A 287531-nucleotide genomic window follows, 5' to 3' on the forward strand; every position below is an offset into this window, starting at 1 on the left:
GGGAAAGGCAGATCGTGTCTCCAGTGAATGATGTCTGTGTTGCAAGTAGGAAGAGTAAAATGACTCATGTCTACAAGATATTATGTCTTTTGTGATGGTCAGTGTGTCAGATGAGACATTACAGATTCAGATTCTGACTTACAGATTTCATGCTAGAGCCTGTTATTTCAGACAACGATGAGAGAACCCACAACCTTTACATCGTCTCCATATTTACACGTGTGAAGTCACTTGTCCTTTGTGATCTTAAGGGCCAACGTCACAGAACACATTATAGATATATAGTTATTAAACTAGGCAAGAGTTGGTTGTGATCCACTACAATACACTACACATGATAAAACAAAAAATGTTTCCAGTCGACCCGACACTTGCAAAAACTGTAAGGAAATAGTTGAAGTTCTGCAGGTTTGACGGTTTCTAAACCCACCCCCCAAAGCTGGTGGCTAAGTGCCTTGCTCAACAGCTTCTTGGTTGTTGAAAGACCAGTTGAATTAGATAATCAACTTTTTGAAATATTCCTATATTTTACAACAATCTTTTTTATTGTGCATCCAACCATTCAACCATTATCAATCACCACTTATACTGTTCAGGGGGCGATGGCAGGGTTCACCCTGGACAGGTCGCCAGACTCAGGGGTGCAGATCCAATGTCAGGATGGGGGGGGGGGGGGACACAAAAGTCACAACTTCGTAGAGGCTCGCCACAGCATTCAAAAAGTATTGCACAGGGAATCATTTATTGTGCTTACCTTTCTGGTTTATTTGTCCTAAACAGCCAATAGTGAAAAAAAACTGAGGCTGGTAGCTGTGCACAGTGGCAGACTGAATTGCAATTAATTAATACTGTATGGTTTCACAAATAACAGAAACATTTATATTTGATTCATCAACAGGTTATAGGCAACCATCTCTTATTACACACAAAGAATCCAATGGCTCCGTTACCAATAACCTTTATAAACATCCTTGAGCAAAAAGTTAATGTACCCTAAGTAATAATCATAAGTCTGGTATGAAAGTGAAACCTTAATACAAACTCAAATTACATGAACAGTTTTAAAATGAAACGTTATTTATTGGCATAGCACCTTTCCAATTCTAATACAAGGTGCTTATAGGACAGGTGAGGCATGCTGCTGCATTCTGTACCATCTGTAGCTTTTTTTACAGCATTCTTATGTAGATCAGAAAGTCCAGCATTGCAACTGAGCCTGTGTCTCGACACGCCGATGTAGTAGAATCAGTTCTTAGGTTTTATTAAACAAACTATAAATGAAAGGCCCAAGGCTCAGAGAACACACAGGAGAAACATTAAGCCAGGACAAGAGCAAAAAAAAGCACACAAGTCCAATGTTGAGATAAGGTGAGGTAGTCAAAAAACGTCTTAACTGAGGAGTCCTTAGAACATTTGCTGATGAATGACAGCTGATTGACGTGCGTCTGCGCTGGAGAAACTACAATAATGGACTACAAAAAGCGCATCGTCCACTTCTCCACATGTTGGTTTTATAAACAGCTGGTTCACTGACCGGCTTCAGGTCCAGCAGCTCCTCCTTCCTGTTTGACCGTTGTTTTATTTACTTTTCATTTGTGGTTTTAGTTTCGTTTTTGTCAAGTTTGTAACATGATTGAAATAAATAAAAATATCATTAAATTATTATCACTGTCCACACACATTTATCATCACTATTCCAATTACTATATGTCTGCATGAAAGTAACTGTTAAATATGTAAAGGCACATATCGTTTGTTTTCATGAACGGCCGAGGTGTGCAGCACTTTAAATGTTGCTCTCGCAAAGAATTGTGGGTCGGCGTAATCTCCTTTCCTTTCGCATAGGAAGGTCCGTTGCATCCTATGCTAAAGGAGCTCTGAAAGGAAGCATTGGAGCTCCTTTCCTTTGCATTTAGAGAATTCAAACAGCTCTTATCATGGCGGCCACTTGTTTACTTCCGGGTCACTTCTTCAGTTAGGAACCTTCCTAAGAGAAATAACTATTCAACCGCAGCCAAGGTAGTAAAAGGCAGTTTTAGTGAGATTGATTTTTGATCATTATTATTATTAAAATGTATTGTCCCCTAGCAGCAATAGGGTCTAGAGGAAGGCCAATACCTCTTACTAGGGAACTGGCAATTATAACAATTTGTTTCCCTGGAAATGTAGCTGAGAGTGCAGTTTAGTTGTATGGGAACATATTGTTGCACACATTTGTGTATCATCCTTACAGCTATGGAAATGAATCCTGTGTTCTTTGATGATATTTCCCAGTGGTAGCATAGAGACTGAACAACACAGGTGCCAGTATGGAACCTTGTGGGACCCCATATTGTGCTGGCATTAGCTGAGGAGAGATCATGCTTGTAGCATGTCAGTGGCAGAGTAGCCACCACCACCATGACCAAAAGCTGAAGCTAGAAGTGCCTTAAGATGAGCCACTAAACCGGCTTCAAAGATCTTCCTCAGTACAAATTCCTCTTCACATGATTCTTTAAATAAAAGTCAGTATATTTCTTTCCGTTATATATTGTTCTCTCAATCAGGGCTACAGCTATCATTGAGGTCACGTCCTCAACATTTGGGTTATCACCTGTTAACACTTAAACATGGTGGGAATGAGAATCATATTATTTGGTTTTGTTTTTGGGTTTTATATACTATAAAAGGAAAAATAGAGACGCAAGTATGAAAGGTTTTTTTCTTTTTATTCAAATGGCTTCCTTGATAGATATTTGATAAACGTGCTCAAACAAAGGCTTGAGGGCATCATCAGCAATATGGGTTGATATCACACAGACACCACTCCCATATTTTCCCCACAATATATTTTTATGGTGTCATTCAGCTCATTTATCTACCTTAAGAGTATACGGACATATCTAGATGGATGTTGTCTTCATTAATCTGACCACTTGGAACATCATAGTCTTATCTTTTGTTTGTCTTGTCTATCAGCAGTTGCCCACTTTTCCCCTCAGAATATGTATCATTGTCATGTGTTTGATGAAGACATTACATGAGCCTGTTGACATACTCAGATGAAGAATGGCCCTTCTCACCTATAAGGTATTCTTTGCTAACTGTAGGGATATGAGAACATGAACCTCATCAACAGAGCAATGATTAAAGACTTGATTCTCTTCTAGGGTTATGAACGGTGGACATATGGAGGCTCTGTCAGCCTGTAAAGACTGTCACACTCCCAGTCTGAGTCAGCACTTCCTTGGGTGTCAACTAGATTTGTAATCTCCAAGTTGAAAGGGCTTTATGTGTTATGATTACCGAGGATGGAGGAGGATTATGAGGACATTTCCGTGTGTGAAATAAAAAGTGTGATAACTGAAAAGATATAATAAAGGCATTTTGCTTTGAAATGTGGATGTTGTCAGTCCATGCTAACTCTAAGTACACACACACACACACACGCACACACACACACACACACACACACACACACACACACACACACACAAATACACGGATACTTTCTCACTTATATTTTGCCATATCTTAGAGATGAGTGGAATGATTAAAAGAACAGCCCTCAACAAGAACAACTCAATCTCCTTCATTCATAACAAATACTTTATATGTGGTATCAATTCAATCCAATGCTAATCCTCTGTCGAAAACTGATCTGTAATCATTGAAAGGATTAATTATGCAACTTTTTGAGCAAGATTCTTTCTTCATGTGCATCCTTGGAACCGCACGTGTGTGTGACCACATAGCAGTGCCATGTGTGCTGCGGCGCCGCTGGAAATAGTGCCCAAACAGAGATAATGGTAAAACTAGAGCGCCATGTCAGACTGAGGAGCACGCTCCAGTGCACAGCGCAGGAGGATACAGCGGGAGCAGAGCGGAGATGAAGCATTTGTATCCTCAGTCACAGTCCTATGCCCAGCTGGAAGGATGGAGTGATGACGGGAGGAGGAGAACATGGGCAGAGATTTAGGATGTACCTCCATTAACTCCTATTGTCACCATTGTTACATGGCTAAGTATCAAGTGTGGATCTCATGGAGAAATGACATTCTCCTCGTTCACTCATTCACTTCTCCCTCAGACACTCAATAAGCAGTAAATGGATATTTTGGTTTAATCGCTTTGCGTCATCAGCGACAGCTGTAGAGTTTGGCAGCAGGGATCGTTTTCTTTAAGTTCTTTTTTGGGCTGTTTTTGCCTTTTTATTGAGAGAGAGTGAAACGGGAGAGAGAGATGGGGACGACAACGGCCTCCGGTCAGATTCCAACCGAAGGCCACTGCGGTGAGGACTTCGGCCTCGGTACGTGAGGCGCCAACTCTACCACTGAGCCATCCTGGCACCCCACAGCAGGGATGTTAATGGTTGTACATGTCACAGTCAGGCTGTGTCTGAACTCACTCCCGACTGTACTCTACTTGTAGTGCACTGCTTCACAAAGGGTTTACGTTGCTTTTGGGGCTGCTAAACCTGCACAAAATATTTTAAAGACATTCTCAAAGCACCCTCAAAGGATGCTACTGATGCAATTATTTCACTTTAGCTAACGGCTCAAGATTGGCCCTTTTAAAGTCAAATGTGCCTCATCGGAACAAAAAAGTCCCCCTCCTGTTGTTTTTAAATGTGCTATATAAATAAAGTTTAAATTCATTTGACCATGCATTCAAATGTCATATGCACCACTCACATTAACAAAATACACTGTGCACTAAAACCTGGATTAAAAGTGGCAACTCATCTCCTCCGCCCAGCAACAGTCCGGTTCTTACCTTCATAGCAGCAGAGAGCATCAGTCTGCATCCAGCAGGAGCCTTGACCTACTTACCGCCTCTCTTTCTCTCAGCTGAGACTGAAACCACGACATGTAGTGAGCCAACCTGCCTGGAAGGCGTGGAGTCAAGTGGCACAGAGTGAGGTTTTTAACCACATCGTTATACCAGATCACAGGTTTCAGATTAGTAATTGACTTTATTTTCCAGAAGAGTCTGATTTTTCTTTTGTTCCTTTCCCATCACCCCTTATTAATAAGATTTGCCATGGATCACCACGGCTCACTTCCACAAGACAACAGTCCACTAACTGCATCAGGGATACGTAGGAATAAATATTTCAATTCAGTTTCTTTTTATAGATACGTTTATTGATTTCAGCATTTTCAAGGGCAAAAATACAAGACACAAACCCTTGATTATTGATTATTCAATCATATCCAATCGAATGGCATCGTATTAAATGGTAAACAATCTAACGAAACCGTATGCCACTGTGTTGTAGTTAGACTTTGTCTGTTGCACAGAATACTAGCATTTTATGGGTTGTGTTTCATAGTCATCAGTAATAAAACCATTTGGTATCCAGAGTAGCATACAAATTGCATCCCGTTCTCTATTTGATTCATTCCCTGCCCTATAATGTGCTGAAACCTCTGTATTGTCCAGCAGCACCACGGGCCGTGTCTGAGACGACTGCTCTGTTTTTGGGACTTGAGAGGTAGAGAGGAGCAGCTGTGATCTTCAGTTGAATACCAACCACCCACCGACGTCAAGGCACAAATGTAATTATTGGTGATTAGTGGGATGGAACACCCTCGACATGCTGGTCACATATCCTCCCCAGAATCTACTGACGGGTGCACATAGCCACACAGCCTCCCTGTAATCTCCTGTTGTGTCAAATGTCTGAGTCAGTTAGTCCCATTCTGAACATCCCTTGTCCTGTGTTGTGTGTTCTATGGAGAGTTGTAAATTGGGATGAGTCATTCTAAAGGGAAGATTAGCATCCAGAAGATGATGCAATCGTTTTTTTAGCAAGTAATTTACAAGCATTTAGTTTAGATAAGCCATTTGGGGGCTGAACTTTTTAGAAATGTGTTTATAACGCCGTGAAATTTTTACTCAAATTGATTAAATCTCGCCCCTATGATATTCAAGGAATGTGTTCCATATTGGGTTATCAGATCCTCACATGGGGTGAAATGATTGCCGTTGAGGATACGCTCAAAGCATCTTACTCCCTTACTTATAGCATGTAGAAAAATCCCAAACTATTTATCAAGCAGGATGTCAGTAATGTTCTGGAGGGTGAGTCTGGGACAGGTGAAGTGCTTATTGCTAGACAATCAACCAGGCTGCCAGCGAGGAGCTTACTGTATAATCCTGCTTTCAAAGCAGTTGTGTTTCTTTACTGAACGCTTGAAAGCAACGTCTATCCATGCGTGATCTAGTAGTGGACTGGGATTGATCCACTTTAAAATATACTGCAGTCTTTTGCAAGGAAATAATGGTCGAAGTAGAAGGAGCTCATTAGCATCAGACAGTGCAACAACAAGACCCATCACTTAAAACTTAAAGTCCCAGTCGGCAACATTTGTTTGATCATATTCACTGAAGCCGACACTACGCTCTGATAGAACAACATAAATCATCTGGTTTTAGAATAAAAAAACGCGCCTCTACGTGCACGTAGAGCCTGTTGTTTGTTTTGCAAAGATCCGACAGTCCGGATCATCCTGTCCAACCAGCATGCAGGGCTGTGTTCGTGCACACACAGAGCCCCTCCCCCCTCGGGTCGTACCACTATAACAGGGGGGAGGCGGAGGGAAGTAGCAACAAGCTTCCAATTCCTCGGTTAAAAACCAAAACGAGGAGGTCCAAAACAACCAAGGAAAAGAAAACACCGGTGGAAAAGAAGGAAAAAGAAAGATGGCGACGGTGCCCGTGATAAAACCAGAGTCAACATCGGACCCGCGTTTCAAAGGGGCCATGATCTAATGGATTTCAAAGGGCAGGAAGTCGAGGGGAAGGAGCTCGGTGGTCGTGGGGGAGGAGCCTGAGAGTTGTAAACATTCAACATCTGACAGTGTGCCCTCGATCCGCCGGACTTAGTTAGTCAATAAACTGCAGACAGAATAAAAAAGTTAAAGGTAAAACACAAAAATTAAACATAAAATATAAACGTAGACAGCTATGGTGAAAGGGGAAAACGTGAGCAGGAGCTGCTATAATAAACGGACGCCATTTAGAAACCTTTGAAATCACCATTGAGATCAAAATCATGATTACTGTGAATGCTGATTCAAAAGCTCCTGCTAGTACAACATTCTCCTATTCTTCTATTCTTGGTGGTGCACCACTGTCCCACTGGAACCCCCCCCCCCCCCCCCCTCCTTTCAAAGACCTTTCCGCCAATATTCAAGGAACCCAGGATATCAAGAAATAATTGCATTTTAAAAACATTACACAAGAAAGTATTCAATTATCAATATATTGTAATTTCATGATGTTGTTGTACTTGAGCTTTGTGGTTTTTTCCCCATAAACACCGCCCTAAACCCTGGTCCAGTGACACTCTACAAGTTGCCATCTGATATTAATAATATATTTATAGATTTATTTGGAGAGAAAAAACCTGCAGCACATGCAGAGCTGCTGCTTTTGCCCTCTGGGCTCATTCAGTGAGACTAGTAGCCTAAAGACTTTGCATTTAAAGGCTCTTGGTCTAAAAATAGAAAGTGGCTTGAATGAACAGGTGCACAATTTTCTTATGCAAATGTCCTCTTCAGATGTATGAGTGTGTTTATTGTGGAAATGTTAAAAAGCAATTAGATCAGATTTTGTTTTTCACATTCTCCAACCTGATATTTTATATTCAGTCTTCACTCAACAAGCCAACTGGGATGACAGCCTCATCTTTTTCCTTTTGGTGTTTTTATCCTTTTCAAATCCCATGTGACGATGCATTGCTAGTCTGTATCTCTATGTTTATGAAATCTTAGAACATTAGAGGTTGTGACACTCGTGGCAGCATTTTGTATGTAATAGAGGTTAAGTCCCACCCCTTCCTGTGTCCTTATTTTGGGAAAAACATTTACAGCAGTCAGCAAAGAGAGGCAAATATTTTTCAAACAGGATCAAACATTATTAGGATCTTGCAGATATGTTTCCCAAAATAAGGTCCCATTGTGGTCAACCAGAAGAGGCGGGGCTTAGCTTCTCTATTACAACTCATTAACGACTGACTGATATTTCCCCTTCACCCAGAGCCGTTTCGTGTCATAAGAGGACTATGCAGGTGCATTCTTTTTTTTTTTTTTACATGCATCTGTTGCATTTATTGACACAAAGGTGCCTCATTGTTTCTACCTTTTATGATTAAATTCTGTAGGTTTAACTTGCTTTGGTCAACTTGAGATGTTTAATTTGAATTTGAGAGAGTTTTTCACCAATATAGGCTGTTTTCCTCTTAAAGCAGGTGTGTCAAACTGATCCAGTAAAGGGCCGCTGTGGCTGCAGGTTTTCATTCCAACCAAGCAAGAACACACCTGATCCAACCAATCAAGGTGTGAAGGCCAATCAGGTAGGTGAATAAGTCGAGTCAGGTATGTTCTTGCTTGGTTGGAATGAAAACCTGCAGCCACAGCGGCCCTTTACTGGATCAGTTTGACACACCTGTCTTAAAGCTATGGGCCACGATTTGGAATTTTAAAAATCCATTCAGTCTATCAGCCATAGGCCTGCACAGAAATTGCTCCGGAAGGCTCCCATTTGCTTGTACCCTCCATCCAATATATGGGTATATATTTGGGTATAAGGATAGCAGATAGCAACATTCTGATGGTGATGTTACTGATAACATTGGACGATATTTCAATTGTAGTAATAATGGACGCCAATTTCAGGTAAAGGCAAAATGTTAAATATTATTATGAATATAAACGATAAAAATTACTTGTTACATCAAAGAACTTGTTGAAGACAATAAGAATGATATTAAAAAAGCATATTCATTTTGTGTCATTTAATTACTAACCGCAGTCATTGAAGTTAGCAGAGCAGCATGTGGGACACACAATCACATACACCAAACAAAAAAAGTGGTTAAAAATGAGGGAAACACATTTAAATTCAGTTTAATTGATATTTGTGATAATGTTCTATAAGTTATAATACCACCTTAAATGTCATTATTTTGCTATATGTTCATGATGACTAAGTCAATCTGACGAAAGGCACTTTGCAGTGATAGGTGCTGCCAGTGTGTCGGTTGGAGGATGTGAAGGCTCGTGTCTGGTAGTGGATCTGTGAGCTGGAACAGATGGCCCGGTTCCACTGTGGGCCTGCCCCGGATTATGTGGGGAGGTGACATAAGAGAGGGGGGTATTTGTGCCAGTGGTAGTGTAGTGAAGGATTCACAGCTGCCAGGATGGGTGTGTGTGTGTGTGTGTGTGTGTGTGCAACATGTAGTGGCAAAGGGCCTCTGAACAGCATAACGGATAATATTAAAGGGAGGATATTCAATTTAAAGACAAGATAACAAAGGTGCGTTTGACGAAGTCTGTTTAAAGTTGACAGTTTAGCAGTGAAAGATGCTTGATCCATCGGTCACACAGTATGTAACGTATTATGTTACCTTCAAGTACCATGCACAAAACCTGCAAAGCATTCCTTCCTCTTTTCCACTTTGCTTCACACTGGATGGTTTATACCGTCTTTTTTTTTTATACCGTCCGATAGATGGTGGTTGTTGTCTCTGTTGTTCTATATTTAAATTGTGGCTATGTTTATTGTTTACTATATTGCCCCTTGACAGCAACATATTGATGGATGAGGTGGTGGGTTTTGCCTCTTAAAGCACACCGTAGGGTAATTGCTCGTTTTCATAAGGGCTAAATAAATAACCTCTAACAGCTCACGGACACGCGGTTGAATACGGAACCAAACGTGCGTCGGAGTCCTGGGGTGCAGTCGACTAGTGAAAAAATAAGGTCCTAACTCCTATTCCTAACTCCTATTCCTTGACCTCCGGGGAAAACGTCACAGGGTTAAGGAAAGGCGATAGGAGAACTCAAAAGGACTTAGGAAAAGTCTACCACGGTGCTCAGAGAATCCAACAGGACTTTCACTAAGCTACGTCACTATAACGCTGCTGATGATTGACAGCTGATGATCGGCACCGGCGATTGACGTGCGTCTGCGCTGGAGAAACTACAATAATGGACTACAAAAAGCGCGTCGTCCACTTCTCCGCATGTTGGTTTTATCAACAGCTGGTTCACTGACCAGCTTCAGGTCCAGCAGCTCCTCCTTCCTATTTGACCGCTGTATTTACATTTCATTTGTGGAAAATTGTGGTTTTTGTCAAACATTTGTAACATGATTGAAATAAATAAAAATATCATTAAATTATCATCACTGTCCACACATTTATCAACACAATTCCAATTACTATATGTCTGCATGAAAGTTAATGTTAAATATGCAAATACACATATCGTTTGTTTTCATGAACGGCCGAGGTGTGCGGCACTTTAAATGTTGCTCTCGCAAAGAATTGTGGGTCGGCGTAATCTCCTTTCCTTTGGTATAGGAAGGTCTGTTGCTTCCTATGCTAAAGGAGCTCTGAAAGGAAGCATTCGAGCTCCTTTCCTTTGCATTTAGAGAATCCGAACGGCTCTTATCATGGCGGCCACTTGTTTACTTCCGGGTCACTTCTTCAGTTAGGAACCTTCCTAAGCAAAAAAGACTATTCGACTGCACCCCTGAGCTATCGAGGCTAACGCAAACCGGAAATGACGTGTACAGGCTGTACAGTACAGCCTCCTCTTCTTCTGTCAGGGTCTGACAGCAGCACTACTGCCCCCCTGGAGATACTCAGTCCTGCAGCCTGTGCTGTGTCCGCGGCCAGAATTATTCCTCCAAAAGTGCTTAAAACCTTAAAATAAATCACGTGACCTCACATTTACGACGATCTCAGACAGGAAGCATCCTTTTAGGGAACACCTTTGTACCCTTGTACTCTCCTCAGGCCATTTGTGTCTATTTGTTTCGATCATTTGGGCTGTGATTATGCTTTAAAGCTATGGCCACGATTTGAAAGATTTGTCAATTGAGCCAAAATGTATCCAATAAGAGCCATCCGGTCCGCATGGCTCCTATTGGATCAATCTTCCGATCCAATCCTCGCTCACTCTCCTGCTCCTGCTCACGTCTCATCCCGACTCACTTCCGCATTTGAAACTACGAGCGGACAAGACGCTTGTTGCCCTGAGCAGTTCAGATATGGAGGGATAGCAGAGAGGCAGTAAGCGGCCACGAGACCTGAAAGGCTCCACAGAGCACAGTTAGCTAACTACGTTGTTGTTGTTTACCTTTTCGGCACATCGGGCAGCATCGTCCTTTCATCGTTGTATATTCCCTGGAAAGACAGCAGCAAGGCAAGGCAGCAATCCAACCTTTTAAAGAAACAGTAACATTAGTATGAGTGTTTACGCTAGCAAACTGATATCTTCACTTTAAATATATGGCTAAGCTAAGGTTAGCTTAATAGGCAGTATCGCTAGTATCAGTGTTTACGGAATCGGGTGTTGGCAGCAAACGAGTTGGTTCTTTGTCAAATGAAGTTTTCAGGAAGCTCGTCTTGTTCTATGGTGCCTTCTGGGAGGATTTACAGGCCGTCACCTAAAATCCAACCACTTCCTCTCACAAGACAACATGCTTTGATTGATTTTGAAAAATCTGATACTTTTGGCCAAATTCTTAATCCAAACTTCCAAAAGGAGGAAAACAAATCCTTTTCTGTTTTTCTTTCGCCTGGAAAGTAGATGAGAGCAGGCAGCAGCAGTAGGAGGCGGAGCCTGAAAGCTGGACAGTTTCCATCAGCCTTCGAATTAGGGCTGCAGCTATCGAATCTTTCTGTTTTGGTTAGGTTAACTCTCTTTCTGGAATGGAAAACTCAGACTATTCCTCTTCTCAGGGTTAAAAAACTCAGTTTAGCAAAACCTGCTTTCCTTCAGGAGTGGGTAGGGACAAAAAACAGCAAATAGAGAGTGAATGTTGGACTTATATTTGCCCGGTGAGCAGAAAAATGACTCCTAATGAATGCTACTGCTGCTCTGTAACGACTTGATGTACGTTTGCTAACAGATTCACCAAATCTACTTATAAGCCAATGAAATGTCTATCTTTTTCACAACTGGTCTCTGCTGCCCTCAGCTGGCCAAAAATCAGTTTGCAGGCTTAACTCAGTGCAGCAACTTTTAATGAAGATGTAATAATATCAGTCAGTGTACATTTTTAATCCTGTCAAGTCAACGTGAATTATGTCTTATCTGCTGTCTCTGGTTTCTTTCCTTACAGGCAAGGTGAAGACATGGTGATGAACGAGCGTGTGGCTCATCTGCTGAGGACCAAGAACTCAGACTTCTGTGATAAAAAGATACATTTAACATAATAACATGTTCATTGTATAGAATACAATAAATACTGCAGCCTTCATTTAACTCGAATGAAGGAGGACCAGTTTAGATCCTAATCTATAATTTGTCAATAATAGTATATCTTTTAAATATTCAGATTTTTAAAAAGCTTTGCTGTCACTCATTTAGGGAAACATCACTTTTCTTTACTTTGGATGTACCGTACTAAACATTTGAATTTGTGTTTTGATTTTGCACAAAAACCCTAAACCCAAACCGGTTTGGGGCTGACCACCACGTCGTTTTCAATATGACTACAACAAGCGTCCCTTGGATGCATTGAGAGGGTCTGAGTTGCTAACGTTTGGGGAGCAGATTGCCCTGTATTTATAGATGCACATCTCTTAATAAAACTTTCAAAATAAATAATGAAAATAAATAGAAATGTTCTTCGACAGCAGTTGTTTGTATTTGTATCATTATATCAGTAGAACTATGCTGAGTGCTGCAGGTTTTTATGATTGAGACAAGCAGCTAATAATAAAAACATGCATACAGATGTTTTTGTGCCATTTTGCTGTGATTTCTTGAGTCCACAGTCTTTCAACTAAAACATTGGCTAAAATGAAACCAATCCTTGTTTAGTAACGTTTGCAGCAGTTCCCTCTTCACATTTAAGAATGCTGTAGACCAAACATTAATGCTCCAACTGTGACGACAAATCATTCCAATAATACTAATACAAATGTAATTGATTATAATTATTTTAAAGCACTTTTAGTACAAGTATGTCAAGAGCTTTAAGGGGAAATACCTAAACAGCCAATTGCAATTCTACAGTTGTGATGTTCTGTGTGATGGCCATTTTAAGATTTTGTTTTCATTTCTTCCACTGGATTTAAAGGGTATGTCACGTTAGCCTACTAGCTAACGCAGTTTCTATCCGCTCAGAGATACACAACACCAGACTGAAATGAGTTTACACATTTTATTGGAAGGGCCCACACACACACACACACACATACACACATACACACACACAGGCTAACGCCCACCCACATATACCCACCCAGGGTTACTTAAAGGTGCAAGGGCTAGTTGGTAGTTATTAGCATTTAGGGACAAGCCACAAGTCAGGCAAAGCATTCAGCATAAATAAAAACAAAAGAAAACACACCAATTAGGCTACAAAATAAAATGTAACACTCGGGAAGCTATACAGATGAAGTTGCTTCATATACGAGTCAGGAAAGAAAGAGTCAAATAAGTATACAAATATAAAGTAGAGACTCATATTCCACCATCTAGCATTTTATACAATCACACAGGACATTTTCTACTAAGCATGTGGGGTTTGTTGTTAAAACTAAGGGCCAATCAGCTCTTAGATGAGGCAGGAGCCAGGCGTTTCCCATCATGCCCCGGTCTTGCTGTGGTTAAGAGCAACTGTGACGCCTGGCTCCAAAACCTGTGGCCGCCTTGATCTCGTGAGACATTGTTCATGAAGGGAATTACGTCAGGATCACGTTGGACACAAAACTAACTGGCCTTATTCCATATAATAATAATATAGAGAATGTGCCTTGGAAGAAAGTTTGGCCTTTCAAATATGTGCTTACTAATAAAGTGAGAGAAGTAACATTTAAATTACTTAACAGATTCTACCCAGCAAAATGTGTACTTCAGAGGTATACACTGGATATTGAATCTGAATGCTTTCTGTAAAAGCTCAGATGAAAATATTTCCCATGTATTTTGGAAATGCTCCTATACAGAGAAGTCCGCTGTCTTTGACTTCATCTAAACTCATCTGATTTCAGATTTCTGTTTTTGTTTTAAGGATGTTTTCGTTGGTGTATTGGAGTCAAGAACTGAATGTAATTAATTTTGTCTGTGTATTGATTAGCCTAAACGATCTCTGTCGATTCCCTGGGTTATGAATTGTTTGTTATTTATGTTTTTATGTTGTTGCTGTGGTCTGTGTGTGTGTCTGTGTTGTATGTGTATGTATTTGTCAGAAAAATGACAAATGTCTTCAATAAAGTTATTACAAGTTATAACAAAAACACTAAACTAACCAGCATGCATTGTGCGGCGATCACCGACGATCGATTCTGCGCAGGCCTGGCTCATCTCGAACGAGCCTATTATTTGTATTTGTGGCGATCACGTGGTCAGGTCAGAGGAAGTGGACTTGTATGAGCCAATAAGCGTGCGAGCTGATGATCAGGGTGTTAACCATTGGCTAGTTTAAATGGGAAACGTTTTCCGCGCTACAGGCTCGTTGCAGTTACTTTGCGTCTCCCAAAACACACGGACGCTATCGGTAAGCTTTTCCACAAATTCTTCTCACTGTTTTTCTTTTACTAACGACACATTTGCTGTTGTCTTAAAACGTTCCCATGTCTCGCATGTACGTGATATGTGTTTGTATGTTTTACAATGAGTTTAGTTTGATACGCCTTTGAAGGCAAGTTGAACGCTAGCTCGCCAGTTTTCGTCGACATTACAGCTCTTATGATGAAAGTACGTTTGCTTGCAACATTGCCGATAAAAACATGTAAATTGCCGTGGCAAAGTCGAGCGTTTTTATTTTCCGGTCTGTTCTTAACTACAACCTTTTTATGTTACTGTCGTTTTTCCATTTTAAGTGACTTGAATATGGCCGATCGTTACGAGTTTGACGCCCCGTCCCATGTCGTCGATTTGGCAGAAATGCAAAATGCCCTCAGTGAAGATGAGTGGTTTGGTAAGTCTTTAAGACTTTTAAAAAGTCTTTTTTGATTTACACATTTAAAACGACTGCTGTTAAGTTAATGTTGAGCTGTTGAAACGGTAGTAACATTTGCTTATTCTTTGTTTCGCCCGCCTCTACCATTTCTCCATCCTCTGCAATTGAACACCACATTGTTTGGTACAATGTGTGCTTAGTCCTGTTAATTCGGCCCCGTGCAGTTGTAAGAAAATAAAAAAACAAATGTACATTTGTGACATTATGTGCATATTGTAGGATGTGTATGTTGGATCCAGAAGGGCAGACTACACCTTGCATGTCATCTACCATCAGTGTGTACAAATGGTTGAATGTTACATGTAGTGTAAAGTGATTTTTGAGATCGTGGAATAGTAGAAATTGACTTAGTAAACGCAGGTCCATTTACACAATCGTCTTCGATTATCTCAATGTACAGAAAAACAGACCGCTGAAGCTGATGGTCATCTTAAAACACCTTTGAGGCCTGAACAGGCATTGAAGGGAAGGCAAAAGCTTGACCTGCCGAGAGCAATCGTAATCCCTCTCATCAAGAGTGATGAGCACTCCGGTTAGTATTCATCTGTCTCTCTCTGCATTCTTAACCCTCCTGTTACCCTCACATTTTCTAACATCTGTTATCCTTGGGGTCCATTTGACCACAGCAATTTAAACCATCAGAAATGATAATCAAATTGTAACCAAGGTTTATGCTTCTGGTACTCTAACATTAGCAGCACTAAGTCTAACTGGTCGTTGGGAGGGTTAAAATTATTAAACTGGTTGGATTCTTGTGATGTATAAAACATATGGGAAGTTATTATTTTTTTTTTTTTAATAAACCCTTCAAACATGTAAATGAGACACTTTCAGACGTACTGATGTGTAGTTTCCTGCATGCCGGTGATCTTTTGTTGTGTTGTACGCAGTAAGAAGGTTGAATCGGGTCCTTTTTGTGTGTGTTAATCTGTTGTCTTGTCACTCTTTGATTAATCCTCACGATGCTGACTCAATATATTACAGCTCCTGGCCCATCAACCTCTCCACCCCCAAATGTGGTCACATCATGGGGAGCTGGATCTCCCGCTCGTACTGGGGCACGACCAAAGAGGAGCGTTGGTAATGTTCAACCCCCTGCCCAACCACGCAGGTAAATACCTTGTTATGGCTACAGAGTGTACTACTACTTGTACTACAATGTGTAGCTAAAACAAGTGGGAGACGTGTGTTACACTATCTCAAATGTATCTGCTAAACATTTCTAGTTGACAAGGTTTTTTTTGTTTATTATTATTTAAGAGAATCTAGGGTTGTCAAAAATGAATACTTTGATACAAAACTGAGTATTGGATTAAATCCTGATTTGCAAAGATATCGATGCCAAGTGCTGTTTTCCCCTCCTCCTGTTGACATGCAACTCGGCTAGCAGCTATGGCCAATAATTCAACAACGTTAGTGGCAGAGCTAGGCAGCAAACCTTATCCGCCCGTCTAACGACTGCATTCATCTAACAGGTTAACACTTATGTGTCTGAAAAGTGTCCTAGATTGATTTTGTGTGTTTCTATAATTTAATACGTTTTAGGGTTTCAAAACGTAAAGAGATGACCAGTGCTCCAGCTCCACCATCAAAGAAACACAAGAAGTAGGTGTCGTAACTTGACTGGTTTCTTTGACCCTGTCAGTCAACATTGTGGACTTGAAGTTTTCAACTGTAGTTGTCTGTTCTAGGACGCCTCCTGTTGTCCGAAAATCCACAAGGGTCCTCCGCAACACGGAGCAGCGGAATACCAGGACTGTGCCCAAGACCCAGCCAGCAGCATCCACTTCTGCAAACACAGAGTAAGTCATTACCTACCCGTCTTTCCAGCTTCCTCCTGGAGTCTTTGTTCTGTGAATATACAATGGGAACCCCTTGAAGGGACTGAGGTCTGCTCTGGGCTGCAGGCACCTCAAGTCTGCCAGATGTGGGTCAGGGGATGCTAGAAAAGAACATTCATTCAACTTGTGATCCAGCCACATCAAAGTGTTTTTTGAAATTATTTTAATGGGTTATTTCCACATGATTTGTCCAAACAGGCCAAATAGCTCTGAAGAGCAGGAGCTGGAGCGTATCAGGACCCTCCAGAAGGAAGTGGCTTTACACCGCAAGCAGAACGAGGCCAGTTACAAAGCTGCTCTGGCTGGCAGTGAGTACATATTACTGACTTTGTGCATCTTCAACTAGGGCTGCTGGATTAATCAAATTTTAATCTGAATTGTGATTTTTGCACATTATGCTCCACACATAAACAGACCAGCTGAATGGAGCACCGGTGCGACCACCGGAAGGAGCCAGGCTATTTTTTTCTGCATGGTGTGCTCAAGGAATAGGCTGGGTGAACCCTGCCTGAACTTCCGGGAAATTTGGATTTCGCTCGGCAGTTTAGGCTGGCTGGACACCCTCAGGCTTACTTTCGCTGTTACATTGCCAGAATCTTTGGCTCCAATCAGAAACGGCCATTCTCTCCTGGCACGCTATTGGCCGGTGACGTGACGATGACGAAACACAATGGGCATCGTTCATTTGAACGATGCCCATTGATCCCGCCTCTTGAGCAGTAGAAACAAAGCGCAGCTTCCCCAGACTAATGTTCAATCTTAAAAGATTGACCTTAGTATGGTGAAAACCAGACTACTCAAGGAAGCTACTTTAAACCCCCAGAAGTAAGGAAGTGCTCTCGTCATGAATCGGACCCCAGTCACAAAGCTGCCGTCGGCGCCCTGCCCTCCAACATCCCGTTGCATTACCAGGAGCCATGGTTACGGCTGCAAATGTCTTGGATCACATGCAGGACTTTGTTTACAACCCAAAAATGAAGAAATAACAGTGGCTTTATTGACTATTTTACCAGTTTTTTAAGCATTTCAATGTTTGTTTGTTTTAGATGTATTTTCATTTTTTTTAATCTTCAATATTAACTTATGGTTATACTTATTGTTTTAATTGTGGTTTAGAGAAGGAAACGGATGTGATGCGTTCATGGTATTTTCGGTTCATTGCACAGACTTTAAACCTTCTTCACAGTCTGGGTCCCTTGTTTCAGATCCCCCACCAAAGAAGATGGTCCTGTCAGCGACTGTGCCCCAAGAGTTCCACTTCAACACAACCACCCGCGCTAAGGCGACCACTTCATCCAACTCTGCCCACAAGGAAGTGGACTTTATCAGTCAGCTTCGCAAACCTGCCTCCCCAGTAAGTCCTTCAGATATGCTGCCGACACTTTAAAACTTAAAACTTATTTTTTTTAAATGTAGTGCCATCTGGGGGGGCCGAACTGTCAAAGTCAGACCACTAATGAGCCACTTAAAGTCCAGGGGGAAACAAAAATGCCCTTTTTGAATTAAATAGGTGAACAATATGACTGTGATCAACAAGTGATTTATTACATTACAACAATGGATGCTTATTTTAATATAAAATCTTATCTCCCTGTAAAACAAAATGGTTTATGCTCATGTAAGCTATTACCAAGCAATGACATGACAACATTCATTCTAAAACAAGAGCTACAAGCCTCTGTAGCTCCGTATCCCACGGGGTGATTTGAAGTGAGTAACTCGATGCAAAAACACATTTATGTCGTTTTGCAACACTATTTGAGCTAAACGAGCGCTGTCGTGTCTCGTACGGACCCAACCTGTGCTGCATTGGTCTCGGAATTGTTTTCTGAGGCCCAGGAAAGCAGATAAAACTTGCCCCAATGGGTTAGCATTGGAGCGAGTCTGGAAGGCTGCCAGGCAGGTACAGATCTCGGGCTAGGCAACGTCAATTTGTCGTTTGTTGTTTCTGAAAAGTCGGGATGACCCTGGGGACGGCAATGGGGTCAAAAATGACCGGATTTCTCTTTTAAATGTCAGTGGCTCCTCTGTTCACACAACAGGTGGTTGGAGTTACGCAGCCTCACCTCAAACTTCTTCAGCCAAATACAATTGAGTGCATCTCGAGATGCAAATGTATAAAAACCTTGGCTTCAAAACGTTAAATACTATATATAATACTACTATAAAAATAAATGTACCTCTTTTTGTTGTTGCATGGTAAACTTTAATCTTCAGTTTAACTACCAACAGCAAGCTGTGCAGAAAATAATTCAAGACATCCAAATGTGTGTGTGTGTGTATATATGGACAACCTGAGGCACATCAGAATCACAAAGGAGTTTATTGCCAAGTACGTTTTCACATACAATGAATTTGCGTTATTGTTCAGTACGCACAATAATTACAAAGCAGAGTAGCAAAGTACTGCAGTCAAGAACAAAGTTTTACCATGAATGAAAAAAGACGGATGCAGCCATATATACACATACAATTTAACAGTAGTGCAAGATTGTTGGGCAAAAATGTGAACACACATGAAACATAGACCCAGTTTTTACAGCTGCATTCACCTTTGTTTGGTGTATTTTATTTATTTTTTAAGGCAAAGGCAATGAAAGGAGCCACAGTTCCCAAACCGTTCAACCTGTCAAAAGGCAAAAAGAGAGATGCGGAGGGGCCAGCTGCCTACATGCCCATGGCTCAGCAGATAGTGCAGTTCTACAAACGAACCCCTGACCGCTACCATCTACCAAGTCGCAAGAGTCAAGAGAGAGGTATGCAGGGCGTTCACGCCCACATTTGTTTGGACTAATGGACTAACTTTTTTTTCTGGGTAGCTTTGGTTGAAATGTATCGTGAATCACATGGTTAAATAACTCCTTTTTCTCCTTCTCGTTTTTTAGGGCCGACGGCAGTGAAGGGTCGTAAACTGAAGGTGACCCAGCCTCACACCCCACACCTGATGACCCGCCAGAGGAGCCGGCCAACCACTCTCAAGAGCAGTGCTGAGCTGGAGGCTGAAGAGGTGGAAGAACTTCACAAGTAAGACCTTTTACTTGCCCCTTCCTCATCTATCACCAGCACCTTCCATTTAATAATAATGTAAATATATACATATATTGAATATCCAGGGACCATTATTTTTAACACAGGTTTAAGTTCCATGCCTTGGAGCTGAACAGAAACATTTTGGAGAGCGCAGAGTGCCTAAAGAGGCCGGCAGTGAAGGAACCTACTGTGCCTGAAGGCTTCGAGCTGCAGATTGAAAAAAGGCTTCATGAGAGACAGTCCAAGAAGCCTCAGGATGACGACGACAAGCCACCAACCTTTAAAGCCCAGCCTCTGCCCACGAAGATCCTGGACGGAGTAGTGGTGAGTTTGAAATCAAGGATGATCTATTGTCATTGTGAATTAAGACAAAAATATAGGGACATTCATGGGAGCTAGCGGCCGCAGCAGATGCATACACCACCTTTGCTGTAGCTGTGGAGATTTTATGGTTATTTTCATATTGTGAACGCTGCAGTAAAAGGATTTCCTCCCGTCGACAGGGATTGCCAGAAAAGAGAGTTCCTCTTCCGACTGTGCCAGAGTCTCCAGCCTTTGCCCTGAAGGATAGACTTCGTATCGAGAAGGTTGAGGAAGTAAGAGCACATCTTGTTTGCTTTAATTCTTCACAGATATTGCCTTTCTTTCAACATAAGTTAACCCAACCCCTCTTGTTTTTGGTCAGGTCAAACAGCCCGCACCAGTCAAGGCCCCACCAGTGCCTCATTTTGGCCTCCCCTTCCAGCCCCAGCTACAGGAGAACCACCATGTGGAGGTGTGTCCTTTCTCCTTTGAGGAGCGGGATCGAGAGAGGAGGGCGCTGAAGGAGAAGAGGCTGGAAGACATGCGAAATGGAGAGGTGGAGTTTCACCAACAGAACCTGTGTCCATGGACCTCCAAGATAAAGTCAACATTAAATCACATTCCGGGTTTGCTTTTGAACTTTTCCAGGTATCGCAGTTCAAGGCCCAGCCACTGCCAGACTTTGATGCTGTGGTCCTCCCAGAAAAGAAGAAGCTGGAGCCCACAAAGCCTGAACCCTTCAGACTGCTGCTGGATGAACGGGGAAATGTGAGGAGCAGTCGCTGGGATCAGATGGTACGACACAATCTGCCATTGACGGTGTTTGTTCTCAACAAAAACAACCCTACCTTGACTCTCAAAGGTGACCCCTGTGTCTTGTAGGTGAAAGAAGAACAGAAACGAGAGGAAGCTTTGGTATTCAAAGCCAGGCCCAACAAAGTCACTCACAAGGAGCCCTTCCAGCCCAAGAAGCAGGTCCGGCCTGATGTGGGTAAGTCTATCAACATGCAGAGCTGCACCATCAGTCACTGACTCTAAACTGCGGCATTCGTTACTCGGGATGCAGTGATACCAGTATCTGATGGGTAATGTACTCCTACTCCAATACCACGAAGTCGATGTGATATTATCTCATCAGTAGAGCCTAAGTAGCTGCCCAGCTGCAACAATAACCTGATGCACAAACTTTAAATGCAACATTTACTAGACGCGAGCAAAGGTCCTTGTCTTGTCAGCCAGCTTATTAAAATGAAGGGGGTTAGCCCCAAAATAGGGATGTATGGAAAATACATGTTTTTTCCAAAGATATTGTTAGAACTCTACTTGGTCTGAAAAAGTGTTATCAGTGCATCCGCATCTGTTACTTTATATACTGATATTTTGAACATAGACGCTCAGAAATGTGCATTTTCAATGGCGGGTACATCAAACATGGAGCAGCACTGAAGAGTGTTTGAGCTTTCTGCTCAACTCTCCACGTTTCGGTTGCCTTCACTACCTCCTGTGCTCACTATGGAATTAATTCCTCCACAGTTGTGGAGGCCTTCGCGCTGTCCACAGAGCGACGGGCCCTGGAGCGGCAGGAACACGAGCGGCATGCCAGTGAGAAGGAGGCGCTCAGGAAACTCATGGAGGAGCAGCAGAGACAAGAGCAGGAGCAGAAGGAGAAGGAGGAGATCGCCAGACTGCGGCAAGAACAGGTACCTGCAAACCAGTTAACTTGGAAGATTGATGACATGATTTCTCCTGGTTTGGAATACTCTCGTTGATGTGGTGGCAGATGGACTGTAATGTTAACGAGCTGCTTCCTCGTCACCAATGTGACACTACTGTATAAAGAGGAGGGACCATTATAGGTTACTGTGTAATATGTGGAGCTGTCTGACTGGTTTCCTTAATCTCTGCAGGTTCACGCTGCGCAGCCCGTCAGACACTATAAACAAGTCGCCGTGAAGAAGAGTGAAGTTCCCCTCACGGTCCCTCAGTCGCCCAACTTCTCCGACCGCTTCCGTTTGTGATTCGCCCGCCTCACTCCACGCTATAAATCTAAATTTTACTACTTAAAATGTTTTGTTTTTAATCTATATTAAATGCTTTTTGTTAATATTTTGGCTTGTAACCAAGTGCTGTTTATTTTTTACACGCATTTCTATCTTAACCTTTTATCTTAAATCTCTCAACAGTTGTCTCATTTTTGCTGTCTTGCATCTTTCAAATAAAATGATTTAACGTTACAATTATGACCATTATTTACGAAATGAACATCATTCTGTATTGAAGCCTGGAAACTAGTGATTGAGACCATAAACTGAGATAATGAATCAAGTGAGAAGTAGGTTAATTTCTCATTTACTTTAATGCAATGACTTCTTTTTGCAACCAGATGAGTCGCCCCCGGTGGCCAGCAGAGAGACTGTACGTTTACACTTTTCAGAACAGGTTACTGACTGATGGCTATGTGATCATTTCTGTTTTATTGTCCATGATTTGTTTATCAGTTATCGATTAAGCAGTCAAGTTAACAGGAAATGAAGGCTTGGGGTCAACACCCGAAGGGAGGAAGTCAGACTTTACTCCTACTTCCGCTTTCTGTGTCCGTTCTCAACTGACACGCCCCCAGCGTTTGAGAGAAGACATAAGTGCTTGTTTTTCATGAATTTGAGACCTAATTTGGCGATTTTTTAAAACTCAAAGTTGGCAGGGTGAATAACAACACACTGTTCTGTGGCATGCCAAACTCGGAACACATTTATTCTTACTTTACCCGGTATTTAACTCTGGCAGCGACATGCGTCGGTGACGGCTACGTCACACGAGCTTCACGCCTATTGGTCGAGTCATTTTTGTAAGCCCTACAAACTCGCGGGTGTTTTGAAAGAGTCCAGTGAGCTCCTCCAGAGCTAAAGTACGGGCTTCACCGCTGCGTCACCGACCATCTAACGATTCTTTTCTTTTGTTTAATAAACGTCTCGTCCCACAGACCACATACATTGTTTTAAGGTTTAATGCAGTTTTCTTTTGCGGGGAATCAGCCATGTGAATGACGGGGCTCAACGGTCCATCGAAACGAGTTTCATCCCGACGCTATTTTGATGCCGCACCACAGCGGCGCATTGTGATTGGTTGAAATAAATCCAAACGAGTCGGAGCGTTTTTCCCTCCGATCCCAGATATGCGATGTACTGTAGCCAGACCCTGTAATGTCAGGACACTGTATACACCATACACATTGTTCACGCTATCAAACTGCAACTTATTTTAACCACAAAGTAACGTTTCACCACAGTTCACACTCTTCAGTTAACTGTTTTATTCAAGTTGTGTTCAAAGCACGGCGATGGCTTGTAGCAGGAAATGACAACTGAGAGTATGGTACACTTTTACTAACTCGGCTGGCAAACATGAAACAATGAGCTTTGCAAATGCAAACACAAATAAAATGGGGAGTGACTTTTCAAATAAAATACATACAAAATGAAGGCTTTGGAGCGTCTCAGTTCAAGAAAGAATTGCTTTGGATACAAAAAAAGGCACAGTTAGTGTAACTTACTGAAGTAAAACTCGTCACAATAAAGAAATCTAAAGTGGAATCCTGGTGATTTCCTGAGATGTCCGGTTCAAGGCCCAAAACTGGATTTCTGATCCAGTCCAGACCACACAGGGGCCCTCAGACTGACCCAACAGCTGCACCATAGTGGCTCCATGTAATGATGATGACGAGCGGGTGTTTCTGACTGGAAAGAATCCTTTAACGGTGCACATTCTTAAATATTTCTTAATTAAAGAAAAATGACCCAATTGACAGTCAGTCAGACCGAAGCTTTCTGAGGGTCATGCACTTCCCACAATGCAATTGCTGGTGTACATGCTCCCAGTTTGTAACAAAGGCATGAGGTGATTGATATAAGCTTGTTTTGGAAGTGTCGTTCACCTCCGTGTTTTCTGAAAGGATGCCTGAAGTCATGTTTGTAAATGTCCTTAACACGGTTACATTGAGGACACAGAGGATCTAAGTGAACGACTTGTGTTGCAATGTGTGGACGACGGTTATGAAGCCTCGAGTTCGGCATTTTGGCTGTCGCCATCTTGGACTTTTGCAATTAGTGAACAAAAGTGACCATATTTGGACTGTGCCTCCACATGGCTTCTGGTTTGAAGTTGTTGACAAATTTGGCTTCATAATTCAAGTTAGCCTTTGCACCTAAATAGCATATTGTGTTGATAGTGTGGTAGTGACAGTAGCAACGCTATGTAAGTAGCCATGTCAGTCAGCAGGTAGCCCCGCCCCCTAAAGCATACCCTGCTTTATGGTCTGTTTGACTCTAATTGGACATCATGTTGGATTGAAGACTTGAATCTAATGATTGAGACCATAAACTCATGTTTACAGAGATAATGAACTTCTATACAACCCCCTGTGTTGAGTGTGTCTAATTTGAAAACACAGTTGGTCTACTAATTAGGCTAGGAGGTTTCAATTCCCACAAAGGTTTGGCCCCAAATTCAACGTAGGGGTACCGAACATTTTCAAACGATACTCAGTGCTAGTTATTATAGGTTGTACCATTATGCATCCGTTCTTTTACGTTTCATCATAGAGCACATGTATTGTACTGCTACTGGGTTGATCAAAGTCATATCATTGTATAAAATTCTTAAAGTGAGACATAAACAAGCAAATGAAGTCCAAATAGGAAAGTAAAGAGCATCAGTGATACTGAAGTCAGTGTGTGCCCTAATTGGTGTGGACACGTTTGTAGATCACGGATCCACAAAGGAAACTGCGATGTAGCGGACGCCGGCGGTGGTCGGCAGGCCTTCGTGGTAGTGGGTGAGGCGGCCGGGGTGCAAGAGGGTCCAGCCTTTACGAGGAGCCTGAATGGAGCAGTCATAGCGGAGGAACCTGCATCCACCGCCCTGCAGTCACAACAACACAGGTTACCATCGGACTAAACACTCAAATCTGTAACCACCACTACAATTCTTAAAATCTCAATAATCCATCCAAAACCTGAAAATCCATGGATCTGTAACTTTAAGAAAGGTGACACTAATCAGGTCACAAAATATACATTCTAATGAATATGAAAATGTATTAGTTAAAGGTGGAGTAGGTGATTCTATTCTATTTTATTGTGGACAAACCTGCAGGGAGTGTTGACTTTAATCAAGTGTAGCTTAACAGAGAAAAAGACGGAAAGTGGAAAGAACCACAAATAATTGTTTCAGTATAAAAAATGGTATTGCATAATTTGTATTTGACAAAATTGTTACTGGATTGAAAGTACTAATATCACACCATAAATGATCTGTTACTATGTAATTTTATCAAAAATATTTGAAAAATGAAATAAAATTAAATGTCAGCAGAGTATTACATGATGTTATTCGGATACAACCAGGGAATTCATGTATATCATTTTTTAAATTAATGCCTGACATAATAGTAATATCAGTTTTTATTTGACAATGTATGACAAGCAAAACCAATGGTGTTGAATAATTATCCATGATCGATTATTATGTATCAAATATATATTACAATGTATATATTCCAAAATGTTAGGTTCATACATCAAAAGGTGTTGTAGGACGTTATGCACACTAAATCCTATATCATCACACATCAATGACAGAGAGTGTGTTGAACAGTAGTTTCTTCTCAGATGAGTTAATCTAGTCCACAGTATTGTTGCTTTTTGTACATACGTGTACAGAAGGCAACAATCCTGTGGACTAGAGGCTCACTCATTGTTTAGTCCAGCATATTGACGATGTAGGGAGACAAGATGGATGCAACAATAACAACAAGGCTTCGAGCGTCAGCTTCATGCAAAGACAAGCTCACAAACATAGAGATGACACAAATGGAAAGTTTGAAACATCAGGCATGTAGATGTACATGCCAGCAATATTATGGCCTTCCATTTCCAATGATCTGTTAGTGACTTCGGCTCCATGCTCCTACACTGCTCCACTGTGCTGCTTCACCTTCAGCCTTGAAAAAGTCAACCATGATCATTGGGACTATATTTACCTCCCGGTCCTCCCATCTATTACTTTTACTAATTACTGCCTGGTTTGGAGTGGTACCCTAATCAGGGCCGGCCCAAGCCTTTTGGGGGCCCTATGCAGAATTTGATTTGGGGCCCCCCTTCCACCACCGTGGAGTCACCTGTGCTCGACGATTATCGACACAAATGTTACACTATAATGTTACATTAGAAAATGTATTAATTGCACCGCTTGGTGCTTGCTAACTCAATTGTAACCTCGTTCCACCTGTTGGAAATGTCACATTTCGACCGACCTCTAAACACACTCACCTGGTAATCAAGGCCCACTTGATTGAGTGCAATGTTTATAGTGAATGTGGAGGCGTCATGGTGTGGTCTCAAAGATGGCTGCTCGTCTGGCTTATATCTAACTACAAAGGCCAAGTCAAACTGAGCCTGCAAACACAGAGACAGAAAGGAGTCATGCATGCATTTGCATAGAAACTGACACATGTCGGCCCCTCGCAGCCCCTGCTCAACATAAAAGCTTGTTTCCCGGTCCAGCATTCATTTCCAGAGACGGAGCAGAGAAGCAGAGTGAGAAATGGAGGTCCCCTGCATCATCATTTCCGGTAGCTCCTTTTACCTGCCGGCTCCAGCACATTTACCTGGTAGTCCACGTCTTTGCTGTTGAGAGCTATGTTAATAGTGAATGTGGAGGCGTCGTGATGAGGAACAAGCAGGGGTTGCTCATCAGGTTTGTATCTCACCACAAAGTTGAGGGGAGTGGCACACTGATGAGAGAAGACTGATGTTAGGAAGCAGTAGAGGAGCCAATGGGAGAGCTCCTACTGGGGCGTAGCGCTACACCGATATGATATACACCGATATGTGAAAAACTGCTGATTTGTGATACAAAGAGTGAATCAATTCATGTTTTCATGTAAATAACCATGTTTGGCTTCACTCTATTAAAAGTAATATACTAATTCATAAAAGCTGGTAGCTTTTCTATTGTTAAAGTCTGATGATATTCGGTATTTTTCTTATTGATGACAAATCCCATGTTCAGACAAGTATTGTTATTTCTTTGTGTATGCCATAGGGCTCCACTGTTGTCCACAAACTATTAAAACGAAAAAAGATCATGTCATGTCTATCCTGGCCAAAACAACTGTGATTCAATATTATCCTTGTCAATCATCAAAACATGCTTAAATGTTAAAATGGTACCAAAACATACAAAATCACTTACATTTTGATAAGAAATAAATAGTTTGATTGTATCACACCATCTTCTTTAGTGAAAAACAACAGAAACCATCTTAAATAAGGTCATTTTAAACCATAAGGTCACAAATAAAGGATACATTCATGTTATAAAATAGCAACCTTGTTTGAGTCTGTCCTTTGCTACGAGAAAGGAGCGAGGGACAAAGTTAGCTTCATAATACAAAGTCAACTTTACAGCCTAGTGTTATAGTCATCTTAGTAGCTCGATGCGATAGCGACCTGTGAATCATGGTAGCCATGCCTTAAAGCATACGCTGCTTTATGTTCTGTTTGACTCTCAATGATGAATGACACCCTGAGTGTCAATGACAATACCTGTATGAATAAAGGTTAAATCAAATGGGACCATAATTGAATAAATGAACATCACGCTGAATTGAATAAGACTTGAATGAGAGCATAAACTCATGTGTACAATGTTAACTGAGATAAGTGAGAAGTAGGGCCATTTTCGAATAGACTGATACAATTATATACTGTAGATAGATACAATTAGTTATTTTTCCAACCAGAGGAGTCGCCCCCTGATGGTCTGCAGAGATAATGCAATTTTGATTTAATTTTAAGAACCAGAGGTTTCCACCTGGGGAGAACGCTGCAGACGGCAGCCGTTAGAGGGCTTTAATGTATTTGATCTTCTCAATGTCCTCTAAAGGTTCTTGTTGTTGCCACTGAAAGGATCAGAAAAATTTCAACGTCACCCGACAGAGAAATAAAACCCTTTTCCTTACCTTTCACTGGATCCAGTGATCCAGATCTGGGCGAAACCAACCAATGCTACAGCAACAACCACTGGCATACTGAGGAAATGTTCCGGGTAAAACTTCAGAATTTCTAGCCAGAAACAGCTTTTTGCATCCGAACTGAATGGTTCAGTATGAATACAGGTAATGTTACACCCTCAGTCGTAATGTAAGAGAGAAGGACAAAAAACACAGTCCTTGACATGTGCAAAATATATATTATCTTATATACGTGATGCTCATTCAAGTCTACAGCAACCTTAGTTAAGTATGAGTCATCAAAGTCACTGGTTGTGTCCGAAATCAATCACTCAGTCACTTCTCCATACTCACTATCCAGGGAGTTCTATGTAGACCATGATATAGAAGGCTATATAGAGGACTATATAGAGGACTATGTAGAGGGCTATGTAGAGGACTATATAGAGGGCTATGTAGAGGGCTATGTAGAGGGCTATGTAGAGGACTATGTAGAGGGCTATGTAGAGGACTATATAGAGGGCTATGTAGAGGACTATGTAGAGGACTATATAGAGGGCTATGTAGAGGGCTATGTAGAGGACTATATAGAGGGCTATGTAGAGGGCTATGTAGAGGGCTATGTAGAGGACTACGTAGAGGACTATGTAGAGGGCTATGTAGAGGACTACGTGGAGGACTATGTATAGGGCTATGTAGAGGGCTATGTAGAGGACTACATAGAGGACTACGTAGAGGACTATGTAGAGGGCTATGTAGAGGACTACGTAGAGGACTATGTAGAGGGCTAAGTAGAGGACTACGTAGAGGACTATGTAGAGGGCTATGTAGAGGACTATGTAGATGACTTTGTAGAGGACTATGTAGAGGGCTATGTAGAGGGCTATGTAGAGGGCTACGTAGAGGGCTATGTAGAGGACTACATAGAGGACTACGTAGAGGACTATGTAGAGGGCTATGTAGAGGACTACGTAGAGGACTATGTAGAGGGCTAAGTAGAGGACTACGTAGAGGACTATGTAGAGGGCTATGTAGAGGACTATGTAGAGGACTATGTAGAGGACTTTGTAGAGGACTATGTAGAGGGCTATGTAGAGGACTATATAGAGGGTTATGTTGAGGACTATGTAGAGGGCTAAGTAGAGGACTACGTAGAGGACTATGTAGAGGGCTATATAGAGGGCTATGTAGAGGACTATGTAGAGGACTATGTGGAGGACTATGTAGAGGGCTATGTAGAGGACTATGTAGAGGGCTATGTAGGACTATGTAGAGGACTATGTAGAGGGCTATGTAGAGGACTATATAAAGGACTTTATAGAGGACTATATATATAAAGGACTTTATAGAGGACTATATATAGATGACAAGGTAGAGGACTATATAAAGAACTAATAAAATCTATGAATTACTATGGAGACTATTACTTCCTGTCGACTTGCGGACATGGCGCAGGCAAAGAAAGAGAGGGAGAGAAAGAAAAAGTTTTCCCACGCTGACATTGAAGTTATTCTTGTAAAGTACTGTGGCTTAATGAACCAGACGATGTTATCTTGTTACTGTAATCTCACGCTCAAATACGACTCGAAACATTGACAGGTACGGTGGCTGAGGAGGAACAGACAAGGCGAACTTGCACTTTACATGTTGACAAAGAGCTGTGACACTGTATATGTAAATATACATATACATATATATATATCATTTCATATTTTCATGATTTTATCTCAATCACTCTGCTCTCTCTAATCTCATCCATCTGTCATTTTTCAACCAGCACAATGCATGATGGTATATAATGTTAATTTAGTGACCATCGGTTGTACACTACATCAACAACATGAAGAACTCACTATTTAGTGAGTAGTGAGTGATTTCGGACACGTCTTTTGAATATTCTCTCAAAAATTGTCGGAAGCAAGTTTCCTTGGTCATCCATCATCTACCACATATCCTGTATTCAGGGTCTGGGGGGGCTGGAGTCGATACCAGCTGTCATTGGGTGAAGGCAGGGTCTATCACAGGGCTGACATGTAGAGACAGACAGGTCTCCGTCCTGCATGTCTTTGGACTGTGGGAGGAAGCCAGAGAACCCGGAGAGAACCCATGCTAACATGCAAACTCCACCCAGAAGGACCCCGACCCGGGAATCGAACCCGGGACCCTCTCGCTGTGAGCACAGTGCGACCACCGTGCAGCCCTGGAGGGATGCCAGTGCTCTTTATTACACATGGTTGAGTTACATGATGACCTGCCATATAATAAACAGGGCTTTTGTTTCTGAAACCTTGGATGCCCAAAACACCAACCAATTTGCTCTCACTCTATTGGACTCACAGGTGCACTCTGGGAAATGCGGTACAAGCACTTCTGCAACAAGGCTGCAGACAAAGTAGGATAAATGACAGTTAATAACCAAAAACATAATTTCAGGAAGTCTTCTTAATGTTCCATGTAAGATGGTGTGATGTTAAATTGAGACACATTTCCGCAAAGTTCCTCAAAACAGACTCAGTGCCGACCCGTGTTCTGAATCTTACCTTGGTGTAGTAACCAGGATACATTTTCTCCGTTATCGGTGCAATATATTCCAGTAAGAATTTGTGCCATTCCCTTTCAAAGTTGATTTGATTCAAATGGATGTCGATTGTTGGGACATTCTCATAGCCACCTTGGATTCTATTGTCCTGACAAACCAAAAAATGAATCAGTTTAGAAAATAACTCAACATCACAACAACAATTAAAACAGTATGGCATTGAAATCAGGGCTGCTGTAGATAATGCAGCCCAAATATACAAAGACAACACATTACACAAACAGAGACCAATACTGACAAAGAAACAATGGGCCTCATTCACCAACCGTTCTTCAAAAGCATTTTATTAAACCCTAGTTACGCAGTTCTAATTAAGATTCTGGCATTCACCAATGTTTTCTTATTTGGGATTTGTTCTGAGCTAAGAACAAATTCTTTTTTTTTTAAAGATTTTTTTGAGGCATTTATTAGCAGTGGATAGATCGGAAACATGAGGAGAGAGAGAGGGGATGTGACATGCAGCAAAGGACCTCCGGCCGGGATTCGAACCGGGGTCGGCTGCGTATGTACGTTCGTACATGGCATGTTCTCTAACCACTCCGCCAACTGCGCGCCCTAAGAACAAATTCTACGCACAATCGAAAGCACACTTACCCACATCTAAGTGTTGACATGTTTGCACTAAATAATGGGCTATTGCGTTTTTCTTCTTTTTATTATTGCAGAATAGTGTAGAATTTAAATGACAATAATATTTATATAATTTATGCTGCACGGTGGGGTAGTGGGTAGCACTGTCGCCTCACAGCAAGAGGGTCCCAGGTTCGATTCCCGGTTCCTTCTGTGTGGAGTTTGCATGTTCTCCCCATGTGAGCGTGGGTTCTCTCCGGGTTCTCCGGCTTCCTCACACAGTCCGAAGACATGCAGGGTGGGGATAAACGACCAATGAGTTGCTTGCAGAGTTCGAGAGCAAGTCTGTTGTCTGGTCCCAGCAGTAGACCAATTAATTGATGACTCTAATTTGGCTGGGACCGGACAACAATCCTGATCCACTCCTGCGACCAGACTCTGCAGGCATCTAATTGGTCGTTTGTTAATAAAGGCTTGACTTTTACAGTGTTTTTATTTATAGCTTACAATTTATCTCAAAAAAGAAACGCATCACTTCAAAAACAGGTTTCAGTGCATCTTTATTTTTCAAGATTTGTATTTATTATTTAAGTGTCTCAGAGTTTTAAACCAATAACTCTGAGCAGCCTTTCCAACTCAGTGGTCAGCATCTCTCTGTGTTTAATTTTAGATTTGACGTCAAACCATTTTTAATTTTATTTCATCGGTTGTGCGGCTGTCTCCGAGTACAGCATTCACTGAACGAGTAATAGCATCCCATGCATCTAGTTTCAGTCTTATTTTGGATCCACTACTGACGCTACTGAATATGACAGCTTGTTTGTTGTTCACTTGCAGCAACAAAGAGTAGTGCAGCAGTCACTTCCTCCACTTGAGAACTACTACTACTACTACTACTACTACTACTACTGCTGACGTTTTCTTACGTTTGCAGTCTAGTTGTCCACGGTCTTTAGATTTCTGTAACGGTATTCTTTATAAGTACTGTGTGTGATTTCTGTGTGTGCACACGGCCCTGCAGTCTCATGCCCTTTATGGGTATTGGCTGGGGGGTGACATTTGCTAATTAGGAATAACTGGTGCGAACATTTCTGCGATTTAAGAAAACGTTATGAATCCGACCTGGAATTTTTTTAGGAATATTTTTAGGAACACATTTGGGAAAAAGATATTGGTGAATGAGGCCCAATGATGAGATGTGATTGGAGATGAAGACATTTGTCACAGTATTTCTGCAATCTACAGGGGACTCAACAGAGGTATTGATGGATAGATGGCTGGATGGATAGATACAGTATACAATATACAGTAAATCTACATATCTACACTAAATATATAGCGATCAATACACAATATAAATAATATGTTAGAATGCACTATAAATATACCTAACTACAACAACTATTGCATAAAATATACATGGAATTACAAACTACAACAAACAAATGTAAATGCAAGTAATGTGTGCCATATGCATTTTTCTTTCTCTATTACTAGCGCTGAGAAATAAAGATCCAGAATCTTTAAGAGAAGCTACACCCATATAAAAACATACCGTACTGCCTCCTCCTGACCACTTCCCAAAATGTTCCATTTCTTCAACAATGTGGTCACAAGCAACATCAGAGAATATTGGAAACCAGTACACATCAGGACAAGGCTGTGGGACAGGGGACAGGGTGGAGAGACATTACATATTCAATTCATTACAACATTTTTATACAGGGCTTTACAATCTTTACAACATCTGTCTCAGGACCCTCCATCAGGAGGAAAACATACCTAAAAACCCTTTTAACAGGGAAAAAAAGGAAGAGACCTCAGGGAGATACTGAGGCGGATCCCTTTACCAGGATTGACAGAAGTACAATAGATCAGTAGTAACAGCAGAAATAGTTGTAGAAAAATATTACTACTAATGATGACAGCAGCAGAGGATACTTTAGAATGATAATAATAGAAACAATATACTGAAGCACATTTGTGCCCTGTGGCTATATGAATAAAATCTCATCTCATCGTCAACCGCTTAATCCGGGGTCGGGTAGTGGGGGCAACAGCTTCAGCAGGGGACCCTGAACTTCCAAAAAACTCTGATTGGGGGATCCTGAGGCGTTCCCAGGCCAGTGTGGATATATAATCTCTCCACTTAGTCCTGGGTCTTCCCAGTGGCCTCTTCCCAGCTGGCCGTGCCTGCATCCTTACCAGATGCCTGAACCACCTCAGCTGTCTCCATTCGATGCAAAGGATCAGCGGCTCTACTCCGAGTCCCTCACGGATGACTGGGCTTCTCACCCTATCTCTAAGGGAGAAACCAGCCACCCTCCTGAGGAAACTCATTTCGGCCGCTTGTACTCGCGATCTAGTTCTTTCGGTCATGACTTGTCCCTCATGACCATAGGTGAGGGTAGGAACGAAGATTGACCGGTAGATCGAGAGCTTTGCCTTCCGGCTCAGCTCTATTTTCATCACAACGGAGCACTCCAGCGAATGCAATACCGTCCCCGCTGCTCTGATTCTCCGGCCTATCTCACGTTCCATTGTCCTCTCACTTGCAAACAAGATTCCTTCACTTGGGGTAAGGACTCATTCCCTACCCAGAGCAGGCAGTCCATCGGTTTCCTGCTGAGAACCATGGCCTCAGATTTAGAGGTGCTGATCCTCATCCCAACCGCTTCATCGATCCAGTGAGTGCTGGAGGTCACAGACCGATGATGCCAGAAGGACCACATCATCTGCAAAAAGCAGCGATGAGATCCACAGCACACCGAACTGCAAACCCTCCTCCCCCCGCCTCTGGTTGAACCTCTTCAATCAGAGGACTATCGGCCGAACCCTCCTTTCCAGCACCTTGGAGTAGACTTTACCAGGGAGGCTGAGTAGTGTGATACCCCTGTAGTTGGTACACACTCTCTGGTCCCCCTTTTTGAACAGGGGGACCACCACCCCGGTCTGCCACTCCTTAGGCACTGTCCCTGACTTCCAAGTCGCAATGTTGAAGAGACGTGTCATCCAAGACAGCCCCTCCACCACCAAAGCCTTCAGCATTTCTGGACGGATCTCATCAATCCCCGGGGCTTTGCCACTGAGGAGTTGTTTGACTACTTCAGTGACTTCCACCAGGGAAATTGACGATGATCCTCCATCAGTTTCCAACTTATATCAGTATCAGTCGGATTCAGTTCCTCAAAGTGCTCCTTCCACTGCCCGAATTCCTCCTCCGTTGAGGTCAACAGTGTCCCATCCTTACTGTATACAGCTTGGATGGTTCCCGTTGCTCTCGTCTGAAGTGCCGGACGGCTTTCCAGAAGGTCCTTGGTGCCGATCGAAAGTTCTTCTCCATGGCTACTCCTAACTCCTCCCACACCCGCTGCTTTTCCTCCCTCGGTCAGTCGGACAGTCCATCACTAGCACAGAAATCCAGTAACAAACGGCTGCTCAGGTTTAGATCAGGGAGGCTGTTCCTCCCAATCACGCTGCTCCAGGTATCTCTATTGTTACCCATGGGCGCGTTGATGTCTCCCAGAAGAACTATGGAGTCCCCTACTGGAGCCCATTCAGGGTCTCCAAGAAGGCGGAATACTACGAGCTGCTGCTCGGTGTATTTGCACAAACAACAGTCAGAGTGCTCACATACTCACAGTTTCAATCAGCTTGTCTTTCATGATGTGAGTGTAGTTCTCATGAATGTAGCGATCTTGCCAGTCCTAAAAGAAACACACACCACACAGACAGTTAGACAGTGCTGCTACTCTACTACTTATGCAAGCAGTACTACCACTTTTACTTTGAAAGTGGAGCTGAGTCTATCTTCTGTATGGTGATGTAATCCTAGTGAAACAAGATAGGAGGCGGGACATAGGGAGGAATTAGCTAGCTCTGATCGGTTCATAGATGGATGTCATGATGTTATTAGTTGAAATTGGTTGGTATAAGCTGATGTGTCATATTTCATTTTCCAGGAAGAATATATATATATATATATATATATATATATATATGTGTGTGTGTGTATGCCACTTGTAGATTGTAGATGAAACTGGGGGGACTGATGATGTCGAGCTAGACTTGGATCAAAGTTTTGTCTTGCTTCTTTATACAAAGCTTTTCATTTGTACTATAATAAAGTTTAATACAAACCACTAGGGCTGCACGATATATCATTTCAACGTTTCAAACTCTCACGGTTCTCATCTTCCATGATCAGTGTTTTCCATGATTTACCTATAGTCTAGGTAGACCTGCCACTGTATCATAATGAACTGAATATATTTTTACACTTCCAACGGGTGGAGTCGGCATCTTCGCGGGTCGTGATTGTCCTCGGTGTGAGGTCTGCGGCGACGTCGGTAACCCACCAACCCGTCTTGAAACACGGAGCTCGTCTCATTAACCATATTTTGTGGGTGTGACTTTTTTGCCCTTTCATCACCATTAATATTCATACAACCAATGTGTTTATGATGAAATTGTTTACTCAAACACAAAATTGTTTACCTAGCCTCATAATTGTTCTCAAAGTGCACCAGACTGATGCATTTCTTCTGCAGCCCTGTAAAGCACCACAGCACATTTGCTGCCATTGCAATAACTAACAACTAACACAAGTGGAGCCCCTCCTGCGTCACATAAATACCCTGTTACCCCTACAACACCAGCTAGAAATATTAACAAGTGTTAGTTTCAGTCTCACCAGTGGGTTTTCAAAGATCTGCCACAGATCATTATGAAGATGGCTCGTCTGATAGTTCTCTGTTGACAGGATGCGACCGAAAGTGTGCATGTTGGTTGCATACATGAAGATTCCCTGAAAGAAAGATTGACAAAAGGTCAAATATTTAATGAAACATTTTACATTTTTGTATTAGATCTAAAAAAAAAACCCGAAAAGCAGCAGAAGGATCAAAAGAAGCAGTCGACACTTAGTGAAACCTTGTTATTACGTTCCTTGTTTATGTCAAGTACATGCATGTATTGATACTAATGATGAATGATAAAGTGAACGTGGGTTGCCAGTTCACTTTTTCTTTTACTGACCTTGCTGCGGCTGTTGTGGCAGAAAGCCATGTCGGGGTCTAAAATGTTTGAGTTAAACAGCTGGTAGTCAGTGAGCTGTGATCGCAGGAGGCTGGCCTTCACCAGGTACACACTGGACACATACGGGACGTTCCACACACCGCTGAAAGACAAGAGAGCCTCAGACACGTCACACACAAACAACAGGATGTCAACTCTCAACTGGTGGAAGAGAATAAGCCATAATTATTATGAGTTCATTCATCTTTCACTAATGCCCAGTGAAAAGATGTAATAGGACAACAAATGATTTAAACGTTGGTTCTAATAATAGCCCCGGCCTCCATTAGAGATCAGCCTTTATTTACCTCCCCCGACAGCAAGACCGGCCAATGTTAGAGACCTGGCTGCTAATGGAATACAGGCCAATATTAGAGGATTTACGGTAGTCCCCATTGGTTTTGTGCACCGTGGCTTTGAAGCCTCAAATTTGCCATTTTGGAATTTTTGCAACCAGTGAACAGAAGTGACGACTGGAATGTTGTCAATCACAAGATAGCCATGCCCTAAAGCAGAGATCTTCAACAGGGGGTCTGGGACCCCTAGGGGGTGCGCAGAGTTACTACAAGGTGTCCCCAAAACAATTTGATCCCAAACTTTTCTTCCAAAAATGTTTATACATACAAAAATACACATTAACATGAATACAGCCTATAACAAGGAAATATAAATAGTTGTTGAATGAAATTGTGACGTAGAAATGCCAATATAGAATTGAAATATGTTCTATAAATATACTAATCTGTTAACAGTTATTATTTAAATGGCTTAGCATTGTATACATACTAGTGGTGGGCAATATGGCCCTAAAAGAATATCACTATTTTTCAGGGTATTTAGGCGATAACGATTTATTTTATATTTATTTTATTTTTATTTGATCATTTCAAGAACATACAATTGCAGCAAAATAAGTGTTATTCTTTCATTTGTCAGGGTAAACGTAACAGTTTGCCTTTAAATATTCAGTAAAAACTAAAACAAATATGTATTGCTCAGTAAAGTTTCAGTTTAGTCAGTAGTCACTTTAGTTTGTAAGCAGCATTAACTCCCTTTTTTGGGAATTGCTTCTTCTGCAGTATTGCTTTCAATCACGTTTGCTTTCACTTCTGCTTGTTGAATGTTGTTGAGCTGCGTGATGCATGTGAACCAATCAGAATATCACGATATGATTTTTTTTATCATGTAAAAAAATATACTGGTATTATCGTGAACGATAGAATATCGTTCCCACCCCTAAAACATACATCATTACAGTACCTTTATACTTTGCACTATAGGCTGCACTACACTTCATTATTGGCCCGGTTTAATAAGCAACACAATTATACTATGTAATGGGGGTCCCTCCACAGTGTCACCATCAGCCAAGGGGTCCTTGGCCTGAAAAACGTTGAAGACCTTGCTCCTCAAGCATACAGTGCTTTATGGTCTATTTTACTCTAAATGGACCATCATTTAGTAAATGGAGTTGTTGAACCCTAGGCCAGAGGTCTTCAACATTTGTCAGGTCAAGGACCCCTTGGCTGATTGTGACACGGTGGAGGGACCCCTATTACCCTAGGCCACATGCTGAGAACAACAGAGAGGCCTATATGGAAAAGAAAAGCCTGAACTAGTTATATGACCATGATAATATGATCTCGACCCCCCAAAAGTACACATAGTGCAACCAGACACTCAAGCTTTTAATTGGATGGAACGTGCAGCGTGTAAATTTGCGTGGGCTGCTACAGTATGCCAGTGGCTCTTCGGTCTAGCCTGTGAATAAATCTCAAGTCTGTCACCAAACGCCTCTCTGAAGTCTTCAAACCCTTAAGCAACTTACACTCTGCGTCCTTGTACGATGTCCACGTAATCCTCAGACCTGGCATAGTAGCCATCTGCACTGAGGGCTCCCCAGAAGTTGCTCCACAGTCGACCAGCACGAGTTATCATCGGTGCCACGATAGGACTAACGAACAAGGAAATGATTACTAGATTTGTTGCTGTTGTCCAATTACAGTGAGTGAACAATTAACTACAATAGAAACAAAGAGGTTTAATATGTGTGGTTGTTCCCTCAGCCGTCCCAAGATACCAGCTCGCACACAGATTATTCTTAAAAATGTAACATGGATGAATATACTTGCAGGTTTTGTTCAATAAGAATTTTAAGGATGTTGTCATTCTTTAAGACCACATCAATGTCCAGGATGAAGAGATAGTCACAGTCCTTGTCCTTCCGGCACACGTCACTGAAAGGAAGCAAAGACACATATGTAGAGTGACATTAGAGAGCAATGCAATAAGACTTTTTTGACTTGGTCTGAAGTTTTAGTGTCATTGAGTCAAGTGAAGAGTCAGAAGGTGGCTGACTGGGATGCGGGGGAAAGGGTGGAGAAAGAAATTTGAGTAGTGCGGCGGGGGTGGGGTGGGGGGTGGGGGAGTAAGTTGAGTCCCAGCAGTGACCAGCTTGTTCATCTGATCAGTGATCTCTAAGAGGGGGGAGGAGTGGGTCAGAGATCCTAGGGAGGATGGCTGAGTTGGCTCTTCTTCTGTTGTGTTATGTCTCCTTTTGGTTTTAATTCCTCTTTCCCATGTCCTTGGTAGAGGGAACAGATGGGTGACACAGGGAGAAAGATAGGGTGGAGGTCAACAGTTTGACACCTGACTTATTAAGGCAAAGTCCATCTCTCTTAAAGAGATTTCTTTGGTCCCAGAAAAAAAAAAAAAGCCAATAAAGTGCACTGGAAACATGCAGCAGAGAGCCATGTCAGTTCAGTGCCAGCAACCTGCCAACTTTCTGAACTCTTCTGACTGGCGGTAGAGGTCCACTGATAAAAACCTCAGCCTCCAGAGAGCCAACTTTGTTCAACAGATAAGCAAAGTCTCATTTGAGCATTTCTTGTATGCAATATTATCTCAGACAGATGTGCTGCCACAATGTCAAGCTAAAATATGCAAATGCAAGGTCTGTTTGGGAAATGTGTTGTTTGCCCTTCCTTGCCGGTTCCTGCAGCTGCCTTGGGTTTCTCTATGTGGCCTCTTCACCAGAGTTTCTCAGCTACCACCCTTCATGGTGGTCTGCACTGCCTCAGAGACTTTTGATGTGCTGATGCCTCAGTCACTGTGACACCTCCAGTTTCCTCGTTCCCCAACGGGGCTCCTGTACTGTTTGCATTCCACCTGTTTTCCTGTGTACTCCCCTTGATGGCTGTCGCCATCTTTCCCTGTGGAGCCTTGCCGTACTGCGATTGTCGGAAGAAAGTGCAACAGTATATCGCTATCAGTGATAACTTGTTTTAGTCATATGACCAACACTGTGTTAAAGGAGCCTGATTTTGAACTTTACCAGTCTGTCACTTGACCTGAGGTTAAGACGTTAAATATTATGAAGGAGATTTTGTGCTCAGATCTCACTGGTTACATGAAACTCACAAGCCCAGGTTGCGGGAAGCAGCTTCGTCCATCTCCTCTTCAGGCCCGACTGACTTGACATCCTGATAAAGGCTTCCATGATCCTGCAGGAAAGAGCTGATCTGACGCTCATGATGAGCTTCCTGGAGGGAGGAGAGATCAATAGACAGGAAAGGAGGCAGAAGTCTGAGTTACTACAGACATTGAAAGCAGCACTAAATAAGCAGAAATGATAGTTAGCAAAAGAAAATGCCTTGTTATATGTTACATATTTGTACTTTTGCTTTGATCCCTTTTTTATCTATTTGATCACATAGATCTTCACTATTGATTTTGCATTTACTCATTACGACATCGGTGTCCCTATTTCCTCGTCACTACGTCACTGAGTGTCTCATTAAATGTTTTTATGCAGGCTGGGTTTCTGATGAATCCTGCTACAATAGTTCCAAGAAAAGCTCTTGTCTCTGATTGTTCAGGTGAAGTTGATTCATTAAATGTTCTTGTGTTACCTGGTTGTAGATGAAGAGTTTGAGTCTGTTCTTGGGATACTGGAGCTTCAGTAGGCGTTCAAAGAACACTGAAACAAAAGGGGTGGGCTGCTGAATGAAGATGCCAATGACCACCAGTGGGTATTCACTCTCCTGTTGGGAAAAGAGGTCCGGGACAAAGAGCTTATTACTACTATTTGGCACCAAACACCAGTTCTCATTGTTGATTAACAGTATCTGTTGGACATCTTGCACAATGTGTCCATGTGATCAACAAAAATCAACTGACCTGAAGAGCTGTGAGTGGGTTGAGATCCTCGTGACACACTGTGCATCCTTTCTCAAACGTCCATGCGTTGGGGATGTAGTTACCCAGGTAGTTGATCTGGAGCTGGAAAACAAATTATTGCAGACTTTCACATCTCACATCTGATAATCTTGTATATATCTTAATAATATATGTGACACAATAAAAATATTTCTTTCTCAAAAAAATGTAAAGTAATTCCCATATGTATTGTATAAGTGCAATTTTAAGAATTTTAGGCAACTATTTTGGCCAGGATAATCGTGATGTGTTGAATTTTGATTGTCCCATGCCTAGACTGAATAGACTTGCTGACTGAAGACTTTCTTATAAACACACCTACTCCACTCAAGAGTGTAACAGCGGAGCCCCCCAGGGCTGTGTGCTCAGCCCCCTCCTGTTCATGCTGAGCACCCACGACTGCTACCATCAACATGAAGTTGCTCCGCTCACTGTCATGTGTCGTATTACGACGAGATGACAAATGTACAAGAGGCCATTGTGCTTCAGTGTGGTACGGATCAACTCGCCCTAGAGTGGTCTGTTAACCGTGTTACCATCAGCTGAGAGACTCTTAAATTCTTCCTCCACCCTTATTGCTATAATAGTTTTGTTTATTTGTATTTTTCTTATGTTGCAAAACGAGACAACAAACACAATTTCATTGTAAAATTGTACAATGACAATAAATTGAGCCTTGAAACCTGAACCAACTGCTGATTTTTCCCGCAGTAACTGTAATGGTTAGGTTTTTGGACTGCTGTGTTTAGAATGTGAATGTTCAGAGTGGTTTGATAGGTCAATACTTTGGTTGGCCCGTTCCCGTGGACGATGACAGGCAGGGTATCATACAGCACATTTCTGGCTCGTACACGTCCATCCTCGAACTTCAGCACCACCTCGTCTGGAAACACATGCAGACATTAATTCAGGCTTCATTGGGGAGTCATGGGTCTCATACTGTTTGGGGGACAATGAGTCTGCATTCACTGTGATTTTAATACAATATCAATTCAGGTGGGTCCTCCTGACTACTAGCTGTGGCTCAGAGGTAGAACGAGTCAAGTCACCCTCTAATCAGACGATCTGCGGTTCTGCAAGTGTCTTGAGACTAGATACTGAAGTCAGCAGTAACGTTACAGTGCGAATGTTGCAGTTTAGTCTGTGTTCTGATTATTTGTCCGTGAATAAAAGCTACAACTAGACACAAGCGAAGCTCCCGTTGTTGTCAGACAGCTGAAAAGGAAACTCAAACGGGGGTGGATGAACAGAAGTCACCATATTTGGACTGTCAAGGAGCGACAGGTGGATCGGACAAACGCAAGCGGCAGAGTGGTACCCCGAGAACTCCATCCTGCTCCTGGTGTGACGCTGCTAACAAAGTCATCTTCAGGCACAGAACTTTGTCGAGAAGGACAGTTGAAGAAGTCTTTGAAAGTCCGTTGTGACGCATTCAGTCTTCAAATGCATCCTCTTAAGGATGGACGTTGAATTAGGACACAGCTGCTGTATCACACCTTTCTACTAGTGGCCAGTGATAAATACTACAACACATTCTCTTTTATGAAGTGAAAATATATTACACTTTATCAGTTATTACACAATAGGGTGTTCTTACATAGTGTAGTGTCATTTTTTTCCAACATCCCTCAATCAATATTTAACACACTTTTCACGGTCTTCATTTTGAATTCTAGTTCTTTCTGTATGTGTTAAATATATGGCTACAATGTCTTCTTTTTGGAAAAGAGACAAGAGGCAAGCAGCAGTTAATAGAAGAACTTTGACAGGAAAGATTTATGGAAGCAGACGTCCTCAAGGTGTCCATTCATGCCTCTCTAGACTATTGATGTTGTCACATCCTTCTCTCAGTGAACACACAAATTCCTTTCTTGACCTCAAAAAATGAGTTCAGCTCATGTCTAAACGTGCAGCTCTGTTGAATATAGTGCAACAGCTCAGAGGGCGGAACCGGAGTATAAAGAAGGTCCACGATTGGCTGAAATTTAGACCTCGGGTTTGTGTGAATTTGAGGCTCGTACTGATACCATCGAGCGGTATCTCATACAAGCTTGCTTCCTGGCTACAATGTCCAATCAGAGCCAGACAGAGAACTTTTAGGCAAATGGGATGCAGCCTTAACTGTAAACACTAAAAGAGAGAAAGCCTAAATTCAATGCTTTGAAGAGAAACAACACTTGTTGCATGCTCCTAGTAAACAAATGAATCAACAACATATTAAAACAGTAGATTTCATTTTGAAGTTGGTCCAAAAATCTGTAGCGTACTTTAAGAAATGCTCATTGTCTGATACAGAGTGCATTACCAGAGATCATGAGCAGGATGCTGGTAAGTGTTAGTTTGGTACCTGACATGAACACACTCAGAAAAAGTTGCTTCTGGATGATAGGAAACATACAATTTCTTACAGTCGTTATTGGAAGGGTGCACTTAACATTGCTAGCATAGCAGCAGAGTGGAAATAGGCACTGTGTGTCGCAAAGTCTTTGCTTCATAAACTTGACTGGCTAGACTAGAAAGAAAATGCAAGGCACTCACCAAGGGCTCCATGAAGGTTCTGGAACAATCTGCATTTGCTGTCCAGTGTGATATTTGTGGATTTCTGTAACATGGGAACACATTGTTATCACATCAAATATAATCGCATACATTCTGGAATTGAAGCCAGTATTGAAATAGTGAGTCTCAAATAATAGTTTGGCAAGTGAAAACATATAATAAAGGCTGGATGAAACGACTTGCATTGGCTGGAGGTACATTCCATACAAGCATTATGAATCAGTAGTACAACAGTCATGTCATACTCTTTTGATACTTCTACCACGCTGTTCTCTTGTTTGCTGTCAGACCACATTAATCCCTTAACACTTCCTGCAGGTGTTTCAAATTAAAAGCCTGGCGGGAACAGGAGTTAAAATGCCTGCTGAGCTACTGGAAGGCACAAAGTGCTGAGTCTTGTGAACGCAATCAAAAAACTGAAAAGTGGAATGATCAGGAAACAGTGTTTCTGTCAGGATTATTGCTTTGGGAATGTATTATATTATATTAAATTCACCAAAACTAATAAAGAGGAAGTGAGAACATGAGCAGATCAGAAAACAGGGAGGTGTCTTACTAAAATATGATGAAATCTACTTGGAAACAGGGGTGAAATAGAAATAAATGCCTGTCTGTGTCAAATAATAGTCTGGTTCTCTGTGAAATTAAGGCCACTGTTTGAGAATTTTATGCTACATAATGAAATCATACAGAGGAATAATATAATAATGGTATAAGTAATTGCTATTATTCCTATTAGTTGAACTATTTCTAGTACTCAATGTTTGGCATGGAATAAATAAAAATATGGATCCAGAAAGTACACACTGATGTGTAACAAATCTTACTCTTTTAACTGAATCGATGTACATCTTGGTGAAGAACAACTGGTCGCTGTCACTGTCTTCTCCTGTCCAGTCAGCAACCATTTCTCTGATGTTGGGAAGGTAGCCAATGAAACCTGATGATAGAATCAAACATATATTTCCATATTTATGTACATAAACTCTGTCATGTTGTGCCTACATTCAGAGACATGAAGGAAATGTGAAGTCAGCTATTTCTAATTGGTATTACTAACGACTGCCAGGTTCAGTGTTTTATGGGCTCAGCCCACCGCTGACTTCTGACTGCAGACATGCTGTTTTTTTCTGCTGGCCAGACTACTTCCTAGACAAACAGTGCACAGTCACACCAGCAGCTGGTGAACATTAAAGTGTTTAGAGATGAGCTTCTTGTAATTGTGTGAAGATGGTGTCAGCCGGGTTTACACTATGTGTACTTTGCAGCGGTGGCTGTGTGCACCATTGTCTCAGTTCAAAACTCATACATGTAAAAATTTAGAAGTAAGAATTTCCACAATCCACAACATATTTTAATGTAATGTAATATCCTGCAGTGTAGTGGGTAGCACTCTCGCCTCACAGCAAGAGGGTCCCAGGTTCGATTCCCGGGTCAGCCCGTGTTCCTTCTGTGTGGAGTTTGCATGTTCTCCCCATGTTAGCGTGGGTTCTCTCTGGGTTCTCTGGCTTCCTCCCACAGTCCAAAGACATGCAGGATGGGGATAGGTTCATTGATGACTCTAAATTGCCCGTAGGTGTGAATGTGAGAGTGAATGGTTGTTTGTCTCTACATGTCGGCCCTGTGATAGACTGGCAAAAAGCTGACAATGAATACATCATCACAATGTCGGAGCCATGTGGCCTGGCCCCCCTTGTGTCTCTTGACAGGGCTGGTGGACGTACCTCCTGAACCCAGGAACCTGTTGCCCTCGACGACGTGGGGGTGTTTGTCCTCCAGGTGTCTGTCGGGCCAGATCAGGCTCTCAGAGGAGAACACCACCTTGTGTCTGGCCTGCTGGAACTTCTTGAGCAGCTCTTTGGGACCCGAGGCGAAAACCACATCGTAGCTGTGTTGAAATGGGGAGTGAAAATACAAATGTTTACTGTGTGGCTCGTCAGTGTGTGAAGCCAGTGACATAGTTAAAATAAATGCTATAAATTGCTTTTATAAGATGCCAGCATTCTACATTTAGAGAGTTAAGCTGTCAGTGGTTGTGTTTACAGATGCTCGGGTGAAAATAAATCTCACACTTCCTCTTCATTTCAGTTTGTGTGCATTTTTGTGTTTACTGCAACTACCATATACTATTATTAAAGATATAGTTTGGGAAATACATTTATTTGTTTTCTATCCAGTAGTGAGCTGAAAGGTAGAGCAGTTCCATCCATGTGCCAGTTAACCGTTAGCACACAACCTTCAGAATGTACTGAATCATTAGCTTTTAGTAGTAGAGTCCTCATCGGTGACTGAGAGCATAGTAACACAGTACTGTACATCGTGTAATGGTTATAAGTTTATTAAAAGACAAAGCAGCCATCATCAAGTGATAGGTGGCTGTTAAGCTGTTCAATTCATGTACAAACCATAGACTCTATATAACACTGTGGACGTAGTCAGTGTGACGTCATCCATTGGTTTGTGGACTACGGTTTTGAAGCCTCAAGCTCACCATCTTGGATATTTGGCAACCAGTGAGCAGCAGTGACCATATTTGGACTGTGGAGGAGTGACAGGTGGATCTGACAAACACAAGCGGCAGAGCGGCACCCCAAGAAGCAACCTTACTGGATCTGGATCCATCTGGATTCTGGTGTGAAGCTGCTAACAAAGTCAGCTTCCGTAAGTCAAGGTCAACTTTACAGCTAAGTGTTAAAGTCAAAGGGGGGGCATTAGCTCAGGAGGTAGAGCGGGTTGGCTGGCAACCGCAAGATTGCTGGTTCGAAACCCCGGCTCCTCCTAGCTGAGTGCCTGGTGTCCCTGAGCAAGACGCCTCACCCTAATTGCTCCAGACGAGCTGGCTGTCGCCCTGCGTGGTTGACTCCGCCGTCGGTGTGTGAATGTGTGTATAAATGGGTGAATGTCATTCCTGTAAAGCGCTTTGGATAAAAGCGCTATATAAATGAGGACCATTTACCATCTTAGTAGCTAACTGCATTGGTAGCGTGGTAGCGACGGTAGCAAGGCTTTGGTAGTGACAACGTGGTAGCGACACCATGGTAGCAACCTGTCAATTACAATTAACCAAACGCTGATTAAGACATATTTAGGATAAAAAGTTTCAATCAAGTGAAAATATTGTTCAATGGTTCAAGCTGTGAGACGAAAGGGACAACTCCCAGGTTGAGCAACACTGTGATAGTGACACTGGCCTGTCAATCATAAAGTAACCACACCTTAAAGCATACACTGAATTATGGTCTATTTGACTCTAAATTAGACCACAATTTACGAAATGAACATCATGCTGTATTGAAGAAGATTTGACACTAGATATTGAGACCATCAATTCACGTTTACAATGTTTACTGAGATATCTTTTACATAAGAAACAAAGCTAGTATAGAACTTAGTTTGCACTGACCTAACAGTTTGACAGAAGCAGCTCTAAACGTCATGACATTATGGTCTGTGGAAAGATTGCGTACTAATGTACTCGGGTGCATTTTAAGGAAATGCAATTGTTTATCACATCAAGTTACTCAGGTAAAGGGAGGACAACGAGCACGACCAACAAAGACGATATCGACCTTCTTTATTAACATTTTGGTGCTCAGTGCCAAGTTGGTGCAGCCTTACTGATTTTAAATTCAAGATGAAATCATGGCTAAAATCAACCCATTTACGTACCCATCATGCATGAATGCAAACATGTTTTGTTATTTGTGATTTTGTACTCGAGGTTTTATTTAATAAACAGAGATGTTACTCTTGGTTCACATTGTACATTCATATTTCTACCTTGGCTCTGTCAAGTTAATTCTCTCTACTGACCATCGGGGGCGACATCTCTGGTTGACCCTACTTCTCATTTGTTGTATTATATCAGTACAGTATATTAGTTTATGGTCTCAATCTCTAGTTTCAAGTCTTCTTCAATACAACATGGTGTTCATTTAGTAAATGATGGTCCATTTAGAGTCAAATAGACCAGAAAGCAGGTTATGTTTAAGGGCAAGGGTGTCCAACCTTATCCAAGAAGGGCGGGTCCAGGTTTTTGTTTTAGCCCAGCATTACCTCACCTGATCCAACTCCTCAAGGTCTTGATTGTATACCATAGTTAGTTAATTAGTTGAATCACGTGTCTGAGTGCTGGGCTAAACCAAAAACCTGGACCCACACCCGCCCTTCTTTGATAAGATTGGACATCCCTGCTTTAGGTCGTGGCCTCCATGGCCTTGCGAGGGTTTAACACTTAGCTGTAAAGTTTACTTTGAATTATAAAGCTAACTTTGTTAGCGGCTTCACACCAGAATGCAGACGGAGCCAGATGCAGTAAGGTTGCTCCTTAGGGTGCCGCTCTGCTGCTTGTGTTCATCAGATCCACCCACCACTCCTATGCAGTCCAAATATGGTCACTTCCTTCACTGGTGGAAAGAATTCCAAGATGGCGACACTGCTTTCCTACCATTGTAAAATCTGTTGGGAGGTATCTTTTGTTTGTTTGTTTGTTTTTTACTTTGGACAGAGCCAGCTAGCTGTTTCCCCAACTCCAAGTATTTATGCTAAGCTAGGCTAACCACGTCCTGACTCACACTCTGTTCTTAACACAGTGACATAACACTGATATCCATCTGGACATCACACTGTCAGCAGAAAGAAAGAATAATATATTTCCCAAAATACTGAACTACTGGAGAGATGGTTGCCTACTTTGGGACAGAAAGATGCAATGGACTACATTTAGGATGAGATACTTTATATTCAGTCACTAAATATTTTTTGTAAGTATTCTTCCCTACACTTAATACAAATATGTATTGTACTGTTGTGTGTAATGCAGCAAAGACTTGTTGTGTGAATGATTGCACAACACTAACCCTGACAACAAAACCACACTGTAAAATCTGGAATTATTTGGAAAGTGTTCAGCAAAACTCCTTTAAGCATTAGGGTGTTACTCCGTCCATCACTTGCAATCAAATCTGAAGCGCTGCTTGTGGTGAAGACAACTCTACCTGTCAATAAAAAGGATGATTTTGTCCTCATTCTTCATCTCCTCCAGAGCTTCTTTAAGGAGTCGTACTTTCTGGCCTCCTCCTGGAGCTGACATGTAATCGCCTGACCTCCATTTCTGACCCCGACCGAGAACCTTAAAACATACATACGTTTATTACATGTCCAAGAAACACATTTAAAGATATTCATCCTCAAATAATCTTCTTTTCTGCCACTAAAATATGAATACCTTACCTGTCAGGTTTCACTTTATTTTTGACAAAAACAGTGGCTTATTTCTGTGACTCAAATGCATTGAAACCGTCTCAATATAAAAACAATGGTAGCATTTAAGGGGAAACTTTGATCAGCAAAACAAGGGAAGGGTATTCCTGTTAATATCACAGTAGGACAGCAGGAATGAAACATTGATGTTGCCGCAGGGTGTCCTACCTTGACAGTGTAGTTAAAATGTTTAGCCGACAATAAGAAACGCTTGAAGCCATCCGTCTCTTCGGTTGCAACTGTAACAACGAGCAGTTTCTCTGGAAGACACCACATTACAGAGGCACTCAGAAAGATAACACCCAGGCTCTTTTTTTCTTTTGCAACCCAGTGGTACTGCCATAACTGAAATCAACACAGGCGAGCACTAAAATACATATATAAAATTAAATAATAATGCACCTTTGATGATATTGTGCTGGACAATACAGGTGCAAATTCACCAAGAAATGTGTAATTAAACCTAATCAGATTACCAAAAGCAAAGAGAGAAGCTGTGGATGGTTATGTAGCCTTGACAATAACAGATGCATTAAAATTATGTGTTGTATCTGTTTCTTGTTCCCTGTCATCATCTTTCCACTTTTCCTATCTAACAAAGTATCTAATGAAATCTTTAAACGTGCCATTGTTACCATGGGACCCCATTGATTAGGCCCGAATTAGCCTATACACATCATATGTTCTCTGTTGAGATGTGTTCTTCATTTAAGTACAGTAGTTATTATATTCATTTTGTTGTCATATTTGTACTTACACATGGATATTTGTTTAGAGCCCCCAAAACTGCTACACCTAGTAATAACTGACAGCCTTTAGTTATCTTTGTAATGTGCTCTAATACTGCAGACAAACTATATTACACAACATTTTTTTGGTCAATATCATAAGCACATGTCACCAAATATCATCTTAGAGGAAACAATGATGAGTTAATATGTTTTTCCCTTATTTTTTCCAATCCATGATAGGAAAGTGTGTGTGTGTGTGTGTGTGTGTGTGTGTGTGTGTGTGTGTGTGTGTGTGTGTGTGTGTGTGTGTGTGTTGTTTGTGATGATGATCGGTAATATCATGAATCACACTTATTTTGGCCAGGATAATCTTGACGTCACATTTCATATGGTCCCATGCCTACCCATAACGTACACATGCTACCGCCGCTACGTGAACGTTAACGTGAGCGTAGCCGGAGCTCGCAGCGCTGACAGCCGCAGCTCGCCTCGCAGCCCCGTCCACGTCAGCGGCACAGCGGTCCTCCTCAGCAGCCTCACCGCGTTAAAGAGTGGCCATACTGTTAACCTCCATGTTTAACTAATGCATTCTTATTAATCGGAAAAACAAAAGACACGTTAAACATAACTTAGTTCGTGTCTTTTGCGAAGTTTAAATGATTACTCGTCATGCAGCAAGCGGCTCTAGCAGCATGCATCAACAGTTAAATTAAATCTCAGTTTATCCAACTGGCTAGCCTGTTTATTGTAGCTTAAATACACAGTGTGAGTGTAGACTTTTATCTGAAATAGCTGATATGGCTGCTTGAATGTTGTAACGTCAATGTTACCAGCCATGCCTGTCGTTCAACTCGGCCGTATACGATATGTAACGTCGAGGGTTTCCTTCAACCGGAGACTCTCCCTCGGTCCACGCCGGGCTTCAGCGCCCTCACCGTTACAGACAACGGAGATACGGTGACTTTGGGAATAGCTAAGTTTTATGATACAGTTGTAGATAACACGGTGTATAGATGGTTAGCATTCAGACTCACCTTCGGGGATTCGCTGCTCGGCACAGTTTGTCAGAAAGAAAAGTGCACACACAAAAATACCTGAAAACAACAGCAAGTGCGAAAGTCTCATTTTTGCTAAAAGTAAATTTAAACTACTTCACGAGTCCCGCTGTAAACTGAACTTTATACTTGTCCAGACGAGAAAGCGAATATGTGGACTGTGAATATGTGGACTGTGTTAACTCCTCCACTGCTGCCCCCCTCTCTCTCTCTCTCTCTCCCCCACTGTCTGTGCCCCCTCCCCCCTCCTCCCCCCCAGGTCTCCCTCTTTTCCTACGTTACAGTAGTCTCATGTGTTTGTATCCGTCCGCAACGCCCCCTTCCGAAAATGGGACGAGAAAAGCTGTTTCAAAACGATGAGCCAGCTGTCCTGGAGACATGAGCACTTGCACGTAGCCTGTATTCCACCCAGTGTGTTTGTTTTCATTAAGTCATTGTGAAATGTAAATGTGTGTCATATAAATGAGGTAGTAGTTTAACCTATGTGTGCATAATAAACCGGCAGGCAGCTGAGTATATCAGGATATCCTGGTGTCCAGATTATACATTAAACGAACAAAGTTTAATCAATCTGAAAAAACTTTTGTGCGGCTATGAAATGTTAACAAAAAGCAAATACATTGTGTTACTTGGCTGAACTAAAGACGTAGTATGTAATTGTATTAGGGTTATATATAACGTGTCTATTTCTTTGGATATATTGGAATGGCTAGTCTCCAAAAATGGAACAAAAGTGTTATTATTATTATTATAGACAGTGCTAAACAATGTATTTGAATACACATTTAAACTACATTGTTTTAAACATTCTCCGTTTCCTGCCAAATATATTTAAATACATACATACATACAAACATACATACATACATACATACATACATACATACATACATACATACATACATACATACATACATACGAGTCACTGATTTTTGCGACATTTCCGGTCGCTGCCGTGTCGCTCTGCTTTACGGCAGTTGTGACAAACCAGAAGTCTCCCTGTTGGCTGCAGAGTTATTTGTTAAGTCAGGTGATGTTTTTAACCCTGAAGACAAACAACAAAAACCCGAAATGACCAGAGATTCGACACTTTGATGATTGTCACACACCACCAGCTGAAGGATATGACTACAACCACGATGCCAGAGACAATATCACATTTCCAATAGTTTTCGTTCTTAGCGCTAGCTGCCTAGCTAGGCTAACGTAGCAAGACGATAGAGAGACCAGTTTGTCAGCATTCACCCTGGGAAGCAACTTGTTTTGACTGCGAAACAAATTAGATGTGACATATTAGAATTCTTCAGTCCTAGCACCCTGGGTGCCGTTTTTCGACGCTGACTCGTAGCTGGGCTTCCATCATTTAACACAATGTGGCTGCAGCAGAGACTAAAGGGGCTGCCCGGCTTGTTGTCAAGCAGCTGGGCGAGGAGACTGCTTATAGGACTGCTGCTCTTCATCATCTTCTACTGGTACCTGGGAGCAGAGCGCAGGTGGAGGTTCTTCAGCGGCTCGGTCATGCCCGGCGGGGCGGCGGGACAGTGTCTACTGGCTGAAATCCACAGGTGGAAGTCTCTCGTAGACCGAGGAGAGGGGATATACAGCACACCTCAGGAACAGCTAGACACACCTTTTGTATCAGGTAACGGCCATATTCTTATTGACATTGACTCCAACAAGCTGTGGGTAGCGTCGTCTTCGCTGCCCGGCTCGGCTCCGGTCCACCAGACTGAATACTCGCCGAGAGTCGGTGTCCATCTCGAGGGGAAACGCGCAGAGGCTCAGGCTAGCATGCTGTGGTTCCGGAAAGGAGCCGTGCTGTCGGTCCGCTGCGCTTCACCAGCCGCTCTGCAGTCAGCCCGGGACTGCGTCACCATCAGAGAGGAGTTTATCGCGCACAGAAGCAGACCTAACATCTATCTCCAGCGAATCCACATCAACAACCCGTCTGACAAGGCTGTCTCCTTGGACGTTTCCTATGACAACCCCTCATTTGGTAGTAAGTTCTCCACCAGTGTGGAAAAACTAGAGGACAGAGAGATAGTTCTCTCCTCCGGCAGAGTGCCCGTGGAGAATAACCGGATGGTGCTGGTGGTGGTGGTCACCAAGAAGCTGAACAGCAGGTTACAGGTCCCTGCTAAACTAGAGTACATAGACAACATCCTGTCAGTGGTGTGGACCTCAGAGCCCATCGAGCCCTCCAAGCTGGAGGAGACCTTCAGCACCCTCAGAGAGGGAGCCAAAAAGGAGCTGGGGGAGCTGCTGAGGGCCAATGTGGACGAACTGGTTGTAGATCACCAGCAGGCCTGGATGGACCTCTTCATTTCAGGTGGGTGGTGACAACTGGCTCTGCGTTTTATAGGAGCAAACTGGGCTTTAAGAGGCATTTTACTACAAATCACATACATGTAATCAAAATATAAATCCTTAAATCTAAGGAGGTGCATACAACAATGTGAAATAGTCCACAATGCCATCGAAAGACAGAAGGCATTGAATTGGCTCGGCCATACCAATGTACCGAGGTGTGCTTTTAGGGGTCAAACGCTATGCTGAAAACATTTAAACCGGCTAAATTCAAATACTTACTGAAAAGTAATACTGATATTGAAGGCAGTGATATAACTTAAACCAATGCACATATTGCGAAATGCTGTTGTAGATCTACAATCTGAAGGGATTTTTATGGCAGATGATGCTTGCTCATGTGTTGTGTCAGGACGTAGGTTGGTTGTAATCATTGCACAGTTTAGTAAAGATGTAGGTTTTTGGTCGAGTTCTTGGACTAGTTTGTGTGCCCTGGAAATCTTCTGCCATGAGCTAATTAGGACAAAACCAGACATGTGTGTACTCCGATAACGTGTTCATCACCTTAGTTTTCTGCTTTTCCACAGAGTGACTAAATCAGTGACAATCGTTGCTCATATTTTCTAAAAAAAAAAAAAAAGAGAGAGAGAGAAAGAAAGAAGAAGTCAAATGTTACATGGCCCTCACTTAAAAATGTATTAAAAGTGGCTCAATTCTAACACTGAGAGGCCATCAAAAATGAAGTGGTTGTTAGTTGCTGTATTGTGGTGAAGATATCAGTCATTTTATAGCAGGTTCACTCTTGTGCTTTGAATCTTGTCATTTTGGCTTCCCTTCAGATTGCTTCAAATGTTTAAAAGCAGTTAATTAACAGTTTTCTACATGTCTTTTCCATCAGCTGACTCCTGGGCTGCTTTTAAATCAGTCACACTTTCATTTCCTCCTCTTATCTTTTAATTAATCATTTTAATTGGTTCAAATTTTCTTTATTACCTTCTTCATGTTTGCTTTCACTATTGCATTCTCCATTTCTGTCTCCTATAAGCTCATCCCTTCCCTCACTCTGTGGAAAATATAAAAAGCCTCTTAAACAAAATTAAGCACTCATCTTGCAATGTTATTAACAGCAATTAAGGCATCACTTCTCACTCAGAGCGAGTCAATGACTTTGTGGTTAGCTAACATTTGATGGGTTTGCAATTATGTCTACCTGTCCCCGGAACTCCCGATTAATATGTCTGCCTGTGAAAGCCTCATGTCAGCCGTCTCTGAGGTTTCTCTGTGCCAAAATGTACAGTTCAACCCACAATGTTGATTTTCAATGTTGATTGATGAGACAATTTGAAAATGTAAAACTTTGAAATGACACTAAAACACTGGAATCACTTAAAATGTTGACATTTTTTTTTTTTTTTAGTCAACATCCTTAAATAATAATCTTAAATGAGACGATCATTAATCATAAGGTCTCTCTGCATAATAAAAGGATAAATACATTTTTAAAAATGTATTTTTGTGTCCTATATTTTTAAAACCAGGCTCTATTTTTCACTTCTCCACCGTAATAGCGAGCTACACAGATTTTTCATGTCACTTGTGATCATATTTAAGATTATACAGATTAAAGAAATCAATTGAGTGTTTTTAGAGAAATCTGCGATAAAATCCTTACTACTGTGATAAGGGGCACAGTGGAAGTGTTACTTCTGACTCACCCCTACCACAGAGCGGCTCCGTGTTGCATACTATATTAATCCCAACCTTGTTTTGAACATTTATCTATCAAAAATATAAGCACACGTACTAAATATAAGAGCCATGCACGGATGGAAAAGGAGGCAAAATGTCTTTGAAATGTGAAAAACAGAAATAAAGTAATCATGGTTGTAATTATTGTTAAGATAGCAAGTGGACTTTGAGTTTTTGTCAAGAATAATATTTGATGTTCTTTGTGAGGTTGTGCTTCTGCTTCTTTGTTCATTCAGGTGTTGAAATGAGGAAAATCACAGACTCCCACACACCATCGAGCCGCACGGTGAACACCACTCTCTACTACATCCTGTCCTCCTCCATGGCTCCACTCCTGGATCGCAGGCTGAGTGGCGAGGAGCACACTCGTCTGGAATCCAGCCTCAAATACGCCGACCACTGCTTCAGCGGCCATGCCACCATGCATGCAGAGAACCTGTGGCCCGAGCGGGTGAGCAGTGCGGCCCAGATCCTGCAGCTGGTCACGCTGTGGACTCTGACTCTGCAAAAGAGGGGCTGCAAGGTGCTAGTGGCTGCCGGAGCCCAAGGAGCCATGCAGGGCATGGTGCTCAGCTTCGGCGGCCTTCAATTTACTGAGAACCACCTTCAGTTCCAGGCGGATCCGGACGTGCTGCACAACAGCTACGCCCTGAGAGGGATCCACTACAACCAGGACCTTATCAACCTGGCAGTGCTGCTGGACGCCGAGGGGAAGCCTTTTCTTCACGTGTCGGTGAAGCAGCAGGAGAAACCGGTGAAGCTGTACGCCTGCGAGGCCGGCTGTCTCAACGAGCCTGTGGAGCTGACATCAGAGATCAAAGGTCATACCTTCCCTGTGATGGTGACTCAGCCCATTACGCCCCTCCTGTACATCTCCACAGACCTGCGCCACCTGCAGGATCTCCGCCACACCCTGCACGTCAAGGCCATCCTGGCCCACGAGGAGCACATGGCCAACAGGTACCCAGGCCTGCCCTTCCTCTTCTGGTTCAGCGTGGCCTCGCTCATAACACTCTTCCACCTTTTCCTCTTCAAGCTCATCTACAACGAGTACTGTGGCCCTGGCGCTAAGCCCCTCTTCAGGAGCAAGGTATAAACACCCGTAATAGAACCTAACTGGAAAGGAAAAAAACTGCAAACTGATCTGCTCTGCTCCTTTTTTTTTTTACTTGTGCTTGTCGTGACAAAGATTTCCTCTCTCTCTATCCCTGTGGGTTGGTTTCTCAGTTTTGATTTTCACCTTCTCTGAGTGAACTTTATTTTCCCATCTCACGTGGTACGTGTTTGGAGTGGATTGGCATCGTAGCCTTACACACTTCCCCTTTCCCCCTCTCACTAAAGGCGATTCCTGTTTTTCCTGCAGCTGTTACCTCTAAGAGATTGTGTGCCATGAAAAATCTGAACTCGGCAGAAGCACCCGTAGAATAGTAGCCCTCATTCAAGACCTTTAAATTACAATTTTCAAGTTACCATTTGGTTTATGTCATAATTTCAGCACCACCTTTTCGACTGCACTCGCCATTGTGGAATGTAAAGCATCTGTTGATTGCAATGGAAGAAAAACAAGTACAATGTGTTTTTTTTAAGTTGTTATTGTTTTACTGTGTTCATATTTCAATCTTAAGGGACCATACCGGTGTTTTTACATTTATAATAAGTCACATGTACTTAAGTTAGAGTGTACTAGGTTTTTAGATGTGTTTTTGTCTTTCTTCAAGGAAGCCATTAGTTTTCATTAATTTCATAATTCACTCTAGTTTGAGTTGGCTAATCCATTCAATTTCATAAAACTGTCTGCTTTTATTTTTGTTAAAGTTCCTGTATATTGCCCATTAAGGTGTGCGACATCACAGATTGAGTTTTCACCTACATTTAGAGATACTGGTAGCGTTATGGATCAATGTTGTTTTTTTTCTAATGCACATGCAGGAGGAAGCGGATGATGCAACACATCCCTGATCCAACATGTTATAAGGAAGGAAAAAAACGTGTGTATTTTGTTGAGAAACGCTGAATGTAGACAGAACCTTTGTTTGTTTTCCCACAGCTTACCTTCAACTTAGAAAATAAGAGCAGCATTGAGTTGATTTTCAAACTGAAGTAACAGAAGAAGGAGTGGGGGAGGATGTTTAGTAAATGAGCCCCGGCATTGGTATGGTCCTGTAAAATGAATTGAATATCTGTAGTCCTGGTTGTTGTAATATCAGTAGTCACCACTGGTAGTAACTTGTGGTGAGAAGTACTGTAGGTCCAGCAAAGCAGGTCAGACAGACTGTAAACAAACATTCAGATTGGCCAACTGGTTTGGAGGTAAAAACTAAGGTGAACAGCAAACTGTTGTGCACACACAGTTTTCCTGTGCAGGAGGGAGGTAGCCTTATTCCAGGTCACATTCAGACCAACCAGTCTGATCACCACACTGCTTGGGTTTTCCAGCCTGTCCAGAGCTATGAAAAATAAAACAAGTTGTAGAAATTCTTCCTTTAAGTGACATGGTTGTCATGGATCAACCCAACAGCAGATGACAGAAGCCTAAGCTAGCATGGGGTGTATTAAGGTGGTGCTAAAAGTCCATAAGGTCTGTCTACAAGGAGGCGTTGACCTGCCGGGTGCTTAGAGAAGGTGGTTCTGCAGACCAAATGTCAGTCTCTGCTCAGCGTGGACTGTGCTCTCACTTTGCCAGAAGTCTTTATCTACTTTTCCTTTTCCCTCTGCCTTTTCATGATGTTTTATATTGAATCACTAAATTAAATTAACAAGAAATCTTTGGCTTTGGCTCTTCACTGCTGACCTGCCACACCCTGCGGTGCCCCAATCACAGGTTCTCCTCAGCATGTCTGTATTTTCCCATTTCTCCTTGGAGGCAGCATGGATGGTTTGGGTGGTGGCTCAGTTTCCCAGCCGTTCTAATCCTCCGCTCTGACTTCACCAGGTCGCCCACAAAAGTGACGATGGCTGCTGTGACACCAGGATGGCTGCTTGAACACTCCAGTGCTATGCTCACAATCAACATGTGGTAGTGGTTCTGATTGACCTTTGGCAGCATGGGAAGCATTAACGTGGGTGTGCTGTCGATAAATGAAGACATCAGCTTCTTTTTTGTTTTGGTGTTAAGAGTGCAAGATCTATGATTAACAGGGAGACACGAGACATGACAAGAAAACCCAAACGGATGTTCTGTCCTGATGAAGTCTGCTGGGGAGTGATATCACCCACAGATGTGTTGCGAGTGGAAGTAGAAGCATGTACCTTTAAAAATCAAATAGGCTGAAACTGTTGTCACTATTGATTAATCTGCTCATTGTTTTCATGATTGGCTATAAAATATTAGAAAATCCTCAAACATTCCAATCACAAGCATATTTAAATGTCTTGGTTCACCTGACCAGGAGATATTCAGTTCATGGAAGACAAAATCACATTTGAGGAACTGAAAAGGGAATATTTTGCACAAAACAGTTTATTTAAAATAATTAAAAAAATATATTTAATAAAAGATGCTCAACATTTGTCTGTCTAGTGTTTGAAACATTTCAACAGCAAGACTTTCAACATGTAGTAGCATTTCTTATTAAACTCTGATCTCACTGGAAACGAGAAATGACTCAACTGGAGTGATTTTTTTTCTCTTAGAAGCATTTATCATTTTACTCCTACAACACTGTCTGGTGGTTTATTAAGGGAAATGATGACATTGATGCAGCAGAAATGTGGACCAAGACTTCCTGTTGGCTGTTTCCAATTTGATTATCAACTTGAGATGTGAGACTGAAGTTGAGACAAAGTCAACGATCACATTGTTTCATTAGTAGCCAGTTTGCAAACTAATTTAAAACCAATACAATCTTTGTCAGATGATGGATGCTGGCTTTCCAGAAAGCATTTCAGTCTCTCAGAGACGTTGAGACATGTTCCCACAAACTCCATGAGGGTTTAGTTCTACTGTCAAATCATCGAGTCCTTTATGCCCATTTTCTGTAAGTGTGTGTTTCTGCCTGAGGGAAATTCACACAAATGAAATCAGAGTGAGGCCCAGCTGAAGCCCGGAGGCATTAGAAGAAGAGGTAAATAGCGTGACGTGTCAGGCTTGATGAGAGTCAGGCGCCTACTGTTTTGGGAGCGAAGGGCAGGCGGCACCGGTTTTGAAGTGAAGGCGGTCCCGAAGTGCCTTAAAGTTGCAATTTTTCTACTGACCATCAGGGGGCGACTCAAGGTGGATACAAAAAGAAGTCTGATTGCATTGAAGTTTATGAGAAAATTGCTTCTCATTTGATTTATTATGTCAGTTATCATTGTAAACATGAGTTTATGTTCTCAATCACTAGTTTCAAGTCTTCATTACAGCATGATGTTCATTTAGTACATTATGGTCCATTAGAGTCTAATAGACAATATAGCAGGGTTTGCTTTGTGATTGACGGGTCATTACCAATGCAGTGATGACTTTAACTCTGGGTTTGGGCCTGTACCTGCATGCACAGAGCCTTCTTCTACATGATTGAGCACACTTGCTCCTTTAGTTACCGGCAGTGACAAACATTTCAGAAATCCTCACTTCTTCCACATGTTGCACTAAATGAAAGAAGGACTACTTTTATTCTTGGGCAGCACCCTACCTCTAGGCCATCTTTAAACTACTGGAGGTTGGATGGCAGGAAGGCAATCCTGAAGACAGGGAGAACAGGTTTTGGGAAACTGCTGGCAGGCAAACACACTATCTATAGATTAGATGAGAAACAAAGAGAAGAGTGTCTAATGGTACGGCTAAACCACGTAGAGCACGACGATCCGGTGGGACTGGATGTTTGAGCACTTTCTTATAGACCTGATTACTTGATGACAGGCAGGGGAACTGCACTTCACTTCAACATGATGTATTGAACCATTGATTTAAAAAAACAAAAAAATGCTGCAATACTATTAAACTTTGAAATGGTTCCTTCTGAAAAACACTGAATAAAATATGTGTAAATATTGAAGACAAAAAAAATACGAACAAAAAATATAATAACACTGAAGTGCTTAAGGATTTTTTTTCATTCTTTTTGGGGTATAAACAAAGTCCTGCAAGTGATCCAAGACACTACTTTTCAAGACATAACCACCACTCCTGGAAACGTAGTTGTATATTGGAGTGTGCAGACAGCAGCTTCAGATGGGTATTGCATTCACTTCAGAAAAAAACCCTGCTCTGTTTTCCTGAACTAACAAGATAATTATCTTGGAATAACAGGAAACTTTTTTTTTAATAATAATAAAAAACCTGCACAAACAAAAATGTGTCCTGTGCATGCTCAACCCTGCCTACACACTAGCTCAATCTCTGCCTCATTTCTCAGACGCTTTGCACGCGAGAGGGTTTGTTGTGATTTGTTGGCTGCTTTTAGTCGTAGCCGTGTATTAATTGTGAACCATTTGAGAATATACTTAAAATAACCAGTTACATTAGATATGTATAGGTTATTATGCATCGGTTTTTCAGGTCAAACCATGAACTCATTAACTAAAATTAGTTTCATATACACTGACTTGTATGTAGGCCTTTGAGCTTTTGTACTAATGTTCAGTACCCACAATGACCACATGATGGTAGCAGACACCAATCACTCTCCTCTGTTGTGCTTGTGAGAGTCCCACTGAATGCTCACTTATGTGGCACAAAAATGATGCCAAGTGAGCTAAAGGTAATTTAAGGTCGTGGTGATAAAGTACTAGGATAAAGTTACATTCAGATTGCATCCTATTTACATCTGATTTTACATTTGACTCTTCAAACTAATTAACAGTTAAATGTTACCTTCATAAAAAAAAATCAAGTGTAATTTATTGGCTCATAAAATGAAACAGAATAGAAGGAAACCAGGTGACTAGGTATATGGATGGACCATGTGTCAGTGTGCTTAATTGCAGATCACATGACATGGGTAAGCTAGTTTTGAGTTAAATGTTGCAAACCATCGACAAGACTAAAGTGTTGTGCTCATATCTTAAGATATTTGATGTGGACGATCTTATGATGAAACAAATGACACTCGGATGGTAGTTCATTCATGAGGCAGTATTTCATAGTTAATATAAATTGAAATATATGAGCCGACAAAGTTTAAAGCATTTCCTGTTTTTTTATTGGAGCATGGTAAAATAATACATATTATTCATTTGCAACAATATACATAGTAGGATGTTTCTTTTGTAAAAATGATTTTGTTAAATGCCACAAGAAATGAAATCCATCTGAACTCAAACCGTCTCTCCAAACTGCAGCCTGTCAGTCAGTCGCCAGAGCAACGCTGTTATCCAGAGGAAGCACGTGTTTTCCTTCCTGTTATGTTATTGTGGCATTAAGACCACTGTGTTCACACCGCTGTACTATACTGTGATATCACCCCGAGAATAGTCTGCAATTCACAATACTGGTTTCATACTATCTCCAACGAGCCAATTAATCACCTCAAGATGTTGATGAAGTTGGCGATGCTTCACTTCACTTCACAGGAGTTAAAGGAATACTTCACCATTTGCATTAAGCTTTGTGTCGTTAGAAACCCGGTAGTATTTTCTAATGGTCGCGCATCAGTCCCCCATTTTCCCCAGAGACAGATCTCCGTATTTCTATTCTTAAAAGAGCCTCCGATGATGCAAATATCATCATGTTGCATCATCGGAGGCTCTTTGGTTAGAGGGGGTTCCTCATGTCCTAAACCCGCCTACAGGGGGCAGCACCCACTTAGACTACAGACCTGTTACAGACCAGTGGTGGGACCCACTCAGACTACAGACCTGTTACAGACCAGTGGTGGGACCCACTGAGACTACAGACCTGTTACAGACCAGTGGTGGGACCCACTGAGACTACAGACCTGTTACAGACCAGTGGTGGGACCCACTGAGACTACAGACCTATTACAGACCAGTGGTGGGACCCACTGAGACTACAGACCTGTTACAGACCAGTGGTGGGACCCACTGAGACTACAGACCTGTTACAGACCAGTGGTGGGACCTCACTTCAGACTTGGGGTGTGAGCAGAACTGGACCGCTCCGCGCTGGATGAGGGAGTGGCCTGCAGAGCAGTGCATTGTGGGAGTTGTAAAAAGTAATTGTCTGCCTTTTCTCGGTCAAGAAGGCACCAAAATGTTTTTTACACTTCGACTACATATATGACCCACTTTCAATCCAGATTCATGTTTCCACCGGTGAGTATCTTTTAAGTTAGATTGTTTAGTCGCCGGCTGCAGGCGTGCTAAGGTCAGCTGCAGTTAATGTGTTGACTTGTGTCCGTGTTGAGTTTTGAGTGCAACTGTTTCTGCTGTTTCTACTCCGACAACGCCCCTTGGTGACATATGCAGGTATGTCGTCCCTCACCATGCAATTTCAGGACTGGCATGATGCTTTAACTAAGACAGAAAACTTTGAAGCCATAAAACTGCTTCAACAACATGGAGTTCACCCAGTTCACCCAGTTCACCCTGAGCTGGCAACCAGTTGATTGTCCTGTAATATGCCTTTGAAATTGTCAGAGCTTTAAATGTTAAATGTTGCATGATTAGTTTGTAATCGTCTACGCCCCATTCACCTCTCTCTCTCTCTCTCTCTCTCTCTCTCTCTCTCTCTCTCTCTCTCTCTCTCTCTCTCTCTCCCTCTCCCTCTCTCTCCCTCTCTCTCTCTCTCTCTCTCTCTCTCTCTCTCTCTGCTCAACACGCCATAACTTCCAGACTGAAACAGCAGCGGCAGCAGAAGCCCCTCCCTTGGAACACATCTGGAACAGTGGAAAAGAAGTGAAGCACCAACAACTCTGTCTATTTGTATCACCTCGATAAAGTCATACAATCAGGTTAGTAGCTTCTTTTCTCCTGCAAACTATAAGTGCAACTCCTCCACCATCTTTCCACCGCTGACTTCCTGAACACACCCAGTGCTGCATTTCCCCGATCGGAGAGTCACATTTCAACCTGCACATCAACACTGACTGACAGCGCGGCTAAACGCAGGTGAGTGTTGTTGATAAACTACAGCCTGCTCACGCTTTCTGTTTGCATCATTGTCATTTACTACTGTTTGTGTTGGTGCATGATGGTCCATTCAGTCAGGCCAGAGTAGACTCCTGTGTTTGAAGAGCTATTCAAGTGTGCAGAGTGTATCAAAGCGTGCAAACAGTAACACAATGCGGAACACTAGTGATAAAGCAAACCAAATACAGCATGAAAACAAACTTTATACTCTCTGGTGGTGGCAACAAAGTGCAGAAGTTGATAGAATAGTAAAGAATAGAAGAGAATGGAATAGGGAGCTCCTATAATCTATAATAATCTCATCCTAAATCACACAAAGGTCACAGGCAATCTCATTTACTTGATGAAGTTGTTTCTCTCTTCCTGTGCAACGGCTCCACATGTCTAAACCTGCAGAAACACTGTTATCTACATGTACCAGAATTCATCTTCAAGAATATTGTGCAAATCATTTAGCAAACACCCGGATTATTCATGGAGAGAATTCAAACCAGAAACCATGTATAGGTTGAAAAGAAGTCTTGAGTCTGAAAGACCAGCAATCATAAACCTTGTCTTTCTCAAAAAAGAGCCCAAGTTTTACAAAAAACGTATAGCATGATAAGATGTTAGTGTGTTTATTACTTACTACCTTGTCCTGCCTCTCTATGTGTTCCCCTCTGTAGGTGGGAAGTAACAAAGTACGAATACTAACTCAACCAGTAACAAAGATCTGTCCAGTTAGCCTTGCAGAAAACGCAGCCAGTTAGAAATGTCCTTCATACGGATACTTTTTAATTTGTACTTTGAGTACTATTTCAGAGCTTGTACATTTTCAATTTTACTTGAGTAAATAAGTTGAAACTGTCCTTTTTTAACTCAAGTGTCTGTACTACTTGAGTCTATCGATAGTCAATCCTGAGGTGGCAGAGCAACCCGTGTCTGTATGAATCTTCATATTTGATTTAATTGAATAGGCTACTTTTCATTCTCGCCTTGTTTATGTACTTTGTCCCGGGACTGGGAGTTGAATCATCTTCAAATCATGTCACCTTCTCCACCATCTTTGTTTTTTCTGCTCCTGATTGATTGTCTTGCCTGTTAAACGACATGAAAGCGTTAGAGATATTTGAGACGTCGGTCTTACCACTTCCAGTCATGTTTTCCTAGTTCGGCTGCAGGAAAGCTCTAAAATAGGATACTTTTCTACCAATGCCTGGTACAAATATATTCCTAGCATTTCTGATTTTACTGTCTATAGAATTCACAAACTGGGAACCTTTACTTAAAACAACATTTAAAATGTCAGCTGGCTGTTTATGTCATATTGGCTGTTTCAGAACAACAATATGATTTCTACAGCAGAACATTAATAATCAAGGCTTTCCTCTATGTTTCACATCCTACTTCTGCTGTAGCTGTTTCCCTGAAACAGTTCAGACTTCTGTTGTTGTGCTTCAGTTTGTGACCTATTTTTTATTGGATTATCATCTATTTATTAGCTTTTACATGGTACGTGATCGACAATGTCAAGTAATCTAATGCGTGAAATTCAAATAAATTTAATATTACATGATTTATTAGTAACACTAACACATATGTTTACTGTATACATCACCAGGGGGGATGATGTTCGCCATCCATTCCAATTTCATCCCAGAAACCACCTTTTTTTTTCACGGTCAATTATTTTCTCTTCAGATTTCATCGTCTGGCCTTTGGCTGGTCGCCTGAAACAGACTGAAACAGACTGAAACAGACTGAAACTGACTGAAACAGACTGAAACAGACGGAAACATTCTGCCCTTTCAATGAAGTGAAAGTCACAGATCTGCAGTAGCCACACACAAACGTCTCCACCCATTACTTCACTCTGAGATATGATTTTAATATCCCACAATGAGCTCATATTCACATTAGGTACCATTCTGGTGTCCACAGTCAAGAAGTAACATTTCATTTTGGGGTGTTGTTGTTTACTTTTAAAGAAAGGGAGAGAGATAATTTGGCACACACAAACAGGAAGTGTGTCCAAAGGTGACAGGAAATGGCGTAAAGCCTCCATCCTCTACCCTGAGAGCTCAGCTTCATCTTCTGAACACTAGGAACTGGTGTGAGTCCAGGCAGGGAGGTGGGAGGGTTTACATGGTCAGGAATGTGGCTGCGGATACATGAGACTGGAGCTGGGAAACACAGAAACCAGCAGAATGCTGGGGTCTTTCCCATTCCACCAACTTTAAAACACAAAGAAACTCACATCTTCACGTTAATTCTGCAATGGATGTCAACAGTTTTCAAGAGAGTGCAACCATCGTATCTAGTTGGTTTATAAAAAAGGGGGGAATTCTTTTTGTATGTTTTGCTGGCTTGCTGGTCTTTTACAGAAGCCACAGAGAACTGGCAGGAGTGAAATTACAGTCTATGGGCCTGGCTTTACAAAGCCAAAATTACAGGCAACCCAATCTGGAAGTTGGATCATTTTTTTAGAGCAGAAACTCTTGGAAATGTGTTAGCTTGATGGCTGTGTAAAGGAATTAGTTGATCCATTTTTGTATGTAAGGCCTACTTCTACACAAAATATATACAGGCTGCATGAACCAGGTCAAGAAAAGAGCATTTTCATTTCATGCCTTGGACAAATATATGATTTTAGCCACGGTCACAGATCTTAACTCTGTTCTATCATCTTATTCACTGTTAGTTATCTCTGAAATGTAAATGACTGCGTCTGGGTTTGTCATGGTGCTATAACTTGTAATATTGACAGATTCTGGACAAATCATAATCTGTTTTGTGTGTGTGTGTGTGTGTGTGTGTGTGTGTGTGTGTGTGTGTGTGTGTGTGTGTGTGTGTGTGTGTGCGTGTGTGTCCGTGCTGCAGTAAAGGATGCCATTAGGAGGAGGAAACAAGTGTGGCTGCTGTCACAAGACAGTTTACTTTGCAGAAGAGGTACACTGTGATGGGCGGAGCTTCCATAAGTCATGCTTCCTGTGCAGTGAGTAAACTTCTTCTACTTGTCACCATGGAAACCACTGAACTTGTGACATAATCAACATTTTTGATCATCTATTCTCAAAGAAAAATGTGTAGGTAGCATACGTAGCATGAAATCAATGCTGTTAAAGGGTTATGCATGGTTGCTTAAAAAGAGGGGATTCTGGGGGATGCTTATCAGCATATGTTACATTTACATTTACATTTAGGTCATTTAGCAGATGCTTTTGTCCAAAGCGACTTACAATAAGTACATTTGTCAAAAGAAGGAAACAAGGAAACCACAACGAATCATTGCCGATAAAGTAAGAGCCAAAAGTAGAACAAGTGTTAGGTCCTCATCTGAGTAAAGTAGTAGTTCAAGAGCAACAGTGCTATGATCAGAGTGCTATAGGTAAGGTTTTTTTTTTTTTTTTTTGGGGGGGGGGGGGGGGGGGGGGTCATGCTAGTGAAGTCTGAACAGGTGAGTCTTGAGCCTTTTTCGGAAAATGGCAAATTACTCTGCTGTCCTGACATTGGTCGGGAGTTCGTTCCACCACTGAGGCGCCAGAACAGAGAAGAGTCTGGACTTTGCTGAGCGACATTTGTTTGATTTCAGCGATGGTGGTACCAGCCGGCCAGCTGAAGTAGAGGAGCCAAGTGCTCGCTTCAGGGCATGAGGTTTGACCAGTGTTTGAAGGTAGATGGGTGCCGTTCCATTGATTGCCCTGAAGGCCAGTGTCATCGTCTTGAATTGGATGCGTGCTGCAACAGGGAGCCAGTGGAGGTCACGGAGGAGGGGGGTCACATGGGAGAATTTGGGTAGATTGAAGATAAGACGTGCTGCAGCGTTCTGGATACGCTGCAATGGTTTAATCGCAGAGGCCGGGAGTCCGGCCAGGAGAGAGTTGCAGTAGTCAAGGCGGGAGATGACCAGTGCTTGGACCAAGAGTTGCGTTGCGTCCTTTGTGAGGAGGGTCCGAATCCTGCGGATGTTGTAGAGGGCAAATCTGCAGGATCGGGCCACAGCAGTGATGTTGGGGGTGCAGGATAGTTGGTCATCGAGGATTACACCCAGGTTCCTCGCAGTTGATGACGGCAATACTGTGATGCCCTCGACAGTCATTTTTTCTATGACAGATATCCCCGTATGAAATTTGAAATAAGTGTTCTCAGAGGCCAAACCTTTACATTAACTGTTAAAGTTGGATTTAAGAAAAAAGGGTATTTTTCCTATCAAGAAAATCATACATAAGTGTAAAAAAAAAGAATATGATCAAAAGGAATGTTGATATAAATTGATATAAATCAGGAAAGACATATTTCTCTGCTTCTACTTGAAACATATGAGGTTCATGGAGTTCTGAGACTTATTTGTGTCCCTGTGTTGTAATTGAACATTCCTGTGATGGCATTTAGATGAGAACATGCTTCTTCAATAGAACTGTTGCATAAAAGGAAACCGTTAAGAGCCGTATATAGATGAATGTGCTCCAAAACATCTGCACATGCATAAGACTAATAAACATTTGTGTTTGAGTCTGTGCATGTGAATGTGTCTGTTTTTGCAGTAGTGTGTGGGAAGAACTTGGACAGCACCAATGTAACCGTTCACATGGATGAAATCTACTGCAAGGCGTGCTACGGCAAGAAGTACGGGCCAAAGGGTTACGGTTACGGCCAGGGAGCAGGGACACTCAGCATGGACAAGGGAGAGTCTCTGGGTATTACACATGAAGAGTGAGTAACACACACACACACACACACACACACACACACACACACACACACACACACACACACACACACACACACACACACACACACACACACACACTTCTCCAGCTAAAGGCCCATTATCCACTGTTTGTCTCTGTCTCGGTCAGACCTGCTCCCCATCGTTCTAGCAGCAACCCAAACCCATCCAGGCTGGCTCAGAAGTTTGGAGGTTCAGAAAAGTGCCCTCGCTGTGGCAAGTCTGTCTACGCTGCTGAGAAAGTGATTGGAGCTGGGAATGTAAGGAAAACACACACACACACACACACACACACAGACACACACACATGTTTGTAAAATAGTACGTCCCTTTTAAACATAGATCTGCTATTTATCTCCAGGCATGGCATAAGTCTGGGTGTTTCACCTGTGCAACATGTGGGAAGAGCCTTGAGTCAACCACACTGGCTGATAAGGATGGAGAAATCTACTGCAAAGGTAAAACTTCACTTCCTGTACAGAAAGCCTGTATTTAGAACCGCACAGGAATGATTCAATACACATGTATCCTGTTGACCGTGCTCTAACTTACATTTAACATGCATGATCAGGTTCACTGTGCATTTTTAGTCAAGGGGCATTGAAGTTGCGGCCAATAATATGATGTTTTTTTACTGTATTGTAATTGCATAGTAATCTCATGATAGAGGCAGGATAACCTGTGTTGATCCATTCAGGCTGCATTTGTCAGGAAGTCTAAAATAACTTGCTTTGTTAGTGACTGAGGTGTAATGAACACAAGAATACAGCAGATGGCCCCCTCAGCATTCCACAAACCAGACTGACTGAATCATTGACGCGCTCTTCTTAGTACAGGTCCTAGGTAAGATTTGTATGTGCTTCATTTAGAGGGGAATATCTCAACTGTTATAGACTAATATGACCCCATTGAACAACGTGGGATGTGTGCCAAAATCTCTACCCAGGCCAAAGTCCTGAAAATGATCCCAGGTTTTTCCTTTATAGATATCCTCATACATTTCTACTAGATTCATCTTCAAATTAAGAGAAATACTTTTTGTATTACACATTCTTGGTCAAATGTCTCAAACCATCAACAGACATGGGGATATTTGACGACCTGCGACGGTAATGTCCTTAACATGGACTTTGAGAGGACGCCTTCCACCTCAGCTAATGCAAGAAAACATATACAAAGAGCCTGTAAGCAACAGCAGATTTGGGTCCAAGCACCATTTACAGACGAATGAAATGTTTGTTTTCTTTCTTTTAAAAAAGTCCCGTGTTTGTATTTTGTATTTATAATTTTCCATTCAATACAGCAAAAAAACAGGACATCAAACCAGAATTGTTACATTTACACTACATGGTCATTGTAAACATTGTGATCACCATCATTTTTTAGACAAAGTGTAAAACAAAAAGTATTTCTCTTAATATGAAGATTAATCTGTTAGAAATGTATGAGGATTTCTATAAAAAAAATCCCATTCATAGTGTGATAATAATGTCACCTGTGGTCATTTTCAGGACTTTGGCCTCGGGTAGAGATGTTGGCACACATCCCACGTTCTTCAATGGAGTCATATTAGTCTATAACAGTTGAGACATTCTCCGCTAACTTACCTAATGGACCTAGACTAGCTCTGCCTCACGTCTCATGGGGAGAATACACCAGTCTTGCAGGGTGCTCGTTAAGTTCATGTTCTAGTATCCCGTGTGGTGATTAAATCCAATTTCCCCTTTTTTTGGCTGCACGCTCAGTCATCTGAGGGAATCAGAACCAGCAGAAACCGTCGCATCCCAAACACACAGACATCGCTCGCTGCAGTGTTTGTGATGTGAAATGCAAAGCTGGTGAATTCAGCACATCATATATATATAGCATATATAACAGAATATGGTGGATCTACGAGCTACAGAGTGCACCGTTTCTCAGAGCTCAAAGCTCCTCAAACGTACTCGTTTTGCAAGGTTTTGTAATCCTAATGAGGTCTACTTTCCATACAGAATGCTAATAACTGCCCAGAGCAAAAATCAATTCCATTATTTCCGCACATCGTTTTAGCTTTTCGATTCTCCACACTGATAACCAGAAATGACGGCCTGTCGGAAATTCACTGAGTTGATGGAATCAGGTGTGGGAAGGAAATAAGTCAGCTCGTTGCCAAATATGTGGTAGCTCTACATACTGTGAGTGTGACTCAACACGATCACACGGAACCAACAATCGTGAGAACTGCAATAGCTGTCCACGAGAGTCCAGCAATACAGCGACACTGGATGCAGAGGTCCACCCAGATAGCTAGCCCAACCAATGGAAGAGTCAGCCGTGGTCTGGCTGCCACTGCTGCATGCTCAGCAGGCCCCGAGGAGCTTCAGCACCCACGGCCCCCCCATGCCGGAGCCCTTGTGAAGCTCTTGGGAGAACAACAGGAGCCAGGTGCAGGCAGAGTCACTATACTTGGAGGTTCCCCCATAGCGAGCTCTCAGGGGGTTCATGAAGGAGACTTGGGGTCTTCGTGGCCAACGTGTGGGGTTGCAGGTGAAGAACTCTGGCAACGATGACAGAGGAGTCTGCACAAAGAATTGGCCTGTTGGAGGGCAGATGACATGATATTCCATATTCCGGTTTCTCAGTACTCGTATAAGCTAATGAACTGACCCAAATTGCAAGGTTTTAGTGCACAGGGTAGTGTGTCAATAAAGTGGTGGATATAAAATTGTAATGCATACAAGTCAAATCAAGTCCATTTGTATTTGTATAGCACATTTAAAAACAACAGGAGGGATAAAGACACAAAAACACCCTAAACCCAATGCTTTTTCTCTGGTTAACCGAATGGAATGTTATTGATACTTTGACATTTTCAACAGGCTGCTATGGCAAAAACTTTGGTCCCAAGGGATTTGGGTACGGTCAGGGAGCTGGAGCGCTGGTGAATACCCAGTAGAGAGCGGACCACGGACTCTCCGCTGACAGGTTTCCAGAAAGCCTCTACGACTTGTCTTCTTCCTGGCAGTGACGGCTACAGCGCTGTTTGGTCTGGCTATGCATGTCAGTGATAAAAAGCTGCATTATACCATTGTACAGCGGGATATATAACACCATTTCTGCCTTGGGCTAAATATGAATATTAGTGCTGTTATAGTAAATCTTAATACATAACCCAACATGACTTATGTGTGTAACGCTGCATTGATGGTTTGCACTTAATGTTTCCCTCTGAATATAATAATCTCACCATCATATTAACAGTTTCCTGTGTTCGGCTAAATCCTCCTTATTTGTATGTTGGGCTTTCCAAACAGTGTGACACTAAAGAAAGAATTTACTGCCATGTTTTTCTGATTGGAGCAGAAATGACGAAGGTGAATGAAGCTGTCTCTCTCTGTGTGTGTGTGTGTGTGTGTGTGTGTGTGTGTGTGTGTGTGTGTGTGTGTGTGTGTGTGTGTGTGTGTGTAAAGAACAGGGAAGTAAAGTATTGGACAATGACGTTCTGTGGTAAGAAATGTCAGACGCTCCTCTGATCCTCATACACTGTGACACATGACAGTGCCATAAGTCCGGCATCTTTGTAAAGTTGGGGGAATTACAGCTTCACTCCACCCATGAAGCTCCTCTCACATTAGAGCCATGCAACCGTCAAGGATGTGAGGAATGGCAAACAGTTTTTTAATTGCCATAATTACGTTTCTCCTATATACGAGAACAGTGAATTGAATCATCAGAGGAATGAGCAAGGCCTTGTGGTTTCAGGTGAGAAAATGGAACCAGTTTCTCCACTTAATTTAAATTGTAATCACGACATTCAGTTGCCTTTCATTGGTTTCAAACATGCCTAGTATTATATCAGGATGTGTGAATGTTGTTTGTAGATCATATGTGATCATGTGTTTCTGTCTGCTCAATAAAACCTTTCTTTCTAACATCCTCTTACATATTAAAACATCTGACTTCTTTATCCATCCTCTGCCTCCCACTCACATTCCAGCTCTCAAAGTGACAGCAGCAGCTCGACATCACGATGGAACTCTGGAGCAGCTAAATGTGTTTTTAATAACTGAATATTTCTCACAAGTTTACTTTCTATAAACAGGTAACTGTGAGTAGGAGAGGCTAAATACCTGTATTTCTGTTAATAGACAAACACACAGTGCTGCTAAATCGCGTCGTCGACGTGCACTCACCGACTTGCACGCGCGCGCGCCCACACACGCCCAGATCTCCTCTTGTTGTCACCAGGAGGAGGAGAGGAGGAGGAGAGGAGGGGGAGAGAGGAGGAGGAGGAGAGGAGGGGGAGGGCCGCACTAGGAGCCGGGCATGTTCAAACATATATCCAGACAGACCAGCCTTCCAGCCTCCACGGAGTGTTGTTGTCATTGCGCACGGATCAGAGTTGTTAATGAAGACCACGCTATGTGTCTATGTGAATAATGTCAGCTCTAACCGATGTGTGTTTTTCCCGAGTGACACTCGTAGTAAGACATGAGTCGTGTGATTAACGGCTAAGAGACGCGTCGGTGTGTTTGGATTCCGTCTGAAGACTTCGGCTCGGTGTGGCCATGTCTTTCCCGACCAAAGTGATGCGAGACGGGCTGCTGGAGAAGCGCAGCAGCGGGCTCCTCCAGCTGTGGAAGAGGAAGCGCTGCCTGCTCACCGAGGAAGGGCTGCACTTGCACGGCTGCAAAGGCGGCGGCGACGTCCCGAGCTCGGCGCGGAGCTCCAGAGGCAAGGAGCTGCGCTTTGAGCGCATGGTCACCGTGGACTGCGTGGAGTACAAGCGGGGGCTGGTGTATTTCACCGTGGTCATGGCTACGGGCAAGGAGATCGACTTCCGGTGTCCGCAGGACGGCACGGCGTGGAACGCGGAGATCGCCTTGGCGCTGGTGCGCCACAAGAACCAGCAGGCAGTGCAAACGGGACGGAACAGGCACCTGTCCACGTCACACCTGGGCAGCACCGGGGAGGATGAGGAGCTCTGACCTGGGGAAGGTATGTCTTCATGGAGGGGAATGACATTGGGACATCTCATGGGAGGTTATTAAAATAACTTGATACTTATTTACATTTAATTGGCTGTCAGGTTCACTCTCACTCACTTGGGTTCCACTGTTCCAGCTGCAGCTTTGTGTCACTGAGATTGACAGTGGAACCCAAGTCAAGCCATCTCCAACAAATCAAGGGGGAAATGTTTAAATGTCATACCATTTCCCATCAAACATCCCGCAAAAACGCCCAATCACTTCAGCCACTGACCTCCCTGGTGACCTCCCCCCTTGTTGTTGAAGGGGTGCTAATAGTCAAGAGAGGTGGTAGCTTACAGTGATTGGATGGAATGAAAACATACACAGACTCTTGGGAAATGAGGTGGAAGCACTTCCAGTTGGACCGCTCCAGTCTTTAGACGTTCGGAGTCAACGTCGTGTCGGTTTCCCCCAATCCAGTGAACGGCCTTAAATGCACCACAGTCGTCTTAGGACATCCACCCACTCTCACTTCAGGACATAATTAAGATGCAATGTGAGCCTCCAAAATAACATCTGCCTGCCTCTCCCTCACTTGGCAGCCAAGTATTTTTAACACACACACACACACACACACACAGACACACACACACACACACACACACACACACACACACACACACACACACACACACACACACACATACAGCCTTCTCTGATGTATTTAGCTGACACAAAGAAAACATTGGGGGAGACAGGAGCGCCGCATGCATCTTTTCTCAGCTTGTTCACATTTTTAGAACACAATCAGTTCCATCAACTGACAACAGTGTTTGAAACTGGTCACTGAAATTGCAAACGTTCATGAAGTGAGTGTGTAAATCTGAACTATGAGCTCATAGTCCAGGAATCCACAGCGATGCTTCCTTAAGAGAGCTGCAGAAGTCAAGTGCCCAAATTAACTCAGTAGCTGGGGTAACAGTGTGACATAACTCACTACAAATGCATGTTGTACAACACCATCAGCCACTCAGTGTCAAATACATGAAGTAAGCATTGAATATTCAAAATCAGCTTTTGTCTTTTTCTCCAGGATTTCAACTTTTTTTTAGAGTGGCGAAGGATAGACGACACCGGATGCATCAGCTGGCTTCTGTGGTGCACGGCATGATGGGACATCCAGAACGGCCATCAGTGATTTGGATTAAAGTGCCGAGAGCAAGTGTCTCAGACACTCTTTGTATGTGAGCTTATTCACACTGTCATACAAACAAAGCCCTGGGATCCTGATATACTCTATGGATTAATATGCTTCCGGTCATGGGGGAGAATCTGCGTAAGGAAGAGATGGTGTCATTTGGACAGAGACTGGGGAGCCGGGACACTCTTTAACCTTGTGCCTTTATGTTTGAAAAAATATCTTCTATTTTTCTTCCACATTTTCTAACATTGCTGAGACACTTTATTTCTGAAGTCTTACTTTTGATGGAAACACATTGCTGTTGGACTTGGCTTTGAAACGCTTCTATAACAGACAGAACAGATCTGCATGCTTTTTCTTAAGTTGGACACTAAGAAGAAATATTTTTGCTCAAATTCATTGCACATTGTATCTAAACCATGTTCACAGTATTACACTCTTAAAAGGATTAAATACATTTTTGTCAGTTATCCTGAATGTTTCTATTTTTTGAACATACTTCTACACTGGAACATACAATGTATCTTAGAGCGAAACAGTCAGCTGCAATTTATTTTAGGTTCAGCCCATTAATTGCTGAGCTCATTTGTTTCCAGTTCTGTGGTATAACCTTGCTGTTATAGCCTCTGGGAAGTACACACATCCCCAGACACACACACACACACACACACACACACACACACACACACACACACACACACACACACACACACACACCGTGGGATTGCTCTCCTGCTTTTGTGTGTGTGTTGAAGTCAGGACACCGTTTGTTCTTAGTAGTGTGGAAGACTAATGAGAAGCGCAGTGAGCCTGAGGCATCCGCACACAAACATCCACTCACACACACTCACCTATACAATCACCTATACAGAAGCCTTACGTGCACACCCAGCATGCAATTCAGCAAGGTCTCAGCATCAGTCGACTCTTTATTAGCAAGGCATAAACATATTGTTCAATCAAGCATATTTTGTCTGTGTGTGTGTGTGTGTGTGTGTGAGTGTGTGTGTGTGTGTGTGGCTGTGGGACTCAGTGCAGGTCAAGAATAAAGGGTTGATTGTGTAGCAACTTCTCCCGTTACTGTGGAAAACCCCAAAGAGCCACACCACATGAGTCAGCAAGGGACCAGGAGTACTGCAAGAAGTGGATACACCCAACAGAGTGTTTGTGTGTGTGTGTGTGTGTGTGTGTGGGCAGGTGTATATACACAGAATACTGTATGCAAAGGAGATCATAAACTTCCATCTTAGGCTGGGCAATAAAAGATACCCTCGATAGAAATATAAGACACGGCAGATAGAACCTCAACAGAACTCATTCCTTCCATGTTTTGACAGACAACAGGAACAGCCAATGATAGTGAGGATAAAACACAATCACGTGGCTGAGCTAGAGTTACAGCACGTCAGGTTAGGAGCGGAGTTTACTACGACTAATGTTCCCCCAAAGTCGGGTAACACCACCAATCTGTTGACCATCTGAGAGCCGTCCTCTAGAGCAGCACAATGCAGGACTTTACAGACCCAAACCAGGACCGCTGGTCCCTCTAAAACCACCAGCAACAGACCTTACGGTAAAACAACCATGAGACACACAGTCTTTATGTTCACCTTCATTTACATGGGAAAGCTGCTTGAATTTGGAATGAGGATATATACAGAAAGATTGTGTCTATTTATTTGTGGGTTTGTTAACACAGTGTGAATCTATACAAAAGAAATGAGACAGTGAGGATGGTGGACAGTGATCACAATATTCTTAATCATCCCTTGTACACTCAACATATACTGCAGACCTGCTCTCTACCCCTTAAGACCCCCCCCCCCCCCCAAAAAAAAAACAAAAAAACAAAACAAAATGATTGTCTGGTAAAGAGGGGTAGAAGGTCCAGTCCTTGTGAGTGTGTGTGCTCACACTATTCAGTGGAATGTCTTGTCTAAACATCACAACCTTTGTCCAGGGTGTCTGGTTTTCTCAGCAGATAAACATACACAGACCGCTGACCTGCTATTTCATAAACCAAACACTAGCTCATGAGCTCATATAGTTGAATGCATAGGACAGACATTATGGCAAATGGGACACCTGATGAGTTGATCAGTCCTTGTAAGAAGAGAGAGCATGTGTGTGCACACTACACTGCAAAAAAGTTCTTCTCATATTTACCAAGCGGAGCTGCTGTGTGAGTGGGAGACCACAAGAGGTCTGTCTATCTCCTGTTGAGTGAAGAGAGCTTCTCTATTCACAGTTGTTTGGCTGGGTGTGTCTGTAAGCCTTCTCCATGATTTGCACATCGTTGGCCCACTTCATGTAGCGCAGGCTTCGATTTTAAATCAATATAATCTGTCTTGTGTAAATACTACTTTGTGTGTGTGTGTGTGTATGTGTTCTCTTGGTTTATATTATCTTCAATCCAGATTGACATACTTTTAAACATACTGTACCATACCACTGTGATATGCATCAAACATTCTTCTTATCCCCCCTCTTTCTTCTAGACAGTTTGTTGGTTCCTGATCTGTCAGTGTCTTAATGTTGCCATGTGAGATTCTCACATCAACAATCAAGAATTGTCTTGCCAGCTCATGCATTAAATGCAAGATACCATGGTGCTCTAATAAAAATGGCACCATAGTAATTTGGTCATATACCTCAATGGTACAATATAACTGTAGATGTTTGGTAGAGACCACATTTCCATGTCACAGTACAATGGTAAAACAAACCCCGATGATTGGTTAGTGTCACAGCTGTTCTGACATGTGCTGCCTGGTTTAAGTGGGAAAACAATGGGCATAAATCTTGAACTTAAAAATATTAAATTGTTGTTGAAAGCATCACATCATAAAACAACATCAAACTAATGGTTATAATGGTATAATAAATCCATCTGTCTTCATTCATGCATGTTTAGATCTTATAAGCCTTTCTGACCGTACGTATGTTCAAATAAGTCATACAGAAATGTTCAAAATAAGCTATAGAATTAAATATTTCCAATATTTAATGTAATTTGACTCTCAGGTCATACAAGTATTTTGGTCTGTTTTAACCCCCTTTATTAGTATAGCAGTGTTATTAGTATGGAAACACACCTGTTACAGCATCAGCAAGTGTAATAGGCCTACATGTATTTCCAGTTTTACAATTCTGTGTTCCGAGTTTTGGCCTTTTGCTTTCGTTGGGGTTACAGTCAGGCCCTGGAAGCTTCATATGTCTGTCCAGAGGGTCTGTCTGGGAGGCTTGATGTCAGACAAAAGAATCTCAAGGATCTCCTGCAAATGTCACATTTTGATCTGCGGTTTGAGGTTTAGCTGTGGGTAAACAAGACTACAAGTCTACCGGCTATGTGAGGTTGTACTTGAGCACAGTAATACTATGAGCTCAACGCTAATGTCCGCATGCTAATAGGCTCGCGTGGCAATGTTTGCTATGTTAGTCATCTTAGTTTAGTGCATTAGCGTGCTAACATTTGCTAAGTAGCCCAAATCACAAAATAAACAGCTGAAGATAATGTCATTAGTTTTGCAGGTATTTGATCATAGACCAAAGTTTTGACCTGATGACTGCTAGAGGAACAGTCAGGGGATCACCAACACTATCACAATCACGTGGGAGACATGTTTTTGCACCATATTTCATGGCAATCCAACAGTTGTTGAGAAATTTCACCCCAAACCACAAAAGACAACTTTGGGTTACTAGAAGAAAAGTCAGGTGATCATCAAAAGCCGGTAACAGAGGAGACACGAGGCGAGACGACCTTATTTGGACAGTCTGATTGACTGGGGCTGCGGTCAAATAGTCTATTTCTCTTAGGAAGGTTCCTAACTGAAGAAGTGACCCAGAAGTAAACAAGTGGCCGCCATGATAAGAGCCGTTTGATTCTCTCATGCAAAGGAAAGGAGCTCCAATGCTTCCTTTCAGAGCTCCTTTAGCATCGGATACAACAGACCTTCCTTTACCAAAGGAAAGGAGATCACGCCGACCCACAATTCCTTGTGAGAGCAAAACATTCATAATCAACAAGAACAACTATTAAATCACCAAAATGGCGTGAAATATATCCAACCCCTTTTCCATATCTCAAACAAATAATAACTTCATTTATTATATAAACTCTTGTGACTTGAAGCCTGGATTCCTTTTTTTAAAGTCAGTTCCAACCTTGGAAATTACATAGTATTAGTGACCTGTGGTCCACATGTGAGATACCATAATGCTTTATTTGTCCCACATTGGGACATTTACAGTGTTCCAGCAGTAAATGAGAGAGTTGGTTCAATAACAAGATGCATCAGTTAAACAAGCAATATTGGCATATAGTCAGTGATTAAAAGGGTAGCATAGCAAAATGTAATTGAACGGTTAAAGTCACATTATGACACAGTGTTGGTCTGTTGGTTTACGGAGCAGAGTTGATTGTAACAGCAGGAAGGAGGAGCTGCTGGAACTGAAGCCGGTCAGTGAACCAGCTGTTTATAGAAACAACAACATGGGGAGACGTAGACGATGTGCTTTTTGTAGTCCATTATTGTAGTTTATGGCAGACGCATGTCAATCACCGGTGTCGATCATCAGCAGTCATTAAATGACGCAGCTTAGTGAAAGTCCGGTTGGATTCTCTGAGCACCGCGGTCGACTTTTCCTAAATCCTGATGAGCTCTCTTCCCAACTTTCCTTGAGCTTGTGACGCTTTACCCCTGAGGTCAAGAAAAAGTGGTTCGGAAATGATGTTTCATCGTTTGGGCATGTCTGTCAAAAAATACACCAAACCTAATGGTGGCACATCAAAAGAGTCATCAGAGACATCCTCTGGAGATTATACATTTCTGTCCAAATTGCATGGTATGCCATATAATACTGTTGAGATATTTTGTGGTGGACCACTCTTTTCCATCCGTAGAGCCACACGTGTTACTGTATAATAACAGTCATTTGCTGTACTGTAAACTTATAATTCCACTGACTTAAATACTAAATATATATTTTTTTAATCTCAGTTTTATTTATAGTCCTAGTATAAACATAAAACACCTGCCTATAGTTCTGAATTAGTTTTAGCTCATCTTCTGAGTTGCCATCATCATCATCGTTATCAGCCAAAATTCCAGGGTCTGACTGCTGGTTTATTATGAATGTGAGAGAGACAAATGGTCAAAGCAAGATTAGGCAGTACGAGAGAGATGGGGCTGACTAATTATAGCCTCCACTAACAAAAGAGAACGCAACAATGAGGGGGTGGAGTGGGTTTGTGGTTAAATAGAGGGGCACCAAATTGTTGGCTTCATCTCTGATCTGTCCATCTTGCCTCTGCTTTCACATCTCTCTGTCCTGCTTCATCCACCGGTAAGGTCCCTTTATGGTGTGGTCTATCAAGCTTTTCATGTGTGGTGTTTAGATTCGTACAGTATACTGCCATCTGGTAGAAGGAGGTATTGGTAGAGATGTTATATCATGTTTGGGTGTCGTTTTGTCGACTGCTTGGTGTCATCCTTTGGGCTGTGGCTGAACCGAAATCATAAACGCAATAGCCAGAAAACTCTGCAGAATGATTCATTAGAATTATACCAACCGGTTCGTTTTAAACTGTAGCCAAAGCAGGTCTGACGTGAACTTTCCACAGCACCATGGGCTGTTTCCTTCTCGTTGCCAATTTGGCTGCACCACAGAGGCTCAGAAGCATCCATGAGTTACTGGCCGCAAATCCCTGATCCAGACTGGGCACCCCAGAGCACAATCACCCTCCACAGCTGTTTATCAGATCCCTGGTCTATTTGGGGAGACAGGCCACTCTAAATTCCTCTCCCCAAGATAATCCCAAAGAGAAAGATGGGGATGAGAGATGGGTGAGATGGATGAGGGATGGCTATCAGTCTGGAATGTTCCTAATCCGCTGAAGCTGCTTTAACCCCATCACGCTATAGGAGGCCTTAGGTGCAGTCATTCTCAACTGGACTCCACATGCAAAATGAGAGAGGGACATTAAGAGAGAAGGGGTGAGAAAAGGTGAGACAGCGATGGGCTGAGTGCTTTAAATCACTTGTTGATTAGATGAAGGCCAGAAGACTCAGGGAGAGATGGGGTATGATAATGTGAAAACAAAACTATAGGAATGAGCCGACAAGATGACTTTAAAGGTATTCTCATTATCTGTCACATTTGGTCAACAACATTTCCTCAGCAAAACTGTCCACAGAGAGGTCTGAGAAGGAAAAAACCGAGACATGATTCTGGATTCCTACCGGTTTCCCAAACTTACATTTTACGACAACAATCAAAATGCCATTCATCTCCATTGTATTGTGACAATACAAGTGTCAGCAGCAGAGATCTCAAAGCCTTAATAATCTCAATACTAGACTTAGAACTGGAACCATTTATCCTTAATTTGACCTACCAATTTCAACCATTAAACAGTTACATTCAGCTATTTATCCATTGGTTTCACCTAATGATTGTAAACATGTATCCAATACATTAAGCTACTCGAACTGTTTATTCATTCATTTCATTGGACAGTTTATAACAATTACCATTAACTAACAGTTTCAGCTTTGCTTGCTTCCTAATCTTATTTCATGTATTCTTTTCTTTTAATTCAAAAATTGCTTGAGCTTCTCCACAATCGTTTCACGTACCTTCAATCAACTCCAGAAGTATCGTGTTTGGGAATCAAGGTCTTATGTACGAGCCCATAGGCTTTCTCTCTCACAACAATCCAGTCATGTGAAGCTATGATTTCCCGGCCTGCTTTGAAACATTGAAACAGACACACTCAGCAACTGTTCAGCGTTTCTAATCTCTTCTCTTCTCCTCCAGTGAGATCTCAGCAGGATGCCTGAACACGTGTGAGTGATCTTATTATAGATCATACTCATTCATGCACACAAACACACAAACAGAAAACAAATATATTTGTTTAGGAATCATTTTGGTCTTCCTTTCCTTTAAATCTTGTCCATTTCTCTTTTACAGGCAGGAGGTAAGACCTTTTTTTCCCGCTGACTACTAAAGTATTTCTGAATGCTAAAACGATTCTGATAATGATATTTTGACATGCAAGTGACTGACTTATATTTGAACTGTTTTGTCCTGAATTTTTCCATCCAGAGGAAGCCAAAGATATCAGCTTCAAGGAAGCTGATGCTCAAGGTAACGCAGATAATGCACATCATAGTTCTGCGAAACCGTAATGTAATACATGTGTTTGACCAGAGGAGGGCAGCAGGAGTCATGTTCTCAGTAGCTGCACTGTATCCTCTGATGTATCTGAACATCCAGTCTATACATGAGATCTGAGATGTGAGAAAGAAAAAAAAAGCCCACAACAAACTAACAAACGTGATGCTGATGTGCTCTTCCAGGGCATTTTAAGAGCATCCTGTATAACATTGTATTGTATGTTGATTCATATTTGTTCAGAGTCTGATGGTGGCAAAGGCCAAGGAGGAATTGGAGCAGGAGGTTGTGGTTAAAGAGGAGGAGAAGCAGAACTACCTGTCAGAGAGAGCTCCTCCTCTGAACACGAGCAGCCTGAGTCTCGCACAGCTTCAGGTAACTTGTTGTCAAATGTCCTGAGTTCTTCCATGTTCTTCACTCTCTCCACTGGCTCTCCAGTCATTTAAAACACATGAACGTTGCTAAAGAAGCTGCATCTCACTGCATTCTACAACAGGCAATTGTTGATGATCCTCTTCCAATCTTTTCAACAACTCTGCACCATAACTCACCTGCACTAATGTTTCCTCAACCAAAGTAGTTTTTTCTACTAAAGCATGTATCTGAAATGTTTCCAGATGCACACATTTGAAGTTGTCTGGAAATCGACTGATTGAGAGAGTTGATCCCTTTGAGAAAATGCTCATTTTTAACGTTGGTGTTTTATGCGTGTATGTGAAGGACCTCTGCAGAGAGCTTCATGCCAAGATAGATGTGGTGGATGAGGAGCGATATGACATTGAAGCCAAAGTCATGCTCAACACACGTGAGGTATACATGACTTCCTCAGCCCATGTCTTATGATCACAACTTGTAAAGGTCATATAACAAGGGTGTCCAGTCTTATCCAAGGAGGCCTGGTGTGGGTCCAGGTTTTTGTTTTAGCCCAGCACTACCTCACCTGATCCAACTCATCAAGGTCTTGATTTAAGACCACAGTTAGTTAATGAGTGGAATCAGGTGTCTGAGTGCTGGACTAAAACAAAAACCTGGACCCACACCTGCCCTTCTTGGATCAGATTGGACACCCCTGTCAAGTAGATTCAGCAGAATTGTCATCATGAGAAAATCATGCCTCACTAATGGTAACTGCCTTTGAATGTTTTCTCCGTGGTCCAGATTAAAGACCTGAATATCAAGGTGTTAGACCTCAGGGGGAAATTCAAGAGACCTAATCTCCGTCGTGTGCGTGTGTCTGCTGACGCCATCCTTCGCTCGCTGCTGGGCTCCAAGCATAAAGTCTCCATGGACCTCCGGGCCAACCTCAAGTCTGTCAAGAAAGAGGACACTGAGAAGGTGTGCAGAAGGAAATAAAACACTAATGCGTGCACTCACACAACACGAGCACACAATCGAGGTAGCTGTAGGGAATACTATAGATACAGTACACGGCGTGATGTCAACCACAGAACACCTGAACAGCATGTTGATGTGTGTGAAGGGCGTGTTTGAGATACCGAGCAGTGGGTCAGTGCAGGGCGGCGGCCGTGTGTGTGTGTGTGTGTGTGTGTGTGAGTGTGTGTGTGTGTGTGTGTGTGTGTGTGGGAGAGGTGGTACAACACAATGACCCCATTGTACAGAGAAGAGCAGCTTTTGTGAGCGGTTCTGCTCCTGGTTAGCGTGTGGATATTAGTGTATCTGTGTGTGCCTGCATGAATATGTGTGTCTCTGTGAGTGAACTAGGTGCTGCAAACCAGTTAAACCAGCAGAGTCATAGAATATTCTCATAGGAGGCCTCAAAGGCTTAGACACAACAATGATGATAATACCTGCTCTAGTTCCCAATCTTCAGAATAACCGCCTCTCTGTTCTACCATCTACCTCTGTGTCTGTCTGCAGAAGAGGCCAGTCGAGGACAGCGACTGGAGGAAAAATGTGGAAGCCATGTCAGGGATGGAGGGAAGGAAGAAGATGTTTGATGCTGCTAAGGGACCTGCCCAGTGAACCCAGAGGGGGAGGGGCTGGGGCCATGCCAGTGACATCACGTATCACAACCAGTTCTCGTGTTCCGACGGTGTCTACTGCATCTTCTGATTAATGCCGTCATTCTTATGTATGCTCCTGCCACAGAGCCCGTCTCTACTTCTGCTTGAGAACTGATCTGTTGGCTGTTCGTTGGTATGGTGTTAAAATGACTTTATCTATGTGCCACTTGGACTTTTTTCTATCGTTCTCATAACGGAACCACAGAGATTTAGGCCTGTTTGTACGGCCAAGTCAAAAGAAAGCAACTTGTATCTCTAGAAGACAAATGTGGATATTATTGTAACTTCATCAGCAGGCCAAATGAAATTATAGCCAATAACAATATGGCCTGACCAAATTGAACTGCATCTTTGCTACTCTTGCTTGATGACAAACTGTAAGCATGGCCTATGGATTTGTGAATTGTAACGACATAGTGTGTATTTCATCAACTGGATTCACAACAATGAAGCACATAGAGTGTATCTTCACTTCATTGTGCTTTTCTCTGTGTAAACGTGTGCTGCTGACTGAACAATGGCTTTCTTTAAATAAAGAACTAAAACACCTGGCATCCCTCCCTCTTCTAAGGTGGAAGTAGTCCCTGTGCAGTAGCTTCATGTTAGAGATAGAGCAAAAATATTACCATCCCACTCAGGATTCATTGCAAACATTAGGGTGATCCCTAAACTTTTCATTTAGCACAGTCATCGTCCAATAATGTGGTTTATGACCAGAGACTGCAAAGGTAATGGTATCCTCATCAGCCTCAGATGTACTCTGTGTTTTATATTAGAGCAATGAAAATGGAACATATGGACAACTCAGACTTTAAAAAGAAAATGCTGCTCTCACACAGAGGCACTTCTGTTTCTACTGATATACGTCTGCCAGATGTCCACACCGCCATCCTGTCCACAGCTTTAGTTGTCTGTTTTGCATGCTCATAAAGCATACCCGGGAAAGTGTTTCCGTAATGGAGCTTTAATCATTATCGCCTTATGTGGCTGGATCCAAAGAGCCTGCAGTCATCACTTGTCACTAAATAACCTCCATATGAACACTGCAGCAGCACAAACACTAGGTTCAACAAAATCAAGACTTCAGTGTTTAGAATGACAGCATGCTTTACTTCTTTGGCCAGGGAGTGACATGCAAACTACCCCCATCAGATAGCATCTTCATGGTAGCCTACGAGCTATGAGCCAGCTGTGAAGCAGGGTCAGGGTGTAGCCCAGTCACACACAAGGAATATGGATGACCATCAAGGAGCTACGTTTCATGTGTGAATACGGTTGTAGCTCACCCTGTTTATTGTGGCCTCACACACACTAGATTAAAACAAGGTGCAGATGTGATCATAAAGCCAGGTGAGTGGTGGAGGGTGTGTGTGTGTGTGTGTGTGTGTGTTGGACTGAGTGGGTCAGAGTCCGACGCTGGGCTCTGAGGACAGGACAGGTGTGGCCTCACACAGCAGAGCAAACAGTCTTACTCACACTGTAAAGAGACTCAATGCAACAAAGCATCAAAATCCAGTTTGACATCAAATAGTTACATTTTTCTTTGACCATGTCACCGTGCAAATCAGTCGCCATTCCTTTATAAAACACTTCTTTTCACTGATGTTTTTTAATATCCTATCTGTGTGGTATTTTCTCTCTCCCTCTCTCTCTCTCTCTCTCTCTCTCTCTCTCTCTCTCTCTCTCTCTCTCTCTCTCCTCTCCCTCTCCCTCTCCCTCTCTCTCTCTCTCTCTCTCTCTCTCTCTCTCTCTCTCTCTCTCTCTCTCTCTCTCTCTCTCTCTCTCCCTCCCTCAAGCTTACCTTTGTGGTCATGTGACACCTCAGTGAACTGCGGCGGGGTAAAGGTGGACTGCTTTGTGCTGCACCGACTGTAATCTGACTGCCACCCACAGAGTGCCAGTCAGTCGACTCTCCCGTCTATGAGCGAGGTGCAACTGGGAACTTTTCTATTTTTTTGTCCAATATGTCCATCAGTCGAAAGAACTGGTCGGCTTTGTCCAGGTAAGATTATAACTGGAGTTTTGTTCTTTAAAGAGAATATGACACCTGTGTTTGAGCTGCTGCTTCTAGACACTAGATGTTATGTTAAGTTTACTTTTAAGTCACTAACAGTAGCTCACTCTTGCCACCAATAAGAACTAATAGTTAATAATACTAATGTAGGGACATAGACATATTTCTAGCCTTGTTAGCCCAGTGGCTTTATGAAACATATCTATTGTCATTATTATTGTTATTGGCACGTCCAACTTTGCTGTGATGTTTGGAGACTACATAACGATACAGCTGGCCTTTTTTTAGGTTTAAACCTAGATCGATACTTATGTCTTATCCTTGAATGAATGCTTTCCTCCAGAGGAAACATCAACCTGCTGTTACTGTAATACACTACTCAGTGTGTTTTCGACACACATCCTCCCACTAAACTGAATGTTTGGTTTATTTAAAGTTGTTCAGACAAGCAACCACTGTAATCCTAAACAGTTGATGAACAAGTAAAGCAGGTTCTGTGGAACCGTTATGATCGCCATCTGTCCTTTCCAACAACCAAAACAAGGACTTTATTGGATTCATTTCAGTTCTGTTCTGGAGGCATTTCTGCCTCTGTTTCATTTTCTGTTTTACATCCAAGCCTTCTGAATATCACGTAAGCATTATGACTCTGTCCTCAGCCTAGCACGGCAGTGGACGATGGAGGACGAGGAGGAGGTGGAAAGGGAGAGGAGGAGGAGGGTGAAGAGCTCGAGCAGCAGCGCCGAACCCGACGCTGACTTCAGCCAAACGCCCAGAGACACTCCCACCAGCGAGAGCCCCTTTGGGACAGACTCCACCAGTGAGACGTCCCAGGGCCTCAGCAGGTTATTCATTTATACCTCGTTGTGCTCTCGCTTCATCTGTATTTCTCTTTCATTCTCTCCATCTGTCTTGTATGTCATGGTGGGAAGTATGCATCCACTTTGATGGTATGCCTTTTCATTGGGACGATTTGAGATGCAGGGAGAGAGGATTCTTACACCTTTGCCCTATGGGAGTGTGTCATCTGTATACTTTTCAAACACATGAAGTAAACTGATCCCAAAGTATGAAAAGCCATCAAAACCACCACCAGCCGAGACGCTGGAGCAGAAGGAACTGTTGTCTTTCATTAGAGAAACCGGATCAGACAACACCATGACAGGTCCTTTCTCTTTCTAGAGACAATCCATCATAAATCTATCAGTCATTCATGTCAGACTGCTGTTTGGATAGGATAGGAACCGTCAAAGGGTTAGGTTGTGGGCCGGTGCGGTAAACACTCAGATGAGCCGCCAGAACAAACCGTGTATGTGCCGTTTCTTTGCAGTGTGGATCAGATGCAGCTAGACTTCGTGGAGATGCTGCGCAGCCGTGATGAAAGGCGGAGAATGAGGCATGTGGAGACGCTGAGGCGACAGAAGGATGCAGTGGAGGATGAAGCAGAGGCCTGCGGAGGAGGAGCCAGAGTGGAGCTACTGGGGGACATGGTGGAGGAGCAGGCTGCTGGGTTGCCCTCTGGGGAGGCCACACACAAACCAGGCTCTTGCAGCAGCAGCACTCATATCACCAACAGACAAGTAAGCCGAGACACGCCCATTGCCTTTCAGCCAAATGAAAAAAAATATTTTGTTATCATGGTTATGTTTATGAGAACACAACGTAGAGACGCTGTGAGGCTGAAGGCACAGCCAGCTCCGAGCTAAACATGCTAACAAGCTCACAGTAATATCGCTATCATGCTCCATATGCCATATTCACCACCTTAAGTTACAACAGTTCAGCATCTTAGCATGAGTTTTGCATGTATTTGATCATAAACCAATGTTTTAAACAAACTCTTATCTTGACCTGATGATAGCGCTGGATGAAAAACCACTGGCTCCCCAAAGGGATTAGGGCGCATCGTCTGGGAACCATGAATGTCTGGACCCAACGTTCAAACCTTGTTAGTAGATGTTGAGATATTTCAGGGGATAACGGGAAACTTTGACCTAAATGCTGAAGGATGCTAAATGAGAAAGTCAGGGAATCACCAAAGTCATTTGGATTCAACCAATATTATATTCAGTCTGGATCCTTAGAGCTACGATGCTAGCATGTTTAGAAATGACAAAGTATGAACTGCCTTCCAAGACAGGTAGACAAACACTCACATCCAAACTATTAATGCCTCACTCAGTCATAACACACAGTTCCTTGTTACCCCACACGGAGGGACAGCCCTGTTAATTATTTAACAGATTCCACAACTTATTCCCTCTACGATATCAATGTTGTATGTTCTGTAAAGACGGAAAGACCAAGTGTGCATTAATAACACTATTTAGGTGATAAAGGCTAAATAAAGAGAGTGTATGATGCTGACAAGCATACACACATGCATGTCATACATATTGACTAGTTAGAAACAATTTGGGTATTTTCCTTCAGGCATGAACGATCAATGATGACATTTGAGGAAATTGAAGAGAAATACTGTATGGATAATCACCTGTCTTATGACCGGCCTTGCACTGTTGCTGTATGTTAAAATGCAAATCATCTAAAAACTGATAAGTCCTGCTTAAGGTCATAATATGAACTTTATCTTTATTACACTGGCAGGCTTTAATTCATTCTATCTGCAAATTAGGTCATAACTGTTCAGTGTTATGTAATGCAAGGCGTGTCCCAGGAGGCTCTGTTCAAAAGGATTGTATCCTGTGCGCTCACAGTGACCGTTTCTCCTGTTTGTGTCTTTGTTAGCATGAAAATGGAGAGTCGTCACACAAAGACGCTGATCCCAAGCCATCGTCCAACCCGGCTCGCAAGTTTGTCAGGTCCGTGAGCACCATCTGTCTATCCTTCATTTACAACTTGAGTCAGCGGGGAAGGATCAAACGGATTAAACATTTCTTTAAGATAAGATAAATATTATCAAGTCCATACAGGGAAATAAATGTGCAAGAGAGCAGAATATTGTCTTAGAAATGTGGATGTCAAGATATCGAGTCTGGGAATCTGGGTTCCTATTTGGATGTAAACAAGTTCCCCATGGCATCATTTCATTGGTTTGAAGAATGATGACAGCCTATAGGGGCGGGTACAGACTGTAGAATACAATATGTCAAATGGAGACTGGTGAATAGGGGTAACGACTCAATACTGTGAGTTGGGTCACCGGTTGTTTTCCCATGCACACATTCAACTGACCTTGCATTTCATCATGTTCCTGGCGTTGCAGCTCTGTCTCCATCTCACTCGACAAAAGCCCTTCTGCCAGCGCGTGCACAAGTCCCATGAGCCCTCGCTCCCCGACCTCCTCACCACAGGAACACTGGCCTTCATCTTACAGCAGCCCATCTCCAGGTGGACCTGGACCCCCGGCCCAGAACGGACACACAGAGGAGGTATTTGAACACATCCACCATCAGATGATGGAATTGACATCATAACCAGCTTCATGTTGTGCTTGTCTCGTTGACTTTGGCTGCAAACGTGTTGATGCCACTGCTCATCAAATGAAGCAGCAACACCATCCAGTGTTACAAGAGTAACATTTACATTAACAATCAAACCAAACTACTGTATCTTTGCTCCATGTTGTGAGAAGTCTGGAAGAATAGAAGTGGAGCTGGAGCTCCCCCTCGTCTGAATAGGAACACTTCAATCGTATCCCATGTGGCAGTAAATTTCATCTGACTCTATTTCAGACCAGTGAGAATGGCTCTCCCTCCAACTGCAACTTTGAACAGATGGCCAAGCCTGCGTTCGTCAGACAGAGCTCCAGGACTATATCTTTTCGGGTAAATGCATCAAACCCACACACATGCATGCACACATTCTCCTTGCTGAATGCCAACTTTAACTTCTGCCTATTTGACTGTTAAAACCTGATTTAATCTCACATCAGCTGTTCGACTCCGTTCAGGGTAATTTGCTTGCGCCACTCAAGCTTTGGGCTTATGCTAATAGCCGAAGCAATGTTTACCAGCTTTTACTGCTGACTGGTTGCTTTGTTAACTCATCAAAAGAGACGGGATGACTGTCGGGTCATGAGCTGCTGCTGGTCGGGTGACTCTAAGGTCTGCTAAAACAAATTCACACATTTTCCACAGATGATGAGGAAGAAAGAAGAGGAGAGCGCACCACTGCAGAGGAGGTAAGGAGACATCCCTTCTTTATTTTGAGTCTCTTTATACCTGACTAACTCAGTTTGATCCATAAAACCTTTCTTCTGTCGTAGTGCCAGTGTGAGGATGGCCTCCAAGAAGTTTGAATCCAACACAGTAAGATTCTCGGCTTCACAGTTTCCAACTTCTTAATGAGCTTTACAGTTATCACTCTGCACATTGGGCGGGAAGATTTTCTTTCAGAATCGCTATCAAACTATTGTTGAGAACAAAATGTATGATTTGTCATTTTAATTATCCAGGACCAACATGAAGATGAAGACAAGGCATCATCTTTCCAGAGAAAGTGAGTTTGTTCAGACAAATCACTTTTTTGTACTTCTGATAAATGTTTGAATTATTGTTATTTTCGTCAAACTGAGTGTGCATAGAGGGGCCAGTGCATATATGCATTATGTTTCCTCCAGCTCTAGGCAGAGGATTTCATCCAGGTCCATCCAGGAGAAGATGGAGAGACTGGCTCAGGCTGCACAGGTCAGAATCTCAGCAACAAAACAGAATACTCAACTCAAGTAACTGTACAAGTAACACATTTTCCTTTTTTTCTCTTCTTAATTCTGCCTCCTATATGTGCATAGAAGTCAGAAATAAATCGACCTACAGACGTGACCCAGAGGACTCTGTTCCTGCTGGACGAGGTGTCCAGGAAGAGAGGCCTGTTTGAGAAGGAGCAGCAGGCAGCGAGCCCCACCAGTCCGGGAGTTTCCAGACAGGTGCATTCATGCTCACAATGACTTATTATCTGATTTGCATGTGCTGATGATCTTTGGGTGTTCAGATTATTTCACATCTCTGCTGGAAATTCTCAGGAATTTAGGAGCTTCACATCAGGAATGTCAGACAGGATCAACCGCTGGCTAAACAAGCCCAACCAAGCTGCGTCTTCACACAGTCCTACCGTGAGGCCTTCTGCATTCTTACATTCTGTTAAAACTGCGTAGGAGGGTTTAGACAAGTGTAGCATCTGGCCTCTAGAGGGCAGAAGTACTCTTTGAGTTCCACTGTGTTTCATACATTTTGTTCTTCCTGCTGCTTACCCTTGAATAATAAGCCCAAACCAACTGTCTTTATTGTTTAAACACATGTGTTGTATTGAGGATTGATTGTCTGGTAGAAATAATTTGGATAATTTTCTATCCGTAGGCCTTAAGACATGTGGACATCACCGGTAAGAAGAGTCTGTTTGAGACGAGAGAGGAGGGCGACGTCCCAAAAAGCAACCCCATCTACAAGTGAAGGACGTCCATTCATAACACCCAACAGGTAAGATGCGTTCAATGTCCCTCAATGCTTTTTAACAGAACTAGATTTAAATATGAAAGATGTGTTTCTTCAGCAACCATATCCTTCCTTTCCATGTCCTCATTTGTAGGATTCTGTAGACGGTGAGAGGAGAGGAAGACAACCGAAGATTAATGGATGCCATGACTGACTGATTCTTTTTGCAAACTTTTAAACTTTTTTTTTCTTCGCTGCCAAAACAAACAGGAGGAACAGATATGCCAAATAGGGAATAAAGTGAGTTGAGTTTTAAGCTTTAAATGACTGAAAGGGAGGATAACTGCTTTTAAAGTCAAGATGCTTCAATCATACACTTCTGCATTGCTTCTCGAGGTACAAATATGCCTTATTTTATTATGTTTAATGTGAGAGGAAGAGTAAAAAGCAAAGTTGCCATGAGGGGAAAAGGACAGTGATATATTTGTTTTAAAACGTGCCTTAACTTTGTGTAATTTTTCAAGCACTTTAACCAGGTGAAGGTCTTGAGGCTAATAATGCCTATTCTTAGTAGTGGGCTTTCTGAAGTCGTAATTGTATGTTTTTGTTTAATCTGCAGAAAATATGTGTTTTTTCTGTCATTGTGGGCAAGATGCTGCCTGTATAAGAAATAAAGGGATTTATTACCACAAATGTCCGTCATCAATGTCCCTTCCTCGTCTTAAATGCATATACGTTCTGTAACAACACTCCCTCAGCAGAGGGAGGATGTAGATAAGAGTTGATGCCTGTGTTTTGTCAGTGGCAGGTTGCCATACAAGGCCGAGGAAACGTGTGTGTGTGTGTGTGGTGAATCACTGTGTGTGAGCAACCGTGGCTGTATCTGGATCCTTTTGGCACCGTAAAGCCCACTCGTGCCCACAGCGGCCTTTTTAGGGAATGGTGATAATAGAGAGTACATGCTATCTCCAAAAGTTATTAATAACACAACAAGGGGTCCTTAAGCCTCTTCCCCATTACACAGTCTGTCCCTTCAGCCTCTGAGACCACCTCACCTTTGCTCCTGCACATCGTGTCCCTCCATCAGCTCCCTTTCTTCATCACTCTCACTCAGGTACGTTTCACTGGTTACAACATGGTGTGTGTGTGTGTGTGTGTGTAACCACAATGCAAGGTTTATGCTATAAATGTTGCTGAAGCTATGAAGAATGTGAAGATGATTTCTCTGTGTGTAATGTTCAGATTCCCTGCTGCACCTGAACGCCTCCTGCCATGTCTGACACGGAGGAGGTGGTGGAGGAGTATGAGGAGTATGTTTGCTTGTTTTTCTTTGTTTCGTGTATCATACAAAAGCTCGACATGTGTAAAGCTTCTGCTAGAATATACTACATGTACCTTGTGTAACTGTGAAAATACACCCTGTTACACAACTGCAGTACTGTTCATCTATTGTAAGGCCAGCGGTACGATGTAATGTGATGACAGACTGATGCACATGTGTGTTTTCTACCCACCAGAACAATAATGCATGTTTGTATTTGACTTTCACAGGGAGGTGGAAGGTAAGAACTGATGACGATTTCCTCTTCCTGTCCTTATTTTGTTTGTAATGAATTGAAACATGACAAAGTGATTGTGGTTGTGTATAACATACGGTACTTTCTTGTGTGATTATTATATTTGTATATTCCGACTCTTATGTATTTTCCTGGCTGCGTGACTCAGAAGAGGAGGCGACAGAAGGTATGAGACTTTTATAAATGGAGCTCTAGATCACTGATGAATGATTAGTGGTCATGTTTCAGCGACACTTAACAGAGAAGCAGGTGGAGACATGAACATCTGTTGTTAAAATAACATTGCTGTTACGGGGAGTGAAGGAAGTATTCAGAACCTTTACTTCAGTAAAAGTAGTAAAACCACACTGTAAAATACTACTAGTACTGCATTGATTTGGTATAATCAGGAAATACACTGGGAATATGGCCACTGACTGATATAATATTAGATGTCATTAGAATAGTATGACCTTGATGAGGTGGAGATAATAGAGATTTCATTTATTGATTGTTTTCTGTAAATGGTGAGAACTCATCACAATTACACAGAGCCCAAAGAGACACTATTAAAAGGCTTGCTTCCAAACATCAACATTATGATTAATATAAACTACATTTTAATCAAAGCCCTAATGAGAGGCTGCGTCTCCGGTCATGGTTTGGGGTGTAAAACAGAAAAAAAGAGGCCCGTTTTCATTATTTTCCCTATTCCCCCTTTTTAAAAAAAAACAAAAGATAAATAATAATAATACAAATAGATTTTATTTGTAGTGCACTTTTCATTCAGTGAATCTCAGAGTGCTTACATTAAAAATAAATTTAAAAAATGAGCATAAAAGCATAGGCATGAAAACATCACATCACAGGAGGCACAATGTAGCCGTCAAAAACCTTAAAGCTGTAAATCAAAAAGGTGTTCAGGCCTGCTTCAAAAGAGTCCAGCAAACACAGTTATTTTATTTTTTTCTGATTTCGTTTTTAAAAGAAATAACCAAAGAACAAACGGTACACAGATCCTACATGTACCTCACATTTGTACTTATATTGTGTACTTACGTGAATGATTATATCAGGATCATTCCTGCATGATTTCATCACAATTTGAAATGGTTCTTTCCTTTCTTTCTTTCTTTCTTTCTTTCTTTCTTTCTTTCTTTCTTTCTTTCTTTCTTTCTTTCTTTCTTTCTTTCTTTCTTTCTTTTGAGGATGTCACAATGTCAGTATTTTAATAACGATTATCGTGGCCAAAATAGTTCACAATAACGTTACTTGAAAATTTGATAATTTGAAAAAGAAACCATGCTATCAGACTAATTCATCTTTACCTTTGTTCAAAGTGCTTTGTCTCTTTTGGCAAATTAATTACACTAAAAAAAGGAGGGAATATGAATAAATAGGGAGGTGGAGATTTAAAAATGATTGGTTATTCACATGTTATTATTATTGGTGTATTATTAACATGGAATCAATATTTATATTTAAATAATGGGGTGATCAATACTGATATATTGCAACACCCCTGCAGTTACTTTCTCTCTGTTTGACTGTTGCTGGCTGACTGGTGTGACTAAACGCCTCTGTGCTTCTGCTCAGCAGGGGAGCAGGAGGTAGAGGAGGAGGTAGAGGAGGAGCAGGAGGAGGAGCAGGAGGAGGAGGAAGGTACTGCTTGCGCTTTGATCTGAAGCACCTATTTTAAATGGCAACTGTCTTTGTGGAGGTGGTGCACACAGACACAGAAAAATAGACTAAATCGAAGTCTGAATGTTGAAAGACAAAAATAAATACACATAAATGGACAGATATTAAAAAATACATTTAACAAGTTTAGTCCTTTTATTTAGACACTTCTTTATTATGTATTTGTTTAATCATTTATAGATATATAGAACATATCTTAAAATCATATATATCATTTTAATTTTTAATTGCATACTTATGTATTTTATCAGGATTTTCTAACATATATACATTTTTTCATTCATGATAAATAATTGTCTTGGTTTATCCTCTGGAGAGTATGACTGTCCCTCATCCAACTAAGTCAGGCTCTTTTTGCCGTCAGTACTGCAGATGTTTCTGTAAGTGTGACCTGACAAGACTACATGTTGGGGGATTTGCTGCTTTGCTTTCCCTCACGTTCCCAAACACCACCTGAACCGCTTGGGAACTTGGCGATGGATGTTTGTGTTTAAATATGGGGATTATCACAGGATTTGATAGAGCTCATGTCAGAGTCAACAAGGTATTTTGTCAGCACATCTTTCACACCCAAAACACACACACACACACACACACACGCACGCACACACACACACACACACACACACACACACACACACACACACACACACACACACACCACACACACACACACACACACACACACGCACACACACACACACTGAGCACTGGTTGTCTGGTAATCTTTTATTATGAATGTGAGGCATTCTACTCTGGAACTCACAGTCGATCTACAGCCAAACCACCATAATGTGGACACTCCTCCAGACAATGTGAACAAGCTTCTCCAATAGCAGGGATGAGGAAATCAGTTGAATTGTTTTTTTTTAATTATTATTATTAAAGCTTTATTTAACCAGTTAAAAGTCTCGTTGAGATTTAACATCTATTTTCCAAGAGAGACCTGGCCAAGAGGGAAGCATAAACCCAACAAATATATTACGAACAAAACGCACAATTATCACACAGTTAAAAGACAGTTTGGGGATTTCATAGTTAAGGAATACTTCCACATTCTAGGTCCTTTACTAATGAGTCAAAGGCATCAAATGATATAAACACAGTTTAGCAGCTGCTCTCAGCTGTTCCATATATTTCACCACAAACTTATGAAAAATTATGGTTCCAAAATGGCAATGAGTCAAGATCACACCCTGTGAGTGTCAAGATTTGTCACTGATATGTCACTGAAGGACTTGTTTCTCTGCCAGAGGCCACGCAGGGCAAGGACGAGGACGAGGCTGCTGCAGGAGAGGAGGCCAACGACGAGCAAGGTGAGGGGGTTAGAGGGATCGTTGTGGGAGGGCAGACATGTTGTCAGTGTGATGTCAGCGGCCGTTAACCTAGACAACATCTCGTGTGTTGGCAACAGTTCTGTGTGTAACCATCAGTCAGAGACAGACAGGGAAATGATCAGCCATCTCAGTCACACTTCACTTTGGTATGTCACCCCCCCTCCCCCCTTCTTAGTCACACCACTATAGCCACAGGGGGAAAGTAATCCAGGCCTCCCATCCCTAAGGCTCTCTGGTATTAGTCATTAGTTCAGTTGTTGCCAATCCAACCAAATATTATCTATGCTTTCAAACATGTAAGCTGTCACCTGATGTGGAACGGAAAAGGGATTTTTCATCTTGCCAAAATTGTTTGTGAATGCAGCATTTCACGTGCCAGTTTGGGTCATCAGAGTTTTGATTAGCCATGCTAGGGGTGCAGTTGTCGGTCCGCCACTTTAGTCCAGACTCAAACATCTCAACAAGCAGTCGATGGTTGCCATGGAAGTGTGTACACACATTCACGCTGTCCAGATGATGAGTCCTTCCTGATGATGTTGATATCTTCACTTTACTCTAGCCCCATCAGGTCAGTTATCACTAATCCAGTGAAATATAATAATAATATTTATAATAATATTAATACAGGGGTTTTATATAGCACTTCTCCAGGTGCTCAAATATGCTTTACAAAAAAAACAAACTAAACAAAAGAGAACAGAACAAAGCAAGCAGAAGAAAAACAAACATTTAGAGATTAAATGCGAGAGTGAAACAGTGAGTTGAAGTTGAAGACTGGGAAATATCTCAAAATCTCAAGTATTCAAGTCAAGGCAAGTCCTTAAAACCTGCAAAAACTCCCACCTTTCCAGCCTTTTGGTTGAGTCGTTCAGAGGTCACGGATGCTCAGCCTTGTTTGGTGAGCTCATCATTATATTGACAACCTCTCAGACAGAATGCTATTTATAATATGTGACACATGTGATACTTTAAAGGTGACACATCCACCAAGATAAGGAACGTTCCCAGTGCTCTATTCTTTCTCTACTTTTCATGTCCTGACATATAATTGTGTCTGTCAGCACTCCCAAAGCACAACTATTTACCGCCTGCTGCTCATCTGACACACACTCAACAACTCACACAGGCCTCTCAAGTATCTTATTTTGGTTTCAGATGGAGAAGAGGAAGCGGAGGACGGAGATGGTAACACCGCTTATCAAGATTGATGTTATTCATTTTGAATGTGTTTTTCTTGGACGTACTCCACATTCACCTGAATCAAACTCAGATAAATATGCTGAACTACATTTCCCAGCAAGCACATACTGTTAGAACCTGCTGGCTTTAGGATTACAAAATGTTTTGGTGTGCTCTTGGTGAGTGTGTGTGTGTGTGTGTGTGTGTGTGTGTGTGTGTGTGTGTGTGTGTGTGTGTTGTGTGTGTGTGTGTGTGTGTGTGTGTGTGTGTGTTTGTGTGTGTGTGTGTGTTTGTGTGTGTGTGTGTGTGTGTGTGTGTGTTTGTGTGTGTGTGTGTGTGTTTGTGTGTGTGTGTGTGTGTGTGTGTGTGTGTGTGTGTGTGTGTTTGTGTGTTTGTGTGTGTGTGTGTGTGTGTGTGTGTGTGTGTGTGTGTGTGTTTGTGTGTGTGTGTGTGTGTGTGTGTGTGTGTGTGTGTGTGTGTGTGTGTGTGTGTGTGTTTGTGTGTGTGTGTGTGTGTGTGTGCGTGTGTGTGTGTGTTTGTGTGTGTGTGTGTGTGTGTGTGTGTGTGGGGGGGGGGGGGGGGGGGTCTGGATTAGCTCAGTGGTGTCTTCTGTTTCAATTTGAATATCCTATTTTCTTTCTAAACAGAGGAAGAGGCAAAACCCAAATTCAAGTGAGTAACACTCACCAATGTTCACAGACATGTTTATACAATGTTATGGGAACCAAAGGACTGATTGTGGATGTAATTATACTTACTGTAATTATGTTACTTTCAGGCAAAATGCCACAAAGGCCAATAACACACTGCCTTCACATGAATGATAAGGCAGTGTGTTATTGGCCTGGTTATCCGTATGGTTATCTATCAGCAGTCGGTTAGCTTAGTTTAGCACAAAGGCCAGAAGCAGGGGGAAACAGCTAGCCTCGCTCTGCCCCAGAGTAGCAAGACCCTTCTGATGTACCATCTCTTTGGCAACATCGTCATAGTTACTTAAAGTTTGTTGTGTAACACTGTAGAATCCAATCAAATCAAATCTATTCCAAACTAAGAGCAGACTACATCTAAGCATTCATGACATGAACAGACATGCATGAGTACATAAAGGGACATTTGTTTGGCACATTAAAGCTGCTGATTTGCATTTTATCCCCGTTTGACATCCACAGTGACAGTGACAAATGATATTTTTCTGTTCTGTTCATTTTATTCACATGAACTCATAACCTCATCCAAGAACGGTCTGTGTTGTTCGCTCACTCTCAGTTTCAGTTCTTCTCTTTTTACATCTCCAGGCCATTTATGATGCCCAACCTCATCCCTCCTAAGATCCCAGATGGAGAGAAGGTGGATTTTGATGTGAGTGACAGACTTATAGTATATATATATACTGTGCATAGGTTTTCTGCCTAATCGTGTCAAACCAATGATGTGAAACATAGACCCATACCATAAAGTACAACAGGTACTAAACCCCTGTTTGTGTAGGATATCCATCGTAAACGGATGGAGAAGGACCTGATGGAGCTCCAGACGTTGATTGAGGTTCACTTCGAGAGCAGAAAGAAGGAAGAAGATGAGCTGGTTCATCTCAAGGATAGGATTGTGAGAGGCTTACAAAAGAGCAAATCAGTTGTGAACATTCCTCCACAAAGAATGTGAAACATGTCTGCTAACGTGATGATGTGTTGTGCAGGAGACGCGGCGCGCTGAGCGAGCAGAGCAGCAAAGAATACGCAGTGAGAGAGAGAAAGAGCGACAAAAGCGCCTTGAGGTAGTTACGTTGAAGCTGCTGCAACATAATTCATGTACTACCTATACCTCCAACATTTCACCTCCTCTTTCTGTCTGGATCCACGTTTCTTTAGGACGAGAGAACTCGTAAAGAGGACGAGGAGGCCAAGAAGAGAGCAGAGGAGGACGCCAAGAAGAAGAAAACCCTCACCAGCCTCCACTTCGGAGGTTACATGCAGAAGTTGGTGAGTGGGTGAAAGGTTTTTGTGAGATGATAAAGGAGTTAAAAGGAATGCTGAACAGAGCTTTATTTGGCATCCCCGCAGACAGAGAAACGGAGTGGTAAGAGGCAGACCGAGAGAGAGAAGAAGAAGAAGATCCTGAGCGACAGACGCAAATGTCTGGATGTGGAGAACATGAGCCAGGACAGACTCAAGTAGGTGGAAACCTGAATCTGAAATACAAGAGAGAGACATTATTCCTGATATTCCTGAAATAACAACCACACTGCCCCATGTGTGTGTGTGTGTCTCACAGGGAGAAAGCCCAAGAGCTGTGGGAGTGGATGCATGAGTTGGAGGCAGAGAAGTTTGAACTGCAGTACCAGCTCACCACCCAGAAATATGAGGTATGTGCTGCAGTACACAGCGGTCATTGTTGGATATAACACACCAAATCAATTCCCCTTTTGTTCTTTGTTCCAGATTAATGTGCTGAGGAACCGCGTCAGTGACCATCAGAAAACGTAAGAATGACCTCGGAATCTCATCCTTTCTCTCTATGATGCCACACACACTTTTTACCCATAATGCACCTTCCTCTCACAGATGTCTGCCCACTGATTATGTTCCAACACCTGGAGAATCTCTCTCACTGCAGGCAGACATCCATCTATCTATCTATCTATCTATCTATCTATCTATCTATCTATCTATCTATCTATCTATCTATCTATCTATCTATCTATCTATCTATCTATCTATCTATCTATCTATCTCTCTTACCTGTCTGTCTCTACATGTCGGCCCTGTGATAGACTGGTTACCTGTCTGTCTCTACATGTCAGCCCTGTGATAGACTGGTTACCTGTCTGTCTCTACATGTCAGCCCTGTGATAGACTGGTTACCTGTCTGTCTCTGCATGTCAGTCCTGTGATAGACTGGTTACCTGTCTGTCTCTACATGTCTCCCTGTGATAGACTGGTTACCTGTCTGTCTCTACATGTCAGCCCTGTGATAGACTGGTTACCTGTCTGTCTCTACATGTCTCCCTGTGAAAGACTGGTTACCTGTCTGTCTCTACATGTCTCCCTGTGATAGACTGGTTACCTGTCTGTCTCTACATGTCTCCCTGTGATAGACTGGTTACCTGTCTGTCTCTACATGTCAGCCCTGTGATAGACTGGTTACCTGTCTGTCTCTACATGTCTACTGTGATAGACTGGTTACCTGTCTGTCTCTACATGTCTACTGTGATAGACTGGTTACCTGTCTGTCTCTACATGTCTCCCTGTGATAGACTGGTTACCTGTCTGTCTCTACATGTCGGCCCTGTGATAGACTGGTTACCTGTCTGTCTCTACATGTCAGCCCTGTGATAGACTGGTTACCTGTCTGTCTCTACATGTCTACTGTGATAGACTGGTTACCTGTCTGTCTCTACATGTCTACTGTGATAGACTGGTTACCTGTCTGTCTCTACATGTCTACTGTGATAGACTGGTTACCTGTCTGTCTCTACATGTCTACTGTGATAGACTTGTTACCTGTCTGTCTCTACATGTCTACTGTGATAGACTGGTTACCTGTCTGTCTCTACATGTCTCCCTGTGATAGACTGGTTACCTGTCTGTCTCTACATGTCAGCCCTGTGATAGACTGGTTACCTGTCTGTCTCTACATGTCAGCCCTGTGATAGACTGGTTACCTGTCTGTCTCTACATGTCAGCCCTGTGATAGACTGGTTACCTGTCTGTCTCTACATGTCGGCCCTGTGATAGACTGGTTACCTGTCTGTCTCTACATGTCAGCCCTGTGATAGACTGGTTACCTGTCTGTCTCTACATGTCTACTGTGATAGACTGGTTACCTGTCTGTCTCTACATGTCTACTGTGATAGACTGGTTACCTGTCTGTCTCTTCATGTCTACTGTGATAGACTGGTTACCTGTCTGTCTCTACATGTCTACTGTGATAGACTGGTTACCTGTCTGTCTCTTCATGTCTACTGTGATAGACTGGTTACCTGTCTGTCTCTACATGTCTACTGTGATAGACTGGTTACCTGTCTGTCTCTACATGTCAGCCCTGTGATAGACTGGTTACCTGTCTGTCTCTACATGTCTACTGTGATAGACTGGTTACCTGTCTGTCTCTTCATGTCTACTGTGATAGACTGGTTACCTGTCTGTCTCTTCATGTCTACTGTGATAGACTGGTTACCTGTCTGTCTCTACATGTCTACTGTGATAGACTGGTTACCTGTCTGTCTCTACATGTCTACTGTGATAGACTGGTTACCTGTCCAGGTGTACCCTGCCTTTGAAACCCTGACTACAGGATAAGTGAATGGTGAATGGGATGGATGAGATGGATGTCCCTTTAGGGTTAGAGTCATGGCAAGGTTATACTAGAAAACAAGTAGTTTGTACTACTAACTACATTTATAGTTGCTTCGAACGGCAACACTCGGGGGCAAAGTGCAAAGCCGGCTATCATAGTGAGAGGGGAGAAGCAATATTGTTTAAATATGCAGAGGTATGATTTAAGAAAACGTGCTGAGTTCACACAAATAAATAATACTTGTGTCTTGTAATTCATGTTCTAAGAACACAGGGGTTGCCTAAGAAAATATGAAAAGTATTTGATAACTAGAAGAATATAACTGCTTCTGACTTGATGAGACAACAGCTGTCAAAGCTAAGCTTTCATTTCCTCAACTGATCACAACATATAACACCACCCTCCCCTTCAGCTCACATGTGTCTTCTCCATGAGCTCCCAGACCCCTGAGGTTGTCTTACTCTCTCAAACTGGGAGAGCTGGCTGTTTGGCTGGGTGTGGCAGACAGACAAGCCATCACACCTGTCACAGACACACCTCAATGTCTCAGTGTGCTGACTGCCTTGTTGTTTTGTGGATGGGAGATGATTCTGCAACTTTACAATGTTAACAACGGTAAATGTGCTTTCTCAGGGCTTTTTGTGGACGGACATGTGTCTTTTGTCTCACGTGATCCCTCATTGATTCCAACAGATCCAAGAGAACCAAAAGAGGCCTGAGGAAATAACTGCAGTCGTGCTGAGTAACAGCGGCCTTCCTGCCTGCCACTCCCCAGCCCCGCCTGTTTCTCCAATACCATTATACCAATTATATCCAGTTTTCCAGCTCATCTCACCCTGTTGTTTTCCTCTTATTACCATCCATTAAATGAGATCCTCTGTGTTTAAGGGCGTAATAAACAATCTTAGTTCAATCAAGGACTTCTTGCTCTTTCAGACTTTGGGCGCATGAGTTAACTGGCACTCAAAACTCCATGTGGAATGACATGAATACAGAAAGGCTGAGAGGAAACAGGAAGATCCTTCTGACTCAGAGACATGCTCCGACATGACAAAGACTGACATGATGCTCCATGGACTACACCCAGACCCTTAACCCAACACAAACACTAGCACACATGAACACACACACACACACACACACACACACACACACACACACACACACACACACACACACACACACAAACACACACACACAAAGCTGCAAGAGCATGAAACGTTTCCATCTTACCGTAATTCGGTGGGAAAACCCTTCCCATGACACCAACTATGCAGGTAACGTTACAACTTGTAATGAAACAAACATATTGTTCACAGGCAGGGTTCCAGTTCTGATTTCATCTCTGTGGGGGTCTCCAAAAAAAGGCTTTTATTAAATAGGTGCGCCTTTAGTGACGGCTTTGTTAGGCTACATGGGACACACACACATTGTATGCATACAAACTGATCTTTTTATTTTCTGTTGATAAACTCTCAAATTGGGCTGCACGGTGGTGTAGCGGGTAGCGCTCTCGCCTCACAGCAAAAGGGTCCTGGGTTCGATCCCCGGGTCGGCCCCGGGTTCCTTCTGTGTGGAGTTTGCATGTTCTCCCCGTGTAAGCGTGGGTTCTCTCCGGGTTCTCCGGCTTCCTCCCACAGTCCAAAGACATGCAGGATGGGGATAGGTTCATTGGTGACTCTAAATGTCCCGTAGGTGTGAATGTGAGCGTGAATGGTTGTTTGTGTCTACATGTTAGCCCTGTGATAGACTGGTGTCCTGTCCAGGGTGTACCCTGCCTTCACCCAATGACAGCTGGGATCGGCTCCAGCCCCCCCGCGACCCTGAATACAGGATAAGCGGTAGAAGATGGATGGAAGCTCTCAAATTGATGTAGTGCAGCCATGCTGCATTCACGATGCTTTACTGCATGTTTAGTCTACTCGTATTACTTGTCATGTCAAGCTATTTATCTTAAACGTCAATATGACTCCTTATGTGGAAGGGAAAATAGCTTTATTTGTCATTAAAATATCATGCTGCTGTCTTTTCAGAGACCCCACAGATATTTGAGTTAACTGTTCATGGGAGCCGGCCTGCTCGATGGAAGCTCAGCTCCCACCGGCTCCACCCAACTCCAACACTGGTCAGGGGGTCGTATGATTTATGAAGTCGTGGCTGGATTTTACTACATTTATTAAGAACCTACTTGCTGTATGGGCAGTTTCTGTGTCCTTATCATGCTCTCTATTATTTTCCACCAATAAGGAGGGGGACATGTTGTAAATCTACTTTATCGAAATCAAACTTTACAGATAATATTTCTGGTTCAAGCTGATTTATATTCAAAAAAGTATAAACAATATTGGCCACCTCTTTGAAAATACAATGAGGCATGGAGGATTTACTTTGTTTTAAAATTCTGCACCAAACTGCGGAGTCAGCAAACTGTTCTTTTTACCTCATTCTGGTAACCTGTCAGGGCAGCACTGAGGACGGCTGCATGGAACAGACATGAACAGACACAATTGGCAGTGATCTGTCGGTGTATAGTGTATATGTTCAACAGTGTCGGTCACAGTTTTTCACTCATTTCAAGGACAAAAGGGTGAAAAACAAATACAAATCGGATTTATTCTGTCACTGAAGAAGAGACTTGCTGGTCCAGTCATCCTGAACAGATTTTTTTTCTTAGTCAGACAAAGGCATGCAGACACATCCAAACAGTCTGAAATAAAAACAACTTGGAGCTTAATTAGTTCAGGAAATCTACACGAAATGATGCACAGGGAAATACATATATACTGTATATATGCACATAGTATGAACTTTTCATCAACACATCAATTACTCCAAAGTTGGTTGTTGAAGAAGAGACCACCACTAACAACTCTGACTTCATGTGTTATTTATTCTATGTACAGACTCAGTGACAGGGAAAGCTCCTTATTATACGCCACAAACACATTTCTCCAAAAATACAGAAGCAATACTGACATCAAACTTCCCAGAGTAAATGTACCTCAGAAGGGAAAACACGTACAGTATGACTATCTATGTGTCAAGTGTAAAACAGTCCACTGCCCCACAGATACCAACCATCTCATCGTCTCGCTTTAATGATTTGTAATGCTGCGTCTTCAAACACCATTGGAGTTTTAATTGGATTTAAAACCTGTATTCAGTAAATGAAACCGTAGTTTGGTAATGAAAGCAGATACAGCCTGTAATACGCCCTTACAATGTAGGTAAAGTAGCAAAATGACATCTAAAAGTTTAGGATGAGGAACCATATTTGTTTTTAAATAACATTTGAACAAATATTTGAATTTGCCCGAGGTGGTGCACATAATTAGACTAAATTCTTTGTCTCCTCAGCGTCTGCTGCATGACATCAAAGGCCACTTCTAAGACTCGGTGTGCAGTCATCGGCTATGGCGACTGTTGATGCATTTTAAATTAGACGTAAAAAGATTTTTACAGAGGTGCTCCTTCTACACATAGTTAGTGGACAGTGAATGGGAACAGCTGGTTTTGTACTATATTATGTACTATATGTACTATATTAATAATATACCAACATTTCTCTGTCTCCAAATCCTCAGTTAATGCAGGAATACAAACCATAATGAAAAAAACAAGATGATGCAGCTCTCACATCTGTCTGATAAATATGACACAGCTGCTTAGCTTAGCTTAGCTTAGCATGAAGACTGTAAACAGGGGAAACAGCTGTCTGGCTAAGCTCACTGGATGCAGCTTCATATACAGACATGAGAGTTGTACCAAGCTTCTCCTCCGGGTGAGTAAGCAAGTCAGCGTGTTTCCAGAAATGTGGAACTATTCCTTTATCACTGGTATTGAAAGCTGCTTCTGTTATTTTTTTATAAAACAAAATGTCACAAAAGAAACAAATAACAGAACAAAGTTACAAAACATTTCAACTGAATGTATAAGATTTCATCCAGCAGTGACAGTTTCCCAAATACACAACAGTTTTTTTACTTATTACTTTATATTTTTGACTGCTCAGTCCTCAAGGCCACGATATATATTTGATAGTTTAGCCATTGCAGTCGTGTTTGACAACAATGCCATTTATGAATCGACATAATCATTGCATGACTTTAGTCACTTTCACTGCAAATAACACTGTCAGGTGTTTTCATCCCTCAGTAGAACTGAGTTCCAGCACATCCTCACTTCAACTACCCAAAACACACCTTTATACAGACGCAAACATCCAATTAAATACATAAACGCTGCAGGATTATTCATGAAATTAAGAGCTCTTTTTTCACTTAAGTGTGTACAATGCATGACTCGCTGTTAATTAATAGGCTCTTTCAACAAGGCCATTATGTGAAGAATGTAATTTCACTCTCCTCCTCGCCAGGGTGTGGCCACCGCACATGCCTTAACACGCTGGTTTCTGTCTGCAAAAACAGCAGGCGTACATGCGGGGGAAACAAAACGGAGAATGTTATAATCCTCGTGAAACACATTCGGATGAGCTTTTAAATCAGATTGTGTGCAGATATCTTACCCGTCAGGCTCTGTGGCGCCCCTGATCCATCACGCTCACTCGATGATTTGCATCGACCTGTGAACCGCCGTGGTGCTGTCGTTGACAAAAAGGGATTTGCTCATCCCCAGCTGTGGATCAAAACATTTGAAAAATATCAGAAACAAATATCACACGCACACACACACACACACACACACACACACACACACACACACACACACACACACACACACACACACACACACACACACACACACACACACACACACACACCCTTTCTCTCCCTAAGAGGAAATGTCCTGCGTCAGCGTTTTAAGAGCTAACCCAAAACCTGCCTGAGTGTTTTCCCTCTCTTGCCAGCTGTCACATTTACCATGATTTATGGTGTTGCTCCTGTATTTATCATACATTATCATACATATTTCCCACGTATTTTCTCTATCCTCCACCCTGTCCACCCACGACTCTTACTTTCTTCACCTCTTCAGCTCCCCTCCATGTGTTATCCTCCCATGATAGACAGTGAACACTGAAAACCAGTCTGCCAGGATTCCAGTGTGACTGTATTCACTGAGCTTCTGGGTGTGGCAGGAGGGAAGGGAAAGTGATTGTGTGCGCCAGAGAAGTAATAATAAACAGCTACCCGTTTGAACCGGGCCCTCCCTCTGCTCGTGTGCATTTGCTAAGATTTAATCCGATACACAGACACAATACGTTTGTGTATTTAACACACAAGTAACACTGCATTTTAGTTCCTTCTGATTTACCTTTTTCACAGCGCCTTGCAAATTCTTGTCGTTCCATAAGCTGTAGAGAAGCATGGAAGCTGCTTTGCTGGCTTTGGGGAAAGACCTAGGTGCAGAAGGACAGAGAAAATGGCAGAGGTTTAAGGAATGGCAGGAAAAATGGAAGGAAAATCACACACAAGCATTGTAGGGATACTAATACTAGTGCTTGAGACACAATGACCACAACCTGTCAATCATGTCCCAACTTCCTGAACCATTCCGCTGAAATACAAGCACCTTCTCTACCTGACAAGCAGTTTGCAGTTTTAAACCATACCTTTTACTCTCTCTCTCCTCTCTCTCTCCACACACACACACACGCACGCACACACACGCACACACACGCACACACACACACGCACACGCACACACACACACACACACACACACACACACACACACACACACACACACACACTCTCTTAGCTCTCTTGTTTCTCTATATAGAACACTATAGAACACTATATAATCGTGTTCGTGCACAGTATTTGGGCGAAAACGTATTTTGTTTATAATATAGTATCTTTGTGTTTATTTGGGTATAAAACATAATACACAAATATTTCACAACGGACTACTCTGCAACACTGGACATACAAAAGGCATAAGGCAAATCCATTCAGGTTGTCATTCAATCGATGAAAGCTGAATCTCCCAAAAAGGGATGAATCCATCAAAACTCACCGGTTCTCGCTGAGGTCAGCCACTGATGACACCAGTTCGTTTGTGATGGCCTTCTTGCTGACCTCGGTGTTTGCCAACATTAGACTCCTTACTGTATTGCAAGCTGTCGCTACAGTGTCATCAGAGTTCCCCATCTGTCGGGGGCTCGACGAGAGGACGCTGGTGAGCTCAGGCAGAATCTGCTTTGCTACAGAGAAGACGATGGAAACACAGTGAATACGTTTTCAGGTGGACCAACTCTACGGTCACGTAACCACTGCCTACGAAACAATCATCAATATTTCTCTACTTCCTTACCCATGGAGGACTGCAAACTGCTGGTCCGAGACATGTTCCCCACCAGGGACATGGCAGCCTTCTGCAGCCTCTGGTTAGGCGACTTTAAAAGACTGGGGATGTGCAGCAGAGCCCCCAGCTTTTGAACCAGAATCTGACTCATGACACTGGACCCCTGGAAGAAAACACATGGGATCCTGATATAGATGCAAACCATTTCACTGTCGCCGTCCATTGTGATATCACATCCAGCTGACTTTGCATGCAGTTCACTTTCCCGTGTTCTTACTTCTTCTTTCCTCTAATAACCTCCCAATCCTGGAGACAAACTCCACCCTTTCTAAGAAAGACTGTCAGTTCTTATTGTTTTAAGTCACTACGAGGTAATACTGAATGCACGTTCACACCACACACAAATGGTAAGCCTAACAATGATCTCCTTCGTACTCACCAATCCGCTGTTGGCAGTGAGGTTCTGTAGGGCACCACAGCAGGCTTCACGGGTGGCATCGTTCTGGGACGAGCCCAGGACAGACAGGTAGGTCTGCATGGCTTTGGGATGGCACAACCACTTGACACCTGATGGGGCGCTGTCCTCTAGCATGCCATGAACTGCATCAAATGAAAACTGAGGAGAAAGGAAGACACAATGATGAGAAGGGGAAGACTGCTTGATTTAGACAAAAACACATGAGGTGGAGGTATGGATGCTAACCTCATTTTTAATCTTGCTGCTCTTGGGGCTGAAGCATCCAATTGGGGGGGTTTTCCTACTCCCATTTTGGTCCTCTGTCTGGGTTTTGAACATGGTGAAGCACTCGGGGGCCTCCTCCTCCAGTTGGAAGGTCAGGTTATGGAGGATGCATGCACAGTTCTCCACAGACTAGGGGAGAGGAGACGGTATGAACTACACCGTTACTACAACACACGTCTTAGCACAGCACATCTATTCCCTGGTGACAATGTGTTTGATAGGAATTGTAACAAATACGATATGATTCTTGTTTGAGTTTCACAATCGCAGAAATGAAATGGGTTTGGTATGGTTTTATCTCAGTCGAACTCAAAGAGAGACATTTTAAATGATTCAAACACTGAAGTTAACACACGATGCATATCCCAGATCTCAACAATGGAGGCAGTGAGTGCAACGTTATCATGACCAATAGAAAACAAGACCAAGGCATGCCTAGTTAAGCCACAACAGGATACCTCAATGCTCTGTATTTATTTTTAATTAGTTGTTCACATTTCTAGTTGATAAAGCAAACATCCATCTAGCTTAAGCAAGTGTCAGTTTGTATGATCATTAACAGGAAGCGGATTAATTCTTCTAGTTTCATTAAATTCAGGCTTGATTAATAGTAAAATGACATTAATCAAAAAGTCAATGAAACACAATGTAAAAGTGAAACATGGAGATAAAGATGAATATATACAGTATCCTGATCTCAATGTTTTTTTTTATCTGGTTAAATAAAGGTTAAAATTAAATTAAAAAGTATACTGGATATTATAGGTAAGGTATCCTTACTGAACAGCTACTACTTTCCTCAGATGAGGACCTAAAACTTAATTCTATTTCACCAGCAATGATATGTTGTGGTTTCTTTCTTTATACAAATGTACTTATTGTAAGTCGCTTTGGACAAAAGTGTCTGCTAAATGACCTACATGTAAATGTAGATATTACTAAAAGTATAAATAACAGCAACTGTCCTGAAGCATAGTTAGTTTCCTACAAGAGGATAAGTTCACTGAACTCAGCTCTGCCTCTCCAGTCATACTCTACTTCATTAAAAGAAGCTGGGGAAACAAAGTACGAGCACAGATGCAGAACTCAGCACACATCCACACATCTTTGCAAGCAATGTAGTGACAAAAATATATGCTGCAATTAATCAATTGTTGTAGTGCTCAATTATTTAATTGATTATTCATTTTATAAAGTCTGTGAAAATAGTTAGAAAGCTAGATAGTAAAAAAAGAAAAAATGAGGTCTATAAATGGCTCGTTCTGTCCGACCAACAGTTCAAAACCCAGAGATGTAATCCACTGTGAAGGGTTAACCAATACACAATTGTTGCTAAAAACAAGAGACTTTAGTAATCATCAATTATCAAAATAGAGCTGAAATTACACAAATGTATTCAGCTTTATTTGATAACATCACTTTCACTCATAGTAATGATAGTGTTGGTTTAAAGAGACACAAACATAAAATCATTTCTAATGTTCCAGTAAACTCATAAACGATCAGAGCATGACAACATGGACAAAGGTGCCGGTTCTACCAACCAACTCTAATGCAGTCTGTGTGCAGAGCCTTTCAATTTGAAGTGAGAAAAGGTGTTATTGATAGAAAAGAGAAAGTTCACCATATCATCAGGGTTTTCCTCGGCCACACAGGACTGCATGTAACTCATGAGGGAGTCGATGAGGCCACGGCACTCTCTCATTGCCTTTCGTTCGTTCTTTTGGGAGCAGCTCAGGTTCCTACACACATTTCAATCATTCATTCAGAAGGAAACACTAACATGTGCAGGATATGACACTAGAGAGTGCCTCAACATGTAACTTGAACCATCACACCCTCAGCAAACAAAGTGCACAGATGTTTCCAAAGCAGTGCCAGTAAGAAGTAGATCAAATGATTACTATTTTGTTTGCAATCGCAAACTTCCAAGATTATAAGTCATACATTTGTGAGAAACTCACTTGCCATGTATGCCTGCAATGGACGACCTAATCAGACTTTACTTTAATGGCATAGACTGCTGCCAAAGACCTGCAGTACTCTCGTCTCCCCTGCCTCTTCCGGCGTGTTTATCGGGTCCATCGAGGAAACCACGACTTGTTAATCAACCAGATCACCTGAAGCTGCAGTGTTCAGCTTAGGATCACCTCTCTCTCTTGCAGCCAGATGCTGCACCACGCCTGCCCCCACAACTTGGCTATCGGATTTACCAAGAAGGAAATACTCACGGTTTTAGCTCTGAATCACCACACTATCATATGCATCAGGACTTTGAAGAGACATTGCATGAATAGGACCTATTGTCACCTCATCCAAGGGTGAGTCATTTGTTTTACTGAATAGGACATTCAAGACGTGTTTATAAAAAAGCAAATCAAAACGTAACAACTGTCAACCTGTGTTCCTGCAATCGCTTGAGCAGTGAGAACCCTGGGAGGCAACTTTCTATGCCACAAAAGTACAATTTGATAAAGTCAACCACTGCAGGCATCCAACACGGCAAGTGAGGCTTTTATTTCTCATAAATGTATGACTTTAGAATCTTGTAGATTTAATTTTTTTCTTGTAAATGTCCTTTTTCTTGGAATATTAACCTCCCCCTCCCCTGCTTTGTTTAAATGTATTTATTTATTTTTTTACTTAAATGGCCTTAATATGCCGTCATAGGTGTGTATAGCATGTATATTGCATGGTCGCATGTATATCATGTAAAAAAAAAGGCAGAAATAAGACAAAGCAGTATATTAACCAGGGCTGCATTAATTAATCTGTCAATGATTAGTTGACATCTTTAAATGTTTGACCCACAATCCGAAACTCCTAAATAGAAATTGTACAATAGAATAAAACAAGTAGAAACTTCAGATGTTTGGCATTTTTGCTTAAAATAACTCCTTAAATAGTTTAATAACCTGGCAATGGATAAATCATTGACATCTGTGATGATCTGATCTCTGCCCTGAAAAACAAATCGACCATCAGAGGCACTGATTGTTAAAATGTTCTCACCGCAGGCACCCTGTGGCGCTGTGGAAAACATCAGGGACTATGTTGTTGTTGGACGTGTCGTCTGACCAGCAGGTGAACGGCACCACCACATTCTCAGTCAGGGCGGGCAGAGCTGTAGCTATCAGTTCTCCCTTCAGCTCATCGGTGGCAGACAGGTTCCATAGCAGGCCTTCACACAGACAGCGTACAAGCATCAAATACAAGGTGTTTCATGCATGCATCATGATGTCAGCCTTCAAGGTTGAGTTTGTTCTTAAAATCAGAATGTTTTATGAAGCAGTGGATGGATAAAGAACCTCAGATACAAGTGAAGCAGATATGCATTGTAAAAGAAATGTACAATATAGAGCAATTGAATTTAAACATAAATATAAAAATATATTTATATGTAGTTTTGTTTTTATAATGGACATGCTAAGACTAGGAATTTGTACAAGACCAATGATCTGTTATTCTGTGTCTTCATTTTGCAATGTTTATGTTCTGCTTTCTAATAAAACAACACAACCTACAAATAAAGAACGTGCTCAATGGGGATATTAGGGATATGACATATAAAATGTCCTACCAGTGATTTGTTTCTGGGTCTCAGTAGAATCTGTCGCCTTGAGAAGCTGCAAGGCCTTGGCGATGCCGCCACAGCGCTGAACCTCCAGCTTGTTGTCCGGGTGTTTAAACACCAGGTTCCTCAGAGCGCCAGCAGCAGCCTGGCTCACGTCAGGGTTGGAGTTCTCCAGCAGTCTCACAAGAGCGGGGATACCTCCTAACTGGAAAACCTATCACACAGAAATGGGGGGTGTTGAAAATGCGAGGCGTCTGATGTGGAAATAAACACCATCAGTGTGTCTGGAGAGTATGTTTGTGTCTTTAGTGCTCGGACCTCCTGTTTGGTGCGCTCCTCGTTGTAGGTGGTGTGATGGATGAAGGTGGCTCCACACTGCTGGTATTTCTCTTCAGGGTGAGACAGGAACAGTATGGCCTCATTTAGGGTCATTTCGGACATGCTCACTGTGCTGTCCACCCTGCAGTGACAGGCACAGGAACACACAACAAGGTTGGAAATTAGACACCAGAAATATGATTTTCAATGTATCTGAATGTTAATGAGCTCATGAGAAACCTTAAGATATGTACCACATACATTAAATATACCACGCACATCACGTTCAAGTGTAATGTGTAATGTCAATGAAAGCAAAGGAACCAGGTGAACTCACGCTGATTGCTGCTGGTCCTTCTTGGATATTTTCATGGTGCCTACCCTGCCCTCAGTGTGAGACAGCGAGGCAGAGGGGGGCTGCATGATGCGTGTCTGGCTGTTGATCAGCTGACTACCGTTGCTCATAGAATAGCTGCTGTGTCTATTTATTCGAGTCTGGGAGCTGCTCTGCTTCTGGGCCGCCTGGCCTTTGGCCCTCTGAAAAAAGAGCAATTCAAAATGCTTGAGTACATGTTGTGTGTTATGCTATTCATTTGAAGAATTGGTTCTCTAGTAACAACAAGAAATGATGTTTCAGGGAAAGTCCAATTTAACATAAAAACATTGATCACCATGACAGGTGCAGGGACAGTGAAAACAGAAGCTGAACGAGCCAAGGCAGGGTCGCTGCGAGCGGATTTCAGCCCATTGGGACTCTGGGGCCAGTTGGAAGCGTTGGTGTGACTCTCCCATGCGCTATACTGTCTTCCTCCTCCCATGGTTTTAGAGGATAGGGTGCGACTCTTCCGAGTGTTTACCTAAACAGAAGAAATGGAAGGCTCAACAATTTGTTTGCAGCAGTAATCCAGTCACAAGAAAAAGGAGGTGGCCCATTTTCCATTAGAACGGCTTTCAAAGAAGTCCCCTGTCAACCAGGACAGAGGAATCTGACCTGACACCAAGCCTGCATGCCTTTTCTCTGAAAGCACCAAACGATTACCCAAACCAAAGTAACATAATATCCGCCATCGGAGACCAACTCAAGCTGTTGTGTCAGAAGACTGCTGGCACAGTTGAGTTTCTCACAGAGGATCTTTGTGTGTGCAAGTCGGATACAGCAACTAAACACCTTAATCCCACGTTATTAGGTCTTATTTATGTATCATTAGCATATCTATTCACTTTTTGGCTTTTTCTCTGTGTGTTTGTGTGTACAAAACACACCATTCAAGCTTTGCCACTAAATAACCGCACCAGAAACTTGGCTTGGCCTGAGTACAACGACAGAACATGTTGAGTTAATGCTTTAATGATGAGTCATTCTTGCAACTTAAACTTGTTCTCCTATTGGCTTATTTGAAAGATACCATACTTAAGTAATCAGAGAGGGGAATTGGCTTCTGGGTGACTTTCTTTACTGTTTCAAACCGGACTGGTTGCTCAGTTACCGATCAGCCCTGCTCAAGCAGAAGCATGACGGAGGAGAGATCTGTCAACAACACCTTTGATAAGAACTGACAGCGAGCCGTCTCTTCATTGGCTACAGCATGACTGAGCCACCTTTCATATATCAGAGGTCGGTCCGCAGAGCAAATAGAAGCAGCACAGAGTAACAAAAGGATGCATTGTATAAATTTTACTATGTCTATTATTATTGCTGAAATGAACCATGGTTACAACATTAACCATGGAACTTTTTTAAACGAGATAACAAAAAATAAAGTAATGTAAGATCAAGTTTCTGCGATGTCAGCATCTTAAAACTCACTTTTGGATCACTTTGGATTGTTCTGACGTTTGGCTTGTATTTCATGTGATGTGGCTCAGCTGCTCTCTTGGTCATACTCTGAACTTGGGGAATTAAGTCGACCCAAGCAAGCGGAGAGTTTCTGATGCCGCCAACTAAATGTTGTGAATTTAACATGAAGAGTCTCCATACAGAAACGTGCACAGTTCACGTGAAGTAGTGGCTTCTGATGATGACAATGTATACCACAGATAACATCAACATTTTAACTGTGTCGTTTATAACAAGATACATTATTTTTTGTCTAGTGTGTGATATTCTCATCGACTTATTAGATCTCAATTTTATAGCAAATGTATTCAACTTTATGAATGTTATGTAACTTCTTATGTCATAAGTACACAGTACTGCACAGAACATTTAACCAATCCTAATATTAGGAGAAGTGGGCATTTGTCATTTTTTAACGTGTGAATACTTTTGTAGTGCTGTTGCTGTTTGGTTTGTAATCCTACATTTCTTTTTGTTCCTGCACTTAGAAATTAAACGTTTCTATCATTAATGCTTTCATGTAAAACAGGAGTGTTCATACATGTTGTGTTGTATGGCAGCGGTAATTCAATGTCTATTCATAACAAGACAGTCAGCCGCTCTGCAAGGCTTTCAGGTCATTTAAGAACTCATTTTGCAGTTGACGGTTAAACCAGAGAGTGGGAGTAACACAACGTAAATACAATATGATGGAGAGGTATTACAGGAAATGATAATGAGGCTTCAGCATTAACACATCACCACATTCTCTAGACATGCCTCAACTCAATGTCAGTATGAGATGAGGCCACATATACACGCTCAAAACCACACTGACGAAATCAACGTTACTCCTCTGTGCAATTTGGATGAGTACTCTTATTAGTTGAAGTCACTCTTACTGACAACACCGACAGTGAGAAAAAACAGCTGGCAATTTACACTCACAGAACAGGACAGTTTACACACTCACTGTAAAAGATGACTGCTTGCCCTGCAAAGCCCTGTGGCTACACCATGAGTTCAACCAGCACAAGTATGGAATGTTTCATAAAATAATATCATAATCCACCTGAGACTGAGACGTGCCTCCTGTCTGATTAGTTCCTTTCTAGGAAAGGAAAAAGGGTCCTGCCTCTGTAAAACAATGAGGAACAATTACCGCTTGGTTGTAGCCTGTTGACATCGAGTTGCTGAAGCTGCCATTTGCTTTTGATGGAGAGAATTTGAATGTTCCAAACTCATACATTGTCTGGGGAGACATGCCTGCAAAAAGAGAAGAAGCATGAGAACTTTAATACAATATATCAGAGACATACAGAGAAGAAGAATGCAAGACAGTCCGTTTATTAACCTCAAGATGTCATCAGGGGTTGTAAAACAACCAACATCTAAACAGATGAATGTTGTCATGGAGATACGAGTCTCAATGAGCATTAACATGCATGCCAGAGAGCATGAGGGTGTGACATTTTCATTTTAACTCTATGTGGAACTTCAGTTTCACAATGTGTTTTATCATTTACATGAAATATACTGTATGTCCACAGCTTCATGATGGACAAAGGCAGTCATGCAATTGTAAAAGCAATTCAGTCATTGATATTCAATTGAAGGAGGGGTTTGTATAATTTACAAATGAATAAAGTATAATAATAAATCAAAAATGTTATCATGGAAAAATAGATTTATTTCAAATATTTGATATCTGAATAAAAATATTTGGAAATCAGTTGATCTATTTGATTAATGATTTGGTTCTCTACTTCCTCTCTAATCTCTATATATTGCCAAATCTGTTTTTTTCTTCTTCATTTATTGGCCTTGTTTTGGAAATACATTTGGTAGATCTACCCAAAGTGGTCCCATAATCACTAATAGTGTGCATGACTTTAATTATTAATACTCAGATTAATTGGACCTATTCACAGATGGATTCACTATATTTGGGGGGAAATCATTCTGCATAATAAAAGATAAATGACTGAAATGGTTAATCAGTTTGGATTTGTTAGAAATAACATTATTTCTCATAAAGTATCAATAATTCTTTAGTTGCTCGGTTCATACCGAGTAAAAACAAATAATAATTTTGCTGTTTAACTATTATATCATAAAAAATAGCTGAGAAGACCTTTACACACACATGTATGCTTGACTGGAATTATTTAGTCAGACAGAGAGGCAGACATGGCAAATAACACATCAGTCACGGTAAGTAAGCTTTGTATTTGCAAAAACATCCAGCCTTTAGACATAGCCGACATGTTCTAACACCTAGACCATTGTCTTACTGGATGATTCATGGGAACGTTCGGCTCGCTGCCATATGCCACCATTATAGGATTATGGTTGTCTAAACTCATCATCCTTATGATAAGTATATAGAATGTATTCTTTAAGTCACTAAAGCCCCAGCGTCACTTCACTGAATGAAACACATTTTCTCTCCTAGCCTATGCCAATATTCTCTAACTAGGCAGATTGTTCAAATGTTGTGCAGTTTTACAGTTTCTGCCTCTGAAACTTCTGCTGCCACTAATCATGTTCATTTTATTCCCTTGTGTTGAACACAGAAACGGAAAGAAGAAATCTGTAAGAGTCTCATTGATTTAGATGATCATTCTCTTTTTTCTTACCTACTGTTTTTTCCTTCCTCTACCTTTAATTTATGAGCACCATGAACACAAATCCTATCACCATTATGTTAGGAGCAGCAGCAGATATAAACCACAACACACACACACACACACACACACACACACACACACACACACACACACACACACACACACACACACACACACACACACACACACACAGCTAGCTGCATAGTTGGATAGCACTCTGAAAAAGGGAGTATAAAGGCCTTTTTATAATTTGGCCGACCTGCCCCTCTAAGCATGACAGAACAGGATTGGTCCGGCTTCTCCAACACTGAGAGTAAAACGGTCTCTTTTGAGCACGCCAGTAACTTTAATACTACTGAATGTGACTCATGGACACTGCAAAATAAATGATCTCAAAATGCTCGTTTAATATTCAGTGTTTGACTATTGAAATGTGTTTTGTAGACATTTGCCCTGAGCAAAGTATTTATATTTTTAGAACATCTCTTAAATAATTATTAATGTAAGACAGAATAAAAAATAAGACCATGTAAAGGAAAAACCAAGAGCTAATCTCCTTATGGGGACCACAGACGATAAAGCATTTTCAAATGTTTGTTTTCTGGAATCAATTACGTGGTTTGGCTCTGTGCCTCTCATATGGGCAACATATTTCTATGTGTATTGGGAAATATAATCATTAGTGAAGGCAACTTTCAAAAAGGCCAGAGGTCTCCTTATCATGCATGTCACACACTTTACAATCATAAATCACAAAGTGCTGTCAGGAAAACAGTAAAATAGCATAAAATGGTCTGAACTTCAGAGATAACCAAGTCTAGCCTGTATCCATACAAGAAGCATTCACTTCATCTCAGCTCAACAGGAAGACCCAAACTCATTCCTCCAAATAAAAAGGGTTGCTTTCTCAATTTTGGTGGATCGTCATAATGCCTCTGTAGTAAAAGCCAAACAGAGGTTTTTGACAGGCGTTTCAAAACACACATTTCTCACATGAATGCGGGCTGTGGTGTAAACCCACGCATTCTTAACTGTAAGAGGTATGTTCAGATTAATAGCATCTGTTTCCACAACAAAAACACATCTTCTTCACATTCCACACCATTATCCCCACTTTAAGACTAAGTTACAACGAGCAGAAAAAAAGGATGCACCTTCTGGGGAAGTGGTGTGACGTATCACTCCCACGAAACAGAGAAAGTATTAGGCCAATATTAGCTAACAAGTGTAAACAGGCCTCACAGCGCTGACTAAATAAAGAAGTTAAACAACACGTAGTCTATGATGTAGTATTACTCTAATGTTATGACGTAAAAAGACGCTTTCCATACTTGTCGGTGAGGGCGACAGTGTGTCGCTCTTCCCATGTTTGGACTTGCTCCTCTTGATGGTGTGCACTTGATCGAGCACGCGCTGCGGTCCCGAGTGCAGCTTGTTGTCGGAGGGCACCGCGAGCGACGTGTCATCCGCGGCCCCGATCATCGTCGCCGAACGCAGCGGATGCGGAGCCATCATCTTCGCGGCACGCCGCCCTTACCGTGAACGGGGAAGTGGAGAAGAGCGGCTCGACACAGCGAGGAGTGAGGCGGGCTGAGCTGAAGTGTTCCCAGTTGCGTGAGCGGTGTGAACTCCACCCTCGTGACCGCGCCCAGTCGAGGTGGGGAAGAGTTCAGTGCAGGTGCGGAGGCATGTGCACAGAGCCGGTTCTTGCCTTTGGGGGGCCCTGTGCAATATCCTATTTGGGGCACCTATTTTTTTCAGCACCAGATGGATAAGCCCGTTTTAGTGCCGCCATATCTACTATCTGCACAACTGAAGTGGAGCTGAAGAGAGGTGATTAGCATAAAATTGCAAAAAGCATTGAATAAATGAAATGCTCTGACAAAAACATTTTTAAAAATGTCATCTGTGGCCCTGGCAGGACTGTAAAAACCCTGTCCAATCAAACACGTCAGATTTTATTTAGAAACACTTTCTGTTATATTACTTGAAATCGACAATATAATCAATACATTAAATGCTCTGACAAAAAAAATAAAAAATGTCATCTGTGGCCATGGCAGAACTTAAAAAAAACCCCTCCAATCAAAAAATTGGGCCGGAGAAAATAATTGGACGGCCTGCCTGTCTGTCAATGCTTACTTCCAGATTGCGTGCTCTCTGCCGATCTGGAGCCCTCGTTTGGTGTTCTGGAGGAGCGGCCACGGACAGAGGTCTGAAGTGGGCGAGACTTTTTCACATTCAAAGTCTCTGTGCTTTTTCCAAATGACCTTCTCTGCCTTTATCAAGATCATTTTCTCGGAATTACGAGAAACGTTTGTATAGTTTAATCCAGTTTTGTTTTGTTTGGGGTTTGAGACATTGGGAGATACTTGTGTCATACATTTATATAAATGGTTTATTGGTTTACTGACTGCACAGCAGCTTAAGAGTTTGCAGTTGTTTAGACGTAAAGCCTGTTCTGATCTGATGGACGTTGCAGTGTTTCTCCAGGTTCAGTGGAGCCGCATGCTTCAGGGACATAAGATGATGCATGTTAAATGCATTCAGGCTGTCTACATCACTCAGAGCCGGGTCTAGTGCACCTGTATGCTCATATTCATCATAAACACATTATAATGCCAGATTGGGAGCAAGCGTGGGACTTTATAAAGTATGTAATTTCCTCACAATTAAGTGGCAATCTCCTTTTAATTTATAAGAGACACATATGACATGTTTGATACTTAATTCTGCTAACTTTGTCCCACCGGTATCTCATTAACTCCGAATAACAGAGCAGATTTTGAATGCAAAACGCTTCTGTAATAATGAAAAAGCAAAGGATGAAAGAAATAATACATTTTCATCGTTCATAACTAGCAGTGGAAACTGTCCAGTATGATTCTGATTCTTCACATCCATACTTCACATGCAAAACCAATAAGATTGTAAAATATATCACATTCTAACTTTCTTATAAGGCATGCCATATAAAGGGTTTAAATTGCATAATGAATATTAAGTACTTTAGTTTATGGTTTTATAGATATATGATATCTGTTTAATGAATACAAATAAATAACTGCTTGGTATATTCTAATTTTTAAGAAACTATTCTGCAGAATATGTGAGTTTACTTTAGCAAGGCCTACTAAAGTACTTTTTGCTGATAATACTTGAAATATACATTTGAATGTGATACTTTTACTTATGTTATGCTTTTGATGATTTGTTGCTTCAAATCAGCAGTAGCTAAAGTGTATATTATTTGCTTTTAATGTGTCCACATGTGTGCTGTTTTAGCTACAATGGCAATTTTAATTTGAAATTCAGACTATAGGCTATCAAGTATGTGTCAATTCTTAAATGCAGAAACAAATATTTTTTTTATAATTGGCACATACCTCACGTACCTGCAGGTTTTTATTTCATCAGCATTATTCAGCAAGTGATTTCATCTTGTAAGATCAGCTATTCTTACAAGGCTCGAGGCTAAATGTTATTCCACCTGTGGTTTCTACTGTGACACGTCAAAATATGTCACGTGAAAATGGCTTATTGCATGAAACACCAAACCTTACCTGTTGCCAAATATACAAAAAGTACTCTGGGATAGATTAGGGTCAGGTGGACTACTTTTTACTATTTGATTTGCCTTTAGGCAAGTTGTTGAGTACTTAGGTAAGTTCAAGGACTGAGCAAACATCTCTCAGCCTGAATAGAGGACAGGAAGAGGGACAAATCCACGAGAGTGGAGGACAGGGATGGACCAAATGAAGGAAAGGCAGGCAGAAGAGAGAGAGAGGAAAAGCATGCTCTCTGCATAACCGGATTGTTTTGCCCAAGTTTCTGCAGGTGACATTTTCCCACCACACCCTTTGTCTCATCATTGTAATAAATGTTGTGTGTAATGAGTCTGGGATGTGCTGATTTATGACCTTGTATGTCAATGTGGGTGCATATACTCTAAACCGAGAGTTTTTTATCTGGGAGAAGGCGGAACATTTGTTTGATCAACTGACAGTGTATATTCCTCCAAACAGGTTAGACCATAGGTTTGGGACAAGGTAGTTTTGTTTAAATGGAAAAAAAGAGACACGACATTAAGCCACATTTATCACATTTTAAAGTGACTACCGCATGGAACCTCTTACAGTGCTCAGTCATAGCTCAATCATTTAGTGATTTAAGCTGAAGTACAGGCACGAGCAGCCGGTCAACTGTGTTGGCTGTATTATTGTACTGCTGTGATGTTGGCATGCTTCAGCAGTAAGTGGCCTACCACACCCTGCATGAGGGCTTTGTGTGTGTATCACTGTTAACCCTAACCGAGGCAGATAACGCTGACTAATGTCTACCATAAGAAGGAACACAAGAGTGAGTGTGAAGAATACTGACAGTGTATATCCCAGGAGTTATTTGTAACCTTGACAAACAGTTACATGATATCAAATGTCATTTTAAAGCGATGCCACTTTTTCAGGGACAGTTTTAGCATGCATTTTAACATGCTTGAGTGACCGAATAGTTCTCTCTACTGAAAGCACCTCGGATGCACATAGTGAACACTGGCACCACAATTTTACAGCTTGGCTATAGACTGTAAAAAAAAAAAAACCTCTTATCAATTACACGTATATATGCCTTGGAGGGTTGCCAACACATATAAAATATATTACATATTGGAATAATCTTGAAAAAGTTTGGTTTTACAACAGGATTGACAGTGAATAGCTATCTTTCTGGAGGCTCAAGGAGGATTGTCACAGATTATTACATTGTGTCTGGAAATGTACATGCAGACCCGCTGAACCACTCTAATCATTTAGTTTTCTGTACAAGTGAGATGACAGCACCATCTAGCAGGTCGAATGAGAATTGCAACCATGTGGCAGGAAACTTTTGAGTGCAAGTAACTGATCTGGAATGACAAAAGTGTATATTACCATTTGATTGTGGTGCCTATAAATAATTAAAGTTTGAGTATGATGAAAATCTCCCAGCAACTTATTTTAAAGAGTATAAACCAATGTTTTCCTACAAAATCCCTTTAACAGATATTCCCCTGAATATTAGTTAAGATTCATGTAAAAATGTCTTTCCTTACTCTTTAATCTGACGCAAACAATAACACCAAGCATTCAATGCCAAACTTGTATTATTACTTGACAGTTAAATACTCGAGCCTATGATGCATATATTTCCCTTTACAGTAAAAATGTACAAGATGTTCAGATGTTAGTGATTTCCTCTCACGTGATACAATGAAGACTCATGACTACACCATTCTGCAAACCCCATGTGATTTTATTGGTACAGTTTGAGGGCACCGACTTAATTCACTGAGCAGACTTGACCAATGGATTGATGGAGCACAGCTAACCAGAATGGGAAACAAATAAACAAATTAACATTTTGGCTGAGCACACAGTGAATGTGTTTACTTAAAACTGAACCAGCCGGCGTTGACTTTCATGATCGAGACAAATCCTTGCCACCATCCACATGGTTAAACATAATCCTGCCGGTAGAGGGCGTAACAGTCAAATCACTTTTTCTATATAAAAAAATGCTGGTAGCAACATGTACCAGAAACCAAAAACATTATATAGAACGAAACAGAAAAAAAGCAAGTGTAAGCTGGATAATTTGTTAGTGTCATCAGATAAAAATCTACCCCAGTGCACTGTGGGTGACCTTAGTGTGGTCTGTACCATACATCATTTTGCATACACCAAAAAGATACAACCAAAACACCAATCGTTTCTGATGTTTAGAGTAACACTTTTAGCTGTGCTGTAAAATACAAAAAAGATAGTTTATCTTTACAAAAACGAGTCTATTTACCTTGTTTTGGCTTATAAACAGTACCATTACAAGTGTAGTGTACACGTCCTATACATCAGTGCTCCTCAGGTTAAGGCTTTTTACGAACCAAAGCACATTCTTATCCCAACTCACGTGGAGGTAGAAATACTGCAGCGAGCCCACACAGTCAAAGTAAAAACAGTATTGTGTAAATGAACAGCAAAACATAATTCTTTCATTCAAAATGCTGAACTGAATCTGAAACTGTTTGTGAACTGTTTTGTTTCCAAAGACAAGTGAGTCTAACTTAAACACCTCCTTGACCTTTAATCAAAGGATCTTTCCGTCCACACGCTGAGCTACTGGAAACCTTTGAACAGCAAATACACCGAACACTTTGACAAATGTGTTTCAAATATAAATACGCCTTTCACGCCTTTCCATGTAGTGTTTAGCATTCTGGGAAGAGCAACACTCTTTCTATCGTATGATCCTAAACATTTTGATTTAACCAACTATAGATTTCTTCACACTGAGCAGTGAAAGAGGATACACCATTATAGGTTCAATCAATTCCTAACTTACAGCGATACTACAAACTGTAAAGGAAACAGTAATTGTGGAAGAGTTACATTAACACTGATTAAATTATTTGATAGCCAATCTGTATTCAAACTCGTCCCACATCAGTCACACCTGTGACATGAATACATATGCCTGGAAAACTCCCTGTTTTAGTGCCCCACACCTATTGTTATTGTATTAAATGTATGATGAAAGAATATCACATATGAAACTTAATTTCATTTAATTTAGCTATTTTTGCCGTTTTTTTAATCAATTGTTTGTGAATTAAATGTCTAATTAAAGTGAAAATATATAATCAACCGTGATATTTAGAGCCAGACACCGATAGATCAGTGTTACCAGGTGAGACATTTATGTGACTGAATAAATCATTGAATTACTGATAATTACACCATCTTTTGGTCAAAATCTATATGAATGAATTTTCAATTTCATGTTTGCCATGTGATGTTTAGAAATGTGTGCACAGTTTGCAGCTATGGAAATGCATACACATGAAAATAAACAGGTGTGACTACAGTGTGACTGTTGGTCTGTTAAAACAAGTGTGTGTTAGAGTAGGGGGGGGGGGGGGGGGGTCTGTGTGTTTGAGCTGTATGCCCTGTATTTATGCTGTATGTATCAAAACGTCTGGGAAGAGTCTCTGCATGCACGTGATGTGCTGCTAGTCGTTAACTAGTCGATACACATGGTACTGTGCTCCGTGTTCACTGGTGGACACTTCAAACACAAAGGCGATGCAGAGCAGAGTCTCCTGAGTTTCTCTGTTGGACACCACCTTCAAGACAGAGGGGAAAGACAAACACATGGTGGAGGTCTGGATTTAATACAAAAATGTGAACAAACACCAATCCATAGATACAGATGTAGATGAAGTAATACAGGACACACACACACACACACACACACACACATACTTGTAGGATGGTGAAGTTCTCCAGTACACTGTTCATCATGTATTTCTCTGGCAGGTGTTTGAGCTTGTGGATGAAGTTGATCATATATTCACACATGGGTGAGCGATGGATGCGGAACACATACTTCCCCCCTTCCATGTGTGCATATTCTGTCTGTATGGGAAGGATCCACACATACACATCACAATTAAACCGTGTGATTGGATATGAAATCATTTATGTGTACTAACAAAAACAAAAAAAAGAGGGGGGGGGGGGGGGGGGGGCGACATCATCTTCTCACCTCAACCTTCTCGACCACCTGTTTGCCAAAGGAGCAGACCTTTGTTGAGACACTGATGGTGATGTTTTCGGTTCCACTGTACTGGCTGCTCACGCCGTAGAACACACCAGAGCCCTCCTCGATGTCGCTGCTCAGGTCCGCCTGAAACCAGCACACAAAGATGGAACGAGAGTGAAAGTGAGAGGAAGTCAATACCAAAGACAGAAACACCAAGACCATCTCTAAAAAGGGGTTTTGTGTACTGACCCAGAACTTGACAAGGAAGAATGCATTGTGTGGCCCTTTTTCATAGAGCTCCTTCAGGCCTCCTTTCTTCTCAGAGAACTTGTCGTAAATCTGCCTCACGTCTATGGACTCCAGTACGGGGTCGTTGTAGCCCGGGTTCGATGGGCCAATGAGTACAAAAAGGTGTTTATACTGTAGAGAAGGAAGGAGAAGTGATAAGAAAAACACAGGAAAGAATATTCAAATGGTTGTATTATATAAATGGATGTCTGGATGTGTGTACCGTCTCCCTGTCTCTCTGAATCTCCATGAATGCAGAGTATTCCAGTAGCCGTAGTTTTGCTGAGGCAATGGTTCTGTCTTGCCATACAGGAGCTGCTACAGCTGCAGGGCGTGGAGGGGGCAGGGGCTCGTAGCCTGCCAAACATTCAAACCAGAAAATTGCAATTAACATACCAATAATCATTGTTGATTACTAAAACCAGCGAGTTTGCGTTTACACTTACTGATAGGTGCAGGGACAGGGGCTGGTAGTGTAGTGTAGGGTGGCTGTGCAAAGGGCTTGATGCTGCAAAAAGGACAAATAGTAACACAAAAATAAGCATATTTACCAGCATAAGCATAAGATTGTAAACAACAAAACCAGCTAATTTGCCAGTGATACTTACTCCTGAGAATGTCCAGGCTGTCCTGGCAGAGGGCCGGGCCAAAACTAAACAAAAGGAGAGAGGAGAAATGGGGCAGATAGTATTACTCAGAGTTTTACCCAGAGGGTAGAAAAGAACAGATGTGTGTCTGTGTGTGTGCGTGTGTGTGTGTGTGTGTGTGTGTGTGTGTGTGTGTGTGTGTGTGTGTGTGTGTCTTTGTCTGTCTCACTCTGACTGGTGGAGGGAACGGAGTTTGGGGTTTCATTACACTAGCAGACACAATCTGAGCTGATGATAGGTTGGCTACCGTCTGCAATGCCTTGTCTTTGGATACCTGGTCCTGCATGAGAGAGAAACGGTAATAAACAATGATAACACTCACATCTAAAAAATGCAGTAAAATGTAGGTTAATGTTCCAAAGTTAAGCCAACCTTTAAGGCCAGTTTAGACAGCAAGCCAGGCAAAATATTATACAGTACTTCAGCACGATGCAGTTACTATGAGGGAAGACAGGACAGAGTGCAAAGCAGATATAGGGGATGCCAAAGCAGGAGGCGTACCAAGCTAGCAGGCTAGGACAACTAAATGGACCATCACCAGAATTTAACTAAAGCCACTAAAAACAAAGGAGGTTTGGACAGGATTTCTGGCAGTAGAACTTTATTGTGGACTAGCAGTTATGCGGTGCCAACCACGAAGCAAAAAGCCTGAAGCACAAGATTGTAGTTGTATAATCAAAACTTACCAAGTTCATGGCCTACGGCAAAGAAGACACGTTATTAATCAACTTTAGTACATTCAAAACAACAGCAGGTGACAGATTCACTATTAGGAAGTGAGGAAAAACACCTTCCTCAATAAATATACCTCTTTGAAATGACTCGTCCCCTAACCTGTTAAACACACTCACACTCAGCTAAAAAAGAAATCTTACAGTGATAGGACATGCTACATCCTATTTATCTGTGCTGTGTTAAAGCTGAGTGCTGACATTTAGACCAGGAAATATAATAGCATGACATCTGAACATGTTCTCCAAATGTACATTAGAGTGCAGAGTTAAATGCCTTTGGTGCAAAAATTGTGTTACAAAACGTTTATGACAGTGCATGAAATACCACAAGAAAACGGCTTAAATGGAAATTGTATTAAGGACTGAGAAAAATGACTTAAGAGTGAGAATGTGGAGATCAGAAATTATTTAAAAAAAGAGAAAACTGAAATTCATCACATGTGCACGTGGATGACTGACACTTTAAAAACTCCCTGCATGTCTGAGTGTATGTAAGCATTTATGTATTACTATATTACTAGAGCCATGCACATGCTTAGTCAGCTACTGAATCTAACAGTCATCTGTCCACAGCCACAAGCCTCTTGAACCAAGTAAACAGCTCAACATTACTGCCATGCATTACAACTAAAACCTCTTTCCCACATATTAACATACACTAATGCATTCAACAAATCTGACTTTACAACGAGCAATGCTGGACAGCGTCAAACACACAGAAAGCAATGTTTGAAAATATATGGAGTTTGCAAAGCCTGAGCCTGCCATGTTTCATAGCCATTAACTGACATGACCTCACAGCCCCTAATGATGGCATTATACATCATGCAACTAAACTATTTTTAAACTCAATGTATACTTCATTGAGGTGTTTTATATATATATATATATATATATAATATATAAAGCTCTGACAAAGACATCAATGATGATTTAATGTTAGGTTGGATTTGGGCAACATGCAGAGCGAAGCAGCTAGCATGATAAAGTCAGTGAGCGTGTGTACCTTGAGCTTAGACTGAATCTCACGAGACTTTCTCTTGGCCAAGACTTGCAGGTGACTAGAGACCTGACGAAAGACAGGACGAAGGACAGAGGATGGGAGGAAAAAGGAAAGGAAAAAGAAAAGGGGATATGACTACAGAGGGAAGGGAGAGATGATCCAGTGGGAACCCACCTTGATGCTGGTCTGGTATTCTCGTACCCTCTTACGTGCCAGAACCTGAATGTGACTAGACACCTATGAAGGCAGGGTTACCCCCATGAAAAAACACATTCACATGGTGATTTTCCACATTTAAATAGTCATAGTTCCATAATAATATTTTTATCAATTTAACAAGATTAACATATACAACATCATATTTAAATCACATTTGGAGATGCTTAGCAAATCCCACATAAAGACATGTGGGACACACATAAAGACACATGTAAATATTTTTGTTTTAAATAATCACTGTGCATACCTGTTTGCGTGTGCGCGTCTTCCCTGTTCGCAGCTTGATATAGCGAGCTATCAGCTCATTTCGACCTAAAATTGAGAATATTAGAATAAAATCAGAACAGAGCACCTATCAGACACATGTTCATGCCATGTTCAACATGGCTGCTACTTAATTATCTCTCCGTTTCATTATCTGCATGTAGGAATGGAGGGCCCTATAATTATTTATGGTGGTCTAACATTGGCTAGAATCGGAATGTAGTTTCTGTCTGTGGTGCGTTCACAAACGAGGCCTGCTGGTTTTTAATTATAACACTAACTGCTTGTGTAACCACTCATTTGTTCACTGAAACAAATAGGAACCTAAAGGACTGGATGCTTTATCACAGCTCTACGTTTCAAGTCTACTGCAACACAGCAAACCACACTTCTTGTGTACAATCAGAACAAACCTAATAAGAACATGAGTCCATCATGTTTTATAGTCTAGTCGTTACACTGACATGAATGATTTTTAACTGGTATTTTATTTCGGTTGTTAATCTTTGTATGAGGCAAACAAAGACGAAGACAGATATGGGAGGTTTTTCCATCCCATTTGAAATGAAGCCAGCAGAATATGTCTCTTCTGTGGCTGTGAAAGTTATTCTCATTAAGGACAGTGTGTGTTCATTTAGATTCACATTTTGCCTCAATCAATGGCAGAGCTCCAAAGCAGATGGACAAGTGGCGGGAATGGAGGGAATAAGAGACGGGAGGTCATCATATGGCTAACAGGCTTCCAAAATGTGGTCATCACAGACTGCATGGTCAGCACTTTTTTCCCTCTGCTTCCCCCCAGCTCCCACCTAGACCTGATGACCTGCTTGTCTCTAATTGTAACTGGTGAGACACTCACTAGTTAGCCAGCGGCAGATGTCAGAATTAAAGAGAGGCAAAAGATGAAGGTAACCAAACGAAGCCTTACAGGCTGCTTCCACAGCTTTAATAATTTAATCACACATGCACTAACATCGACATCACAATCCTTCTTTCTGGGAAGTGGTGCGATGCTGTCGAGACTTAGGTCAGCTCAGGCTGAGTCACATCAGCTCTGGAGTTACCAGAACACAGAATTCCCCAAAATCAACAGATGGGTCTGACTCAGACCAGGCAGTCTGCTTCAATTCCCCAAACGGGACACATCACTTCCCTGCAGCCTGCCACTACTCCAAATATATGGCCAAAAGTAAGCTCAGGTGTCCCATTTGTTTAAATGTGCATATTATATATGTATTTTTTTGTTTAATTTCATTTGATCTATTATTTTTTGCGTGTTTTAACTGTAATTTTCCTGAGTGTTCAGAAAGGCACCCTTAAATAAAATGCATTATTATTAAACCCCTTGAAACAAAAACAGAAGGCAAATTTGAAGATCGGTTAGGAAACATTATACATTGAAAAATTAAGTTCTTTTGCAAGTAACGATACTTGTTCAAAAATCCTTCACCTTGCTTAACATGTAGATGTATCTCTCCATTTCCTCCCTTATCTGCCACATAAATCAAAGGAGGCCCCAATCCAACCATTCCATTTCTGATTAATAAGATGGTTGACTCACTGTGTGGAAGTGGCTGGGAGGTTTCTTTTACGCAGGCTTGACTTAAACATTGCTTTCCTAACAAAATGTAATGAATACACCTTTATGCAGCAGCAAACATATCATTTAATACATATTTTCCTGGTTTAAACAGCTGCACGTTAAGTGAAATGAGCACTAAAGGGTTCTAAATACTTGACCGTACGTCCACTTTAGCTACTTTCAGACATGAACGGTAACACATTAATGCACAACCAAGTTTTGACTTCACGTTTGAAAAGGACTTCAGTTTATAAATCTGTACAAATATGCCTATTTGCTGCACAATAGACTGAAACGTTTTGTATTTAGTAATTAACTTTCACAACCCATGTGAAACAAAACGGGGTATTCACCGTGTCAAAAAGGCAGTGACTCAAACGTTTGACAATGAGAGGCCAGTGGGTTTATGTGAGCTTGAGGATTATGTTCACTGTCAGTGTAGCTTTCCAACATCTGAATCTGTGTACCAGTGGGACTATCCATGCTTGCCTAATTCACACTACAAGACTCCAGCCATGGAGCTGGGGGTGGTCAACATAGTGAGCCCACACTTCCACAAAAGGAGAAAAATTCTGCTGCAACTTTGCAACAAACTTTCCCTTTCTGTCGCATGGGATCACATATCTTGTTTCCCTCACAACACACACTCATACATACACGGATGCATAACACAGGCTGCTGCTGGCTGGAATGTCAACCCGCAGCCAAAAAGAAAAAAGGAAAAAGCTAGGAATGCTGGGTACTAGCCAAGGCCTTCAATAAGGTAGGAAGAAATTGTCAAAATACAACAAAGCTCTACTGGCAGGCAGCGTCCCGAAGAGATCCTTCTACAAATGACCACTACAACAGTGGTTATCCATGCCATTAGTCTTAAAAGCATTAGCGCCCAGGGGAATGAGCAGTCAAGCAACTTCTTCATAAACTGACCTGAAATTTCAACCTGCTCTAACCTTTGACCTAGGGCCCTGTGATTTCCACAATGCGGAAATGACAATGGTAAAATCTCAAAAAGGCAATTTCATCGAATTTCTCTTAATCTGGATTCAATTGATAAAATCTGAGTTTCCCTACCATTATAAGTGTGTCACCGCACCCAAGCCAAATGAAAAGAAAGAAAAAACTGAACTGAAAGAGTGATCGGCAGACTTTTGGGGTCCAAAGTAATGATTTTGCCCAGGAATGTATAGAATACTGTTAAAATGCATTTATTGTGACCCCATAAATAATTACACATGCATTTGCATATTTATGCATCTTTGCATGGTCTCTGAATGACAAGGAACTAGAATAAGAACTACTAGAATGTTTCTTCAATACATGTTTTACATGTGAACACTTCCAAAGTGATCAGTGGCCTTTGCTGAACTTCCTTTGAAAACCAAAGCATATACAGAATAAAAGGTTTCAGTTTTATATCTTTCTTTGTAATGTAAAACTGGTAGAAGGTGCAATTTGGCCATTATAGTTAATAGTTTCCTAATGTGCCACTGTACATCTTGTAGTGGTGGGAAACGTCAGTCACCAACGATTCTCGATGCATCTCTATTTTGGATTAAAATATAATGCGATTTTTTACTTCAAATCTTTTAAATCAATTCCTTTTTGTATGAGACAGTTGATGTATAACATTACTTATATAAAATGTGGAAAGATTGCACCCCCCAAAAAATAATTAAATAAAATGAATCATCGATTATAAACTATACGGCATCGATGCAGAATCGTTCAACAGAGCATCTCGATGCATTATAGAATGGATTATTTCTCCCAGTTCTAACACCTTGCAGACAAGGACTCTTATTAACACACAAGCCTTGTACAATAAACGGTTATGAAGAACAATGTTTTTTTTTTTAAATCTCAATTTAAATCGCCCATTGTACTGCTCTTTTTCCTGATTTTAAATCTGCTGTACGGTTCCATGCTGTGGATTACCTTGGAAGTCTCATTCCCTACTCACAGTGCTCCAATGGGTTAGATATATTATGTCATCACTATAAATAAAGATGGATCGGCTGGCTAGATGGATGAAAATCATTATGTTTCCTGGTCCTCACCATACATCTTCCCCTCATCTGAAAGTATGATCTTTCTTCTGCCGCAGGGAGGGTAGATGGCCAGAGCTTCATGAAAGCTCTGCTCAATGTCTGGACTCCAGACTCCCTCGGGGTCGCCGTCCAATCCACGGTCGGCCCCATCGCCCACTCCTTCTCCATCGCCACCCTCCTCCTGCGCCCCGTCAGGGCTGCCACGGCAACTCCACTCCGACGCAATGATGACGGCTCCTGACCACAACACACCTAGAACACACACAGGGCAAGATATTTCTTAGGGGTGTAACGGTACACATATTCATATCGGAAATGTCGGGACGTTCGTTGTGTTGGTATGCCCTGTGACCAAACTGCTTTTTGTGTCTACTACTCATACATATTGAATAGAAATCCTAGAGCACGAGTTTTACCTGGAACGCTTGGCATCGCACCAGCTGTTGTCAGCTATAGCATGCCCGTTGGTTTTGTCGAGTTAATCAAGCTCAATGATCCATGATTTGTGTCAAAACTGTATGCGGATACTGTTGAACTGAAGTAGAGCGCATCTGTGAACATACCTCAAAAATGTTAATTATGACAGCATGACCCAAATGTCAATTAGCGTAACAAAACGAGACGTCCTTTGACCCACAGTGTTCAGGCAGTCTCCCACTGCAGATTCAGACTGAGCCACAGCAAAAACTGCTGCTATAGTGTTCATGGATGTGTATATGTGACCACACTCGATTGAAGACCATTCACACCACCACAATACGACTTCCCATAAGCAATTTAGTCCATCTGTTGTGCCAAAGTGAATCGTATAAATTACAGCCCTCGGAGATTATCAACAGGTGAGTGTCGATTAAAGAATCAGAAATACTTTTTTGATCCATGGGAGGAATTGGGTTACATTTACATTATAGACATTTCCGTGATTTATTTTGTTATGTTTATTTTTAGGGGGTCAAGTGAGAATTATGGCCAATGAACAACCATAAAACTATTAAAAGGTTTATCATTTAAAAAGCTAATGTTATTTTCTGCATTTTCTTACCCTTCCCTATTGTACCTTAACACCAAAACTTGACATTCTATTAATTACTGTTGCTATGCCTGTCAAACTATCCATTCTCCTACGGTGTCTAACAGTGGCAGAGTTCATACTTTTATTTAGCCTGCGTATGTTTATTTATATTAGAAATGACAACTTTGACTGGCGGATTTTAACTGTAGTTAGTTGCCTAATTGAGCTAATGTTAGCTCCATTTTTCGATGTTTTATTTTACTATTTTAAAAACCAGAGCCCTGTCAAAGGGGTCTTCGATGTGCACATGGCAGCTACATACATGAAGGTCTACAAGGCTGAGGCTAAAGCCTTCAGCTAGTCCTAGTGTAAAAAAAAAAGAAAGAAAAATACAAATCAGGGTCTTTTCACAAAAATAATTCCACTAAAATCCAGGATATTCAATGAGTTTTTGCATTCTAACCTTGCACACCAAGGCAAGGCATATATTAACAAAAATCCTGATTATCATGGTTTTTACTATAATAAATCCACACTGAAATCTACACACCGGAGATGTGCTCGTTATTCCAAGTGTGCTATACTGTGTGGTCGCATTTCCTATGGGTGGCGCCAAAGAAGCATGTTATTAACATGTGCATTGTTGAGCTTCGTTGCACTGGTTGATCATCAATGATGAGACAGAGTCAAAATGATCTCCAACAAAATCTTTTGATTGTAGGCGCAAAAGTAATTACATCACTGCTGGTGACAAGTGATATAATTACGTTCAATAACTTTTGATTTGATCAGACTTTCTGAAATTTGGATGAATCGAAACAGTGGCATAAAAAAACCTGCATTGCAAAAGACACAAAAAATGTGATATGGTGTGAATATTTTCACTATTTTCAGGCATTTAATAGAAAAAAAATGAATTAAGAAATTAAAGGCAGATTAAGTAATAAATAAAAGTATCATTAGTTGCATCTGTAGTAGGGTGGGGCTGTAATTATATAGTAATTTATCGTTTTTCAAAGTCATTTAAAGATAATGATTTTTTTTTAGATCACACTTTACATTAGTCAGTTAGTCAGTAATCAGTTCAAGTCAATTAACAAACTGGCTTCAATTGTCAACCTTCCAGTCACAAGCGTCTCCAACTTTTAAGCTCCATTACCCCAGAATACAATAGTGCGTACATTTCAGGACGGGGATTCCTCTGTCTATATAATAGACATAATGTGTACTGAATGGTCCAAATAGTTCACATGGAACTCAGGTGTCGGTTAAAATGAATTCTGCGTATCCAACAGCAGTTATGCAGGATTTTCTTCATTCATTCTTAGTTATTCGCCACACCTGCCTACACCCAAGAACTCTGCTTATGGGAATGCAGTTAAATCAAACTACGGTCTCAATCTGATTTCACTGTACGCATTCATACAGACATGCATACTCAGTACTTTTCATTTGCCAAGTATTTAATACACACTGGAGTATATAAAATAGTTTTTACTATGTGGTTATGTTAAGTATGTATTTATTGAATTACCTGAAAACCTTTATCTTTAATCTTTATCGAAATCTGAAATGACTTACATTATGATAGAAGATCTAGTATGTAACCATGCAAATGACATAAAGGCCTTATTAAAGACACCCTAACTTTTTCCCTTTAATGTCATGACATTAAAGAGAGCTTTACTATTATTATTTGCTGTGATGACCACGCAAAACTGTTTTTACCTAGATACCTTTTATAAATAACAGAAATAAACAGAATATAACTGAATCCCACTGAAGTTCTTAATAGCGAAGCACCGATACCAGGGAGAAACTGGCACGGATGGCTTGATATATTGTATATATTAGGTATTGGGACATTGGGTCCTATCCAGGGCTCCAGACAAACTTTTTCCATTGGTCGAACTGGTGCCCTTAACTTTTTCCATTTAGGTGCACCAGCACATCATTTAGGTGCACCCAATTTTTTTCACTGCACCTTATGGCAACACAATAATACACCTATTATAGTTTTTCTTTATAGTGCCCATACACTGGTAATTTCTTAACACGTTAAGATGTAAACTTGAAATGCTCCTCTTTGGTGATATTATATCTTATATACGATGATATCATATATTATTATTATTATATATGATGATATTATTTAATGTTATTATCATTTCTGACTCCTCACTGCTTCGGTTTGTGGCTGCCTGACGCTGAGATGCTGCAGGGAGGGGCAGAATTCACAGCCAGGCTCTGGCCGTATTCTTTGCAGTAAATTAATGTGAACTTCACTGATTTTTGCAAAATGGTTGCACTCAGGAGCCCTGCTATTCTATTCACTTCAATTCTACGTTCATAAAATATAATTTTTTTTCACTGGAAGTTGTATTCCTTTGCTGCATTGAGAAGGTGTGATGTGGCCTTACATCAAAAAAGAGTGAGCTCAGTAATGTCCATAAAGTGAGGCACACAACTTTTTTAATTAAACACTGGTAACATATCGGTAGTCGATGTCAGACGGTAACCAAACCACAGGTATCACTAAATCAGGACTGAAAACGTTTTTCTTAATTCTTAATTTGTACATGTACTCAAAGCAAAATGAAACCGGTGTGTTTTATGAATGAGGCCCAATGACAGGCAGGTCAGTGGTTCCGCACTTTGTCTTTCTAATTTACATCAAACACATGGCGATGGATGGACTTTGCGGCTGCCAAAAATGGCGACAAATTTCTTGGACTCCAAATATCTCAACACTTCACCAAGAGTGAGATCAGATTCATCAGAAGTTGTTTACAGCATCCATGGGCGCAGGGTGTATTAATAGCCCTGGCATTCGGAGCTTAAAGACCTGACAAGCAAAATGGCAAAACATTAAGAGCTTGTAAATTTACAGACACTGGCCAAGGTCAATGAAGACACTACCAATTGGTCCGGCTATTAAGGTTACACCAGTCAGTGATTGCGAGACCACATAGACATTTTACTTTCGCTACCCGTCCTAGACAAAACTACTTTAAAAGGCAGTACTTGAGCCATATGAACTTCACAGACGCCAGCAACTTTAGGCCACATGAGGAAATTACACATTCTTTTGTTATTGTTGAAGATGCTCCAAGTCTCCTCAAACACAGGCACACATATGCAACATGAATGCTGCCTGGTGTAATGTTTTCCAGAGTGTGGTCTCTGCCACAGAACAACCACAGAGGATCAGTGTGGTTGCAAGAGCTTCCCCTGCTGTGGTGGGCTTATTGGACACACTTCACAAGGCCTTCCCAGTTTCAATCACTGCTGATGGGACTGTTCTGTTGCCATAACAATCAGACAGGACCTGGTGAGATGGTTCGAAAAAGAGCAATGCCCGAAACAAGATTGCGACATTCAAGGGGACTTGAAAGCTTTACTGCTTTTAAGTCTGCAGAGGGGTAGATGTTTGGGGTGTAATCATACATACAACAACCAGTGTGTAGCTAAATCTCAGGGGTCACAAGATGATCAAATGATGTTTACATTTTCTTGCCATGTTCTACATACTTTCACCTACTCAGCTCAAATTACCCAGATCTTCTGGCAATATTCTGCATCCATGGGCCTGTTGAGCAAACCCACTAGTGTTTCCTTTAACCCTGCCTCCCAGCCCTCGGTCCAGTCGGCCCAGGTCTTGGGCTCATTCACGTGAGGGAAGGACTCCCTTTCAAGCTGTTAATGTATTTAACAAATTGTAGGACCCGAAAAATTACATATGGGCTATTTAAAGTTTGTACTGTTGATTTTCTGGGGATGATCATTTTTATCTTTGATCTTGTTAACAGATCATTAACAAATTACCTGACAAGACCAGTGCCTTGTGTGCAGGGGTGCTGTAATTGAAGTGCCAAGCAAGTCGCCCAGCTGCAATGATAACTGACGAGCAGAACAGATTCAATCTGCCATTTACTGCCAGCTGCAGTGTATGCACAAAGCATATCCCCATCTTACCCTGACCGTGGAGAACAAGCAGCCATTATGTTGTGTATATTGTGACACATGTAGCCACTTTCCAAACAAGTATCTTGGTTTAGCTACAAAGTTGTAAGCTGTGTTTGCCTGGAATACTCAGCCAGGGTTTCCACCAGTGTACTGCAAGAGAAAGCTGGTGTGTGATGATGAGTGTGACGTTAACAATCATTTTATAGCTGTAAATATAGTAGCGCAGTGTGGGTACATTTTGAATTGAATTTTAATTCCACGATTTAGCTATTATCTCAATTCTGCAAAGCTCGGCACAATTGCCGGGGGATTAAAAAACAGTTGTCTGACATTACACAATGGCAGTGCCCATTGAAGCATGTAAATTGAAACCCATCAACAAAAAGGGCAATGTTAAGTATATTTACCTACAATTAAAATAATTGATGCTACCACATTACTAGGTAGCTGGTTTTGGTTCAACATCTCTGAAAGTTAAGCACAGAGGTAATTGGGGGAAATGCAAACAAAAAATTGGTCAGCCATGTTTTATGTGTTTGTTCGGCGTAGCACACCTGGAACGCTTGGAGTCGGAAGTTTGAAATTTCAACAGGGAAATTCCAAATCCAAACTTTGACTTAAACATGAAATGATAGGTCACAGATATACAATTGTTTAATTCTAGGGGGTCACAATCTAAAACCCTGGAAACTGCTGCTATGTGATAAGGTACTGTACATTTAGGGATTTGATAAATAGGGATTATATAATGCAACATCAAATACACCCTTCTTAGTTGTATTATCAATGGTAATTTCCATACTTTGCTGCCATCCTATTAAGAATATAACCTGACACATCATCGCTACAGTTTACCAGAGTTGTGATGGTGCAAAGTTAGGAAATTATGCACTGAAGGCATATGTGGCCCTGTCAGTTACAATATAGTCCCCAGTGGCAAAAAGGTCAGCTGTTCAGCGCACCGAGAAGCCAGTTGAGCATTGAGCTAAATAAAGCTATGAGCTCAGCAAACACAGACAAGACACATGCACATTATGGCCTGCCTGCTGCTCCAATGGGAACAGTGACATTATGATTATCCAACCCAGATCTCATCATAGAACTTTGAGATTTACATGGCCACCTCAGCTGACGACCACTATTACTATTACAGACCGTTGTAGGTTTTGGACAGCGAACCACGCAGACTTTAGGCAAGGGGAGGCAAATGTATTTGTATAGTACCATCCACACAAGGCAATTCAAAGTGCTTTACAGAGGCAGATAAATAGCAGACATTTAAATTAGAAATAAAAACAGTAAAAGTGACATTAAAATCGAATAAAAACAGCAAAAGTGTGATTTAAAAACAATAAAACAATCAGGAGAAATAGATATTCTCTCTTTCCAATGTATGAGAAAGCTGCAGTAATCAACCTGTTTAAACAGAAAACCCTTCATTCTTGCTGTTTTTAAGGTGGCTGATTTAATACTAGTCTTTATAACGATACCAAGACTTCTGACTTGGGTTGTAGTTTTTAGTGTCATTAAGTCTGACCCCCAACCTTGCATCTCTGGGACCTAAACAATGACTTCTGTCTTGTTTGCATTGAGCTGGAGGAAATTCTGGCTCATCCACTCATTGATACCGAGTGTTTTTACTCCTCTGTCTTCCGTTGAACCCGAAAGACCAGTCTCACACGTTGGTGACATTTACAATAACAAGAAACGAATTCCATCTGCTAACATGTAGCTCAGAGGGGAAATAAATCACACTCGACGGCTGGGAGCCTTTTAGCCAACTGTGAGTTGGCAGAAATCTGCCTGCCTTTGAACGAAAGTATGACAAAACTTATATGTAACTAGGCCCAGTAGTTGTTAAAACTCCATAGAGACACTTTAAAGTGTAAGAAGCGGTGTCGTGTTTTAGATTTCAGTGGATATTTCACAGACACGGCACTGATAAGACACTCGAGCTGGTATGCTAGCTGGTTAGCTTGCGGGCTAATAATACCTCAAAAAACTCCAAACTAAGTCCGAGGGACGCCAGAAAAGTCACAGCAATTATAGCGACGGGAGGCTGAGTGAATAAACGAGGAACTCCCTGCTAAACAAAGTAGGCCCTGATTCAGCAAAGCGGCAGCGGGAAAATGCGAAATATGTCAAATATCCCAAAACTTCAAGCACACACGAAGCGAAGCAGCTACGGCGGCATGAAAGTTGCAGCACACAACAAAGAACTATGTGCGAGCGCACTCACCTTACAACGGCTATCCTGCCCCGCTGCTGCCCGCACCGCGTCCGGCCCCTACACTGCTGTTTCTACAGCACTTTTGCTTTGGGATTCACGAGTATTTCCTCGGTAAAAATAACTGTTTGACAGAAAAAGGCGGAATGCCAAGTATGAGTATGGTATGAAATCAACGCACGGAGGAAAACGCACAGAGGCGTGGCGTCGAAACACGCGCACACGCAAAAGTTTTGGGTGTCCCAACGCAAACTCCTCCCATGATACTCGACTCCTGGTGGAAGAGACGGGGAAAGCTGCGAGTTTTGATTGTATTGTTCTCTTTCACAACATATAGGCTTGATACTGTGGTCCTGGTTTCGGATCATTTCAGCTCCGGTTACATGTCAGACCCCCCGACGATCATCTTTTACTGGCCTACGGGCCATATACCTGAACATATGTTTGGAAATATGATCAAACACAATGTCACCTGAGATGATAAAGGGTCTTCGAGTGGGTCTTGGTTTATAATCTAATCTTGAGGCCCTGGATTGAAGTTGTGGCAACATATCTGAAAGTTTCTGACTGATTGTATTGCGCATATTTAATGTATTTAACATGTTTCATCCAATTTCTATGCACCAAATCTTGCCTACGAAAATAATTCCCAATAGTAATATCCCAAATCCCCCAAAAGCCATTACAATCAGCAGGTCCTGTATCAGTCTATGAACCCTAGATAGCTGCACATTTAAATGTTTTGAATAATAATAATAATAATTATAATAACAATAATAATTATTATAACAATAATAAAAACTGTCTAGAGGGAAACACCAGGAACCATCAAAGGAGACATCTGAACAACACACTTTGTTTCTGGCAACTGTTTTGGGGGAAGGAGAAACATCTATTGTAAGCCCCCTTGTATTATGTCACATTATATACAGTATCACACAACATTGTGAATCTATATGCCTTGTGCTGGGACATTGGGGGGAGAGAGGGCTGACAAAGCTGCTCAGGGATCCAGATAGGCTTGGGTCAGCCGTGGTTAATGATTTACATCACCTACAGTATTACTCTCCCATTCTGACAAGGTGAGAGTAATTACAGCAAAAGGCCCTGCTTATGCAGCTAACGCGTAACAGTGATTCTATTGTAAAAAGAGATGTAATGGCCTCTGGAGGAAATGTCACGAGACGGACAAAGAGACTTAAGCACACTTATTCTCAACATGCCCCTCAACTGCTGACAATAAGCTCCTGTTTAATGGTCCAGATTAAAGTGTGACATCTGAGCAGGAATCCTACAAGAGTTACACCTATTTCCAACTGTTAGGGTTGGATCAGTACTCTTAATGATATCAGCCCAATATCAATAAGACTTGCTTGCCTCTCTGCCCCAATTAAAATGCCCTTGCCTCCCACTTAACGTCCTGTTGGACTGATGTTATCCATTCTTATGGCCAGTGGAGGGCAGTATTACCATGGTCAATATTCCAGGGGACTCGTGGGCTGTAATTGACATATTGATTGATGAAAAAGTAGATCATTATAATAACCACAAAGCAAGATTTTGTTGTTGTTGTTGTGGTTGGTTTCTGAAAGACGATCAGACACAAATGGCCATTTCATCTTTTAGTTGGATTAAGATGATTGACTTAGACAACATTTTAAAATTTAAATGACAAAATGATAGAATGATAATGCTGACTAAGGTTCACTGACTGGCATCAGTGCCTCAGAGTGAAATGTACAGTAGTTGACAGATTGCATAACAACAGTTGGGTTTCTCTGGTTTCTTTTTGACATACATGTACAAACATGTCTATCTGGTTCTGCCTACAAGGTTTTCTCCATTGTACTTCCCCAGCGAGGTCTGCAACATCAGTGGAGATCAGTTTGTTTTCTATCCCAGCTTCCAGAAAGAGTGGAGGAAATCTGTCAGGAATAATGGCAACAATACATCTTGGCATTATTTTAAGTTCAACTCCCTCCTTTTTATTGTACTGTTCAAATATAGAAAGTACATGGGAAGTCTATCTTTCTTATCCTTCAATACTTTACACCTCTGTCTCACTCTCAAGAACTGGCTGGAGGGCAGACTCTCAAGGATTATTAATTTCAGTCTCCAGAGTTTCTAGGCATGCCCTTCATAATGGAAACAAAGAAGAAGACATTTAATGGTCATTCCAGTTCTCCCTCACTTTAAATGCTTTCGTTGTCTTTCCCCCTTCCCAATCATCTAAATATCCTTGTTAATGAAATAGTTTGGTACGATAAATCACAGTGGAGACATACAGTTTCATTTTATGTTAGATACATTCACACATGGGAGATTAATACAGCCCACATTATGCACTTACACAAGTTTACCACTAGATGGGGTGCCTCATCTTATTAGAGTGAAATCCGCTCTGGACGGGAGAGCCGATGACAGTATCATAATAATAGAATAAAGAGTAAAGTCATACACACAGTATAATAAGCTTTTTTAAGTACCAGGCAAACAAATTAAAACAATAATTCATAATACTTATCACAGAAGACACAGCTGTTGTGCTCAGTTTATTACCTGACAAGCTTTAAATGCAACCATTGCAGCGGCCCACTTCCGTATAAAGTCAGTTGCGGACTGAGGAGGTTTTGCAGTAACGAGTGGAGAAGTAATATTTCTAAGCACAGAGAGCTATATTAGTACAATTACACAACTTAATGTTTCATCTGCACACTCTTGTCACACTGAAAGTACACTCCAATGGTTAGATGGAGCAAGCTAAGCTACCTTACCAGTGGACAGCAGGCTAATTAACTAGCCAGTCAATTTACCACGGAAAGCAGGTCAATGTCCGTTCTGCTCCTATTTTATTTCTATGAGGCATCCATTCTAGTGCCACGTCTGATTTCACAATCGCTATTGGTTAATGTTTTCTGTCAATGAGTCAATCGGAGCAAAGCAAAAACTAAATCAGTCCATCTGTGTAACAGCTACTGCTTACAAATATACACCTATATGAACTCAGTATAGGTAAATAATATATAAAGTTCCATTCATCCATGATCTGTAACCCCTTACCTTACTCAGGGTCCCGGGGGGGAAGATGCTGACATTAAGCAAAGGCAGGGTTCACCCTGCACAGGTCATCTGTCTATCATGCTACTTACTGTATATCATCTTCCCCACATTCAGGTAAAATGGACCATGTGTTCTCCATTCAGAAGCTATCAAAGCGTATCAGCCAAGGTGAGCAGCAGTTTAGCTTTAATGTCGAAAATTGTCCAAAAAAACTTTTTTAGTTTGTTTATGTGAAGTTTTGCATTCTCAAAAGTCTAAACTTTTTTCTCCCAAGTTGGGAAACATCTGGTGAAATTGTTCAAATGGACAAGCTAGCAGCTAGCCTACCAAGAATGTGCCTGTATCATTTAGAACATATCTTTTTGTATCCATTTAAATAAACCAAGTAATTTGATTAATGTTTAACACAAATTTAGGATATTTAGTCACCAGCCTTTGGAACATTTGGTCATTTATTATTCCGACTGTTTACATGATCGGTAGGCTGTATTTGTCCTGAACCACATCACAAAACAATAATATTGGGCCAATCACACACCTGACTGGATCCACTAAAAATAGCACATTATTGATTAAACTGTCTTTATTAAATGCTTCACACAATACAAACAGATGGCATGAGAGGACCATTTGTGCCAATTACCCCCCCCATGAAATAATTACACAATTAGAACATTGTTGTTCTACTTTAATTCAGTTAATCAATTTATTTCATCCACATATACTTCTATGGCTACATATCTATATTTTTGATTTATGATTAGGAGATTAGGAGATTAGGATATTATGGATCAGATTCTGGTAGTTTTCAACCTGCTGAAAATGTATTAGAATGTATAGAATATGGGGGTATTTGTTGATTGGGTCACTTCACATTCATGGCAGAATATTGTTTGGAAGCATGGTAGCAAAAAACACACACAAAAAAAACAGACTGCATATTATATTTAAGTTAAGCCAACTTTTTGGTCAAGTGAGAAACAGTGAAATAAAAGTGAGCATTAAAACAGTTTAGAGTATATTCATTATTAAAAGATTAGGCTACGGATAATCTACCTCAACTTCACAATACCAAAACCTCTGCACAAAGTGGAGGTGAGTAAATCAGTAACAATGTCTGTGTGTGTATGCGTGCACTTATGCAATGAAACAGAGGGCCTGCTTGGCTTTATCTTTTTATAATGTAAATATTTGGCATTTCTAATGTTCTCATCTGCATGTGTGAAACTGTCTGTACACACAAGCAACTCAGCTGCTCGTGTTATCGATACCAGGAGAGATAACACAGTAAGTGTGTCCCTGTGTGAACTGGGCATGAGCACCAAAACACACCATTATCACACTCAGCTGTCACATGCAGTTAAAGTCAGAATAACATCCGCAATATGTTGAATAACTGCCTATTATAAACACTGAAAGCATGTCACAACCACCCCCCTCAATAAAAATGGTCGCTGCGCTGCAACTGTACAGTACGGTCTGTGACTATATTTGTCCTCCCCTCCTTCTCTCTCTTGCAAGGGGACAGGAGAGCCAAGAGTTGGACGGGAGCCAAAAGAGGCCGGCCCACCATGCAGCTGAAACTTTTACAAGCCAAGCAGGAAGAGACACAGGGAGCGATCGGAGAAGAAAAGGAGGAAAAGTGAGAGACATCTGAGCTCCTTTCTCTCCTTTCTGCCTGTCTCTCGCCTCTCTGTCTGTCTGTGTGCGTGTGTGTCTCTCTCTCTCTTTCTTATTCCTTGTTAAAGCCATACTGTATTTGCCCGCCTTCATTGGCAGGGGGTAAGTATAGGGCTGGAGGACATGGCGGGGAGAGGAGGGGTGGGGGACTTTGGGTTCAGAGAGTTCAGCTGAGGAGAGAAATAAATGCATAAACAACAAAGGAGACGTGACGTCAGGTTGAGGGGCTGTCCAACCTGCTGGCTGAATCTGAGCCTCCATGGAAGAACCGGATTGTTCGCACCACATGTGTGTGTGCGCGCGCCTGTGTACAGTATGAATGTGTGTGTGTATGTGTGTGTGCGTCCATTGTCCTATCTTCGAGAAAAGACTCATGTGGAGTTTAAGCAGAGAAGCTGGACTATTGTGGTCTGTTTTGTCTCCGTGGTGAGTGTTTGAGGACTGGGAGAACCCTCCAAAAATGTGTGAGTGTGTGTGTGTGTGTGTGTGTGTGTGTGTGTGTGTCAATTGGAGGACTCAACTCAGGTATTACAGCAGCTGCAACGAGGAATTGACTGTCTTGAGTACAAAAGCTTTCTTCTTTGTCTTCAAGTAGATGATGTAAGTTGGAAAAGAAAAGAGTATTTGTTTGACATTTAATAAGTATTCCTGTTTTTTTTTTCCTTCTCAGAATTAGCATTTTTCAAATTTACGTCAGCTCAGAAGTGAAGTCCGATTGGTTGGCTCGGCTTGGGATACCCGCTCAAACGCTAGTGATTGGTTCGCAACCTGGCCGTGGAGAAGGTCAGCCATTTATGAACAGATGGATTTATGTTTTTTCTCCTAATGATTGGGGTCATCTAGAGGCGACGGCACACTGATCCGAGATCATTGCCGTTCAACTGTCTCGCTGGTGTGAGAAAGCAAAGGGAGGCCTGGGAAAGATGCCAACGGCTGGAGGGGAAAAAAAGTGACATTCTCTGAAATATCCACCCTCCTCGCTCATTGATTCATTTCGCTGGACTCCCTCAAAACCCTCCCAATGAGGAGGGCAGCTATTATCCTGGATGGAGGGAGGGGACACATTTACGATGGGATGGAGGAGGATGCAGAGAAAAGCAAGCAGAATGAAGATGGAAAAAAAACCTCTCCTCTTTGAGGCGAGAGAACTTGACGAAGTCAAATGTCCATCAGATTGGATGCTGAATATCAAGCTAGTTTGGGCTTTTTTTGAATCTATAGACTGTAAAGTCATCGTGAGACGTAACAATAAGGCAGATGTACTTGTCTCTCTCGCCATCTGTCTGTCGCTGCAGGATGGAATAAGTACGGTACAAGGTGAGAGGTGTGTTTTGGATGTTAGATGATTAACATACACATTCTCAGAGTGCTCTCAGCAGCTGTCCCGCTGATTTGTGTCACCGCTTCTGCTCACAACAGTTTCTTCTCTTTCTTTTTATCGTCGGTCTGTGTCTCACTCTCTTTCTTAACTCTTTTTCCCTGACTCCTCCTCTGTTTCGCTACAGCATGTCCCTCCCTTCCTCTTTCTGTCTCTATACCCCCCTCCCCTCCCTTTTCTCCCCTTCCCTCTTGGCAGCAGTGCCAAAGTGGGCAGGCGGACCGAGGCAAACACAGCACAGGGCAGAGCAGAGGGCGATCCAAAGGCTGGCGAATTGATTATGAGTATGTGTGTGTTTTAAAGTGTCCTCCGTCTGTGTGTTTGTCTCCGCGTTGGTCATACGCAACTGCAAGTAACGTGAGTCCATTGTGAGTCAGTGTTCTCTTCTCGTTGTGCTCCGTGGGTTCGATGCTGTGGCTTGTGTGTGTTTTTCTGTGTATGTGTTATAGGGCTGTGTGAGAGCAGACGTCCCTCTGTCACCCTGTGTATGGACAGACGCACTCACGCCAGTAGGAGGGGATTGTGGGAAGGGGGTGTAACTCTCAGAGGGTGTGCTCTACTCCTCTCTTTTCCCTTCTTCCCGCCATCACGGCCCTCTTCTCCTCCAGTCCTCCGGCCCAGCCCGCCGCTCACGTACAGGCTCCAGGTATTTTTCGTTTTTTATCCTGCGACACCTCTTCCCATCTTTCTCACAGCCCTATGATCTTTCTCCGCCAGTTCCTCTCACCCTCTCCACTGTCCTACATCACGGTCTTCCTACTGTAAATGTGTCTATCGTCGTCACTTGCCACGCTGCAATCCGCTCGCCGCCATCTTTTTCTCCATGGACATTTCAGGAGAAACTTTTCTAGAGCTCAGAGGGACTCCCTGACTCCCTGCTGACCATCTTCTTTCTCTTGCTTCCATTATCTCTTTTTTTTCTCTGTCCCCGTCCCCTTCTTCCCTTTCCCCTCTGTGCTCTTGGACAGCAGGCGCTGACAGGGTGGTAAACAGTCTTTCTCTTGCTTTCCATACCAAACAGGTGTGTCTTTGTAGACTGGCAGGAGAAAGGACAGGCCTCCGTGGTTACTTTCTGACCTCAGAGGTTTCGACCGAGCCACAGAGCTGTTGTTGTGTCCAGGTCAGTACAAGTTTAGCTGCACCCACAGGACAAGTGCGACACTTGGTAGCTCTCTCATTATCCAGAGCTGTTATGATTGCTGGTATGAGGGCATTATTGACTTTGTTTCCCTTCGTGCGCTGTTTGCACTTTCTATCACTGTTAAAACTCAGATAATGTGGCAGTTGTTTCGCAGGAACACACCTGTTTGTTTTATCTGTCTGTTACCGAGAGGTGTGACGGTTTGTCAAAAGGTGGCAAACTGTAGGGTTGGCCTCGGCACACTACATCATAGCTTACTGTATATGACACTTTGCACTCTACAGGAAACGGAGGCAGAAATGAAACCGAGTTTGGTCAAACAGGCAGACGACGCTGTAAAAAAAGTTTGTGCCCCTCAGTTGTTCTTTCTCATCGTGTCAGTAAAGCTGTCGATTTCTTTCCACCAGTGTGACGAAAAAGCGGCATAGAAGTAGATATCTCTCACTCAGCCTACTGTACGTATGACACTGCAGATTTGGATTAGTCTCATGTCAGCGGGCAGAATGCCAAGAAACAAACATATATTAATGTTGTACTCTCTGAGTTAGATAAAACAGGATCAATTCATCAGCATCTAATTTTATATTTCCGCCTATAGAGGGGACATATGAAATATCTGCACATTGTATGTACAACTAGACTTGAAGTGGACTGATTATTTTTAGAACTGTATCTTGATTGAAATACAGGTTGGTGTTAAGATGGCGTCTTCGTGACACGTGTTTATGAAACAGTAAATATGGGCAGACCTTTTTAACGTGGCCCAAACAATTCACGAGTACACCACTCCTAATTCCTCTGCATCAGCCTCCGTCATGTAAAAACGTTCGGCTTTCGCATCTGAGCAGCAAATGAATTGACAAAAGCGAAGCGAAAGAAGCTCCCTTTGTGTATATCGACATGTGACGGTGACAAGAGGAAAATGTTAAGAAAGAAGAAGCTGTAGAAAGAGAGAGAGAGAACAAGGGTTACAGAGACAGAGAGAGAGGTAGGAGTGGGAGAGCGCTTTCCCCGCCCCTCTCTTATCCTCAGATGAACTTATCGTGTTGCCTCATAATGTTTCTGAGTTTTTCTCCTAGAGGCAGTCAGGCTAACTTCCTGCATTCAGCCTCAACAGAGCTGATTGGTTGATATCTTGGCTGACCAGCCGCGGTTTTGCAGTGAGGCAACAGGAAGTTTCTCATCTGATGCAGGAAGCTGCAGCTGCTTCGTCCTGACATACACCACTTTGCACTCTTGCACGCATACTCTTTGTATACATGCACACAAATGTGCATGCATGCGATGTATATGTGTGCATGTGTGTGTGTGTGTGTGTGTGTGTGTGCATAGTCTGCTCTTTGTGGTATTTATGAATGCTATAACATGTGGGCGTGTAGCAACACGCCAGGCCAGGCATCAGAGCTATCAGAAACATTTGAAACCATGGTAACTGCACATCCTATCAGAGCATTAGCAAAAACATAGGCAAGTGGAGAAGAGGAGAGGAGATAGAGAGAGCAAATGAAGAGGAGGAAATACATCTTTCATAGGTTTTAGAAACACATCTGGCTATGGAGTAAATTGGAGAGTATATTTTAGATAATACACCAGTGACTCGGAAATAGCCCTCTTTTTTATTATCAGCATAATAACTAATTCTCTTGAAGAAACCAGTTTATATACATATTCAATTTCTAGTAGTGAATCGTGATTATTCAACGTAGCTCCACTTCTGTGTCTGTATCTATGGATGAAAGGGTTAGTTGGACGCTGTGATAGTCAACACAATGGCTACCTTATAATCCTGCCTTATCTGGGTCATACTATCTATGTTTACCTAGCTCATGCCTGTGAGCCTGACATGTGTGTGTGCAGCCATGTATCTTGCAAAACAGAGAAGTTGATGGCAAAAGGACTGGAAGCATTTGTTTAAAGTGAACTTTTAGTCTGTCGGGATCAGAAAGGATGAGCTTCTTTCATGTATACAGGTCAAGCAACAGTCTTCAGTGTCGGGTTGTGTGTGAGTACATGCATGGCAGCGTATTTCTGTATATGAGCATGAGCCTTGTGTGTTTGTGCTTGGTTAATGAAATACACAGAATCTGAGAGAGGGCACCATGCCAAGTAGGCACAGACGAGGCTGACTGTAGAAATCAAGCATTCTTAGGGAGTTGGGAAGAAAGCAGGTAAAATAAAATCACCATTATTGGGGATCGGCCCTCTTTCTCTTATCTCCCAGATGCCTGGACATCGTTTTTTCTCCAGAGAAAGACTGGACGCCAGTAAGACAAGACATCCGTTTGCATCTTTTTAACTGTGGGAATTCTCCGTCCTGCCATTTATTGTGTGGCATACTTCCTCTGCCAACTCCAGCTCCCCCACCGCTCCTCCTCCTCTTTGCCCACCATCACCACCTCCTTCCTCCCTCATTGAAATTCTGCCTGGCACACAGACACTGCCCATTCTTGGCACAAAGCTCAGAGAGAGAGAGAGAGAGAGAGGGAGAGAGAGAGAGAGAGAGAGAGAGAGAGAGAGAGAGAGAGAGAGAGAGAGAGAGAGAGAAACAGAGACAGAGAAAGAGACAAGAACCTGTACCAATCGTCTGGTGCCCCCTCCGTTGTGTCTGCCAAGCATTCATCCCACCTCGTGGACCAAGGGACCAGGCAAGCCAATAGGTATTTCCCTGCCTCCGCTTCCTGTGAAAATCTGCTCCAATTTCTGAGGAGTTTTGTTGGCAACTGAGTGTGCTGTGTGTGTTTGGGGATTTGCTGATTAATTTCTGTGCTTACGTCATTTGTATTGGATGAGGAATGAATCCGATAAAACCTGCATCCTTCCCGAGAGGAAGCTACGGCCTATCGCTTCCACAATGTTATTTTTTCGTCTTCATTTTTGCACGTTTTGATTCGTCAAAGATGGCACAGTCGTGGTTTTTGTGTTCTGATAGCATAGCAGGTTGACGTTAAAAGTTTGTAAAACCTGTATAATAAATGCTGGTGATTCAGTTTAGCAGCCATTTTGATTTTTGTTCTTTGAACTTTATGAATAAAAGAGCAGAATAAGTAAAGAATTTGATCGTAACATCTTGTCATTATCGTGTTCATGTTTTAATTTTCCATTTTTATAATTGTGCCGTTATTATAAAAAATAATTTATTTAAAAAAAAGAAAAATGTTGCAATTTCAAAGCAAAGTCAGGTATAGACTTTATGTGCTGTTGCTGTACATCTGTTTGTTATAGAAAAAGATCAAATTGCCTTTGACATGCGTTTTTTTTTAACTGTCACCCAAGAAAGATTTACATATTAAAGCAGGAAACAGAAAACATATCTTGGTTAATCACAGAGTGGATTCATCAGAGGGAAAATAACATATGGTCCTTGTTTCTTGGCTTACACAAAATACTGCTAATATGAATTCACTATACTTTAGCTGCAATACTGCTGTAACAAATGCATACTGTCTGATAGGCAGATGAGCTTAACACAACAGGCCACATTTCTCCTTTCCTCATCGTTTCTTTAGGATCCTCTCAGCTTCCCCGTTGGCTGGAGGCTCATTTATTTTTGAGCTGTTGACAGAGAAAATGATTTGCCCCAGACCAGCCATGTGTGCACCTTTTATGTGCCATAGACAAAGTCCACGATCACAGACAACAGCAACCAATAGAGCTCACATGACTGACCGAGTTTGGCCTCTGTGTTTCCAAAACAGTCGGTAGTCGTGCAGGGGACGGGGCACCAATTTTCGCAATTAACCCAGAAGCACAGAAATTCCCACAAGCGTTTAAGGTTTAAATATTTTTTTTTCATTCAAGGCATTGCTCAGATTTCCTGTTAAATCCTCATTAATTTGACCCATTTCAATGAATTTGACACCACATAGTGTCATATCCCTATTAGTCAGCCTTCCAAACAGCTCCAGTCAGGGGACGTCTCTCTGCAGCCAAACACAGCTCGTAGATCTGTCACTGGCACGGTGGCAGAGTTGGGCATCATGCCAACACCCCCCCACCCCCTTCTGTCTGTCTGGTCTTCAGTAATCAGACTAGCAAGGTCTACTGCATGCTAACTATGGTCTGGTCTGGTCTCAGGGGTTGTGGCTGTATGCTAATTTATGCAAGCAGTGTACCTCCTAACCCCTTCTCTGTCTATGTGAGGCCCAGGTCTGGCATTTAGTCTGGCACTCATTAACCCTTCCCATCCTACTGTGTTAACATGCTGGCCCGTTGCAACCTGAATGCCGTCAGAGTTTAGCGGTGAGCTATCCGAGGAGGAGCCTTTGATGGAGCTGGAGCTGAACTTTTAATGGTGACATGCTGTATGTGATGATGCTTTTTCTCAGGCTGATACGTATCGGTGGAGTTGCTCTCTTATGTTGTACCTGTGATGGTCGAGTCTGTTGGCTTCGTATCGCTGCTTGGCACAAAATTGATTCTTCATCACTGTTGATAGAAAAGCCTGGTGAGACAGCCGGCTTGAAAAAAAAATCTCGGAAAGGTAGACCTTATAGTGTTTTTAAGCAGACCTAAAATGGCCGATGTGCGAGACGCCATTTTGTGTTTCCTTGTTGTGGTTTGGGGGGCAGAATCCCAGCCTCGTATTCAATCAGAGGCAGCTGGAGGAAGCTATATTTGCAGGCATCTGTGTGTGTACCTCCGTCTGAGAAGCAGCAGCCAGCCTACTCAGGGATAGCCCACTGGAATGAGCTCAGTTTTTGGCAAAAACGGAAACGAATTCCTGGCACAGTCGAGCAGCTCTTTTTTTTTTCCCTTTTCGATCACATGCCAGAGAAGCCAGTGAGTTGTTTGTTGGGCTTTCACACATTAGTGCTCTCACTTTCCGTTGTCTGCTTATCATTAAATGATTTGTCTTTGATTTATTTGAATGGAACGGGTTTCTTGGAGACGTTCAGCTCTACATCAAAAATATAAGGAGCTGGGGTTGATCGGTAAGGATATGCCAATATGTAAAATCTTCTTTTGTAAAGAAGTGACGTTTCTCCAAAAACTTGACTGTTGAAGGCTTGTTTTCATGAAGCAGTATTCCACGATATCTGGGGATTTTTGTACTATTTCCATGAACAAAAACAAAGAATCAGACACAGAGATAAAACTGAAGATACGATCGCAATCCTTTGTGCTGGGACTCAATTGAATCAGCTGAAAATGTAATGTAAATATTCAAGAAGTCTTGCCCAGTTTTATCTTGCATCTATTTTACAGAGAAATAGTTATACATAATGAATTAAAATAACCCTCTCTGTCTCTTTACCTTTTAGAGTTACCTTTGTGGATCTTTGATGTGGAAGCAACGTGGATGCTGTCCTTGGGGCTGAGGTAGTAGATTGAATAGTTGTGGGGTTGTGTAACCTCTTTTTGAGATAACTATACAATCTACTGTCTTTCCCAAAGAGACAGCTGAGTCAGCCACTCGCCGACTGTCATCTCCAGATGGGCAATCATGCAATCCAATCAACATAGGCACTGTGTCAACCATTGTTATGTTTTTTTGCTAGAGCAGCTCAATTCGGTCCCATGTGTCCTAACAGGACGTGAATGTGCGGTGTGTTTGATCTGGGCTCTCTCAGGGTGAGGTAGTAGGTTGTATAGTTTGGTGGGTGGGATTGCACCCTGCTCAGGTGATAACTATACAGTCTATTGCCTTCCCTGAGCAGCTCACTGAACACGCAAGAATACTCAACACACTCTCATGATAGCATCAAATTTATTTGTGTTTTCAGGAAGAAAGGAGCGAGTAGATAGGCGCTGCAAAAGCTTAGTGATGAACTGATCGAAGCTGTCAACTGACAAAACTATGTGCACCTCAATAAAGTCATACTTGCCTCAAATCAGTTGTCCAAAATTCAGTGAATGAGATCTGGAAGTTGTTTGTTTGTCACCTCCTGCCACTTCGATGGTTTCGTGCTTTGTGTACATCAGCTGCTAGTGAATGTGTTAGTCTATAGCACCCTCTAATGGAAACTCATGAGATAGCTTTGACTTGAATAAAGTTTGCAGACAATGCGGCAGGCTAATGAAATGCCATGGTGGAGTTCATGTTTGTTGTATTGCTTTTGTGTTACAGGATGAGTTGAATTAACTACACTACACACACACACACACACACACACACACACACACACACAAACCAGCTGCCTGTATTAATAAAGCCTTAAACTATTGTTGGATGCAGTGATTGTCCTATTTTCTTGCGAGTGTGAAAAACCTCCTGATATATTCACACAAACTCAGACCTCAAACACACTGGACTTAAAATGACTGTGGTCCGTTGTCAGGGCGTGGTCTTCCCTCCTGACCCGCAAGTCTCCGTGCGATTGGCTTGGCTGCCTGTTATTGATCGGCGAACTTGCTTGTCCCCATGGTAACAGTTCAGCCTCACAATGAAGTGCCTCCATATTTGGCTGTAAGCCTGTTGGATTTTGGGGATGCGACAAGCGTAGACCACAGGGTTGACTGCTGAGTTGGCATGAGACAGAAGAATACCTGGAAAAATGGATTTGGTACTGTGAGATGTCACTGTAAGCACTGGTAAGTAGTGTTACCTGTAAATATGTGAGATTTACAGCATCTGGGGGAACTTTTTCAAATTAATCTCTCAACTCAAAAATCATAAAAAAAAAAAACATGACTAATTGTAGACTTTGTAAGTAGTAGAAAAGCTCCTGTCACCTGCCTGTATAGAGTGCCCCCCGTGTGACAGCATGAGGACCATGAAACAACAGCAGACAGTTCATCAGGTGCAGAGGTATCCAGCAGCCAGCAAACAAAATGAGAACCAGAGCCAGGGAGCAGGCCAGCCTCTTCTCCCTGAGCAGGGAGGCCTGAGCTTGAGGGCAGCTCTCCTTCAGACGGCCCTGCAGGCTCCAGAAGATTTGAGTGTAGAGGAGAATCATGACCAGCAGGGGTGCCATGACGCATCCCAGGAAGTTGAAGTAAACCATGAAGGGAAGGGTGATAACTGAAAGGAAGGTGCAGGGTGGAGACATGGAGGAAGAGGAGGATGTATTGGTGGAACCAGGTGCTAGAGAGGAGTAGTTGTTCCAACCAAACAGCGGGGTGAACCCCAGCAGACAGGAAAGTGTCCAGCACACAGATACGACCATCCATGTACGCCTCTGTGTTGCCAAACCTTTGTATCTTAGGATGAGGCATGAAACAGACAGAGAGAATCAAATACAGTTATTTGTACACATCAATAAGCAGACATGTTCTCCATATAGCTTTCTGTGTACCTCACCTGAGCGGTGTGTGTAACCGGAGGTATCGGTCCACGGCGATAGCAAGCAGTGACAGCACAGAGGCCTGGGTCAGCACGAGCACGACACAGCTGAGAAAAAGGCACAGGTCAGGGGTCACACTCACCCAGCCATCCAACAGTACAGCCAGGGGCACGGCAGCCGCACCCACTAGGAAGTCAGCCACTGCCAGGGAAACGAGGAAGCAGAAGGTGGGCTCCCGGAGGGAATCCCGGATACCAATACACACCGCACACACCACCAACACATTGCCAAGGCAACAGGCCAAAGCAATCAGCACTTCTAGTACTGTGTAGGCCACCCAAGCCCACTCAGCCATCACTGAAGATGGAGACCAGGGAAGACAGAAGCTGTGAGCTTGAATAGAGCAGGTTTCCTTTAAGGCGGAGGACAGGTGGGATAGATTCCACAGGAGAGTTAAGTCCAACATAATCCTGTGGCTGCTGCTCTGATAGGGAGTTCCTTCCTGCTTCCAGCTCTTGGCTTCAAATGACCAGAATTGCATCAAACGGATGCTTTTTATATGCAAACATGCATGCGCTTCTGTGTGCACACACAACAATAGGCGTGCACTCCAAGGAGAGGCATCTGTATTTCATCAGTGAGTGAAACTCCTTTTCTCACGCTGAGTAATGCACCTCAGGAGAGGACCTCTGGATGAGCCATGTCACATTTCCCCCAAACAAGTCTGTTCTATATTTCCAGTGTGACTCAGATCTTTTTCTTGAGTAAAAGTAATAAACATACGATGTAGAACGGAAATACGTTTGTACTTAAAATATCGAAATGTCAAGAGTTTAATTATGTTACTTATAAGCATACAAGCAACCAAAGATGTAAAATATAGGTAGTGGAGTATAAGTAACCATATCCTCTTAGAAATATAGTGTAGTAACAAAGTACATCAAAGTAGTAAAACTAAAATAAAATGGAAGTACACTAGTGAAATACAAGTTTTTAGTTCATATACTTACCAGCACTCTTTACTGTAATATTTCATATTACTACACGTTTGTCACAATTGCCAGAAAATAACAATAGGCTCTGCAGTGGAGGCTGGCCTTGCATTGGTCCCGCATGTGTGTGTGTGTGTGTGTGTGTGTGTGTGTGTGGCCCCATCATTTGACTATCAACTTGGATTGCTCTGTTTTGGCAACTCCAAACAAAATAACATCTGATATGTTCAGTATGTGTGTCTGTGTGTCCTGCTACTCTGTAGGGCTTTTCATGCTTACTAAATACACTTAGCCCCAGTCTAAGTGAGCCATTAGCCTCGGGCCAAGACAGCGTTCACACTTGCACAATCCTGGCTCATTCCAAAGTGGGCTAAAGTCGATTTATAGCCCCGGCTGGGTTAACAACGTGTAAAGGGACTGTTATCTCAGGGTGAACTCTTAGCTCAGCACAATAATCAGCCCTGAGCTTAGAATATACAGGGTGAAAAAACCCCATCAGTGTAGAAGGGGACTTTGTAGATGTTACTGATTAACAGGTGTTTTTAGAGACGCCATTCAATGCTCACTTTGCATACAGTTTTGGCTATGGGTGTGTGTTTGCTTCAGTTTGTAAGCACATCTGTGTTTGCTTGATGATATGCAATGCACAGTACACATTTATTCAAATAGACAGACAGACAAAATATATCAGGCATTCTCAAAATATGTTTTATTTATTTCAACTAAATCAACTTACACTAACTTGACACAACCAAATGATATTTACACAACCTCATTTTAAAGAATTCTATAAAATGATCTTATCTTTGCTGAATATCTGCAATATAGAATCACAAAAAAAAACAGAACAACACACCATTACTTTAAGAGCAATTTAAGTTCTACTTATAAAGTAGATATTATAGAATAACCTTTAAGGTTTACATACGTTTTAACGCCAGTCTGCACTACAGTGTTTCATCTTCTGGCTTTTCAAATACTCAGTACTCATTTGTTGCCACATGCCATAGAATTAGAAGCAACAGAAAGGACATCCAATCGGTGCTGCACACTTGAATGTGTTTTTCAGCTGCAAACTAAATGATATGACTGTATTGTGATGAAACACATCAATGAGGTGTTAATATAAACATTTCCGACCAATAAAATTGGTATTTCATGGGTTAAATAGGTCCGCCTCTCTCTCTCTCTCTCTTCTTACACTGTGTTACAGTCTCCTTGTAGGCTTCTCAACGTCTTCTCATCGAACCGGTAGGTGAGCTTCCGCTTCACCTTCTTTATCTCACCGGTGCGGGAGTAGTTCCTCAGCGCCCGGGCCATCTTCTGGTAGGTCATGGTCTTGCGATTACCTTTCCGCCGGCCCCAAATTTGCGCGAGGCGCTCCTTGTTTTGGGAGGAGAACTGGAATGTGCCAGAAGAGGATTGGACCCACCAGATGCAGCTCCGCATTGATGGAGTCTGGAGCATCTCGAACAGGAACTGGAACAACCGCTCCTTCCTCTTTCCTGCCAAGGAGGAAGGGGATGCAAATGATAATGTGAGGTGACAGTGACTCATACGGTGTGTACGTGGAAGAGGCAACCTAACGGAGAGCTTCACAGTAAATACATGGGTTTGTACTGCTTGGGGATGCTCGTGTCTATATACCTGAAAGTGGGGCAAGAGGCAGGGACTCTCTGTCCTTCCTGCCTCCCCTGTCGGATGACGGTGAGGGTGAATCTTGGTATTCCTGGTACTGGGAGCTACTGGACAGCGAGTCAGAGTCAATGTATGCAGGTGCCTCGTAGGAATACGCAATGTGGCCCTGAAGCAAACGCATATCAAATGTTTAAAATTCACCAATATAACCATATTCTCATAAACCACCAACATAGTCAAAAAATCTCATTTGTCACATTTCGCTAAGAAAACTGTAACGAAGCTTTAATTTACTAGAAGAAGAATCTGAGGTCCTTGAACTCACCCACTGGTTGTCATGGTGACTAGGCCATGCTGGAGGCAGGACCTGCTCTTTATAATCCTCGTTAGGAGTGTGAGACCCACAGTGCCACTCATATGGATGCTGACCTGACCAGCTGTTCTCTAAGAAGAAAGGGGCAGAGCATACCGTCAGATAAAAGATGTGGAAACATAGAGGCACCGATATCATACCATGATCACCACGCTGACCTATGATCCTGGTGCCCTGGTGGGAGTGTGTGTGTGTTTGTTGCTCCAGGGTATTTGGAGGTGAAGCGGGTGTGTGTGCAGGTTGGACCTCCAGTGAGTGCTCCTGCAAGTACTCCTCGATGACCTCCAGGTCCACCTCGGGGCAGGAGGAGGGAGCCACCCTGCTCCAGGCCCCCCGACCTCCACTCAGCCTGAGCTCGGTCACATAAGCCATCTGACAGACATAGACAAGGAAATTCAGAAATATTTTTTTTCCTTTGGTGCATTAATTGTGTGATGCTGACAGAGAGAACATACTTTGCATGATAGGTGACATTTATTAGGTGTTGGCATTATTATCAGACTGCACACCTGCTCATTGTTTCATGAAAACTCATGGTCATTTTGTAGTGGTGCACATTTGAGCTGTGGTGCATCATCCAATGAATACTTTCAGAGTAAAATCATCTTACTCCGAGATCCAAAGATCAGGGATGCACTCAGTCATCAATTTTAAATGAGATGTGTTTTCTACATAATATTAAACAGCAGTGACCATTCTTTTTTCCCATCTAGCATAGATTTGTCGAACACAAAAATGACACTCTAATGACACAATAAACCAACCTGAGCTGTGTGTGGGTGTCTTTGTTGCCTTCAGACTGAGCCAGGTAACAACGCGGTGACCATGTCTATTTTAATTTGACTGGCAAATTTATGCAAGTATTTGTGCTTTCATCAGCACAGGTAACAGTGATGTGTGGCTTCGCTGCTATTCTTACAAATAACCTCTTACTCTCAGCCAACATCAATTACAGTTACTGAAGATGATATTTGATCGCACACTATTACTGAAACATCTACTTACATAATAGAAACAATTTATCTGTGTCATCTATGGGCTACCTTATAAAACAAAAAGAACACATACAGATTAATAAATAACTAAGAAAATCAGACTTACTGTCTCCATTTCTGCCAGCATACTTAAAGGACAATCTGAAAACGAGAAATCACATTTGTGAGACACCAGAATCAAAACTCACAAAATAAGTGAGAAGTGAAAGAAGCTGTCACACATACTTTTCTAACTTATCTGATAGAAAGTCACGACAGCAAAAAAGAAATAAAAATAGTCAGAACCTGAATGAATGAGCACAAGGAGGAAATGTGTACCTTGTTAAGTCAGAGTTGTGTGCTCCTGTGTCTGGTCCAGTGAAGTAGTATCCTCAGACAGTAGAGGGTGGAGACATGAGAATGTGCATGCCTCACCTGTGTGATGCTCCACCTGGAGGTCACCTCTCTTATAGTCTTTGAACACTTGGCCAAGCCCCTTTGCCCAAATTTGTTGTTAAGAGTGGGAGTGGCTTACAACACATTTTCTTTCTTTACAAATTGTCGATTTCAAATAGCAGCTAGAGATTCACTGAGTATTTCTGGCTTGTGACATTTCATTTTATGGAATTGAAAAATGTTATCTGTGGTTTCTTATCATGGAAGGTAGCATGGAAGATAATGTGGCTTTATGTTTCTGGCTTTGCAGAAAAGACTGAACAGTGTGGTGATAATTGACTCCCAGGAGTGGGGAAGATAGGACAGAGAGGGAGGGAATGAGATTATAGGAGAAATACGTTTTGTGGAAAGATGGATCTAACATCTGGGATGTATATTAAAAAACTCCACGCAGGTGATGCACCCAGGTGGCAAACTGTGGTTCTGAAAAGTGAAGCGAACGTGGAAGTGCCCTGGCCACCACGTGGAAGTGCCCTTGCCACCACGTGGAAGTGCCCTTGCCACCAGGGGTCGACTCCTCTGGTTGCAAAAAGAAGGCCGATTGCATGGAAGTCTCTGAAAAAATGACACTAACCTACTTAATCTTTGAACATTGTGGACATTAGTTTATGGTCTCAATCACTAGTCTCAAGTCTTCTTCAATACAGCATGATGTCCTTTTTTGCAATTTATGGTGTAATTTATAGTGAAATAGATACTCACACAAGAACAAACGAGGACCATGTTTGTGACCTTTGGCCTGAAGGCAATAACAATGTCTTTTAATCCTCCATATTTATCCCCATAAGCATTACATATATAATAAATTCTTCATATCACATTACAATAAGCAGATGTAATAACATTTTAAATTGGTATTCATTATGTTTGTATCACAGGATCCAGTTATTAACAGGGGGTGTTATTCTTAAGTGTCTTGCATCATTAACTGGTAACATTTTTCTTTTTTTTCTGGATATAACGGCATGCTCATTCATCATCAACTCCACTTGGCATGCCATTATGATGGTTTAACCAAGTGATCAAATGGTAAATGGACGTGCATTTATATAGTGCTTTTCTCGTCTATTTGACTACTCAAGGCATCCCATCCACACACATTCACACACTGATTAGCACATCGGGAGCTAATCTCATTCACATGCGTTCACACGTCGATGGCACAGCCTTCGGGGGCAATTTGGGGTACAGTCGTTTGCCCAAGGACACTTCGGCATGCGGACTGGAGGAGCTGGGATTCAAACCACTGATTGGTGGATGACCCCTTATTAGTTACTGAGTAAAAGGCGGACATGGTAACTCAATTCTGTGAACACAACTGTAACTTTGAGTATTAAGTATCTTCCAAAGGCTGTTTCATAAAAAATAACATTGTTCTTCAGGAACCATATTGGGGAAGCAAACAGCCACAGGTATTGCATCACAGCCACATTAACACACAATGCCATTCATACTTTATAGAGCACAGCAAGTTCCTTTTCATTGTTGTTACGTGTACAAATATTCAGACGTAGATTCCAGGACACTACTAACACAACGTACATACGTTCGCAGGATCTGTGTGGCTAAGGGATTCCCCCAAACATTTCAAACAAACAGGTCTGAGACACACACCAACTGTAACACAACAAACGTGTTCACCTGATCATGCTACGGGAGTACCTCAAATATTAATAACCAACATACAGTATGTCTGGGGTTTGGAGTTAAATGAGAATGTAAACCATTTTTTAAAATGTTTAATCAATTCACTGCCTCAGTACTCAAGGTAAAGATAGAGATTCATTGACATTACAGCTGAATTTAAAACAAAACCTGGAGGCGAAGCTGCTTTGTCAGTGGCTGAATTTACTTTCCATTCAACCACCACTTGTATTTCTCCAGATTAGGCTGCATATTATTGTATTAAAAGTAAAAGTGTCAGATTCCTGTACACTCTTCCTCTGTTTACCTTTGTGTGAGTTTTTTCAAACAGCCCAATGACATGTACAGTAAATCAGGATACTCTCAGGTCAGGTTTTTTGTGTAAATGTATTAACTCTCTGTTGAATTGATTTATGTAGCTTCAAATCATAACAGAATTCATGTCAAGAAACTTTTCATTTGGAGCAGGTCAGGACAAAATGTACAGAGCAGTGTAATTTCCTCATGAACAAGCACTGGGCGACAGTGGCAACAACAAAAACCAACGGGGAGAACCCCTGAACAAAACTTGGCTCTGGTTGGGCAGCCATCTGCCAGTTTGGTTGAGAGAGAGAGAGAGAGAGAGAGAGACAGAGAGAGAGAGAGAGAGAGAGAGAGAGAGAGAGAGAGAGAGAAATGATAACGGATATACATTCAACCTAAAAGAATAAAACGAAACAGCAATGGATATTGTCAAACAGTCATTTATGGACTGATAAGCAGTGTCATAATAAATCCAAGTGCAGTGCTGGACTGAAGATATATGATCCATTTGTTATGGGAGAGGTTTTTATTTCTGGGCTATCATCTCAATACGATAAAAACAGTGACATGACTTTGTCAAGTTTTGTGTAGAAATGAATCACAGTGAAATATTACCAAAGGCCCCTACACTGTACATATCAATCTATCAGAGTGGACAAAGAAACTACATTGGGTCGATGAAGGTCAATAAGTCATTGTGTCTCAGAAATGACTTAAAGGATAGGAAGACATTAGGACTTTATTTTCCAAAAATCACTTAATATATTGTGATTTTTTGTCCTGGGCTGGAGCTTTAAAAATCCCACACACTTTCCGTAAACATCTAAGAAAACTGATTATAACAGTGCAGCAGCTGAGTCAATAGTGCCTGTGATTTGCCCCCGGTGACCTCCCACCCCCCTCCCCTACAATGTGCATGTTTGCTCATTTGCGGGTACAAACAATTAGAAGAGTTATGATTCTGGTTTAATGGATACATCTGATAATGAGTTGATTGTTTGACACTAGTTGTTTGATTATGGAATTTGAAGTGCTGAAGTAGTTGGAATACCAGTTCAGCAAGGTGGAGGAGTAGCTTCCCTGAAATATCAGAAGCCTTTCCCGTACTTGAAGCACATGATGTCATACAGCCTTTTTAACCCTCAGGATGCTAACTGATTGAAAACAGAGAAAAGCACATAAGTAACAAATCAAACTGACAATCTCTTTGATGTGGTAGGACTTTAGTTAGTAGGTAGAGATATCTAATCCTCCACCGCCCCCACAATATGCATCATAATAATCTTTATCGAGCCTTTGCTGTCAGCGACACCATACGGCGGCATGTCCGGGACGTTTTTTTTTTTATTAAAGGAGAAACTTATAAACCTACATTTAAGAGCTTATGAAGTCATACATTTGGGAAAAAATAAACATTAAGGCCATAGGTAATATTCTTTAAAAAAAAAAACATAGCTTGGGGAGCCGGAGCAATATATTTACGAGAAAAGACTTACCTTTCTAAGATTCTAGAAATCGTTGGGCATCGTGGTACGCACGGACATCCATTATGGGCCTATTGGTTGTGTGTATAAAGTGTATAAAAGAGCAAATAAAAGGTCAACCTATGCTGCTGCAATGAATTGAGCTCTGAGAAGCAGCTGGCAACAGGTCTATCCTACAAAAGTATTATTTCATTAGGTCATCCAATGCAGGCATCCTACTCGGCAGTAGTATATGCCGTGGTAGCGACACAAAGACAACATCCACTACAAATTTTTTTTTTTTGCATAACAAAATCATGCTAAATACATGTTATTGTAAGCGCAACTTTTAGTCACATGCATGCAAACATATGTACTTAATTAACAACAAGTCAATACTTTTAACATTCATTCATTTACCTATAAAGCTTGGGGCGGTTCTTAGCCACTTTTACATCACTTTTTAAAACAACTTACTTTGAAACTGTTATAATAACTTTATAACATCATTTATAACGTATGCCTTTGTTTTGACATATAATACCACAATAAAAATTCCAAATCTAGCACCATGCCCATACCCTTACCATTAGAAAGGTCGATGACTATTCCATTACCAATACCAATATAATAACAACCAGAATAGCAGCAGACGTAGAAATGAAACATGCTAATCAGAATACATCCTGAGTGGACCTTAATGTCTCAGATTGGTAAATAAAGTGTCTAAACACCTGTTGGACATCAAAGAAACAAAGGTAAGCTGCTCACTCACAGAATTTCTGAATTCGGCCCAATCTAGTCATTGTGGAAAAAATTAGTGGTGGGAATCATCACTCACCTCTCGATTCAATTCGATTACAATTTAGATTTACAATTCCATTATTAAATGATTCTCGGTGCATCTCCATTTTGGATTTACATATAATGAGAATTTTTCCTTCAAATCTTTCAAACCAATTCCTGTGTGTATTATACGGTTGATTGGTAGCACTGGTAGTATTTGTAGGAGTGGTACTCGTAATAGAAGGAGACATTGCAGTACCGTAACAGTAGTAGTGGAAGGAGCAGCTGACAGCATTTGCTGTCAAATCATGAAGACGCTTCCCAAGCGCTATATATAAAGACTTGATAAACATGTTCGGAAAAACCCTGAGTGCTCAGAGAAATGGGTGACGGTTAGGATTACTATGAAGCTTGCACCTGGAGGACTCAGACAAGGTGATAAGAGAGACATTTGACACTTGCAGTCAGAGATACGCAGAGCAAAGCAGGTCAAACCTGAGAAGTGTGGCTTTAATTGAACATGAAGGTATTACATTTCTCCCCATTTCTGGTTTTTGGAACGGCCGAGAAATGCTGTCAATCTTCTTTTCAGGAATAAGTGATGCGGTGGGAAATGTGCAGCTACATGGGCAACACAAAAGACACGAGATCACTTTATGTCGTATAAATATGAAACACTACTAAAAACACAGGAGTGACAAAAAAGCTACTGAATACTTTGTTTTGCATTAATGTAGTATATTAAGATCTGAACAGAAATACATCTGTAATATGACAGACCTCTGACCTCTGTCAATCTGAAGCAATGTGACAATGTGTCCATTTGAATTACACTTGCACATTTCTATGTTGCAAAGCAAGTGTGTGTGTTTGTGTGTGTGTGTGTGTGTGTGTGAGAGAGAGAGAGAGACAGAGAGAGAGAGATTTGATGGCCTATCTGTATTGTGTCTGAGTCCCTTGTGATGTCTAACGGTCACAGGCTGGCAGGTGAATTGGAACACTGATTAGTAAATCCCCATGTACATAAACACACAGACATATACAAACATTGTTGACCATTAGTGTGTGAAGAGCACGGTCATCAGTTGCTGATGAGTAAGGGGCCGCGTGTGTGTCGGTTTGTGTGTGTTTTTGTGTCCAGGTGTAGTGGGTTTACAGTTATAGCCAAACTCCCTTTGAGTGAGCTTACGCAAATCACCTGTACACATGCAGGTTACTGGGAATTCCCCTAACGGCTTGACAAAAAGGTGTGTTCCTTGGGCGTGTGTGTGTGTGTGTGTGTGTGTGTGTGTGTGTGTGTGTGTGTGTGTATTTATTTATTTTGTTTTAAATTGAACCTTTATGCTTGCTGGAATATCTCCCATTGCGATTCACATCACAATCCCCTTTTTCAACGGAATCCTGGCCGACAGCATCTGTCTGATTCCACATAACTCAGACAGACAAAGCAACCAGCAACAGATAAAAACAAACAGCAATTACAACAAGTAGTTCTTAATCCTGTTTTAACAAATGGAATCACTTTTAAATGAGGGAGCGACGTACTTTCACCAAAGACAGTATAGGTCCAACGATGTTCATAATTAGTCTGCATGACCAGAGGTCGCACTCTCAGTTTTAGGAGTCGGTAGAGAACATAAATACGGAGGCAGTTTGGTGTGACAAAGCCACAATTGATTGAATCGCATTCACATTGGGTCACATGCAGCTTCTGTATAACATGTCATGCTGACAGTAGGCCTGAGGAGGATTTTAACTAATTGTGAGGCGCAGCAGCCGTTTTAAAATCTCTTTGATGTTCACACGGATGGGCAGGGCCACGGCGGAGGCCAGGCAAGTCAGGTGAACAATCTGGCAGGTGAGGAGGCAGTTGGACATGGTGGTAGAGTTGGCTATGTACTGTGTATCAGAGACACTCACAAGTATGCAAAACCTGAGGTTGACCTCCCAACATCACAACCTACACCACCTATCTATTGTCCTCCCACTCCTCACTTTCTGGTTCTGAATCTTTATCTAAAATGTTTTATTCATTTAATACTGTTGGTTCCGTGTTGTCATTTTGAAATGTTTTTATTCAATTGCATCAGTGTTACGTTGCAAATTATAATCTATAATAATAATAATAATAATAATAATAATAATAATAATAATAATAATAATAATAATATAATGTGCACTACTTTCTACAGATTCTTTAATTCATCGTAACAAAATTGCAGTGTGCACATAAAAACATGATCCTTGCCTATAGTTACTAGCAGTGCATCAGTCAAGTTAAGGAGGATAAAATACAGTTAATCCTCCAAATGGGAATGCTGGAGATAAGGGAATGGGATTGGGAACTGGTGGGAATTTGCATTCCCACGGATTGTTTGTGTCCTCCAGTAGGCAGTCCTACAATCTGTAGTCTCATTAAACAGTCATAAACCACACAGACATGCACACAAACCCACCATCCTTATCGGTATAACACATAAGTGTGAAGACTGTACATAAATCATCTGTGAGATAAGCACTAGACAAAGACAGCCAGAGCGAGAGAGTTTAATTTCACCGAGCTCCAAAGACAAAATAACACAGCTCCATTAGATTTTCCATCTCGCTCACAAAAAGTACAATAAAGGGCCTGAGGATGTTTGATGGACTGTTTTGAAACCAGTCTCTGTTGCGCAGAGGGAAGCCCACACACGCCACACTCAGGGAATCCATGTATATTTGCCTGTAAGCACAGCTTGACCAGACCATAGTATATTCTCCTGCTGGAGGCCCACACCTCCACTCCACAGCTGCTGTCATGAAGGGAGGGCAGATGAAAACAATAGCTGTCTTTTCTATCAACCTCCCACATCTGAACCTGTTGCCTCAATAGTAGAAAATCACAACCGTCTGTTGTTACGTTGAATATGAATCTTTCAGAGGCTGATGCTGCTTGATCTTGTTATGATGTTACCAGCACAAAACAACACTTTTTGCTAAATTATACTGATAGTACTGGTTATACTTCTTTATTGAGAAAAAGTACTGACAGCCCTGATATAGAGCAAGAACAAAAACTGTTACATAACATGGAACCTGATTGAATAAGACCCTAGTGCCCTAGTTTCGTACACCAGGCATAGTCGGGGCTCAGCGCAGTCCGACACAGGCACTCCTCCCATCACTCCTATCCCCGCAAGTGGGAAAGAGGGAGGAGAGAAGGTGTGAGTGGGAGATGAGGAGGAGACGAGGCGTGGACTGGGATTAACACAGCCGATTCAGATCTTCACCAATCAAATGAGCTCCTCTCCTCACCTTTAATGCGTTAGGGGAGGTTCAGTGCAAGTTTCGTCAGAAGACAGCAGCAGCAGCAGCAGCGCCAGGTGGCTGAGAGAGATGTGAACTCGTTAGTTTGCCTCACAGTTTCAGCTGTGTTAATTCAGTCAGGCTGAGTTTCCGTTACGCGTGCTATCCGCCTTTGATCTGAGTCAGATGTGACGGGACAATCTATATAGATATAAATTCACGTGTTGATTCAATTAGTTGCATTAAATAGTGTTTGTTGTGATTATTTATTGCATTTAAATGTGCCTGGAACTGTGGAAACCTGCTGTGAGGTCTTGGTGACGTGTGCGCACTGCGCGCCGGTCAGCCAAACTGACCGTGCGCAAGGCTGCGCAGTTCGAAACTTGCATTGCGCCGGCTCCGCCACCCTGCGCCACCACCCTGCGCCACCACGGACGTAATTTAGGGGGGGGGGACACAGGGGACATGTCCCCTGCACTTTTTCAAAAGGCCGTTTTGGTCCCCTGCACTTTTTACCGTCCAAAAACAATGTTATGCTATAGTAAACAGAGACACGTCAAGCACTAGGACCAAGCGGAAAACGGTCGTTTCCCTTAGTTTATACCGCCCACAAGCTCCTCGATTGGCTCTGCCGTTTCTTGTGTGATTGGCCGTCCCCGCTGTCACTCCATCTTTCTTGCACACCGACTGGTCTGCTAGTCAGGAGTCCTACAGGAGTCTGCTACTGGAAGTTGGGAGTTTGTTCTGCCTGGTTCAGGTCAGCTAGAAGGATGTTAATATCAGAGATTTCATTTACATCAACGTTTGAATCGGTGTCCATGTGCGTGCGTGCGTGTGTATGTGTGTTTGGTAATTAGACGCAGCCAGGATGTCTAAAAAAAGAAAAGTGGACATAAGAGACTTCTTTAGAAGTCAAAGTGTAAGTTACTCAAATGCGTTACATCCATCCTGCAACACCTTCACTGGCTCCCAATAAAGCAGCATATCCACTTCAAGATCCTCCTCATCATTTACAAAGCTCTCAATAATCTGATAAATAAAATGTATTATTATTGTTGTTGTTATTATTACTAGGGGTGTCACGATTCTCCAAATACTCGATTCGATTTGATTTTCGATTTTAGGGTCACGATTCGATTCGATTCTCGATTTTTTTCTTTTTCTTACAGCACAGATGCCTATGCCATTTTCAGACTAGTCTAGTCTACGATCATTGGTTTTATTCATCAAATTTTGTACAGTAAATCTTATTTCAAAAGTTGGGCTACATATAAGTGATGCAATTTCCATAATGTATCACATTAGGCACTAATGGTCAAATTTAAATTATTTATTTGCAATATAAAAGTAACAATCTTGTTTTCAACAACAAAAACAAACAACAATGAGAGGTCACAGAGGTGCCTGGCTGCCATCTAGTGACTCTTTTTTGGTTACAGCAAACTACTTTTAAAATGATAAAGGTGCAATAAAACAAAATAAATAAAAAATATAACAGTCATGTCCAAAGTCATGAGCGTGGCTCAAGTACGCTAATTAAATGTTTAAATCCCGTGTTTTCCACCACCGAGTAAGGCTGCAGGTCTGCTGCTATAAATAGCCGTATAGCGCTAGTTATAGCTTTTGCGCGAGCTGAGGTCTGTGGAAGTTTTATTGCAAACGAGGATTGAATAGTTGGCTGGACCAGTGATGGTGCTTTCCCAGCTGTCAAATCTACATCTTTGTGATGCCGGCGAATGTGTCCTGCCATGTTCGTAGTGTTTCCCGTGGCCGGGTATGGTACACGCGCATAGCATATCTTACACACTGTGGTCTTCTTGTCAACAACGCGAACGTCGTCGACATAACTCACCGGGAACGCAAAGTATTTCCATACATGTGATTTAAGAGAAGCAGGAGCTGCTTCAAGCTCCGGTGCCGCGTCTCCTCTTTCATCTGCACTCGCCATCGTGTCATAACCTGCAGGATAGGTAACTAGCGGCGTCGGCTACAATGTGCTGCGTCATTTGCGTAACTTTGCGTAGTGTGCGTAGCTTTGCACACGGGGGGAGGGGGGATCGTCGATCCTCTCTTTGACTTCGATGCTCGAGATCGTGACGTCATTTCGATCGATTTCGATGAAAAATCGAAATCGTGACACCCCTAATTATTACTATTGGATTAGAATTGGGTGATAATGTTTTGCTACATGATTTACAACCAGTCAAACCAAAAAAGGGAACAGTAAACTTAAAAGTAGCAATAGAAAACTAGAAGGACTACTAGAAAACACAGTGAACTGAAAGAGTTAGAGTTTTATTAAAAATACTTGTGTCCCCCCCACCTCTGAAATCAAAATTTCGTCCTTGTGCGCCACCCTTTGCTGCGCCACGAAACTAGGGCCCTAAGAGTCAGTCACAGAGAACAGAGAGTTGTTTTCTGTTGCCTCCCTGTAGAACTAGTTTAATACAGAAAAATAAAATAATGTTAACAACAAAATATGTGTTCACAAAAAGTTAAGTTGAATGTCATTAAAGAGTAGGCTATTAAATAATATATATAAATATATATGACTCGATGACGGTGCTAGATTCAAAGGAGGATCCCGAGGAGGATGTACCAAATGTCAATGCATTTAAATTAGGTAAGATTAATCCTCTGGGCACCACGGATCTATATATAAAATGTTATGGCAATTATAGTTGAGGTATTACAAGTCCCTAGCCACACTGCTAACAGGCCTACAAATCAAGTAGTACAAACATATGAAGGCAATTAACTGATTCCAGCTGAAAACCCATTGATTTATGCAAAGGGACATCAAACCAAACCAGACCTGAGTGGAGAAATCTGCGGACAGGCATTACATTTTCTAAGGGGGACTCACAAATATCTAATTGAAATAGATGTATTCGGTTTCAGAAGCAAAATGCCTTTGAGAGTCCTATTTTAATACTGTAATCTAAAGTCTAGTCTAAAGCAGAGAAGGTGCAGCAGTTGGAAAAAGGGGTGGACAATGATGAATAATCATGAGTGTGTGTGATTGAGACCATCTTTAATTATGGCAAATAAAAAACACCACATTTGCCGTGGACAGTGCAATGACAATTTCATAATTAAGAAAAGTCCAGACTCCATAAAAAAATAACAACAGAGTGCGGATATCAAAAAGCAAATTATGTATATGCTGACTATATAGCCCATATAGTTATTATAGGGCAAATAAATTATCATTGACTGGATATAATTATTTTATATTTGTGGCATGTTTGACCACGACAATACAAAAAAAATCATGATGCTTTCAACATTACCTGAAAGATTTGACTAGCCTCTAGTCTATTATGAGATTGCGACATCAGTCCCTGACCATGGTTTTGTGATTGGTTAATATTTTTAATTGCATGCAAGAATTTACATTGATCGGAAAGAAATAAACGTTTTTTTTGCGGACGAAACTTTGCATTCTGTGAGGTGGAACCTGCAACAAATACAAGAGTTTAACAAAACTCCCCATCCCCGGTGTGTTAAGGCCTAAAAACATGCACAGAATTTGGCTTGCACAAAAAAATAGAGCTCACTCTGAGGATTTCTCTCAGCTGTGCTGTCCGCAGTGCTGAAATAAAGAAAGCGTCTCGTTTTTTCTCTTAAAGAATATTCATTGTACAAAAAAAAAAATGAAATGATATATACAGTATCTGCATTGGATGGTGGGTCCCTCCATTTATTAACACAAGCAACAGACTGTCTTCCATCAACTGTCAACAATACCCTGGTCTAAATTATAAATCACTCAGTGCTAAAATAAGGTTTGCTGCTAAAACAAAAACCTGCAGTAGGCGTATATGGTACATCCATTTGGACAAATAACAACATTTTGTCTCATTTATGTTTCCTGGTTACACCCTCACTATATGCCTCTGCTCCTACACATGAGTTCTGCTTTGAATTCTTTAACTTAACTTTTTTCATAAAACAACACTTTTTTTAAATCTGAAATGTCCTTATACACAGTTAGCAGCTCGACACCATTAACCATGAGATCCTGGAAAACTTAATTGGCATCAAAGGAACCACATTAAACTGGCCTGAGTCCTATTTATCAAATAGATCTCAGTTTGTGCATGTTAATGAAAAATCATGAACATGTGCACTGACATTAGATACGGTGTTCCTCAAGGTTCTGTGCTCGGACAATTTTTTTTAAACTTATATATGCTTCCTTTATGCAATATCATTAGAAGCCACTCTATAAACATGCATTGCTATGCAGGTGATACTCAATTGTTGGGACTCTGATAATGTATTGTCTTTGAAAATCATGAGTGTATTCTAGTCCTGCTCAATGTGTAGTGTCCTGAGATGACTCATGTTGTCATATGACACTAAACATAAAATGTAATTGAATTGAGTAATCATATGATCAATAACACTTTCATTAAAACATTCTCCAAAGTCAATTGTTATTGTGCAATTTAATGCTGAGTCACAATGTGTTCATGGTTTTGTTTTCTGTTTTGTCTGTCCACATGTCTGCTGCATGATGGTGTCAAGAGAAAATAACAAAGCACATATGGGTAAACCCAGGAAATAGTCATCAGGAAGGGATTGAGCAATTCCAAAATTGGAAAGCACAACAGGTCAGGTTTTTTCTGCTGTAATTTCTGCACCTTTAGGAAAGACCAGCAGGGTCAGAATAGAACGGTGTCAGCAAGGCTGTACTACTCTTTATGGTTAGCCTGAATGCTCTAGAAAGAGCATGTGATATTATGGCAGGGAAAAGGCTTCCTCTTTCCATAGAAGACTACGTCATGGTTGTCTGGGCGACTATTGGATATTTATCACTTCTGCTTTGCTGAAATCTTCAAAGGCCAGAGTGTGGTCAGCAGAATGAATGACAAGGCAATTTGTTTTGAATTCCTGTGGTTTGAGTAACAGAATCATGGTATTAAAGCTAGAAGACTAACTACAGTGCAAATGAAAAGTATATTATTTCATCATGTTGTATAGTTGTTCATCATGTTGTAGAGGTGGTGTAAAAATGGTATCTTTATTGATTTGGAATGTAGTACATACTATATTAGATTTGCTTGGCGACACGATGAACAGCATAAGCCATGGGCAAAATCATTTATTTTCCCATTAGGCCTGTAGCGATGCGTCGATGACATCGACGCGTCGACTTCAAAATACTACTACTAGCGGCTAGACAGCTGTGTGTTAGTTAACGTTTGTTAGCATTTAATGTTGGCTGGGATGGTAGCTAGCTTACAGCTGCAGAACACAGCTAGCCGCTACTAACTCGGCACCAACAAACTGCACAGAGAGCTAACTCATGTTGTGGTCGTTTACGAGTCAAACATAACATTAGACTAACGTTAGCCAGCTTATAGTATGTACCGTGAAGCTACGCTAGTTCGCTAATGTCAACTAAGCAATGTCCAAGCCTGCGCTGCACGTAAGCTGGTGCGCAGATGTCATGAATGAATTAATGTTTTTATGAGCATTGAAAACATTAAAATGAGCACCACATCCAAGTATGATAGAGCTCATCAAAGATGTTCACTGTGTAGATACAGTACTCTACAGGCTTTTAGATAGTCAGTTTAATTTTGCATCAGGTTCTATGTTGGGAATGTTATATTGTGTTAAACACTCAGGAATATCTGTACTGTGTACAGCACAGTGTTTGTTTCTGCACTGCATTTTTTTTTTTTTTTTATCTTTTGTAATTTTGTACAGGAGAGGTTTTTGTTGCACTGTAAGAGTAAACAGGCTGGCCTATTTTGTATAATTTGATTCTATATTTTTTATTTTGCTGTGCAAAACAGTGTTGTTTAATAAACTATAATATTACGAATTTTTGGTATTTATTTGAGATACATTATGGTATTTATTAATCAAACAACAAAAACATAATTGTTAGACTAATCGTCCAATTTGTAACACAATACAATAAAACATTTTTTAAAAAACTGACTGTCACAATTTTACAACACCATGTAACCAAATGGAACTTGAGGGGGGCCTTCCGACTGCACAATAGACTATATCAACTTCTGTCTATGGCTTCTGAAGGAAAGACCCTGATCATACTGCACATGAATGCCTCCTCAGCAGGAAGAGATCCGGTTGAATTCAGGTAAACACTCGTGTGCAGCACAACACATTGGCCAAAATGCAGTCTCGGAAAGCACCGGTTATTGTCTGGTGATGATTTTGATTTTTATCAGTTAAGAATTTGCTTTTAAACTGGCTAATTGCAAAAACAATCCTGTCCTGAAAATCCTGTCCTACACGGCTTCTTTCAACTCCAACTCCAGTCTTGCATTTAAAATTGGTTATCAGACAAACAACGAGCACTGAAGGAAAAATCAAGTCTCTGCCCGGATATAGCTAGTTACATGGGAACCACAGAAATATAACCACTTTTCCCCAGAGGTTTATCTGTCATCAGACCAAGAGGCGAAGATAGATGTAACAGTAATACTAGTGTACTCAACACTAGATCACCGGTTGCAGGTCATTGCATAGAGCTCACTATTAATAGTGAACTTGAATTACTGAGGCTACAGCTGAATCGATTACATGTTTAGACTTTGAATATTCTAGATAGGGCTACTATTTCCACATGCTGAAGTGTCCTTGGGCAAGACACTGGACCTCAAATTTCCTTCAGGGGCAGAAGAGTGACTACAATGAATGTGGGCCAAACAGAAGTTGCCTTGGCATTTTAATGCCATCCTGAGGGATTAAAAATGAAAACTCTGTGGTTTTGACTACCTGTCCACTTTCTCACCTGGTTCTTGCTCTCCGACGTCAGCTGACGTTCTTTGACACTCTTCCCACCATGGAATATAAAGCAAAAGTCAAAACGAAAGTTATCTGTCTCAACATTCAGCTTTTTGATTTTCTGTTCCGTTTCAACTTGATTATCACCATCTGCGCCGTGGAATACGCTGACGTGAAGTCTTCTTCTACTTCACTTTCACTGTCGGACTACCAACAGATGCAAGCGTCTTGCGCCACCTACCGGTCACGTCACGTCTTTTAAATGAATAATGGCTCTGAAATCTGTGAAACCCTTTGATCCTGTAATTTTTTATTTTATTTTATTTTTTGATCCTGTAATTGTTTTCCCGTCTCTAACAGACACGTTTGTCAAATATAACATTAACTAAAATTGATTTCAGAAAGTATATAATTGTAAATAATAATTAGGCTATTATTATTCAGGGGGAAACAATCATAAAGAAAACTAATCTCAGCTTCTGCCATTGCATAAGTTAAATAAAGGGCCCTTTAGTCGATTCATTATAAAACGTATATATTAAATATTAATTATAAAATGTATTATTATTATTATTATTATTATTATTATTATTATTATTATTATTATTATTATTATTATTATTATTATTATTACAAAGTAGAGTGTTGTCACCATCAGCGGATGCTCAGCTGAGCTCCAACACAGCAGTGATGCTATTCAGTCTATTGGCTGAAGATGGCGCCATTTCATCATCTACTTTTAAATCTACTCTGGAATACATGAAGAGCACTTCACACAATATAATGGTATGATTTAATAAGACTATTATCATCATACTTTCATTGATGATACATTTAATTCTTCCCAGGTGGCCAGTTTCTGTCTTCATGGAGGTGACCGTTCAACTGCTGCTGCACGTTTCAGATAACTGTAATTCTCTGAGACTTGTGGAACCTACAACAATAAGGCTGCTCTCTTCATCTTTCACTACATTGTGTTGAGTCTCCTGCTAGTCCTGTCTAGGTTCTGCATGAATGGGAATGTATGGAGAAAGCCCAATACTTTCAGTCACTGTTAACATTCCACATCAGTCTCCCTCCACACTGACACGGCTGATACTATCATGCAGATAGCAGATAGTTGGCACAAACATTCATCACTCACACACATACATGCACAAGTGCACACAGACACACTGCTGCAGACATTTACTAGCACACACAGGCATGATTACAGTGATCACTCTTTTTCTTCCCGAGGTCAATCAACTTTTTATAGATAATATTTAAAGGTGTAACAGACACACAAAACCACACCTACAAAGTAAGTCAAACGCACACACTCTGATTGCCGCGCCACTTGCGTCACTCATAATAGCATCAAATGGAGTCTCTCTCTCTCTCTCTCTCTCTCTCTCTCTCTCTCTCTCTCTCTCTCTCTCTCTCTCTCTCTCTCTCTCTCTCTCTCTATCTCTGTGGCAGTGTGCAGGCGCAGACCTGTCTGCTTCAGTCAACCTATTTCACCATATTAACCCTCGTATCACACTGTCGCGGCAGAGAACACAAGCAGAAAGGAGATCAAAACACAAGAAAGCTCCGTGTCATGAAAGAGACATCTGAGGAAGTTGTTTGTGTGTTGTGCATTTAAAGTTATATACACACATTTTTTGAGAATATTTCATGTTAGCCGACATGCTTAAGTAGCACACTCTGAATTGAAAACAATACTTAGCTTCATATACATATATATTGTTTGATGTATCAATGAAAATGTCATGATATAATTCTATATTGGTGCACAATATTATCTTAATAATTGGATCAAATAAGAGGGAAACCCCTTCAGTGCAATCATGGCATACTGAAGGCATACTGTGTGTCCTCCTTTGCTGCTTTTGGCTGCTTTTATCTGTCTCTCTGCTCGCTGACAAGGCATTACTTTCTCCAACCATATACCATATTCATCTGCTCCTGTTTACAGTCCAGTCTGCAATTTAGACAAATAAGAGTACAAAAATGAAATAATAATAATAATAATAATAATAATAATACAAATAATAACAATAATAACACTATTATTATTATTGTTATTATTAATAATAATTATGTATTATTATTATTATTATTATTATTATTATTATTATTATTATTATTATTAATAAAACAAACTTTATTTATATAGCACCTTTAAAAACAACAGTTTACAAAGTGCACAAAGGGTCTTGTTTCCTGGTTTCCTGGTTTTGAGCCTCGACTTTGGAACAGTTAGAAGAGCACCACCCGAGGATCTAAGGCTGTGAATAGGCTCATAAAGCAACAGTGTAACATATTGTAGTTTTCATTAGTTATATCGTCATTGTCCCAATTGTTTAGTAGAATATTTCCATCTTTTGGATCAACTCTTTTCAGCACTTTGTCAGAACTGGCTCAGATCTCTGACAAAAACAGCGCAAGAGGGAAGTTGCCAGCAATAATATTTATTGACAAACCCCATAGTAATACAAGAATACGTTTTCCTATATCTGTAATGAGAGGAAGAATAGCAGTGTGTGCAGGTGCATGGCTGTATATATGAGTGTTGGTTGCGAACTACAGTTTTTCTCGATCGTTTACACACATTTTCTGAATGCATGCCTCATACTCTCAGAACTCTACACACAAATCAAAAAAACACACACACAATGGGCAAAACCCCTCAATTCTCCTGCAAAATGAAACTTTACATTCAAAACAATGTTATTTCTTCTCAAAATGGTATTTTGTTGTCAAATGACACACACAAACCATCATATGAATAGACATTTATAAGAACCAGTTGAACACTGATGTGCTCAATGTAAAACACGATGAACACTTCTTCTCCATTTACCATAATGACTTAGGCCTTTTTTTGTTCAGTGTTACACTCACTACAGACAGTACACACATAAATGTGTTGTAAAATATTTTAGAATATTGTTTTTATATATTTTATTTTTCCACAAGAATACTGTAATGTACAGTGTTCATCCAAACCAACACAAAGTTGCATATACAGTGGTCTACATACAAAACCAGAAGAAATTACTGTATACAGTTACAAAAAAACAACAACTATCCCGCATCCTCTCTTGTGTTTCGGTCTGGCCACAGCACCTCATCCACATCACAGGCAATGCAAGCGAAGGCCGAGCAGCGGGGGAAATATCGCCTAGCATGGCAAATCCATGCTAGGCTCCTCCTCGTACTCTCACTCCTCTGGCTCTGCCTCTGTTGCCAATGTTGGCATCCATTGCTCCAAAACAGAAGATCTCACCTGTTGCACTTTTATGCTAATGCTCTGATTGCAAATTGTAAAACTGTGTTTCAGGTGTTTGCCCATGTGAGGAGTCAGTGTGCATAGTAGGGAAATTCACTTTAGAATTTTGAATGGCAGTGTGTTCCTTGTGGAAACAAGAGATTGTCTTCATGAAAATTGTGCCAAATGCAGAGAATTGTGTGTAGTGTTTTGAAAAAAGTGTGTTTTAAAACTGCAATTTGAGTGTAAAGCAGGAATTGTGCTTGTAGTTTAGCAGAGCTAGTTGAGGGTGTTGGTGCATGAGTTACATGTTGTGGTCATTGTGTCTCAAGTACCAGTATTTGTGTGTAACCAATCGAGAAAAACTGTAAAATATATAAAAACAATATTCTAAAATATTTTACAACACATTTATGTATGTACTGTCTGTAGTGTAACACTGAACAAAAAAAGGCCTAAGTCATTATGGTAAATGGAGAAGAAGTGTTCATCGTGTTTTACATTGAGCACATCAGTGTTCAACTGGTTCTTATAAATGTCTATTCATATGAAGGTTTGTGTGTGTCATTTGACAACAAAATACCATTTTGAGAAGAAATAACATTGTTTTGAATGTAAAGTTTCATTTTGCAGGAGAATTGAGGGGTTTTGCCCATTGTGTGTGTGTTTTTTTGATTTGTGTGTAGAGTTCTGAGAGTATGAGGCATGCTTTCAGAAAATGTGTGTAAACGATCGAGAAAAACTGTAATCAACCTGTGGAAAGAGATTGGAGACAGCGAGAGAAGCACCACATGCAAACACAAACAACCACACCCACTGGGGTTGTCACAACTTTCAGTGCTACATATACAGCATACATACTATGTTTAGCCCTAATAATACTGATGTCATGTGTGATGCAAATAATTTCATACTATAAACCACTAAATACAACATACTATACTATATTCTAGTGTCCAAACGACTGTCGACATGGAGATGGCTGGGTCTGCGGCTAGCAGCTCGTGGTGCTGCCAGCAATAAAGGCAGCCGTGCTGACAGAGCTAACAGTGTTTATCGGAGGGGAACCGGAGAGTGGGTGCTATCCCTCCATGATGACGCCGTCGGTCAGGACGACGTTATCTGTAGTAATGGCAGTAAGAGCGCAGTGCAGCCATTAGCTAACAAGTGGGGCATGCTCACATGCACTAACATGCCATTTGGCCAGCCTGGCCATATAAACAAAGCACAGAGAAGCTCAGATAACAACACACACAGAGGGAGAGCGACTTCTGCTCTGGTAGACATGATTCCACTATAGCTTTACATTGCAAATAGTTGGTTGGTACTATATCAAAGATGATGTTTTGATAATACCTTGTACAAGGTAACTAAAGTGTGATGTAGCTGTGACTTTTTTATAATAAAGGATATAATGCTGCTGACATGCTGATAAAAAATAATCAAATGCAACACTCATACTGTATGATCAAATTACTGAGTTTAACTTCTTTTTTACCCCAGTTTAAATCAAAATAATGTACTAAAGTACCAATGCTGTATCATTAACACTTCTGGGAGTGTATTAAGACAGCAGCCTCCGAGCCTCAGGGTGATGTGAAGAGCTCTTTCTAGCCTGTGATGGATTGCTTTGCTTAACGCCACAACCAACCACGTCCCCTGGCCTATACTATTGTTCCCCACAAACTACAAATACACAGGAAAATACCTCCACCCGTTTTTTTTCCCACTCGCCAACACCCCACCCTGTCCCTCCCTAGCATCCTCAACCCCTTACCTCATCCCCCTTCCTGCTCTTTCTTTCTTCTTTCTTTCATTTCTTTCCTTTGTACTGTGAGTTTCAGAGAGGAAGAGAGGGACGGGGGGAGGGATGGAGGGCAGGAGAGGGACCTTTTGTTGACTTTCAGGTGGTTTCACATGAAAAGCTAGAGTACACACCTAGGCTGCCGCCGCCGCCAACCCATGGCGTCTCACTTGCTTCCGCTGAGCACCCCTGAGTTAGCCTTCAATTGCCTCTGCACGAACAGGCGAGCACATGGACCTAAATCTACACATGCATCTAAAGAGTGCACAAAATAGACACACACTTCTGTCATTTTTTTATTTGGCTTAGCCTGGAGATGTACTGGTAGGCGTTGGCTGTGCAATGCGAGGGTGGGGAAGACGTTTTGAGAAGGAGGTGGGGCAGAGGATGTGGGTGAGGAGGTGAGGTGGCATGGAGTGTGTGTGTGTTGGGGGGAGTTGATTGCACGGCTACTTTCTCTGTTCTGTCCCTGAATGGACCGTTCTTGCTGCAAGGAGCTCAGGTAGCCTTGTGTGTGTGTCTCTGTGTGTTTTATTCCCAGGTAGACCACGGTGAGTGCTCTCAAGTTAGTGTCAGGTAGCTACGTGTCTTTGTGTCTTCAAGGCTGCCGTTGCTTGGATAGTGTTTACAGCCCAGAGAGGGAGCGAGGGAGGATGGGGAGCAGAGGGGAAGGGGCCTTGCTTTGATCTAGGCAGACTGTTCTATAGTGTGTGTGTGTGTGTGTGTGTGTGTGTGTGTGTGTGCGTGTGTGTGTGAGCATGGGAGCGAGTGTGAGAGAGGCCGAATACAAGCACACACATACTTTTTCAGTGGCACGAGCAAAGGCCCGCACACATGCTAACAACTGTGTGTGTGTGTGTGTGTGTGTGTGTGTGTGTGTGTGTGTGTGTGTGTGTGTGTGTGTGTGTGTGTGTGTGTTGCTGTGTGTGAGCTGTTTGAGCCATTCGTTTAGTCCAGGCCTGGACCAAACCTGAAATGTTTTTTGACTTGACCGCCACATCAAAAAAAAGTGTGATTTGAACCATAATTGACACCAGGGTTGGGAGGGTTACTTTAAAAATGTATTCCGATACAATTACCGATTGTCAAAAAATGTATTCAGTAACCTAATCATGATTGCTTTCCGTTACTTTTAGATCATTTCAATACCAAATATGCATATGAAGAGTTAAGGTGTATTGTTTCCCCAGCCATTCCTTCCTTTTTCATGTGCAATTATGGTGGCAATAGTGGTAATTATGCACATTTAACTAAAACGTACATGCAATTCACTCTTCACACTCAAACTTCAATTAAACTGCCATAAACCTATTCCTGTCTGTGGCTTACCTGTAAGTGTTTCCTTAAATTTGATGTTGAGTCTTTGGATAGTGATGCTATTTTCAGCACTGGTAGGCATAAGCTGCACTGCACGTTGAGGTTGTTTCGTTTTTCAGCTTTGAACACAAAATATATTTATATTTATCTATATTTCCAGCCAAAGAAAGCGTTCTCTGATCTGGAGGCCGTGATAATGAACTGGAAAACATTTCACTCCAGACCAGTGTCCTCGTGAAGTCTTGTAAGGGCACGCGCATGATGTGTATCATTCTTTACTTTGAATCATGACATGTGGTGTGGTGCGCAGTAAAAACACTTATAAGATATGATACAAACATCTAATGTTACATTACTTTAAAATTGTAATCATGCTAATAATCCCCATTTTTTCAAAAGGAATCTGTAATCTGATTACATCTTTTTTTTCTTCAAATTTTTTCTTCGGTTTACTTTTTTCCTATCCTAATTATGCAATGCCGTTCCATGTGTTCCGTTACTCCCCAAGCCTGATTGACACACATAGGGCTCATTGGTTAATTAAGTGAAATTGAAATACTGCACTAAAGTGCAATACACACATGATGACAATTGACAGGTTTATCATACAGGCAGAAACAGTTCTTTCGAAGTCTTTTATTTATTTGGATTCAAGGTTTTTTCACCTTGAACAGAATCAGGCAAAATTGTGGAGGGCATTTTTATGTTTCTGTGTGAAGTAAGAAGGCATACTGACTGTGAGGTTAGCCTATAGTTGAATCACTGGTGCTAAGGGATCAAAAGAAGCTCTGGTTCTTGAGTACTAAATTGTTTTTTCCTTTACATGTATTAGTTCTGTGCCTTAGAATATGTGTCTATATTCCCACAAACTGTAATGTAAGCTAATTTTAAAGACGCTTTCACCTCTCTGTTTGAAAATGAAGTGAAATTAGGTCCTGCAGTGTAACAAAGTTATGGGAAGTGGCCCACTGCACTGCACTCATTTAACCTTTCACCTTTCACACATCCATCGGAACTGTCAGAACAGGTGCAGTTTGAACACGTCGATGAGTTTGTGCCATGCATGGCTGCTAGTTTATTTGTGATAGAACACCGAATGAGAAGAAGACAGAGACCAAGAGAGACAGACAGACAGAGAAAGACGGGCAGAAGACCAGACATGCAGGTTTTTACAGTACGTGTGTTTTAGGGCGCCCCTCGGGCCAGACAATTAAAGAGCATTTAAAAAGATGACAGAGCTGTGTGTGCAAAAAGAAAAAAAAAGTGTGGAGCCTAGGGAGTGGAAGAGATTGCAGGTGTATGAAGACTATGTGTGTGTTTGTGTGTGTGTGTGCCTGTGGGAGTGTGTGTGTGTGTGTGTGTGTGTGTGTGTGTGGGAGTGTGTGTGTGTGTGTGTGTGTGTGTGTGTGTGTGTGTGCTGTGAGATGTAAGATCTTGCAAGGTGAGTCTGTATACTTGTTTGCATCTGACACAGTGGAAGAAACAAACACCAATAAAAGATCACTTGCACACAAATCACGCAACATTTTCAAACCCACAATTGACAGAGAGAGACCGACAACGCACATTCCTCTACAAAGAGGGGGGAAAGCAAGAGCAGAGAGAGAGAGAGAGAGAGCATGAGAGAGAGACTATGTGAAGAACGGCTCTGAAAGAGTTTTTGTGGGGGCATAACAAAGGCCCCTCAGAAAACACAGTGGCCTAGGAATGTTAATTAATTAATGAAAAACTATTCAGCCTACAGAGAATGGTGGAGAAAGATAGACAGAAGAGAGAGGAGGACAGACTGGCTGGAGCGGGAGAGCAATTCAGCTCGGTGCAAAGACATTTACAACTGTATAGTTTTGAAATAGCATGGTTATTCTAGGCCCAGTTTCTATGCAACTTTCAAGGCCCGTTTAGAGAATTTGCACGTCATAAATTCAAACGTTGCATCTTTGTTCTTGGCTTTGTACGTGTGTGTGTGTGTGTGCGTGTGTGTGTGCTTGTGTGTGTGTGTGTGTGTGTGTGTGTGCGTGCATACAACATATTGCCGCTCTCTACTGAAAGCCTCAGTTCCTCAAGCCTCAACTTTCCAGGAACTAAGAGAACAACCTTTCCACATTGACTACCATGCGTTTGTGAGTAAATCCAGTGGGGTTTGAAAAGATTTCATGAGCCCAAGTGCTTGTCAGATTTTATAAACTCATGGAAGACCATGTAATCCCTCTCATAAAACATGAAAACCACCAAAACTCCAGTTATGTGCTGTGATTGAATTTCTGGAATGTATCAGGATCATCAATCGTCGCAGTGTTCTATTGAGCAAAAATAATTAACATATGAACGAGAGAGTCTCATTTTATAGCATTCTAACATTTTTGTTCAGTGAATGGGAAAAGCACGGATATAATTCAGTATAAAAATCTATGCAGGCAAGAATCATGTGTTGTCATAAAAGAAAGGGAGGTCGGATGTGATTATTTTCAAGATTCTGTGGAAAAAGTCCAAGTGAGCACACAGACTGTGAAATACAGATCGGCTTTAGCCTGAGGCAGCTGACACTTCCTTACAAATCCACACTCTCTATAGACTGAAGTGTGTGTGTATGTGAAATGGATATGTGAGCTTTGTGCTGGTCACTCATAATCTGTTATTTTCTATGGGTGTCCCATGTGCGTGTGTGCATGCAAGCATGTGTGTTTGTGTGTGTGTGTGTGTGTGTGTGTGTGTGTGTGTGTGTGTGTGTGTGTGTGTGTGTGTGTGTGTGTGCAATCGCGACATTCCAGCAACAGAAACCTGAGAAGGTGTGACTTACGAGACACTGGATTCAGCTCTTTCTGGGGACTGAGGGGTGCTGAAGTGTCAGAATTCCAATTTCCTCCAAACAGTCACTCCCAGTCACACACTCTGACCCTCTGCATCTCTCTCAAAGAGCCAAACAGTCATTCTTATCTCCCACAGCCAGCTTTCTCATCCTCTCTCTTTCAGCTATAAACACTCTCGTTTTCACCCAGCTCCATTCATCAGGTCCCACAAGAAGAAATCTTGTCTCACACCGCTGTACTGCATCGCCACCCCACTCCTCACACTAAATAGTCACCCTTTCGCTTCACATTGAGCTTCCAGGCAAAGGAAAACTCGGGGAAAGGAAAAGAGGGAGAGAGAGAGTGAAGAGTTTGAGAATTGCCAGCCCCTCCTACTTTCCGGAGATGCTCCAGCCCATCCCTAAATTGTGGGCCAATGAGGGTGGCTCATTCACAACTCATGCGCTCCTTCTACAATAGGTAAGGAGAGAGGGACAGAGAGAGTAAGAGATATCCACAAGGAGTGAGGGAGAGAGAGGGAGAAAGAGGGACTGTTTGGGGGAGAGAGACAGCGAGAAAGGAGAGGGCAGAGTGAGAGAGAAGTCAAGGAAGAGGGGCAAGAAGTTCCAACAAGGTTAACCCCTGGGAATGAAGCGGTGACTGGGAGACCCAGACATGAGGAGATAAAATAGTGACAGGGACAGATTCACGTGTGGACAACCTGCACAAAAGAAGAAGAAGAAGTGAGGGGCTTTTGAACATTGCCAGGCATCAGGAGAGGAGTTTTTGGAAAAAGCAAATCCTCACTTGATCAAAGCTTCAAACATCATAGAGGTGTGAGGAGACAGACATCTCTACAGGTGTAGATGCAGACAGGTGGACAGTCAGACATGCTGCCTGTGCTTGTGCTCATCTGCGTGGCCGGAGGAGTTTGGGGGTCCACCCCGGGAGTGTTGGGCTACGGACGGGTGCAGGACAGACAGGGGTCCGCGCTGTGCCCGTCTCCATGCCAGTGTGAAGAAGACGGGATCTTCGTCATGGTGGACTGCTCGGAGTTGGGACTATCGTCGTTGCCGACCAACCTCAGCCCTCTCACCACTTACCTGTGAGTACCTCATGTTACTGTTACACCAGTTGGGGACCTGGGTATGTTATCGTATCCCATTTCACTTTGTCCTGACAGTTTCCTTGACCCCAATCATGATTTCCTTGTGTTTCCACTCTGTATCTAATCCCTCAGGGGAGTCATTCTCCTCGATTCTCAAACGTTCTCACATCCCTTCTCACTCATCATGATTTAGTGCCTATTTGTTTGACATGAAAAAATAAAAGCATGTTTGCCAATCGTGAGTTCAAACTGCTGGTCTTGATCATTCAGTTTTGATTAAAACACAAGTCAAGCTTGGATTCCTAAAATTAGAGCCGAAGGCAGCAGTCTCTGAGATGTATGACCAGGAAAGCAGCAGAATCTGCATGGACATACAAACAGACCTTCCCAACCTGTGTGTTGACCACTACGGCGAAATGACTGGACACCTTCTTTCAGTATCAAGTTTCTTAGCGCCAACTGGAGACCCAGCGTGAAAGTGTGCGTGTGAAAGTGTGTGTGTGTGTGTGTGTGCATGTGCTTGGTGAACATATATGCAAGTGTGTTTGAAACATAGATGTCTAAATGCTTGTGTTTTATGACCAGTTTTATGTCACTAAACTACATCTAACTGTTGTTTGATACAACAAATGGTTAAACAGATAACCTTAACCTTTTTTCAGTCCTTTGATTGAATTTCTTTAAAAAACATGATATGAGTATGTGTTTGGAAGGCTGGCTAGAGACGTGGCATATACACAACATCTTGTCCCCTTGATAGTCAGTGACTATTCCTAATTTAATGGGGGAAATAGGTGAACATACAACTAACGTGATGATACGTTTTCCATGTCCTGTACACACTTTAGGTGCATTTACAAAAAAATGTGTTGACTTCAGAAATGGAAAGTTCTCACAGTCCAGCTCCCTATGAGCGACTGATAATATGTATTTTGGATGTATAAGACTGGAAAGATAACAGATGTTAAAACATTTGAGGCTAACAGGAGGGTTAACCTTATTCATCAACATGCTTTAGACTTATTCTATGTAAAACACAGCAGAGCCGAGCGGTTTCTTACACCACCCTGCTGTGGCTTAAAGCCAGATCTTTCAAATTGCTTCACTACATAAGCCCCTGAGGACAGATTAGAGACACTTTGTGATAACTGATATTGAAGTGATAGAAGTCAAATCCAGGAAACAGGGTGTGATAGAGAAGTTGCTCACTAGGGGCTCTACAAGTGTTACATGAGTGGAGGGCCAGAATAGAGGGAGGGAGGAAACCCCAACCGTTAATGTCGCAAAAGAAACATATAAGACAAATTGAATGATGTCATTTCATTATGTTTGCTCAGGGTGTTAAAACCTTGAGTTAATGGAGGTGAGATATGGTCTCAAACTCCATCCAGGAATCATTCTACCTTTGAGAACATCAGAAGTGTCGGCCCAACACACAACTAAGTTCTCACATATACTCACAAACACTGAGGGATGAATCAGAGAGGAAGAGTGCTGAGCCTCTCAGTCTACCTCTAAAATAAGTGATGTAAAGACCTTCTCTCTCTCTCACACACACACACACACACACACACAAACACTCATTCCCTACAAACACAAGAGTAATTGCTCATTTCCCCTCGTTACCTAACAGTGGAATTGGACCAATTAGTGAGTTTGAGGGCTGATTTAGAATAAGATAAATAAACTCAGAGACCAACCGCACATGCCCACACACACAGTAGCGCACATGCACACACACACACGCACACACATGCACTCACTCACACACACACACACACACACACACACACACACACACACACACACACGCATCACTACAGAGGGAAGAAGAAGGGAATGTGGGACAGCAGGAGAGATGCCGCAACAAATTAAGATAAGAGAATCACAGATTTCCTCGCTGATAAAAATCATCAAACACAAACAAAACAACCTCCCCGTCCTAACCCTGCCCACATGCTTACACACACACACACACACACACACACACACACACACACACACACACACACACACACACACACATTGCATCCCAGAGTATAAAAGGTTACAACAGCGGAGAGCCGGTCCAAACCCCACCAGGATCTGTGGAACCGTCCAGCACGCCCCGTTGTGCTGTGGAGGCTGGATTAGCCTCCCAGCACACACTGAAGGCTGTCGAGGTCACACGGATTTGCTTGGGAACAGTCCACATTACGATCCACATCCACACAACGCTGTGAAAGTGTATGACATCATTCAACCGTGTCATCGGAGAGCTCTTCAAAGTGAGCGCAACTGTTCATGCTATAGTGGCCGAGGGGGCAATCCAGGCGATGCATGATTCACTCCATTTTTTTAGTGTTTTGTTTTGCACATTTGGATGACCCCACTGGGTCTAAGCAGATACATAATGGAACACTAATTCAACAAAAAAACAATCGTATGACAACACTGAGGCGAATACAGGTTGAATCTGCAAAGGAATTTAACCATTTCAGGCAAAGGTGCTCCGAGCATCTCAGAGTCGAGTGGGTAGAGATTTATGACAATAATTGTTTCCGTGGGCAACATATGAAATAAGCTGTCATGTGAGACGCTTTGACAGGCCTTTTCTTTGATATCAGATTAGAGAAGAAAGACAGTGCCCAAGGGTGTGTGTCTGCGTGGGTGTGTGTGTGTGCATGAGAGAACACAGAGAGGACCGCTGCTCTTTTAATGTGAGGCTGCATGTGAGGTAACTTGTCATAAGAGATGCAGTGAAACAATAAGTCCCCGTCTGTCACAAATGTTAGCTGGGGAGCAAATGAATTAGTCAGCTGTCCCCTTGATAGATGTAGGCTATCGATAATTAGGTTTAATCATGTAAAAAGAATGAATATGTTGATGATATACGGTACAGAGACCGTTTCTAAGGTTGTCAGGTGCTTATGTTGACACATCTCACACTCAATTCAGCGGTCAGTATATGCTTGCGTGTGTGTGTGAGAGGAAAAGAGTGTGTGGGTCCGGGGCTGGTCTGTGAGTTTAACAGCCATTAGGTGATGCTTTGTGGTAGCGGTGAGTGCGGTGAACTTCTAACGGTGTTTTGGCCGAGGCCAGGAAACCACAGCTAGCACATTACTAGACAGAGGAAAACCAAGGAGAGTGTGTGTGTGTGTGTGTGTGTGTGTGTGTGTGTGTGCATGCGTGTGTCTGTGTTCATGCGAAGACCACCCAGACAGCAGAGGGGTTTTTTTTCTAGCAAATGGAGGTGAAGCAGGAGTTTAAGAAACATGGAGAGAGGGCGGATGAAGAAAAGGAGTGAAAAGGTAAGGATTAGAAATTGGTGACAGAAAAATTTGTGTTGAAAGATACATTTTGAAGATTCGTTAATTAAGCAGGAATATACACACACACACATGCACGCACACACACACACACACACAGTACAAACACATTCAGGGGACAACATCCTGTATGGTGACCATGACTGTAACAGTCGTGTGCGTGTCATTTAACCATTATGTTGATGGAACGATCCTATCACGAGAGACCGGGGGTCACACTGTAAACATCATGTCTGAGAAAGAGCGAGGGAGAAAGAGAGAGAACATGCACACACACAAACATACACACACACCTACACATACACCCGCACTGTACAAAAAGGCCGTTTGTATTCCTAGTTTTGTAATTATACGCATATTTGTAATGGCAAATGTTAAAAGAACCATATCGACCACCTGGGTTACATATTTTTTTTATTTTTGAGATATTCAATAAAAGTTACAGAATGTTCCTCAAAATGTTTGTCAAGGTTCGTTAAAACTCACCTCAGTGTTGAAAGCCCCTTTCTAGCTCAAATTCAAAATTCAGTTCTTGTAAGAAACTATTTTTCCAGGCGTAATAACATTCAGCCTCGGATCTCTTTGCTCTGTTGTGATTGACAGCTCAGAGGGCAGAACCAAACTGTAAATGAGGTCAAAGATTGGCTGAAAGTTAGACTTGGGGCTTGTGTGATTTTCAGGCTCAATAGTCGTAAAATTTATTTTATTTTCAACTTCTCTCAGTACGTCTTCCTTATATTCATATGGGACTTGTTGAAGTTCTTCTCTGACCAGGATCTTATTCTCTAAATGCCTTTAAACAGTATCTCATACAAGCGTTCACCTCACCGATTGCTGGTCCAATCACAGCCAATGAGATGCAACCATGTGCCTGTGTCGAGAGTGTGCATGTTACTGAGGTCGGCATATGCTGAAGTGACTCTCTCTTGAATGAATATTACCGGCTTACTCCACCCGGGCCACTTATGTAAACTGGAAGTAGCTGTCATTATTAACAAGTGTAAACACAACCTGGTTATAGCTTCGGACACAGACGCAATTTGATATCAATGTGCAAATTTGAATGGCTTTTATTAGAATAATACAGTATTTTACTTACTTTCACAAGGTTGAATGACCTAAACGCAGCAACTCTGAGAGTGTCTTACACACCATGGTGTGGGGGGTGCGGGGGGTTGTCGTCAGTGGAGGGTTCTCTATATAGCACTATCAGCCCCAGCATCAGTGTCCTGGCTCCAGACATCTTTGGTAGCCCCCCTCCGTGCCTCAACACTGCCCCCCTTCTCTCTGTCGATCCTTGCTTCTATACCTATTCTCCTTTCCTCACCTTTCCTCTAACCTCCTTCTTCAGATAGAACAAGAATGTATACATTAAGTGCTTGAGTGTGTGCATGTGTGTGTGGCTGGGGGTGTTTTGTAGGGACACAAATATGATTACAAAGTCACGTTGTAGGGATTTGCCTTCCTTTTGGGGACAAAGTGCATGCCCCCATAATTTACGTTAAGGTTAGGGTATGGGTTGGGATTAGGCTGTCGGTGGTTATGGTTATGGTTAGGGTAAGTGTAAGGGAATGCATGTAACGGACGTGGATGTGTTTGTGTGTGTGTGTGTGTGGATGTGTGTATGTGTGGCTTCTGAACAGGTGTTGAAGCTGGTCCTGCTGCACTAAGTGTAAATGTATGATCACTGGTGTGCAATGTGCCTCTTGTAAAAATCTAAATGAATGAATATAGCTCTGGGCAGCAGTTAAAAGGGAAGGGTGTGTACCCAAGCCAAATGGTAAATGTTTTCAATGTGTGTGTGTGTGTGTGTGTGTGTGTGTTGGTTGGTTGAAGGAGGAGGTGCTTTGGCTACAAGCCAACTAACTAGCAGCTGTGATCAGTGTTGTGGAAGGGAGTTACACATTATACAGAGAAACAAGTGACATACTGCATATCATTACATTCGGCATAAAAAGTGGCATTTGTTTTGCACTAGTATTTCCGTTCTCATTGAAGTGCCTCAAAGTGGCAATTCCTCAGCTCTCTTCTAGAATCAGTGGAAGCCCAACCTTCTGCCTGCAAACACATGTTTTATGCCAGACGAGTGTTGGGGAGAAGGACGATGCAGTTAGTGTTGGACAGTGCAGCAGTTTGTGGATTCCTGAGAGCAACCTGGGAGGCTTTTAAATGTTGCCCAGGGACAGACGGGAGGTAGGCAGGTAGAGGACAACAATGGAAACAATGGCAATTCCCTCGGGAGCGGCAGGCAGAGAAGACACAGAGGCCATAGTGTGCTCTACCGTTCCATATCCTGTCCTTTAGAAAACAAGTAGAAAGCAATCACGACACAAGATCTTAAAGGGAACTAGGGTGGTGGAGCTGGAGATCAGGGAAGGAAGTGGAGATGAGATGCACAGGAGCATGCACGTGGACTCAACACAACAGTGGTTCCTATTCATAAGGGTGAGACCTGTCCCCACCAAATTAATATGTAAATCTGCATGTGTCGTGTGATAACAGCGTGACGCAAGTATGACATGGATCAAAGGAATGTGCTCCGTGTGACGCGTGTTTGAGGGGTGAGGGGCTGCTTCTGACTGAGAGGATTCACAATGTCCGCATGGCACAGATTCCTATTGAGCCATTTTCGAACCTTGGGAATCCATGGGAATGTTTGTGTATGAGCGTGTTTGCATGGCGGTACAAGTGCACTAGCCCTCTCCTTTCCACCACAGAGAAAGCATTGTCTAATCCTGGGCCAGGCTGCGACGAATGTCCCAAACTGTAGTCTGGTGCATGCACATGCATATACAAATGTGCATCCATGAGCTGGGACTGTCAGCTGTCACTGATGTCATTGGGTTAGATAACACATATGGGAGACTAATAGTTTTTATCTGGTTATCAATTTTCACCAGTAACTGCTGTTTTCTTTTGCATTTTCTTTTCTCCCTTCTATAAAGCACTTAACTTTGAGGCTATACATTTAGTTCTTTATTTTGGTGGTAAAATGTTATAGAGAAATAAATGGTAATACATTAAGAGTAAAATGAAAAAGCATTCCCTTTTATGTCTATAAAAGGGAATGCTTGTACAAGTTTTGATAGCAGTGCATGCAGCTCTGCAAGTTGCCTGAGCATCTCAACATGAGTCTAGCTCAGTCTCTGTCTGCTGGTCTATGTGATCGCTGGCCTGGCCTGCTGACTAAAGTGGCTCATGTGGGGCAGGCAGTCTGCAGGTGATGACTAGTAAGAGCTAATGATACTTACTGCCCTTTATAACAATGTACACAGACAGACACACACACACACACACACATATGCACACACCCAACAGGAGCCGTCACCCACAAGGAAACACGTTGCACAAGCATGGATGCACGTAGGCTACACACATTCTGACTCCGATCTCTCTGCACAGCATCAAAGCACGGAGCAGTGCTGATACAACAATGCTAGCAGGGATTCGGTTGGGAGAATGGACCATTGGGACCGCAGTTAGCTAAAGGGAACAAAGATGCATTTAAATGTTGCACACACCTCAGGGAACACACAAACATGTACACCGTGTGGCCAAATAAAGGTACTGCAAAGGAATGTCCAGAAAGTAGAAGAGTGGATGCAGAAAACAGAAGGTGGAGAGATAAATGAAGTAAGGAGAGAAAGAGACGACGCTTCAGGATTTGCTTAGGTGAATGCAGAAACAGCAGTCAGGTCACTATATGGCAATAGTATAATCCTTGCAAAGACTGGACTTCACAGGTGTATTTTCCATCTTCAGTAAAGGGAGGCTGCAGGGAATTCAGCCACTGCCGAGCCTCTGCAACTGCAGCCAGACTTACTCGCGTCTTTATTACATGTCTGAGAAGGAGCAAAAGGAGGAAATCTGGACTTTTTACATGCATGGCAAGAGGCCAAACTAAATCTCTTTAAACCAACAGCAGCCACATGTCCTCATTGATATGAGGTAAGATTTCATCAAGTGCTGATCTAAGTTCAAGTCTCAATGCTATCCATGGGTACTGTGAAATATATGGAGCAGATGAGCTGATCTAAAATCTGTGAGTGCAGCACTAAAGTAGGAGGGAGCCAGGAGTGGATTTGAGCAGTCTTCTAACTAGATCCAGTGTCCTCCTGTTTCTGCCATTCAACCAAATGAAGTCATAATAGAGCCTGACACTAATACTCATCGGGTTTCATTCACTGTTGTATCCACTGCTGAGAATCTGTCTCGAATCAGCGTGTAGGAATGGACACCTCCGTAAGAGATACCTTTTCAGGATGTGTGGAAAAGTGGTGAAATTTGTAACCCTTCTCCACACATATTTTACTATTATTTTAACAGGTTTCTGTGGCAAGTGGTTGTCCTATGCACACGGGACATTTCCTTCATGTGGCATTTTCGGTCCGCTTCGATTTAGGAACAAACTAAATACTCATATATGAAAGTCAGACAAAATATACATGGCGAAACAATGAAATGAGTAGGACGATGGGCAGGGTTCTGAATGCCTCTCTGCCTTCCAAAGCTATGTCCTACCCACAACAGCTGCCTGTCAGTCCTGTCCACATGTTGGAGGCAGTTTTATGTTGTGTAGTGCCGACTGTTCCAACACTTCCTGTTCCATTACTGAAGTGCTTGACCTTTCACCCCCCCACCCCCACCCCCACCTCTCCATCTCATGACAGGGTGTATGTGGGAGGACAAGGACCGGACATAGACTGTGTATGTGCACGTGTGTATGTGCAGTACAGCAGGGTATGAATAAGTCCCAGAGGGCATGAGTATGTTTCCCATGACATGGCCTCAGACTAAACAGCCGCTCTTTCCACCCAGGCATCTGCCTGTCATTCTCCCCTAAACCGCAGCGAGCGGAAAAGAGCACCACCAACAGAAGCATCTCCCTTTTCTGTCTTGTTATCTCTTCTCCGTTTCTCTTCCTCCATCCCTTTCTGTTTCTCTGCTCTTTTGTAGCCAAGTCCTCCCCGTGGCCTTCCTTGTCCAGGTGAAAGACTTCTCCTTGCCCTCTCCCTCGCTCTTTGTGCCCTGTGAATGAGAGAACGAGAGAATAAGAGAGGGAGAGATAAAGAGAGACTGCCTTCGGACACAAAGGGCAGTGTACCCCTCCCAGGAAGTCTGGGAGAGAGGGAGAAAAAAAACACATCTTTAGAGGAAGGAGGAGGGGAGGACAGCATTGTACCCTCCTTCCTGACTCTTTGTGTGTGCGTGTGCATGCCTGTGTGTGTGTGTGTGCAAGCTCATGTGTGACGGGGGAAATTGAATGCCAAAGCAGTCAGTCTATTCAGATAGAAAAAAGCTAACACTTAGACCTCACCCTCACACACAATACACATACACATTCTGTTTTCTCTCTCTCTCTCACGCACACACACACACACACACACACACACACACACACACACACACACACACTGTGCCCAAATATTGACTACCAATTGCATTGTGTGGAATAAAAGATCCTCTTTCATTGTGGCCTTAACTGTTTCAAAGCACTAAGCGGAGAGGATCAGACTGGCTGAATCTGACTGAAGACATTACTATCATAGTTACTGTAAAAGAGAGCCAAGGTGTGGCTCAAGCACAGAACTCCTGCCCTCTGGGCAAGGCTCCGGTTGTTGATTTGCACTAAAGATCTATTACTCTAATGTTCCTCACGGATAAGCCGCCTTCAAAGTGCAGAGCTTACTGCCATTATTGGCTGTTTGTTTGGTAAGAGTCTCCACCTGAACGAGTGAGAAAGGGATTGGCAGGGAGGCAAGAAGAAAGAGACGGAGAAAAAAGCATGGAAGGAAGTGAGAGGGAAGACCTCGGGGTATATGGCTCTGTGTGAAGTGGTTTTGTGTTCATGTGTGAGTCGTGAAAAACATCCTTCTCAATGTACCGTACCTGCATGTCATTTTAAGCTTGAGCAACCTGCCAGAAAAGTTTCCATACTAGTGAAATGTATCAAGTCATCTCCACTTGGCCTCCTCCCGCACAGCTATGTCTGACTGGCAAATTTCCCCAATGACGATAGAAACAGACACCTGACTGCTGATCACATCGGCCCCATTCTGAGGGTACATTCACTCACCAGGGTGGTCCGTCACCCACCACACAAAAGCCACCCGGAGCCTGACGTTTGTACAATTGCCTGTTGATGTAGCATGGGTATGTGTGTGTGTGTGTTTGTCTCAGAAGACAAACTTGTGTGTTTTCTTTCATATGATGTGGCTAGTTGTTTTGAGCTAAATCAAGCAACTCTTGTCACAAATTCTTGCAGTTTGGTGGTGGCTACAGCGGACCTAGGGGCACATTCACACCCACACACACTGTGATCACAGAGCCGATAACATACCTCAGTGGTTCTATTGACGCTGAAGACGAAACATGATAAAACACATTATTTTTATTACCGGACAGTGTAACCAGATGCTCCAATTGAAATGTGAAACTGAGATGGGGAGACAAAGAGCGAGTGTGAGGAATAGAGTGGCATAAGAGAGAAGGAAAGAGAGGGAGAGAAAGGGCCAAGGCCGATGAATGGAAATGTACCTCTGTTTTTTCATGCTTCCGTTCCCCCCTTAAGACGAGCTCCTTGCCTTGGTTACTCTATCAATCACAGCATAAAGCAGTCAAATATCCAGTGCTTTACCCTTTATTCCCATGCCAAACCTTCTTCTCTTACATTTACATGCACACAAGCGTATACACACTCACACACTTTAGAGAGCAAAGAATAAACAATCTATCAGGGCATATTGTATAGTAACAGTGGAGAGAATAGGAATGGAAAAATGTGCATTTCCCCCCCCCGTTCTCCTCCAATGCTGCAATATTATCCACAATTTCACACATTCACTTGTGTGCTTAAACACACAAAATGACATGCAGGCACATGAAAATGTAATACCTCTCCGGGGAAACAGAAAGAGATCACTGGGGGCTTTGTCAGTCATTCTGCGGGTTCAGAGCAGATCTGGATAAAAAGAACAGTTAAGAGGCACATTTGGGAGTGAGTTTGTTGAGGGATGAGCACGGGTCTCCATGTCTGCATCCTCTGCTCTTAATACTGCTCGGGAGTCTTTAGTTTGTCATTCAGCAGCAGACGGAGATCTGAGGGGAGGGGATGGCCTGTGTGCCTCCGTTGGTTGAGAGATGTGTTGTCCTGGGAGCAATATCAGCCGGCTTTCTTGACGCCGCGATGGCCAAGATAGGAGAGGGCGATCCCCTACTGAATACTTGCATGAAAAATAAAGAAAGAGAAACCACATCCATTCTGTCCCTCACACACACACAGACAGACCCACACAGCAATCTGTTTCCATGCCCTGGCAGCGTTCACGTATGATGTGGTGAAAGCGCGACCAAGGACTGTACCCACCACATCTGCAGGCTCACTGGAAAACAATAGGGGTGTGAAAATGAGCGACAGACATCTCACCACACACACCGCAGTCACCTATAAATGGAAAAAAATATTCTACTGCCCACACAGACACAGATACTGACACACATAATTGCACTCAGTCCCACTCTCTCTCACTCTTTCTCTCTCTCTCTCTCTCTCTCCCACACACACACACACACACACACACACACACACACACACACACACACACACACACACACACACACACACACTTTAGAGGTGCCCATAAAACAGGGACACAAAAACCCAAATCTAATTGTGAAACGCGCATTGACTGTGGAGCCTGAAAAATCTTTAAGCACTTTCTTTCTCATTTCTTTTTGCGGCCGTTTATTTGCGCTGAAAATATCTGCATGTCACAGCGCCAGCCGACACAATGCACATGTGGTAGTCATCAATCATAATTATCATGGTTTAAAAAAGCCACAGCTGTTATTTGATTTTAAAAACAAGCCATAGAGCAGCGCCTTCCAACGATACGTCAAGTTGTCAGCGGAGGCCTTGGCCTGCACAACAGCAAAGTCTCTCTCTCTCTCTCTCTCTCTCTCTCTCTCTCTCTCTCTCTCTCTCTCCGGCTTCCCAATGAGCTTGTTGGAGAGCATAGCAGAGCTGAGCATTCAACCTTTCCCCATGACTCACCACTGTGTGTCTTTATTTTTAAACATTTTCTCTCTCTGTTGCTGCATGTTTATTCTGTCTGAGTGAGGCCGCTGTTATGGACTTCACACAACGTTTGTTTATGGCTTATTTAATCAGGACCAGATAATGGAGAGTTGTCTCCATTCTCATGGGCGCATCCTCAGAAGCTGGGTGATGTGTGTCTATGCGTGTGCCTGCATGTGTGTCTTACTGCGCTTTAATGATCCCCCAGGATGTTCCAATTGAATATATCTCACAAGCATATTCGTACGCACACGATGAATGGAATTAAGTCGTGCATGTGTTTTGTTCATGAGGCCCCATGAGGAGATTGTGTGCTTCCAGTGTTGTTGTACGTGATGTCAACCATTCTGTCAATTGGTTTGCCATTACTGCTGGCTGTTTCATCTCCATGGCAACTTTGTTATCACTTATATTTACCTCTGACTTTAACCAGGCAGCAGTGCATTCAAGTTCACATTACACTTTGCAGTTGCATTCATCGGTACATTATAGCCCGGAGCCTGAGCAGATTGTGCCAAACGAAAGGGAAAAACATGAAGTATAATTCATATGACATCACCACAGTACTTTTATTGAAAGGAAGATCTGAGATCGACCACAATGTGAGGAAAAAGGTAACAAATTACATTACTTGTGAATTTGCTTTCATTGACTTAATAATTGTAGTTGTGCTTCATTCGACTTTGAGGAGATGTTATGAATGTTTGGACACCTGCATCATTTACTCTACCTCCTTTTATGGTATATTACCAGCTGTCAATATGCATATCCACTCTCTGCAGTGCATAATACATGTGTTTAATGCCTGTCTCTGGTGGCCTATCAGATACAGACAATACAGCATCCTGGACGCTGAGTAATACCTTGAATCACTCTCTCCCTTCCTGTCAGACCTCACAGGAAGGGGCAGGTGTAACAGAGGGGAAATGAAAATGACAAAAATTCTGTTTTCATGAGCCGACGCTGTTAAAAGGCTTCATATTGTTATTATCTGACCCACAGAATCTCACAGTTAAAGGACACATTGCAAGCTAATCACATGGTGAAAACACACCTCCTCGCCCCAAACTGACAGTGGGAGTTTACATCCTGACAGCCGGATGTTATCCTTATCTTTGGTGAACCGGAATATTGCCATGCAGTGTTCTTTCCACACGACCCTGAAGCTGAATATAGATCCCGCCTGCGGATAGATTCATCCAGCCCCCCTGTCAGCTTGGCTGACTTGACAAACAAACAGCCAGTGTGTCAAAACTCCCAACTGCAAAGGGCTTCTGAGAGCACAGTTTACACTTGCTAGCCCGGTGGTCTGGCTTTATGAGCAATGGTTAGTGTCATACACAAACACAGACACACACGCACATACAGCCTCACTCTCGAAGACTCATGCAAAACCCCAAGGGCTGTGAAAGCAAAGAAGGGGTGACGTAGCACCTCCTTGCTTTCATTGTGTTTATCAAAGAGATGACCTTACATGACTGGGGCCACAAGGTTATGTATGTTTTCTACCAGAGGCTGAATCATAAGTTGTCCTCATTCTATCTAGTGTAAAAATGTAGTTTGCATGTGTGTGTTGAATATGTAAGTTTGTGTGTGTGTGTGTGTGTGTGTGTGTGTTTGAGCATCCTGCGCCTCTCCCTCTTTGACCGAAACGCAGCTGCGTCAACACTCACCCTCCAGCACACCCTCTCACATCAGAGTGTGTCAGAGGCAGAGAAATGGGAGAGCGTCTGTGTTATAGCCATGAACAAAGGAGGTGGTCTCCTGAGAAACCTGAGGAGGAAAAAAAGGAGGAGAGGGAGATAGATAGGGAGGGAGAACGACGGGTCAGATCTGAGAAAAGGTAGAGTGAGACATCTGGAAAAGAGAGTCGCTTGGACGAGGAGGAAATTACAGCTGCCCAACAATGATTCATTGGGGAAAACTTCCCATCTACATCTTCCTCTCTTCCCTCTTGTCGTCCAACCTTTCTATCTAACCCTCTAACCTCTCTTCGCACACTACTCCCCACTCTTGATGATTGATCGTCATGTGAAATCCTTGTTCTAAACATTTGTAATTTTACATGCCCTGAGCAACTTCAAGCAACATTGATACGGTATACATTGATTGATACGTTGAAGCTGATGCTCTCCCGTTTCTCTCTCTAGGGATCTGAGCATGAACAACATCAGTGAGATACAGCCCAGAGCCTTCCACCGACTGCACCTGTTATCAGAACTGTGAGTACAAAACCATTCACATTCAATTAATAATGACAATTCACACATGACACGAAATAAGTCATTCCCCAAGCCGCTGATATACACAGACCTCAGTGATGGGGATTGATGATACGAGCCTGCCTCTGATCTCTCCTACCAAGAAACTGCCTGCAGCAATAGACTAGTAGATCCTGGTAAGGCTTCACAGAAGAGGGAGGCCAATAGAACCTGATATTCACTCAGAGTGGATATATGGTCCTTAAAGTGTTTCAAGAGCAGGTTTTGTGCTCACCATCCAAGCCACCCCCTTCCCCCCGTTTGACTTTGTGTCAGCTGGACAGCTCAGCAGGAGCAGGACACACATAGACACACGCCGTCGCCAAGACAAATAACACATTATAGGAGAACGTAAGGACAGAATTGAAGAAAATGAAAAGAGCAAAGGTGTATGATTTCCTTGCTATATAGCATTAAGTACACACACAGTTGGGTAGCATGAGAAATGTTTTGATAATGGTCCCAATACACACAATTAGTTAAATGCCGACAGTCATGATTACTGATACTTTTCTTGGCTGGTGAGATTTTAAACAATATGTTCAAATAAAATGAAAGAACACATTCTTTGACTTCTATACTCTGTGCTACATGCACAACTTGGTCAGTACTTCACAAAGTAGAAGGTATTGGTTTTACTCTCATAGGGCTGACGAAAGCACACATGCTGTTACAAAACTTTTGAAAAAATTTTCGGTTGACTTGGCCTATATATCTGATTTGACCACTCAGCATAACTCAGCTAAGTCTCGGTTTGACAAAGGCTACCCACAGAAATGCCCTGCGGGTGTGAATGTGTGTGTATGTCAGTCTTCACCTGATCCTTTTACTTCTGAAACCTGCAGTGTGTGTGTGTGTGTGTGTGTGTGTGTGTGTGTGTGTGTGTGTGTGTGTGTGCATGGGGTGTTTGAACAGTCTGATGTTTTCTTTGCTAATTCTTGCAGCTGCAGTCTGTGAGGCATGAGCAAATGATGATGAAAGTAAAAGGTTCGCTGGATAACCATTCAGTTTACGCAGTCAAACTGGATCGGACGAGTAGGACAAAGTCGAGCAATAAAGTTTTGTGAAACCTTGATATTCCACAATTAAATCATATATATTGATGTATTGTTGTGCATTGAATTGTTGATCTCAACTTTTGCTGTTGTAAAAACGGTAAAGGTCATATATTGCTAATGGTCTCATAATCAGAACCACACAGCACAGAGTGATGCTCGACATCGATGCTGACATTTGCCTGCATTGGGGAAAAGGGGGGTGGGGGTCTTGGATCTGCAGTGTTTGTCTAGAGACAGTCCTCCCAGTGTTTTACAGCCCCGTTGATCTCGCTTCCTCTGTATCGCTCTCATGTTCCGACACTTTATGGAGTCGTTCTCTTGCTTTGTAACTCTTCCAAGGAGGATGTTCCTGCCCTGAAGCCACATTTTTGTAGCCTGCCCTATGCTGACCATTTCTGGAAACATGCTGAGACGACGATGATGTTCCAAGGCAGGGAGAAGGACATTTCTAACATCCACCCTGTCTAGGAGGTTTAGCAAGATGAATCATAGCAGCTTATGGTAAACACATTACGATTACAACAAGTTATAGCGCTTAGAAAAACAATCCAAGGCCCTAAACACAAACACGGTCGGTTTGAAAGTGAGAGCGTTTGATGTGGGTCCACAGCACTTGTTGGTAGCACAGGGAGAGGCAAGGGCCAGGCATGTTGTGACTGGTAGTGATAAATTGTTTGATCTTGGGCGCTAGTTCCCTGCCTGCCCTCCCTTACTCTATCTCTTGACTTTCCAATCTATTTCTACATTGGAATTTACCGCAGGCTATTGCCTTTGATAGTTTTTCTACTCTTTCCCCCCTTTTGGCCATTTCTTAAAAACCAAAGCAAATCTACTTATGGCAAGAAGTCCAGCTTTTACCGTATTGTTACACTATGGGGAGGAGAAGGAATCAAATCTTAAGAGCCACATACAGGATCCTACTGACACACCGCTCATTAACTTAAACTGTGTATGTTGCCTCTCATCTCCTGGCTCAGCTCTCACCTCTATAGCGTCAAAGAGCACACAGCGAATGCCTTTGAACCTCAAATGAGGCAATTAAATTAATTCACAAAGCAGGTAGCAAACCTCCCTTTGATTCATTGCGGTATTGGTATTGATAATTAGAAGTATAATCATCCCTCCCTCCAGCCGTTTCTCTATCTGTAACTGCTCACATTTAGATCTTATTCTATTGAACTCAGACACCTCCAATTAAGCCTTCATTTGGCAATTTGATTAGTGATCTGCTCTTGATGCAAACACAATCCTGCATGCAACTGTCAGTCAGAGGGAGCATGAAGAGAGGCGACTGAGAGGAAGACTGCAACACAGAAGCAGACTGTGTGTCTATGGATTAATAAGAGGGCAGCTATGACTGCACTCAGGTTCAAACACTGAGACTGGTTACTCATTCACTGACATATCAAAGACATCGCCTCCCTTCACATATTCTGCTCTAATATCAAAGATGCACTATTTATTTCTGATTTAATTGCAACTTTCAAACTAGCAGAGGGTGTTTCAAGGGAAACTGTCGCACTAAAAGCCCTTCCCGAAAACCACTTTGGAAGGCGACCGTGCTCTCCACCTATCATCTGTATCAAAGTCCCTGCTGTTCGTGCCTTTGGAGATCACATTTCACTGCTTCTGCCCATCATAATCAGCCGTCTGGGTCGAGTCTTGCATGCTCATCTTATCATTATCTGTTGCCATCACTCACCTGTTAAATACAGAGGTGAAATCAGCACATTCAAGGTGGCTTAGCAGGAAAAAAACCTCTATCACTCTTGACTTTGCCTCTTTGATGCACAATTTTACCAGTTTGAGTGAACGTGCGTGGAATATGGTGCTAGCTCCTGTTATCAGCTCAAGACTCAGACTCCACCCAGCCCTGTGAGAGTGCTCTAAGGTATTCTCTGACTATCACACACATTAAATCCAAATGTAAGAAGAGAGAAGGGGCAAGTGGAGGCCAGCAATTCCCTGCTTGTCTTCCTTTCAGTTACAGGGTTGTCTGCTGATAGGCCAGGAGTATAAAAGGGTGAGGGTTAAGGGTTTACAATATTGGCTGATAATGATACTCCATTTGCACCACACACAGGTCAATTAAAACCTTTCCTTTTCACATTGCAGACCTTGGCTTTTGTCTGCTTGTCTCTTTCTCTACCAACACAGGCACACACAGTTCTCTCCATGTCTATATTTTACCCCAGTAATTTCAGAGGTTAACGCCAGGTTAAGTGGTTGACCCTCAGGCTGGACCTCCAAACAGAAGAAGGGATAACATTTCTATTGATGGACCAGGGGTGAAAAAGGTCATTCATGCATACGTACATGTACTCACACACACACACACACACACACATGCCACACTCTCCCTGATAAGACCTTTTTATCCTCACCTTATTCTTTCATCATTGACTCCTATCAGCCACCCTGGCCATGCTTCCACTATGGTGTCATCACTACCTAAGATATGATAAGTATGATGCTGTCTCTGCTGTCTTTGTCTTTACTTGTCTTTATTGTTTATTATTTTGAGGCAATAGGACATAGCGATCCATGGGATAATCAGCAGTCGGAATGCTTCAGTGACTCTCACTGATCAGCCCTGATAGCAGGGTGGTCCCACCTTTGTTACCACCACTCTCACTCCTCTCCCATACATTTGAACTTCACACTGGCCTCTGTTATTTTATCTATGAATCACGTCAATAGAGCTGAATTATGCTGAGGTGGAATTTGTATCAACGCAGTCCAGGGGCCAAGAAAAATTCCAACCATCCCCAAATCAAATTAAAAGAAAAAACAGTTGGGGCCATGGTTTGACAAGAGCAAGGCGCCTTTCATTAGAATGAGATTGATGTGGAACGGCTAGGAGGCTAAGTGCGGAACATTCACTCAAACGTACGATCATTTACACACACATACACACATAAATACGCAGGCTGATATCATGGAAACAGTTGGTCAATGGCAAGTGCTGGTGTTCTGTTGATGTCTATCAAGACTGACTGAGCGTTTCTTTCCTTTTTCAATATCCATCTTCACTTCGACATAATTATCCATTTGACAAATGAAGTCGGCAAAAAAGCATGATTCCACTCTAATGCTGTTTTGGCTCCAATGGTGCGGCTAATAGAGAAGGGCTGGTTGGCAGTAGGATCATACCATGGCCTTAACTACAATGTTTGTTTTCTGTAACTTTAAATGACTGCCCTTCCTCATTCCCCCCACTGAAGACATTTATTTCTCTTTGGTGCTACCTATATATTTTTTCCCATCCAATGCATCTGTATCTAATCATTCTGTTTGCACAGGAACCAAAAGAAAAGCACTTAGTGGTCTTTGCAATAAAAGGCGTAGATCTATTTAACTGATGTCAGGACCTCAACAATGTCTGTTGAAACAGTTACCTCTGGAAAGGTGTCTTTTCAAATGGTCCCGCGGTGTTCAGCTTGTGCAATAGAGGAAACTGAAATGGTATTAAAGTAGCAAACCTGTCATCTGCTAAGGAACAACAAATGGGTTTCTTTATAACAAACAGGTTTCTTTATGAGTGCAAATGAGATCTGAGAGCAAATTGAACTTATTTATCTTGAAATGAGAATGAATAATTGTGACGTCAAAAACCTGCAGTCATTGCAGAGCAATCTGTCTTCTGTGTCGTCCATTTATTGAGACAATGTGTGACACAAAGTCTGTTTGAATGAGTTTTGACTGGTTTGAGAAGCATGGGTAAATGGCACCACAATAACTTGGATAAAGATCCGTCCATTTTCTATTGTACATCTACGTGTGTGTGTGTGTGTGTGTGTGCACGTGTGTGTGTGTGTGTGTGTCTGTGTGTGTGTGTGTGTGTGTGTGTGTGTGTGTTGATAAATACAAGCAATACAAGAGTTTTGAACTGGGCTGAGTGTGAGATTTGGCAGGCGCGTGTGGGGTTGTGTGGTTTGCCACTGCACAGTTATAAGACTAAGACATGTTGACATGAGTATCGGATGTCAGAAGGAGTTTGCTGGGAGCTCTCGTCCATTACCATCTGGATGATAGTGGCTTGGAAAGGTTGACAGAGTGCTATATCAATATTTCAATACCCTGGCACTGATGCAACAACTCAGCCAGAGGCAGTCTGCCTCTGGCTGAGTTGACGGAAATGTCACGCAAATGTCACCTGTAGAGCAACGGTGTGTGCAGGAAGATGCCAATGAGTAACTTTTAACGTGTGTGTGTGTTTAATAAAAGTGGGTGGTCTCGAGCTGTGACGTCCAAATATGTGTTTAAACTGTGCTTCCAGCTTGTGACCTTGAGAATTACTCCGTTGGACTGAATGTTATTTATTTGGACATCTTATACACACTCACAAATGACCATTAGGTGCTGTGTTTGATAAACAAACTGATTGGATTGCTTGTGTGAATGTGTGTGGTTTCTCTCCCTCGTTGTCCTCAAGGCCCCTCAGAGCCAGCCCAATTTACCTCAAGGACATGGAAAATAGCACATGCATTCACACTACACTACACACATGTGCGCTCATGTGCGCAAATAAGGTATACACCTTGCTACATGCACACACACACACACACACACACACACACACACACACACACACACACACACACACACACACACACACACACGTATGTGCAGAAGCAAATATACTTTCAGGCTGCACTTGTTGACCCAGTGTCTGTCTCATTCAGTTCAGTCTTTACTCACTCATCAATGTTCCCAGGATTGGTTAAGATTTCAGGGTGTGCTTTGGGCCAATAGCAACCACATTCAAGGGAATCGAATATTGTGATTTGCATACTGCCCCAGCAGTAACCCCAGAGCAGGAACTCAAGGATGAAGTCATACAGTTCAATCCAAAAAATGTAGAATAAAGCAAAAGGCAAAAGTTCTCTTATTGGAAATGTGTATGTGCTTGTATTTCATTTTTTGGGATTTTATATTTTGTTTTCCACTTTTGATCTCCTTGTTTCTCTCCTAGGCGTATCTCAGGGAATCAGCTGAGGTATATCTCAGGCCATGCTCTCCAGGGTCTTCACAACCTCAAAGTTCTGTAAGTAACCTCCTCCACCCTCCCACCCCAAAGCACTCTGGTGGTTCAATCCTCATTCCAGGTGGGTTGTTCCACTCTAGCATTCTGAGGGGTTAGAGTTGTATAAAACACTGCCTTGACTAAAACACACAGGCCATGCATCATTAACTGTAGTTAAAGTTTATGGGCTGGTTCCTTCATTACCAAACAAGCTCTGTTTCAGTTGCGTGTGCGCACACACACACACTCACACACACACACACACACACACACACACACACACCCCTCCCCCACACACATACACAGGTGTATTGCAGGGACCTCCCAGTCACACCACCCACCGAGATTACAGCAAGTGACAAAAAAAAATCACTTACAAATGCCATTCAAAGCTGTTCTCTCAACACCCCATTTCTCATCGTGTGTTCATAGCCTTATGGTCCATGGCCACCAACTGTTAGCACTGCAGTGAAGTATGAAATCACAAAAAAAAAAAGTGCAAAGCAACCATAAAAACCATGGCATATTGTGACTTGCGGCCACGGCATCTAATGAGTTGCTGCCATATTTCTACTGGGTGCGAGACAAGGCTATTAAGGAGGTTTTCATGAGCCTTGGCAACTCAATTCCTCTTTGACCCTCGCTGAGAAAAGATGGAGAAGCCCTGCCACAGAATATAAACTTAGCAAGAGAATTGTGGTTTGTAATTTGAGGGAATCTGGAAGATTACCAGGCACACAAGTTGATCTTCTTTCACCTTGTCTTGTGAAACTCACCAAGACAGAATGAGTGAACGAGCCATGAATCCTGTACTATTATGTGATTACTGCAGAAGGACACACATATCCAATGCCAAGCATTCATGCTTCGCACTATAGCACCCTCACAAACGTGGAATGGTCTCTTAGACGTCAGAGTTAATGAGTTGTTGGTTGTCAATACATTGGTTAGGCCATTTCAAACACAAATGGACCCCTGATCTTGTGTAGGGTAACCGCAAGCTGACTCCCTGCTGACTCACACACACACATCACAAACACACACACACACAGAAGGTTATGAACCCGGAGTGGAGTACAGCGAAGCTCCCCCTAGGGAATTTCTTTGAAACAGGAAAAGACTCAATTTGATGTATTTATCATGGCATCATTGTCCCAGTGGAAACATTCCCCTGATCCTCTCAAAACCTGAGCAGCATTTTTTCGACACTGAAGCAATCTCTGTTACACAGAAGACTATTGTGAAACACACTATGTTAGAAAAACATGCAATACATTAAGTTATGTTAAACCAATTGGCAAGATATGCTCTTTACTTCTTGAGATACCCAGAATGCATAGGTGATAAATAATTTAGATTAACTAAGCATTAACTTCGAGGCTCTTTCATACTCACAAAGAAAAGATACTAGATTGTTAAGCTAGAATCACTTTACTGTAAGCTAAGATATTTAACTGTAGTGATGCAAGGCCTTACAAAGACTGGCACCATGGTGCCACAATAAAGACATTACGCCGCTGCTGACCAGATGACAGGTCATGATAAAAACTTTAAAGAAAGATGGAGAGAAAGACGGAGAAAGCAAGGGAGAGAGAGGAAAGAGAGAGGGATATTGTTTGCTCCCCACTTCCTCCTCGCTTTTTGCTCCATTCTTTTGAGAATGACATCAGCAGCCCACCCAAGGAGCTTCTCTTTCTCCTTTTCTTCTATCCGTCATTCTCTGCTTCTCTTCAAGCTTTCACTGGCCCTTTCCTTCTTGTGTCAGATTCCCCTCATGATGGAATTATTTGTTCTGCTTGATGTGCCCTCACGCACACCATATACACTCTATCACATACGGACCTATTACCTACAACCTAATCTGTGCGTGTCTTTCAGGATGCTGCAAAACAATCAACTGGAAAGACTTCCTCATGATGCTCCATGGGACCTACCCAACCTACTTTCCTTGTGAGTCTCTCTCTCTCTTACACACACACACACACACACACACACACAGAGACACACACAGACACACACACACACACGCACGCACTAATCATACTACTATACCTCATCGAGCAGGGAATGAAACATCCCCTTGCCACCCACCCACACATGCAGCTCTAACCACAGTGCAGGTACTGCTGACATATTACAGACCTTACCCCAATCGTTCTGTACTGTACCGCCTGACGGTAGGAGTCACAGCCTGACTGTGTCGGTGCAATTCATGGTAGCATCTGGAAGCCATGAGGGAAACAGCAGACACTGCAGGCCAGGGAGAGCATCTCCAATGAGCTGTGAAACAACCCCATTTTCCATCAATTCCCCCTCTCTGCCTCCGCTCCTCTCCTCCATTCTTCTCCCACCACCCACACTGCTATCCCCCTGGCTAATGAGAGTGTTCGGTGGCATAATTGTCTCATCTGTGGGGTCAATGTACGTGTGTTTGTGTGTGTGTGTGTGTGTGTGTCAGATGCATGTGGACCTCCTCATGTGTAATTCCTCACCCCTACCCCTCTCCCAACTTTGTACCGCACACGTATTCCACACATGCTTTCCAAATTAATTATTCTTTGTAAATACCCATAACGCCATTTCTTTCATCACACACACACACACACACACACACACACACACACACACATACACACACACACACACACACACACACACACACACACACACACACACACACACACACAGTTGTAACATAGGAGGGGCTTGCACACATACTGTAACTCCTCTACTAGATTTCACAATCAAGGGAGTTAAAGCTAATGTTACAAATGTGGCAGTAAATAGAAAGCTTGATCACAGCTGGGTTCATAAAATTACCTGAACAAAATGTTCTAATGTCAGGGGGGGGGGGGACTTTCAAACAAAGACTTGTTTGGCAAGTTCTTCTATTTTAGATCTTATGGGACCCGAATCTGTTGCTTTTGATTTAAAGACGGGAATCTCCTCTACAGGTGCAGCTAGGGATGGGTAGTGAGTACCGGCAATTTTCAGTAGCAGTACATAATTGGGTCAGTACCAGAGAATCAATAATATTCAGGACAAACAGTATTGCTATCGGAAAAAAAACACCATGAAGACCTGCTAACCTATCAATCTCTTCTCTCCTCCTTCACTGCCTCTATTTTTGCAGCTAAAAGGTAATCCTATCAGACCAAAATGCAAACCTTCTCCAACCCCAGAAATCTCTTCTCCATCTTCTCTAACCTCCTTGACCCCCTCCTCCTTACTCCCCTCTACCTAGCCACTTTCTTATCTAAAAAAGACGGATGATATATGCTTTTCATTCTCCAACCACCTTCTGAAATGACCTTTCCATCAACCGAATCTTCATTCCCTACTCTATCATCTTTCACCCCCTTATCTCCTGATCAAGTCGTTACCCTGATAACTCCAAGGCAAGTCTATCAACAGAAACTGCCCTTTTTGCTGTTACTTAGCGGCAGAGGTCAGACCAAGTCATTGTTTTGCAAGTCACAAGTAAGTCTCAATTCTTTGCCCTCAAGTCCCGAGTCAAGTCCCAAGTCAAGACAGGCAAGTCTCAAGTCAAGTCCCAAGGCCTTGAGTTTCGAGTCCTTTCGAGACCCGTTACTTAGCCGATATGCTAGGTTTAGCTTTCATTCAGAACTTACTGTTCTTTGTGCAACTTTAAATGTCCAACAAAGTTGGAAGTTGTTGCGTCCCCGTCTGTAATCTTCAACCCGCATGATTTGCATATTGCAATTCATTTTTGTTGACCACCTCGTAATTTTTAGGCTCAAGTCCAAGTGAAGTCATGAGTTACTGATGTTAAACTCCAAGTCGAGTTGCAAGTCTCTACATTTTGTCAAGTTGAGTCTAAAGTCATTAAATTCATGATTCAAGTCTGACTCGAGTCCAAGTCATGTGACTCCAGTCCACACCTCTGCTGAGCGGTCAGGCTCTGCACTCTCCCTGCTCTCATCCTACCTCAAAAAACACATGTACTCAGTAACTTGGAGAGGATCTGTGTTAGAACCTTGTCCACTCACGGGGTCACTCAAAGTTTTGTCCTGGGTCCCCTCCCCTTTTCTCTGTATACCAACTCTCTTGGTTCTGTTATTCACACATGACTTTCCTACCACAGATACGCAGATCACATACTCTCTTTCTCCCCAGTGTGAAACACAAGTAGTGGCACAAATCTCTGCTGGTCTGAGTGACATCTCTCAATGGATGTTCCCACACCACCTGAAATTTAAACTCGACAAGACCAAGAGCTGCTTCACCCCCCCCGAGTGCAAGGAACCTGTGTGAGTGTGAGGCTCAACGACCGACACTACCTTGATTGAATCATGGTGGTATTAGAGTGGGTCATTTAAGAAATTGCTAAGCCAAACAAAACAGGACGGCTGTGTAGCTTAAAATGAGAAAAAGCAGAAAAATAAAATAAAATCATTAGTCCCAAATATTTGGAAGACAATTAATCGTCAACTAAAAAAAAAACAGCAAGAGGCAGTCTGTCTGTTTTCAATATGTGTACGTGTGTTCACAAGTGGAGGTGTGTGGTCTCTAAATTTCTTCACATATAGATGCTCTCAAGTAATGAAACGCACACACACACACACACACACACACAGACAGAGAGAGAGAGAGAGAGAGAGACAGTCTATAGAGACGCACCATGTCATTACAGTAATGATAAGCCCAGCGGAGAAAGATTACTGGAAAGGCTTTGGAGAGTGAAGCTTGTCGGCGCCTCTCACTGACATAAAGCACACCAGGTAAAAAAGAAAGAGAGCCAGCACATGGGATTTAAATGGGTATAACTGTATAAAGGTGGCTTTCATCTAAGATAAATATTTATCTCGGACACAAATCCTTTTGTTAGCTGCAAACTGAAGCCGAGTCAAGAAATTTGTCTCGCCGTTTGGAACAGTCTAATTACAACCCACAGTGTTGAGCGTTTTTTTTTTTGGTCATGAGGAGACAGACAGTGTTTTGTTTCCCGACCCACAGGTTAAGCAGTGTAATCACCGCTGATGAGCTCCACAAGCTGCATTAATCAACATAAGCCTGTTTTTATAGATTTGACTCGATGGTAGTGAAGCGCATTCATTTGAGTTCCTTGTTGTATAACATGTTGGCCATCTGGAGATTTGAACTGGGAGGCAGGTCCACAGGTCTCCTGGATCATTTGAGAGAACTTTGTCTTTCTGTCTTTATTTCTCGTAATCGTGCCTCAGACTTTGATGTGATGGACAGGAAATAGTTGCTCCTTTATTGGCTTCTGTGGGACATTCCTGGTTCTGTCTGGACCTTCTGGAGACCTGGCAGGTCCACCCAGAGGAGCAATTATTATTTTGCCCTGGAGAACAAACCAGAAATTTAAAGGGTCTTCCGTAGCTTTCATCCATGCATTTTGGGTCAGAGACAAACAATGTCCACAGTTGAAGTGCAACAGATGCACAAGGATGATGTTTAGCACTGAAGAAAATGTGTCCTCAGGAAATGGGCAAGATGAAAATGTCTTGAAGCTGTTTGTGTGCACACGTGTGTGTGTGTGTGTGTGTATGTGTGTGTGTGCTGGAGGTTGTTTCCCTGTCTGTGTGTGAGCATCTGCCAGTGTATACAGTTGCCTCCTCTGGTGGAAAATTTCCCTGGGGAATAAAGAGCAGAGTTCAGAGTTCAAGTTCAGATTTCACTTTGATGATGCTGTTTGTTTGGTGCCTCTGAGGGGTGAGGAGGCTGAGGAGGAGCTGTAGTGCAAGAATCAAAGAAACACAGTGGAAGATTGATAAGGGAGGATGTTTGAAAGACGAACAAGAGTTAAGGATTGAGACGCAAAGGGGGTTGAAGCAGCTGGGAGTGCATCAATGAAGATGTAAGAAACAAAATGTGAGTTTCTGAGGGGCCGGAGGGAGGAAACAGAGATTAATGAATGAGTGTGAAGGGCCAAAGAAAGAAGAATAGTGAGAGGAAGTGGTCTCAGCTCGTCAACTCTGCCCTGAGGGGATCATTCATCACTATGGACAGTGTGTATGCATGTGTGCATTTACGTTGGGGTGTGTGTCACAGTCCACACTCCTTGCCTGTGGTTTGAGGACACCGAACGAGAGAGGTTTGTTAGGTTTGAAGAGATGAAAGTGTATGTGTATGAGATCACGTGTGTGTCCAGTGTTGCATTTCTGTATGAGTGGTAGAAAACGTCAAAAGAGCGGGAATCCAATGGAAAGAGTGAAGGAGGGAGGAACAGCTGAACGTGCATCTTTAATTGTTTCTCCTTCCATCTTTCCCTTTTCCAGCCTTTTCCTGGCATTGGGGGAAGTCAGTTTACATGACATAAATAGAATGAGGTGGAATAAAAAAGGCCTGTCACAACCGTTCCTACACGCTTGTGTCTGCATTTTTCTCGTCTTTCATTTCATACATGTCTGTGCTGGTGAATAGACATGGCTTATTTAGCATGGGAATAAATCATAATGAGAAGCGTCTAAGACGCTGCAGCAAAGATGAAAGAACGAGAATAAAAGATGTGTAATTCTCATAATAACCTTCCTGTAAGCCAAAGTATTTCATTGCCATGACACACAACCACCAATGCACGCACAAGCACGGCTACACATGCACAAGCAAACCTTCTGTACTTAAACTTGGTGATTATCTCGCTAAGCTGAGTTCCTCTCACCCTGCAGGCGTCTTGATGCTAACCTGTTGTCTGAAGTTCCGGCTGGGGCCTTTAGAGGGGTTCGTTCCCTAAGACACCTGTGGTTGGACGACAACACCCTGACAGAGATCCCGGTGACGGCCCTGGACTCTCTGCCTTCCCTGCAGGCCATGACGCTAGCCCTCAACCAGATCACACACATCCCAGATTATGCATTCACAAACCTCTCCGCCCTGGTTGTACTGTAAGAGGCTTCTTGATTTGTTTACATAAAACTCAACCTACCAGAAACCAATTATTTCTTCCATTAACTTAGAATAGGGTGGCGATGATTGCAGTGTGGAAACATTTTTGGACCATTTTTTTTTTCTTTTTTTTTTTGATTTGTTGAAAAATATTTGTGGTCTTTTTCCAGACATCTCCATAACAACCAGATCCAGAGGATGGGTGCAAGATGTTTTGAAGGTTTACACAGCCTGGAGACACTGTGAGTATCACACACACACACACACACACACACACACACACACACACACACACACACACCTGAAGTTAATTAATGTAATCACACTGATACAGCAAGTCTCAACATTAGTTCTGTATGCTCCTCTTTCCCGCCTCAAACCTCAAAGACCAAGAGCAATCAATTTAGTCACATTCTGTGTCTGACTGTAACCTTATTTTCTTTTTGTGTTTGGTGTTGGAAAAGCTGAAATTAATGTGCTTTTATAAATCATACGTATCAATGCCAGAGTATAATAAAGTGTAGTGCTAAGTCATAGTGATTAATGATCTGGTCATTTCAGCAGGTGCTTGAACATTTCTCAAAACCACAGCAAAGAACAGGAATGTGAGGATGAAAAGTTCCTCTTTCATTAGCTTGAAGTAACATCAACAGATTCCTCTGTGTTTTGTAAAAGTAATTGCTCAGCAGCGCTGAGGTTAAATATGGCTCAGCGTGGCCTCAGCCAAGCTGTTTGAGCATACCTGCCGTAACTTTGATAACTAGATCCTAACCACAAGCCAATATGGAGACCACAGGAAACTGTCAGCCTTATAAAAGAGGTGGAGAAAGGAAGCGAGAGAAATGGAGACGGTGCAACTGTGTCTCCTGCAAAATTCACGGTGGTCTGATGAAAACGCAGTTTCTGGCATGCTGCTTCACAACCTGTTGAAATGTAAAAAGAAAATGATGTGTTCTTTTTTATGTATGTGTGTGTGTGTGTGTGTGTGTGTGTGTGTGTGTGTGTGTGTGTGTGTGCAGATAAGCAAGTACGTCTGCCCGTGCACTCACACGCATACGGCCACCTTAACACTGAACTTAGAAGCCATTATCCATGCAGGGAAATGTGAGGGAACAGGGTGTAAGTCGGGGGAGTCGTACTTAAGGGGATGAAGGAAAACTAGAGAATGAGAAAAAGAGGGATGGAGCTCTCTGGACCAGAATAGTGTGTGTTAAAGTGTTTGGGCCGTCAGCGGCGAGCAGAGGCAGATGATTCAGCAGGATAAGGTGACAGGTGTCATTGACGTGGGGATTGCACTGGTATGAGGGGTTAATCTCTCACAGCGGCATAGCTTATGAGAAATACGAGAGACCATCTGCATCACCACAACCTTCCCCAGCCCCTAGTGTGTATTATAAAATCATTACTATGAGGAGCTGTCCAGGGGACTGCTGGAAAACAGAACTGTATATACACACAAGACAGCAGATATAGACAAAAACACACGTACATATCTCCAAGTAATTCATCAAAGGAATAGACTTGAAACTTATTCAATAAATCCAGTTGACTATGCCTTAGTGAATGGCTAGGAATCTTCAAAGACAGAATGCATACACAGGCATGACTTTGCACAAACTACACACTTTTCCCACGTACACAAGCACATGTACAGTCGGCCTACATACTCGCATGCCGACAAGAAATACAATGAAAGCCCTTTTCCTGCTGCCTGCGTATGGGCTATGTCAACTATACTGTAGCAGCGGCTGTTTCCTTGGAAACTAATCAGAGACAGACTTAAATAGTCAGGTCGGAACAGCAAAGGTCAAAGGTCAAATCCAAACTTCACACTCTGTACAGCTGTCTGCCTTTCAGCATAGAGAGGAACTTTCTGCGCATACATATGCAATTAGGTACAATTTCTTTACACACAGTATCAAATATGGGTTGAATAATGACTGGAAATCTCCATCATGCCTTGGACTTTTTCAATATATGATTTAATCATGACTGTTCATCTCACCGTCTCTCTCTCTCTCTCTCTCTCTCTCTCTCTCTCTCTCTCTCTCTCTCTCTCTCTCTCTCTCAGGGATTTAAACTACAATGACCTGCAGGAGTTCCCTATGGCCATCAGGACACTGAGTAAGCTTCAGGAACTGTGAGTACACGCACACACACACACACACACACACACACACACACACACAAACACACACACAAACTCTCCCACACACACACACAAACTCTCTCTCACACACACACACACACACACACACACACAGAAACACAAACACACAAAAACACACACCTGCCTGACATGACTATCATGGTTGCGTTATCCCGAAGTAATCCCGTTAAGTGATTTTAATGTGGCACTCGGATACAATCTCTCTCGCCCTAAGCAGGTGCTGGCTACACACCCACGCACCCGCTCGCCTGCATGTACACACAGACACCCACAGACACACAGACCATATTTTCTCTCAGCTTCAGCAGATGTTCCGTGGCATGCATATGTGACACAGATACAGCGTATGTGTGCGTGCTTACATCTCATTTATCCAAAAATGTTTTTCAGCTGTGCACTGGCAGGTGCAACATGAGGACATACAGTATGATGTTGCTTCTTGGTCCTCCAAACACACACACACACATACAAAATCAGAAACATATTGATAAACTGTCTGACTAGCCGTATGTTTTTATATTTTGCAGGGGCTTCCATAACAACAATATCAAAGCCATCCCCGAGAGGGCCTTTGTGGGAAACCCTCAGCTCCAAACCATGTGAGCTTAATTCTTTAATGTTGTTAGAATAATTGTATTAAAAAAAAACACATAATTGCTATTTCATGTAAACATTATTCCCAAACACATATTATTCAAAATGTATACACATCAATCTTCTCTTTCTTTCTTGCAGTAATTTCTATGAAAACCCCATCCAGTTTGTGGGAAAGTCTGCGTTCCAGTTTTTACCTAAGCTGCACACACTGTGAGTATGCGGTCAATAGGAACCATTCCCGTGAGTTAACCCAAACACTGTTTAAATCATCCTCTGTCCGTAGCAGTGAGAGTTGAGTGGACATATGTAATGGCCTACTGACTGATGTTGTGTTAGCATATTGCCGTGCTCTGTGCTGATGTGGTAGGAGAGAGTGTGTTGTAAGAGCATGTTGAATGGTGTGACTTATGATGTCTTGTGAGACAGCCAAAACAGCCTGTGTTGATGTTGGAGGAAAAGTTTGATGGCTAAAATGAGCTGTTAGACAATGTCTGTGAGTGTGTGTGACGGAGAGTTTTCGTACATTTTTCCCCCTGTTGCTACAGTTCCCTTAACGGGGCAACCCAGATTCAAGAGTTTCCCGATCTGAAAGGAACCACCAGCCTGGAAATGTTGTGAGTGTCTCCCTAATCCAAACACACAAACACTGTATTATTTTATTTTTTAATCTAGTGGGGCTTCACCACATACACACAGCATACAATGTGAGAAGATACTGAGGTTGAGGACAGAGATGCAATCCTGGTGATCCACATACATTAGAGAGATAAAGATAGGGGGGGGGGGGGGGGTTAGGATTCTTGGAGAGAAAGGGAAGGAACGGGACACTGAGAAAAGGGAGGCGTAAACTAGCTATGCCTGCCAGTGACAAGTTTGGCGAACCTACAGCTGTCTGTCTGACTAAGTTACACTCACAAGGATCCTTTCGCCTGCTTGCACTTCAACAATGATCAGAGGATTCTCCTTTCCTCTATAGGACGCTGACTCGGGCCGGTCTCTCAGCTCTCCCTCTGGATCTATGTGAGCAGCTGCCTCGCCTCAGAGTGCTGTGAGTACACACCAACATTATGTGGAGGGGCACAAAAAACAATAATTTATACAATCACTGTGCTATGAAATCCAATCACCCCCTCCCCACAAAAAAAAAACCGCTCTGCTATATTGCCTTGCTCGCAGAATCAACTGTTCAGTCAAATAATCCTGTCACTCCCATCATTTCCCATGCTATAAATCCACAGCTGTGTTTATGTGTGTGTGTGTGTGTATTGTTGTAGGGAGCTGTCTTACAACCAGATTGAGGATCTGCCCAGTTTTCACCACTGCTCTGCACTGCAAGAGATGTGAGTTCAACAACCACCACGAATGCACACACATGCATCAAAATCAACATTTTTATCTGCTTCCCTGCACGTTTTTCTTCTATATGCCAGCTATATGTTTGTTTGTTTGTTTTTCCTCAACAGCGGGTTACAGCATAACCAAATCAGGAGAATAGAGTCAAGCACCTTCCAGCAGCTCACCTCTCTAAGAGCACTGTAAGTCAACCTTTGCTGTAACGTTTTCTCCAACATGTCACACATTCATCTTCTACATCAGTGGTTCCCAACCGGGGTTTATCTATCTGGTTATCTAAATGAAACAATCTGCAGATGGAAAATCACTCATGGCATGATGAGATGTCACAGGCTGGTTCATTTTAAGGGGTCAAAAGCACAACAAATTGGGAAGCAGGATTCAAGCTCAAACTGTGTCAATGTATGGTCTATTACTGACATCTAGTGGTGATCAAGATAGAACATTCAACGTGTGATTACAATTCCTTTCAGACCATGAACCTCACTTTGACTCCTTTTTTTCTGTCAGTGATCTGAGCTGGAATATGATCGAGTGGATCCACCTGGATGCCTTTGCATCGCTACACTCTCTGATCAAACTGTGAGTGAACACAGAACACAAATTATGATCACTAACACTCTGCATGCACAATTTGTGCACAATTATCTTTGGCTCAGTCTACAGAGGACACTGATACACATTTATTGTTTGAAAACCCTGTCTGTGTGGGCTGGACAAGTCACATCAGGCCATGCCAATACAAACTGCTTCATTGTGTGAAGATTGGTTGAAGTATGCGCAGTTCAATAAGCAGATATACGAGATCTAACAGGAATTGTTACGTGAGGGGGGATCCGATATGGCCTGGTCTGAACAGTTGAACAATGACACAAGGCCTTTTTGTTACCAAGGATGACCCTCGAACACGAGGCCTGATCTGACACCCACCCTCCTCTCTTTCTTTCTATATTTATCTCAGGGACCTGACTGAGAACCGTCTCACCTCAGTACCTGTTGCAGGTTTGGGGGGTCTCACCCATCTCAAGCTGAGGGGAAACACAGACTTATATGAGGCCTTCAGTCCTGATTACTTCCCCCGTATGAGGTAACACACATACCATCATGCTTCCTTTTATTCTCTCTTAATTCATGTTTCTTTGTATTCTCATCTGAAACTTACGGAAGATGACCCTATGAATAACTTACCATTACTTCTCACCCTTTCTATTATCCTTCATCTCACAATTTCTTTTAATATCTTCAATTTAGCAAACGCAGCTTCGGTTGACAATAAAGAAATTGCTCTATATCCTAGCAAGTCATTCGTGAATTGAACTTCTTTCAATGTAGTATTGTCACGATACCAAAATTATGACTTCGATACGATACCTGCCTAAATATCTCGATACAGATACTGAAATGATACCATGGCAAAAACCTAAAACATCAGGAAAAGTAATGGAATAATAAATGACAGAACATGGAACTTAATTTATTTTGAATTTTGTTATTAATAAAAAACAATACACCTCCTTGGCCAAGGTCTGTGTCTACTGAGCGCATTTTCTAGTAATAAAAATAATTATTGACAAAAATGTACACGCCATGATTACCATTACCAGTACTGATCGAGTATAAATTGTCCATTTAAAACTGGTGTTGTTGATCTGCATACTTGTGAACGCCTGATATTTAGCAGCTTGCAAGTCATGGTAAAGTTAACTTTACCAGTGTGAACGTTGCCTTTAGAGATGTTTGCCACATTGGTAAGCTAAAGAGCTAAAGCCAAATTAAACAGTTGTCATTGACCTTAATTGCCTTGTCAAACTCCGATGGTGAAAAACGTTTCCTTGTCACTAAATAAATCACTCGTCATTTGACTTATATTTGAGGGCATGGTGTTATTATGTTATCTATCACATTCGCTAACCTGACGATCCTTGAATTCTTTAAAGAGGTCGGCATGTCTGTTGGGCTGCACGGTGGTGTAGAGGGTAGCACTGTCGCCTCACAGTGAGAGGGTCCCAGGTTGGATTCCCGGGGCGGCCCGGGGTTCCTTCTGTGTGGAGTTTGCATGTTCTCCCCGTGTTAGTGTGGGTTCTCTCCGGGTTCTCCGCCTTCCTCCCACAGTCCAAAGACATGCAGGATGGGGATAGGTTAATTGATGACTCTTTATTGGCCGTAGGTACTATGTAGGGCACACACTGCCCCGCTGTTACACATTGACGCAACTCATAGGACAAACGGCTTGAACACTGTTATTCTTAAAGTAATGCTACTAATAAAATGGGGTATTGTACCGTTATTAACGGCAGAGTATTTTGATACCTTTCTAGTAGGCCTATCGGTTGACTGTGCAACACTATTTCAATGAGGATGCATTTTGTCAGCAGCAAGTTCATTCTTGTTACAAATCTACAAAGATCCCCAAAGGACTGGAAAGATGCAGTGAAAATGGAGAGCAAGTTTTACAGGTGTAGGAGATGGCAGGTGGCAATAGAACAAGTACTCAGGAACAAGAACAATATCCAACATTGTATGGAAAAGCTAAGCTAGTAACACTGAAACTCACATTCAAATAATAAAAAGGGCAGCTTTCGTTGTACACTTGTTAAACCATCTGTTATCAGAGGAATGGTTTTACCTGGTCAAATGTCAATGCTGTTCCATCTGTTGGTTACAGGGTCGTAGAGATGCCTTATGCCTACCAGTGCTGCGTTTACGGTTCCTGTGATAACTACAAAGCAGTCGGCCAGTGGGACACAGAGCAGACCAACACTGAGGAGGACCTACACAAGAGGACTGTGGCCATCTACCCCATCCATGCTGACACACAGTGTGAGTATGCACAACATTACAATAGCTGTGTGTAGACACATATACCACATATGGTACAGGGGTGAAGTAATAGTCAGAAATCTGAACCCATATATATGTGCTCATTTCTGAATTATTGATACAAGCACACTTGAAACATGTCTGAGCTGGCCGACACCACAGCGACCTGGCAGCCGACACAAGTGTTGACCCTTCCATGGCAGGCATACAATATAAACACCAATAAACCCACATTATCCATCCATCGTCTACCACTTATCCTGTATTCAGGGTCGCGGGGGGGCTGGAGCCGATCCCAGCTGTTAAACCAAAATTATGTAAAGAAAAAATCTAAACCTACACCATTAGTCAAAAATAAACATTTGCTCTGTGTACCAAATATTCAATAACAAAACACGATTAAACCAAGACATGTCTGATTCAAATGTATTTGCTTTAAGCATTAAGAAAAACAGTCACAATGATCACATTTCATGGAAGTATCAACTACCTTCTACAAATATTATTTTCACACACAATCGAACATGCTTATACTGCTTATGCACATGCAGAATACATAAAACCTTACACAAGCTAACCTGGACAAACCTTTCTTTCCAGATGACCCTGACCTGGAGGAGTTTCAACTAGAAATAGAGGAATCCAAACTACAGACCAGTGTTCAATGTACACCCACTCCAGGTAATTGAAATTACAACTTCAGTGATGAAGATCAAGCAGGTTGCAAATTGAGGCATGAAATCATTGTTCGGAGTTTGTTTATCTACAGTTGATGATGTATGTGTTTGCAGGTCCTTTCCGTCCCTGTGACTCTCTGTTGGGCAGCTGGCTAGTCCGTGTGGGCTTGTGGTCCATCTCCTTGGTGTCTCTTCTGGGGAACTCCCTCCTGCTCCTCTCCCTCTTCGGCTCGCCTGGCTACCTATCGCCGCTCCGCTTCACTGTGGCCTGCATGGGTGCTTCCAACCTGCTCACGGGTGTGTGTACATGCACTCTTGCCCTCGTGGATGCTCTAACCCTGGGAGAGTTTGGTTACCATGGTGCCCGTTGGGAGGGGGGTCCAGGTTGTCAGGCGACGGGATGGGTCTGGGTGTTAGCGTCTGAAGCAAGCGTGCTGCTGTTGACTCTGGCAGCTGTGCAGTGTGGCGTGAGTGTGACGTGTGCCCGTGCCTATGGGAAGTCCCCCTCCCTTGGGAGTGTGCGCACGTGTGCACTTTTCTGCCTCACTCTCTCACTCAGCCTTGCTTCTCTACCACTGGTAGGAGTCGGGGAGTACGGGTCCTCTCCTTTCTGCCTTCCCTCGCCCCTGCCTCCCCCATCCTCTCAGCTAGCATCCTCCCTGGGCTTTCCCTTGGCACTCATTATGATGAACACCCTGTGCTTGCTTATAGTCACAGGATCATACATCCGCCTGTACTGGGAGTTACTTCGGGGCGAATGTGAGGGCCTGTGGGACTGCGCTATGATCAAACACGTTGCCTGGCTAATATTCACAAATGGCCTCCTCTATGTACCAGTAGCTTTTCTCTCCCTCTGCTCCCTGCTGGGTCTCCTCTCTCTGAGCGAGGAGGTGCTCAAATCAGTTCTTCTGCTTCTCCAGCCCCTGCCAGCCTGCCTCAACCCCCTCCTCTTCCTCCTTTTCACAAGAGACCACTCACAGTTTTTCTTCTGGCCTCACCCGAAAGCGTGTCCACAGTTACGCCGAGACCGCACACTGGACTCGCTGGTTTCTGTGGAGACAGAGAAGAGCTCCTGCTCCGATTCGTCGACACAGGTGTCACTTGCCGACGCGGACGCCCTTTACAGTGGGGGGTCCTATCTCCAACCCCAACTGGATCCCAACAGGTTTTCCCACTGCTCCTCTACTTCTTCTGTTCCTCTCATCCCTTGCCAGATACCCACTCCCACAGCCAGAGATAGAGACAAGATAACAGGCAGCCTTAAGGACAATGAATGTCTGAAGAGTTTGGAGCAAGATGCTATTCATAATACTTGCCCTCTGTATCACATGACTCCCTCTTTCAACTCTCATCCGTGAGCCTCCGAGTTAGCTGTCTGAATAGCTGGGACACTATGGACACTAAAGGACCATCATCGAACAGCAGCAGCAAGACCCGCTTTGAGTTATCAATCCTCAAGCACCTCAGAGGGAGTCCACAAAGAGACTGTAGCGTACGCTAAAGACGACGATTAAAGGAAATACTGCAAACACGTCCATTAAAATAAAGGACAATTCCAGAGACTTCCCAGTGGACTGCGTCAGTCACAGACTCGACAAAAAGAACGCTCAAGTAAAAGCTATTAACTACATGGAAAATCTAAGCATCAGACAAATCAATGGTTTAGCCAGGGGAGTTAAGGTAGAACCAGTACAGTAGAATATTTTGTGTAAATGTTTATACTGAAATGTGATCATGAGACATGCAGTTTAGAGGTTACAGATTGTTTGATTAAATTTTAAGTGGAGTTATCTTATTTTATATACAAATACATACAAATATATATATATATATATTATATATATATACATATTATATATATATATATATATATATATATATATATATATATATATATATATATATATATATATATATATACTGTATATATATTATATATTTCATATATAAGTTCTATCCTATTGCTACGGTCTGTTACAAAGAAAGAGACATTATCAGACACACAGGAACACTTTTTTTAACCAGAGTAAGCTAACATTTTTCATTCACAAAATTGTTATGTCAGATATATATCTTTGCAACTGTATAATAGCTGTTTAGAATGTTATTCATGTGGCAGCAAAATGCAAAAGACTGCAGTTTCATACGGTTTACATGATTTTTGTCTCAGATATGCAAGTCTGCCCAACAGGAAACAAGCAGTTATGCAGACTGAATGGGATTTAGCTATCTTTCTACAGACATTAGAGTAGGCTAGCAATATGTACATAAAATGTAACTACCTCTGAACGAGCATGGTATTGACTCACTACAGACTTGTGTTTGTCTCCCTTTTATATGATAAACAGCAAATATATAGTTTTATATATTAAGAAAAAAATTCTTAGTTTGTAAAAAAAAACACCTTGCTATTTAGGATGTACATACTTTGTATACAACTGGTAAGCATATGTTTGAATAAAATTATTATCTTCATAATGTATATACCATCAACCACTCCGCTTAAGCTACTGTGAAACACACCTCAACAGCACACAAGGTCTGAAATACATTAGCAATTAGTGTTCAAATAAACTTTATTATCACAACAAAAATGTAATAAAAATCTACATATAAATATGTGGGTATTTCTGGATTAGGAAAAGTAATACATACATAGAGAAAGGAAGTAGTTATTAGCACTACTACAAATGTAAATTCATACTCTTTACAAATAGATTGGTATGTAGGGCATATTTGCTGTGGAGAAGAGAAATTCTAACAAGATAGAAACTACACACAGGTTCTCTTTGCTGGCTCCACTGCCTCCTGATGTGCACCGAAAGCCTCTCTTTTGCGGGTTGAAGCGTTCTGATCTGGAGTATTTTCTTTGTCACCCTCCAAGACTCCCTGCACAAAGAAAACAACAACCTATTTTAGACTATGACATCATTAGATGCTCCCCCACATAACAAAAGTTAAAATAATTAAATGTGCAGGTCACAATTGAATATAAATCAAACGGTCTGCATCACTTTGTTGGAAGCCAATATGAAGTTAGTAGAGAACATTCAATCGAGGGCCCACAACACCACCTTGTGGGCAAAATATACAACTACACAGAGCTAATACAATGAGACAGGAGAGTACAATGAAGCAAGTAACAATAATCACCAATTAACCCTCGGGGCACTTTAAAAATGTACGCACACTCACTACCTTCGGGCCTGTTTGGGCCACGCCAATACAAGTGTCATAAAAAAGAGAAAAAAAAACTTCTTTTTTTTTCACTTTCACTGCATAAACCTTTTCAACAACTTCAGACCTAACCTTAGATATAAAGTTTGTTATTAGTTTTTAACTTTTTTTTCTGTTTTTAAGCCTTTTTCTCACACGAATATTGTGTACTTTTTATGCGAAAAACAGAAAATATGCAATATTTTCCAAAAATGAGGTGCAAAGAGGATTATTTGAGATGAAGTTATTACAGCCTTGACTAGGTCAAAAATTGATAACATCATTGTTTTTGATGCATTATTATTTTTGGAGACATTAGAGTTTTTTCCAAAAACTTACACCTGTTACTTTCGGGCCCAAATGGGGTCACTCTCATAAAAGTGTCATAAAAAATGAATGAATTAATTTTTATTTTCACTTTCACTGCATCAAGCTTTTCAACAACTTCAGACCTAACAATAGATATAAAGCTTATTATAATAATTATTATTTTTTTATGTTTTAGGCCCTTTTTTCATACAAAAAATGTCTAATTTCAATGCAAAAAACACAAAATATGCAATATTTTCCAAAAATGAGGTGCAAAGAGGATTATTGGGGATGAAGTTATTACAGCCTTGACTAGGTCAAAAATTGATAACATCATTGTTTTTGATGCATTATTATTTTTGGAGACATTAGAGGTTTTTCCAAAAAACTTACACCTGTTACTTTCGGGCCAAAATGGAGTCCCTCTCATAAAAGTGTCATAAAAAATGAATAAATTAAAAAAAAATTCACTTTCACTGCATCAACCGTTTCAACAATTTCAGACCTAACAATAGATATAAAGCTTAGTATTATTATTTTATGTTTTAGGCCCTTTTTTCATACAAAAATGCCTGGTTCACATCATCAAATCGCACCTTTCAGGTCACATGGAATAGCTTGATGTCCAAACCCTGTTCTCTGGACCCTAACCCTTACCCTCAAGGCTCAGTATTAGGACCGCTTCTGTTCTCATTATACACCAGATCACTAGGTTCTGTTATCACATCGCATGGATTCTCCTACCATTGCTACGCAGATGACACCCAGCTGTTCCTCTCTTTTCCCCCGTCCTCTGACACCCACATTGCAACTCGCATCTCAAACTGTCTGGCTGACATCTCTGTCTGGACAACTGCACATCACCTCAAGCTTAACCTGAATAAAACCGAACTCCTCTTCATCCCAGGGAAAGACTGCCCTCGCATGGACCTGTCGGTCACTGTCGAGGGCATCACAGTATTACCTTCCTCAACTGCGAGGAACCTGGGTGTAATCCTAGATGACCAACTATCCTGCACCCCCAACATCACTGCTGTGGCCCGATCCTGCAGATTTGCCCTCTACAATATCCGCAGGATTCTGACCTTCCTCACAAAGGATGCAACACAACTCCTGGTCCAAGCACTGGTCATCTCCCGCCTTGACTACTGCAACACTCTCCTGCCCGGACTCCCGGCCTCTGCAACTAAACCATTGCAGCGTATCCAGAACCCTGCAGCACGCCTTATCTTCAATCTACCCAAATTCTCCCATGTGACCCCCCTCCTCCGTGACCTCCACTGGCTCCCTGTTGCAGCACGCATCCAATTCAAGACGATGGCACTGGCCTTCAAGGCCATCAATTGAACGGCACCCATCTACCTCCAAACACGCTTTGGAGAAAAGCGCTATATAAATGAGGCCATTTACACTGGTCAAACCTCACGCCCTGAGGTGAGCACTTCGCTCCTCTACTTCAGCTGGCCGGCTGGTACCACCATCGCTGAAATCAAACAAATGTTGCTCAACAAAGTCCAGACTCTTCTCTGTTATGGTCCTCAGTGGTGACTATTTTTTAGCTCTTACTTTATCGGCAATGATACGTTGTGGTTTCTTTGTTTCTTTCTTTTGACAAATGTACTTATTGTAAGTCGCTTTGGACAAAAGCGAAATGACCTAAATGTAAAACCACACAGCCAATACTACAGAGGAGGGTCTCTTTTGATCAAGAAACAAAAACATAAACAAATCCCACCTGGCCCTTCGGAATTTCAGACAGACAGACAGACAGACAGACACACACACACAGACACACACACACACACACACACACACTCACTCACTCACTCTTTTATATCAATCCCAACACACCCAAACCATATTTGAGCCGTTCTGGTCATGCATTTTGCAGAATACGAACTAGGCTCCTATTGTGACACTGTGCTCTGATCTCAGGCTGCTCCTCATGACTGTCTGCTGTCTGTTGGACAAATGACCAGTCTGACCAGGCTGCAAACTAGTTGTGCAGACTTCAGAGAAGCAACAGCATTGATATTTTATACCACACAGCCAACAGTGCAGTGGAGTCTCTCTTTTGATCAAGAAAAAAAGACATGCACAAATCTCCATTTGCCTGTGAAGAGCTCATTTTCACAAACACACACACAGACACACACACACACACAATTTATTCTCAAACACATTCACACCACTCTTTTATATTAATTCCAACACACTAAGACCATTTTTGTGGATTTCAGCCTCTTCACTGGCATGCATTCTGCAGGATAAGACAACCATTCCATCCATTGAAACCGTGTGTGGTTTGCTCTACTGCCCCCAGTGGTTTGAGGGAGTCAGCACACCTCAAACCTTTTTTTCTGTTATTTTGAAGGGAGAGGCTTGGGAAGTCACATTGATGCTGGCTTTAGAGAAAAAAATGACCGTTTCACAGTATGTCAAAAAAAACTAATTTTATGGTTTTATAATGGGAGTTAATGGGGCCCGCCACGGTCCCGAAGGTGGCAGGTGTATGAATCTTTTTATGGTATATTCTATACATCTTGCAATCAAATGGATGAAAAAAAAATGTTTTAAAAATTAAAAGACATTCCTTGGAGAAGTTTCAGAAAAGTAGGCGTTAAACTGACAGAGATATTGATACTCAAAAATCAAAAGTACCCAAACGGTCCCCCAAAGTGCCCCGAGGGTTAAGAATAATGGAATTTACCAAAGGTTAGTACAAAATGAAATTTAAAAGTTTAAAGAATTGTTTCAATTATGAACACATAATGTGTTACAACAAGAAGGGCTTACCGTATTCTTCTGAAGCGCATGTTCTTGTGTCCACTTCCTGGCCTTCTCTGTGAACAGCTGTTTGCTGTATTTGAACTCTGATGACTGCATTCGAAAAATAATAATGTCCCTTTACATGTGTGGTGGAGATACACAATGGATCCCAGTATAACAGTTCAAATGCTCTTTACCGCAATTTATAGCCTGCAAGAGGCTGTATTTTTGCTACAAGACATGGCATGGCAACACATCTTTCCAAGTGCAATTTTTAAAGCATAGTACTACTTAGCCATGGTATGATATCTGTTAATTCAAGATATATATTACTCACTATATCAGCCATGAGTGGGTCATCTGGATTGGGCTCAGCCATGAGGAGCTGAATGGAGGTGAGGACTGTAGAGATGTTTAGGGATGGCTTCCAGGCACCCTGAATAATACAAACAACATTATAAAAATTGACAGCAAATGCACAAAACCTGATGATGGACGTGAATCGGAAACAATTTTATGTTTTGTTGGTAAATCAAACCTTTGGTGGGAGTTTCAGGGCATCGTGGCAGATACGTCCGGAATTGTCGATGTTTGGGTGGTAGATGGGGGTCAAGAATCGCATTTTGGGAGGCTCAAATGGGTATCTACAGGGGGAAAACAGCAGGTGACTGGATTGCAGTAAGTGTTTATAACCTGAGAATGGGAGAGAAACCATCAATAATGAAGCTTTGGGGAAATGTACCTCTCTGGTATCCTGATCTCCAAGGAGAAGAGTCCGCCTTCATACGGGGTCTCTGTTCCGCCCACGATCTCTGTAACACAGAGGAAACAGCGATATAGAACCAGGAAATAACGCACGTTTAGCTTGTTTTACATTTGGTTTGCTGAAAACAAATGCGGTATTACGTGCACGGAGTTCGTCTATCCGTTCCTCGGTCTGCCAGCATGTTATCCCGGGAGGTGGCTCGCTGCTCAGCATCTGGAGCTCACGCTTCAAACGAGAAGCCCTCTGCATCCTGCCAACACGTCTGGACTCATGCAACACAAACGAAGTGGCGACATTGGTCCCTCGTGTGTTGACATCACGTTATTCGGTTTTAACAGACAGAAAGTGTCCACTCACTTTGCAGTTTAGTTAGCCGGGAGTGCTACATTCGTTAAGGATAACGTTACCGATATAGACGTTATTATGTTGTTATACGTGCCAAGCTAACGTGTTGGCATGCTAACGTCACTTTATGTCTATTAACCACACAGTAGTCAAAAAAAGATATCATTCACTCGATATTAACTCACAGCCACTTACCTGTCTCAAGTTTTAACAGTTTTCGTCCACTTCACAACCGCTGTTATTGTTCAGCTTCTTAGATGGCGCGAGTCTGCTTTGGATTTCCCTCCTCCGTTTCTTCTTCTTCTTCTTCTTCCGCTGTGTTTCTTGACGGTTGGCAAATCAGTTTAGAGGCGCATTACTGCCACCAACTGGACTGGCGTATGGAACAACGGATTATGCCGGCAATAAATAAATACATTTAGCTACTGTTTCGTTTCCTTCTCCTTGTCTGCTACTTTCCGCAAGAGACCTGACAATGAAAAGGCGTCTTTTTTGCCTGATCTTTCTTGATCCTGAATTTTCTACAAGCGAGTTGTTAGTCCTACAGGTGCTTGTCTATGTAATGTATGGTTGAGAACTGAGTATAAGTGGAGATGACATGATTTTCTTAGAAGCCTACCATCCTCTCAGCACCATGTCTTTGTATATTATATTAAATGATATTATCCATCCATTGTCTTCTGCTTATACTATATTATATTATCCATCCATTATATTATCCATCCATTGTCTACCGCTTATCCTGTATTCAGGGTCGCTGGGGGGGGGGGGGGGGGGGGGGGGGTCTATAATTGGGGGCATTAGCTCAGGAGGTAGAGCGGGTTGGCTGGCAACCGCAAGATTGCCGGTTCGATCCCCGGCTCCTCCCAGCTGAGTGCCTGGTGTCCCTGAGCAAGACACCTCACCCTAATTGCTCCTGACGAGCTGGCTGTCGCCCTGCGTGGTCCTGTCGGTGTGTGAATGTGTGTATGAATGGGTGAATGTCAGTCAACAATGTAAAGCGCTTTGGATAAAAAGTGCTATAAATGAGGACCATTTAATTGCAAGGAGAATGCCCGGGGAGAATGTCAGATGTAAGTTATCTAGCTTGAATCACCAATCCACCCAAAATTGTGTGAAATGTATCTCATTGTGTTCACAGCATTCTATTAAAGACACTTTTGGCAGGATTTGTATTGGCCATTCAATTAACCCATATGTCAGCACTGACTTCACTCTCCTGAACTCCTTTTCATAACCAGTCTCTCCCATTTCAGCTTGCATGCTGATTTTTTTATGGTTATTAATGGAAGCTAGCTTCAAAAAGTTTGCATTGCTGCCAAATACTTGATTTAAACTAAAATCTCGAACTTCTAATTCAAATAACGATACCCCTTTCCGACTCTGCTATGAATACTTTATTTCCCAGATTGACAGAGCCCAAAAGCTTATCTCAACTGCTGCTTACACTTTCTAAGGTTTCCCTTCTACGTCACCAATAAAGTCAATTGACATTGCCAATGCTTCCAAACACTTAACCCGATCCTTACAAAAGCTAAATGGATTTAATTTAAATTAAAAAGTAAATCAAAACAAGAGAAAACCACAGGGTGATGTCACACGACGCCAGAGCTCAACGCTGCAGCTTTCTGTTGTGTCCACAGACTGTGTGGAAAATTACTTCGGGTGAAAAACGACAGAGAATCCAGGCTAGCGAACATTAGCTTCTTTATTAACCGGCTGCAGGGAAAAACACCGCCATCAGCGCTCTCAGCTTCTTGTATATCCGTGGCTCAGGAGCCCTGTGTGGTCGCTAAGCGCCCCCTATAGGCATGAACAGGTTTACAACACAGCACCATGTGAACATCAGTGGCAACACAGTACAAAAGTACCTTCTTCTCAGTTATACTTTTAAACACCACACTTTCAGTATGCAGAAGTATGTTATGGACACTCAGCTGCCTTTACGGACGAAGGACACACGGTGTGTTCAATGGACTTTTGTTGGATATCCTTTACCCATCCTCAGCTTTAAGTTCTCTCACTGGGAGAGGACCCCTTCAAGGACTGTGTTAAATATGGCTTTATGGGGAATATTTCAGTAGTGTATTAATGCTGGAGTGATATTAGGGATTTAATCATCATCCAGGGTGGGGGTAGTGTTGCCGGCCTTATGGGTAACCTGCGTACCGGTATGTGACCTGAGGTGTGATGGGAAGTGTCCGCGTGGATGTGTGTGGATGTGAGAAGCCGCTGCTCCCTCGCTGCAGCCGGTGAAGTTGATGTACAGATGAGTGTTGTTAGCCAGCAGAAGTGTATTAGATGAGCTCAAGATTACAGCCTCACAAGACTGCAGCGTTTGTCCTCTTGTAGACGACTCAATGAAAGCCTCTGGTTGGACGGTGAAGGATCTCTCCTGTCATTCTTCTGGTCGTGTCACCCGGACACTAGAAACGCATCCACAGTGTGCTCCCAACTAGGGTTCAGGGCCGATAAGCTGGAAAGGTAACACACCGTGACAACAGTGTTTACGGAGGCTTCTGGTTGGACTTATAGCAACACACAGCGACCACAAGGTGGTGCTGTTTTCCTGCTATTTGAAGTTATCCGAGGGCTTTATGATATCTGTAGGATGTATGTTTAGAATACATTCTAAGGTTGTTTATATATATATATATATATACATATATATATACACATATATATATATACACACATATATATATATATATACATATATATACATATATACATATATATATACATATATACATATATACATATATACATATATATACATATATACATATATACATATATACATATATACATATATACATATATATATATATATATATATATATATATACATATATACATATATATACATATATATACATATATACATATATATATATATATACATATATATACATATATACATATATACATATATATATATATATATATATATATATATACATATATATACATATATACATATATATACATATATATACATATATACATATATATATATATATATATATATATATATATATATATATATATATATATAGATAGAAGTTACTCAAGAGGTCCAAGACTGATTCCATGATGATGTGATGTGAAACTATTTGAATTTGATAACTGCAGCAAAGTGACTGAGAACAATGATTTTACATGTTTGAGTCCACTCCGTGTTTTCAGCTTCTATCATTTCTTACATCCAACATTAAAGACAGACCAATCGTAAACATAGACAGACTTTTGACTTTTTATTGGAGGAACTGTTTTGGTGGTCTGATGATGTTCTGTAGACGCTGGAGATGTCTTTCAGCTGGCACTTCCCAGAATGCTCTCTGCCGACTGGTCAGCTGTTTGCTTTCAGCTGGAAGAAAAAAACAAACATGACAAAGGTGAACATGTGCTACAATGTGACGTGACGTAGCATGAGTGTTCTTAAACAACGTTAACAAGCGAGGCAAAGGTTAGAGGAAATGTTTCCATGAACTAAGACACGCCCAGCAGACAGTTTGTCACGTACCTGTTTACCAGCGGGGTGCAGACGGCAGCAGCTCTCGTAAGCAGAAGTCTGGACACGTCTCTGGAGGAGAGCATCTTCACTGGAGCTTAGACGCTCTGCTGCTTTGCTGCTAGTGAGGAGACAGACAGACTTCATAGACCTGGACCTGATGGACCTGAAGAGAAAGGACAAGAAGAACAGAAAACACTTAGAGCAGCAGTGGGGAGCAACGCTAGAATATTCTGGAGGAAACTTACAGTATCTAGAGAGACATTAAAAATGTGTGCTTACATAAAGTCACTGCAACATAATCAAGTTCACATACTTTGATGCCTCGCTGTGCTCGTCCATGTTCTCTGTGGACACGTCGCTTCCCTCATCTTCATCTAGCAATAGCAGCATAAATAATACAGTTATTCCTTACCTGGCTCTTCAATGTCAGCATCAAGGCATTGGGGTCATTCTGGGTCATTGTTACGACCCGGCTCGTGGGGAAAGGGAAGCAACATAAAACAGAATGTTTTTGGTAAAATTACAAGGTATTTATTTGCAGGGTTTACAAAGAGAACGGAAAAAGGGCTGTTGGATGCTGCTTAACTCAAAGAAATGAATATAACTTAAAGAGGTCTCTCCAAAATGAGAGATAGCCATCAGCTACTTCAAAATCAATTCATCCATCTCATCAATAATCAAAATACAAAAGAAGCAGCAACCTCTAAACCTAGTGAGTCTAACATAATTAATCTACAAGTGTCTGGATGGTGTCAGTTAACCCCACTAAGATCCTTGCCCAATTTCCTTACCACAGTTACCACTTTCACTACAGGGGCGCACAACACACGCGAGGCCAGTTGATCATAAAGGGCCAAAATCCCAACTGAGGGCAGCTATTTAACAGAGTGATGATCTGGAAGGTGGTAGATGATTGGAGAAGATTGCCAGGCGCCGCACCAATGAGATCACCGGCTGGAACCAGGAAGTAGGCAGGTCTTGCGCCAGCCAATCCTCGGCAAGGGACTGCACATCCTGCTTAACATGACACAGCTGCACAACACAGATACACATACCCAGATAACGAAGGTGGCCGTAACAGTCATTTCATCAAATTTCTGAAAATCTTCCCACCCTGACCATCACAGAATTTCTTGAAGAAATTCTAGTACAGAGACACACTTGTTAATAGGAAAAAGCCAAAATATTAGGTGTTTTGCCTCAATTTTTGTCGCAGTGATTTTTTAAAATCCTGATATTGGTGGGTTTTTTTGTGGCTGTTTTTGGTACTGCATGTCCAAATAGCCTACTAGTAAACATCACTGCAGGGCAATTCAATTGTGTTTTTTACCATTTACCAAAGACTTACATGTGGCTAAATACTACTGATAAATGTAGCCTTACGAAAACATTAAAATATAGCACAGTTGTAGTTACAGAGGCAATAAGTCCTTGAATGTGAGTTGAACATGCTGAAAGCAGCTACATTTTGGATTTTTCCTATTAACAAGTGTGTCTTTGTACTAGAATTTTTACATTCTGAGATGGTCAGGTGGGAGGCATTTGATGAAATGACATGACACAGAATGACCCATTGCTTCCCTCGTCTCTCTGGTCTGGTCCTGAGGGTCCTCTGGGTATTCTTGCCAATTCGGGTCCAAGGCAGTGCTGAACTGCCCTGTCCTGTAATGGCCTGTGATGTCCAGAACAGGACAGGACATTGATTTCTTCAATTGACTTCATGAAGGAAACAAAGGTATTAGATCAGGCATAATAATAATAATAAAAAATATTCTGCTTCTCTGCTATGCTCCTCTGCTCGTCCTCTGCTGAAAAAAGATGCATAAAACATACATAATACAATACACATGTACCTACATAAAACCTACATAAAAATACATACAAAATTGCATTACAAAAGAAGAAAACAATGCATAACAATGCACAATGCATAAAACAATGCCCTAATAATAATAATAATAATAATAATAATAATAATAATAATAATAATAATGGCAGCAGCATAATACAGTTATTCCTTACCTGGTTCTTCCATGTCAGCATCAAGGTCATTCTGGGTCATTTCACCAAATTTCTGAAAATCTTCCCACCCTGACCATCACAGAATTTCTTGAAAACATTCTAGTACAGAGACACACTTGTTATTAGGAAAAATCCAAAATATTAGTCCCTACTGTCAACAGTTTTCTCATGAAACATCATTGAATGAAGGGTAGTTTAGACGTTTTTTGGCATCATACCCTGTGGCCTTCAAATTTTCTACAGTGTATATCTGTTACTAATAGCCTCCATGGTAGGTACTTAAAATGAGGCTTGTCGAAATGAAGTAGCAAATTTGAAGAGTGGCTGAGCTCCAATTTTTGCAGATAAAAGACTTCTATCACTTCTGCCTTGATCTCTGGTGTTAGCTTAAACATTCTACAAAATGTGGTTTCTCTTAGATGATTAGTTTCACAGATATTAAGGCTCCAAAATGGAAGTAAACACATCTTTGACCAACTTCAGAGCCATATTCCAAAAAACTGGAATCTAGTTCAGGTCCAAACTTACTTTTTTTGAAAGATCATATTCTTGTTAAAATCATATAAAAAAATGGGGAGGGTGTTTTGCCTCAATTTGTCGCAGTCCTGCTGGATGGAATGTGCACAGTCCCGGCGGCATGGGCGGGCATTGGCGGGCCGTGCCCGCTCACAGAGTCAGCCGTGCCCGCCCTGGGCTGGAAGCTGTTTAAATTATTTGGGTATTGTTTTTTACCTCGGAGTGGCCAACGCTCTACTATTCCTATCTCGGTTTGTCGATCATACAATTCAACCAATCCAACCAACGAACCAAGGCAACTAGCTGGCCAATTACAGGTGTTGGGGGGGTCACTGAGTTAACTGAGTTATTTAGCTGTGGTGTTCGGCGTGGATGTCCGTATTTTTCCCCAAAAAATGCGCGGACAAGAAGTGAGGACGCGAACGGGAGCGAGCAGGAAGCAGGGATATTCACTTCTACTGGAAACGTCAGCACCGAAGTCAACCGTAACACTGGAGTAAACATTCATGCTAGGAGAGGTAGCTCCCTAGCTGCTGTAGCTACCGCTCCCAGTATGAGTTCAGTGTTCAGGTTGACATCAGTGCTTCTGTTTCCAGTAGAAGTGAAGCTGTATGGTGCTATCTGAATGCCACAGACCTTGTTGCCGGTCTTCTTGAATAAATGCTCGAGTTGCATAAATGGACACAGCAATACAGAGGAAAATTACTTATCCGCACTGTAGCAGTGGTCACGAAGCCATTGTTCTGCCTGAAGCAAATAAAATGTAGGTTGAAAAATTTTGCCCCCCTGAAAAAATGTAATGCTCCCCCCCTAAAAAATTTTCTGCAACCGGGTCTGAATGTGCGCATGCACACACACAAACCATACACACATGTTTGTTCTGAAAAAATGTGTGTTGTATTGTGTAAATTGTTCAATATCATGCTGATTAAAACAAATGCATTGGAAATAGTATTACAGCTGTGTTTTTACAGATGTTGTATCACCAAGAAATGACACACACAGTAATGCACAGGCCTACAATGGGGAAATGGCTGATGTCAGTGGTGAACGCTAAAAATGACAAATTTGACTAATTTTCATTACACATTACAGAATGCATGATTATTTGTTGTAATGGCTATGAGACTAAAAAATGTGCGTTTTGAAAGGGACTCAATGGGACCCAATAGGCGAAAGAGGGTAAGTGCATTTTAAATATGGCGCTACACAAAAATTAATAATGCATCAAAGTCAATATTTTAGATAATCTTTGACCTATCCATGACTGATTTAAAATAAATGCCTCAGCCACCAAAAATTAGTTTTATGGAAAATAACCCAGTTTTTGTGTTTTTTCATAAAAAATATTAGCATAATGTAATCAAACTGGCATTTAAAGGGTTACATTTCTGATAATTATTCAATATTTGATAGTTTTGATCAGGACTGAAGTTGATTAAAAGATTTAAAGTGATGGTTCGGAGTGAAATGCACCCTAGGTAATTTCCACCATGACCTCACCATACCTCCCCCGGGAGCATTTTTAGCGATGGTCAGCATTGGTCAAGATAGCCGCTATCAGCCGAATGGCATAGTACTAGCGCTATGGTACAGAGGGTTTATCTCGTAAATTACCCAACTAATAATGCATGGAATGTTACCAAACTTCTGCAGTAGTACACATAGTGTCTGTACTCACAAAACGAGGCATTTGAAAGTTTGTAAGCACACCAGGAGTTTATTGAAATGAATACTTGCCTGATAGCTTCTATCCTCGGCTACTAACGCTAACTAACGCTACCGCAGCGTTGACGCTAATTCCGTGTTAACCCAGCCGATGCCGTGACGCAAGTTTCACGCGAGAGTATGAAAAAGTTTCGCTAAATGTTTATAAATGCTTGTTTTATCGGGTCAACACTTGTCAACACTTGTTGACCTGATAATACAAGCATTTATAAAAATGTGTTGACCTGATAATACAAGCATTTATAAAAACACAGCGAAACGTTTTCATACTCTCGCGTGAAACTTGCGTCACGGCATCGGCTGGGTAAACACGGAAGTGACGTTTACGCTGCGGTAGCATAGCAGCTGAGGATAGAAACTATCAGGCAAGTGTTGTTTTAAATAACCTCCTGGTGTACTTACAAACTTTCAAATGCCTCGTTTTGTGAGTACAGACCCTATGTGTACTACTGCAGAAGTTTGGTAACATTCCATGCATTATTAGTGGGGTAATTTACGAGATATACTCTATGTACTTTAGCGCTAGTACTAAGCCATTCGGCTGATAGCGGCTATCTTGGCCAATGCTGACCATCGCTAAAAATGCTTCCGAGGGGGTGTTTGGCTGGATGTCATGGTGGAAATTACCTAGGGTGCATTTCACTCCGAACCATCACTTTAACCCAAAAAGCATGAACAAAATATGAATCTGTACTATTTTTATAGCAGTTTTTCTAAGTGGACATTTATGTTCCTAGTGACTATTGAGGGTATTGAATTTTGAATCTTACGCTACACAAAATCTAATAATGCATCAAAGTCAATATTTTGGTTAATCTTTGACCTATCTATGGCTGATTTGAAATAAATGCCCAAGACACCAAAAATGAGTTTCATGGAAAATAACTCAGATTTTGTGTTTTTTCATAGAAAATATTAGCATAATGTAATCAAACTGGCATTTAAAGGGTTACATTTCTGAAAATTATTCAATATTTGATCGTTTTGATCAGGACTGAAGTTGATTAAAAGATTTAAAGTGATGGTTCGGAGTGAAATGCACCCTAGGTAATTTCCACCATGACATTCAGCCAAATACCCCCCCGGAAGCATTTTTAGCGATGGTCAGCATTGGTCAAGATAGCCGCTATCAGCCAAATTACTTAGTACTAGCACTATGGTACAGAGGGTATATCTCGTAAATTACCCAACTAATAATGCATGGAATGTTACCAAACTTCTGCAGTAGTACACATTGTGTCTTTACTCACAAAACGAGGCATTTGAAAGTTTGTAAGTACACCAGGAGTTTATTTAAATGAACACTTGCCTGATAGCTTCTATCCTCGGCTACTAACGCTAACTAACGCTACCGCAGCGTTGACGCTAATTCCGTGTTAACCCAGCCGATGCCGTGACGCAAGTTTCACGCGAGAGTATGAAAAAGTTTTGCTAAATGTTTATAAATGCTTGTTTTATCGGGTCAACACTTGTCAACACTTGTTGACCTGATAATACAAGCATTTATAAAAATGTGTGGACCTGATAATACAAGCATTTATAAAAACTCAGCGAAACATTTTCATACTCTCGCTAAAACTCGCGTCACGGCATCGGCTGGGTAAACACGGAAGTGGCGTCTACGCTGTGGTAGCATAGCAGCTGAGGATAGAAGCTATCAGGCAAGTGTTCTTTTAAATAAACTCCTGGTGTACTTACAAACTTTCAAATGCCTCGTTTTGTGAGTACAGACCCATGTGTACTACTGCAGAAGTTTGGTAACATTCCATGCATTATTAGTGGGGTAATTTACGAGATATACTCTACACTGAAAAACACGTTTTTTTGCCCTTGTAATTATTACTTCAATTATGTATAGAATTCTACAAAGAAATACCATTTGAGTGCTTTTACTTTAAAATGTCGGTTTTCATGTGGTTTGTTACTTGGTATTTGTTTGTAAAAATGTATCCTCAATTTTGCATATACATTTTACTCTTTATTCCTAAGTAATATTCACTAACCCTACTCCATTAACTTTATTACTTGAAATGTGCAAGTAAAATGTACTTGGGTGATATCAGTGAACCTGGCAGCCTTTGCACTCGGTGTGTGACGTCAGGGGCCGTTCGTTGCACACTGTGCTGTCGAGTGCTTCTTCCCTCGCACAAGTGGACCCTCGAGACTGCGGAGCAGCAGCGGGATGCTGCAAGTCGACATGGGAGCGCGGAGGTAAGTCTTGACAAAAGCTAACAAGCACACAAACGTTGTAAGGACCGTTTTATGTGTTATTTTTTGTGTAAGTCGGTGCGGCTCGTTTTTTTGTCGTCGTCGTCGTCTTATGCTAACGTTAGCTAGCTAGCGCAATGTCGGTTTTGCCTGGAGGCTGTGGTTTTATCAAAGTAGGATATGTTGCTGGGTGGAATGGCTGACTTGCATGGTATTGTGATAAACGTTTAACAGATATAACGTTAACGTTGAGCGAATATAATCGAGCTGTCTGGTATGACCGCACCTTCGCTGGTCAAATTCAAAGTTGCGTTCAAACTGGGCGCGCCTCCGAAACTCGAGCGCGAGCCGCAGCCCTCCCGTTCAGCTAGTCCTCTGCCCCAAACCGTGTTTGTAGGTTTTGTGTGTCTGTGTCGCCCCACAGACTTCTGCAACTCCCGACCATGTTTGCAAAGTTTGGATGAAAACAAGTGCAAAACCGGAGGCCCGCATTTGAGAGGAATATCGCGTCCGCGTGTGTGTGTGCGCACGCGCGTGTGAGCGTTTTTCAATCCACCTGGGGACAAAATTCAGACTTTTACTATACTGGCGGGGACTAACTGTGTCTTTGTGAGGATCAAGTTCACATCTGAGCTCTGGACTCACTATTCACATTAGTCACTTTAATCAGCACAGCCACTTTTCACTTTTCAGCTAGGTAATGCATTATGTCAATGAGAGTCTCCATGGAGATAGAAGTACAAACGTGTCTGTCTGTGTCTGTCTGTCTGTCTGTCTGTCTGTTTGGGTCAACTGTGGCTGTGTTAATAGAAATGTATTTAAAACATTCATAGATGACACTTTTTTTTCCCTTTAACAGAGCCTAGAGGGTCATTTGCTCATCACTTTGCAACTTCCAGTCCACAGCTGAGATAAGGTAAGATCAAATTCGTAATGATTAGGAACAGAGAACACAGGTTTAGTTTTTATGTATTGAATTTGTATTTTTGAGGTACAACAACATGAGATGGGTGTGCAAGATATGTAGCAGGGCTCCAGACTGCGACCAAATGGTCGCATTTTGCGACTTAAATCTGTGACAGTGCGAGTAAATTTTTTATCTACTCGCGCATGCGCGACCAGTAAATTTGCTGTTTTTTTTTTTTTTTTTGTTGCTGACAAACTTACAGCCCACTAGTTAGCGGTAATGCAAAAATGAGCTGGTTTGCCAACCGACATTAACTCCAAAAGAAGAAGAAAGGAGACGGCTGGCCAATGTGCGTGAGAGCGGGGGGTGAATGACCACTGTGATAGGCTAATATGTGAAAAGAGGCGGTTCTTCTCTCGCGCGAATCCACAGATTTCACATACCGGCATCAAAACAATGGACAATGGCGGCGAAGCGGACTATCAGCTCGTACTTTCTACCCAGTTGTGTTAAATATAATGGGCCCTAGTTTCGTAGACCAGGCGCAGTCAGCTTTCAGCGCACCTGCGCCACGCCGACGGGGTGTGTCCGCCTGGACTTTGCAAGTTTCGTGCACCGCGCAGGCTCGTGCAGGCACACCTCCCGTCTCGCCCACCAGCGCAAGTGGGAAAGAGGGAGGAGAAGAAGGCGTGAGTGAGAGACGAGGAGGAGACGAGGCGTGGACTGGGATTAATACAGCCGATTCAGATCTTCACCAATCAAATGAGCTCCTCTCCTCTCCTTTAATGCGTTAGGGGAGGTTCAATGCAAGTTCCGTCTTTTTACAACCCGATGACAGAAGCAGCGCCGCCGCTCCCACCACGCGCATCACGCGCTGTGCGTGCGTATCATAATAATAACAATGCTGATATTATAAAAAACAGGAGAGAGAGAGGGAGATGTTTTGGTCCGAGAGGCTGAGTTTCCGTTACGCGTGCCATCCGCCTTTGATCTGACGTCAGATGCGACGGGACAATCTATATAGATATAAATTCACGTGTTGATTCAATTAGTTGCATTAAATAGTGTTTGTTGTGATTATTTATTGCATGTAAATGTGCCTGGAACTGTGGAAACCTGCCTGTGAGGTCTCGGTGACGTGTGCGCACTGCGCGCCGTCAGCCAAACTTCCACTCCGCCAGCTGTGATTCGCCTTGAATGAATGGACTTTATTTACGCCTTGCGCCGAAATTACACCAGGTTGGAGCTGGCGAGCTTTCAGCGCAGTCTCGGCGAGGCTTTTTGCCACGAAACTTCCGCTACGCCAAGCTGAATCTGTGACGCCTCCCCCTGCTGCGCCGCCACACCCATCTTGGCGCAGGCGATCCACCAAACTGCCAAACTGACGGTGCGCAAGGCTGCGTGGGTCGAAACGTCTAATGTTATTTATTTATTTATTTGTTTATTTTGGGCATGTCAATTAAATCGTCATCACCACACTTCATCTTTGTTCAAATAATACAATACACATGGCCGAAAGGGAAAGCGGGAGAAGCCAAAGCTTGGCTGCGCGGGTCGAAACTTGCATTGCGCCGGCTCCGCCACCCTGCGCTGCGCCACGAAACTAGGGCCCAATGTTCCGGAGGACACAAACGTCGAGAATGAGTCCGACTCAGACTGTGAGGAGACGGTCGTGGCGAAAAAAGCCTGTTTAACTGGTTAATGTTGTTAAAACTGTTGCACAATAAAATATGAATTTATAAGATTGTAGTTTCTGCATTTATTGTCAAAGCATTTACCAGTAATACAGTGAAAATTATAGGAAAACTTTGCAAGTCGATTTCGGTGTGCGCTCCTAAATTTTCTGCTTGCGCGCCTAAAATTTTAAGTTAGGGGCCACTGTGCTCCTAGTGAAAAATGTTAGTCTGGAGCCCTGTGTAGGTTTAAATCAGAGAAGGAGGGGCCATTGTTGAAACACTACAGACTAAAGCATGGACATGGTGGGCACAGCCAGTCAGTTCCTTGTCTCCACACTGATTGCCCCTGGAACGATGGCCTGGTCTGTTCACTGAAACTCAGGTAACTCCAGTTCTCTCTTACACTACAAGTTTTGTCTGATAGGGACCTGTTCATTCAAAAATTAAGTGTACCTGGGGTCTGTTGAGTCATCTGGATATGATTTTGTGTTTATATCTTTCGTTTCAGATCAAAGAAGAGTTCAAACGAATAACCACAGTTCATCTGGAGTGAACGTTTTTGTCCAAACTGGACAGGCACACCACCAAACTTCTGGAGATGTTTAGGAAGAAAGGCGGGATTTCCGGAACAAAGATAAGGCCGATGTTGGACTCACTAAGTGAGGTAAATGTTTTAATTAATGTAATTGCATCATCTAATGTTAATGAATGTATTGCTGATGTCTTATTTTGATACTGTCAGTTCAACTCAAACTTTTCTCTTTATCTCATCACTGTGTGATTTCTTACAGAAAACAAAACAATCTTGTCCTCTTTCATATTATGTGCTCAAAAAAGCAGAGACATTTACATAATCTTCACTGCGAGTCTCTGAGTATTCCTATAGCCACTATTGAGCCCTTGATGGAGCACATTGTCTCAACAGATACCATTCAGAAATAGATTTTATGTTGCACACTTCTAATACACTTACCCACGTAGAATGCTGTTGCAAGCTTACATTCTCTATAGGTAACTGTTGCATTTGTGTGTGATGTATTGTTCTCTGAAATTAAATATTCCTATGATTTTTAACAGCAACATATCGAAGGCCGAAGAGACATCATCATCCGTTGCTTGGTTGAGTTCCTTGGAGAGTCTGTAGAGGAGCTGATCAAAGAATACGAGGTAAATTTTATGAGGATTATCTCACCATCTACACTGAATTGTGGTTCACTGTGGTGTAGGGTTGGGCGGTATGAGCAAAATCTTATATCACGGTATGAATCATTTCATATCACGGTAACGGTATATATATCACTGTATAATAATATAATATAATAATAATATAATAAATAATAAGCCACAAAGAATGTGCAAATGTCTGGTAAACATTTGAACTCCAGCTTTAACTTAAGCTATAGTGTGTGTGCAAATGTAAACACAGAGCTCCATCTTAATAAGAAATAAAAATAACAAATGAGAAAAAGTATGTGTCGTGATGGCCTCCGTTATCTCCCTCCATCGATGTGATTTATTGTCATACGGGGTGTCTTTGGCGAAAGACTCATAATACTGCTTCGCATGTCTTAACTTTAAGTGGTGGAAGAGGTTCCCGGTGTTTCCACCTCCAGCAGCAACAGTCGCGGGACACTCTTTGCAGAGTATCGCTTTTTGTTCGTTGTCGGATTTTCTAAATCCGAAAAAGTTCCACACAACAGACGTAGCGCCCTTTTTCGGAACAAGTTCCTCCTCTTCGTCATGGGTGGGTCGCGCTGCCTCAGTTTCCTCGTGACGTTTACTCTCCGCCTCCGCCATGATTGTTATTACTCAGGTAAAGCTGTTTCTTCTTCGTCGTACTCAAGCAACCACGCAAGCAGTCTGCTGCAATGCCTGCAGTGCCCCGTGTGTCGAGGCGGTGTAATTACAGTGACTCAGAGCGATGCCGCAGACATCTGCGCTTTCTCTGGTATAAACGGTATTGCTAAATCTCTACCGGTAGACACTTTTATACCGTCACACGGTATAATACCGTCATACCGCCCAACCCTACTGTGGTGTATGTATATTTCCATGCATTTCTTTACACTAACCTCAAACACTCCCCAATGGTATGTGTCTGCAGATGCAGAGACTCGGTCTCAGTCTCAGGGTCTGCAGACACACCCTCCTCAACAGTCTAGGCATTTTTAACTGTTCCATGTTATTCAACCTCCCTTTCACAAACTGTTTGAAATCTAGACTCAGCCATTGATTTCTAATTCTAGTTGTATATGTTTTCACAGGATGTCAGCCAAGAGGTAGTGAAGGAGGACTGCAGTCAATACTTGATGAAAATCATCGTCATCCGTCAGAACCTGGGACAGGAAAGCCAAGACCCCAGCTATGTGTCTGTCGTCATAGAGGGGAAAGAGGTGTTGGAGGACTGCAGGAGTGTGGCAAATGCTGCAGTGTTTTGAATCCATGTGCCCATGCTCCACAAAGGAAAGGTTTTTAGTTCTTGTTCTTTCTTTCCTTCTGTGATCACAGTGATCCACTGTAGACAGTTAATTCAGTTGCTGTTGTTGCAGTGATACCTCTCCTCTGTTCTGAGGTTAAAAAGAAAGGAATACCGTACATATGAAATTGCCGAGGGGTGGGTGGGTGGGTGTGTCTCATTTCTGACAGTGTAAAAAATATTCTTTAACGGACACTTCTTCCCCGATTTTTTGAAATCTGTGAATATTTGGAAGAAAGTGTCATCAGCAGCAGGTCATGTTTTCTTTTAAGAGAATATTGAGGACACTAAGAGAACACTAATTCTCCATTGAGTGTGTGGGAGGACTCCTCACCTACAATACAAAGGCTGTGTTTATTCGATTTTAAAGGATGTTCACTGTTTCTCAGCCCTATTGTGTGTGGACAGGAATGTGTGGGTCTGGGTGCGTGTGCATGCGTGCGTGAGTGGGTGTCTGTAATGTGACACAGGTGTGTGTGTTTTCAATCCTTGTTAATGATGAGGTTATGATGTTTTGTAGACATACATATGTCAGTGCAAATGGGAAAATAAAATGTCCATTTGAAACATTTTAAATGTTTTTTTATTCACTTTACAGAAATGGCAACAAATTTATTGTGGTAATGTGAAGTCATAAATTAAATTTAATTCAAGTAAATATTACTTAATCATTTCATAGAATTAAACAAAGAAAAGCTTAGTTAAATAAGAGTAAGAACCACTAGTAATATTTAACTGGATTTTGCAATTAAAAAATGCAATGGTAATTGAGTAAAATTTACTTCCAATAGGTGAGCAATACTGCTCATGAAATTTACTTGAGTATTTTTTGTAAAGAAAAGGTGTTTTTAGGAAGTAAATGCTACTTAGAATTATGGAGTAAAAATTACACGGGATTTCTGTGTGGAAAAACTGTCCTAACTTTTTTTAAGTAAATGTTACTCCAAATTTTTTTCAGTGTATGTACTTTAGCGCTAGTACTAAGTCATTCGGCTGATAGCGGCTATCTTGACCAATGCTGACCATCGCTAAAAATGCTTCCGAGGGGGTGTTTGGCTGGACGTCATGGTGGAAATTACCTAGGGTGCATTTCACTCCGAACCATCACTTTAGCCCAAAAAGCATGAAAAAATATCAATCTGTACTATTTTTATAGCAGTTTTTCTAAGTGGACATTTATGTTCCTAGTGACTATTGAGGGTATTGAATTTTGAATCTTACGCTTCATAAAATCTAATAATGCATCAAAGTCAATATTTTGGATTATCTTTAACCTATCCATGACTGATTTGAAATAAATGGTCCAGCCACCAAAAATTTGTTTTATGGAAAATAACTCATTTTTGTGACATCAAGTAATCAAATGGGCATTTAAAGGATTAAAATCCTCAAAATGATTAAATGTTTGGTAGTTTTGAGCAGGGCGGAAGTTGTTTAAGAGATTTATGCAAAAATAAAGTAGAAAAGAATATTAATCGGTTCACTTTTTAAAGCAGTTTTTTGGAGGTGGACATTTTTGTCCCTAGTGGACAATTAGGGTAGTAAATTAAAGTGGTGCCTAATAAAACCTATAGAAACGAAACACTACAACACTACAGAGAAACGTGTGACGACCCCACCACTCCACTAGAGGCCTCTGTGTTCTTTGCTGCTTTGCTCTCCCTTTGCAGGTTTCCAGGTCGTGGGAGGGTCATCTTCTTGATGAGACACCTGGCTGGTGTGCTGTCTATATAATGCTCACCCTTCTGCAGATCTGGGCTGGCTCTTGCTGGCTCTTGCTGCTGCAGCCATTGCTTAGTTCTATTTGTTTGCCACACACTCACACACATGCTAACACTACTGATTACTGACATTTATATATGTTCTGTTGTTTATGGTCTTGGTTGGTTGTGAATAAATGTTAAGTTAATTTCACTCGATAGTCTGGTCTCCCATCTTTGCCACAGTCAAGAGCCGGGCTGTGACAAGTGGGGGCTCGTCGGTTTTCTTGTTGACCGGGTTGTATTAGTGTAGTTGGTAAGATCTGCTAGGTGTGACGTCAGTGAGTGGTTGTACCTTTTTTAATTCAGTGATTGGTGAATGACTTCACATTCTGTTGACGCGGGAGACTTGGACTAGAGTGGTAAGCAAGGCATTTTGTTTTGGTTAATTTAAGTGGCTGTAACAGGAGGAAATTGTGCTAATGTTTTCTGTGTTTTGTCCTATGTGTGATCACTAGAGTTGCCGTTGTTTTGTCCCTGATAGGTGAAGAGCAACTTCCCTTGGAAGATTGCTGGGGGGTTTTGTAGTGTGGTGTTAAATGTGGCTGGAGCAGTAGTCTCGGGAGCACGTCCCAAGCTGCTGGTGGGGTCGGCATTTACTGCTTGCTCCACCGGGCTTGCGGGTTTCAGTGCGTAAATACCCACCGCAAAAACGCCTGAAGACTAGGGGGGGGAGTTAGTTAGTTAGTTTTGATTAGGCAGTTAGAGGGACAAGACCACGGTAAGGTTTTTGTTGTGCTGGAGCTGAGTGATGGCTAGTGTGGAGGATTGTTTGCGGGCTCCATCAGAGGAGTGGTTGGAGCGCTGCTCACGGGAACAGTTAGTGAAAATTGCTGAGTATTATGAGTTGGATGTTGGGGATAAAAGAATGAAGGAAAACATTAAGGCAATTGTGAAAGCTAATCTGTTTAAAACAGGGGTTCTCAGACCCAAGTTGCATGTTGCTGGTGCCGGGCTGGATGTTTCGGATGCGCTTGTTAGTGAAGTTGGTTTGACGTTTGAGCAGAGGAGGGAATTGCTTCTGCTGGAAACGGAACGGGAGAGAGCGAAAACGGAACGAGAGAAATTTGTTGTGGAGAGGAAGCGAGAAGCAAACTTGAGTTGGAGGAGCGTAGGCTGAGTTTGGGTGGATCTGAGACAGGGGTGAGTTTTTCTCCTAGGGTCTCTGGTGTATTTGATGTTGTGGGGTAGCTTGCGGTTGGTTCCTCAGTTCTGTGAGCGTGACCCAGACATTTTTTTTTCACTCTTCGAGCGTGTGGCCGAGGGTAGGGGGTGGTCCGACTCTGATCGCACGTTACTTTTGCAGTGTGTGTTGACGGGTAAAGCACAGGAAGCGTACTCTGCTCTAACTATAGTTGAGAGTAGAGAATATGCGACAGTTAAAGCTGCAGTGTTGCGCTCATATGAGCTTGTACCTGAGGCATATAGGCAGAGGTTCCGGACATGGGAGAAGTCGAGTAGGCAGACACATGTTGAGTTTGCGAGAGAGCAGTGTACTCATTTCAGTCGCTGGTGTTCTGCTGTGAAGGTGGATACTTATGGTGCTCTATGTGATCTAATTGTTTTGGAACAATTTAAAAACTCTGTTCCTAGTCATATTGCTGTGTATATCAGTGAGCATAAAGTGAAGACTGCCGCAGAAGCTGCCACCCTAGCAGATGAGTATGTGCTCACACACAGGATGGAACATGAGTAGAGATAGCAGGAGCGATGCCGGGTTGCTCAGTACTGCAAGTAAGTGGGAGGAAACGCATTATCATGGCCTGAGTAGACCAGGGCGTTCTGTGCAGGGTCGAGTGCCAGTGGACTTAGGGAAGGTGTGCCACTTCTGCAAAGGCCAGGGGCATTGGAAGGCTGACTGTCCCAAAGCTGGACGTGGGAAGGAAGGAGTACAGGTTAAGTCGGCTGCGTGTGCTACCTCTGTGCCATATGTCGGGCCTATTTCTTGTCAGCAGGTGGAGGCTGAAGTGAAGGAAGGTTTGAAGGAGCAACCCAGTCTCATAGAAAAACGTACCTTGGCTACGTTGGTCCAAAGTGCAAAAACGTAGAAGGACTACAATAATGGCCCCTTTTTTGTGTTACTGTTACATTTTTCTGCTTATACTCTTCCTATTGGTTTGCGTCCAAGTCACGTGACCTTCAAGATTCCGGCCGTGAGAACAAAAAACATGGCTGACGTTTCTCTCATTTTTAGTGGAAAAACCAATATTTTGAGTTCGTTTCTGCATAAAAATGCGTTTTGATTACATTTCTAGCGAGAAACATATATTTTATTTTCATAGTATTTACTCAGTGAATGTACATAATCACTCGCTTGCTCGTTTTTGTGAAGAATTTTCAGATCTCGCCAGGATAATGTGACACTGCAACGTTTTGGTGGCTATGGACGCTGCTATCACCTAGCATTAGCAGTGGCCCCAGATTTCACATAGGACTCCCTTGCGATTTCGCTCCGTCTGACGGTTCAAACCCTCGCCCACTGCATGCGTTGCGTCTGAGGTTGATTTGCTGATCAATACATGGCACGGGAGGAACTAATGCTGATAAAGTGATGATTTACGATCGGATGTTTGTCCGCTGTGTTTTATTTCGAAATCTACCGGATCCTCTGTGCATTTAACTTCCTGTGTGGTGCGATCGCATTGGTGGGTTTTGACCTTTACGCGTTAGGGCCCCACGAAGAAGAAGAAGAAGAAGAAGCAGAAGAAACGAAGAAGAAGAAACGAGGGAGAAGAAGCCGGAAAAGGCACAGCCAGTCTACGTATTATATATTAGAAATTATCTGGAAAAGGTAAAAGAGGAGGAAAAGGAAGCGTGGTAAAACAACTTGACCAAGCTAAATAAATGAATCATCTTGAACCTGACGATGCCATATTCCTGGCTGATGCTTTCCTGGATGGGTGCAAGGTAAATAACATTATCTCATTGATGGAAAAATCATACTGCTAATTACAAGGCTACCTTGTTTAATGTCTTTATATTTAAATGCAAGCTAGTGCTGAACTGAGTTCACAATAATTCTGCGTTCACACAAAGCGCGATAGACGCGAATTGAGCGGCAACTCTACATTGAAAATCAATGTAATTGGCGCGATGACACGCCATTATGGCGGCTGGTGTGAACGCTTATAGCCAATGGGAGTTCCATTCAATATTGTGTCATAATGTTTCACTTTCTTTTTTTAATGTAGAAAGGGTTTTCTAGATCTGTCATTACAGTACAGGACCACAACAATTAGACTGAATTTTTACTATTGGTTTTTATATAATGCGATGTTTGTAGCTGGCAATAACCTTGGGGGGCGGTGGGTTATTCTGTGGCTGAATTGTTTATTTAGGTGGATCAGCATGGACACACAAAAGGAGGGTCAAAAAAATCCACAAAGCCGTGTGTTTGGCTTGATGAGGACAAAGATGGTCAACCTCTGCCAAAAAGATGTAGAGCTGGGGAGAAACGAAAGCGAGATTCAGCCACTGGTTGGTTTTTTGTTTGTCTTTTCATCAGTAGTTGCATTCATTATTCATTGAGCAAGTTCTAAATGGATATTCATACTTCTGCAGTGTCTTCAGCAAGCGCAACACTCCCCTCTGCTCCGTCTACCGACACAAGTGGAGAAACTGTGATCATCAATTTAGGTTTTTTTTTTCTTTTTTCCCTTAATACTTGTTTCCTTATTTGTTATGTGGTAATTGCCCAGATTTACCATTGCCTTCTTCCCTTTTCATTTTCAGACTCCCTCATTCAAGATGTCCGAGACCTCTTGGGAAGTGGTGCCGAACAACCTCTCCCCTCACACTGGAGGAACAGGCAAACTTCCTCTCTGGAGAATTGGAGAGTGATGAGGCCCTTCATGGTGAACAATATGTTGTCATCTGAGAAGCCCAAGGAGGGGGTTTGCCATCATTGTGGACACAAGGCTGCAGTAGTGATGTGTAGGGACTGTTTACCGCGATCACTCTACTGCACAGCCTGTGACCTTTCCACACATGAGGCCCTGGTCCTTCATAACAGAGCATCCATGGTGGAGGGGTTTTTCAGACACCTGCCGCCATCCACTTTTGTTCAGCAGCATGAAGAAGGGAAATTCTCCTATCATGAAAAAGGTAGTTTTTAAGTCTCAGGTTATATAGACTATTTTACATTTTTATAGAAGCCCAGGTTTACTCCAACAAACAGGCTGGATGAGGTTTTGTTTGATAGAAACAACACCCTCACTGTTGGTGACTTTTTGGTTTCATTTACTCTAAATCTAAACTAATTCTGCTTTTTAGATTGCATGTTACCAATTGTTGCTCCCTGCTGCGACTGCTCTACTGGACAAACAAGCTTTTCCAAGGGAAAGCCAATTATTTTAATTGGAATGAATGGTAACTTTTTTTATTTTTTTTTATTTCTTCATATTGTTTTTTATTCATTTATTTATTTTTGAGAGATTTTTTTTTTCTCTGAATTTCAGGAAGATACAACCTCTTTCTCCCGTCAGTAAACTGCTCCTGTGGAAAAACCTTGCCAGTGACCATAAGTGATCTGGCTGAAAGTGGTTACTGGCCAGCCACTGTCAATTTTGAGACCTTGTACATGGTGGACTTGTTCACCACGTATGAGGATCTAAAAATCACTGCCCCAGGGATGTCGCGACAAGCTTTTGTCAGCATGCTCGAGTGTCGATCAAAACTCTTCGGGCGAGTGAGTGGATTCATGATTTAAGTTATCTTGTTTAGATCACCTTTTAAATAACTGATTCATTGTTAGGACTTGTTCTTACAATCCCCAAAGTTTCAGCACACATTTCTTGACAGACAGAGCCATTTTTTGCGTCATGACCACAGTGTGAAACCGACCTTCGGCACATTGTCAGTTGTGTACTAATAACTGCAGGGTTACTTACTGTTTTGTGTTGTTTTTTCACTTTTGCTCTCAGAGTGGTAAGATATGTGGGGACACAATGCAGAGGGCCTTCCTCGAATGGGCCTATGCCAAATTTGAGGTTGACAAGCTGTCCCAGGTCCAGCATTTCCAGTGCCCTGCATGCACACCCTCAATGTTGGCAGTTGCAGTGGATGGGAACCGCAAATTATATCGTTTCAAAAGCCAACCAGGGTGTGTAACATTCATGTACAATGAAATGCTAATGAGCCACAAATTACTTTTATACTGTAAATGTAACCCACATCTATATATTTCTTTCAAGACCTGATGGGTTTTTTGATGGAGTCTTTTTGGCCAGTGATGCTGAGGTGTCCTCCTTTGTTGATTACATCCATGGAACAACTGGACATGTAAGCTAAATTTATATTTCTTCATGTGTAACACCTCAAATTTCAATTTTTTATGAATGCTTGTAGCCTGTTTTTTCAAATTTTAACATTATTTGGTTTATTTAAGTAATAGAGTGGCATTGCTGTATCCAATGCCATAATACCATGATTTACAGCTTATTTGGTAAAATTTAACTAACTGTGGAAATGTCTGTATTTGCCGTCATCTGTTTAAGAATCCAGACAAAGGGAGATGTGGTGCAGGTCAGTGGACAGCAGCACGAGAGTCTGCCAACAAATCTGCAAGCAAACTAGACGAGGAAGGTGTTGAAGTTGCTGTCTGCCGTCATGGGGTTTTGCTGAAGGGACTGAATATGTTCCGTGGAGAAATATTTGCGTACCCATTATATCTCCAGAAACATCTAGCTTCACAGACCATCCAGTTTTTTTGCTCTGATGTGGTCTGCAAATATTGGCCATATCTGCAGAGAGTTGTGGACCACTGTCCAGAGTTGGAGGACTTGCTGAACATGCGCCCATTTCTCTCCATCATGCATGCAAAAGCGCATTCATGGATGTGTGAGGTAATAATGACAGTCAGATGTATTTCTTACCATTTGTACCACACATTATGATTGTCTGTTCTCTGCCCCCACTTTTTGTTTTACTAATGATAACGTTCATGTAAATGTGTTACAGTTAAAATGGGGAGGACGCAATCAAGAAGGAGCTGGAACAACAATCGGAGAGGAGGTTGAACAGGTTAACAGCTTCCTCTCCCGAGCAGCCATATGTTCCAAGTACATGTCAAAAGCCGGTAAGCATTTGTCATGTATAGTTGTGTCCAAATGGAGACCACAAGCAGACATATTTTTTGTTTGTTTTGAATGTAGCACTATTTCTTATTATCGTCTTTGGTCTTGAAGTGGTTCTGTCAGAGCTTTTAGGTGTGATTGGGGTCGTTATCATGTATTAATCCTTCTCCAAATAGACCAAACCAGACCTCTCTACAATAGAGACATTGCAGGTGTCCAACTCCTGAGTAGACACACAGCCCCAGACTTAAATATTTCCCATATTCCCCCTTCTGAGAAGGGGTTTGAACACTGATGCTTGGCCTTTGCATTTTAGAGTCCCATGCATAGGTGCTCCTTTTCAAAACAATTGTCTGTTCAGCACTTTTACACTTATCAAGATTCTCTTTATAATAATTTAGCTTTTGACACGTTAACTAAGTGTATGATTCTTTCCAGATTTATATGGCAATATTAGAGAATGATCAATGTAGTATCTGACCTTTGTTCCTCACTGTGAACCTAAATTACTGCACATACATTGTGTTTCTAGTTCGCACAGATATGCTAACAATCCAGGCAAGTGGCTGGAACAAGCGAAAGGCAGAAAACCTTGACCGGACACTGGCCAAAAGATACATCAAGGTGCTAACTAGGCAAATATGTACAGTATAATCACATTTTTGTTTTTAAATTGTCTCAGCATTTGTTAACAGATATTTCTTTTGGACAGACTGTACAAAGGATTACAGAGGCAACAAAGGACCTGGAGAAACTCACCGCTGAGTTATCTCTACAGCAAGACACAGTCCAGCAGTGGGTGTCTGATGTTCAGCAGTGGACCTCAGGTACTTTGAAAAAGTTATTTTATTGCATATTTTAAATAATCATTTGGCTCTGCTCTTGTACAGGGGATCTGAAAAGAGGCTGATTGTAAACTGAGATGGGCATGAATTAATTTGTTTGTTGTCCTCCAAAGGAGCAACAATCCAAAATGACCTGCAGAGGAACATCGAGGGGCTATATATGGGCATCAAACAGCGAAAATTTCAGCTGTATCGTCAGTCTGGTGAGACAAGAAAAGGCCACTAGTAATGCAGATTTTTGGAAAAAATTAATTCACTACTGATTTATACATAGTAAAAACAGTGAAGCCATTTATTAAAAAAAAATGTTGTTGATGTTTGAATCACTACTGGACAGGGTTTGTCTCGTATTTCCGTCTTGAATGCAAAAAAATAAACTAGGATGTGTTATTGTTTTTCACATCTGTAAAATTGCATCCTTAAATTCTAATGGATAAACTAGGTACATGAATTGCACCCTTCAATACTTTATAAGGAGGGATAGAAGTAAATACAATTCATATAGTGTATATAATATTTAGTATTTTAATCGTGATTAATAGCGATTAATCACTGAATTGTAATGGGATTAATCGAGTTAACTTTTTTAATCGTTTGACAGTATTTCCAATATTTCTGCAAAGTGCAGAGATGTCCTGACCTACCAATTTTGTCCTCTATTTCAAAATAGTTCAAATTATTTTGTATGGTGCTTTTGTGTGGTCATCATGTGAGTGCTCACTATCATTTTGTGTTTCTCATTGTAGGTGGGAATAAGCGAAGGCATCAACTGAGAAGAAAGATTGCTGTTGAGAAGAAAGCCCTGGAAGTTGCCATCAATGCCCACAATGCTACTGTGGGGGAAGTTGAAAAACTCCCTCCTCCCAATGAGCTCCTGGCTGTGGACAACTACTCCTGGCCATGGGAATGTAAGTACTTCCTCTGAAATGCAATGAATACAAATTGTTTGATGCACATCTGAATGTACATATGAAATCTGATGTAAAAAATGTAAAGACACTGGGCAATATGCCAAAAAAAAAAGAATGCCGTAATTTGTAAATGGCTGTGATCGAACTCCTTTCGCAAAGCGCTGGGGTTCCTCCTAGTCCTTTCAGGGTTTATTTCTCTATTGTAGTAGTACACCCACAGCAGTAAGCAGTTTAGGACAGGGTTGTTTATGAGTTGGTTCGCTGTTTGTGGATAAATAAGACAGAGCATGATCATCATTATCACCTGTTACTAGTGAACATGTTTACCAGTGGAATGATCCCAACAGGTGGTTTGGAGTTGACAAAAATGTATGATGTGGAAAGGGTCAAGCATGCCAAATATTTCCTGTCCCAATATTTTTATAGGAGGTTGTAAGATAACACTTTGATGTAATGTATTGCAGGTCATGGCGATATGGTGCAGAAAAAAACGGTTTTTGACAAGGTAATGCTGCTGGCTAGACTGAAAGAAGAAGAAGTTATTGTGGTTCGTGAAGTCAAGCAGCACATGGAGTACATGAGGAGTGTTGCTGGACTGATTGAAGAGCTTACCTCTCAGCTAACTGAAGACACCAACAGGAAATGTAAGGACAATAAAAAGTTTGTCTTTTTCTTCAATTTGCTTCACTGGTAACCACTTGGCTTATTTCTTCTTCTTTTTTTAATGTCACATTCTCAGGCAGTACAGAGGGATTAATGGAGAACGGACGTGAGGGACTACTCTGTGTGCTGAAGAGAAGATTGTGTGAAGTTCAAGCACAACTGGCCACAGCACGCACAACATACAGAAGTATTGTTGGACTGCAAACATTGTCTTTAGATGACTTCTCTGAAGAGGAAGACTCAGAGAATACTTCCTCAACTGATGAGGAGCTGGGAGACTAGTTATTGTATTGAGATGATATGTATGACTGTGAAGATGTCTTCACAGTGTCCATCCATCCATCCATTTTCTACCGCTTATCCTGCATTCAGGGTCGCGGGGGGGGCTGGAGCCGATCCCAGCTGTCATTGGGTGAAGGCAGGGTACACCCTGGACAGGATGCCAGTCTATCAACATGTAGAGACAGACAACCATTCACTCTCACATTCACACCTACGGGACATTTAGAGTCACCAATGAACCTATCCCCATCCTGCATGTCTTTGGACTGTGGGAGGAAGCCGGAGAACCCGGAGAGAACCCACGCTCACACGGGGAGAACATGCAAACTCCACACAGAAGGAGTTTAACCCGCGACCCTCTCGCTGTGAGGCGACAGTGCTACCCACTACACCACCGTGGAGCCCTTGTCTTCACAGTGTGTTGAACCCAAACATCAGTGCTGTAATAACTTCTATGTGAAACCTGAGGCTATTTTACTGCTGTTGTAAGATGTCTTTGTGTTTAAAGCATGTATTGCAAATTCCTCTGAAGCTGTAAAAATCCATTGTGTTAGCCCATTAGCCTGGTGATTCACAACTGTCAAACATGACAAATTACCTTGTTCTTTTTTCTATCATTACATTTTCGAAATTTATTTTGCATCCCTACATAGCTTCACTGCAGTTGTGTATCGTTACATACCTCCTGCTGTTCACATATTGCATTGTTACTCTTTCTAACTGTGCTATTCCAGCTTGTGTTTCCACATGTTAGTATATGAATACTCTCTCACACTCACTAACACACTCACACACACCTTCTCTATCTGAAGATATATAGTCTTTATTTTGAAGAGGGCATCTCTTAGCTCTAGAAAGCCGACTTTGTTGATTTCACCCAGTAAAGTGAATTGTTGTTTCAACTACAGTCATGTCTCAATTGTTTGTTGTTCATTTAAGTTAGTTTCCTGTTTTGTCCCATTGTGTGAGTTGTTCCTTTCAGGTAAGTCTGTAGTAAGCATTAGGCCTATACACTAAGGTCTTGAATGAATAACAAATGAAACAAATACATTTAACCAATAGTCTATAGGTCTATCATATGCTGTTATCTAAGTAGATTTTTTTCTCTGTTCATGCTCTTATGGAGAGACTTGCAGGATGGCAACGAAGCAAGGCAGATTGTGTGATTGTTACATTTTTGCCTATGTTTTGTTTTGTGTCCCAATCACGTCACTCTCAAGGTTCCTGTCGGGAGAACAAAAACGACGGGCAGTGGAAAATAAAGTATCTCTTGTCTTAAAGATATTTGTGTTTTATTATGCAGCACTACATACAAATATGTCGGGTTTAATAATCACGCCTTCAGTTATGAAAATTAAATGTGTCTTATTTTTTTTTATTTACATTTTTGATAGCGGACATTGGCCGTTACTATTGAGATGAGGACAGCAGAGCAGTTGGCGCACTGGTCTCCTGTTTTAGTTCAGATATATTCATTAAACAAACATTGTTGTCTTTTCTTAGCATAGATCATATACATGCAGTATAATTACTTATTAGACAGTGTGTGGTATTTGATATATTGGGTAGATATATGTTTTCACTACCCCGGCACAACTACAATGGGGTGCCAGGCAAACACGTTTTTGGCATCAGACTTTAAATATTGGCTTATTCAACCCCCCACCACTTGGTGACTATGCTCACATTATGTTATAGCCCATGTCAACACCTTTCTACAACAGTTGGTCTTATCTATAACCCTTTTTGTCCCATAATATAAGCCTTCAAAATATTCCCTGAGTTTAAGGTTCAAAGGTCAATATCTCAAAGCCAGAATAATATAGAACCTTCAAATTGATATATGTTACTCTCCAGGTCAAGACCTTTCCAGTGATGTTGCATGTAACAGGCTAGGGTTCAGAGAGCATTATGAGTGTGTGTGTGTGTGTGTGTGTGTGTGTGTGTGTGTGTGTGTGTGTTTGTGTAAATAATGACCTAACAGTCATTCAAATCATTTCTACACAAACAATCTCCCAATACATCAAAGGAGACAAAGGTAGATTGACAACAAGGTAGACTGTTTGTTTAGTAAACCTGCAAAATGACTGCAGTGTGCTCGTCCAAACATTTCACAATCACAGATTATAATGTGCCTAAAAACAGAGAGTGGTCTTTGGGTTAGGCCTACTGTTTACTGCCGTAAATCAGCTATTTTTTTATTTTTTTTGCGGGCACATCCACAAGGTCGCATCTTCACACAGCCGTCTAGGCTGCATCATTACGCGTCCATTGTACCATCTATGGCCAGTCCGTCACTGCCCGTGACCAATGCGGCAACAACAGTGGAGAAGTTTTAATCAGGCCACGGACACCGGGACCCAGGTTGACCCCATGTTTGACAAGTGGAAATCCCGTTTTCGGTGCATTCATCTCTCGTGCTGCACTTGTCACTGTGTGTGATATTATGCGCTTATAAAGTGGCGGGTGATATATAAATCGATTTGCCCGGCATCGATTGACTTAGTTTCAGTACCGCAGTGGTGGACAGGTCCCGTTAAGAGCTTATTAAGAAGCTTCTTAGGGGGGATCTTAGTTCTCCTAAGAAGACAGTTAAGAACGCGTAGTTTCAGTACCGCAGTGGTGGACAGGTCCCGTTAAGAGCTTATTAAGAAGCTTCTTTGGGGGGATCTTAGTTCTCCTAAGAAGACAGTTAAGAACGCGTAGTTTCAGTAACGCAGTGGTGGACAGGTCCCGTTAAGAGCTTATTAAGAAGCTTCTTTGGGGGGATCTTAGTTCTCCTAAGAAGACAGTTAAGAACGCGTAGTTTCAGTAACGCAGTGGTGGACAGGTCCCGTTAAGAGCTTATTAAGAAGCTTCTTTGGGGGGATCTTAGTTCTCCTAAGAAGACAGTTAAGAACGCGTAGTTTCAGTAACGCAGTGGTGGACAGGTCCCGTTAAGAGCTTATTAAGAAGCTTCTTTGGGGGGATCTTAGTTCTCCTAAGAAGACAGTTAAGAACGCGTAGTTTCAGTACCGCAGTGGTGGACAGGTCCCGTTAAGAGCTTATTAAGAAGCTTCTTTGGGGGGATCTTAGTTCTCCTAAGAAGACAGTTAAGAACGCGTATTTCTTTCAGCGTCTTTTGCACATGCGTTTCCATTGTTTTCTATGTAGCCGCGCGCCTTGTGGGCGCAAAATCCGAAGCGACGCCGATGCGGCGCGCACGCGGTTCGACGCGCCTTTTTTCGTGCTGTCAGCAGAATGATTTTTAAGTCTATTCTAAATCCTATAGGAAGCCACTGAAGAGAAGGTAAAGTGGGAGAGATGTGCTCAGCATCACTCTGAGAGAGGATATTCCTAATCTTTATACTAGCTATAGCTATACTGCGCAGGTGAAAGAAGGCAGTCCTAGTCACATGCTTTATGTGGGAGCTGAAGGAAAGGTACAGGTAAAAAATGACTCCAAGGTTCCTCGCAACAGTGGAGCGCGCTCCTATTTACTTTTTTTTTTTTTTTTTTTTTTTTTCGCGCTCCTATTTACTAAACGTAACAGTGTCACGAAAGTGGCATCACGTTTTTACGTGTGGGCAACGTAGCCGCGGGAGGTCGCTGATTGACATGTGGGTTGCCCTATCACAGAAGCACAGTGGTCAGCAGATTGACAAGTGAGTGAGGGAGGTGTTCCGCTCTCCGCCACGAGTCACGACAATTCATATCGTGCATCCTAAAGGTAGGTAATGAACACGTAGCCTACTACTGATATCAACATATGCTGACGGAACCTGAATAAGAACGATAATTAGCGCTGTCTAAGCCAATATTCATTAATTATTTACCATGATTTTATAGGGATGTGTCCAATGATATCGGGGTTTATCCAGCATTAGCTATAGGCCCTATTTGCCACCGAATTAAACGTTAGCTGTAGTTGGCCGCAATGTGCTAACCAGGTCAAAATGATAAGTTGAAAACTGATTCCAAATTCACATGTCACTGCAGCCGAATCAAAACGAGATAGGAGCTACAGTAAGACAAGTGGTAAAATCATACAAAAACAAATAACGAGATACCTAGATGAAAACAGAAATCAACTAGGAGCTAGTGTATAGGAGACTATGTGATATGGGTTATTGTTGCATAGAATCAGTATTTGCTGCAAAGCAGTTAATTGGATGTGATGCTGTGAACACCATTGAAACAGTGCTACATGAAGTGTTAATGTCTGACATGACTGATAATGCTGAAGTAGGCCAAATTGTGATAACATTTAATAACCAAAATGACAAAGGAACTGCATTATTTAACTGTTGATTGTTTTATCCATTAGTTTCAAGATGCCAAGAGGGTCAACCACAACAACATGTGTCAGCTGCAAAGCAGCAATTGGTGTTGCCACTAAGACGTGCAAATACTGCCAGTCAGTGCAACCGAAAAAACAAAGACTGGCAAAAAAACTGATGAAATTTGAGGCAAGGAAGGAGATGTGGTTGAAAAACCAAAAAAAAAAACAAACCACCTCTCATGTAATGGATGAGGCGTCTGTCTTGGTATGTGTTTAACTTCTGTAGTTATTATTTACATAATTCCAGCCACAATGTTTCAGACATTTATAATTGTTTAGATTTTGTATACATTATATAATATATTTCTTTATTTTCAGGTCGAAAAGTTAAACACGTTAGGATGCAAGGCAATTGTCTTTTTTGCAAAGCAAAAGAAGAAATCAAACACCTGGTCTGCACAAGTCCTCCACCCCAAATGGCAGCTGTCAGACCAGAGTGAGAAATGCCTTGACAGAATGAAGGCCCTCTATGAGGTCTTCATTTTTGGTAAGTGTGTGTGATTATTTAAAATCTTACTTCACAGTCAACATACAAAGAAATGTAGCACAGAGACAACAATTACAGTTGTGAATTTTCTTGGTACAGCTGTCACAGGGCAAACCGCAGTGGGCCAAAAATAGCTATTCACCTGTTGCTTCATCAAATTTGGTCTTCACTTTATCTAATAGGTGTTTCTTTTAGAGCTACGTCAATTAATTGATATTTCATATGATTAATCAAGAATAATAATAATAATGATAATAATAAATGTTAAAGATCTCAAAGTGCTACAAAGTTAAAAGCAAAGTAAAAATGCACACACAATAAAAACTAAATTAGTGTCATATATATTAGTGTTAGCAGTCATAGGCCTTTCTGAATAGAAAGGTTTTCAGGCCTGTTTTAAAAGAGTCCAGGCTCTGGGTAGCCCTCAGCTGGATTGGGAGGCTGTTCCATAGGCGTGGTGCAGCTGAGCAGAAAGCTCGGTCTCCCATGGTGGAAAGCCTGGTGCTGGGGACTGGGAGGAGCAGGGTGTTTGTGGATCTGAGGGTACGGGCGGAGAATTGTAAGGAGATGAGTTCTTGAAGGTAGATAGGTGCGTGTCCATAGATGCATTTGTGAGTGAGCAGCAGAATTTTGTAGTTGATCCGGAATGAAACAGGGAGCCAGTGCAGTGATTGAAGGATGGGGGTGATATGCTCATGTTTACGGGCAAAAACTGGTCAGCCTTTTTAAACATTTTCCGATGCTTTATGGACCTAACAATTAATCGATTCACTGAAAAAAATAGTCAACAGATTATGAAAATAACCGTTGTTCACAGAGCTAGTTCCTTTTACTAATCAGTGAGCCAGATAGCTCACTGATTGTCTGCCATACATAGCAAAGGAGTCAACAGCAAGAGGCATTGCTCAACTCATCTTCAAGAAACTATAAACACATATCTCCACTTCACATGATGTAATGAGATCCTACATTTTGCATCACAGTACAAAATCAGCCTGACCTTGCCTCAGTTTTACAGAGAGCATAGAGTCCATAGGTCAGCATTTATGGACAGAAGAATACATTTCCTAATGGAGCACACTCACTGCTAGAAAAAGGGGACATTTTTTCCTATAACATGAGTTTAATAATTTCCTCTTTTTGTACCATTGAGGTTGTACTAACCAGCAGCCCACCACCAGTCCTCCTCTCATCCAGCCCACCACCAGTCCTCCTCTCATCCAGGCCACCACCAGTCCTCCTCTCATCCAGGCCACCACCAGTCCTCCTCTCATCCAGGCCACCACCAGTCCTCCTCTCATCCATTCCACCTCCAGTCCTCCTCTCATCCAGTCCACCATCCAGACCACCACCAGCACTGCATGAAAAGTCGGATTTTCGTCCCTGTAAACGCCCGAAAATCTCCCTAATTTTCGGGAGTTAACGACAATTTACAGGCTGCGAACGCCGCGTTCGTCTGTGCCGAAAATTGTCGGAAACGAACCACAGCGAAGGCTCTAATTAGCATATGAATAGCGGCGAAACCCCGCCTGGCCAGAGATGGCTTGAATATCCTCACTCAGGATTGGATGAAACCACTAGTTTTAAACAAGTATAATCGCTCGTGATTGGTTGGCAGATCTGGTCATTATAAATGTAAAGCCAACCCACGTTGGTAGATCTGTCACTATTGGTCAACCTGATGAGTCATTATAAATGTAAACCCCACCCCCGTTGGCAGATGTGTTACTATTGGTCACACTGGGTCTTTTAAACAAGAATAATCACTAGTGATTGGTTAGCAGATCTATCACTATATATATATATATATACATATATACATATATATATATATATACACACACACATATATATATTTATACATATATATACACATTTATTTTTATTTATTTATATATTTATAAATATAAATATGAATGAATTTATTGAGGAAAGGAAAAATTGCCAGGAGGAAGTATTCAAAGAAAGAGCTTTATTGACAACACAACACACAAATGAACTGGCGACATTCTGTCCGAATTTGGTCAATTTTACAGCCGCCTGCGGTGCATGGCCCTGTACTTGGGAGTCTTCTCTAATCGCGACTGTAGAGTCGCACAGAGCTCGGTGAGCTCCTGGCTACGAGAGGATGGAGGTCGCACAATCCATCCAGACACCCCGCCAACGACGCCGTCCTCCTCATCAGACATCATGTCTGTGGTGGCGCACTTCCAACGGTCCGCCTCATCGCCAGCAAGCACACTCCGTCTCGCTTCCAGCAGCTGTAAAACAATCAATAAAGACAATCAGTACTGCGCGATGCACTGCGCATGGACACAACACATCTATTAATGCACCTGAAAATAGGTTTAGGTAGGTTTGGTCACATTGACCAAAGACGGATCTAATAAGTCTAATAAGTCTTACCCTCTTTCTCCTGGAACGACTCCGAGCTGACCTCTTCACAGCTTCCGCCTGCGATGCGAGATCAGGCTGTGTGTGTCTGAAGCTCCTGCGTACCGTTTCATAGTATGTCTTACAGGCAGCTGGAAAACAATTAAATGAGTGGTATGAATAAGAAAACTTAAGTCACAGTAAAATTAAAACAAGGAAGAAGAAAACAGTAAAAGTTACTTACACACAATGGCGTCACTATCGGCGTCAGAAATCCGGACTTGCGGACAAAGCTCCGAGCAAGTAAGAGGTCACAGCTTCGTTATGAGGCGAGGTTCGTCTGTGAAAACAAAATGAACAGTTAAGATCGGTATCTACTGTTAACGCATCTATTTCCTTATACAGCAGAATGAAAGCATATTCTTTAAATCGTACCCTTGCTCCGGTTCGTAGCGCCTACAATTCGTCTCAGAGTTGTGAAGACGGCGTACTGCTTCCTGTAAAAGACCAACAACATACACTTAACAAAGCAACTTAACGTTACACTGGTTCCTCTCTCTTGTTCTTTTACAAGGCTACTATGCTACTTTTAGCTTGGACTATTAGCTTTTAAGCTACTTTTAGCTTGGGCTTGCTTTGCTAATTTTAGCTTAGCTAGCAGTCACCGAACATATTCTTACCGCAATCATCCTGAGAGTCTCCAGCAGTCCTGGATATAAGAATTATAACATTTAAACCACATTTTCTTAAGTGAAGCCTCTCAGAGCAGCATTCCTGCTGCCGGTGAACGTGAACGTCTCCGCCTCGTTCCCCCCACTGAATGAGGCGCCCGGTGTCTGCATCAGTCCCTTTAACGGACAACAGTGCACGGCGTTATTAATCACCGTTAGTAAATATATAACCACGGTTTAACATAAGCACTATATTATTTTACGTCGGTAAAAACGGCACATTTTCCGCTTCGCTTGCTCTCGCTAACCCCTAAATGGTAAATTAGCGTCAGTAGGCTAGCCGGCTGGAAGGACCTTCGATTCGTAGCGTTAACGTACAATGCCAACAACAATAAAGTAACGTTCATTATCAATACGATTTAAAAGTCAGCTGGAAACATAAAAGTCATGTTACAGTATACTTACATGTGTACGCGGTTTGTGTCGGGCTCCTCGCCAGAATCACCGCAGTCGTCCGCCATTATCCAAAACTTGTGAAGTCAGACGAGCCGCAATGCATTTTGGGAAGTTGAGTAGATTTAGCAAGGTCCGCTGTACTCAGAAATTCTTGCCAATGCAGTATACATCCGGGCATTTCTCGCGTGCACAAATTCACATACTATTGTATGTGAACGCACTACGTACTCAAATTTACGTCACAATTAAGTACGAGTAGGACGTTAGTATGGCATTTCGAACACAGCCGAGATCTATGATCTATGAACCCATCCTTGACCCTCTAGCAGAACTACGACCAGCCATTATAAAGCAGTTTATAGTTGTTAATGTTGTGTCAAAAGGTACTGCATTTAAACATGTTACTGCGCAAGTTTCCTGGCTTCATCCCCATCCGGACAGACATTTTTATGGAGTTTGGAGCTTACAGGGAACAGACACGTCATACCCAGCATCATTTCTGCCTGTTGAGCGCATTGCTGGGAGATGTGTGGTTAACACATCCACTGTGCATTTAAGCACAGAAAGGGTCACTGTAGTCATGCCACTATGCACAGTGGTTGAGCTCTAGGAGACTGTGATGTTGTTTGCATGAATGTACATTTTACCTTTGTGGCAAAGCCTGATTAAAAGTAATTGTTGAAGCAAATTGTTTTGTGTATCTTTGAATGAAGATGAAATTAAGTTATATCTTTGAATGAAGATGAAATGAAGTTAACACCTTTCAGAAAAATGTCACCTGGGGGAAAACTCCCCCTGCTACCCTGATTTGCATTTGTATAGCTCACAGCATTTTCATTTACATGTTAAAGCCTCCCCTAGGATTACGGGGAGGGGGGTCATGGGGGGACAACTGCCAAGCAAGGCCCACGTCAATTCCCGGCAATTTACGTCAGTTTTCGGTGTTTCCTGCAAATTGCCGTTTGCAGTCGTAAACCTGAACTTCCACGTCAATTTACAGGGCCGCTAACTGACGAAAATCCCACTTTTCATGCAGTGCAGTCCTCCTCTCATCCAGCCCACCACCAGTCCTCCTCTCATCCAGCCCACCACCAGTCCTCCTCTCATCCAGCCCACCACCAGTCCTCCTCCCATCCAGGCCACCACCAGTCCTCCTCTCATCCAGTCCACCATCCAGACCACCACCAGTCCTCCTCTCATCCAGCCCACCATCCAGACCACCACCAGTCCTCCCACAGAACTACCTCAGCAGAAAGGTGGTAAGTTCTGCTGATATTTTCAAATAGCATACAAATCATGATTCAGTTACTAGTCATGTTTCTTTTTCATATCTTATTTAATCATGGTATACATGATAACCATATAAAACATTTAATCTGCCTCTCCTTCTTAAACTCCTGAAATAATACTCAAAATGAAGAAATTTATTTAAATTTAGAAAAGACAAATACAAATGACTGATTAGAGTGAGGTGACTTCTGAGGTGTTATACCAGTAACTACTGTAATATGTATGTCTGGATTACTTGCCTTTTAATTATTACTAAAGGGAAATATAATGTTTCAAAATTCTGACAGGCTGATTGACAGATGCTTAATCAAAAACAAACTTTCGGCAAGTGAATTAGTGAGGGGGTATAGGCCACGTGCCACCAGAACAGCTTCAATCTATGTAGGAACTGATGATGATGGAGAGCACAGTTGCACATCCAAAGTCTGCTGTAGGTGTTTGGGGCCTCCTTTTTAGCTGTATAGAATTCACTTGAGTCTACTGTGTATTTGGACAAACTCAGTATGTGCTAACACGTCAAAATACATGGCCGTAACAATTCACGTCCTACACTGGTTTGTGTTAATAAATGATGACTCAGCAAGTTTTCATATTGTGTGGGGAGAATGAATTTATGTCATCACAATCAGTTTCTTATTTCTCAGTTTGTTTATATGTGTTTATACATTTATAAATTAGGCCCCTGGTGATCATACAAACCCCTATTCCTATATTCAATGAATATACAACAAAGACAAGATATTTAATAAAGAAGGACAACCTCCGCGCTTCACCTGACAGACTGGATTGCAGACTGGTGCGTCTCAGGGCAGGAGACAGATGAGTAATAGGTGAGGAAAGGATGCTGGAGCACACGGTGGACGATGCTGGAGCACATGGTGGACAAGTCTTCTTCAGAGCAAGCTTACTCTTCTTACTCTGAAGAAGACTCCACGGTGAAACGTCAGCAACTGCACCTTAATAAATTGCTTAAACTGACCGTGTGCTACAACATCCTTTCCTCACCTATTACAAGATCTGAGAGGTCCTTTTCGTCTTTGCCCCGAGGCACACAACGTCCATGATTTCCAAAAACTATTTTAAATGTGGACAGTACTTGTAGCACTTGTAGTAGCGACAAACTGTGTTAACTGACAAACGTTTTCCAAGGTGTTCCTGAGCCCATGTGGTAATATCTGTTACAGCAGTGATTCCCACTAGCACATAGCATTCCCAGAAGGCTCGGTCATTCACAACCAAGGATGACTTGCTTGTGAATGAATTTTTTTTATGCCCATGATCATGACACTCAGGTGTTTCCAATGAACCTGTTCACCTGTTGAATGTTCCAAACATTCCCATCTTGACCCTGTCAAGATGGAGCATGAAGATTAAATGTCTTGTCTTTGTAGTGTGTTAAATTTAATATAGGTTGATAATGATTTGAAAATTGTTGTATTATGTTTTTATTTTTGTTTTACAATTGTCCCAGCTTCATTGGAATTCGGGTTTGTAAAACCCATTGAATCCAATTGACAGAATCTTCATACATACTCATTCAATGAGACCCTGTGCCCTGTGAACTGAAGCATTATCAGTCTGGGAGACACTACTCCCATCAGTAGTGAAATTATAGGATGTAGGTAATCTGTGTGGGAGGAACTACATTCATTGTTTTTCCCCTCATCTTTCAGGCTTTTCCTTCAATTGGTCACCTGTTTGTACATCTTGTAGTCTATAATCCTTGGTAAAGCAAAAAAAGTGACCATACAACATATGGTTAAACAATTTCCAAGTATTTCAATGAGTGAATGAGCAAAAGATTACAATCTATAATTTTTCAATTGTAATGTGACATTTTATATTTGTTATTGGGATAGAGGTATTTTATTCATTCATAACCGCTCTTAACTGATACATTTCCTTAATCTCAACAGATATGTCTGCAAAGAAAAAAAACAGGCAGAACAATTCTTCAGCCTCAGCAGACGCGCCCTCTACAAGGAGGAAACTGAGGGGGGAAAAAACACCCAAAGGTTATAAAGCTTTCCTAGATTTGCATGTCACCTTTTCAAATCAAACTTCAAATACAGTGATTATTTTGCCTGTGCCAGATATACATAAGTCATACATATCTGTCTAAGCGGCTGAAGAGGAAGGAAGGAAGGATACATATCTGTCTGTCATATTAGTCTGTCAAAATTGTCTGTCTGTCATATTAAATCATCTGTCGGTCATATAAGTCTGTTAAAATCGTTTTAATACTTTTTTTTTTTTGCTCTTTCAGAATGTAACCATGGGATCCTAAAAGGGGAAGCTCAGCCTTACTACCCAGTGAAGAGGGTGATCCGATGCAAAACGCTGAAGGTTAGCTTTACTATGATTAAAAGTCCTAAATATACTCAGTGGATTTGCAAGCACCCCGACTTGAAACCCCTTAACCCCCCAATTTTGATGTTTTTTTCAGGGGATCCAAGTGGAGCTGGTGGAGTGGGAGCCCTGTTCACTCTGGTATGTACAATTTATTTATAGTTTTGATTGGAATAGCCTAATTCTTAGTACTTTAAAACTTCAAGTAATAGCCTTGGCGGCTGTGGCTTAGTGTGTTTGGGCAAGGCACTGAACCCACACTTGTCCCCTAATGTGTCATTGGGTGTGTGAATGCGTGCGAATGGTTAGTCTCGGAAGCCTGTCTGCGAACAGTGCTGTATGAGAACGTGTGTGTCAAAGGGTGAATGTGATGAACATTGTAAAGGCACTTCGAGTGGTCCCAGAGACTATAAAGTGCTTCAGCCACTTACTGTAACTCAACAGGGCTGTATTTGGGATGTGGCTTACCTTTAATTTATTTTGTGCAAAACTCTTGCTCAAATCTAAATGAATTATAATTGGGTGCCTGTGGGTACCATGAGATTAACTGAACAGATTAATTGTTTAGAGTTGAAACTGAAAAATGATGTGTAGCATGCTGCCTAAAGATTACAGTTATCATACATGCTAAGCAGCACAAGGGAGCGGAGTTCCACTATGCCAAGCAGCTAACTGAGACTGAGTTTAATTTATCAAAATGTGCTATCACATCAGGCCAGTTCATGTTTTACAGTATTTGTGTATTTTATCAGTTATGTGGTGCTTAAGGCAGATAAACCTGACTGCCATAATGGAAAGATAAATGTTAGACATAACGAATCAGTTCATTTTAATCAATCTCTCATTTATTCTGAGCAAAGATGTCCTTTATGTTGACATTGGGATGCTAAAGTAACACACAATGGTGAAAGGCATTTACAAAAGTCCAAAGACTTGGGAGGTCTTTCATGACAAAATGTTCAATATTATTATTGAACAGGTCTTTTACAATGGATACCTAGTAATTTCAAATAAATGGCTACACAGTAGGTAATGCATATACAAACCTTAACCAAAATATTACCATGGGCATGTAATTTACTGTTATCAGGTTACTGTAAGTTTATAAATCTACTGAATGAAGGGGGTGGCTTGCTGTTCCTCATTGCACTTAATCTTGTCATGTTTTGAATTTCATTCATGGCTGATGTAAAGACCTAAATGAATAACAATCTTTTTTTTATTACAGTGGGAAAACTTGGCCGCCACAGTGGGTGACAAAGGAGAGCGCCAACGGCAATTAAGAAAATTTGAATTAAGACATGTTCAATGTCATTGATTTGTTTTATAAGCTGCCAAACTGTAAGAAAATGTTTACGTTTCCAATTGTATGTTGTATGTATGTGTATGTTGTGTACACAATATATTAAAAATTTCAAAAGCCTGAAAGACTCCCACTTTGTCTCTTATCTTTCGTTCACACACAGGTAGATAGATAGATATTGCATACTTCCAAGAAATTGAATAAAATTAACTAACCTCCAAGCAGACAAGAACTTGATCATAAACCAGAAATAAGTTATTACTAAGACCAGACATGTGGTGGCAGCACTGTGTATGTCATAACAAAAGTCATCAGTGGTACATTCTGAAATGCCTGGCTATTTATTGAAATATCGTGGTCGAGGAGTAATATTACAAATAACATAATAATTACATATTCTTTCAAAGTGAAATATTTCAAACAGTTAACAATGATTCCAACAAGCAAGCTGAAAGGGTTTCCTCTTCTCCTCGATGGGGCCCTGACGCGTAAAGGTCAAAACCCACCAATGAGATCGCACCACACAGGAAGTTAAATGCACAGAGGATCCGGTAGATTTCGAAATAAAACACAGCGGACAAACATCCGATCGTAAATCATCACTTTGTCATTAGTTTCTCCCGTGCCAGGAAAGCATCAACCAGGAATATGGCATCGTCAGGTTCAAGATGATTCATTTATTTAGCTTGGTCAAGTTGTTTTACCACGCTTCCTTTTCCTCCTCTTTTACCTTTTCCAGATAATTTCTAATATATAATACGTAGACTGGCTGTGCCTTTTCCGGCTTCTTCTCCCTCGTTTCTTCTTCTTCGTTTCTTCTGCTTCTTCTTCTTCTTCTTCTTCGTGGGGCCCTAACGCGTAAAGGTCAAAACCCACCAATGCGATCGCACCACACAGGAAGTTAAATGCACAGAGGATCCGGTAGATTTCGAAATAAAACACAGCGGACAAACATCCGATCGTAAATCATCACTTTATCAGCATTAGTTCCTCCCGTGCCATGTATTGATCAGCAAATCAACCTCAGACGCAACGCATGCAGTGGGCGAGGGTTTGAACCGTCAGACGGAGCGAAATCGCAAGGGAGTCCTATGTGAAATCTGGGGCCACTGCTAATGCTAGGTGATAGCAGCGTCCATAGCCACCAAAACGTTGCAGTGTCACATTATCCTGGCGAGATCTGAAAATTCTTCACAAAAACGAGCAAGCGAGTGATTATGTACATTCACTGAGTAAATACTATGAAAATAAAATATATGTTTCTCGCTAGAAATGTAATCAAAACGCATTTTTATGCAGAAACGAACTCAAAATATTGGTTTTTCCACTAAAAATGAGAGAAACGTCAGCCATGTTTTTTGTTCTCACGGCCGGAATCTTGAAGGTCACGTGACTTGGACGCAAACCAATAGGAAGAGTATAAGCAGAAAAATGTAACAGTAACACAAAAAAGGGGCCATTATTGTAGTCCTTCTACGTTTTTGCACTTTGGACCAACGTAGCCAAGGTACGTTTTTCTATGAGACTGGGTTGGAAGGAGTCGTTCTCGGCTTTTCTGTCTGATGGGTGTGTGTCTTTGGTGGGCAGCGACAGTTCTGTACCTGTAAAAATCCTAAGGGATACTGCTGCTTTTAATTCATATATTGTGAGTTCGGTGTTGCCATTTTCTCATCAATCTGATACAGGAGATTATGTCCTCATGAGAGGCATGAGTTTGACAGTGTCACCTGTTCCATTGCACAAATTTGTGTTAAACTGTGGGTTGGTCCAGGGTGAGGTTGCTATGGCGGTGCGCCCCGCATTGCCTATTGATGGCGTAGATATCATTCTAGGGAATGATCTGGCAGGCAGTCGTGTGTGGGCTAAGAGTTCACCACCGCCAATTGTGACTACTTCACCCTTGGTTACAGGAGAGCTGGATGGAGGTGCTCAGGGGTTTCCTGAGGTGTTCAGCTTGTGCAGTAACACGGGCCATGTGCCATGCTGAACGGGACCTTGACCAGATTGAAAAGGGTGACAAGGAGACATTCCCGGTGTCCTTTCCTGATCCTCTTTTGTCTGTTTCCTGCAGTGACCTCATGGCAGAACAGAGAGCAGATTCATCTTTGGCATCACTGTATGACAGGGTTGTCACTGTTGCAGATGGAAGGAGCGCTGCTAATGGTTATTTTGTGCAGGATGGATTGTTGGTGAGGAAGTGGATGCCACATGGTGACAATTTTGTTGGTGATCCAGTGTTGCAGGTTGTTGTCCCGACTAAATTTCGCACTGAGGTTCTGAAGGCCGCCCATGATCACTGTGGGCATTTGGGAGTGCGTAAAACATATGTATATATTTTGCGTTACTTTTTCTGGCCTCGTGTGAAGAGTGATGTGTCCAGCTACATCAGAACATGTTCTACATGTCGGCTAACTGGGAAACCAAATCAGGGAATTAAGCCAGCTCCACTGTACCCTATTCCAGCTATTGCACAACCATTTGAGCATCTGATTGTAGACTGTGTGAGCCCTTTACATTGTTCTAAATCAGGTAGTAAATACTTACTGACCGTCATGTGTCGGAGTACAAGGTACCCGGCTGCCTATCCATTGCGTAGCATTACTGCTAAGTCGGTGGTAAAGGCGCTCACGCAGTTCATCTCCATTTTCGGTATACCAAAAGTAATTCAGAGTGATCAGGGCTCAAATTTTTCTTCTCGACTGTTTGCTCAAGTGCTAAAGCAGTTAAGGGTTAAACATAACCAGGCTTCCGCATATCATCCTCAGAGTCAAGGGGCCCTGGAAAGATTTCACCAGACTTTGAAGTCTCTGTTGCGTGGGTATTGCGTTGAGATGAACCAGGACTGGGAAGAGGGGCTTCCATGGTTGCTGCTAGCCGCTAGGGAGGTGGAGCAAGAGAGCACGGGTTTCAGCCCCAACGAACTTGTTTTCGGGCACATGGTGCGTGGGCCGTTGACTTTGGTGCATGATCCTGTTGCAAAACAAGAACCGCCTGTAAATTTGATTGATTACATTAATGGTTTTTGACATCGGTTGTATGCAGCAGGAGAATTGGCTAAGGAAAAGTTGGCCTCTGCACAGGTAAAAATGAAGCGTCTGTATGACCGGAAAGCTGGGCAGCATCAGTTTAGTCCTGGTGATTGCGTGTTAGCTTTGTTGCCTATGGTGACTTCTCCATTTCAAGCAAAATTCACTGGTCCTTTCACAGTGTTGCGGCAGGTTTCAGAGCAGAACTACTTGTTGTCAACACCTGAACGTAGGAAATCGACTCAACTCTGCCATGTTAATCTGTTGAAACCCTGTTTTGAGCGTGCGCCACCGGTTTCTGATTCTAGTGGCAAGGAGCAGGACCGGTCGGTAAGGTCAGTTTCGGTGGCAGCGACAGTGGAAAGCGGTTCTCCACAGCATTCGGTTGTGCAGGAGGACAATGGTGTGACCCCACCGGATGAGAGTTTGCTGCGAGGTCGGTTAAAAAACTCTGAGACGCTGCGTAACCTAGACACTTTGCTTGGTCAGCTGTCAGTTGAGAGGCGTGCTGAGTTGTCTACGCTAATTGCCAGCTATCATGGGCTGTTTGGTGATACACCGAGCCAAACGCATTTGATTGAACATGACATTGTTGTAGGTGATGCACAGCCTATCCGCCAGCGTTTTTATCGGGTGTCTGAGGGAAAACGTAAGGTGATGGAATCAGAAATAAAGTACATGCTTGAGAATGGTATTGCAGAGCCCTCGTCGTCTAGTTGGGCATCCCCTTGCTTGTTGGTGGATAAGTCTGATAAGAGTCCTCGGTTTTGTACAGACTATCGGAAGGTAAACAGAGTTACCAAGCCTGATGCATTTCCACTGCCGCGCATGGAAGATTGTGTGGATCAGGTTGGTTCAGCACAGTATGTCAGCAAATTTGATTTGCTGAAGGGTTACTGGCAAGTACCGCTGTCAAAACGAGCAAAGGAGATTTCTGCTTGTATCACACCCTTTGGCTTGTTTTCCTACAATGTGATGAGCTTTGGACTGCGGAATGCACCTGCAACGTTCCAGCGGTTAATGAATATTGTTGTGTCTGGGCTTGAAGGATGTGCCGTTTACGTGGATGACGTTGTGGTTTATAGCAATACCTGGGAGGAGCATTTGGTTCGCATCAGGACGTTGTTTTCAAGAACGTCTGAGTGAAGCGCGTCTTACTGTAAATTTGGCAAAGTGTGAGTTTGCTAAGGCTACTGTCACCTACCTTGGTAAAGTAGTGGGTCAGGGGCAAGTGCGGCCAGTGCAAGCAAAGTCTCTGCTATAGCAAAGTATCCTGTGCCAGCCAATAAAAAGGAACTGCAACGTTTTCTTGGTCTGGTGGGCTATTACCGCAGTTTCTGCAAAAGCTTCTCAACTGTGGCAGCCCCTTTAACAGATTTGTTAAAGGGAAAAGCGAAATACATCTGGTCGTTGGCCTGTCAGCAAGCTTTTGAGAACATTAAAAATGTTCTGTCCTCTCCTCCCATTCTAGCTGCTCCGCAAATGGATAATCCTTTTATTCTACATGTAGATGCGAGCGACGTGGGGGTAGGTGCTGTCTTGTCCCAAAATGATGATGGTGGAGTTGAACGACCGGTGACTTTCTACTCCAAGAAATGTAATTCCTTTCAGAGGAACTATTCTGTCATCGAGAAGGAAACGCTAGCACTCATCTGGGCGTTACAGCATTTTGAAGTCTACATTGATTTTGGTAGCATCCCCTTGGTGGTTTATACAGATCACAATCCTATCACCTTTTTGTAGTCTCTACATTGCCCAAACCGTAGATTGATGAGATGGGTTTTGTTCCTGCAGCCTTATTGTTTGGACATCCGTCACATAAAAGGCTCTAGTAATGTTGTGGCAGATGCTTTGTCGAGAACACCTCGCTCTTAGATTCACTTGTAATGTTAAATTTTCCTGGTTTCATGTCTCTTTGCTGTACTCTTAAACTGCTTCTCCAGGCGCCGGAGTTGCTGGGTCACAGTGGGGTCTGCTTGGTGGCCAGGTATGTTCTTCTGAGCGGGTCAGTATTATACCAACGGTTGAACTGGATTATTTGAGGGTGGTTTTGTATGTCGTTGGTAGGATTCCTTGTAAATATTTGGTTAAAAACGAGGGCTATACTTCTATAAAAAAAAAGGTAGTGCATTTATTCTCTTTAGTGGTTATGAGTAGATCGTTCCTGGGGGGAATCCCCTTTTTAAGGGGGAGGGTGTGACGACCCCACCACTCCACTAGGGGCCTCTGTGTTCTTTGCTGCTTTGCTCTCCCTTTGCAGGTTCCAGGTCGTGGGAGGGTCATCTTCTTGATGAGACACCTGGCTGGTGTGCTGTCTATATAATGCTCACCCTTCTGCAGATCTGGGCTGGCTCTTGCTGCTGCAGCCATTGCTTTGTTCTATTTGTTTGCCACACACTCACACACATGCTTACACTACTGATTACTGACATTTATATATGTTCTGTTGTTTATGGTCTTGGTTGGTTGTGAATAAATGTTAAGTTAATTTCACTCGATAGTCTGGTCTCCCATCTTTGCCACAGTCAAGAGCCGGGCTGTGACAAACGAAACAATACAACACTACACAGAAACGAAACACTACAACACTACACAGAAAAACAAACACTACAACACTACACAGACACGAAACACTACATCCTCGCATATTAAACCATAAAACACTAGATCGAAGAGGAGGTGCTGGGGGAGGAGCTTGAGGATGAGCAAGAGGAGGAGGAGGCAGGTGAGGATGAGGGTGAGAAGGCAGGGGAGCAGGTAAGAGAGGAGCTTGGAGAGGAAGAGGTGAAAGAGAAGAGGGTAGGAGGGGAACCTGAGGAAAAAGGTTTGGGAGGGGAAAACCTGGGTGTTGAGCTCCCCAAGGAGCTGCTGGAGGAGGCGGGAGACGGGACACTCCTCAGAATCAGCCTGGCGTCTGGCAGGAGGACGGAAGTCCCAGTGAAGCGCCCAACAGTCTAAGGACAGTAACAAACCCAACCTTTAAGCTTTTATTGCATTTAAAAATGAAAATCATAATATCATCATAAAAGGACTTTCTGGAAGAAAATACTCACATCCTGAAACATAAATTGTCACCACAAACTCTTAAAAGTCACAGTCAAAGCAGCCACAAACACATTTCTAGAAATAGTTTGCATTCAAATCTATGAAAAACCATGTGAATCTGATTCCACCGACACTTACTTTGGATTATTCGGGCTTGGTGATTTATAATGAGCAACTGGTTGCAGCGCTTGTACATTTATGTTCAACTAGAAAATGTATTTCCTGCAGAAATACGTGGAAATGCTTTAATGCTGAAGCAACACTGAAAACAAAGCTGAATATTTGAAGAAAATATTAAAAAAGCAGAATATTTGAAGAAAATATTTAAAAAGCTGAATATTTCAAGAGAATATTCAAAAAGCTGAATAAGTGCAAAAGTATGAAAAAGCTGAATATTTGAAGAGAATATTAAAAAAAGCTGAATATGCAAAAAGTTTGAAAATCTGAATAGCTGAAGAGAATATTCAAAAAGCTGAATATGTGCAAAATTATGAAAAAAGCTCAATATTTGAAAATAATATTAACAAAGCTTAATATCTGCAAATGTATGAAATAAGCTAAATAGCTGAACAAATATGAAAAACCTGAATATTTGAAAAGAATATGAAAGGGAAAAAAATGTTGAAGACACGTTGAAATGTCCTTAAAGAGCTGAACATTTTAATATTTGAATGTTCCTTTTGATTGTAGTATTAGTAGGGTACTAATAGAAGTAGTAGGAGTAGTATCAGTAGTAGTAGTAGTAGTAGCAGTAATACTAGTAGTATTAGTAAAAGTAGTATTAGTAGTAGCAGTAGTATTAGCAGTAGTACTAGTAATATTAGTACAAGTATTAGTAGTATTAGTAGTAGAAGTAGAAGTACTACTAGTACTAGTAATATTAGTACAAGTATTAGTAGTATTAATAGTAGCAGTAGTATTAGCAGTAGTACTAGTAATATTAGTACAAGTATTAGTAGTATTAGTAGTAGTAGAAGTAGAAGTACTAGTAGTAGTAGTCCTAGTACTATTACAAGTAGTGGAGGTAGTATTAGTAGTAAACTAGAAGTAGTACTAGTACTAGTACAAGTACAAGTAGTGGACATGGTATCAGTAGTAGGCTAGTAGCAAAAGGAGTAGTAGTACGAGTAAAAGTTCAAGTAGTGGACGTAGTATCAGTAGTAGAAGTAGTAGTAGTAGTAGTAGTAGTACTACTACAAGTAGTGGAGGTAGTATCAGTAGTAGGCTAGTAGTAGTAGTAGTAGTACTATTACAAGTAGTGGACATAGTATCAGTAGTAGTACTAGTACAAGTTCAAGTAGTGGACGTAGTATCAGTAGTAGAAGAAGTAGTAGTAGTAGTAGTACTACTACAAGTAGTGGAGGAAGTATCAGTAGTAGGCTAGTAGTAGAAGTATTAGAAGTAGTATCAGTAGTAGGCTAGTAGTAGTAGTATTAGTAGTAGTACTATTACAAGTAGTGGACATAGTATCAGTAGTAGGCTAGTAGTAGTAGTATTAGTAGTAGTACTATGACAAGTAGTGGACATAGTATCAGTAGTAGGCTAGTAGTAGTAGTATTAGTAGTAGTACTATGACAAGTAGTGGACATAGTATCAGTAGTAGGCTAGTAGTAGCAGTAGTAGTAGTACTAGTACAAGTACGAGCAGTGGACGTAGTATCAGTAGTAGGCTAGTAGTAGAAGTAGTAGTAGTAGTAGTAGTCAGACAGACAGAGAGTGAGACAGAGAGAGATAGACAGACTTGTGTATACATTTTAAAGTTTAAATGGAGTTTCTAGGTGAAAGTATACCTGAGCAGAAGATGTTTGACAAAAAAAACTACAAATCCCACTGACTGCTCCTGTCTGCCGCTCCTGTCCGCCAATCAGAGCACACCTGCTGTCACTTCTAAAGATCAAAGCCACAGAGATCAAAGCCATCTACGCGCCTGTGTAACTGTCTAGAGCCTGTCTCTATTCCTCCATTTCGGCTTTGCGGAGGGTCCGAACAAAAGCTTCTCACGCTCACACCGAAACTCGTATCGCCAAAATTTCCGCACCGTTAGCGCTACAAGACTCTGCTGAAGACACTGATCACTTTTATTTTTTCCTAGTCTCAGAAATGTGGACACTAGGGCGAGTTAGAAATGCTGCTCATTTCAGGTGTCTTTGAAAATCTGTTTCTCAATTAGTATTGTAAGTCAATGGGGAGAAAAACCGACGTGGCCGCGCTTAGAGGTTGCTAGTTCAAATTCTGTAAATCTCACAGAGTTTTTGATCACATTGTGAGAGACAGGACAAGTTTGTCTACAAAATTGGAAAATATCACCTCTGTAGAGTGAAAATTGTGGCCGGGAGGAGTTTGGAAAGAAAAAAAAGTGTCTTGGGCTGCTCTCACACTCTAAGCGATGATGTCACCCACTCTAGCACGCGCAATACACACCCATTATAAACTCTGATGAGGTCTGAAAAAACCATAAAACATAAACTGTGATTATAGAAAAACTGTAAAAGATATCAAAAAACTGAATAAGAATTTAATAGTTCAAAGTCTTGTGGGTTGTTTAAAGTTTAAATAGAGTCTGTAGGTGGAAGTATGTGAAACTAGTCGGAGTTCAAAGATGAGGATGTTAAAGAGGTTTTTAGGCTGATCTCCATAGGAATGCATTGAAAAAAAAATATGGAAAAGGCTGAATATATGAAAAAGTATGAAAGGCAGAAAAAAGGTTGAAAATCAGCACAAAAGAGCTGAAAAAGCTGAACATTTTGATAGTTGAATGGTTTTTGTAGCTGAAAGTATGCAGAAGCTAGAGACGGCCAAAAAACGTACGGAAGAAGAATAATAAACAAAATGGCCGAACAGGATAACATAGGTTGGAAATGCTTTAAAGCATTTCCACCAATCAGGTATTGCTCATGTGGCTCCCCTGTATATTCACACCTAAGTAGAATGCAAAGGGATGAATGACATGTTGCCCCAGTGAAATGGGATATTTGAGCAGCGTACAGTTACATTATAAATGTGCTTAATATAAGAAAAGTGATGACCGAGCCAGCAGAGTTTATGGGGGGACTGGAGGGGCGGTGCTACACTTCTGCAATGTCACAGTCTCATGCCGAAAAGCGCCCTAAATATTAAAATATGCGTGCTTATTGACCATCATACACCATGTGCGTAATCGCCATGAGGACACGCCCTCCTCCGATATATATAAGAAATTCTGTAGATTCAGGTTCATTCTCAGGAAACTGCACCATTTTCAGGAACTTGTGTAGGATTGCACACCGGAGTGGGGTCAGAAGATTGCCAACCAGGTTACATGAGATATATGTGTATATGGGAACAGCAGTGGGAAGCTACAGAATGATTTAAAAACATGATTATCATAATGGTGGACCCGCCCTTTAAAGACAAGCTGAAATGAAAAACGTGATTTTAACCGCACGTACTTAAATCAGCTAGTACCAACGAGAGAGAGAAGGTGGTGAGCTAATCTTTTGAATCATCAAATTCCTCCCGACCTTATGTCTTGCCTGTGTTTCCTTGTTTCCTGTTTTACTGGGAAATAAGATTGTCTGTATGCCAGTCAATCTGAATGAACAAGGAGACAGGTGAATGATGATTCATGGTTGTGGTTGTACCCAAGAAAAAAGTGGACCGTGTATATACTGCATATACTGTATATATACAGTATATATTTAAAAAAATTGTGAAATGTTAACATAAAACAAATACAATTCTGGTAGACTTACTAAATAGTTGGAAATATTATATTATATCGACACAAGCTGAAGATTCCGTGCCATTCACACCCATTATAACATCTGAAACTTCACCAAACTCAAACTGCGATATCGGGAAAACCGTATGGACCATCGACATGAATGTTTGACCCAATAAAGTCCACAGTCTTGTGAACGTTTTAAACGTTTAATCACGTTTGGAAGTTAAAGTATGGCGAACTTTTGGGGTGCTGAAGTCGATGAAAAACCAAAAAAACAATGTACACATGTTTAAGGGCAGCGGTTACTATGGCAACCTGAAAGTTCTTTTCTTTTTTTTTCATTTTGGAATGTACAATGTGCTTTGATGTCTTGATGTCTTTGATGACTGGTGACATCACGTGACCCTGGACTGTATAAATACAAGCAGCGACCAGAACTCATCGTGGAGTTTTTGGAGTTTGGAGAGAGAGAGAGCTTTAGAGAGATAGTGATTGAGAGTGAATAGATAGTGATATTTTGAACTTTTTGCAACTTTGTGAGAGGAACGAAATTTAATCTACGTTCAAACAGATAGTGACAGAACTTTTACATCTGGAGCGGGCTGTCTCCACCAGTCTGCTCTTCTCGTCCATCTGTTCATCGGCGAAAGCCAGTTTACATTGTACCGTCTTGTAAACTATCATTCCTGCAGCCAAGATGCAGCAGGGAAACAGCAGGAGGACTTGTGTCCAACTGACCCCTCAGGAGACCATCAACCAGCTGCGTGAGCAACTGCGTGAGCAGAAGCGAATCAACGCTGAAGAGTACGGCATTAGGATGGGGCTCACTGAGGAGCTCAAACGGCAAAAGACCCTGAAGGAAATGCACATCAATCGGGGCAAGGCCATCCGTGGCGAACTGGAGATGCTCAAGAAGGCAAGTGAGCCAGAGACTCTGAATAAAATGGAGATCGCCTCTGCAGTCCATTGCACCGTGAAGATAAAGAAGAAGAAAGATCTTCAGAGGGAGCATGAGGACCTCAAGGTGTCTCATTTAATCCTCCAGGAAAAGTTTGAACAGCAGGAGAAGGCTATCGAGAGCCTCAGGCAGGAGAACTTTGAAAAGGAGGAGGAATTGGAGTACTTGAAAGTACAGGCCTCAATCAACCTGGAGACAACCATTAATCTCCAGGCTGAGGTGAAGGTCGCCCAAGGCCTCAGAGATCAACTAGTTCATCTGCAAGAAGAGCTTGATCAGAGTACTCTGCGCCATGACCTCGCGAAAGAGGCCCTGATAAAACAAGCCTCCGCCAACCAGCAGTTGGTAAATGACCTCCAGACCGCCACGGAGGACAACAAGGACCTCCAAGCTGATTTATCTGAAAAGACCCTGGACCAGGAGCTGGCGAAGGAGGCCCTGATAAAACAGGTCTCCACCAACCATCAGCTATCAAATGACCTCCAGACTGCTGAGGAGGACAACAAAGACCTCCGAGCTGAATTCGTTCAGCTAAAGGCAGATCTCCAGGAGAGGACCCTGGACCAGGAGCTGGCGAAGGAGGCCCTGATAAAACAGGTCTCAACCAACCAGCAGCTCTCAGATGACCTCCAGACTGCGGAGGAGGACAACAAGGACCTCCGAGCTGAATTATCTCAGCTAAAGGCAGAACTCCAGCAGAGGACCCAGGAGCTGGCGAAGGAACCAGAAGACATCGAGGCTGTGAATGGTGCTGATCTTCAGGGAGCTGAGGAGCTGCACCAGACCTCACCCGGCCAACTGGTGACTGAGCTCCAGGTCGAAAGCCTCGAGCAGAGTCTTCCTTGTGTGGAGCTGCCAGAGGAGGTGCAGCCCCCCAAGAAGAAGAAATCTCTTTTCAAGAGGTTCCGACACAGCATCGGTCTGCGCAAAAGGCGTTGAACTGGTGCTGTGTCCTAATTTGGCCCTAACTTTATCATTCGGAAAATAATATATGCTGTAAAAAAATACAGCTATATATTATTGTAAAAAAAAGGGCGGCACAGTGAATTGTACTGTGTCGTGTGGGTTTTCTCCGGGAGCGCCGGTTTCCCCCCACTAGAAAAAAAACAATTTGGCCCCAAATTAAATATCTCCTCATCCCCTCCCATATTACCCCCTCCCATGTGGGTGCTCCGGTTTCCCACAACCAAAAAAAAAAACCTTTGCTGCTTGAGCAGCAGCGAATCAATGCTGAAGAGAACAGCATTAGGGTGAACCTCACTGAGGAGCTCAAACGTGGAGCAGGCGATGGAGGCCCTGAGAAAACAGGTCTCCACCAACCAGCAGCTCTCAGATGACCTCCAGACTGCCGAGGAGGACAACAAGGACCTCCGAGCTGAATAATCTCAGCTAAAGGCAGAACTCCAGCAGAGGACCCTGGACCAGGAGCTGGCGAAGGAACCAGAAGACATCGAGGTTGTGAATGGTGGTGCTCTTCAGTGAGCTGAGGAGCTGCACCAGACCTCACCCGACCAACTGGTGACTGAGCTCCAGGTCGAAAGCCTCGAGCAGAGTCTTCCTTGGGTGGAGCTGCCAGAGGAGGTGCAGCCCCCCAAGAAGAAGAAATCTCTCTTCAAGAGGTTCCGACACAGCATCGGTCTGCGCAAAAGACGTTGAACTGGTGCTGTGTCCTAATTTGGCCCTAAATTTATAATTCAGAAAATAATATATGCTGTAAAAAAATACAGCTATATATAATTATAAAAAAAAGGGCGGCCAAATTAAATATCTCCTCAACCCCTCCCATATTATCCCCTCCCCTGTGGGTTTTACTCCGGGTGCTCCGGTTTCCCACAACCAAAAAAAAAAACCTTTCCGGGAACCATCACCTTAACGCGGTGGAGAGGTTTGCGTGTCCCTATGACCCTGAGGCCTGTGTTGTCTGGAGCTTTGTGCTCCTGGTGGGGTTTCCCATGGCAAATTGGTCTCAGGTGAGGGGCCAGACTAAGAATGGTTCAAAAGACTCCCATGAATAACCTAGGAAGAAGAGGAGTGACCCGGCCTGGAGGAAGCCCGGAGCTCCCGTCTGGAGCCAGGCCCAGAGGGAGGGCCCGTCAGCGAGTGCCTGGTGGCCGTCTTGCCACGGAGCGCGGCCGGGCGCAGCATAAGAAGAAGAAGAAGAAGAAGAAGAAGAAGAAGAAGAAGAAGAAGAAGAAGAAGCGACGTGGCAGTTATAAGAACATTCACTTTATATATAAAAATAAATGAAGTTAAAATATTCCCTTTGATAGAAAAGGAAAAAACACTTGAATGCTCTGTCTGAGTTAATAGTCCTTCGGTTCAGGGAGTATTTACCCCATAAATATATAAAATAAAATAAAAATAATCACCCATCAGATGTTTTATAAAAGAGTCTTTCAATTGTCCTTTCAAAATAAAATGCCCTTCCCGTGTGAAAGCTGTGTTACTACTACAAGTAGTGGAGGAAGTATCAGTAGTAGGCTAGTAGTAGAAGTATTAGAAGTAGTATCAGTAGTAGGCTAGTAGTAGAAGTAGTAGTAGTAGTAGTACTAGTACTACTACAAGTAGTGGAGGTAGTATCAGTAGTAGGCTAGTAGTAGTAGTATTAGTAGTAGTACTATTACAAGTAGTGGACATAGTATCAGTAGTAGGCTAGTAGTAGTAGTATTAGTAGTAGTACTATGACAAGTAGTGGACATAGTATCAGTAGTAGGCTAGTAGTAGTAGTATTAGTAGTAGTACTATGACAAGTAGTGGACATAGTATCAGTAGTAGGCTAGTAGTAGCAGTAGTAGTAGTACTAGTACAAGTACGAGCAGTGGACGTAGTATCAGTAGTAGGCTAGTAGTAGAAGTAGTAGTAGTAGTAGTAGTCAGACAGACAGAGAGTGAGACAGAGAGAGATAGACAGACTTGTGTATACATTTTAAAGTTTAAATGGAGTTTCTAGGTGAAAGTATACCTGAGCAGAAGATGTTTGACAAAAAAAACTACAAATCCCACTGACTGCTCCTGTCTGCCGCTCCTGTCCGCCAATCAGAGCACACCTGCTGTCACTTCTAAAGATCAAAGCCACAGAGATCAAAGCCATCTACGCGCCTGTGTAACTGTCTAGAGCCTGTCTCTATTCCTCCATTTCGGCTTTGCGGAGGGTCCGAACAAAAGCTTCTCACGCTCACACCGAAACTCGTATCGCCAAAATTTCCGCACCGTTAGCGCTACAAGACTCTGCTGAAGACACTGATCACTTTTATTTTTTCCTAGTCTCAGAAATGTGGACACTAGGGCGAGTTAGAAATGCTGCTCATTTCAGGTTTCTTTGAAAATCTGTTTCTCAATTAGTATTGTAAGTCAATGGGGAGAAAAACCGACGTGGCCGCGCTTAGAGGTTGCTAGTTCAAATTCTGTAAATCTCACAGAGTTTTTGATCACATTGTGAGAGACAGGACAAGTTTGTCTACAAAATTGGAAAATATCACCTCTGTAGAGTGAAAATTGTGGCCGGGAGGAGTTTGGAAAGAAAAAAAAGCTGAAGTGTCTTGGGCTGCTCTCACACTCTAAGCGATGATGTCACCCACTCTAGCACGCGCAATACACACCCATTATAAACTCTGATGAGGTCTGAAAAAACCATAAAACATAAACTGTGATTATAGAAAAACTGTAAAAGATATCAAAAAACTGAATAAGAATTTAATAGTTCAAAGTCTTGTAGGTTGTTTAAAGTTTAAATGGAGTCTGTAGGTGGAAGTATGTGAAACTAGTCGGAGTTCAAAGATGAGGATGTTAAAGAGGTTTTTAGGCTGATCTCCATAGGAATGCATTGAAAAAAAAATATGGAAAAGGCTGAATATATGAAAAAGTATGAAAGGCAGAAAAAAGGTTGAAAATCAGCACAAAAGAGCTGAAAAAGCTGAACATTTTGATAGTTGAATGGTTTTTGTAGCTGAAAGTATGCAGAAGCTAGAGACGGCCAAAAAACGTACGGAAGAAGAATAATAAACAAAATGGCCGAACAGGATAACATAGGTTGGAAATGCTTGAAAGCATTTCCACCAATTATGTTTGATGTTTGAGTCAGTATTCATATTGTTGACTATACTGAGGAGAAAATTGAATAAATATTCCAATATAGCCTTGAATTCATGGATTTCTATTTAAATGTTTTCAGCTGGAAAATAAAAAAATTGGGGTTTGAATGAAATTATTAATGATCAGAGCAGCTGGACACTGTGGACGGTTATTCGGGTGTTTATACACTTCAGGTTGGTCAAAAGTCTGTCAGCTGAAATACTTCTCAGTTTGTCGTCGCGCAGTGAAACTTGGCGTCTTTCATCCAAAATGGCCACAGCGACCTTCTGACCCCACAACTCATCATCATCATAATCATCATCCCGGGCACACGCTGCAGGATACGGTGTCATCGCGGAGGCAGCACGCACACGCAGTCACATCCGTTCAGTTAACAGATCTCTCTCTGGTCTAGGGGTGGGCGATACACCGAAAATGTACCGATACCGAAATTTACGACGACAACCGACGTCATTTTGCCCATGTCGGTATATTCGGTTTAAAAAAAGAAAAAAGAAAAGTCGTTTTTTTTTCTTGTTTGGCTGTGTGTGTAGGTAGGCTACCAGTATGTTCATGTCCCTTTAAGACGCTCGGCTGTACTGTACTACGTATACAGCGTGTGCAGTCACGTGACTCCACCCCATCCAGTCTGTAACAAGAAGGGAAAGTGTGGGTGAAGGTGCGTGTCCACAGGCAGCGGTGTTTCCCCGCGTCCCATTCATTGTCTATGTGAAAAGCTGTGCAATGCATTCTGGTAGCGTCGCGGCGAATGTCGAGAGACGCGCGCGAGTTGGCCGCTCCTCATTTGCCGCTCCTCATTTGCCGCTCCTCATTTGCCTAAAGTTGAAGTCGAATCTACTTTATGCTAATCAGAGGCGCCGGGCTCGACTCGCCGCCTCGGGAACGCTCGCGAACGCTCGCAAAAATATGTTGTTTAAAGGAGAGCGCCTGTCAATCACGCATTACACGCGTTTAAAATCGCCCCTGTGGACACGCACCTTGAGACGAAAATGGAGCCCGCCGGTTTTAACGATGAAGCGGCTGCTGCCGCGGCAGCCGAAGTAAATCTGGTCGAGGAGGAAGAGCACCTCGTTCCCAAAAGAAATGCGTCATCGATCGTTTGGCAACATTTTGGGTTCAGCGAGGACGATGACGATCAGAAAAATGTGAAATGTAAACTTGTTTCTCCCGTTATTTCTCCCGTTATAGAGAACCTGATTACTTGACAACTCCATATTTTGAATTTGTTTATAGAGACTATATTTTTAATACTTTTTTATTTTATACTACCAAATAAATAATATAAATCTTAACTACAGTGTAGTTTTACAGTCCTTTAAAGTGGCATTTTTTTAGGCGCGGGGGGGGGGGGGGGGGGGTTATTTATCGTTCATTTATCGTTATCGAGGTGAGTTCCTCAATATATCGTGATATTGATTTGAGGTCATATCGCCCAGCCCTACTCTGGTCCCTCGAAGACAAAAAAGCAACAAGCAGCGACGTGCATCTCGGTGGACGTCCGGCCCAGTTCGGTAATTCGGTAATCTGAAGTCAAACGTTTTTCAAACACAAATATCATAGACTACGAGCTACAAGGACCAAAACCAGCTTTTTTTTACAAGAATAAGCCGTCCTCCGAGCTGGACGGAGAACATGGATCTCTATGCACACAAGACAAGAGTAAGACGCTTTAACAAAACTCAATAACTCCACTGATATACAGTACAGAGACTAGAGACGTTCCAATACCATTTTTCCCTCCCGATACCAATTCTGATACCATGGGTATCGGCTGATACCGAGTACCAATACCAGTGTTTAAAAAGAAAAAGAAAAACATACTACGCCTGCATGACTGTGATATGATTATCATTGTGGTGAGGCCTGGCTCAGGTTAAACCCTTTGTAAAACATGAATGAATACAGCAAATGGAAGCTATTTATTTTTAAATGTATTTTTAAATAGAACAGTATAAAACAGTATGCAACAGCAACTTAACTAAATAAATAATGATTTAAAAAAAAATAAAGTGCAGCCACAATATTGTAAAACAAAAAGGCATTTAAATTTTAAATAGAACAGTATACACCAGTAGTGCTCTCTGTAATGTATAACAGTGGAGTTATTGATTTTGTTTTCAGCGTCTTCTTGTAATTTGCAGACGGTCCCTGCGCACCCGGCTGCCGGCTGCGCATAGAGATGAATGCTCTCCGTTCAGTTCGGAGGACGGCTTATTTATGTAAAAACAAATCGGGGTTTTGGTCCTTGTAGCTCGTAGTCTATGCTATTACGGTGGTACAGAGGCATCATTTGTGTTTGAAAAACCTTCCACTTCAGATTTATTGATCCCGGAAGTTCGAATCTGTAAATATATTTCCAACTTTACCGAACTGTCCGGGGTGACGTCACAGTTCCGCCGTTTCCATGGTACACTACACAACTAAAAGCCATGTTTGGCATTTTATGAAATATGGCCCCGGTGCCATCTTTGTTCACAAATCTCATGTAAGATGTGGAAGATTTGACGCCTTCAAACCAAAACAACACACTTTCCGACCACCACACTTCCTATTTCAACACTCCACCATCCCGCCATATTAAACACATTCTGTCCCACAAATATTACATTTACACTACGACATCCTCGAGCGAGTGTCTGCTTTCACCAAATGTGGGTTTTCCCACCAGTCCTCGTGAACTGATGTGAACTGTACTGCGGTCACGCCAGCCGCCGATTGAAAAAGCCCCGTCAAGCCAGCCGCCGCTTGAAATCTGTTGCGCATCTATGACTGCACTTACGGTACGGGTGCCCGACGTGGCCAAAATGGATGGGAAAGCAGTTTTTATACCCGGTGCAAAAGTTAAACATGAGGATAATTATAGGTTTGCTAATATTTTCAATGTGAAAAAATCAATAAATTTTGCTGTATGAATTTTTAATAAATTAAATTCAAAATCACTCCCAGTGTCAAAGTGCATCAAGGCGAATGAATAATTTCCTGATTTCAGAAATTGATTAAAATTATTCCAGAAGAGGTTTGCTAATATTTTCAATGGATTCTTCTTCAGAGTGACCCTGACTATTATTACTGCAAATATCAAGTAATTTTACTGTATGGTTTCATAATAAATTCAATTCAAAATCACTCCCACTGTCAAAGTGCATCAAGGCGAATGGATAAATTCCTGATTTCAGAAATTAATTAAAATTATTCCAGAAGAGGTTTGCTAATATTTTCAACCGATTCTTGTTCAGAGTGAACCCGACTATTATTGTACAAAATATCAAGTCATTTTACTGTATGGTTTCATAATAAATTCAATTCAAAATCACTCCCAGTGTCAAAGTGCATCAAGGCGAATGAATAATTTCCTGATTTCAGAAATTGATTAAAATTATTCCTTAAGAGGTTTGCTAATATTTTCAATGGAATCTTGTTCAGAGTGATCCTGACTATTATTATAGAAAATATCAAGACATTCTACTGTATGGTTTTATAATAAATTCAATTAAAAATCACTCCCACTGTCAAAGTGCATATTGGCTGGATACTTTCCTCATGATTTAAGACAGAGGTTTGCACATTTGTTTTCTTTATTGAAAACCCAAGAAATATATTTCTGAAAAATGACATAGGTCTTAGTATCAAATAAAAACAAGAATTGCCATATTTTACAGTAACGTCACAGTGTCGACTTCAAATGCAAAACTGAAGCCTTACATTTTTTTTCTTTTGGTTTAAACATAAATTTCTAACAGTAAAAACTCTATACATAGACAAAAATGTGATAAATAATGTTAGAAAATAAGAAATGTCAGATTTGACAACTGTTATAAAGTGTCGACCTCAAATGTAAAACTGAAGCCTTCAAATGTTTTTTTTTTTGCTTTTGTTGTAAACAAATACATTTCAAATAGTAACTACTCTCAACATAGACAAAAATGTAATAAATAATGTTTAAAAATAAAAATTCTAAGATTTGACAAATGTCATAAAGTGTCGACTTTAAATGCAAAACTGAAGTCTTCAAATGCTTCTTTTTTACTGTTGCTTCAAACATAAATAAACTTCTAATAGTAAAAACTCAACATCGACAAAAATGTGATGAATAATGTTTGAAAATGAGGTCATTCCGTGCCAACCCATGTACATGTCACCTCTCAGATTTTGCTGAAAAGCGGTTACCAGGTGGTAGCCTTTTGTTACCAAAGGAGGGAATCTGAAGTTTCAGGTCAATAGGCTCGTTCGGGATGGGCTTGGCTTGACTTGACTTGACTTATCACGCCGACGAGAGCTGCAGGTGTCTGAGGGGGCGGGCTCTAAAAGAGACGGCAGGCAAACGCCGTCAAGTCGGACAACAAAGTCAACGTGACTATAGTGCTCAAGCGATAGAACACAGCAGCAAACCAAAGAGGATATGTTTTATATATATATAAAACATATATATTACACACACACACACACACATACATATATACATAAATACATACACGCGCACACACACACGCAAGGCAACATGTGGAAGGCATTATTTTTTCCAGTATATTTGTATTATCATTCTATGTTTCTATTAACCAGACCTCACATATAATAGGCCTACTCACAACACAATGCACGGAACTTTAGATCAAGCCATGAGATCAATGCGACCAAAATAAAAAGTATCATTTCACCACAAGGTGGCCGCCGAGTGCGATCCTGAACACACGTCATTGAACTTTTAACCAATGAGAACCATTCCGCTGTAGCGGAGGTGTGGACAAGCCGGTTGCAGCCACCGTTCACCGCGCTGCCAAGCGCCGCAAGAAGCGGCTCTTAAAAACTTGTTCTCGCGATGTTTTGGGTCACGTGATATGGTCGCGACCCTGTGACGTCTTTGCAGTCGGCTGCTAAGTCGGACACAAATTCTAGCCATCATGCATCGCTTTCAACCCACAATACATCACGTTAGGTGGCGCGCTGCAGGCGGCTACATCAAGTCGAACGAGCCTAATATCTCAAGCGGTTTGCCCGTGGCATCCATTTGAATTTCAAGTGCCACACCCCTTTTTGACACATTGGAATTTCACATTTCATTTGTTGGCATTTTTGGAGGCCCATAACTTCTGTGCTCATAGTGATAGAAGGCTGAAAATTGGTCAGTTAGTTCATTGTAGTTTGTACTACACAATTTTGATTATTTTCACTTTTATTTATTATTCACTTTTAATTATTTTCACTTTTTGGGTGCTCCTAGCACCATGATGAATGATCATATTTATTCTAAACAGGATTATTTGTTATATTTGGGAACTTTGCTCTTGCCAAAATGAATTTGAAGGGTATGGTACCACTGGTGGGGGTTTTATGGGGGTCCAAAAACCCCCATAAAAATTTTGGAAAAAATGTCCAAAATAGTGCATTTTGACGAATAAAATTCATATTAAGGAGCTTCATAGTCAAAGGTTTGATTTCATTAAAAGAAAGAACAAATATGTATCTTTATCTGGTATAAATCCCATTAGGATCATCAAGTGCCCACGTGGTCATTTGGGGGTCCAAATATGGGGTTCCAAAAGAGTCACCTCTGCCCGGGAGGGTGTTTGGACCCCCATAAAACCCCCACCAGTGGTACCACACCCTTCAACACTGAAAAAAGGACACTAGCCTTCTCACGGATTTATGTAAACATCTTGGATCTGTTTAACACAACAGCCTCATGTTCTAAGCTTAAGCTTACTTGTATAGTGTAGAAACTACATGATATGGAGAGAGAGTAGGTGAATTTGTTCGGATCATGTTGGGATGAAGTGAGACAATAATGTAGCGATGTTAATTATCGCAATAACGCACGGGATCTCGTCATATGCGTTTTGCATTGTTGGTAAAAGGCGGGAAGGCAACCATTCGGCAACCATCTCCAACCGCTGGTACGAACGCCACTACTTTGGTCGGTAAGTCTGATTTTCTTGTTGAATATTTTAAAAAGTCTCAGCCAAATGTAGTTTAATGTCTTGAGAGTCACCATGTTACATTAATTTTAAATGATTGAGCTTACTTTGCTCACGTTTTATCAGCACGTGGTCATTTTTCCCCTTCTTTTTTAATTTTTATTTTAAATACAGCTAAAAAAAACTTTGCAACGCTCCTTTGGTCGTCTGTTTTAATTTGTTTTCCAACTGACACCGAACGAGAAGCCCCTGACTGCAGTGTGCAATTCACAGGCATGAGTTAACATGTGCGTGCATGAGAGACAGTGGGGGGAGGGGTAACTTAGCCTAGACGTTAATTAGCTCGCCCGGTGGAAATAATGCTCATTGATTCGAGTGGCAGCGATGCCAGATCCGGTGGAAACGGGGTGAGTCGCGAGCGACCGAGCGCACCGAGTCAACCTCGTTGCCGTTAACGAGAACCGAGCCGCGGCTCCAAAAGGCTCAGCAAGCCGCTGTGGCACGGCTGTTAGCTGTTAGCCGTTAGCACGTCATCCCCGGTGCCGTGTCAATATGCAGAGAGCCCAATATGCCGAACGCATGCACATACACTCAACAAAAATATAAACGCAACACTTGCTCCCATTTTTCATGAGATGGACTTAAAGATCTAAAATTCATTCCAGATACACAATATTACCATTTCTCTCAAACATTGTTCACAAATCTGTCTAAATGTGTGATAGTTAGCAGCCAGGACAGTGCCTGCAGTGTTCTTGGGTCCAGAGGGCTACGTTGGCTGTCATAAACGGCGAGTTGAGTGTCATCGCAAAACACATTGCTGACTGTTATCCAGTGGTTCTGTCTGATGTTAAACATCTGAACAAATTTCTTTTCAGGAGTCCCCACAATCCCTCCTTGTCCAATTGCGCTAAACAGTAAAACAGATTGAAATCCGTCAAGGTGGTCATGATCCTTGGCCATGAGGTAGCTGGCTTGATCCATGGCATCACTGGTCAACCAGTAGTCATGGTGAAGGATTTGTTGTAGTGCAGTGTTTCCCGCAGGAATTTTTTCAGCAGCGTTGGTGTGGTCCCCGAACCCACTAGGGGGGTCCGGGGGCATGCACCCCCGGGCGGAATTTTTTTGTAACCTTTACATTGGAATGCATGAATCTGGTGCACTTTGAGAGGAGAATATACACTTAAATCCTATTCAAACAGTCCTGTGTATTACTGTAGATGGGATTATTGGTGTTGTAACTTTGCCTTTTGTGTCTTCATTTACAGATTTTTATATTTTTGTATAGTAATATTTAACAAAATTCCTTCAAATTACCCTATATACATGTATTTGTAATGTTCAAAAAATATCACCTTGCATTATGCATTCAAATCGAAAATACAATTCTCATTAGCTTGAAAGTTTGCTTCCCTGATTTGCTTTACTAACCTCAGCTCCTCCATTGTCTCCTTCTGCCTTTTTTCTAATCACCCAGCTTTTTAGACTCATCTGCAAATGTAATATATATTATTTAACTATGTTACATATATACATTGTGCACAGTGCATCCCTTAAGAGTAGGGTTGGGCATCGAGATCCTAACCTCCGGTTCCGGAACCGTTAAGAAGCTGTTGGAATTGCGATCCTTTTTTTTCGGTTCTTAAACGTCCGCACTAGTTTGTTTGTTTTACTCCGCTCGCACTAGTTTGTTTGTATTACTCCGCCCGGCGTGCGGAGACTCCGCGATAGAACGATCAGTAACGAGTAGTCTAACGCGCTACTATTGCCAAACCAGTAGTCAGATTAAAGTTACTTATCCAAATACACGGCGCGTTACTATTTTTGTCAGTAAAAAAAAAGATCTGCTTTCTTCGTGCGTCTCGGGGGTGACGTATGTTAGCCGACACCTTCACGGACGGTCGCGTGTAGTCGGCTATACCGGCAGAAACGTAAACAATGCAGGGGGAGAGATACGCATTTTCCAGCTGGAAATACAAGCATTATTTCGACTTCATCTCAGCAAAAGATGGCAACATAAACGTTCGTTGTACACTCTGTGTTAACAACAAAGTGTTGTCTACTTTCAAGAATACAACGTCAAACTGGAAAAAACATTTAGAGTCACAGCATGGCACAACCACATTAAAAGAGCAGGTCCCGTCCGGTGACGGTGAAAAGGCGCAGCGTGTGAATAAACAAGACGAGTTCTCGATTTCACGGAGCTCCTGCCAACTCAGTCTGTGCTGAGATGCGAGCGGAGTCTCTATTGAGTGTTTAGTGGAGAAATGTCTCGCTGCTTGCTGGCCGCTCATACTTTAGGACTGTGCTCATCCTTGGTTTCATAAAACCAATCCTTGCTGCTCTAATGCCGGTTCAATATTCATAAAATGTTCATTCATGATGTTACTGCCATTACAATATGCAAACAATTATTTAAGTTAAGTGAAGTCAAGAGTACTACTTTTCAAAGTAACTGTGGCAACACTGGACCTGTTGACCTGCACCTCAAAGAATCGGAATCGAGAATCGTTTAGAACAGGAATCGAAACAGAGGATCGGAATCGGGATCGGAATCGGTAAAATCCAAACGATGCCCAACCCTACTTAAGAGCTTGTACCAGCCTTTCAACCTCTGAGCCCTAAGCCATTTTTGAGATGTTTTGGTTCGCCTGGATTTATTCTCTTATTAAGATTGCATTCATCACCCTTATAATGCATAGCTGTCAAGCTATCATTTATTTGGGTCACAACCTGGACTATCAGAATATGTGTGCTGCAGTGATGTCGTTTGAATGTAGGAAATTATCAATTAGACAGTAAAAAAAAAAAAAGCAAATAATATCTCACAATTATTTATTGATATGACACAAAAAAGGCAAATTGATTAAGCTTGTTATTGCTTAAAACACTTCTTCTTAGTCTTGGGAGTCAAAAAGTGATGAGAAAATTATAAAATAAATATAAGTTATACATAATAGAAACTATTCATGATCTTTTAAGGAGTCCTTAGGTTTTTTCCCTGCATTTATGCTAATGACCACATGCTTACAGGCGATTAGCATAAATCCCTAACTAAAATACGCGATGAAAACGGATTTTATATGGCAATAAAGAACAACATCGGATCTAACAGTATGGATTCATTTTTCAAAGTTCCCGAAAATACCTAGGCTATAAATTCCTGACTGGATATAAGCTCCTGTAAAGGCTATGAGTGATCCCAAAAAGAGCGACAACACGCACACACACACACACATAGGCCTACACACACACACACACACACACACAATACTAGAGGAAAAACGGCACGGAGGTTGCGGTTTATAGATACAATAAAATGATTGGGCTCAGAGGGTTTTTAACACTGGTGGTCATGTAGCGACACATTTTAGCAACTTACTTTCTCTCTCTCTCTCTCTGTCTGTCTCACTCTTTCCTTCTTTCTTCGATCTTCCGCTTCACTCGCTACTGCTAGAATCAATGTAACTTTGCAACCGTGTAGGGTAGCCTACTGCCAACAACTGCCACACTCGGGGTGCAGTCGAATAGTCTTTTTTGCTTAGGAAGGTTCCTAACTGAAGAAGTGACCCGGAAGTAAACAAGTGGCCGCCATGATAAGAGCCGTTCGAAGCTCCAATGCTTCCTTTCAGAGCTCCTTTAGCATAGGATGCAACGGACCTTCCTATGCGATAGGAAAGGAGATTACGCCGACCCACAATTCTTTGCGAGAGCAACATTTAAAGTGCCGCACACCTTGGCCGTAATGAAAACAAACGATATGTGCATTTACATATTTAACAATGACTTTCATGCAGACATATAGTAATTGGAATAGTGATAATAAATGTGTGTGGACAGTGATAATAATTGAATGTTTTTTTTTTATTTATTTCAATCATGTTACAAATGTTTGACAAAAACGAAACTAAAACCACAAATGAAAAGTAAATAAAACAACGGTCAAACAGGAAGGAGGAGCTGCTGGACCTGAAGCCGGTCAGTGAACCAGCTGTTTATAAAACCAACATGTGGAGAAGTGGACGATGCGCTTTTTGTAGTCCATTATTGTAGTTTCTCCAGCGCAGACGCACGTCAATCGCCGGTGCCGATCATCAGCTGTCAATCATCAGCGGCCGCGTTATAATGACGTATCTTAGTGAAAGTCCGGTCGGATTCTCTGAGCACCGCGGTCGACTATTCCTAAGTCCTTTTGCGTTCTCCTATCGTCTTTCCTTAACCCCGTGACGTTTTCCCCAGAGGTCAAGGAATAGGAGATAGGAATAGGAGTTAGGACCTTATTTTTTGACTATTCGACTGCACCCTCGCTGTGTATTTTTCTTCTTTGATGTTGGTTACGTGACGATGTGCCGCGTGCTGCGCAATTGACGTTACGCGCTGTACATTTTCTAAAAGGAGCTACGTAAAAAAAAAAAATTTTTTTTTTTTTTTTAAAGGATTTTTATTGCAGCTGCGGAGAAAATTCAGCAGCGGTGGCGCGCGTGGGGGAAACACTGTAGTGTATTCATCTTTACTGGTCGGGAGAGCCTTATTGGAATTGTTTTTCCCGTAGCACTGGAGTTTTTCCAAATAGGCCCTTCAACATTGGATTTTCTCCTTCTTATATGCTGCTCGGCTGCTTTCTGTGAATACAGACAACACAATGTATTACTTATACTGCAGGTTATTTCTACATAACCACAAAATGTTACTGTTCTTTCATTTTGCGTGATATTTCAGAGTGCTAAGTGTCGTTTTCATGGGATATGAGAGAGAGAAATAAATGTCACCTGAGGGTTGACCATGGCTGTTGTTGCCTTTTGCACTTCCTTTGGTTTTGTCTCCTTGTCCACTGGTGGACCACTCAGTATTAGCTTGCAGGCCCTTTCCATTTCTTTTGTTGTTTTTTCATCAATATTTACTAGATTAATTTTGAAGGGTGGACATGTTTCCTTCTTGAGAATGTACTGGTTTATGGTGGTGGCTATTGTGTCTGCACATAGTGGCAGAGGAAAATTGAAAATTCCAGAGCTAATAGCCGGAATGGCGACGGAAAATAGATTTTGTTCTTCTGCCTTCTCCAGTACATTCCAAATGGCCTTTTCCAGCATTGGCTTTGCAACAGAAATCATTTGTGGTGTTGGGTGCCTCCTTAGGCATGGCCCGACTGCATGGATGATTTTGGAGCATGGCAGGTTTCCTGAGTCAGTAACAACAGCTTCTCCCGTTTGTAATTGGCCATGGTTTGCAACGTGGTGGTTGCTTGCTGCCTGTACCTGTGGGCCACCTGCATCACATAAGGCTTTTGCAAGTCCACCATGATGCTGAAGTTGCACATTTGCAGCATTTACCACTGCGTCCACCTTGAAGTTAGTCAGATCAGCTTTGACAACTGAAACTGTGACCCCTTTGGACAACTTCAAAAACAATCTTTCTGATTTGGTGGCAGTGTCTGCAGCTTCCAAATCATCTTAGAAGAAAATAATTGTTGTTAGTCCTCATTCTACAAATGTGCCTTGTGTATGACATGACTGCTAATAGAAGTAGCAGGATGAACTCTTAAGTATATAGTTCGATGCTATCTGCTCAGATTCAGCCAAATGCTGTGGAACTGATAGGATGGTGCTTCATAGTACAGATAAGGGATAAGATAATGATCCAAAATATACTGCGAAAGCAACACAAGAGCTTCTCGACACAAAGATACAGAATATTATTCAACTTCCAAATCAGTCACCTGATCTAAACTCAACCAAGTGTTATTGCAACAAAGATTAATTTATTCAACAGCCATTTTAATCTTTGTGCCACTGGCTGACGGTGTCTTGATAGGATACACTGCTGATATAATCACAGGAGGTCAGTATGCACATTCCTTATAATTATGCACTGTAGAGTGTGTCATGGTGTCCTTTGACTCTACTTTCTCTATTCTGACTCAATCCTCTGTTACCACAATATTTTTTTCACCGTTTGTCTTTCCAGATAGATTGCAGTTCTCCACCCGGCCAGCTGCTCTTACTGCTGAGCCTTCTTGCCATCACCATCTATAGATCAGCCCTCCACTTGAGTATTGTTCTGTAGCAGTCATTATTCCCAGTATTTCTACCTCACAATATTGTATAACTAGTACACAACTTTCATTTTTGTTTTATGTAGTATGTTTTTATTTGTAAT

General features: G+C 42.0%; 15 protein-coding genes and 1 long non-coding RNA gene across 25 annotated transcripts in view; 9 read left to right on the forward strand and 7 right to left on the reverse strand.

Moving 5' to 3' along the window:
• Positions 1-14372: 14372 nt before the first annotated feature.
• tpx2 (TPX2 microtubule nucleation factor) lies at positions 14373-22375 on the forward strand. The gene is made up of 17 exons (XM_084015208.1): positions 14373-14505; positions 14831-14928; positions 15371-15502; positions 15955-16081; positions 16516-16575; positions 16662-16772; positions 17010-17119; positions 18017-18165; positions 19396-19567; positions 19697-19835; positions 19946-20165; positions 20345-20437; positions 20527-20700; positions 20793-20939; positions 21027-21135; positions 21678-21844; positions 22052-22375. Exons 2-17 carry the CDS (start codon positions 14841-14843, stop codon positions 22160-22162), a joined length of 2109 nt encoding a protein of 702 aa, XP_083871334.1. The 5' UTR covers positions 14373-14505; positions 14831-14840; the 3' UTR covers positions 22163-22375.
• A 1064-nt stretch (positions 22376-23439) lies between these two features.
• plod1a (procollagen-lysine, 2-oxoglutarate 5-dioxygenase 1a) lies at positions 23440-50427 on the reverse strand. Of its 2 annotated transcripts, none has more exons than XM_084014425.1 (19): positions 50205-50427; positions 48608-48699; positions 48175-48308; positions 44902-45065; positions 44005-44117; positions 43157-43220; positions 41404-41501; positions 40580-40681; positions 40312-40443; positions 39821-39942; positions 38533-38637; positions 38229-38354; positions 36362-36503; positions 36018-36131; positions 34966-35031; positions 32880-32984; positions 30696-30842; positions 26809-26934; positions 23440-25061 (listed from the first exon to the last, which is right to left on the reverse strand). In XM_084014425.1, exons 1-19 carry the CDS (start codon positions 50293-50295, stop codon positions 24906-24908), a joined length of 2199 nt encoding a protein of 732 aa, XP_083870551.1. In that variant the 5' UTR covers positions 50296-50427; the 3' UTR covers positions 23440-24905. The 2 variants fall into 2 exon arrangements, with proteins under 2 accessions (XP_083870551.1, XP_083870550.1); XM_084014424.1 differs by lacking the exon at positions 26809-26934 and adding an exon at positions 26471-26596 and having other exon boundaries at positions 50205-50424.
• A 798-nt stretch (positions 50428-51225) lies between these two features.
• On the forward strand, positions 51226-58999 carry kiaa2013 (KIAA2013 ortholog). Its single transcript, XM_084015911.1, has 3 exons — positions 51226-52554; positions 54518-55371; positions 57214-58999. The coding sequence occupies exons 1-3, from the start codon at positions 51597-51599 to the stop codon at positions 57262-57264; spliced, it is 1863 nt and encodes a 620-aa protein (XP_083872037.1). The 5' UTR covers positions 51226-51596; the 3' UTR covers positions 57265-58999.
• A 2981-nt stretch (positions 59000-61980) lies between these two features.
• Positions 61981-70913, forward strand: LOC311016618 (cysteine and glycine-rich protein 1-like). Its single transcript, XM_084014432.1, has 6 exons — positions 61981-62279; positions 65159-65268; positions 66818-66986; positions 67133-67262; positions 67364-67460; positions 69861-70913. Exons 2-6 carry the CDS (start codon positions 65160-65162, stop codon positions 69935-69937), a joined length of 582 nt encoding a protein of 193 aa, XP_083870558.1. The 5' UTR covers positions 61981-62279; position 65159; the 3' UTR covers positions 69938-70913.
• A 372-nt stretch (positions 70914-71285) lies between these two features.
• phlda3 (pleckstrin homology-like domain, family A, member 3) lies at positions 71286-73599 on the forward strand. Of its 2 annotated transcripts, none has more exons than XM_084014434.1 (2): positions 71286-71979; positions 73045-73599. In XM_084014434.1, the coding sequence occupies exon 1, from the start codon at positions 71550-71552 to the stop codon at positions 71967-71969; it is 420 nt and encodes a 139-aa protein (XP_083870560.1). In that variant the 5' UTR covers positions 71286-71549; the 3' UTR covers positions 71970-71979; positions 73045-73599. The 2 variants fall into 2 exon arrangements, with proteins under 2 accessions (XP_083870560.1, XP_083870559.1); XM_084014433.1 differs by having other exon boundaries at positions 71287-71979; positions 73064-73599.
• Positions 73600-80208: 6609 nt separating this feature from the next.
• tnni1a (troponin I type 1a (skeletal, slow)) lies at positions 80209-82904 on the forward strand. The gene is made up of 5 exons (XM_084014431.1): positions 80209-80307; positions 80578-80709; positions 81055-81144; positions 81493-81669; positions 82213-82904. Exons 1-5 carry the CDS (start codon positions 80212-80214, stop codon positions 82315-82317), a joined length of 600 nt encoding a protein of 199 aa, XP_083870557.1. The 5' UTR covers positions 80209-80211; the 3' UTR covers positions 82318-82904.
• Positions 82905-84201: 1297 nt separating this feature from the next.
• Positions 84202-100747, forward strand: LOC311016616 (troponin T, cardiac muscle-like). 3 transcript variants are annotated; one of them, XM_084014430.1, is made up of 15 exons: positions 84308-84360; positions 85032-85073; positions 91489-91508; positions 92918-92983; positions 94276-94338; positions 95515-95544; positions 96186-96210; positions 96834-96897; positions 97027-97143; positions 97235-97312; positions 97407-97517; positions 97599-97708; positions 97810-97900; positions 97977-98017; positions 100528-100747. In XM_084014430.1, exons 1-15 carry the CDS (start codon positions 84323-84325, stop codon positions 100559-100561), a joined length of 930 nt encoding a protein of 309 aa, XP_083870556.1. In that variant the 5' UTR covers positions 84308-84322; the 3' UTR covers positions 100562-100747. The 3 variants fall into 3 exon arrangements, with proteins under 3 accessions (XP_083870554.1, XP_083870555.1, XP_083870556.1); XM_084014428.1 differs by lacking the exons at positions 91489-91508; positions 92918-92983; positions 94276-94338; ... (8 more) ...; positions 97977-98017; positions 100528-100747 and adding exons at positions 85703-85952; positions 87121-87194; positions 87599-87764; ... (7 more) ...; positions 89691-89810; positions 89920-90458 and having other exon boundaries at positions 84202-84360; positions 85032-85217; XM_084014429.1 differs by lacking the exons at positions 91489-91508; positions 92918-92983; positions 94276-94338; ... (8 more) ...; positions 97977-98017; positions 100528-100747 and adding exons at positions 85703-85952; positions 87121-87194; positions 87599-87764; ... (6 more) ...; positions 89691-89810; positions 89920-90458 and having other exon boundaries at positions 84202-84360; positions 85032-85217.
• Positions 100748-102422: 1675 nt separating this feature from the next.
• Positions 102423-116796, reverse strand: pkp1a (plakophilin 1a). 2 transcript variants are annotated; one of them, XM_084014427.1, is made up of 15 exons: positions 116513-116796; positions 113714-113817; positions 111413-111592; positions 111073-111272; positions 110736-110877; positions 110424-110631; positions 109856-110024; positions 108468-108585; positions 106805-106972; positions 106541-106717; positions 106111-106264; positions 105814-106000; positions 105109-105193; positions 104360-104469; positions 102423-104249 (listed from the first exon to the last, which is right to left on the reverse strand). In XM_084014427.1, the coding sequence occupies exons 1-14, from the start codon at positions 116694-116696 to the stop codon at positions 104395-104397; spliced, it is 2151 nt and encodes a 716-aa protein (XP_083870553.1). In that variant the 5' UTR covers positions 116697-116796; the 3' UTR covers positions 102423-104249; positions 104360-104394. The 2 variants fall into 2 exon arrangements, with proteins under 2 accessions (XP_083870553.1, XP_083870552.1); XM_084014426.1 differs by having other exon boundaries at positions 111407-111592.
• A 3653-nt stretch (positions 116797-120449) lies between these two features.
• On the reverse strand, positions 120450-136926 carry tead3a (TEA domain family member 3 a). 2 transcript variants are annotated; one of them, XM_084015993.1, is made up of 14 exons: positions 136759-136926; positions 129551-129793; positions 125895-125959; positions 125603-125665; positions 125432-125494; positions 124378-124389; positions 123861-123971; positions 123653-123696; positions 123491-123552; positions 123268-123401; positions 123006-123176; positions 122760-122900; positions 122477-122629; positions 120450-122337 (listed from the first exon to the last, which is right to left on the reverse strand). In XM_084015993.1, exons 2-14 carry the CDS (start codon positions 129555-129557, stop codon positions 122224-122226), a joined length of 1140 nt encoding a protein of 379 aa, XP_083872119.1. In that variant the 5' UTR covers positions 129558-129793; positions 136759-136926; the 3' UTR covers positions 120450-122223. The 2 variants fall into 2 exon arrangements, with proteins under 2 accessions (XP_083872119.1, XP_083872120.1); XM_084015994.1 differs by lacking the exon at positions 124378-124389.
• Positions 136927-142818: 5892 nt separating this feature from the next.
• On the forward strand, positions 142819-150179 carry LOC311016817. Of its 3 annotated transcripts, none has more exons than XR_014597539.1 (4): positions 142819-143148; positions 143314-143510; positions 143886-146662; positions 149267-150179. It is a non-coding gene; the product is annotated as an uncharacterized lncRNA (long non-coding RNA). The 3 variants fall into 3 exon arrangements; XR_014597540.1 differs by having other exon boundaries at positions 142992-143148; positions 143886-143984; XR_014597541.1 differs by lacking the exon at positions 143886-146662 and having other exon boundaries at positions 142992-143148.
• A 34-nt stretch (positions 150180-150213) lies between these two features.
• On the reverse strand, positions 150214-151733 carry LOC311016816 (adenosine receptor A1). Of its 2 annotated transcripts, none has more exons than XM_084014768.1 (3): positions 151246-151733; positions 150682-151145; positions 150214-150491 (listed from the first exon to the last, which is right to left on the reverse strand). In XM_084014768.1, the coding sequence occupies exons 1-3, from the start codon at positions 151692-151694 to the stop codon at positions 150280-150282; spliced, it is 1125 nt and encodes a 374-aa protein (XP_083870894.1). In that variant the 5' UTR covers positions 151695-151733; the 3' UTR covers positions 150214-150279. The 2 variants fall into 2 exon arrangements, with proteins under 2 accessions (XP_083870894.1, XP_083870893.1); XM_084014767.1 differs by having other exon boundaries at positions 150678-151145; positions 151246-151728.
• A 1231-nt stretch (positions 151734-152964) lies between these two features.
• Positions 152965-155636, reverse strand: LOC311016759 (transcription factor Spi-B). Its single transcript, XM_084014684.1, has 6 exons — positions 155545-155636; positions 155333-155367; positions 154390-154603; positions 154184-154302; positions 153868-154024; positions 152965-153725 (listed from the first exon to the last, which is right to left on the reverse strand). Exons 2-6 carry the CDS (start codon positions 155351-155353, stop codon positions 153418-153420), a joined length of 819 nt encoding a protein of 272 aa, XP_083870810.1. The 5' UTR covers positions 155354-155367; positions 155545-155636; the 3' UTR covers positions 152965-153417.
• A 23919-nt stretch (positions 155637-179555) lies between these two features.
• lgr6 (leucine-rich repeat containing G protein-coupled receptor 6) lies at positions 179556-216219 on the forward strand. Its single transcript, XM_084014472.1, has 18 exons — positions 179556-180181; positions 193720-193791; positions 199864-199935; positions 201793-201864; positions 206568-206783; positions 206955-207026; positions 208856-208924; positions 209482-209553; positions 209690-209761; positions 210097-210165; positions 210528-210599; positions 210826-210891; positions 211015-211086; positions 211415-211486; positions 211866-211991; positions 213570-213724; positions 214325-214405; positions 214516-216219. Exons 1-18 carry the CDS (start codon positions 179943-179945, stop codon positions 215757-215759), a joined length of 2913 nt encoding a protein of 970 aa, XP_083870598.1. The 5' UTR covers positions 179556-179942; the 3' UTR covers positions 215760-216219.
• Positions 216220-216331: 112 nt separating this feature from the next.
• On the reverse strand, positions 216332-222105 carry ube2t (ubiquitin-conjugating enzyme E2T (putative)). Its single transcript, XM_084015846.1, has 7 exons — positions 222002-222105; positions 221602-221723; positions 221438-221507; positions 221234-221339; positions 221033-221131; positions 220723-220806; positions 216332-217290 (listed from the first exon to the last, which is right to left on the reverse strand). Exons 2-7 carry the CDS (start codon positions 221708-221710, stop codon positions 217174-217176), a joined length of 585 nt encoding a protein of 194 aa, XP_083871972.1. The 5' UTR covers positions 221711-221723; positions 222002-222105; the 3' UTR covers positions 216332-217173.
• A 19402-nt stretch (positions 222106-241507) lies between these two features.
• On the forward strand, positions 241508-248132 carry LOC311017561 (uncharacterized protein). The gene is made up of 16 exons (XM_084015990.1): positions 241508-241523; positions 241955-242093; positions 242178-242252; positions 242349-242720; positions 242889-242984; positions 243074-243303; positions 243539-243717; positions 243809-243896; positions 244112-244459; positions 244575-244692; positions 245223-245314; positions 245403-245517; positions 245649-245738; positions 246282-246443; positions 246911-247090; positions 247186-248132. The coding sequence occupies exons 4-16, from the start codon at positions 242456-242458 to the stop codon at positions 247389-247391; spliced, it is 2169 nt and encodes a 722-aa protein (XP_083872116.1). The 5' UTR covers positions 241508-241523; positions 241955-242093; positions 242178-242252; positions 242349-242455; the 3' UTR covers positions 247392-248132.
• A 38800-nt stretch (positions 248133-286932) lies between these two features.
• LOC311017750 (uncharacterized protein) overlaps positions 286933-287531 on the reverse strand; it is a gene marked incomplete at its 3' end in the record, with an annotated part of 6729 nt that continues 6130 nt past the window's right edge. The window contains exon 11 of the mRNA XM_084016328.1: positions 286933-287022. Coding sequence (XP_083872454.1) covers positions 286933-287022 — 90 coding nt within the window. The remainder of the gene's footprint in view (positions 287023-287531) is intronic.

Source organism: Eutrigla gurnardus, assembly GCF_963514095.1.
Source record: "Eutrigla gurnardus genome assembly, chromosome: 8".
Taxonomy (NCBI): Eukaryota; Metazoa; Chordata; class Actinopteri; order Perciformes; family Triglidae; genus Eutrigla; species Eutrigla gurnardus.

Excerpts from the sequence above, each read along its gene's own strand:
- tpx2 (XM_084015208.1), top strand. The coding sequence starts at position 14,841 with ATGGCCGATCGTTACGAGTTTGACGCCCCGTCCCATGTCGTCGATTTG. Across the intron at positions 20,438-20,526 it reads GTATCGAGAAGGTTGAGGAA|GTCAAACAGCCCGCACCAGT; the intron begins GTAAGAGCACAT and ends GTTTTTGGTCAG. Across the intron at positions 21,136-21,677 it reads GCAGGTCCGGCCTGATGTGG|TTGTGGAGGCCTTCGCGCTG; the intron begins GTAAGTCTATCA and ends ATTCCTCCACAG.
- plod1a (XM_084014425.1), bottom strand. The coding sequence starts at position 50,295 with ATGAGACTTTCGCACTTGCTGTTGTTTTCAGGTATTTTTGTGTGTGCA. Across the intron at positions 36,132-36,361 it reads GCCACAACAGCCGCAGCAAG|GGAATCTTCATGTATGCAAC; the intron begins GTCAGTAAAAGA and ends TCTTTCTTTCAG. Across the intron at positions 30,843-32,879 it reads GGTCAGGAGGAGGCAGTACG|GACAATAGAATCCAAGGTGG; the intron begins GTATGTTTTTAT and ends TTGGTTTGTCAG.
- kiaa2013 (XM_084015911.1), top strand. The coding sequence starts at position 51,597 with ATGTGGCTGCAGCAGAGACTAAAGGGGCTGCCCGGCTTGTTGTCAAGC. Across the intron at positions 52,555-54,517 it reads GATGGACCTCTTCATTTCAG|GTGTTGAAATGAGGAAAATC; the intron begins GTGGGTGGTGAC and ends TTGTTCATTCAG. Across the intron at positions 55,372-57,213 it reads AGCCCCTCTTCAGGAGCAAG|GTCGCCCACAAAAGTGACGA; the intron begins GTATAAACACCC and ends TGACTTCACCAG.
- LOC311016618 (XM_084014432.1), top strand. The coding sequence starts at position 65,160 with ATGCCATTAGGAGGAGGAAACAAGTGTGGCTGCTGTCACAAGACAGTT. Across the intron at positions 65,269-66,817 it reads TAAGTCATGCTTCCTGTGCA|TAGTGTGTGGGAAGAACTTG; the intron begins GTGAGTAAACTT and ends CTGTTTTTGCAG. Across the intron at positions 67,263-67,363 it reads AAGTGATTGGAGCTGGGAAT|GCATGGCATAAGTCTGGGTG; the intron begins GTAAGGAAAACA and ends ATTTATCTCCAG.
- phlda3 (XM_084014434.1), top strand. The coding sequence starts at position 71,550 with ATGTCTTTCCCGACCAAAGTGATGCGAGACGGGCTGCTGGAGAAGCGC.
- tnni1a (XM_084014431.1), top strand. The coding sequence starts at position 80,212 with ATGCAAGTGACTGACTTATATTTGAACTGTTTTGTCCTGAATTTTTCC. Across the intron at positions 80,308-80,577 it reads CAAGGAAGCTGATGCTCAAG|AGTCTGATGGTGGCAAAGGC; the intron begins GTAACGCAGATA and ends ATATTTGTTCAG. Across the intron at positions 80,710-81,054 it reads TGAGTCTCGCACAGCTTCAG|GACCTCTGCAGAGAGCTTCA; the intron begins GTAACTTGTTGT and ends GTGTATGTGAAG.
- LOC311016616 (XM_084014428.1), top strand. The coding sequence starts at position 84,323 with ATGTCCATCAGTCGAAAGAACTGGTCGGCTTTGTCCAG. Across the intron at positions 88,834-88,954 it reads GCATCATCTTTCCAGAGAAA|CTCTAGGCAGAGGATTTCAT; the intron begins GTGAGTTTGTTC and ends TGTTTCCTCCAG. Across the intron at positions 89,022-89,125 it reads GACTGGCTCAGGCTGCACAG|AAGTCAGAAATAAATCGACC; the intron begins GTCAGAATCTCA and ends ATATGTGCATAG.
- pkp1a (XM_084014426.1), bottom strand. The coding sequence starts at position 116,696 with ATGATGGCTCCGCATCCGCTGCGTTCGGCGACGATGATCGGGGCCGCG. Across the intron at positions 110,632-110,735 it reads AGGAGCGCACCAAACAGGAG|GTTTTCCAGTTAGGAGGTAT; the intron begins GTCCGAGCACTA and ends TCTGTGTGATAG. Across the intron at positions 108,586-109,855 it reads AGCGCCACAGGGTGCCTGCG|GAACCTGAGCTGCTCCCAAA; the intron begins GTGAGAACATTT and ends AAATGTGTGTAG.
- tead3a (XM_084015993.1), bottom strand. Across the intron at positions 125,495-125,602 it reads AATACCAGACCAGCATCAAG|GTCTCTAGTCACCTGCAAGT; the intron begins GTGGGTTCCCAC and ends GTCTTTCGTCAG. Across the intron at positions 123,697-123,860 it reads CGTTCCCTCCACCAGTCAGA|TTTTGGCCCGGCCCTCTGCC; the intron begins GTGAGACAGACA and ends CCTTTTGTTTAG.
- LOC311016816 (XM_084014767.1), bottom strand. The coding sequence starts at position 151,694 with ATGTTGGACTTAACTCTCCTGTGGAATCTATCCCACCTGTCCTCCGCC. Across the intron at positions 151,146-151,245 it reads CGGTTACACACACCGCTCAG|ATACAAAGGTTTGGCAACAC; the intron begins GTGAGGTACACA and ends CCTCATCCTAAG. Across the intron at positions 150,492-150,677 it reads GGGGCACTCTATACAGGCAG|GTATTCTTCTGTCTCATGCC; the intron begins GTGACAGGAGCT and ends CCATTTTTCCAG.
- LOC311016759 (XM_084014684.1), bottom strand. The coding sequence starts at position 155,353 with ATGCTGGCAGAAATGGAGACA. Across the intron at positions 154,303-154,389 it reads CCAGGGCACCAGGATCATAG|AGAACAGCTGGTCAGGTCAG; the intron begins GTCAGCGTGGTG and ends CTTTCTTCTTAG. Across the intron at positions 154,025-154,183 it reads GTCACCATGACAACCAGTGG|GGCCACATTGCGTATTCCTA; the intron begins GTGAGTTCAAGG and ends CGTTTGCTTCAG.
- lgr6 (XM_084014472.1), top strand. The coding sequence starts at position 179,943 with ATGCAGACAGGTGGACAGTCAGACATGCTGCCTGTGCTTGTGCTCATC. Across the intron at positions 210,600-210,825 it reads CTGCCTCGCCTCAGAGTGCT|GGAGCTGTCTTACAACCAGA; the intron begins GTGAGTACACAC and ends GTATTGTTGTAG. Across the intron at positions 214,406-214,515 it reads TCAATGTACACCCACTCCAG|GTCCTTTCCGTCCCTGTGAC; the intron begins GTAATTGAAATT and ends ATGTGTTTGCAG.
- ube2t (XM_084015846.1), bottom strand. The coding sequence starts at position 221,710 with ATGCAGAGGGCTTCTCGTTTGAAGCGTGAGCTCCAGATGCTGAGCAGC. Across the intron at positions 221,340-221,437 it reads GAGATCAGGATACCAGAGAG|ATACCCATTTGAGCCTCCCA; the intron begins GTACATTTCCCC and ends TTCCCCCTGTAG. Across the intron at positions 217,291-220,722 it reads ATGCGCTTCAGAAGAATACG|GGAGTCTTGGAGGGTGACAA; the intron begins GTAAGCCCTTCT and ends TTCTTTGTGCAG.
- LOC311017561 (XM_084015990.1), top strand. The coding sequence starts at position 242,456 with ATGAGGCCCTTCATGGTGAACAATATGTTGTCATCTGAGAAGCCCAAG. Across the intron at positions 243,304-243,538 it reads GATCAAAACTCTTCGGGCGA|AGTGGTAAGATATGTGGGGA; the intron begins GTGAGTGGATTC and ends TTTTGCTCTCAG. Across the intron at positions 244,693-245,222 it reads CAAGTACATGTCAAAAGCCG|TTCGCACAGATATGCTAACA; the intron begins GTAAGCATTTGT and ends TTGTGTTTCTAG.